The sequence below is a fragment of the Zosterops lateralis genome (genome assembly GCF_965231275.1).
Source record: "Zosterops lateralis genome assembly, chromosome: 5".
Classification (NCBI taxonomy): Eukaryota; Metazoa; Chordata; class Aves; order Passeriformes; family Zosteropidae; genus Zosterops; species Zosterops lateralis.
Genome location: NC_139766.1, coordinates 35,606,436 through 35,894,793, shown reverse-complemented (window position 1 = coordinate 35,894,793; position 288,358 = coordinate 35,606,436). Strand labels below are relative to the sequence as shown.

Sequence of the window (288,358 nt, the reverse complement as noted above, 5' to 3'; positions counted from 1 at the left end):
AAAAGTTATAAAAATTTCAATTTTATACTCTTTGGCCCTAGACAATGCTTCTAAAACAGGTACTGGAATATGTTGGGTATTTTTCTTGAAATCCTTTGAATTTTGTAGGCACTTTGGGAGGTTCTATATTTATTGTCATCACTTAAGAGAGAGTTATTGTCATAATTGATAATTTAATGAGTGTATTTTCACAATGTAATGTGCTGAACAAGAGAGTAAATAGGTATTATTCTGTAAATTCATCCTGGGGCTTCTGATATGGTGTGTTGCAGATCACTCTGCTAACTTGGAAGAAAATAAATTGAAGGGGATGTCAGAAAAAGACCAAGAGCGAGACAGGCCCATTTACCTGATTAGTAGTAAAATGAATAATATCTCTAGCAGAGATTAATAACTTTTACAGAGCAAAAAAGGATATGAAAACATGATTTCATATAGACCCATGTTAAAAAATGCTCTCAGCAAGGCTGAAGATGTTTCCTGATCTAACACAGTGCTGCCTCTCCATGGGCACCTTCTTGGCTCTTCATCACTGTGGGACTTGATCGAATGAATCCAGCACTGCTCCTGTAGCGTTACAGCACAGGGAAGAACCTCTGAGCTGGAGGCTCTTCTGCACTCGAAACTCCAAAAGAAAGGAAAAGAGGAAGGTCAGATCTTCTGAACATGAAGTTAAACCAGAAAGTAAAAACCAGAAAAAATCACCCATTTTATGGTTAAAACCCCATTTTAATTATCTTTGTATAATTGATATTGATCACACCGCTACTGAATGAACATTTTCTAAGCTAACAATGAATTGTAGTTTATCATAAAAAAAAGTTTAGTTGAAACTTTTTTTATAAATAACTGATGGTTAGTCAATATGAAGAGCTTTAATATTATACTGTAAGCTATAAAGAAAACAGTTGAAGCCTAAAGATAAATATTGATACAAGTCTTTTTATAAGAAGCACAGGCAAAATAATCTTGGAACAAGATGGATTACCTCATAAGCATAAATGACATCTCATAGCCAAGGCAATAACTTGCATGTAATTTCAAAGTATTCATTGCTCAAAACTCAATAGATTGGTTCTTAAGTGTTTGCAGAGTTATTCAAATTGCCCTTTGTCAGTGCTAAACCAAGAAACTCATATTTATTTCCTTGTTACTTGTCCAAAGATGAACTTAGATATTCTGTTATTCCTCTCTAACTATCAATGGGTAGCTTTAACTGGGGAAAAGATTAATTATAGTTTTGCAGAAACAATTTATGGTGATGAATTTGTCCTCATTTTCCAAAAAACAGTTGGGATTAATGCAAATGGATGGGCTAAAAATTATCTGTCAGACATAGCAATATGTCTTACTTATATGATTTTTTTCATACATACTGCCCTAACATTAGAGAAAGTAACTCTCTTGAGATCACTGGCAGAGTATTTTAAAAAAGAGAACATGCAAAAAAAATACTGTTTCGAACATGACATATTGTTTCTTACTACTGAATATATAAACATTATTAAACTAGACAAAAAGATTGTTCACTATTCTGAGTCATAACAGCTGGAAGAGGTTCAAAAGGATGATATCAATTTTTTAAATATTTACTTTAGTCTGTAATTTAAGACATCTGTTATTGATATAGGCATTTTATTTTTTTTATATAGTAAAGTATTTTGCAATAATTAGTATATTCTACAGAGGATTTTTTTAGAGAGCTAGAGTTTGAAGACCAATGGTGCCTACAGACTTGTGTATTGATGTGGTTTTGGTTTTTGTTTTAAAATATTACTTCAATTATGTCTCCAGTATTCTGGAAGTGTTGACTGATACATCATGTCAGACCTCTAGAGATAAGACAGGTAAGACTGTAAAAGCAGTGCTGATGTAGAGTTGGGTTTATTTTTCATATTATATTCATAGAATGTGAATTTCTTCTAATCTGTGATGTGAAAGGGAATTTCAAAATCTGATACAATTATTCAGAAATATTTCAACTGTGACACTTTCTGACAATAATTGCATTTCTTCTCCTGATACCTGAGAGGGATCACTGCTGAGTGCATGAAATGTCTGTGGCACTTGGGAATGGAGCAATTCTGTTCAAACTTGCACCTTTCCATAATGTCCAGCTACAGGCACTTCATTGGATAGTTTTGGCAGTGTGTACTTGTATTACTACACATTAATTTAACTACTACACACAGATGATTTTTCAAGGTAAAGATCTAGGAGGATATTGCAGCCATAAAACTTAATGATTATGGACATGTGAATACTTGAAAGTATTCCAAGCAAAATTGGTGATCCACTTTCTACAAGTATTTCATCTAACCAATTCATTGTCAAAAATGTTCATCAGGTTTGGGTTTGACCTAATGGTGTTGTTCACCATTCAAAGTAAATTTTGAACTTTAAAAAGTGGATTAGAAATTTTTTGATGGTGAGTACTCACCAAACCAAAGGAAAAGCAAGTACAATGTGAACAACTGAATATGTCTATTCATGGCTGATGAGATTCTGAATAATCTATACCAGTTAAAAAGACCAAAAAAACCCCTCACTGCATAAAAAAGATCCATTAACTTCAAAACAAGTTGAAATAAAGAATGTTGCCCAAGACACGAAATCAAATTGCACCCTGGTTATAGACAAGACATTGGAAATGAAGCTTGAAAAATCCATATTATATCTTCTTTATTATCCAAAGTTGAACATAAAAAAATGATGTTGTGATTTGGGCAATGAACCAAAAAATGGGCAATTCAAAGTTTAATCACTGTTTCTGCCTTGTCCTCCATGTATGATACAGACAGAATGTTTTTCCTTCTCAGGTAAAAAAATCACGATTTAAAATAAGTTCTAAGACTGTCATAATAACGAGGTGCAACCAACTGATTTGAAATATATATTTTGATTAAATAAGAGTCATAAATTAAACTTTGATTCTCAGTGAAAGCAACTGTGCATGAAACAACATTTCCCTATTATCTATCATAACCACCCCTCTGGAAAACAAAACAAAAGCTTACTCTGCTGTATTAACTGATGGGAGGATTTTTTTTAAAAAGAAAATGTTTACTGATTATTTTTTAAGTACAAAATTTTCTTTCATTGTACTTAACGGATTAGTGCGGGATTACATCTCATACAGAAAGTCAAATTTTGTTAGTCTAATTAAAAACCTTAGAAGTTAATTAAAACACAGCAAAATTTTATTGTGGTTAGTCCAAGTGCTATTATTCACTGTCCAATTTATGTAATTAACACAAAACAGAACTCATTAGCAATACAAGTGTAAATTGTTAGTGAGAAACTTTTTAATATATTCCTCTATAAGGATGGTGTCATGTTCACCCTTCTCATGACTCTTCTGATGGTCAGGTCACCAGTGACTGTCTCCTGGAGAAGGGACAGAGGAGAGCTGTAGTGAGCTGCCACCTCTCCCAGTTGCTGTGCTCTTGTAATCAGAGAATCACAGAATGGGTAATGCTGGAGGGGACCACGATGTGTGATCTGGTCCAGCCTCCCTGCTCAAGCAAAATCATCCCAGATCTTGTGGCACGGGATTGTGTCCAGACCAATCTTGAACATCTCCAGAGGAGACTCCACAACTTCTCTGGACAATCTGTTCTGGTGCTCAGTCACCCACACAGTAAAGAAGTTCTTCCTCAAGGTCAGAGGGAACTCCCTGTGCATCAGTCTGCTCATTGCCTCCTGTCCTATTGCCTGGCACCACTGAGCAGAGCCTGGCTCCATCCTCTTGAGACCCTCCCTTCAGATGCTGACAGACAGTGATGAGGTCCCCTCTCAGCTGTCTCTTTCCAAGGCTGAGCAGGCCCAGCTCCCTCAGCCTTTCCTTGTAAGAGATGCTCCAGTCCCTTAATCACATTCCTTGCCCTCAGCAGGACACAAAGATCAGTCTCTTCAAGTCTGGGAAAGGAGGACAGGCTACAGGTATGAGCAGAGACTCTGCTCCATTGCAAGTGTGAAACATGCACTGGTGGTTAAATACACATGGAAACTGCTATTGCAATACTCTGGTTAGTCTGTTTTCCCTTCTGTTAATCACAAGAACTGAGAATACTGCACTGAAAACCCTAAACACACTAACAAAGTTTTGTGAAATATTGCTCTGTGAAAAATAACTGAAAATAAAAGTGATGCAGGGATAGATTTAAAACCTGGAAATGCTTGCTGCTGGTACCTCTGTCATGAAGTAGACAAAGAAGTTAAAAGTGAAGGACAGCAGATTTATTTCACTGGCTAAAACTTCATATGGAGGAATCATGCTGAAATGCAAAAATGCTGCAATAATCACTCAAAAAGAGTTCCCAATAAAATATTTTGTGAATTATTATTTTTCTGTGAGATATTGCAGAAATTTAGTGAGGCAAATGCATTTCTCCAAGAAGTTTGGTTTGGAGGGTTTAATTTCTTGTAAGAGAAAAAAAGTGTAGCCCTAAATTCACAGATTCCATGGCAAGTGTAAAGTAGAAAAAGTTTTGAATACAGCTACAGTACAGATACTACCAATGTCAGTAGGAAGGAGTGGAGCATCCTGTCTGTGGCTGTTCTGCAGTACCCTTCTTTTATTTATTCTACAATATGCTGTAGGATATGTAGAACTTTTTTAGCAAAGTTGTTGTAATACAAATGAGAAAGTCCATACAGCAAAATTTTTTTCTAGGTATTTAAATTGTACATATATCTAAATTATCTCTCCATTATGTAATTTTTATAGATTTTTTTATTTTTCTCTGTGTGGGGAATTACTGTCAAATTTCTACAGCCTGTATTTTCAGGGTGCAGCAGGAAAAATAAAGAAATAAAAGAAAATCATCCAGTTTTCAGTGACCACCTTCATGGTTCCTTATGATGACAGTAGTTTTCACACTGTTTGAAATAACTTTATTTATGAACTATTGATAGAATTAATATAGCAAGCAATTAATTCTGAAATAATGAGGGAAGAATAAAACCACAGTAAAAATATACTAAACCACAACTTATTGCAAATTACTGCAATAAAAATATAGAAATATTTTTTGGTAATTCAGCAACTGTTACTTGGGCTACTGCTGCCCCTGGGTAAACTGACATTTTCATATGCACTAATTAGCAAAGAGGTCAAATAATATCTCAAATAAAATAGTTCATTTGTGACATTTTGCCTCTATGGAGGAATTAATCTCAAGGAATAACTGGAATAACTGACAAAGTAAAACCCTAAGTGTTCTACTCACCAGGAGTGGGTATTATCTACAGCTAATTAACTGCAAAAAAAAGGAGAAAAATAAATTCGTAGATTTAAAAATTTGGATTTATTGCTTAATGAAAGCTGAGAGATATCTTTTTCCTGAAGTAAGAGATGATGATGCCATGCACACTTGGTGTTGGTTATGATCAAATGCAGGAGTGTGTGGCAGGAATTCTGAGGCTGCCCTGGTGCAGTAACACAGCCCAACATCTCTTCACTCATGTGGGAGCCGAGCCAGCAACTCTGCTGGGCTGACGGCAGCAGGGAGCTCTTTTGCTAATTAGTGCATGGAGAAATACCTAATTACACAGAGATAGAAGTGACTGGGAAAGAGACAGCTGAAGGACCTGAAGAAATTAGTCTGTATTTCCAAGCCAGCCACAGCCTCAGTTCTTGTTTTAAACACTGAGTTCTCCAGATAAAATTTCCAGCTGCTGTGAACGTAATTTTATCTCCATGAAAAATGGAAGGAAAAATGACTGAATATTCATCAGTAGCATAATCCATTCTCTCAGAATCACCATCTAGAACACAAGTACTCAAGATCATGCATGTTTATACTTGTAAATGGTGCTAAATTAGTGCATTCTAAGACTGCTATTAAGATGAGCAAAGGTGCTACTCAGTAAGCTGCAAGTTTCTACAGAATTAGTTTTGAAAAATACTATTGTTATCTCCTCAAAATGCTTTAAAGAGGCACACATTTTGAATGTTCACTTAAACAAAGGTTTGTTTTACTTTCCAATAAATTAAGATCATACAGCTATAAAAGCATCTGGTAAATTTCTTTGAAAATTATCCTACATATAAATTTTTCCAAATTCTTATGTACTCTTCATTTGGTATTTTTCACGACCTAATTTTTTCCATTCATTTTGTATAGATTGATATGTTTGCCAGTCCATAATGATGCATTTTTATATATTCATACATTGTGGATCATTACAGTTTGCTGTTTCAAAATATAAAGGTTTCATGAGTATGAACTTGGCATAATGCTTTTCCACATAAACGTTAAAGTAAAATCTATTTTAATTCAAATAAAGGCAAAAAGAAAGGTATTTGTCAACTAAAGCTAGTAAAAGTTTTTGTGTAAAGATCTGGAGAAAGCAAAAATTTAGAGACTCACAATTTTTAAATGCCAATATTGACATTTTTAAATTTATTCTCCATGAAGAAATAATTTCAGGCAAAATCAGTAATAACTTCAAATGGTTATTTGATACTTTTGAAATACTCTGAACCAAACCAAATTATGTTTTTCCCTGAAATGAAAGCAATTCTTAGCCTCCTACTAAAGGCTCTATGAAAACTAAATCAAGTTTCTTCTTTTGTGAACTCAGGGGGTATTCTCTTCATAGAGGCTTGCAAGTGTGGGTTCTTGAGCAGTGTTAATGAAAAATGCAATTAATGTTTGGATACTTGGTGCCGTGTGTTTGTGTTGCACTTGCCTATTGCCTCTTTTTATTTCAAAGCATATGTATATCATGACCTATCTGTGCACAAGATCTGTCAGAAGGCAGAACACCATGTCAGAGCTCCCTCGTGGTCTGTATTACGCATAGGCATGACTGCATTGCCATTTTTTACTGCTTGTGAGGTGTATTTTAGACTCCTTTAAAATCAAGGAAAATATTTTCTCAGTCTTAATTGTTGAAACACAAGTCTGGTTTGAAATTCTGAGTTACTGGAGAAATTCTTCAGGCCCCATTGATTTTACTTCTGTTCAAATGTGTTACGAGCAGGAATGAATCCATGAATCTGTACTGTGCCATGTGCGCTGGAAAAAAGGGTTTTACAATCCTTCAGCTCTTGTTCAGGTTTCAACTTCTGCTGCTCTCTCTTAAGATTATTCTGGTTTTATTCAAGATGAAAAAGGCATTCATTCACAGAAATAATTAATAGGCCTACAGATCTTTTTAAATCCTCATTATAATTTAAAATTAATAAATGTACATAAGAAGACTGCTAATGAATGCAAACATATAAGCAATAACTTGAACAGAAAAGAGAAATAAAACAGAGCCCTATATGACTCAATTCTTTAATTAGACTATTGAAAAATGTTTTATAAAACAATGTTTAGACCTCACATGATGAAACACAAGCCTTGAAAATTGATAACTCTTTTTCTTAGTGGAGGAACATAATTGACATTTTGAAATATTATCCCTCACCTAAATATCTGATTTTTTAACTTAAAACTCTAGACAGCATTTCATTGCTTAGGTCATGGTTTATCACTAAATGTTTCAATCAGTAAGCCAACTTCAAATCAGAACATCACAGACCTAAAAGAAAAGCCGGTAATCTACCTTGTTTTAAAAACTTATTTTGTTATCTCTTGTATTGATATTCAAAAGCCTATGAACTTGACATAGGTAAAATACTGACACTTGATTGCCTAGACAGTGATTACTCCTCGTGAGTAACTTTAACTACAAAAGGGTTAAATGAAATCCTTTCCTCTAGAGTCGAGATGTAAAAATGTAACTAAAAATAAAAGCTGTTTCAGCTTTTGAGGACAGGAGGAGCAGAAGAAACAGTTAGTCCATCCAAATATAGCCTCCCTATATCTACAGATATACAGACATTTTTTCTGCATGAAAATAAGGTTTTCAAAGCAAAATGGAAAGTTATCTGTGAAAGAAGAACCATTTACTTCAATATATTTGACTGACAGAGGATTGCACGAACAATAAAGATCTGCATTTCAATATGTAGATAATTCTAAAATACACACAAGGGATGTTTCCTTTCGAGATGGTCTATTCTCTTATGGATTTGTATTTCAGATAACCTCCTGCTGTCCTAAGGAAATTGCATGTGAGTGGTGCTAGCCCTCAGAATTGGAAACACGTTCATAACAGCATTATCTGGGTACAGAAATTATTTTACAGTATTTTCATCTGCCAGCTATTGCTGCTGTCTGCTATGTAGGGTGGTTCTGCTGTTGCTGTGCAGTGACACATTAGGCTGGGCATGTAAAGTAATGCAGTGTGACTGATACAAGCTGATGTTACACTTCACAGCACAATGCTTCATAATGTGTTATGTCAATGAGAGCATTAAAGAAAAAAAAAAAAAAAGTAATTCTCCAGACAGAACTGATAGAAGAATCCGAGAATAATCTCCCTTCTCTCCTCCTCTCTTTTCCCTCAAAACAAAAAAACTAAAACAAAAACAAACAAACAAACAAACAAACAAAAAACCAAAAACAACAACAACAAAAAAAAGCCACTGAAAACAGAGGCCAATTTATATTCAACGCACAAAAATAACTTTTGGAGAATACATAGCAGTTGGTGGTTGTATAATACACTTAGACCTGAATCAAAAAGGGAAAATAATTTTTAAAACCTGCCTTTCTATTTGCAGAGTTAACATAATTTCAGAGATGTGATCTCTACTGGCTTTCGAAGCCATGTGTTTTTAGAGCACTAAGACTGGAGTACTTTAATGTACTTCTAGTCTACATAATGTTATGACCATTTTCAGCTTCTAAGGCAACGTGCTATTTCAATTCCAAACAGAACTGTTTCTTTTATGAACTGTCTTAGGTTTCTCTTCATTGTATATTCCTTTTATTTATTTTAATTTTTAAATTTTATGTCTATTTTTCAAAGTGTACTTTTTATTTGTTTTTTATAAAAATATTTTTCTTGAAGATCACATGAGCATACAGAAACTAGCATAGTGTTTTCCTCATGTTATTGAAAGCTTCTTGATTTTTTTTTTTTATTGGATCCTCCTAAAATTTGGAAATCTTTCCATCTTATTCTCAAATTCAGTCCTTATACCAAAAAATCCCAAACCACACCCCCCTCTCACTCCACAAAACCCCAATCCAAAACCCTCATACACACACACAAACAAATAAAAACAAAAAAAAAGAGAAAAAGTATTTCTTAGCCTGGTTAAACTTCTTTTGGCCTGAAAGTTAGCAACTGATGAACTGATAAATTGTTAAATTTGATAATTTTTTTTTATACCACATCTTACAAATTAAGCAAAAGGAAATTCATAAATCGATGGAACTTCAGCGTTTTTAAAAATGATGGGGGAGGGATTTAAAATGAGTCTTAAAATTATCTGCCTCTTTATCAGTGTATCTCAACTTCTCAAGGATTATTCACTCAAATCAGGTCATCCTCTAGGCCACATTGCTTGTAATCTCAACCTCTATAAAACATTTTTCATCCCCTTATAGTTGTAGGTTTGACCTTCATGTGATACCTCAACCAGTAGGGAGCTCCCAAAATAATGCAGAAGTTCCCTATGGGAGTGGTGCTGCACTTTTCAAGTTTCTGGAAGCCCAGGTAGTAAAGGCATTCATCTTCTGTAACACATTTTTATATTTTCAAACATGCTGATCTTACCAAATATTATAGTCAGTATATTTCGTTGTTACTTTGAACATGATCTAGTTTCACCTGTTCCACATAGTCAAGGATTAAAAGATCACATTTACGCTATATTTTATAGCTATTTTCTGATAAACTGAAAGGAGAAACTAGCAGTAAGGATAAGGAATTAATTTATTAACTGAAAAAGTCATTCTGTTTCCTCAGAATAGAACCTGAATTTGCTTTCCAATGCCAAATCTTCCATTTTAACAATCAAGGGGAAAATGTTATATTTTTCCTTAATGTAAAAGATTATTTTAGTGTATTTATGTGTGCTTGGTTTTTTGGCACTGCTTTTTTCCCAGCACAGTGCCTGTCTGTACAGCCCCACAACATTACTTGAAACACTAAATTACAAGACAAATATCAGAGACAACAAATATGTCATATCAAGAAAACAATATCTGACCAGAAAAGATCAGATGTTTAAACATATTAGTCGAGATTTAAAATTAGTTCTTTTTTTTTAATTAGATAAAGCAACTGTAGTGAGTCTATCAGATATTAAGTAGTTAAGTGGATGAAATATGAATCACATAGTGAGAAAACTTCTACAGATGAGTCCTTAATTAGTTATGCCAGCGTTGATGCAACTCCATCCTGTAGTCTCTCTTTAGTGTTGTTTACTCAAAAAGGCTTTATCTCTGCGGGGAGACATACCCAGTGGTTAACTGACTGCTCAGGAAGGGTATCATGAATAAAGTTTCATGTGTATAAAATTCAGCACAGCCTCTTTATTTTAGCACCTGTCCCCTATACTTTGTTACCCTGTTCCCAGCACTCTGCAGGAATTCCCATTCCTGTCACTTTGCAAAGGAAATAAACTTTTCTTTGGACCAATCTGTGCTGCTGAGTGAGGTGGTGGAGAGTTATGCCGCCTCCTGGAGTGCTCTGCTCCCTTTGTCCTCCACAGAGCCCTGCTGTCTGCTGGGAGTTTCCAATGGGAAAGAGCTGACCTTCACTTCCCTCTGCATGCCTCTGCTCCTTACTTGTCAGCTTCTCTGGAAAATACTCTCTTTTTGTAATTTCCATCAAGATAATGTAATCGTCCAGCACTGGACTTGTTGTTTGAAGTGTGGCATATCCTGCTAGAGTAACAAATAATTTAGGTTAATTTTGGTTATGGAAAAAGTAAAGTTTTAGATGTTTTCAGTGAAAATCCTTCTTCCTACAGCAGTAAAAGCCAATATAGAAATAATGATGGGGATTCTTTTGTTTAGACTTCTAATGCCCAGAAGCCACAGCATTTGGCCAATCTCATTTACTTGGTGTTTTTTAACAAAACGAGGATGGAAAAAAATGCGCTAAAACTTCACACTTAGGTGTACTCTTTCACTGCTATACCAACAGCAATAATTTACCATTATTGTGCTACCATTGATGTTTAGAAGGTCTACACAGGGATTATTCTGTGGGATTCAGCTTCAATTCTTTTTTCATCTAAATTGCATAAATATATTTATGTGTGTGTTAATCAATATTTTGCACTGGTGAAGGGAAAAAGGCAGTTTCAGAGAACAGTTTATAGATTTAAGTAAAAGTTTTATATTCAAAGTTTCACTCTGTATGTCTCTCCAAAATAAAGGGAATAGAGATAAGAGTCTGGTTAGGGTCCCAGTCACAGGTTTTACATGTAAGCCCAGAGAGACCCAAACTAGGGACCACTGTGAATATGCAGACACAACAAATGGGTGTCAGTGCATGGATTCCATTCCCTATGGAAGGGACCTTGGCTAAATTGCTAAATTGTTACTACAAGCAGACATCTGAATTATATTGGAAATAATCTAAAATTTCAAAAGACAAAACACGAAAAATAAGATGTAGATAAGGCACTGCCTCTTTTCTGTGGCTACGTGCATAGCAACATATGCAAATAATATATTATAAATGTATAATTATAGTGGTTTTTGATTAAGAAAAGGCACAACAGAATTAAATATAGTTTGTTTGGGTTTTTTTATGTAGGCCATCAAACCCACTGTTGCTGTGGCCAGCCAACTGCAGGGCTGTTGGGGAAGGATACACACTATGTTACAAGCGCCAAGTCTGGTACTTACATGCTGTAGTACAGAAGAGTGCTTAGACAGGCAAATGCTTTTATACAGAACACATGAAGTGTAGTTACTACAGGAATGCAATATTAAAACTAACATAAAAAATGGCTAAAGATTAAAACATTTGCTACGGCAAATCTTTAACAGTTACTATATAGTCCTCTTGGGGGGGAGAGTGATGGAGATAGGAGCAAGAGTTGTAACATGAGATCCTACAGGGAAGAGAGGCATGTTCCATGGAGCGCTCCAAGCGCAGAGCTCGGCTGAGCAGTGACAGCAGGCCCAGCCCAGTTGGGGGTGGCTGCTGCAGGTACCTTCAGTGCTCTGCGGATGCGGCCACAGGGGGGCTTCTGGCCTTGTGTCTGGTCCACGGCTGCATCTGGCAAAGAGCGAACACAGCCAGAGCTGAGGGGCTGCAGGAGAGGCCAGAGAAGCCAGCCCTCCACTCCCCAGGCAGGGACAGCCCTGGGATGCCCCAGGAGATGGAGCAGAGCTGCTGTGGGGAAAGCCTTGGCCCCTCTTCCATTCTGTCCGTGGGCAGGATGGGAATGGGGATGGGGTGGGATGAGAATGGGGTGAGGATGGGATGGGGCCAAGCTGTCCACAGCCATCAGCCCTGTAGGCCAGCTCTGCCACTCACCATCCTGCAGTGGCTGGATCTGCTCCAGCTCTTCAGTGTTGTGCTGGAGCATCTGCAGGGATTGTATTTCTTTTCCTCCTGCAAACGCATTCCCATTCCATTCCACCGTTACCGTGCTGCCCTTGCACGCCCTTAAAGGGCCCTTGCACACCCTGCCACCTGCCCTGGCGCTGCCCCCACTCCACCCAAAGTGGCCCAGGTTGGAAGGAATCCCTCGCCCCAAGCGTCTAAGACAGCCCGACAGGATCTTGAATGATTTGATGGCTCAAGCCATCAGCAAACGCTGCCCTGCTCTGCGGGCTCTGGGCAGCAGCAGGAAGGGCACAGGGCCTGCACAGAAGCTGGCATGGCCTCCTTGGGACACGTCCCGGCTGGTGGCCATCCTGAAACCGCAGGTGTGACACAGCAAGGAATGCGTGTCCCAGGGCTCTGGAGTTACATTGCTTCAGCTCCACAGAGATGCAGATAAAGTTGAACAAGCTAAACTGTTTATTAATGGAAGGCAAAGCAAAGGGATGAGCTGGGAGGGGAAAAAGGGGATGGGCATGGTCTGAGGGCTGAAGAGAGGGAGCTGTCAAAAGGGAGGAATAGTGGTGGGAAAAGGGATGGACAGGGTAGCATGGCAGGGAGGGGGCTGAAGCCACACGAGCTTCCCACAGGCTCAGCTGTGCAATTCATTAGCTGTGCCTGGAGCTCGGGCTGCTCTCCGACTCTTCCGGTCTTCAGTGGTCTCATCTGCCTGAAGGCCTCGTAAGGGCTTCTGAGCTGGCAGATGATCGTAGTTCTGCAGCTCGGCCCTCAAATGTCAGTTGGACATAGAGGCTTATCGGAGAGGGGCTGTTGTCCTGTCTCAGGGCCTGAAGAGCTGGAAGAGACAGGCACAGAGCCACGGTCAGAGCCCGGATGTGCGGGAATTGAAGGAGACTCTCCTGCCAAGGGCCATCCCACCCAGCTCTTGCTGTGGCCACCCCAAGAGAGGAGGGGCCAACTGGAGTGGCCACAAGGCGCTGCCCACAAATCACCCCGCCCACAGCCCCGAAACCTCTCTGTGTTCTGCCCACGCCGTCCCTTGTCCACACAGGGAGCGAAGCCCTCCGCAGCCGGGCCAGGGATTGCAGCCTCCTGCCCAGGCATTGCGGCTCCCCCCGGCAGCCCCCGCCAACAGCCCGCTGCCCTCACTCACCCTGGCTGAGGGCCTGCAGTTCTTCCCTCTGCCCCATCAGGAGCACCCCGGCGATCCCTGGGAACACAGAGCCTGTCAGGGCCCCAGCGGCACAGCTCCCTCCCAGCAGCGCTGCCAGCCCTGTGGCCACACGGCCCCCTGCCCGGCAGGGCTGAGCCCGGGCCCTTGGTGCTGCTGAGGCCCCGGGGCAGGGCAGGGCCGGGGCAGGGCAGGGCAGGGCCAGCACAGGGCAGGGCCGGCACAGGGCAGGGCAGGACCGGCACAGGGCAGGGCAGGCACAGGGCAGGAACCGGCACAGGGCAGGGCCGGCACAGGGCAGGGCCGGGGCACAGGGCAGGGCAGGACCGGCACAGGGCAGGGCCGGCACAGGGCAGGGCCGGCACAGGGCAGGGCCGGGGCACAGGGCAGTGCAGAACCGGCACAGGGCAGGGCCAGCACAGGGCGGCAGCGCCCCGAGGACAAGCACAACTCGTGGCTCACCAATGATCCTGGTGGCCGCCTGTCGCAGGGGCTCCCTTGGGCTCTCCAGGTAGGGCAGGGCCCAGCGCAGGTATTTGGCCGCTCGGCTCTCGTCCTGCACCAGCTGGAGAGAGCGGCAGGAGGGACGGGTTGGCGCGGGCTCAGCCCCTCGGCCTCCCCTGCCCGCACAGCCCTGAGGCCCGGCCGGCAGGAGCCTGGGGAAGAGCCCGCCCGGCCCCAGGGAAGGGAGCGGCATGTGGGGCCCTGGCCGGCGCCCCTGCCTGTGGCACTGGGCAGAGACCGCAGCTGCGGCCCCACAGACTGAGCACCGCGGTCAGGGGGCTCCTCCAGGCCGTCCTTACCAGACACTCGGCGAACTTGACCAGCTTCTGAGTGTCCAGCACCTGCTGCAGGTCGCTCCTGTTCAGGAAGCCGGCCGCAGTGTGCAGCGTTTCCCGAGAGGCCTGGAGAGCGGCAGAGACGGGAGGTGAGGGCAGCGCGGCCCAGCCCAGGGCACAGGACTGAGTCCCACTGCCAAGACCAGGAGGAGGCCGCCACCCGGGAGAGGGGCCCGGGCAGGAGGCGGCCGAGCCCCTGTCAGGGATGCACCAGCATCACACAAAACCTCACCTTCGCCACGCGCCGGTTCCCGTCGTGGCAGTGCAGGAAGAGTGGGAGCAGGCTCTGCCTCACAATTCTCTTCAGGGCCTTTTTGCCCTCATCCCCTACCAAGCCCAGCAGCTTTTGGAAAAGCTGAATGGAGAGCAGCTGCACGTGGCCGTTGTCCTGAAGGAATGGGAGCAGAAGAGACCTCAGCACCAACTTCTCCAGCCCAGCTGGGCAAAAGCCTAAAAATCCACTGGGTACAAAGTTTCTGGGCAGCAGCCGGTGCCCGTGGCACAGAGCCTTACGTTTCCAAAGAGCCACGGGAGTCGCTCGGCCAGCAACCGGGCGGTGGTCTTGCCTATCTTGTCTTTCTTCTGGAAGGCATTTGTGAACACAGAGAGGGACATGCCAACCACCTCTGCATCGGCATCACCCAGCAGCTCCAGAAGGTTTTGGTCCAGGCTGCATATCCATCTGGCCTGCATGGAACACAAGGCTGTGCTGGGAAGCCATCAACAGCTGCACTGCCAACATCCCCCAGGCACTGCAGCCCCACCCTGCTGCTGCAGGGCCCAGGGGCCAAAGGCCCATCCCAAAGCTCTCGAGCAGGGGGCAGGAGAGCTGGGAGCAGCTGCCTCAGCTCCTGGAGCCCAGCCAGCCCAGGAAGCTGCTTTCCCCAGCGCAGCTTAAGCCACTGCCCCCTTCTCACCATCGAGGGATCCTTGCTGAGCCATACAAGGCCTCTGAGCGCCAGGCGACGTCTCTGCCTGCACCCGTGCTGCAGGTGCCTTCCCATCACCTCCAGGACACTGCCTGCACATTCCTTTAAGTCCAGGCATTCGAGGACCTGAAAGGCACAGGGCAGTGACAGGGGACCCGAAGGGCAGGAGCCCAGCAGCGCACAGGGCTGGGCCCAGGCAGCAGCACAGGGCTCAGGCACCGGCCCAGGCAGCTGCAGCTACGAGAGGGCAGAGAGCTGGGAGGCTGCTCAGCGAGGCAGCACTGGCTCACCTCCACAAGGAAGGCCAGGAAGGGCAGATCCCAGCGTGGCTCCTCCCTGCTTAGCAGCTGGAGCAGGTAGAACGCGACGTGGGAACACATGTAGCCCAATTCACAGCGCATCTCCCTGTCGGGGGAAAAAGGCACCAAGACCCTGAGGTGGGGGAGGACAGTCCTCAGGGTCTGACTCACAGAGGTCTGGTCTTTCCCCAGCATCCCTGGAGAGGGATGTGGGTGCTTTGGGAGGTGGCCCCTTCTGGGCACCCTCCTGGAAAAGGCTGGGAGAGCCTTTTACAGTCTGCTTGGCCGTCCCTCGGTGACGAGGCCCTCGTGGCCATGACCCCAGGGACTGTGTGGGGCAGCCCGGGCACAGGGCACAAACGTGGCAGAGAAGGGGTTCTCACCTGGCCAGCAGACCCACGGCATAGTGCTGGGTGTCAGCAGAGAGCAGCGTGTCCCAGCCGTGCTTGCTCTCCATAGCAATCAGCTCTTTGTCATACCACTTGCGGCTGAACAGAGCCTTCATGGCCTGCACTGCAAACCTGTGTGCAGAGCAAAGCCCAGGTCACACCGGGAGCACTGGCACTGGCCAGAAGGACATTGAAAAGACAGGAGGAGTGGCACCTGTTGGGGTTGCTGGGAAGGCGCTGTTCCTGCCGGCACGCTCTCCAGAAGTTGGCAACTTCCTCTGGCATCTGCTGTGTGGTGATGACAATGTGGAAGAGCAGAGCCACAAACAGGCGGGCTGAATGAAGGAACGGTGCCATGTGGCACCCAGGCACCTGTACAGTCACCCACAGCCCCAGAGTTGCCTGCAAAAGAAGCAGCCTGTCTTGACAGAGCTCAGTGCTAAGGTGTCCGTGTGGCAGGGCCCGAGGGGAGAGGCAGGGGGAGCAGCGGGGCTGGTGCCCCCCGTGCCCAGCCCTAGGCCAGTGCCTGAGGCAGGGAGGGAGGGAATGGAGAGCTGATGGAGAGACGACCGGGGAGTGAGCAGAGGCCAGTTCCAGAAACTCACCGCCAGGGCAAAAACGGCCTCGTTGTCCCCGTCGGAGGTGAAAGTTCTGTGCAGTGGCCAGTCCTCCATCACACTCATCAGCGTTGGCAGCACCTTCTCCACTGTCAGAGCCGACGAGCTTATGGCTCTCCACATCATTGCAGCAGCTCTGTGGGATGGGAGCTCTGTGTCAGGGGTGTCTCAGTCACAGTAGCACGCCCTGTGCAGCTGTGGAGGCCCAGGGGACAGAGCCCTGGTGCCCTGAGGGGCAGGGAGGGAGCATGGGGCCACAGAGGGGCCCGGGGGTCCTGGACCCGCTTCGCCTGTCTGGCAGACCCCGTTGGACAGGCTGTGCAGGGCGAGGGGCCCTAGAGACTGGTGAGCCCTGAGCTCTCAAGGCGGGTGGTCCCCGTACCTGTCACATGTTGGGGCACAGCGCAGGAGGGTCAGAACCACGTCAGCAGGTTGATCTTGAGCCAGCCTCAGAAAGTTAATGAGCAGCCCGGCATCCACAGTGGGACAGGCCGCCAGTCTCTGGTGGATGTTCTTCACCATGGCTGGCACCTGGAGGAGACATGGGGAAGACTTGGAGCACTCTCCAAGGGAGCAGATTCCCCAGCTTCCCCCAAGAAGTGCTTCCCTTCCCGCCACACTCTTCTGGCCTCAAAGACTGAGGTGGCCCAGCGGCCTTGGCCTGAGGAGGCCTCCCGATCCTGGGAGGCCTCCAGCCCTGGCCTCAAGCTGCTTACCTGCTGCTGAGAAGACGTAGTACTCTCCTGGAAAAACTCGAGAGTGGCAGCACGAATCACAGTGGGAGCGGGCATGGCTTCGGTATTCGCGATGCCCCGAGTCTCCCCGGCGTCGGCGTTGGTGACGGCCACGTCCGCAGTCACTGTCGTGTCGGTCTTGGCCGCGCCCTCGTTCGGTGCAGCATCGGGAACTTTTGAGCGCTCGGTGGAATCCAGGCTGGCATCAGGCTCTGCCTGGAGCTCCGTCAGCCCGGAGGCGGGCTGGGCCGTGCTCTCAGTTGCCGTGGTGCGGGTCTTCCTACGTCGAACGCCCAGAAACTTGCGGAAGGCCTGCAGGAGAGCAAAGGACAGGGAAGAGAGGCATGTTCCATGGAGCGCTCCAAGCGCAGAGCTCGGCTGAGCAGTGACAGCAGGCCCAGCCCAGGTGGGGGTGGCTGCTGCAGGTACCTTCAGCGCTCTGCGGATGCGGCCACAGGGGGGCTTCTGGCCTTGTGTCTGGTCCACGGCTGCATCTGGCAAAGAGCGAACACAGCCAGAACTGAGGGGCTGCAGGAGAGGCCAGAGAAGCCAGCCCTCCAGTCCCCAGGCAGAGACAGCCCTGGGATGCCCCAGGAGATGGAGCAGAGCTGCTGTGGGGAAAGCCTTGGCCCCTCTTCCATCCTGTCCATGGGCAGGATGGGAATGGGGATGGGGTGGGATGAGAATGGGGTGAGGATGGGATGGGGCCAAGCTGTCCACAGCCATCAGCCCTGTAGGCCGGCTCTGCCACTCACCATCCTGCAGTGGCTGGATCTGCTCCAGCTCTTCAAGGTGTTGTGCTGGAGCATCTGCAGGGATTGTATTTTTTTTCCTCCCGCAAACTTTGAAGAGACCGAGAAATCGGGCTGCCATGGCAGCGTCTGGTCTCTTCAGATGGATGCTTCGGGAAGGCTCTGAGGCAACAAGTTGTGCAGTTGTGCCTTGCAGGCACCTGCAACAGAGAAGCCTCAGGAAGGCGGCAGGACAGCAAGTCCTGCACTCTGGTGTCGAGGGCTCCTGCCACAATGACAGGAGACTCCTCGTGAGTCACCAGGGCACCAAGTCCCGCGGTCTGGCAGAGAGGGCGCCGACCACAGGGACAGGAGGTGCCTCGGAAAAGCTCCGAGTCACCAAGACCCACAGTCTGGTTGTCAGGTCAGCTGCGGGAGTAATGCCTCGGAAAAGCTCCGGGTCAGAGACCAACGAGTGCGCTGTGCGGGGGCTCCTCACAGCACCGCTCTGGCACGTCCTCTCCCGTCGCGAGCACCGAGCACTCTGGCGTTGCTGCGTTGCCACCAACGGCTATGTCACCACATGTCACAACGGACACCCATTCCTGTTCCATTCCATTCCACCGTTACCGTGCTGCCCTTGCACGCCCTTAAAGGGCCCTTGCACACCCTGCCACCTGCCCTGGCGCTGCCCCCACTCCACCCAAAGTGGCCCAGGTTGGAAGGAATCCCTCGCCCCAAGCGTCTAAGACAGCCCGACAGGATCTTGAATGATTTGATGGCTCAAGCCATCAGCAAACGCTGCCCTGCTCTGCGGGCTCTGGGCAGCAGCAGGAAGGGCACAGGGCCTGCACAGAAGCTGGCATGGCCTCCTTGGGACACGTCCCGGCTGGTGGCCATCCTGAAACCACAGGTGTGACAGAGCAAGGAATGCGTGTCCCAGGGCTCTGGAGTTACATTGCTTCAGCTCCACAGAGATGCAGATAAAGTTGAACAAGCTAAACTGTTTATTAATGGAAGGCAAAGCAAAGGGATGAGCTGGGAGGGGAAAAAGGGGATGGGCATGGTCTGAGGGCTGAAGAGAGGGAGCTGTCAAAAGGGAGGAATAGTGGTGGGAAAAGGGATGGACAGGGTAGCATGGCAGGGAGGGGGCTGAAGCCACACGAGCTTCCCACAGGCTCAGCTGTGCAATTCATTAGCTGTGCCTGGAGCTCGGGCTGCTCTCCGACTCTTCCGGTCTTCAGTGGTCTCATCTGCCTGAAGGCCTCGTAAGGGCTTCTGAGCTGGCAGATGATCGTAGTTCTGCAGCTCGGCCCTCAAATGTCAGTTGGACATAGAGGCTTATCGGAGAGGGGCTGTTGTCCTGTCTCAGGGCCTGAAGAGCTGGAAGAGACAGGCACAGAGCCACGGTCAGAGCCCGGATGTGCGGGAATTGAAGGAGACTCTCCTGCCAAGGGCCATCCCACCCAGCTCTTGCTGTGGCCACCCCAAGAGAGGAGGGGCCAACTGGAGTGGCCACAAGGCGCTGCCCACAAATCACCCCGCCCACAGCCCCGAAACCTCTCTGTGTTCTGCCCGTGCCCCCCCTTGTCCACACAGGGAGCGAAGCCCTCCGCAGCCGGGCCAGGGATTGCAGCCTCCTGCCCAGGCATTGCGGCTCCCCCCGGCAGCCCCCGCCAACAGCCCGCTGCCCTCACTCACCCTGGCTGAGGGCCTGCAGTTCTTCCCTCTGCCCCATCAGGAGCACCCCGGCGATCCCTGGGAACACAGAGCCTGTCAGGGCCCCAGCGGCACAGCTCCCTCCCAGCGGCGCTGCCAGCCCTGTGGCCGCACGGCCCCCTGCCCGGCAGGGCTGAGCCCGGGCCCTTGGTGCTGCTGAGGCCCCGGGGCAGGGCAGGGCCGGGGCAGGGCAGGGCAGGGCCAGCACAGGGCAGGGCCGGCACAGGGAAGAACCGGCACAGGGCAGGGCAGGACCGGCACAGGGCAGGGCCAGCACAGGGCAGGGCAGGGCCAGCACAGGGCAGGGCAGGACCGGCACAGGGCAGGGCAGGGCCGGCACAGGGCAGGGCAGGACCGGCACAGGGCAGGGCAGGAACCGGCACAGGGCAGGGCCGGCACAGGGCAGGACCGGCACAGGGCAGGACCGGCACAGGGCAGGGCAGGACCAGCACAGGGCAGGGCACAGGGCAGGGCAGGAACCGGCACAGGGCAGGGCACAGGGCAGGGCAGGAACCGGCACAGGGCAGGGCAGGGCCGGCACAGGGCAGGACCAGCACAGGGCAGGACCGGCACAGGGCAGGGCCGGGGCACAGGGCAGGGCAGGAACCGGCACAGGGCAGGACCAGCACAGGGCAGGGCAGGACCGGCACAGGGCAGGGCAGGGCCGGCACAGGGCAGGGCCGGGGCACAGGGCAGGGCCGGCACAGGGCAGGGCCAGCACAGGGCAGGGCAGGGCCGGCACAGGGCAGGGCCGGCACAGGGCAGGGCAGGGCCGGCACAGGGCAGGGCCGGCACAGGGCGGCAGCGCCCCGAGGACAAGCACAACTCGTGGCTCACCAATGATCCTGATGGCCGCCTGTCGCAGGGGCTCCCGTGGGCTCTCCAGGTAGGGCAGGGCCCAGCGCAAGTATTTGGCCGCTCGGCTCTCGTCCTGCACCAGCTGGAGAGAGAGGCAGGAGGGATGGGTTGGCGCGGGCTCGGCCCCTCGGCCTCCCCTGCCCGCACAGCCCCGAGGCCCGGCCGGCAGGAGCCTGGGGAAGAGCCCGCCCGGCCCCAGGGAAGGGAGCGGCATGTGGGGCCCTGGCCGGCGCCCCTGCCTGCGGCACTGGGCAGGGACCGCTGCTGCGGCCCCACAGACTGAGCACCACGGTCAGGGGGCTCCTCCAGGCCGTCCTTACCAGACACTCGGCAAACTTGACCAGCTTCTGAGTGTCCAGCACCTGCTGCAGGTCGCTCCTGTTCAGGAAGCCGGCCGCAGTGTGCAGCGTTTCCCGAGAGGCCTGGAGAGCGGCGGAGACGGGAGGTGAGGGCAGCGCGGCCCAGCCCAGGGCACAGGACTGAGTCCCACTGCCAAGACCAGGAGGAGGCCGCCACCCGGGAGAGGGGCCCGGGCAGGAGGCGGCCGAGCCCCTGTCGGGGATGCACCAGCATCACACAAAACCTCACCTTCGCCACGCGCCGGTTCCCGTCATGGCAGTGCAGGAAGAGTGGGAGCAGGCTCTGCCTCACAATTCTCTTCAGGGCCTTTTTGCCCTCATCCCCTACCAAGCCCAGCAGCTTTTGGAAAAGCTGAATGGAGAGCAGCTGCACGTGGCCGTTGTCCTGAAGGAATGGGAGCAGAAGAGACCTCAGCACCAACTTCTCCAGCCCAGCTGGGCAAAAGCCTAAAAATCCACTGGATACAAAGTTTCTGGGCAGCAGCCGGTGCCCGTGGCACAGAGCCTTACGTTTCCAAAGAGCCACGGGAGTCGCTCGGCCAGCAACCGGGCAGTGGTCTTGCCTATCTTGTCTTTCTTCTGGAAGGCATTTGTGAACACAGAGAGGGACATGCCAACCACCTCTGCATCGGCATCACCCAGCAGCTCCAGAAGGTTTTGGTCCAGGCTGCATATCCATCTGGCCTGCATGGAACACAAGGTTGTGCTGGGAAGCCATCAACAGCTGCACTGCCAACATCCCCCAGGCACTGCAGCCCCACCCTGCTGCTGCAGGGCCCAGGGGCCAAAGGCCCATCCCGAAGCTCTCGAGCAGGGGGCAGGAGAGCTGGGAGCAGCTGCCTCAGCTCCTGGAGCCCAGCCAGCCCAGGGAGCTGCTTTCCCCAGCGCAGCTTAAGCCACTGCCCCCTTCTCACCATCGAGGGATCCTTGCTGAGCCACACAAGGCCTCTGAGCGCCAGGCGACGTCTCTGCCTGCACCCGCGCTGCAGGTGCCTTCCCATCACCTCCAGGACACTGCCTGCACATTCCTTTAAGTCCAGGCATTCGAGGACCTGAAAGGCACAGGGCAGTGACAGGGGACCCGAAGGGCAGGAGCCCAGCAGCGCACAGGGCTGGGCCCAGGCAGCAGCACAGGGCTCAGGCACCGGCCCAGACAGCTGCAGCTATGAGAGGGCAGAGAGATGGGAGGCTGCTCAGCGAGGCAGCACTCACCTCCACAAGGAAGGCCAGGAAGGGCAGATCCCAGCGTGGCTCCTCCCTGCTTAGCAGCTGGAGCAGGTAGAACGCGACGTGGGAACACATGTAGCCCAATTCACGGCGCATCTCCCTGTCGGGGGAAAAAGGCACCAAGACCCTGAGGTGGGGGAGGACAGTCCTCAGGGTCTGACTCACAGAGGTCTGGTCTTTCCCCAGCATCCCTGGAGAGGGATGTGGGTGCTTTGGGAGGTGGCCCCTTCTGGGCACCCTCCTGGAAAAGGCTGGGAGAGCCTTTTGCAGTCTGCTTGGCCGTCCCTCGGTGACGAGGCCCTCGTGGCCATGACCCCAGGGACTGTGTGGGGCAGCCCGGGCACAGGGCACAAACGTGGCAGAGAAGGGGTTCTCACCTGGCCAGCAGACCCACGGCATAGTGCTGGGTGTCAGCAGAGAGCAGCGTGTCCCAGCCGTGCTTGCTCTCCAGAGCGATCAGCTCTTTGTCATACCACTTGCGGCTGAACAGAGCCTTCATGGCCTGCACTGCAAACCTGTGTGCAGAGCAAAGCCCAGGTCACACCGGGAGCACTGGCACTGGCCAGAAGGACATTGAAAAGACAGGAGGAGTGGCACCTGTTGGGGTTGCTGGGAAGGCGCTGTTCCTGCCGGCACGCTCTCCAGAAGTTGGCAACTTCCTCTGGCATCTGCTGTGTGGTGATGACAATGTGGAAGAGCAGAGCCACAAACAGGCGGGCTGAATGAAGGAACGGTGCCATGTGGCACCCAGGCACCTGTACAGTCACCCACAGCCCCAGAGTTGCCTGCAAAAGAAGCAGCCTGTCTTGACAGAGCTCAGTGCTAAGGTGTCCGTGTGGCAGGGCCCGAGGGGAGAGGCAGGGGGAGCAGCGGGGCTGGTGCCCCCCGTGCCCAGCCCTAGGCCAGTGCCTGAGGCAGGGAGGGAGGGAATGGAGAGCTGATGGAGAGACGACCGGGGAGTGAGCAGAGGCCAGTTCCAGAAACTCACCGCCAGGGCAAAAACGGCCTCGTTGTCCCCGTCGGAGGTGAAAGTTCTGTGCAGTGGCCAGTCCTCCATCACACTCATCAGCGTTGGCAGCACCTTCTCCACTGTCAGAGCCGACGAGCTTATGGCTCTCCACATCATTGCAGCAGCTCTGTGGGATGGGAGCTCTGTGTCAGGGGTGTCTCAGTCACAGTAGCACGCCCTGTGCAGCTGTGGAGGACCAGGGGACAGAGGCCTGGTGCCCTGAGGGGCAGGGAGGGAGCATGGGGCCACAGAGGGGCCCGGGGGTCCTGGACCCGCTTCGCCTGTCTGGCAGAGCCCATTGGACAGGCTGTGCAGGGCGAGGGGCCCTAGAGGCTGGTGAGCCCTGAGCTCTCAAGGCGGGTGGGCCCCGTACCTGTCACATGTTGGGGCACAGCGCAGGAGGGTCAGAACCACGTCAGCAGGTTGATCTTGAGCCAGCCTCAGAAAGTTAATGAGCAGCCCGGCATCCACAGTGGGACAGGCCGCCAGTCTCTGGTGGATGTTCTTCACCATGGCTGGCACCTGGAGGAGACATGGGGAAGACTTGGAGCACTCTCCAAGGGAGCAGATTCCCCAGCTTCCCCCAAGAAGTGCTTCCCTTCCCGCCACACTCTTCTGGCCTCAAAGACTGAGGTGGCCCAGCGGCCTTGGCCTGAGGAGGCCTCCCGATCCTGGGAGGCCTCCAGCCCTGGCCTCAAGCTGCTTACCTGCTGCTGAGAAGACGTAGTACTCTCCTGGAAAAACTCGAGAGTGGCAGCACGAATCACGGTGGGAGCGGGCATGGCTTCGGTATTCGCGATGCCCCGAGTCTCCCCGGCGTCGGCGTTGGTGACGGCCACGTCCGCAGTCACTGTCGTGTCGGTCTTGGCCGCGCCCTCGTTCGGTGCAGCATCGGGAACTTTTGAGCGCTCGGTGAAATCCAGGCTGGCATCAGGCTCTGCCTGGAGCTCCGTCAGCCCGGAGGTGGGCTGGGCCGTGCTCTCAGTTGCCGTGGTGCGGGTCTTCCGACGTCGAACGCCCAGAAACTTGCGGAAGGCCTGCAGGAGAGCAAAGGACAGGGAAGAGAGGCATGTTCCATGGAGCGCTCCAAGCGCAGAGCTCGGCTGAGCAGTGACAGCAGGCCCAGCCCAGGTGGGGGTGGCTGCTGCAGGTACCTTCAGTGCTCTGTGGATGCGGCCACGGGGGGGCTTCTGGCCTTGTGTCTGGTCCACGGCTGCATCTGGCAAAGAGCGAGCACAGCCAGAACTGAGGGGCTGCAGGAGAGGCCAGAGAAGCCAGCCCTCCAGTCCCCAGGCAGAGACAGCCCTGGGATGCCCCAGGAGATGGAGCAGAGCTGCTGTGGGGAAAGCCTTGGCCCCTCTTCCATCCTGTCCGTGGGCAGGATGGGAATGGGGATGGGGTGGGATGAGAATGGGGTGAGGATGGGATGGGGCCAAGCTGTCCACAGCCATCAGCCCTGTAGGCCGGCTCTGCCACTCACCATCCTGCAGTGGCTGGATCTGCTCCAGCTCTTCAAGGTGTTGTGCTGGAGCATCTGCAGGGATTGTATTTTTTTTCCTCCCGCAAACTTTGAAGAGACCGAGAAATCGGGCCGCCATGGCAGCGTCTGGTCTCTTCAGAAGGATGCTTCGGGAAGGCTCTGAGGCAAAAAGTTGTGCAGTTGTGCCTTGCAGGCACCTGCAACAGAGAAGCCTCAGGAAGGCGGCAGGACAGCAAGTCCTGCACTCTGGTGTCGAGGGCTCCTGCCACAATGACAGGAGACTCCTCGTGAGTCACCAGGGCACCAAGTCCCGCGGTCTGGCAGAGAGGGCGCCGACCACAGGGACAGGAGGTGCCTCGGAAAAGCTCCGAGTCACCAAGACCCACAGTCTGGTTGTCAGGTCAGCTGCGGGAGTAATGCCTCGGAAAAGCTCCGGGTCAGAGACCAACGAGTGTGCTGTGCGGGGGCTCCTCACAGCACCGCTCTGGCACGTCCTCTCCCGTCGCGAGCACCGAGCACTCTGGCGTTGCTGCGTTGCCACCAACGGCTATGTCACCACATGTCACAACGGACACCCATTCCATTCCATTTCATTCCACCGTTACCGTGCTGCCCTTGCACGCCCTTAAAGGGCCCTTGCACACCCTGCCACCTGCCCTGGCGCTGCCCCCACTCCACCCAAAGTGGCCCAGGTTGGAAGGAATCCCTCGCCCCAAGCGTCTAAGACAGCCCGACAGGATCTTGAATGATTTGATGGCTCAAGCCATCAGCAAACGCTGCCCTGCTCTGCGGGCTCTGGGCAGCAGCAGGAAGGGCACAGGGCCTGCACAGAAGCTGGCATGGCCTCCTTGGGACACGTCCCGGCTGGTGGCCATCCTGAAACCACAGGTGTGACACAGCAAGGAATGCGTATCCCAGGGCTCTGGAGTTACATTGCTTCAGCTCCACAGAGATGCAGATAAAGTTGAACAAGCTAAACTGTTTATTAATGGAAGGCAAAGCAAAGGGATGAGCTGGGAGGGGAAAAAGGGGATGGGCATGGTCTGAGGGCTGAAGAGAGGGAGCTGTCAAAAGGGAGGAATAGTGGTGGGAAAAGGGATGGACAGGGTAGCATGGCAGGGAGGGGGCTGAAGCCACACGAGCTTCCCACAGGCTCAGCTGTGCAATTCATTAGCTGTGCCTGGAGCTCAGGCTGCTCTCCGACTCTTCTGGTCTTCAGTGGTCTCATCTGCCTGAAGGCCTCGTAAGGGCTTCTGAGCTGGCAGATGATCGTAGTTCTGCAGCTCGGCCCTCAAATGTCAGTTGGACATAGAGGCTTATCGGAGAGGGGCTGTTGTCCTGTCTCAGGGCCTGAAGAGCTGGAAGAGACAGGCACAGAGCCACGGTCAGAGCCCGGATGTGCGGGAATTGAAGGAGACTCTCCTGCCAAGGGCCATCCCACCCAGCTCTTGCTGTGGCCACCCCAAGAGAGGAGGGGCCAACTGGAGTGGCCACAAGGCGCTGCCCACAAATCACCCCGCCCACAGCCCCGAAACCTCTCTGTGTTCTGCCCACGCCGTCCCTTGTCCACACAGGGAGCGAAGCCCTCCGCAGCCGGGCCAGGGATTGCAGCCTCCTGCCCAGGCATTGCGGCTCCCCCCGGCAGCCCCCGCCAACAGCCCGCTGCCCTCACTCACCCTGGCTGAGGGCCTGCAGTTCTTCCCTCTGCCCCATCAGGAGCACCCCGGCGATCCCTGGGAACACAGAGCCTGTCAGGGCCCCAGCGGCACAGCTCCCTCCCAGCGGCGCTGCCAGCCCTGTGGCCGCACGGCCCCCTGCCCGGCAGGGCTGAGCCCCGGCCCTTGGTGCTGCTGAGGCCCCGGGGCAGGGCAGGGCCGGGGCAGGGCAGGAACCGGCACAGGGCAGGGCCAGCACAGGGCAGGGCAGGACCGGCACAGGGCAGGGCAGGGCCGGCACAGGGCAGGGCAGGACCGGCACAGGGCAGGGCAGGGCCAGCACAGGGCAGGGCAGGAACCGGCACAGGGCAGGGCCGGCACAGGGCAGGACCGGCACAGGGCAGGACCAACACAGGGCAGGGCAGGACCAGCACAGGGCAGGGCACAGGGCAGGGCAGGAACCGGCACAGGGCAGGGCACAGGGCAGGGCAGGAACCGGCACAGGGCAGGGCACAGGGCAGGGCAGGAACCGGCACAGGGCAGGACCAGCACAGGGCAGGGCAGGACCGGCACAGGGCAGGGCAGGACCGGCACAGGGCAGGGCAGGACCAGCACAGGGCAGGGCAGGGCCAGCACAGGGCAGGGCAGGACCAGCACAGGGCAGGGCAGGACCGGCACAGGGCAGGGCAGGGCCGGCACAGGGCAGGGCCGGGGCACAGGGCAGGGCCGGCACAGGGCAGGGCCGGCACAGGGCAGGAACCGGCACAGGGCAGGGCACAGGGCAGGGCAGGACCGGCATAGGGCAGGGCAGGCACAGGGCAGGGCCGGGGCACAGGGCAGTGCAGAACCGGCACAGGGCAGGGCCGGCACAGGGCGGCAGCGCCCCGAGGACAAGCACAACTCGTGGCTCACCAATGATCCTGATGGCCGCCTGTCGCAGGGGCTCCCGTGGGCTCTCCAGGTAGGGCAGGGCCCAGCGCAGGTATTTGGCCGCTCGGCTCTCGTCCTGCACCAGCTGGAGAGAGAGGCAGGAGGGACGGGTTGGCGCGGGCTCGGCCCCTCGGCCTCCCCTGCCCGCACAGCCCTGAGGCCCGGCCGGCAGGAGCCTGGGGAAGAGCCCGCCCGGCCCCAGGGAAGGGAGCGGCATGTGGGGCCCTGGCCGGCGCCCCTGCCTGCGGCACTGGGCAGGGACCGCTGCTGCGGCCCCACAGACTGAGCACCACGGTCAGGGGGCTCCTCCAGGCCGTCCTTACCAGACACTCGGCAAACTTGACCAGCTTCTGAGTGTCCAGCACCTGCTGCAGGTCGCTCCTGTTCAGGAAGCCGGCCGCAGCGTGCAGCGTTTCCCGAGAGGCCTGGAGAGCGGCGGAGACGGGAGGTGAGGGCAGCGCGGCCCAGCCCAGGGCACAGGACTGAGTCCCACTGCCAAGACCAGGAGGAGGCCGCCACCCGGGAGAGGGGCCCGGGCAGGAGGCGGCCGAGCCCCTGTCGGGGATGCACCAGCATCACACAAAACCTCACCTTCGCCACGCGCCGGTTCCCGTCATGGCAGTGCAGGAAGAGTGGGAGCAGGCTCTGCCTCACAATTCTCTTCAGGGCCTTTTTGCCCTCATCCCCTACCAAGCCCAGCAGCTTTTGGAAAAGCTGAATGGAGAGCAGCTGCACGTGGCCGTTGTCCTGAAGGAATGGGAGCAGAAGAGACCTCAGCACCAACTTCTCCAGCCCAGCTGGGCAAAAGCCTAAAAATCCACTGGATACAAAGTTTCTGGGCAGCAGCCGGTGCCCGTGGCACAGAGCCTTACGTTTCCAAAGAGCCACGGGAGTCGCTCGGCCAGCAACCGGGCAGTGGTCTTGCCTATCTTGTCTTTCTTCTGGAAGGCATTTGTGAACACAGAGAGGGACATGCCAACCACCTCTGCATCGGCATCACCCAGCAGCTCCAGAAGGTTTTGGTCCAGGCTGCATATCCATCTGGCCTGCATGGAACACAAGGCTGTGCTGGGAAGCCATCAACAGCTGCACTGCCAAAATCCCCCAGGCACTGCAGCCCCACCCTGCTGCTGCAGGGCCCAGGGGCCAAAGGCCCATCCCGAAGCTCTCGAGCAGGGGGCAGGAGAGCTGGGAGCAGCTGCCTCAGCTCCTGGAGCCCAGCCAGCCCAGGGAGCTGCTTTCCCCAGCGCAGCTTAAGCCACTGCCCCCTTCTCACCATCGAGGGATCCTTGCTGAGCCACACAAGGCCTCTGAGCGCCAGGCGACGTCTCTGCCTGCACCCGCGCTGCAGGTGCCTTCCCATCACCTCCAGGACACTGCCTGCACATTCCTTTAAGTCCAGGCATTCGAGGACCTGAAAGGCACAGGGCAGTGACAGGGGACCCGAAGGGCAGGAGCCCAGCAGCGCACAGGGCTGGGCCCAGGCAGCAGCACAGGGCTCAGGCACTGGCCCAGGCAGCTGCAGCTACGAGAGGGCAGAGAGCTGGGAGGCTGCTCAGCGAGGCAGCACTGGCTCACCTCCACAAGGAAGGCCAGGAAGGGCAGATCCCAGCGTGGCTCCTCCCTGCTTAGCAGCTGGAGCAGGTAGAACGCGACGTGGGAACACATGTAGCCCAATTCACGGCGCATCTCCCTGTCGGGGGAAAAAGGCACCAAGACCCTGAGGTGGGGGAGGACAGTCCTCAGGGTCTGACTCACAGAGGTCTGGTCTTTCCCCAGCATCCCTGGAGAGGGATGTGGGTGCTTTGGGAGGTGGCCCCTTCTGGGCACCCTCCTGGAAAAGGCTGGGAGAGCCTTTTGCAGTCTGCTTGGCCGTCCCTCGGTGACGAGGCCCTCGTGGCCATGACCCCAGGGACTGTGTGGGGCAGCCCGGGCACAGGGCACAAACGTGGCAGAGAAGGGGTTCTCACCTGGCCAGCAGACCCACGGCATAGTGCTGGGTGTCAGCAGAGAGCAGCGTGTCCCAGCCGCGCTTGCTCTCCATAGCAATCAGCTCTTTGTCATACCACTTGCGGCTGAACAGAGCCTTCATGGCCTGCACTGCAAACCTGTGTGCAGAGCAAAGCCCAGGTCACACCGGGAGCACTGGCACTGGCCACAAGGACATTGAAAAGACAGGAGGAGTGGCACCTGTTGGGGTTGCTGGGAAGGCGCTGTTCCTGCCGGCATGCTCTCCAGAAGTTGGCAACTTCCTCTGGCATCTGCTGTGTGGTGATGACAATGTGGAAGAGCAGAGCCACAAACAGGCGGGCTGAATGAAGGAACGGTGCCATGTGGCACCCAGGCACCTGTACAGTCACCCACAGCCCCAGAGTTGCCTGCAAAAGAAGCAGCCTGTCTTGACAGAGCTCAGTGCTAAGGTGTCCGTGTGGCAGGGCCCGAGGGGAGAGGCAGGGGGAGCAGCGGGGCTGGTGCCCCCCCGTGCCCAGCCCTAGGCCAGTGCCTGAGGCAGGGAGGGAGGGAATGGAGAGCTGATGGAGAGACGACCGGGGAGTGAGCAGAGGCCAGTTCCAGAAACTCACCGCCAGGGCAAAAACGGCCTCGTTGTCCCCGTCGGAGGTGAAAGTTCTGTGCAGTGGCCAGTCCTCCATCACACTGATCAGCGTTGGCAGCACCTTCTCCACTGTCAGAGCCGACGAGCTTATGGCTCTCCACATCATTGCAGCAGCTCTGTGGGATGGGAGCTCTGTGTCAGGGGCGTCTCAGTCACAGTAGCACGCCCTGTGCAGCTGTGGAGGCCCAGGGGACAGAGCCCTGGTGCCCTGAGGGGCAGGGAGGGAGCATGGAAGCAGGCTCGGGAAACAGAGGGGCCCGAGGGTCCTGGACCACTCTGCCCGTCTGGCAGAGCCCATTGGACAGGCTGTGCAGGGCGAGGGGCCCTAGAGGCTGGTGAGCCCTGAGCTCTCAAGGCGGGTGGGCCCCGTACCTGTCACATGTTGGGGCACAGCGCAGGAGGGTCAGAACCACGTCAGCAGGTTGATCTTCAGCCAGCCTCAGAAAGTTAATGAGCAGCCCGGCATCCACAGTGGGACAGGCCGCCAGTCTCTGGTGGATGTTCTTCACCATGGCTGGCACCTGGAGGAGACATGGGGAAGACTTGGAGCACTCTCCAAGGGTGCAGAGTCCCCAGCTTCCCCCAAGAAGTGCTTCCCTTCCCGCCACACTCTTCTGGCCTCAAAGACTGAGGTGGCCCAGCGGCCTTGGCCTGAGGAGGCCTCCCGATCCTGGGAGGCCTCGAGCCCTGCCCTCAAGCTGCTTACCTGCTGCTGAGAAGAAGTAGTACTCTCCTGGAAAAACTCGAGAGTGGCAGCACGAATCACAGTGCGAGCGGGCATGGCTTCGGTATTCGCGATGCCCCGAGTCTCCCCGGCGTCGGCGTTGGTGACGGCCATGTCCGCAGTCACTGCCATGTCGGTCTTGGCCGCGCCCTCGTTCGGTGCAGCGTCGGGATCTTCTGAGCGCCGAGCGGAATCCGGGCTGGCATCCGGCTCTGCCTGGAGCTCGGTCAGCCCGGAGTCGGGCTGGGCCGTGCTCTCAGTTGCCGTGGTGCGGGTCTTCCTACGTCGAACGCCCATAAACTTGCAGAAGGCCTGCAGGAGAGCAAAAGACAGGGAAGAGAGGCATGTTCCATGGAGCGCTCCAAGCGCAGAGCTCGGCTGAGCAGTGACAGCAGGCCCAGCCCAGGTGGGGGTGGCTGCTGCAGGTACCTTCAGTGCTCTGTGGATGCGGCCACGGGGGGGCTTCTGGCCTTGTGTCTGGTCCACGGCTGCATCTGGCAAAGAGCGAGCACAGCCAGAGCTGAGGGGCTGCAGGAGAGGCCAGAGAAGCCAGCCCTCCAGTCCCCAGGCAGAGACAGCCCTGGGATGCCCCAGGAGATGGAGCAGAGCTGCTGTGGGGAAAGCCTTGGCCCCTCTTCCATCCTGTCCGTGGGCAGGATGGGAATGGGGATGGGGTGGGATGAGAATGGGGTGAGGATGGGATGGGGCCAAGCTGTCCACAGCCATCAGCCCTGTAGGCCAGCTCTGCCACTCACCATCCTGCAGTGGCTGGATCTGCTCCAGCTCTTCAAGGTGTTGTGCTGGAGCATCTGCAGGGATTGTATTTTTTTTCCTCCCGCAAACTTTGAAGAGACCGAGAAATCGGGCCGCCATGGCAGCGTCTGGTCTCTTCAGATGGATGCTTTGGGAAGGCTCTGAGGCAAAAAATTGTGCAGTTGTGCCTTGCAGGCACCTGCAACAGAGAAGCCTCAGGAAGGCGGCAGGACAGCAAGTCCTGCACTCTGGTGTCGAGGGCTCCTGCCACAATGACAGGAGACTCCTCGTGAGTCACCAGGGCACCAAGTCCCGCGGTCTGGCAGAGAGGGCGCCGACCACAGGGACAGGAGGTGCCTCGGAAAAGCTCCGAGTCACCAAGACCCACAGTCTGGTTGTCAGGTCAGCTGCGGGAGTAATGCCTCGGAAAAGCTCCGGGTCAGAGACCAACGAGTGTGCTGTGCGGGGGCTCCTCACAGCACCACTCTGGCACGTCCTCTCCCGTCGCGAGCACCGAGCACTCTGGCGTTGCTGCGTTGCCACCAACGGCTATGTCACCACATGTCACAACAGACACCCATTCCATTCCATTCCACCGTTACCGTGCTGCCCTTGCACGCCCTTAAAGGGCCCTTGCACACCCTGCCACCTGCCCTGGCACTGCCCCCACTCCACCCAAAGTGGCCCAGGTTGGAAGGAATCTCTCGCCCCAAGCGTCTAAGACAGCCCGACAGGATCTTGAATGATTTGATGGCTCAAGCCATCAGCAAACACTGCCCTGCTCTGCGGGCTCTGGGCAGCAGCAGGAAGGGCACAGAAGCTGGCATGGCCTCCTTGGGACACGTCCCGGCTGGTGGCCATCCTGAAACCACAGGTGTGACACAGCAAGGAATGCGTGTCCCAGGGCTCTGGAGTTACATTGCTTCAGCTCCACAGAGATGCAGATAAAGTTGAACAAGCTAAACTGTTTATTAATGGAAGGCAAAGCAAAGGGATGAGCTGGGAGGGGAAAAAGGGGATGGGCATGGTCTGAGGGCTGAAGAGAGGGAGCTGTCAAAAGGGAGGAATAGTGGTGGGAAAAGGGATGGACAGGGTAGCATGGCAGGGAGGGGGCTGAAGCCACACGAGCTTCCCACAGGCTCAGCTGTGCAATTCATTAGCTGTGCCTGGAGCTCGGGCTGCTCTCCGACTCTTCTGGTCTTCAGTGGTCTCATCTGCCTGAAGGCCTCGTAAGGGCTTCTGAGCTGGCAGATGATCGTAGTTCTGCAGCTCGGCCCTCAAATGTCAGTTGGACATAGAGGCTTATCGGAGAGGGCCTGTTGTCCTGTCTCAGGGCCTGAAGAGCTGGAAGAGACAGGCACAGAGCCACGGTCAGAGCCCGGATGTGCGGGAATTGAAGGAGACTCTCCTGCCAAGGGCCATCCCACCCAGCTCTTGCTGTGGCCACCCCAAGAGAGGAGGGGCCAACTGGAGGGGCCACAAGGCGCTGCCCACAAATCACCCCGCCCACAGCCCCGAAACCTCTCTGTGTTCTGCCCACGCCGTCCCTTGTCCACACAGGGAGCGAAGCCCTCCGCAGCCGGGCCAGGGATTGCAGCCCCCTGCCCAGGCATTGCGGCTCCCCCCCCGGCAGCCCCCGCCGACAGCCCGCTGCCCTCACTCACCCTGGCTGAGGGCCTGCAGTTCTTCCCTCTGCCCCATCAGGAGCACCCCGGCGATCCCTGGGAACACAGAGCCTGTCAGGGCCCCAGCGGCACAGCTCCCTCCCAGCGGCGCTGCCAGCCCTGTGGCCGCACGGCCCCCTGCCCAGGGCAGGGCTGAGCCCGGGCCCTTGGTGCTGCTGAGGCCCCAGGGCAGGGCAGGGCCAGCACAGGGCAGGGCCGGCACAGGGCAGGGCAGGGCCGGCACAGGGCAGGGCAGGACCAGCACAGGGCAGGGCACAGAGCAGGGCAGGGCAGGGCCGGCACAGAGCAGGGCCGGCACAGGGCAGGGCAGGACTGGCACAGGGCAGGGCAGGGCCGGCACAGGGCAGGGCAGGGCCAGCACAGGGCAGGGCACAGGGCAGGGCCGGCAAGGGCAGGACCGGCACAGGGCAGGGCAGGAACCGGCACAGGGCAGGACCGGCACAGGGCAGGGCAGGAACCGGCACAGGGCAGGGCAGGACCAGCACAGGGCAGGACCGGAACAGGGCAGGGCAGGACCGGCACAGGGCAGGGCCGGCAAGGGCAGGACCGGCACAGGGCAGGGCAGGAACCGGCACAGGGCAGGGCAGGACCAGCACAGGGCAGGACCGGCACAGGGCAGGGCAGGAACCGGCACAGGGCAGGGCAGGACCAGCACAGGGCAGGACCGGCACAGGGCAGGGCAGGAACCGGCACAGGGCAGGACCGGCACAGGGCAGGGCAGGACCAGCACAGGGCAGGACCGGCACAGGGCAGGGCCACCACAGGGCAGGGCAGGGCCGGCACAGGGCAGGGCCGGCACAGGGCAGGGCAGGGCCGGCACAGGGCAGGGTAGGACCGGCACAGGGCAGGGCCGGCACAGGGCAGGGCAGGGCCGGCACAGGGCAGGACCGGCACAGGGCAGGGCAGGACCAGCACAGGGCAGGGCACAGGGCAGGGCAGGGCCAGCACAGGGCAGGTCCAGCACAGGGCAGGGCACAGGGCAGGGCAGGACCAGCACAGGGCAGGGCAGGGCACAGGGCAGGGCAGGACCGGCACAGGACAGGGCAGGAACCGGCACAGGGCAGGGCCGGCACAGGGCAGGACCAGCACAGGGCAGGGCAGGGCCGGCACAGGGCAGGGCAGGACCGGCACAGGGCAGGGCAGGAACCGGCACAGGGCAGGGCCGGCACAGGGCAGGACCAGCACAGGGCAGGGCAGGGCCAGCACAGGGCAGGGCAGGACCGGCACAGGGCAGGGCCAGCACAGGGCAGGGCAGGGCCGGCACAGGGCAGGGCAGGGCCGGCACAGGGCAGGGCCGGGGCACAGGGCAGGGCAGGACCGGCACAGGGCAGGGCCAGCACAGGGCGGCAGTGCCCCGAGGACAAGCACAACTCGTGGCTCACCAATGATCCTGATGGCCGCCTGTCGCAGGGGCTCCCGTGGGCTCTCCAGGTAGGGCAGGGCGCAGCGCAGGTATTTGGCCGCTCGGCTCTCGTCCTGCACCAGCTGGAGAGAGAGGCAGGAGGGACGGGTTGGCGCAGGCTCGGCCCCTCGGCCTCCCCTGCCCGCACAGCCCCGAGGCCCGGCCGGCAGTAGCCTGGGGAAGAGCCCGCCCGGCCCCAGGGAAGGGAGCGGCGTGTGGGGCCCTGGCCGGCGCCCCTGCCTGCGGCACTGGGCAGGGACCGCAGCTGCGGCCCCACAGACTGAGCACCGCGGTCAGGGGGCTCCTCCAGGCCGTCCTTACCAGACACTCGGCGAACTTGACGAGCTTCTGAGTGTCCAGCACCTGCTGCAGGTCGCTCCTGTTCAGGAAGCCGGCCGCAGCGTGCAGCGTTTCCCGAGAGGCCTGGAGAGCGGCGGAGACGGGAGGTGAGGGCAGCGCGGCCCAGCCCAGGGCACAGGACTGAGTCCCACTGCCAAGGCCAGGAGGAGGCCACCACCCAGGAGAGGGGCCCGGGCAGGAGGCGGCCGAGCCCCTGTCGGGGATGCACCAGCATCACACAAAACCTCACCTTCGCCACGCGCCGGTTCCCGTCATGGCAGTGCAGGAAGAGTGGGAGCAGGCTCTGCCTCACAATTCTCTTCAGGGCCTTTTTGCCCTCATCCCCTACCAAGCCCAGCAGCTTTTGGAAAAGCTGAATGGAGAGCAGCTGCACGTGGCCGTTGTCCTGAAGGAATGGGAGCAGAAGAGACCTCAGCACCAACTTCTCCAGCCCAGCTGGGCAAAAGCCTAAAAATCCACTGGGTACAAAGTTTCTGGGCAGCAGCCGGTGCCCGTGGCACAGAGCCTTACGTTTCCAAAGAGCCACGGGAGTCGCTCGGCCAGCAACCGGGCAGTGGTCTTGCCTATCTTGTCTTTCTTCTGGAAGGCATTTGTGAACACAGAGAGGGACATGCCAACCACCTCTGCATCGGCATCACCCAGCAGCTCCAGAAGGTTTTGGTCCAGGCTGCATATCCATCTGGCCTGCATGGAACACAAGGCTGTGCTGGGAAGCCATCAACAGCTGCACTGCCAACATCCCCCAGGCACTGCAGCCCCACCCTGCTGCTGCAGGGCCCAGGGGCCAAAGGCCCATCCCGAAGCTCTCGAGCAGGGGACAGGAGAGCTGGGAGCAGCTGCCTCAGCTCCTGGAGCCCAGCCAGCCCAGGAAGCTGCTTTCCCCAGCACAGCTTAAGCCACTGCCCCCTTCTCACCATCGAGGGATCCTTGCTGAGCCACACAAGGCCTCTGAGCGCCAGGCGACGTCTCTGCCTGCACCCGCGCTGCAGGTGCCTTCCCATCACCTCCAGGACACTGCCTGCACATTCCTTTAAGTCCAGGCATTCGAGGACCTGAAAGGCACAGGGCAGTGACAGGGGACCCGAAGGGCAGGAGCCCAGCAGCGCACAGGGCTGGGCCCAGGCAGCAGCACAGGGCTCAGGCACTGGCCCAGGCAGCTGCAGCTACGAGAGGGCAGAGAGCTGGGAGGCTGCTCAGCGAGGCAGCACTGGCTCACCTCCACAAGGAAGGCCAGGAAGGGCAGATCCCAGCGTGGCTCCTCCCTGCTTAGCAGCTGGAGCAGGTAGAACGCGACGTGGGAACACATGTAGCCCAATTCACGGCGCATCTCCCTGTCGGGGGAAAAAGGCACCAAGACCCTGAGGTGGGGGAGGACAGTCCTCAGGGTCTGACTCACAGAGGTCTGGTTTTTCCCCAGCATCCCTGGAGAGGGATGTGGGTGCTTTGGGAGGTGGCCCCTTCTGGGCACCCTCCTGGAAAAGGCTGGGAGAGGCTTTTGCAGTCTGCTTGGCTGTCCCTCGGTGACGAGGCCCTCGTGGCCATGACCCCAGGGACTGTGTGGGGCAGCCCGGGCACACGGAACAAACGTGGCAGAGAAGGGGTTCTCACCTGGCCAGCAGACCCACGGCATAGTGCTGGGTGTCAGCAGAGAGCAGCGTGTCCCAGCCGTGCTTGCTCTCCATAGTGATCAGCTCATTGTCATACCACTTGCGGCTGAACAGAGCCTTCATGGCCTGCACTGCAAACCTGTGTGCAGAGCAAAGCCCAGGTCACACCGGGAGCACTGGCACTGGCCACAAGGACACGAGGAGAAAAGATAGGAGGAGTGGCACCTGTTGGGGTTGCTGGGAAGGCGCTGTTCCTGCCGGCACGCTCTCCAGAAGTTGGCAACTTCCTCTGGCATCTGCTGTGTGGTGATGACAATGTGGAAGAGCAGAGCCACAAACAGGCGGGCTGAATGAAGGAACGGTGCCATGTGGCACCCAGGCACCTGTACAGTCACCCACAGCCCCAGAGTTGCCTGCAAAAGAAGCAGCCTGTCTTGACAGAGCTCAGTGCTAAGGTGTCCGTGTGGCAGGGCCCGAGGGGAGAGGCAGGGGGAGCAGCGGGGCTGGTGCCCCCCGTGCCCAGCCCTAGGCCAGTGCCTGAGGCAGGGAGGGAGGGAATGGAGAGCTGATGGAGAGACGACCGGGGAGTGAGCAGAGGCCAGTACCAGAAACTCACCGCCAGGGCAAAAACGGCCTCGTTGTCCCCGTCGGAGGTGAAAGTTCTGTGCAGTGGCCAGTCCTCCATCACACTGATCAGCGTTGGCAGCACCTTCTCCACTGTCAGAGCCGACGAGCTTATGGCTCTCCACATCATTGCAGCAGCTCTGTGGGATGGGAGCTCTGTGTCAGGGGCGTCTCAGTCACAGTAGCACGCCCTGTGCAGCTGTGGAGGCCCAGGGGACAGAGCCCTGGTGCCCTGAGGGGCAGGGAGGGAGCATGGAAGCAGGCTCGGGAAACAGAGGGGCCCGAGGGTCCTGGACCACTCCGCCCATCTGGCAGACCCCATTGGACGGGCTGTGTGCAGGGCGAGGGGCCCTAGAGGCTGGTGAGCCCTGAGCTCTCAAGGCGGGTGGGCCCCATACCTGTCACATGTTGGGGCACAGCGCAGGAGGGTCAGAACCACGTCAGCAGGTTGATCTTCAGCCAGCCTCAGAAAGTTAATGAGCAGCCCGGCATCCACAGTGGGACAGGCCGCCAGTCTCTGGTGGATGTTCTTCACCATGGCTGGCACCTGGAGGAGACATGGGGAAGACTTGGAGCACTCTCCAAGGGTGCAGATTCCCCAGCTTCCCCCAAGAAGGGCTTCCCTTCCCGCCACACTCTTCTGGCCTCAAAGACTGAGGGTGGCCAGCAGCCATGGCCTGAGGAGGCACCTGATCCTGAGAGGCCTCGAGCCCTGCCCTCAAGCTGCTTACCTGCTGCTGAGAAGAAGTAGTACTCTCCTGGAAAAACTCCAGAGTGGGAGCACGAATCACAGTGGGAGCGGGCATGGCTTCGGTATTCGCGATGCCCCGAGTCTCCCCGGCGTCGGCGTTGGTGACGGCCACGTCCGCAGTCACTGCCATGTCGGTCTTGGCCGCGCCCTCGTTCGGTGCAGCATCGGGAACTTTTGAGCGCTCGGTGGAATCCAGGCTGGCATCAGGCTCTGCCTGGAGCTCGGTCAGCCCGGAGGCGGGCTGGGCCGTGCTCTCAGTTGCCGTGGTGCGGGTCTTCCTACGTCGAACGCCCATAAACTTGCGGAAGGCCTGCAGGAGAGCAAAGGACGGGGAAGAGAGGCATGTTCCATGGAGCGCTCCAAGCGCAGAGCTTGGCTGAGCAGTGACAGCAGGCCCAGCCCAGGTGGGGGTGGCTGCTGTAGGTACCTTCAGTGCTCTGTGGATGCGGCCACGGGCGGGCTTCTGGCCTTGTGTCTGGTCCACGGCTGCATCTGGCAAAGAGCGAGCACAGCCAGAGCTGAGGGGCTGCAGGAGAGGCCAGAGAAGCCAGCCCTCCAGTCCCCAGGCAGAGACAGCCCTGGGATGCCCCAGGAGATGGAGCAGAGCTGCTGTGGGGAAAGCCTTGGCCCCTCTTCCATCCTGTCCGTGGGCAGGATGAGAATGGGGATGGGGTGGGATGAGAATGGGGTGAGGATGGGATGGGGCCAAGCTGTCCACAGCCATCAGCCCTGTAGGCCGGCTCTGCCACTCACCATCCTGCAGTGGCTGGATCTGCTCCAGCTCTTCAAGGTGTTGTGCTGGAGCATCTGCAGGGATTGCATTTTTTTTCCTCCCGCAAACTTTGAAGAGACCGAGAAATCGGGCCGCCATGGCAGCGTCTGGTCTCTTCAGATGGATGCTTTGGGAAGGCTCTGAGGCAAAAAGTTGTGCAGTTGTGCCTTGCAGGCACCTGCAACAGAGAAGCCTCAGGAAGGCGGCAGGACAGCAAGTCCTGCACTCTGGTGTCGAGGGCTCCTGCCACAATGACAGGAGACTCCTCGTGAGTCACCAGGGCACCAAGTCCCGCGGTCTGGCAGAGAGGGCGCCGACCACAGGGACAGGAGGTGCCTCGGAAAAGCTCCGAGTCACCAAGACCCACAGTCTGGTTGTCAGGTCAGCTGCGGGAGTAATGCCTCGGAAAAGCTCCGGGTCAGAGACCAACGAGTGCGCTGTGCGGGGGCTCCTCACAGCACCACTCTGGCACGTCCTCTCCCGTCGCGAGCACCGAGCACTCTGGCGTTGCTGCGTTGCCACCAACGGCTATGTCACCACATGTCACAACAGACACCCATTCCATTCCATTCCACCGTTACCGTGCTGCCCTTGCACGCCCTTAAAGGGCCCTTGCACACCCTGCCACCTGCCCTGGCACTGCCCCCACTCCACCCAAAGTGGCCCAGGTTGGAAGGAATCCCTCGCCCCAAGCGTCTAAGACAGCCCGACAGGATCTTGAATGATTTGATGGCTCAAGCCATCAGCAAACGCTGCCCTGCTCTGCAGGCTCTGGGCAGCAGCAGGAAGGGCACAGAAGCTGGCATGGCCTCCTTGGGACACGTCCCGGCTGGTGGCCATCCTGAAACCACAGGTGTGACACAGCAAGGAATGCGTGTCCCAGGGCTCTGGAGTTACATTGCTTCAGCTCCACAGAGATGCAGATAAAGTGAACAAGCTAAACTGTTTATTAATGGAAAGCAAAGCAAAGGGATGAGCTGGGAGGGGAAAAAGGGGATGGGCATGGTCTGAGGGCTGAAGAGAGGGAGCTGTCAAAAGGGAGGAATAGTGGAGGGAAAAGGGATGGACAGGGTAGCATGGCAGGGAGAGGGCTGAAGGCAAGTGAGCTCGAGGCCAGACCGCTCGAGGTCAGAGGCTTTTCCGAGGAATCTCCAGTCCCTGCTGTCGGTGCCCTCAGTCACAGCTGGTGTTAAATATTCTTAGGTATGGTCATGAAGAAGCCTTCAAGCACCATGCCTAGATCTAATAGAAGACTTTTACATATATATATATATATGTATGCCATTCATAAAATAAATTTATTTGTTTTTAACCATTGTTTACATAAATGAAATTCTATAGGTATATTTTCAGTACCCTCATGTACATAGGCTGGAATACCTAATCAGTCTAGTCCATTCTTTCCAGATAATATTATTCTGGTAGGGAAACCTAATTTATCCATATATTTCTATTGTTGACATTTATTTTTTTCCTTTGAGACCTATTCAAAAGTCAGAATAATAGTTGGTGCAGACTTTTATCTGCTCATAGTGAAGAAGTTTTTTGGGTGACAGGAGGTCTCTCTTATTGTACCTTCCATCTTGGAAAATGGAAATGCATTTAGAGTTACTTCATTGACAGTCTGTAATAAAAATCATAATAATAACAATTTTAATTAGAACAATATCTTTATTAGCTAAAAAATAAGCAGTACTTCATAAACACTTTATAGAGAGTTTAAACAGAATACATTTGTTTCCCCACTTAAGGCTAGCCTATAATTTCGTAATCACTGTCTTTTTTTTTTCCCCCCCCAAGATTCTATTTCAAAACTTCGCACTGTTTTGGTAGGGTATGACCCTGTGGTGCCACTACTACAAAATGAGAGGAAGTGAATGTTATGCAAGAGAAATTGACAGTGTTTCATAGGAAATTTTCTCCTAATTAATAAATAAATAGGACAATCTAATAATTTTCTGAAAAATTACATTAAAAGTTACAGAGTTAAAAGCAGGAGCAGAGACTAATAATTAACCTTCTGCCTTTAATTTAGCTAGAAATAATTTGCTTAGGTAGGCAGCTAATCAGGCTCTACTTTCAATTAAAAAGGTTGAGATTTTGGCTGGAGGACTTCAAGAGAGTTGTTTTTTTTTTTAAGGACAGGATACATGTCAGTGATGAAGTGAAAGGATGAAGGAAAAGGATGTTCATCTAAATGGTATTTTGTATGCTGTGGAAAAATGGTAGTGACCACAGAGAGAAACGTGACAACTCACCACTGCCAGCACCACCTCCCAGCATTTTCCCTTCTCAGGACTCCTCTCTTCTCTTTTCTGATAGCAACAATGAATAAGTTCAAAGAGGTCTTTCAGTTGGTAAGGGTATGTAACACATGCAGGAAGGCTGATGAAAGCTGCAGTTCAGTGTAACCAGGACTCATGAAGTTGCTTTAGGCTGTGTAGCAACAGCAGGAACAGGGCAGGAAGCCTCAAGTGCATTGTTAGAAGAAGGTCAAGGAGCTTGTTTGATCTTGAAAGAAAAGAAATTAAAAAGACCTGTGATGGGAGAGGTAGGTGTGGAATGGCAAGACTGTTGACAGTCTGTTTTCAACTTAGAAATACTCTGAATGGCTTTGGAATTTGTATTTTTAATCTATATGTGTTTTAATTTGAGTTTGCACCTACAGAGCCTTATGAGGAGCTAGAACTTGCTGTTTGCCTATCCAGGAGCTTCAACCTGAACTTGCAACACACAGCAGGGCTTCAGAAAAGACTCTTGTACTCAGTGAGAATAAGGAGAGAGCTCATGGTATGGGAGAAGGGAGACCAGTATCTCCTGCGCTTTTCACTCTTTCCTCCTCCTTTGCCTCTTGTAGAATAATTTCTGGTGGGGACACAAGGAAACACCTGACTTTTCCATGCAGGGTTGCTGGGAACAGTCCTATCCTATCATAGTAGCACAGCCACTCCAAGTCTCCTGTTAGTCTTTCATCATCTTTGTAAATGTTTTTGGGAAAGAAGATCAAAATGCAGCTTTGTCACCCAGCTTGCAGGATCTCTTTTTTTCAATTCTGACTGTGACAGAACTGTAATGATCAAAGACTCCTGCAGAAGGAGTATTTACGTGACTACTCTGTATTTCAGCCTCTTCATCTTGTAAGCCATGTGCTTGTGCTCAAATGTTAGGTCTTTCCTTTATTTTTTAGTTTGTCTGTCTTTAATAATCAGTTTTCAAGTCCTGCTAATTTGAAAATTCTTCCAGATTTTTAATGTAGATTGAAAGCATACTGCTGTTTTCCAGTTAATGAATTTCATGGTTAACTTGTGTCATGAAACAAAGTATATTAGATCCTTATATATTCTCCTATATCATCAAAGTCTTTAAAACCACAAAGTTCTAATTTCAAGTAGAGCCACAGATATTGTAGGTAGCCAAGTCTGAGGGCAGGATTAAAAATTCTGATTTAAGAATACGCACAAAACTCAAATTATAGAGTTTTAAAGTTCTTCCATAAACAGAGTTTTTTCTCTTTTTTTTTTTTTTTCTGAAAAAAGAAACATTCTGGGTTTGAAACCTGCACTCAAACATAAGAGCAATGATTGTAGATATTGTGGTAGATGTAAGTGAACAAAAGTCCTCCTTGATGAGATTTACACATGCTTGTTATTCATCCATAAAGCTTTTATGGAACTGCAGATTATACCTGTACAAGAAAATCAGTTCCCAGCCTCTAGACCACTCACTTGGGAATGAAGAGTATCTTAACAGGACCCCCTAATTAAGAGCAAATTGGTGGAACAGAAACTATTTTATTCTACCTTACAGTTTTGGCCAGAGTAGAGGCCAAGAACAGGCTATGCTGAAAATATAAAGGATTGTGGTGAAGGAAAGTAAGCATACTGTGCTGGTGAAATAGTGTCAGAGGAGAGCTTTAAAGCAAAAACTATCCTAGCATGGATAATGTTATCAAATGTAACACAAGACACGTGTAAGTAAATGGATATATTTCATGCCTGACAGGTCTGACATCCTGTTGCACTGTAGTTCTGTTGAATTAATGTCTCTAGTTTTAACTGTGCTATGTCTCTACTCTAGAACCATCAAAAATTGTATAACAGAGCAATCTCTGAAGCTTTTGATGGAACAGTTGAAGTACAAGACTTGTATGTAAGGAGAAGAGCTGATGGCCGCAGAATTATATTAAACCAACCCGAAGTTTTTCATTCTTTATTTTGAAAAACAAAATAAACCAAACGGAATTTGTAGAGCTCATGGCAGATGAGAGACCACTATTGTTTAAAAAATTATTTTCCCGTTATTGATATGAGTGTTCCCCTTATTGCTCTGGGGAAAACACTCTACAGTTAAAAAAGCTGATGCTTCAAATACCTACAAACTTGTAATCAGTGTGCTGCTCTAAATAGCAATGAAGCGTGCTCCATTCTGCATTGTTAGCATATGCCACACTTAAATAGCAAGCAAATAAAATGAACTAAAAATACTGGCTTCAATTGCCTGATGATAATGAACACATAGAACCTGTCAGACTTCTATTAAAAAAAAAGAAAAAGAAAAAAGTTGAGAAATATTTTTACAATGAAATTAATATTAATATCAATTACGTCAATTCTGTAACTAAGTCTTTCTTAACAGATGTTTCCATGAAATTTGCGTAGTGGTGCTGAGGATGCTTGAAGCTTTCCCTACAGCTTATGTTGGTGTAGGTTTTTTTAGGTCAGTGATTACTGTACACACAGATGAATACAGAAAAAAAGAATATTCCTATTCCTTTTTGCTTTATTTTGCTCATATTCAATCAAAGGGAAAAATCAAAAAGTTGGCCCTACCTTCTAAAAGTCAGTCTCATTGTCTCACTCTTTGTCATATTAAGTTATACAAAGCTTCTAGAATCATTCAGAAGATGCTCTTTCTTTAAGTAACTATAAACCAAACCCAAATTTACAAATGTTACAAGCCTATCTTGCCAGTCACAAGCCTGCTAGAGTTGTGATGGACTTAGCACCTCTACAGTTTGCAGAGTCTTACTTTGGTATACAAATTTTATCTGAAAGCTTTGTATTTGTAACATTTCCTGTATAAACAAATAAAATGAGATCAAACCAGGTCAGTACTCAGATGAAATATCTTATATCTCGCAGGGTGATCTAGAAGTAGCAGATAAATTCTTACTCCTCATTTAGCTCTGAATCATTGCCATGGCTCTGCACCCAGAATTGCTGTCTTTTGCAAAGACATCCAACATCTAACTTATTTGCTGCTAGAAATAAAGAATTCAGACACAGGTATATCAGTCTCTGTCCTGGCAAAATTCAAGGCTGGTTATTAAATTCTGCTTGTCTAAACCTTTGTTTGTTTGGTCATTGTTAATTTAGTGGAGGTATTTCATATTTTGTGAAGACATCTGATTTCATGGCCATTGACCCCTGGATCCTAAATTCCTTTACAGATAAAAGACTGAAGATACCTATTTTGAACATCTGAATTATCTGAAAGTGAGATAATTCTCTTTAAATTTATTATTGATATGCAGATCTTAGAGCATGTCACACCATAAAAAAATAATCATTATCCACACTTTACAAGTGGGAACAAAGCTCAAGGCATTGAGATCATCAGGAGATCACCCAAGGACAAATGCCAGACAAGAAGATACGTCTTCAATGTCTGTTTAATTCACTTTATAGACTGTAGATTGTTGAACTGGTACAACTGTTTCATTTTTTCTTCTTCTGCAAATCCAAAGAATTTAAAGAAATATTTTAACACACTGTACACACCAGAACTTATTGAATCATATAGCAGTCAATCAATCAAAGTCCTTTACATTTCTGTTTAAAATTATTCTATGTCACATTTTTCACTATGGGATGGTGTCAGGTATGTTTTAAAAGTAAGTTCCTAATTTTAAACTGTAAATCATAAGAAGCTAGAAAATAGCTACTATTATCCAAGGGAGAGGAAAAATAGAATGGGTTTTAGATGTCAATTTGTGTTTTCTTATGTTAAGTCAATTTCTGGAAAATGTGTTTTAAAAGCAGCTTTCAATGTATTTCTATTAAGCAGAAGTGAAAACATGATATATTTTGAGTGAAGTCAAAGAAAGCAGTGACATTTAATGATGGCTTTTAAAGGAGGGTAGACAAGTTTTCAGCCAGGGCTTCCAAACACATAAGTAGTTCTAGCAGTTGAAAGCAGAGCATTTAAATCTTTTTGACATCCTTAATTGGATGTTCCCTCACTCTCCCGCCTGTCTTGCTATTTGCCTTTACTTCTCTCTGAGCTTTTTCAGAATATTAAAAATGTTCAGAACCTTTTAAAAAAAATGCATTTAAGTATTTGTAATGCCCTACTGTGTGCACACCATCAAACCATTAGAGTCAGTGGAATTATACCTGATGATATTTTATTACCCCCCATTTACCAGTCAAGGCAGATAAACAGATGCGTACACTTCTTTAAAATCTTATTTTTGCCAGAGGTTTGGTATGTGAAGAATTAAACTGACAGTAGTGGTGGGTTGGTACAGAATGGGAGTAGTATGAGCTCTGCACTAGTGCCTATGTGTGTTTATATGTGTGTGCTTGTGTATGGATATGTGTGCTAGTATATATTAAAAAAAAAAATCTGGCTGAGTTTTTTTTTATCCTAGAATCTAGATTTTAAAAAAGCCATATCACATTATATGAATATTCGATATTTTCCAGTTGACATTTTCTTATCATGTTTCTTGGTATTTCATGTGGGATGTGCTCACAGTTCAGTAATAAAAGACCACTAGCAACCACAGAACTTTCAATGAAAAATAAGCTGCATGCAAGGGAAGAAGGGAAGTTTCGTCATTATTGGTTTTAAAACACAAAAAAATAAAAAGGAAAGGTAGAGAAGTAGGAATAATTATGAGAGAAAGCCAACACATACACAGAGCCGCACCCACCCTGATTGTGTTGGCATGTCTGTGATTTATTCATGTTTTTAAATTACTAAATTCTGTATGTAGACATAGTCATCTTAATTTTAAAATTATTTGATAAAATAGTTTAAAGAACAAAATGAGTGTTCAAAGCTGTGGAATAGCTTCCACGCAAAGAATGACAGGTGAGCAGGGAGGTTTTCTGAATAACCAGCAGAAGAGGTGGAAGTGGTCTGTGAAAATGTGGCTTGGATGTAGAGATCGTAGGTATCAGTAGTCATTGTCTCTTCCAAGACAAAAACTAGAGAACCAAGTTAAGGCACCAGGTGAGACATCCCACACCAGTACAAGGGCTTTGGGGCCTTCATACAGGATATTGCAGATACCAGACCTTAATACAAATTTACTTTATTACTGAACAAAAAAATACATCAAGGATAGAAATAGATAGTGAGAGCAATTGTAGCCAGTTTGCTGAAGTACTGAGAAGTAGATGTTTGCAATTTTTTAATGCAAAATTTCAGTGTATCATGTGCTTTTATGCTTTGTTTTCCAAGGAGGCAAACCATGAATTTCAGCAGAACAAAAACGAACACTGCGGGAGCATTCTTAAGGCCTGAAGCTGAGAGGTAAGCAATGCGATGTCACTGGTTTAGTACAAAGTTCAATCTACCACAACACAGATATTGTAGACACAAAGAAAAAGACAAGCAGGTGGAATTTGTTGAATTTGAATCTTTCTTTTTTAATCACCTTTACTTTCCATTTTCTTCTGAAAGATTAATTTTATAAATTAGATCTTTTTCAGCTTTTCTAATACTTTTTCAAATTTTGAAGCCAATATCACTGACATTTAAAATAATGTATGCAATTTTTCCTCCTTATTTCTTTATTGCATGATGCTTGAAACATTTTTGTTATGTTGATAGTTTAGAATGGAAGTGTCCAATCTAAGCAAACTCTACATTTTCAATTTTTTTCTTTTTGTTTACTTAATTTTAGCACCCCCCTCAGTTACATAACAGTTATGTGGGGTTTGTTTCTTTTTTCCAAACCAGTCATTCAAAACATTTTATGTGTTTAGCACAGTACATCCCAAGCTATTGAACATATCAGCCAAGACAAAATGTGGCAGTTGTAGCCTCAGGTAATTCATAAATGGGCTGTGTTCACATCTGAGAGAGAGGAGGAAAAAGTACAACTTGCTGTGCTTAGCAGTAACTGAGTTAATTATTTGCTGACATTGATATTCCACGATAATTGCAAAATTCCCAGGATTCTGCAGAGACCCATATGTTATCAAGTTTCAAATGTGTTTAACCAAACTAAAAGAAATAAAATCAGGAAGTTCATGAACTGCTGGAAACAGTATGGCAGGAAGTACAGCACTACAAGCTTGTCCTCCTCTTATACCCCTCAGGTGCCTGATGCTGATGTGGGACAGAGCTGACCCTTTGGCTCAGTGTGGCTCTGTGGCTGTACAAGGTAAGCCCCAGAAGTAGCTGTGGTACATCCACAGAGTGCTGTGAAAGCAGTGCACAGCTGACAGTGGAAAATACTGGAACCACCCACACATAACACAAATATGACTTTGCCATGGCTGTTGGTCTGCCTGAGTTGCTGACCAGCTCATCCAGTAAGTGGTAAAAGTTCCCTTTTATTCCCTGGGAAGAATTGGTGATGAGAGGGAGCCAAACTCTGGCACCACAGACAAGGCATTTTAGGAATTGAACATTTTAGGTCATTCACAGTCAAAGAACAACAGCTAGCAACAGGTGTTGAGAAACGAGGTTTTCAGATTAAAATTAGCTGGTAGTTTATATAGGTAGGTCAGCTGCTGAAGAGCAGGCAATGTAATAAATTATTGATCCTGTGGAGGGTGAGACAGCTACAGCTGGAACACATAAAGCTGAGATGCCTTTGACAGGCACAGGATAGAAACCAAATTACTTCAGAGAGTGCTGAAATAGAGCTGGAGAGCAAGGAGGGACACTGCTAGTGAAAGGGAAAGAAAGATGATGAATTTCTGCCCAGAAAAGGAGAGGGTAAGAATATTACTGCAGAGAGAATTCAAGCTGATACAGAGTTTCTGAGACAGAATTCAAAACAGGTGAAAGAGCAGGATGCTGGTGAGTTTAAAAAATCCCCTTACATTTCTATTAACACATATTTCTAATGAGTTTTGAGGTGCCATAAAGTTCTCATATAAAAATATAGGATTTTTGTGTTTACTATCCATAGTTAAGTATTTCAGAACTTCCATGAGGCAGTAACATCTGTGACACTGAAATTTGTTGCCCTCCTGAGTATTTTGTCTCACTTTATCTTGAGTTGTTCCTTTTGTTATGATAAATACACACTTCTCTCTTTTGATATCAGAGCTGTGAAACAAAGAAGTGTTACAATTATACACATAAATGCTTCTAAGATGTGAAACTTTTGTGACAGTGATTTTAGCCCTAAGAACATCAAGGTTATTCTGGGGATTCTCTAAATTTCTGTAGCATAGATGGAGGAGGAGAAATGGAAGAGCTAGTGGCTGTTGAAGACCTTTATCCATGCCACAGCCGTCTGATGTTCTCACGCAACTGATGGAAATAAGTAGAAAGAATTTTCTAAGGCATGAGTGAAGCTGGTTAAAAAGCAGAGTTATATCTGAAGTATTTCTTGTGTCTTGGGTGTCTTTTGTCTTTTATCTTTGGGTAAAAATACTTCTTTTTTCTGTTTTTTGTTTCATTTTCTTTTGGAACACAAGCAAATTAAAGGAAGTGGGTTAAGCATGATTTTGATACTTAACTAAACTAATAAATCCACACAATCCCCGATCCCTCTGCAATGAATTAAGAAAAGGTCCCACATAATGACCTTTATTTCGGCATCTATTCAGGACCAAATTAATTTGTTTTTCAGAACTCCAGAATGTAGCTAATTAACAGATTAATAAGAAACAAAGTAATTATTTACAGTGCAGGATGTGGGGAAAAATAATGGGCAAGGAGATGAGGGCAGACAGATGGGACTTCTACACTGTCAGTCATAATCTTTTTTGTTGGAAGTGAATAAAGAGTTTGAGCTAAAAAGAGGTGAAAGTCCTTTTCTGAGTTTCAGAGTAAAGATGCTGAGTCTTCATTCATGCCCATTGCCGAGAAAAAGTAGGTTTGTAATTTTGACTGTGCTGTTGTGAGAACACTTGATTTATAAGCCCACTCCTTATAATTGCTTGTGAGTTACTGGATTATTACTGCTGGCTGTGTAATATTCAGAGCCTGGGGGCAGGAAAGGGCTCACCAGCTGGACCAGTTTCTCACAGCTCTCCCTGAGGTACATCCTGTGCCCCTTGATTATCTCTTATTTTTTGCACTCTCACATTACTTTTTAAAACTGAGTTGTTAAAAATGAAGTTAGTAATCTTTTTTAGTTTTCCTCAAACAACATTTCCATGCTTTTCTGGACTGCTTTAAAAGGAGTATGGTTATGATGACGACAACTGCAACCACATTCTGGTCTGCATGTTTTTAACATTGCCCTCCAGTAATTTCTATGGATTTTTTACTTTTGCCTTTTTTTTTTTTTTTTTGAACTATTATTTCTCTTTCTCACTACATTGTTTTACAATGTTTTTCATTAAATGTATATATATATATATATATATATATATTTACCATAACACGTTGTGTTTCCTCAGCCATTAGACAGTGCCCATACTGTAGTTTAGGCAACCAGTATCTCCCAAAGGTGCTCTCTAACTATGTGTTAACCCATCTAGTGTTAAAAAGTAATTGAAATCTGACACCTTTTCCCAAGAAAATTCCTCTCTTAGCTAAAGGAAAATGTTCTCATATTGATTTTTCAGCTATTTTGGCCTTATCCAGAAAGAAACAACTGACTGAAGAGAAAAAGTTGAAGTATATGCATCAATTTGAGCATTACCCTAATGCTGAGCTAATCCTGGACACTGTGTCCAGAGATTACTAAGAGAGTATACAAAGGTAGGAATTTACAAAGGTAATGCCTATCTTTCTACACTCTCTAAGTTCTTTTTTGTTAACTCCTAATTAACAAATCAAATTTTTGATGCGTGTTCCTTTCTTAAAAGTGAGAGTAGTGAACAGACATATAATTATACAATTATATACCGAGGTATGAGGTTAACCACATGTCTGTAAAGTTTGATTTTTGTCTGCTTGTCCCCCATGCAGTCAGTACAGACACTGAGTGCCCCATTATGCTGTGCTGTACTAACAATTCTTTCCTCACTGCTCACCCTCCTTGAGTATCTGAAGGATGGCGTAGATTACATCCATTTTAGCAAAGAAAATTCTGCCAAGATAAGCTGAAACTTCCCCACTTCAATGTTTACATCTTCTAGGATCTAGGATTTGTTCAAGCCTTTAGAATTCAAAACATTTCACAAATAACATCAAGAATAATTTTTTTTTTCTTTTTTCTTTAAAAGTATATTCTTTGGAGCTGCTTTTTGGATCTTGGTTTGGGTCATATCACTGGGTATTTGATTTTTGAGCAGAAACTGAATATTGAAACACTCCTGTTAGACAACAGTGGAAGATACTTGGTGTGCTTGTGGACAGCCTGAACACACCTCCCTGATCAGCTCCCTGATTACATTCTGGTAGCATTCAAAAGTTTCATATAACTGGAAATTTTGTAAACCTCAACCTTTTTTGTTATTATTATTTCTGTGTAGGAGATGATCTGACTGGCACATGTCATACCTCCTTGCAAAGGGCACAGACTAGCTGCAGGTTCTCTGTGTGCACAGCTGCTCAGTATTAGTTTCCTACAACACTCAAACTTGGTGGTTAACCAGTACCCAAACTCTCAGGTGCTTAACTGTTGCAAGCTGTAGTAAGAGATCTGTATGAAGTGTGTAACCACCTCCAAAAATCTGGCTGGAGCAGGCCCAGCTTTATTACAGCAGAGTTCTTGCTGCCGGGGCTCCTGTGTAGATGCATGCATTAAGTTGTTCACTTTTTTCTCATTATCGTGTGAATATCATGTTAAGAATTTCACAATTATATTTAAATATCTTTCTTTCCCTGAATGTTGTTGTGACAGTATTCCTCAGTATTGTATTTAAAATCTTTCCTGCTAAAAACCAAACCCAAACACAAACCAACCAACCAAAAACTCCCAATCTGATGCTGAAATTTACTGTTGGATATCAACTATCTTGTTGCAGCTTTACCTTTCATTAGGCATTAGAAAATAAATAATCTTATAATCAAAACAATATTACACCATTTATATAAAAGATTGCAGAAAGGGTATATCTTTCCCTCAGGGCCCATAATCAAGTCTTTTTCTATGTAGTTCAGAGTGGTTAAACAGTTGAAAGTCGTAAAAGAACAGGGAAGGTTTTAAGATGTGGAGAAATTTAATTTGTGCTAGTTTTTAAAAGTAAGACCATATAATTTTCTATAAAATTTTATGTTAAGCCCAAAACTAGAGAAAGGCAGACATAGAATGACAGGGAAAATATTAGTAAAATGTGATTCTGGGTGTAAGAAAATTCAGAAATTCTGTGTGTTGCTTGTGAGAAGCCTAATTTGTTATAGATTTTTCAGCTTTGAAAATAAAAACTTAAATTTCAGAAGATAATTATGTTCTTCCTTTACATTTATCAGAGTCTGAGAAAAGCTTGCCCATGAATGCTTAGAGGATATCTCTGTCAGAAGAAAGGAAGCTGGCATGGAGGTGAATTGTAGACTATGACAGGGCTTGCTTTCTTTTCAGTGCCTGTGACACCTATGAGCAGTAACCACTAGACAACATCACCCTTAATATTTAGCAGGTTTTTATATTTGGGGTTTTTTTCCTTAATTTGGAGTCAAAATTGAATACATGAGATCATCCTTTTAAAATGGGGGCAAGTTGATCATAGTGAATTTTCTTTCACTTGTGTTTCTCTTATTTGCAATTTACTGCCGGAACATAATTTATAGGTAAGTTTTCCTCCCACTAGAATTTTGATTTTGAAAATTCTGAAATTCAAGTCACACTAGTTACCTAAAATTCAGCCTAGGAGTGGGTATCATTGTGCTTTAGTTCTGCTTACACTAGGAGAACCAGAGTGTTTTAAACACCACTGGGTATAAATTTGATGCCAACCAGTTACCAAGAAGGCAATTGGGAGATTTATATCACATGGTGTGTAAACTTTGTGCACTGGAAACACCCTGGTCATCCAATAGTCAGTTCTCCAGTTAGTTTACGGTTTGATTCTTTGCCTGTGCAATGCTGCAGTGTGCCACTAAAACTAACAGCTGCTCTCTCTAGAGATGGCTGCACTTCATTTGTGAACAAAGTGATTCCCATGAGGATCATGACAAGGTATATTCTCTGTCATAACTTGAAACTCAAACAAGTGCAACAGATGTAAAATTTAATTGAATAATTGAAACAGAATTTGACCTACAAGTTCCCAGTATTAAGTTTTAGAAAGCATTTGTGATCCATGCAAATGAAGACAACTCTTGTATATTAATGCAATGCTATTATTCTAGTTATCTTTGCATATGGCATAGTAAATATTGATTCTATTAATAAAGTTAAAGCAAGATGGAATTGAATATTCATAATTTAGCTCACAGTACATGACAGATGTTTTACACTGAAAATTAATTCTGTGTGAAGTTAAATATAACTTTGATAAGCTTTAATTTGGCTGCTTTTTTATCTACAGTATGCTTATTCAGTATGATTATCACTTTCTAGCAAAAAAAAAAAAAAAGTCATTTATGAGGTTTTCCATAAAAAAAAGGCAGCAAGAATGATAAATTAAAAGACCTGAAAAAATAATTTGAATGTTTCTCTATCATAGTTGATTTTTCCTGCCCATTGGTTTAGTATGATTCCAGTATCGCAACTTGCATTTCATTCTTGTGATCTTCCTCCTCTTTTTTTGAACCTTCCAGATTTCTAGAATTGCAACTGAAAGATCCTGTCCAGAGTCCCAAACTTCTGTCTGAACTTCTGTCCTTATGCATCTGAGGTATCACCTCTTGAATATTGTTGGTATCTGAGATTTAGTCTTTCTATGGATGTTGAACTTTTGAACTCCTTTTGAATTTCTCTTTATTGCCTGATTTCTCTTAAATTATTGTTATTCCCAGGGCTGCATTTAGACTTCTGGTCTATTTTCATCTCATCTTCACTCTGACAAAAGCTCTTGTCTTCTTCATTGAACCAAGTTGTCATTGCTCTTTGTTCTCTTTTCAATATTTCTCTTTTCAATGCTTCTCTTCTTTCAATTCTCTTCTCAATCTTTCTTGTTTTCTGGGCTAGTGAAAAAGAATTATAAGTTTTAGAAATACTTTTAGGAGGAAGATTCACTTATCTTTAATTAATTCCACTCCCTTTCCACTACTGCTTATTTTCCTTGAAACACAAGCAAGAAAGCCCAAGAAGGCTTGATAGGCTCCCATTTCTTTTGCTTTGGTGAGTGGCCCCATGCAGCTGGTGCAAAGCTTGCATTTACTTTGTTTTCCCTTGAAGAACCAGTTTTATATAGAAAACCCATGTCTTAGCATGATCTGTTCTCTAGAGATAAGTGTCCTGAGGTTTTTCTTTTTGGCATTTGTTCGTTTTCTTCTTGCTCTAGATCAGATGTGCTTGGAAACATATTAATATAGCGCAAGAGAAGTTCAGCTCTTTTTAGCTCCTGTATAACTCATTTTGCTTTCAAGATCAGCTACTAACTGGTTCATATATTGTAACTATATAAATTCATTATATGCACTCAAAATTGAATATATATAAATTAATACAAATTAAGGGAATGGAGTAACTGTTGTTTGATTGCTGGTCGTTTTCGTTCTGTAGACAGAGGTACTTTGCCAACAAAAAATAAATGGAAAGTAATTAAAATGGAAATTAAAAACCAAAAATAGTCTTCAGGGAAACCCTCAAGTATACTTTAAACTACATTGATTAAGGCATATTTCAGCTTGAGATAAATAAATTAAGAGGAAATCTAAATCAGCAGGGTATAAAGCTCACAAATACATGCTCAGAGTACATTTAACAAAAGTTTATCACTAAGTGTTCTTCAGTTTTGCACATCAAGCCCCCAGGTTCATTTTTTCTGGATGCCTGATTGCATTATCTGTGCCTAGAACAAAAGTACTGACCTGAAATTCTTGTTTAAGTGACCATCTAAGAATCCTTTTTTAAAATGAGTCACAAGCATGGACAGGATCCTTTTCTCTAGGGTAACATAAATTATGCTGCCATGAATACAAATTTTTAATTTTAAAATAATTTTCTGCTAAATTTAAAACACATATTTGAAGAAATAATATGAGAGTCCTATGAATTAATTCACAAATAACCTTGAATCATCAGCTGCTGCAAAAGTATTTTTGACTGCATGAGGCAATATGGGGAGGATACAGGTGGAAGAGGAGGGAAATGTAGCATCTTTTTTTTTATAACCACATTAATTTTAAAAGTTTATCTTTCTAGTTCATCTAGTAGAACCATAAATACTTTTATTAGTGAATTATGACCTATCACTTGTTTAAGAAAAATTTCACTAATGTACTCACAATCCACATACCACTAACTAGAACACTAGAAAAACCCCCACAACATGAAAACAAACATCCAACAACAAACTTTCAGAATTATCAGCATTTAACACCTGGGTAGCACTCAGTTTAGAAAAACTCAAAATGAAATTATTGAACACATAACACAGTAAAGTAATATTGATATTTTTGCAGTCTCAGAAATGGTATTAAAATTATAATCACTGATGGTGTTGTGAGGTAGTAAATGCATTTTTCTGGTGTTTATTCTTGATCTTCACAGAGCTGCAGCTGAACTAACAGAATGAGGCTCTTGGAGTGCCCAGGATGCTGATTATAGGTTATCCATGTATGAGATACAGTTTCTGTAAACATCCTCAAATCACTCATTGCTCAGCTATACTCAATTTTTCTAGAAAGCAGAATGTTTGCAACTTTCAAGCTGCATTTGAATTACTGTAGTTTAGGGGGTTTTACCTCTAATTAGAATCTGATTTTTTGTTCCAGTCAGTCTGGATAGTTCCCTGAATTTGTAATATTAAAATTTTGGATACTTTTTAATTTTGTATTCTGAGTTCAATCCATGGTTCTTATGTTTTTATTTTCTAAGGAAAAAAGATCCTCCTCCAGCTAAAACACAGAATTTTTCAGCAAGAAAAATGCTTTTTTTCGCAACAAGTGCTCACATTTATAACAGAGTTCTAGGTTGTGAATCCCCAGTGGAGAAATAAAACACTTTAACTCTGTGTTTCCTTTGGCTGGATTAACCAGGCCTTGATCTCTCCTCTGAGAGCTTCTGGCTACAGTCAAATCATGTAGTCTGCTTTTTTTTTCTTTTCTGTCCTTTCCAATATACGTGGAGGAGCAGGTTAGGTTACTCACACTATTCACTCCTTGCCAGCTGCTAATATAAAATGGTATTGCTCTCTAAGGACACTTGTTCTTTATGTGTTTTTCCAAAGTTCAGCATAAATTCTTCCCCTTGCTTCCAGTAGTTCTGTATGGCCACGGTTTAGTTTCATCTCTGTTATTCTGCCCTTCATGCACACATATCTTTTAAAGCAGGCAACACAGACCTCCTCAGCCCCAGCTCTCAATCCTTTGTGTCCATTCCCTATTTCTCACAAGGCTTCAGAGCAGTTGTCCCTTGGTACACTCGATTTCCATACAAAAGCTCATCAGCCCTGCAGCAGAATGTGCTGGGCTGGCTCCCTGTGAAGCCCCGTTTGCCTGCTCTGTTCCCCTGCTGAAACGTGACGTGCATTTGGGAGATTGTAAAACATCACCAAATTAGATTCAGCAATTCAAATTCTAGCACCTCTCACTTCCTACCTTCTAGGTTAGATGTGTATTTTTCTCTGGCCTGCTCCGGATCTATATGCATGTATGTGCATGCATATGTGCACTCAGGGTAAATTGCAAACAGGCAGATCTAAGTCTAACTAGGGACTAAAGTTAAAAAAAATTGAATCAAATATTTGATTCTATAGTGGATATCTGATCACTATACACAGTTTAAAAGGGACCATGGAATTTTCAAGCATTTTACTCGAAGAAACTGGCATTTTTCCCAAAATCGTTTTGCAAATCAGCTAAATGTGTGCACTGAAGCCCTTTAGGTCTGAAGCAGTCAGAAGAGAGTGGTAGTAAAAACTTGTGTTTCTATTTAACCACAAGCATATTAATTGCTATAACAATAATGGAGAGGTCAACAAATAATAGGTTGTCCTGGGTTGTAGTATAGGATGTGCACAAAGTATTCTATAACCATCTTCATGAACTGTTAAATCCAATTGTTGGAGCAGTGTTACCCAGGCCTCCTGCCTCTGGGTTATCTTCTGCTAATGGCCCATCAATGGCCTGCTGCATGACTCATAGATAACTCCCCTCAGGTGCTCTTTAATGGGCCATCAAAGACTCCCTGTATGACTCATCATCCCATTGGGAGATGCTCCGCCCAGGGGGAGGGGCCAAGCATTCTCACCTGGATATAATCTGGAATTTGGGACAGGACAAACTTCCCTTACCTACTGGATTCCCAGAGGAGCAGAGCTCCCAGACTTTTCTACAGGATCACTGCTTCAGGAAGAGCCCCTCACCTGGACTGCTTCCACCATCCTGCTCAGGTTGTATTCTGACTCTGTCAGGGGTCTTTTGTGTTATTGCATTTATTTTATTTTATTTTTGCCTTTTTTACCTTTCTTCTTATTAAATTGTATTTCTGACTTGGAGCCTCTCACTTGTTTTGCTTTCAAACCACATACATAGGTATACAAAGTAAAGTTTTTCGTCATGGTTTCTCTATAGAAAAAGATATTATCTGGTTCTTCACATTTTTCCAATGAAATGGTATTGAGTATACTGAAGTTGTAACATCAATTAAAACAAAAGTATTATCTACAGACACTGAGAAATTGGATTCACAGGCAACTTAAACTGTGTTAAAAGTAAATTCAAAATTACTTTTTAAAAACAAATCCGAAATTACTTTTAAAATTTTTAATAGACCAGTATGTAGATGTATTCAAGAAGAAGTGAATAACCCTAGTTCCTGAGCAGTCCTGCAGTTGCTTTTATTGTGTTTTAAATGCCTCCAGTTGCATTCCACAGCTAAGGGAGTAAGTCTACATGTTGATCCAGCAGTATTGGATAGGAGGAATCATAGCATGAGATTTGCAACTACTGTTTAATCTGCTTTGAAAATTAATATTGGTGGAATTTTGTGCATCCATTTTAAACTAAAAACTTCATTTGGAGCAAAAAACCTCATATTTTTCACATATTGCCTCACTTGTTAAGTGTCGTGCTCTAAATCTGGATTTATGATGTTTTGGATCAACAACTGTTTAATTACTTCGTGCAAAGAAAGTTGCTTAAAGTGGAGAAACACAGGATACTGAACGAAGTCCTTTTCCAAACTAGGAAAACAGACCCAAAATTCTGTTTTCTGGTTTTCGCTCAGACATTGGGCTGGAACTTATTCTGTGATTCTTTACTAAAGACCTTCCTGCTCTAGACTACCATTCATGCAATGGAAACTGTGTAAAAACAAGCTAAAAACAAAACCAGCAAAAAATCTTACAAAAGCAACATAAATTTAAACATTACAGAAAAAGCAAATCTAAAGAAAATTCATTATTAATAAAGGTATATATACGTATACAGCCATGAGGTCTGTTGGGATTTAATGATGACTGTTTTTATAGTCAAGACATGGCAAAAGAGAAATAATGTAGCTAGCACTTCTAAAACTTCATGCTCTTCCAGATTGATACATCTGAGAAAAAAGATGAAAATTGAAGCTGCTGCATTTGTTTAAATGAATTGGATTACCTCGTAGAAAAATGATAATCAGATTACCAAACATTTAAATCTCAGTGAATCAGATTTCCTGCTTTGGGCTGATGGGAGGGAAAGTTTGCCTTGAAAACCAGAAAACTTTACAGCTCTTTCTTGATTATAAGGCAGCAAAGAGAACTGATGTGACAGCTCAGTCAACAGAAGCAAACTAGTTTATTCTCCTCTGTAGCACCTCGTAGGAAGCAATGCAGTGTCTGCTGGTGAACTGAATCAGTTTACTAAGGCTGTCACTTTACCAAGGCTTTTATATTACATTTAAAGGACACAAAGACTTGGATATCAAATCTTCTCTGTATTGAAGTAAACACACACACACACGCAAAGATTTTCAACTTATTGTTCCACTCTTTTCTTATATCAGCCATCAAAATAATCCAGATTTTTTTCCCTGGATTTCTTAATTCATCAAATATCATGGCAATTTATTCAGCCCTTTATCATGATATGCAAAACTAACATATTTCTTTCTTAACAGAAAATGAAATATTCTGATGTTATTCCCATTTTTACTGAATGGGAGTAAATTTATTGTAAAATAAATTATTGGAACAATATTCTTGAAAATGTTCATCAGCCACAAAAATATAATTTCTGTCAGCAATAGTTCTTTAGCTTGATACAGTGTCCTTGAAGCTTTCACTTTTCCTTTTCATTTCTTCTCCCCTCCCCCTTGCCTTTTCTATTTTTTTTTTTCCTTTCCAGATAGAAATACTGTATGACAAAGCCCTGAAAGGGCCTGGGGGAGCAATTATCACCATATTTCTTACACTTGCTCTTTTTCCTCCCCTGTTTGTTTCACACTGTTCTGCCTCTTTATTTTGTTACTTAAGGGGCTTTCTGGACAAGAAGTACATTGTTTTCCAGGACTGGAAAATGCTTCAATACTGTAGGTACGCTTGCAGCATACAATTACCACTATAAATAATGGAATCTTATTTAATAACAGTAATCTGTAGAGACTGAACTCATGGAACTACATAAAGCACTTCGCAAAATGCACAAAATCAAAAAAAGAGTGAAATTTCTTTCAGCAAAAGAGACTCATTTTAATATAAATTCCTAAGGTAATTTTGTTTGGTTTTAATCTCACAAGATCTTAATGCTTGTCCGTTCTGACCCCCTAGAATTCTGATGTTGATTCTACAGAGCCTTTTCAAATATAAAAGAAAGAATTCAGTGTGTCTTTGAGGGCATTCTTCAGGTAGGAAAACCTTTTCCTTTCTTACAGGCGTTGCATAAAACATGAATGCATTCTTTCCACTTTATCCACTGAGATCAGACAGAGAGATTTGCCCCGGAGCAGCCCTAGTTCTTCAGATTATTTTGCTTGTTATGCAGGGGGTACATTTCTATGTTGTTTTTTCATGATGCTACTTCAGTTTGGCAGGTAGGTGGTATTTCTGTGGATCCAAAAATGCATCACACAATGCAACAGCATTTTACACAAAGCAATATTCAGGAGCCTAATTTAATGCTTGCCACTTCCAAGTGATTTTTTTTTTTAATAGTTCCAATCCATGTTTTTTGTGGTTCATACTGTACTTTTATGAGTCTCAAATGAGTATTTTGTACACACATTTTATAGCCAGAGAATTCTGATATCTGGTAGCCTATTCAGGTCACAAATCATGAGAACCAGACAGTTCTTTCAATTTACATATTTGTTACTAAATTGCTCAGCTTTTTGTGTGAACAGGGTTTTTCTCTCTGGCTATGACAATCTTTAATATCTTTCTGTTCAGAAATCACATCTCCTCCAGTTTATTTTTAATGCCAACAATAACAGTTTTTGATTTTCCCATCATCCAGTTTACCACAGTTGACACACCAACAATTCACAGTATAGGTCTCAATTTTCTCCTTAAAGCATCACAACTTTATTCATATATGTTCATTCACCTGGCCCTCATGGTGGGAAGAGTAGGAAGAATCATCCAGTATCTCAGAGTGCTCACCTGGAAGACCCATTTTCTTTATGAAAGGGATGTGTAAGATCTAAAAAATCAAGGAAAGACTGATCTATAGGATAACCAAGAATCAAGACCACAGAATTCTGTAGCCAAATGATTTTATTTTGATGTCAATGAATTTGTTCTGTGTTCCACAAAATAAAACAAACTGTTACTTCCATGTGGTTTCCTATGGCTGCTTGTACATTTTGTGTGAGATGTAAAGATTATTTTGAGAGGAGACATCAAAAAAGTCTGGGCCTTCCTGCCACTGACCTATTTTGCCTAAGCAGCACCATGAGATTGTTTATTTTTGAAATTTAGGAGTGATTATAACCGAAGATATAGAGAATAAATTCAAGCATGTCCATGTTAACCAGTTGAAATAAACTTTCAAGTCACTCTACCTGTAAATCATTTTTTCTTTTTCTTTTTTTTTAAATATAGTTTGGCTCTTCTTCTGACGTGTCTAATCCTTGTGGAGTTACACATTAAAAGAATCCTAGTTTTTTTGCTGAATCCTGGATTTTGCCCTGGAGTCAAATACCTTCTGAAGCTAAATTTGGCAATCCTTCACTTGTGTCCCCAAAGTCCCAAATGGGATCTAATCCAAAGTGCTTGACAAGATAAAGGCATGAAATCTCTTTCTAAAAACCACATATTACCATTTTCTCTTTTTGTATATAACTACAGCTCTCACAGCTAGGGCATTCTAGGCCAAAAAGTAATAAAATGCCTTCCTTGTGAGGATCTCTTGAACCCTACTTGGAATTATAGTGATCTGAAAAGTAAAGGTAAGTGATGTGAAATACATCAGTGTTACCTTGCCAATGAAAAAGCTTTGTAAAAAAACTGATGGCTGTATTTATGAAGAAAATGTATATTTTCCTAAAGATTTTCTACCAGTTTTCATAAATTACTTACACATTTTTTCCATGGGAAAAAAAAACCCTCAAATTGTTTTATTCATAGATGTAGATTCAGTTCATGTATTGAAGAAAAAGAATCAAAGCAAAAAACCCACAATAAAACACGAGTGGAGGAAGGAGAAACAAATTTGAGATTAACTACCTCATTTCACCAAAATTACCTGCCAAAAAGGATGAGAGTCCTTGATGTTTAAGATTCTGTGGTTATGTCTGAGCATTTTTAAGGCCTGAAAGGGATCTAGTGGAAATTCAGAATATGGAGTGTGGTCTCTGAGAAATTGAAATCCTAAGTAAATAAAAAATTTAGCTATATTGCTAAGAATAATGCATTAAAATATTTTATGGTGGTTTGATTTTAAAGTTCAAATACGCTATTTAAGAGAATTTAATTTTCAGTCTTTAGTTGACCAGTATCTTTTTCCTTTATTATAAAAACTTTATTTTCTGAAAAGTTATCCACTGTAATTAGCTAGTAGAAAAAGCTCAATACGTCTGAAAACACAAAATTATTAATATACTGTAATCCCAAGAGTCACACAGTACTTTAAGAAAATATGAGCTCTGTTGAATGATCTTTAAGAACACAGTGGATAATTTTGTTGAAAGAACTGAAAGTCAAAAACTGGGCTTTTGAAAAACATAAAGAAGTGACTCACTGTTGGGAGCCAAAGTTGCAAGTAATATCTTTGAGAAACAAATAAATGAGTCACTTGTGAAACAGGGAGCAGATGATTTTCTTAATCAAAGCACTGATTGACAAAAGAAAAGTGGAAATAATATTCTGGAAATCAAACATCTGTAGAGTTTATATGGATATGTAAAGTGGGTTGATATATCAATTAAATAACTGAAATCTTCCCATCCTTGAACCTCTATCCACTTCAGTTATAATATTAGTTCTGCCTGCAACAATGGCACTGTTTAAAACATTTTAAGTTCAAGTGTAGTCTAGTGGAAACAGGGCATTATAGTCAAGATTACAAAGGGGATCGAGAGAGATGTCACACAATTGGCCACAAACCCCCTGCATTCTAGTCCTGCTCAGGCTGCCCTCTGGAAAATGATCAAGCTTCAGGGCTCTACACCACTTGTAATAACAAATGTTTTTACCTGATTTGTCATATTATTTCTTTAGACTATTATAAAACAAATCCCCAAACAAGCTACAGTTGTCTCCAATCTGTTATAACTACCATGTTTCCTCCTCAGTACAAGAACCCAGTCTTTTTCACCAGAAAGAAGGAGAACCTAAGAAATTGGGCTGGTTCCTTTTTTTTTTTTTAAACTGAATTCTGACTTTTGTGTGGGAGTAACAAAAATTTTCTCAAGTTGAATGATAAAAGAAGTACTTAAAGTATTTAATGGTCTGCAATATCTCTAATTTTGTCTAAAATAATGAACATATAAACCAATAAAATATAATTCAGAATGTAAAGAAAAGATCTTTAAACAACTTTTTTTTTTTTTTTTTTTTTTTTTTTTTTTTTTTTTGGTGAAGTTTAATTTTCAAACAGATGTATTATTTTTGGTATTGTGAAACTGTTTGAATCCAGTTTGTTCTAGTTTTCAAGAACCTTGAAAAGCATCAAATCATAACGCCTTGCCTCTTTTCCTAAACAATTTTTATAGACATGAAGGTCAACATAGACAAAAGGAACTATTTAGGAGATAGGTAGAAATTTGAAAAAATGTCAAATTTTCAGATTCTCTAAGACAAATATAAGAATTTCTGCATCACAGTATAATTAAATCTGGGTGAGACATCTGCACATAGTCTTGTTTACCTGCCTACCAAGAGACAGTTTCTGGAAATCAAATAGTATCCCAAATACAAATAATTTTAAACCCCCAAACATTAGTCTTAATTAGATAAAAACCCTTCAGCTTTACTTCCATAGGTGATGATACAAATTGCACATAATCTCTGTTTATGTAAGGAAAAAAAAAATCTCTAAATCCACACAATCAAGTATGCTATTCAATCAAGCTGAGAAGAAGCCAGCTAGGACCACTGGCTGTTTCTTTGTAGCTGATCTGTTGGGCAGCTTTTTGCTCCTTCCTCTATCTGAAGCAGGACCTCTGAGGATTTAAATGTTCTCAAAACTCTCCTGTGAGTCTTCTTTCCTGTTAAAATTCTCTGTTGCATCCCTTTCCCTTTACTGAGTGGCCAAGATCTGAAATTGACTTTTACTATTGCAGCACCTATTCCAGCATCACTATTCATGTGATAATCCACATTATTTCCTTCTTGTATAGTTAAGAAGATTAGAGAAAGTCATTGCAATGAAGGTGTAAGTCAGCTCCACCCTGCAAGAGCTCAGGGTCTATATGCAGGCCACAAGATGATAAATTAAGTCACTAGTCTTCAACAATCCAGTCTCCAATGATGTGATATTAAAAAAATAAATATAATAAAAATATATAAATAAATATAATTTAACACAAAGAACAAGGAAAGGGTGACAAGGAAACTTTCTGAGTAAATTTTAAAAAACCAAAAAACTTTCAAAACCACAGCCACTTGAAAGAATGAACAAATTGAAATATGGACAATATAACAGACGTTAAGATAGTTTTCCTACCATTTCTCATCAGAAACAGTGAATTATCTGTCTCACTATACTCTGGCTGCATTTCCACATGATAACTCTATGTACAGATACTACTAATTCATGAGTTCATCTCCAGTTTGAAGGAGTTCAATGCAGAAGAACTTACCTTTATATGAATTCATTCTAGACAACAAAACTTATATTCATCTGTAATACTCAAACCAGAAAACAGTACCTTTGGAGCTGGTTATCTAAACTTTTCCACTCGCATTTGTATAGATCTAGTACCCAGGAAAATTTACACTGGTTTTTCGAGAGTAGAATCTTGTGAGAAGAAAAATAAGCTAATTTTATTTGTTTGCACCCTATAAAAATGGTAATTCTACTTTTGCAAACTTTGCACTTGTATTTTCCTTGTTACTAAAATATAAGCAAAACCTGACATGTGAGAATGTTTCACTATGTCTTTTAGAAGTCATACTTTATTGTAACTGAATTTCCTATATGGTTTTGTATATTTCAATTTAATAATCACCCATCTGTGCAAAAAGAGAGGCTATCTAGGGCCAAATACAAAAATAAAACCATTTTTTCTTTCTCATCGCTCGTGTTACAAATGACTTCCCTTCTAGCTTTTATTATCTATTTAAGGATTAGATATTTAAATTAGCTGCTGGAGAATGAGAACATTTCCGTATTTTATCAGTTAATGATAACTCATTTAATGAAAATAATTTAATTTATTTTTTAATGACAGTCTCACTTTTAAAATAGGCGAGATAGTAATTTATTTTCATAAACACTCTTTGGAATCGATGACATGCATCATGTCTTTGAAAACCACAGACTAATTTAAAAAATTTACAGTCATTGTGCAATGTTGGTCTTACTAATTTGATGAACTATATTATTAATAGCAGAACAACCACTGACCCATTAATTACCTCAAAAGTCCACAATTGCTGTTTCATTAACATTTGGCTCTACAAAAATGCATACAGATAGAATTAGAAGTGGGATTTCCCATCCATTTTTGGCAATAATTATGTCTCACGACAAACACTTGTGCTTCTTATTCATTTAGAGTCAGTCCATGTCAGGTTAACTCGATTTTGATTTCATTAGGCATGAACGCACATCAAACATTGTTGACTGAATTGAGACCCAGATTTTCAAAGATCCACAAAATCTAAACTACAGTGACCTGAAGTAACACTGATGCTTGTCACCTCAAATGAAGATCTCTAAAGCATTGGTATGGCAGAGTTTATGAGGAAAGCAAAAATTGTGTTATGACTAGGCAAACCCAGAGGCATCCTGCTCTGGATTGAATAAAGCCTACCTTTAGATTGATTAGATTTAGTGAGTTGACTTGTAACTTCCTCTAGGATGATGAATGGCTGAGCCTTGACTCTTGCAGATTTTGACTTCTTGCTGTTTTGTGCTACACATTCAATCCCTCTCTCAGCAGTTCCAGGGTCAATGTGATTCTGTTTGAAAATTCACAGGGCACATAGTATGTGCATTACAAAGCAAAAAGCTAAGATCTTTCATTGTGGATTGTTAAATAAAGACAATTGATTATCAGTGTTGAGAATTTTCTGGGTGCTCTGCATGTTTCTGCTCAAATCTAATTACATGGACTTCTCTAATACCCTCCAGACTCCTCCAGTTTTCCTGAACTGAGGCAGCTCTCCCCCACAACCATGCTCATCATTTATTTCTCCTCTGGACATCTTTTATCTCCACAATTCTTCTTTCTTCAGTGCATCATTCAATACTCATATCATTTAGCTCATGAAGAAAATAGTTAACTGCCTTTCCAAATTGGTTTGTTTTTTTTTTTTTGGGTGGTTTTTTTTTTGGTTTTTTTTGGGGTTTTTTTGGGTTTTTTTGTTTGTTTGTTTGTTTTTTTGTTTTTGTTTTTGTTTTTTTGTTTGTTTTTTTTTTTTTTTTTAAATCTGCACAAAACAATGATAGCAAGGCCACAGCAGCTGCCCTTTCAAGTTATTATTTAACCCTTAGTCACCTTGACAACAGGCAAGGTTCATTCAGGCCAAACTAGCATCACTTCAGTGAAACCTCCTTTCAGATAACCCCTGGTGTGTTGGGGGTAGGTGCTAGCTCAGCCTGTGGTGAAAGCTATTAAGAACTAGAATAAAGCTACAGTTCAAGCCACAGTTGTTAGAATTGAAATTCAGTTTGCAAAACTCAAATAAAGGTGTGCTTGTACCTTGCTCCTGAGGAGGACAGAGAAGCCAGCCATTACACATCTTAATAACTGCTTAGTCAGTTAATAATAGTATTCATTCACAAACCCTTTATCAAAATGCAACAAATTTCAATTCAAGCACCATAGCTGGGTAAAGAACTGCTCCCATTTGCATTTTGCAAGTTTAAATAAGGGCCTGATTTAATAAATAAAACATGAAAAGATGGACTATCTTTCAGGATGGATGAAACAGGAAGATGGCAACACAAATGAAGTCATGACTGGGATATTCGCAACATTTCAATCAGATTTCTGTTAAGGTCAAAAGTCAAGCAATAAGTAATGTCTTTCTGTTGTGAAAGGCTTTTTCCACTTTATTACAAACCTCATTATTAGGAAAGAACGAGGTTTATTAATGTAACTTTGGAACAAGACCATAGAAAATAAGGAAAATAGCAACCCATTACTGGTTTGGTTTTTTGTTTGTTTTTTTTTTGGTTGGTTTTTTTTTTTTTTTTTTTTTTTTTGGTTTTGTGTGGGGTTTTTTTTGTTTGTTTGTTTTTTGTTTTTTTGGGGTTTTTGGGGTTTTTTTGGGGGGTTTTTTGGGGTTTTTGGGGTTTTTTTTTTGTCTTTTACAGCTATGGGTGTTTCAGAAATGATTTTTCAAAAGTATTTGAGTCCTTGTAGCCTAGTAAAAATGGATTGCATCTGGCTGTAGTCTTGTTGAAATAACAACACTGGCCTCAGGCCATCTCTGACTTTGGGCTTGTGTTGGCCTGTGTGGTGGTGATTTGGCCTGGAGGAGCAAACATGCTGGTGGCTATGGCTTCAGAGACGTGTGTGGCATAACCCCTGCTGTTATATCTGGCGTTTACAGGAGAAGGTTAGTAGTTACAATTAGTTGTTATGTGTAGAATAACTGTTCCTGACTGCAGCAGGAGTGCCATGTGTGCCAGGACAGACACGATTGTAGCAGGAATCTTGAACCATCACAGGAAGCACCAGAGCTATAAACTCACCAGTGTTAATTCCCTGGTTAGCAAAGAAATGCAGCTCTGTGAAATGGGCAAAAGCAGTGTTTGGGAAGTGAAGAGAAGAAAATATGGAGCACATTTCATGGATAGCTAATGTGGATATACCGTGGAGCCTTGAACTGGGGAAGAGAGACCAAGGCGTGGAGTGTGCTGGCAACGCGTATAAACAACTTCCACTGTGTTCCCTCCCACACGTGGATGAAGAAATCATCAATATCATACTCCTGGAAAAGGCCTTGGTATGCTGCTGACTTGCCACTGGCAGCCCAAAGCCATCAATCACAGGACTTGGGACAGGAGTGAAAGGAAAGTAATTATAAAAGAAAGAGGTGCATGTTTTGCAGAAGTTTGGCTATATTAATTTTAACTGTACTTCTTAAAACTCTTAAGTTCTAGCAACACCACAACTGGACTAATAGTAATGTTTTGATTAGAACTGCTAAGATTCAGCTAGAATTTCAGCTAGATTAATAATAAATCCTTGCCTTACAAATTACCCAACTTGCACAAAAGAGAAATTTGAGTGCAGCAAATGGGTGAGAAACTATCTTCCAGATAGGGAATCCCATCAATGTGTACAAACATCTAGTGAAGGGTTCTCCATGGTGCCCAAACACAAGAGAAGAGACAACAGACTTGAATAGCAGTCATAGGAAATTCTCTTCAAATACCAGAAAAAAAAGCAGGGTCTGTGTCAAGTGGATTGCACATCCATAGGTAGTTGTAATTCTTTATTTCTTACACATTTCTGTCTGTTATGAAAAGTTAATACACTCGAACATAACAGAAAAACACCTTAGAATAACAATACTTTGTATTGTAAAGAATCAGTCTAGAGATGTATTAAATATAAAGTGGGAGAAACAGAAAATATCTAATACAAAAGTTACTAAACATTTGCATTTTACCCATCTTATTTCTCATTGCCTTTACTTGTGCTCTCTTCTTCCATTTGTCACAAGAGTAGTAAGTATAAGAAAGGCAACCCTAGAAACAATGAGGGTTCACCCATTGGAGTTGCATCCATATGAGATGCTGTTCTCTGATATTGCTGCATTACTATATTGTAGAATGTATTTCTGAGAAAGGTTTTCATTTAATATGCTTGTATGAACATTCCTGCCCCAGCATAAAGAAGAATCATTGGGAGTTTTGCCAACTCATGTCTGAACACAGTGTAAAGGCTCTTTCTCTGGATGTAACCAGTGGTAGCAGTTAAAGGAGATATGATAGCTCCTTTGCAGATGACTTAACACAAATTTTTTAACTGAAGGAAAAAAACAAGAACATATTGCTTTTTTACATTTTTTTAAACTAGGTGACATGGGCAAGTTCTAATCTCTTGAACAAGGACGTAAAGCCTGGACATATTTCAGTAAATTCAGTGAGTAGAAATGCTGTGAGATTATTTTTGTACAGTAAGTTTCTCATTGTATTCTGACAAAGACAGCAATAAGATGTACTGTGATAAGTGAATTAATGTGAGTATAGAACTTTAACAATTAGCTTGTGGACACTAAATAAATGCACCAGACATATGCCTATGTGAGCTGAGATATAGCTGATGTTCTTTGTAAATGTATTTATAGACCAGGATTTTTTTCTTTTTTTCTCATGTTGGTATCCCTGAAGGTTAGAATAAACCTTTATAGAGACTTTGACATCATTAAAAAGCAAAAGGGCATCACTGAAGTGACTCTAAGTGAACACAGTAATCCAAGGTGAAGGAGAAACTGACAAAACGTATTGACAAAGTCTGTGGGTTGCCAGCTGCAACAACCAACCCCGCAACCCTAGTAAATAGGAATAGATTTTTACCTTTATTTCAAGGTTTTCTTCTCATTCATATCCTCTCCTGCCTCTTTTTTGTTTTCAAAATTCTTTCATGCACAGAGTACATGCAGAGAATAATTCAGAAACAACCCAAAAACCAAGGAGCATATTTATTTTAAGATAGGATTTTCACTGGAATAGTCAACCTAAATGCAGAGTCGCCTTTATTTTGGATGTAACTATACCAAATATCTAGGATTCCCTGACTCTCAGATTTCACTTCAAAAAATTCTTTCTGCTTTCGCGTGCATTTCAGAACTAAAGACTTTATGGACAGTCAGTTTCAGTGGGCTGAGGGTTATAACCAATCCAGAAAAATTAAAATGCATGTACTCTCTATGTAGCTGTTATTACATCATTATTTGAATCTCCCTGTCCATTCAGTTAATCCACCACAACCAGAGGCAGATACATCTGTGAGAAGAAAATACATCATCATCATCCATTTGATGCCATGCATTCTTGCAGTTTAAAAGAGGCAAAACACAGAAAAGCCAAAAGTGAAAAATGGAAAAATTCAGTAAGGCTCATTGCTAAAGACCAGCAGATAGCTCCTTTCATTATTAGAAAGCTTTGTATCACAAGTATGTCATCTTCCTTAAAATTATAAACACTTCTCTGTGGTCTGTACTTTTATAGATCTTTAAAGTGAGATAAATACTCAGGTACCTTCACTGCAAAATTTTGTGAACTTGGCACACCACACTGTTCTTATATTCCATCTACAGTTTGCAACCCCATATCCACCCTTTCATGTGTTTCGTATTTAAATATTAAATTTCTGTTTAATTAATTAATTCTGTTAATTAAATTACATTTAATATTCATTTGTCCAGTTAAGAGGTCAAATTTTCTGCAGGACCTCTTCCATAACAAGCTCTTCATTCTCTTTTAGAATTATCATTTAAAGACTAAGCAAATTAGTAATTCTATGTAAGTGGAGACCTGATGAATTGCCAATGCCTGGAAATCCCACAGACATGGCTATAATCCTGTACTTGTCTGACAGATCCAATGGCACACAGACCAGATCCAACAATGCAAGCAATTTAAATGAGGAATGTCTGTCTGTATCACTTCTGCTTCAGCATCGCTCCATTGGATTTGGGCTGTTGTAGCAGCTGGCTGAAATTCTGTCCTCCTCAGGCTACAGAAAAATCTCTTCTAGGAATGGGCAAGAGATATGGTTATCACCCAGCTTCCCTTGAAAATATGGGATATTTATTTTTATTTGGAAAAATTATTCATTTTAATAAAATAATCTATGTTACACTGTTGTAGAAAAGTTGATTCTTAATTGTGCTGAAAGAGCGGGGTAAGGTAAATCCTGTTTATTTCCTTGCAAGAAAAAAAGAACATTTACTGCCAGAAGAAAGATTTCATATGGAAGGTTGGCAGATGCAGCATCTTCCTTGAGACATAAAGAAAACTTGGAACAAAAAGCCTGAGATCTGTTGTACTTGCTTGTCAGAGACTCCTAGATAGCTGGTGGTATTATTATAGGAGCTTCCTATGAAAAATTAAGAATAATCTTTTTTTTCTAATTTCCCAGTTCTTTGTAAACAATGTTTGTTTCTGCACTGAACCACAGAAGACCTAATTATTTTGTCTCTAGCTTTTAGAGTAAGCTAGCTATGAGGATCTGAGTGTAAAAAAGGAATCTTAGGGCAGGCTGATCCTGAAAAAAAAAAAACCAAAATAAAGATAAGAATAAGGAATGCATTTTAATGACTAGCAGTTTATACTTTTCCAAAGACAGCTTCATCTGAGAACAGCTATGAAATATATGCTCCCACAGGTAATAAAACAAACCCTTCTATATAAAGCAGCTTTGAACATACTTGGAGATTTATAAAAAAGGATGTAGGTTTTTCACAGCTTGCTTTTCAAATCCATAGATATACTACCATTTTATTAGAGGTAAGCCCCATGAATATTAATATAATTTCCACACCATTGCTGAAATATTTGTAGTATTACATACTCACATGCAGCCACAGGTTAAACCATTTGGGGTACAATCTGGCTAACTAACTCCAACAACATTGTTCCCCTTTCTGAGACTGAAACAGAGGTACTGGAACCAAGACAGAAAATTATGTGGAGAACATAAAGAAATCCCAGCTGACGTGTCATATATTTTGCTCCTTTCATTTCTGTTTCCTGGAGTAAGAAAGCAAGTGCCAATCCAGCATCTCATTTTCACCAGATGAGGATAAGCACAAAGGACACCTCACTATTGCCTTGTCATTTGCAGAACCTCTGACACCAGTTGGTATCAAACAGTAGAAAACTATCCTTACAAACAAACAGAACAGGGTGGGGGAGAACATGGGGTGGCAGCTTTGTTTTCCATTAGCAAGCTGGACCTGCTGGAGGAGAGTTCTGGCAAACAGCAGGGCCAGCTGAAGGTGGCTGGGGAGAGGATGAAAGCTGGATGCTGTGGGTTGGCTGCGGCGTGCAGTCAAGCCTCATGCAGCTGGCCACTCACTGTCCTCCACAGGATGGATGAGAACCTGAAGAATAAAATGTGAAAAGTCATGGTGTGAGTTGAAAACAGTTTAGGAGGTAAAGAAAATCTGTGCACCAACTAAGCAGAACAAGTCCATCCGTTCACTGCTTCCCATGATCTGGTCAGTGTTCACCCATTCCTAAGAAAGCCAGGCTCCATTACGCTTAATAATGACTTGGAAAGGCAGATTCCACAACTCTGAATATTCCCATTCCTTCCTGCAATATCATAGGCTGTTGGATATCCCTTTGGTCAGTGAGGGTCAGCTGGTCCAGCTGTGTCCCCTCCAAACTTCTTGTGCAGCCCCAGCCTTCACGCTGCTTAAGCACTCCTCAGCAAGAGCTAAAACAATGGTGTGTTATCAACACAATTTTGGTCACAAATCCAAAACATAGTCCCATACCATCTATTGTGAAAAGAATTAACCATGATTCTATGGCTAGACAGAAAATTTACATGTTAGTTCCAAGATACTGATTTGCAAAGAGGAGCAATAATTATTGTCTGTGTATGTATAATATGTGTATGAATGTTTGCAAATAGATTCTTATCTCATTGGTTTTGTTTAATTCTGCTAGAAAATTTTACTGGATATTTTGTAATCAAAACCACAAAGCATCAGGTGTGTAGACGTTTATAAATATATGTATACATATAAATGTATGTATAAATATGTGTATATATATATATATATATAATAATATTTCAGGTGGGCCCTGCTTCCAATATCCAGGGCTATTTAAGGTGGAAATACTGTTTGAAGTCTGCTCTGAACATAGGATAATGGATTTTCAAGTGTCAGAAAAGAATCCTTTTTCCTGCATGGTAAAAGATGCATCTGATTCTAAGCTTTAGTTATAAGTCTAAAACTGGAAGTAAGGAAATGTATTATATGAGATAACATAAATCAAAGTGTCTGTATGTGATACAGCCTATTAAGAGATACGGAAAAAACATGTCAGTCAATAGGCTGGTCACAAGTTGGTTCCATGGTTTTTTAAAAGCACCTACATAGCAGTCAGCACATTTTTTTACTGTGAAAATTCACTCAGATATTCTAACCAGATGCAAATGTTATTTGTTCCAACTAAGCACACTTTTCAAAAAAGTCTTACTGAGCAGCCATTGTAAACAAGATGCCTTTGGAGATGTTGAGGAGGGGGAAAAGAGGATTTCCTATCGGATCAGATACTGGGGAAAATACACTGTTAATAGAATGAGACTGGTATTGAAGCATGAATTTATTGTCTTAATATAGAAATACAGTGACAGTGAGAAAATGCATCAGCCTTTGAGTCACTTTGTAACAAGAAATAAGATACAATTTATTGCACAGTATCAAGAGTAATAAAACATGTAATATATCTCTCTTTCAAGCTCTTCTCTTTTTTTCTTGCTTTCTGCTTCTGCTTTTTATCTCTGTTTTTCCAGATCCCTCCCACCATTATACAGGCAGTCATTCTGTGTGTCAATTCTCCCTATCTGATGACTAGTTTATCCAGTCTTATAGCTTACCACTTTCTAATTTTAGAAATACTGTCAGTGCTATGAATGTATATACATATAATTTAATTGCTGATAGTGTAAAAAGAAAACTAGATATTCAGTTTTTATCTTCAAGTCCTCTAAGTAAGCATATTTTCCCCCTGCTTTATGGTTTATTTTACCATAGATCCATGTGTTAGACTTACCAGTATATCTTTCAATAAACTATTTCTGACAGAACACTGAAATAATAGTGTTTAGCTAAAATATGTGCACAGATTTTTTCTGTCTTATTTGAGCTTTGCTGTAATTGAATGGAATCCAAATGAACTATTTGACTGGGATCCAGCAGTTTCTATTGGCATCTTTCTGCATGGATTTTAGCTTGGACTTCTTGAAATGTGGAGAAGAATCCTTTTCATGGCAACCTTCTAAGCTTAATTGATTGTTCCTTTAGCACGAGTACCAAAATGTTCCAGTATACCCCAACAATTACTCATTCATCAGCAGTCAGTCTGCACCACCATTTCTTTAGTTCTGTGTTTTCTCAACAGAAGACACTGGAGCAGATCTGAACAACACCCATCTAAGACCTTGTACACCACATCTGTTTGTTTATGCAATATCACATTTTTCTCCTTGATGTTTTCCAAAACTCAGCTGTCTTGATTTCTGCTTTGGGGGTTAGTTGTTCCTGATTAAAAACTCTAGAACTTATTCTTCACCAGTGGAAAATGTGTAATCGTTGGCACTTTTCAGCAAGGTAAGAGTTATAACATATTTCTTTTAATTTGTGTTACTGTGGGCTGTACGGACACAATCTCAGTTCAATAGTGATCTTTTATTACATATGCTTATCAGTAATTATATTTTTCCACTAAAATAAACTAATTATAGTAATAAGAAACAAACAAACAAAAAAACCAAACAACAACAACAACAAATTGCCATGATACATCTGGTTCATTATGTAAACAAGCAAAACAACAAAACAGTATTTACTGAAACTTACAAACAACAATTACATCATGTTCCAATTCAGCAAAATCTCAAATTTTAAAGAACCCGTCTTTAAATACTTTTCCTTTCTTTGTTTTGAGGACTTTAAAGAACCCATGATTTTGATGCAAACGGCTGTGGATGAAAGATCAAGTATTTTTTTCACACTGCAGATGGTATTTTGTGACTTTCATAAGCAGGTCACCAAGTAAATTGTTTGCATTTTCAAGTGGACAGTTGTTGCCAGATGTTAAATTGATCTCTACAACTTTTAAAATATTTCTTGTAAACAAACAGAAAATGGAGAGAACTGATAACACCAACTCTGGTATCCCAAAAAACAACACTGCTTTAAATAGGCCAATAAATACAGGTACCACAAAACAAGATAATATTTTAAATCGCCATAGATAAAGGACTTAAAGTATTTATTTTCTGTTCTGTAGTAGGATAATATTTCCTCTAAGCAACTTAAGTTTGGAATTTTATTTCTGCCTAATAAAATTTGGACCACAGAACTGAAGGTCATGCCACTCCAAATATATGGAAGGAAAAGACTAGCAAACAATATTTCCTACTCCTTCTCTAAAAGCTTGAGTTGAGACATCAGTGATTTTTTTTACATTTTAATTTTTTTTTCATCTTTTTCACATTTACAACCCTAATAAGTAGACTTCCCATGAAAATGCACTGACTGACTTCATTGCAGAAAGATGCCTGTTGATCTGTCTCTCACCTGCAAATACATCTCCAGGTTCAATCTGTCAGATGGCAGAAAATGAAGAATAAGAACATAAGCAAGAGTATAACTCACTATATTTAATCTAAGTTCTTGTTACAAAGAAAAAAACCCCATGCTCAGTTCCTTTTCAGATTCATTTAGAGATTAAAAAAAAAAAAATTGATGTTCCCTACTGAAAGAAAATAGTGGAATGAGGAAATCTGTGGATTTAGTGTAATTATATTCTCAAATTTTATAAAGTAACCACTTAAACAGCATCTTCAGCTGCTTATATGTCTGACTGGACAGAATAATATATGAACTTCAGAAGTTTCAATCATGAGCTGGAAACAGAGGATTTGTAAGAAAAAAGAGATTTTTATAATGGTCAGAAAATGAAAGGTCTTGGTGGTAATGCTGACAAAATTCATTTAGTCTAATGCTATATATTAAGTGAAATTAATATATGTTTCTCCTTTATTCCTACAGCTTTAGTTAATATTATTAGCAAATCTTTCATACCTGTCTCAAACGTTTAAAACATACTGTGTTTACCACAATTGAGTACAGTTCAAGTGGATGATTAGAGACCCCAATAGGCAGCTGCATAGGACAGTGTGATAGCTGCTAATGTGAATACCTAAATGACCAGCTCTGCATGGAAATAACAAAAATATCACATTTAGAGAAGTAATTTAATTTGTGAAACCACTGTTCACTCTCAATATTCAGTTCAAATAAATTGCTTTAGTGTAGAAAGGCTATGGAATGAAACAAACAAAAATCCAAGCAAGTCACAAACACAAGAAATTCAATGCGTGAGTGAACAAACAACAGAACCAAGTACAGAGAAAACAAGCCTACGGTTTGTATATTTTCATATTTAAGTTTCATCGTTCATTAAATTATACTGATGTTAAATAGGAAACTGAATTTTTGCTTCTGTCAGTGTAGTTTCCTTCACCTAAATGAATGACAGCACCTTCGGACCCTTCTATTACGTAATTAGCTAAATTACTCATTAATAGTTAATGATTCACACTGCCCTGTTCTCTTTGCATTAAACAAATACATTTAAGATTCTCTACAGGGCAGTGCACTTTGTGAAAAATTACAAGCTAGACAATTTTCTAGTGATAACAAGGCAAAAAAGGAGTTTAATCCTTAGATAAGGGACTCTTAGATAAACAATGCTAAAAAGAAAAATTGTAAATAATGACAATTAAAGCTTATTAAATACCTTCTGGAACAGCCCAGATTCCAAATAACATGAATTTTTTTGCATACTAACATTTAATGACATAATTTAAAGACTACTGCCACAACAGAAGTGATTATATTTTTTAAAAATATATTTGTTGCTGAAGTGGTCTCCTGTACTCCTTCAACTCTTTTTATCACCACAGCAGCATCTCAGGGCCATAGTTTGCTCTTTCAATAACTTTTTAATCTTTTTTTAAATTGTGAGTCATATATGGTTACCTAAACCAAGGCTTTTAAACGTTTTAGTACTTTTCATGGTACCAAAAAATCAATAGCAGGTTGAAAGGCCCCAAATGCCTTTCGATCATACATTAAGTGGTGCAGCAGATTTTCAATGTTGAGCCTCCCCTAATATCAATTAAAGGATCTTCCCAAACACCTTTTTGTTCATTCCTTATATAAATAGTGACACTTAGCAGGTATGGTCAACTGTTCTGTAGTGAATATTTAGTAATAGAAATTGAAAATAAAACTCAGAAGAACTTTCTGAATTTAATAAACAGTAGGCTGTATGCACCAATGATATTTACTGCTGTATCTTACTGTATCACGAATATTTTCTATGAAATAAATGGTGTCATTTCAGAGCAGCAAAACCTATTTCACAATAGACAAAAAAAAGTTTGAAAAGTTTGAAAAGATAGGAGTTTGAAGCCTTCTATAGTCAGTCTAAAATTCTTTCAAATTTCCTTAACTTCTAGACCCTACCACTTACCAATTTACTTTAAAGAGGGGAAGGAAATAGCCCTAACCCTTCCTCCAACCCAGATGCTTAATGATTCTAAATTTTGTAACAAACATTTCTGTGCCTTCTTTCCTACTGCTGTAACCAGCCAGTTATTCTCCCTTTAATTTTACTTAAACCCTCTATTTTGTAACACCTACAAAAACTTATTTTGCATTGTACTGACATTTATTTACATAGCTAACCTCAACTGATTGATCCTCTAGAGTCTCTATTTTCACACGCTAACTATCACAAAATGCTTCATGACAAACTCCATGAAGTTCTGCCTACGTACTGTTAGGCATGAAAGGCTCCAGTCAATAGCAAGAACTCCTGAACACTATGACAACATAATTAATAAACAAAAATCAACTTTCAGATTTAGGATACTCACAATCTTGAGACAATCATTGTTTTCTCTTGAATATTTTTTCTCCTCTCCTAACACTATTATTCTATTATAAACTACTTATATTTTGATGAATTGATGAATTTTTGTACCTAAACCCTTTTCACACAGTATTTCTCTCTCAGCAACAACATGAATTTTTATATTTTAATACTTGTGTTCAGGCAGCCGTTCTCTATTATGAACCGCAGTGAAGAAAAGGCATTTGATGTGGAACTGTCACACTACATGAAAAATCAGATTTCATGATCGAATGCAGCTTGCACCATTTTATTTGATCTTTAAAAAGTCCACAACCTTTTAAACCCCTGATGCATTCATGACCATTTCAAAACATCCCAGACATCTTCAATGACTGAGGTTGTGAGTCACAGTTCCACAGTATGTTTTAAGCTTGAATGGCCCGATAAGATTTAACTTTAAAATTACTTTTATTTTCCCAGGAATTATTTATCTATATACATGTAAAAAATATTTAATCATAGTTTTTTTCAGAGCTAGGGAATCTTTTGACATATGCTTCTAAACAACTAGAAATATTTGTCATTTTGTCCCAAAGGGACAGACTCTAGTTTGTAAAAACTTTAGACTTGCAAGAGAAGAAGACAAACACACAGCTTTGATGTGTGTTGTTCCTAAAAGAATTTTGGTTCTTTTAGGAACCAAAACTTTGAAAATCCATGCTAAAATTAGAAACAATTTTAATTTCTCATTTTACAGTTAATAGGGTCCTGAGACTTTTAATAAATAATTTGAAATATCTTTTTGTCATAGACAATAGATTTATTATAAAAACTTCTACATGAGTAAATTATTGACATTTGCTCACTTCTGCCACAGTCCTGAACCAACTGTAAACAAATAGAATGAGCTTCTTCAAAGATAATACCAACACAAAGGATTTCCAGGATGAGTATTGGAAGTTAGAAACAAAAAGCCCTCCTTTACATTATTGGAGGATACCAGCCAACAAATTCAGCCCCTGCTTTCACAGCAAAGCTGAATTCTATTCCGTTTGGCCAGTGAAAGCCTTGGTGTGCTCTGTTGTATCCACAACACTCATTTCAGGACTCCTACTCAAGTCCGTTCTGTAACCGATGGGGAGCACTTTTTAAAACATCCTCAGCAATTTACCAACCAACCCAAGGCACTCTGCACTTCTAAATTACTTATGCACTTTCCTACTTACAGCATTTAGCAAAATTATATAAATTGGCCTTTTGCTTTAAAAAATCTATTTTCTTTCTCTTAAGCAAAGTTTCTTTATTCATACAATGTTTTCAGTCCTTTAACTAATTTTCTCTAAAGGTAAAACATTTTTCATTTTAAATTATTGGAGTGGAAAATTGCCCACACTTAAAAATTTATGAAAAAAAAAAATGTAACGGCCTAAGGTCTCATAAAATATGTATCATACAGCACCATATTTATTCTACCAACTTGTTAAATTTGCTTAAAGTGCCCACTGTGATTTGTTTGGCAGAACATACTTCTTTTTCCATAAAAGTCCGTTCTGTGTCTTGCAGTGTTATCTATTGTTTGGACTGTGCCAGGAAAAAAAGAAAGCTGATTTTTTTTCCCCTGTCCTTAATTCAAAGAGGTTAGCTGATAGTGGAAGTATAAAACAACATTATTATGAAGCCACTGAGGAAAATTTAAATCTGAGGAAAACTTATTAACAATAAATATGAATAAATATAATAATTATGTAAACATAGCTTTTAACTTTAAGTGAAATTTTCCCATCCAGTTATGGGAATCTGGAGTGAAAATACTAATTTTGTTTAACCATGATATTCTTTCAGAATGTCTTTGTTCAGTAACAGGCTTAAATATCAGAATATTTTACAAAAGCTCCTGACAAATTGTTTGCTGATAATATGTCTGTCTAGCAGTGGAAAAATTTGCAAGATCAGCAACATAACTTAAAGAGAAGATAACTTCAGCTATGTTTTTTCCAAGAATAAATAAATATTATTTCTGTAGGAGCTTGTCATCTAAGCAGAAAGTAAAACAATAAAGATAAAAATAAGGACTAAAATAAAGATAAATCTATTATTTTAAGATAAAGAAATCCATAAAGTTCTTTAGAATCGTTTTGAAGTCCTAAAACAGTTAAACTTAAAAATAGTTCTAGTTCATAGCTGTTTCTGAATTTTTTCCCCACACTTAAAACTACTGAATTTGCCAGTAGCTTTTGAAACATCACTCACTGTGTCGTATGACGTTGGAACTCGCCTTTTCACCATTTGACAAAATGAAAAAAAAAAAATTTCATCAAGTAAATCTTCAGCAGAACTTCTTATTATATGAATTTCCATTTTTAAAATGTATTTATATCAAGAGAAATACATGTACAGAGGTACTCATCAGGCTGGGCTACAAACCCTTTGATTGAGGATTCAATATTGCTATTAAGTCCATGCTTAAATTAGTAACAAAAGTAGTTACAGATTAGTTAGTTGTAGTTGGTACAGCAGGAACACTAATTGATATGAACAGGAAATGTAACTTCAAAAAATTCATTGTACACGTTGAATAAAGACCATAAGCATCTTGTGAATTGTTCAACTTTTTCTACTTTCATTTAAAAAGATATTTCTGAGTTGATGAAATCTGTTTGCAGTTACACCACTAGAAACATCAAATTCTTGTTAAGCAATTACTGAAATGCTTCCAGAACGAATTGATCTACCTGGATCTCTGACTCCATCCATGCACCAGGATTTCCTCCTCACACTATATATCGAGAGGTTTTTAAGCTGCCCCACTCCTCCACACCTTTCAATTGCTATACAAAGCCTTGCTGGTTTCTGCCCATTAACTTTATCGCTGGAGATTGAGGTTGTTTTTTGCAGTGTCTTCTCCCTGACAATCCCTCCAAGCTTTCTCAAAGTTTCCCTAAAGCTTCAAGTGCTTTTAGACCTAAAGGATAGTCTATGGGTCCCTGGGGCTGCAGGGTCCATATAGGGGTCTTTTTAAATAGGCTTTCAAATTTTTTGGTTTCTTCCCTCAGCATCAAGGACTGCAGGACAGAGTGCCTGGTTGTCCTATATTCCAAAAGAAATATCTCTGTGCATCCAGTGGGATAAGATTAGGTCCAGCATTCAGAAAAAAATGCTGAGTTCTGTGCTTTCACACCATCCAAGGCTGTAGCAAATCCAGTTTTGACAAACAGAGTAATAGCTTTTTTTTTTTTTCAAATACCAACTATATGATTTCATTATTTTTAATGATTGAATTGCTCCATCTGATGAAATAGATTATTTTCATTATGTTGCCTTCATCTGTAGAGATACTAAAATGTTAGAAAATAAAGGTACATTAGTATTTTAGAATTAACTCTTCATAGATGTTATGTTATCTAATACATTAGATATATGTATGAATGATTAGGTATTTTTCCCCCCTTTCTTACAAAAGTAACGTCTAGTTTCCCTTTTCTTCATATATTTTGTTTTGCCCAGATTCGGAGTAATTTTCACGCAGTTTGGAACATGATAAACAAAAATAAAGCACGATGCTGGGATTAGATACTGTACTGTGAAGTAAAAATTGCCTTGCATTGCTGTGAGTTATGACACTTGTGCCAGGTGTACTTAAACCATCTATTCTCTTTCAGTGCCAGTCCAAGGCACTGTGTTACACCATTATGTGCTCCCACTTAAACATGTGAATGCATTTAATTGCTTTGGGGGTCCACAGAAAATATAAACTACTCTTCAAGACATCCTTTCAAAATTATCATTTTCTTTTGCTAGGACAATCATCCTAATTGCATCTAAACTCAGATGTGCAATCTTCATTTCTTGTTCCCAAAACAGTAGATTAAGGAATTTACTGAAGCACACCACTATCCCATTCCCCTCCACTCCTGCAGGCGAGCAGAGGGGACAAGAGGATACAGTGGCCTGGATGCAGATCACATCCCAATGCACAATCAGGACATGGTTACAATGGACTCCAAGTTTCTCCACTTTAGTCCTATTCACAAAAGACAATTTTGGTGGGCATTTCCCCTTTTCACTGAAACTTTGTTTGCGGATTTATCTTATCTAACCTTTAATTTTCATATGATAATCCTTCCTTCTTGCCCTTGGGAGACTCATCTCAGTGCATTATTAGGACTTTCACTACAGTTCACAGCACAAAGTTCCACTAGAATTAATTATGAGGTGAACAATGCTTAGACCTTAACAGTAATGTTCCTATTTTAATTAAATCGGATGTCTCATTAGGATATAAGTTTAAATTAAAATATAATGCAAGAAAAGATATATCTCAAATAGGAAAGTTAAGAAAATGTTGACCATCAATATGAACACATAAAGAAGTCCATACTGTTTTCAATTACTTCTTGAACTTAGACCTTTAAAGTACAGAAAGAGGGTTTAGAAAGGAATGGCACTAAAGCGATAAATAAGATCTCTAAATTCATCAGAGCTAAGAAATAATTGAGCTTTCTGAGGCTGATGCACACAAAAGGAACATAAGTATCCTTAACTTGTCTGTCGAAACTGCAATAAATTAAATTATAGCTACTTTTAAATGTCAGTTACTCTTTAAATCTGGTCAGTAGATTTGCAGGAAGAAATAATAACTAATTAATCCTAATGAAAAGCATTCTAATTAGATAGAGTGGAACTTTATACTGAAAATCTTAAATGACCAATAATGTTAGAATATTCTGAATTATCATCAAGAATCTCTAACCAACAATTAAATTCAAAGGATAAAGTTAGTGAAACTGGGTAAGCACAGTTCCAAATAAAAGACGACAATTTTTAACATATTCCAGAAACAATCAAAATAAATAGAGAATTCTCCCTGTTTTCTTTTATTTAGAAGTATAAAGGTGGCTGCTCTGCATTCTTGATCATCTTAGAGATGAATGAGAAAAAATAATAAGGGAATACACACAAAACTGAGTCTCTCTGAAGAAGGTAGACCAACTGATTACTGCTACCAAGAAGACAGGTTCTTCTCTTCATAATAAAGCACTTCCCTGTTTTTATCTGTCAGAACCTATAGAATGCAGTAAAAATCCCCATAAGATGAGATACCACAACAAGCACAGGTGGCTGACAGGAAGGTGTTAACTTCTGTCCTACAGGAGGTGAAAGATTTGGAATTATCACACCAGACAAGATTTCACTGTGCAGACTGCGGGGAAAGTGCAGATGCAGCAACAGGAAAATGCCAGGCTGGGTGAGGCACACCTGGATAACCCATTCAGACAAAAATTCTCACCATGGCAAAATGTTGGAAAGGAAGCAACTGCACAGATATAGAATGGCACATACACCGTTGGATACCAAGGACTCCTTACAAAAGTAGTACCTTGAGAGGAACACTCGAGAAGCCCCAAAACAGAGAAGAGCAGAAGAAGAAGGGCCAGTGGGATGCCTCAGGAACCCATGTGCTGGTGACTATCTTCCTGTTTAATCTCTGTCTCTCTTTCTTTCTCTTTTTCTTCCCTCCCCTCTCTCTACCTCACATTTCCTGTTAAATAAAATCTGTACTGACATATGGTCTCATTTGAACCTTAGCTGAGGCAGAGGCATCTTTTAAATAATTGGCCCCTACCATAATTTCAGAAGTAGGATCCTAACATTTTCTGGTGGATCATAACATTAGCTCTTCTACCTATTTAAAAACAAAAAACAATTCTACAATCTTGAAAAGTTTTTCAAAGCTTCTTCTAGCATAAGTACAGAATCTGCCTGTATGTCCTAAATCATGGTGTTTGAGCTCAAAACAATGCACAGCAGTTGAATAATAGGAGAAAAAAAGAAATCATGGATGTCCACTAGGTTTGAAACGTTATTCTATATGCACATATTTCCTCTGCTCCCTCTCTATATCAATGCTTCAATCATCCCACCACAGAAACCATCAGCCTACAGCTGAATAGCCTTTAAATCACTAAGTTTTATATCTGACTCTCAAGGTACATTGGTTGTATTATTTCAACTAGAAACAATTTTCCTCTTGTGAACAGACAAGTTACGTATGTCAGAAGCAGTTAACTGCTATACCTAAAATGTAACAGTGTAAAAACACTGAGTATCAAACTTCCTAAATTCCTAAATTCTCACTGTAACAAATGAGGCATAATTAAGCTGTAAAGTTTAAAACAGTGTATCTTCAGAAAATGTTAGCATCATTATTTGTTAGCAGCAAACACACTTTTCTTGTCACTATTCTCTCTTACTCCTGTTTATAGGTGATAATTTACCTTAAAAATGCAGTACACAGCTGTAGCAGGATGCTCTGCCCTGTAATTTGGTCAAACAATTTGAACAATGCTCTGATCTGTAGTCGTCTCACCCTAGTCCCTTTTACATATTAGAGTGCCTTTTTTTTTTTTTTTTTTTTTTTACAGAAAACAGTAACAAAAAATGTCCATATTGTTATTTCTTTCAGAGAATGGCTGAAAATGACTTAGACGACTGTAAAACTTCATTAGTTAAGGTCAAGTTGGGGGAAAACTGGGGGTTTAGGGGTACTGCCTCCCAAGGGCAGTGGGGTGGGGATCTGGGAGTTGGAGGATATTTTGAGGAGAGATGGGACTCCAGGGGCTCTGGAAAGGGGTTGGTGACGGGTTGTGATGTTTTTGGGGAAGTTACCCCAGGGTATGGATTTCCAGGGACCAGGACTGTATTGGGGTGGGGTAGAGAGCAGCACATTTAAGGCTGGGGGGATTTTGAGGAGAACACTGGGTCAGGGTCCAGGTTGGGTTCCCCTCAAAGGTTTCATGGTGAAGCTGGGCCAGTTGTTGCTGCAGCTCTTGCGCCTTCCTGATGGCACCTTTTTTCCCTTGAACTTTCTCAAGGTGTAAATAATGCTGGTCGTATGTCTATCTCCAGGCCTGATGTAATTCTCTTTCTGCTATATAACTAAAGTTAATTACACTTCCTAGAGGGCTTTTTCAGTTGCTCCATTTCCTTTTCCAGCCTGCTAGCTTTTGGTTTGGCTTTGTTCTGCTGTTTTCTCACCTGTCAGAGATGTCCTCACTGACCTTTCCTTGCACTTGAAGTCATTGCTCACATACTCTGCAACACTTGCACATCAACAATTTCTGATGTCTGATGGCTCCCAGGGCTCAGGTGGGAAAAGGATGAATCAGACCTCCCCACTGGTACTCAGCCTCTTACATCTTCTGCCTATTCGAAGTTAAAGAACACAAATTGACAAAGCTTAGGAAAATAACTCAAAACAGGAGACAGTGCCAGTGGCAGTATTACCTATAATCAGAAGAGGACTATCACAAACCTGACTTCAGATTATAAAAGAGTTTTCAACGATCCTAAATTAGATATTATTCATGGGAAAGTCTTACTTTGCATTAGTGTGCAACACAATCCTAAAGGAAGGACCCTAAAATCTTTGCTTTTACATACCCCTGAAACTTTGCTAGCCTTGATGGCTTCTAGATACAGCTCATCCTGTTCCTTGTCCCGGAGCTCATTGCTTCTGTTGTTCTGCAGGACTCAGGTCCATCCTGCACCCTCCTGCACCCCTGCACCATCAGGTCTGCTTTGTGGCCCAGTGGGAATGGCCACTACCCCACCTTGCCCCACCTCACTGCTCCCCAAGGGCTTGTGACAGGCAGGACTTGCCAGGTGCTGCCAGATGCCATCTGCAAACAGAGAAGCCAAGCTCCACAGTGCAACAAAAAAAAAAAAAAAAAAAAAAAAAAAAAAAAAAAATTCCTTTTACACTGGTTAAAATTTGAAAAAAAAAATCCAACTCATGTAACTAACTATTAAAGTGCATTTTTAAAATTTGAAAGATATTTAAATGAATATTTTTAATGTGACAGAAGCTCATTAACACTCATTTTGGAGATGTCACATGGAATCAGATGGCTATTTCTGACCAGGCAATTTGAAAGAAATATATATACTTGTTGGTACTTGGTTGACTTAGTCTGAGTTGACTAATATTGTAATTTTTTAATTTTAATTTTTTATCTTCATTATGCAGACAGTAAAATTTTAACAAATTGCTTGACTTTTAATTGTGAATTTCTGTCAATTTTTAAAATGAAAATTCTCTCTTCTCAGAATAAAATATCTGTGTGATTTTCTATCTTCCATTTACCTGGAGAAGATGCTAGTTGCATAGTTTTTTAGTGGAGTGGAAACAAGAACAGAATTTCCTCAGTGGGTCTCATTTATCATAAGAACACAAAATCCCCACAAATTTTGACACGTTCTAATGATTCTTGAATACTAATAAACAAATTTCTAAAAAAGCACTCTGAAACTATAGATGGAATTGATTCAGTAACTGACATTCAGCCATTGGCTCAGCTGCGCACCCTCAAGCTTGACAACTTCTTTTCTCCCATCTGCCATAATATGACTAGATAGAAATGATCATGAGTAAAATGAACCCAAAAGGAAGAACTTGCAACACACACAAAAAAAGAAAACATGTGCATCCTTAGGGCAAGAGCTTTTTCAGTCTAAATTTGTCTGAATCTGGACTACATGTTGAAAGATCAAATAAGATTATTTAAAACTCTCTCAAAATTAAATTTGAGTAAGAATGAAGTTGCAAAAACAACACAATTACTAAATCTCAGCTGGTGGTTCAGAACTTAACTCTTTCAGCCATTAAGAATGTCTTTATCTCAGCCTGCATACTAGAGACAAGATGCTGGTCTACATGCAGAAGATGTGTGTGTCTTCAGTACATACACTGGCCTCAGTTCTCTTCCTACATTAAATCCAGATCAAACCTGTGAACTTGTCTCTACCTGTACCTTAAATTTACACTCTCACATCCTGCTATCTCCTGCACTTTTGTTTTTCCTTATCCTTATAAATGTTTGGCACATATGCATATTTGTCCTTTTGTGTGTTCATATTTGTGCTCTCAAACATCTCATGCTCTGTTTCAGAATTTGAGAGCAGTTTAGGATTGCTAGGAATAACAAATAAGGCATAAGTCACCCATGTAAACTTCTAAATATATATTTGGAAGCATTAGGAGGCCTGTATTTTCTGATTAAATGCAGAGATATGGGAAAATGCTTAAATTTTGAGATATTTTAACCAATGTAACTTGTAGCTACTGTTCAGCTCCTCTCTCAGTTTCAGTCACAGACTCATCACAGTTTTCATGTTCATGAAATCTAAACAAGGCCTGTGTACGGATCTGCAGGCAATGCCAACCAGGGCATGGTCCTCACCTCTGCAGCAGGGAGACTGAAAATCACAACTCTCAGACTTAGGTGGATCTCTTGTGGCCCATATATAACAAGGATTGATTCAGGCTGTGAACAAGAGCATTAAATTCTTCTCTCTTCAGCAGAGAGTGCTGGAAATCCTGAAAATCACAGCTTGAATCAGAGGGAACACTCAGATATCTTTGACTTCCTGTGAAAAGGGTCAGGAAAAATCTAAGATTAAAAAAATATCTCATATAGTGAAAATGCCAAATCTCCACCATCTCTGTTTGAACTTTAAAGCTTTTCTTTGGGGATGGATGGGTAGAAAAAGTAAAAAATGAAAGCTGCAATTTTAAATACTTTACTGTAAGATATGATCAAATGACAATATTGTTTTTTTATTTAAACAGTAACTAACCTGTGCTTTTCAAAAATGAAATAGCAAGAGTAACAGGAAACTTTCAGATTTTAGCACTACTTAAGATAAGAATAGAATTAAAATTTCTTTTTACTCTAAAAAGGAAGGAAAAAAAGGCTTATTTCATAAAAAGTAACAAATTCCAAAGTCTTAGAGAAGTTTTTGATATTTTTGTCTTGAAAATAACCCCAAATACTGGAACAGAATTTTTCTAATGAGAAATAATTTTGACTGAAAAGTAAATATAAATTCTGATCTTTCTAATAGTAAGGGAAATACTTCTCAGTATAAAAAATTAGTTTTGCTCTAGCACAATAAAAGATGATTATGAAAGGGGAAATGTATGCAAGCCATAAGCAAAAACATCCTGATACTTATGTACATTATTCATGGCACTGATAGGAGTATTCAGACTAGCCTGGTGGTTTGTATGATTCAGGGTAGCAACTTTCCATCAGTTATCTCATTATTGAACAAAAAACCTTTTGTTTGGCTGAAATGCATCTTTGAAATAAGATTCATCTACCCTTGTTAACAAAAGACAGAAAATTCATTTCCTCTTGCTCTTCCTCCAGTGACTAATCTCCTCACTTTATAAATTTATGGTCAATTTATACCTCAGATTTAGGACTCTGTAGTTTACAGCATTTTTCCCTAATAGAAAGTATTCAATAGCAAGTCTCATGTCAAGTTAATTCTAAAAAAACAATCAGATGTAAGTCTTTAACAGCAAAATTTTTATCACATTTTAAGGAATACTAACAAAGATATTGGAAAGCCAAAACTCACCAATCATGAGGAGATATTTTCAAAGGTCAAAACCAGTGCTTAATCTCCTTTGAAATGCAAAAGGCAGAAGTAAAGGTGATCAACAATTTTTACAAGAAGATTCCATTTTTACACAAAAGATCATTAATCCTCCACCAGTCCATAATGACTTTTACAAAATTAGATCTCTACACAGTGCTGCAGGGTAAAGTAGCTCGGACAGCCCCTGGATGGGGACACTCCTTTCCCTTTCTGCTACACATTTTCTATTCTGTCTGACAAATTGTCCCCTACCAATTTCTGTTTAAGAAAATCTGAGAGGAAACTTCAAGAGAGAGCAGCTGTATGTGTTGCAGTGACTTCTTTTCCATGTGTTATTTCAGCAACTTTCATTCTATAGGAGCTACAGATGTCAAGAGCTAAATTGGAGAGTTGTATATTTGATAGGTGAGTTTGCATCCAGGAAAGGCTGAGAGACCTGGGGCTGTTCATCCTGGAGAAGAGTCTGAGGAGACCTTATGGCAGGAATTACTATATAGTAATATGTAAATACTATATAGTAACAAAGTACCTTTATTTCAGTACTTAGAAGCAGCTTACAAGAAGAGAACATTTTAGCAGAGTCTCTTGAGATAGGATATGGGTGAATGGTTTTAAAATGAAGTTTGATTTAGATTAGATGTCAGCAAAACATTTTTTAATTAAGGATGGTGAAACACTGGAACATGTTGCACAGGGAAGTGGTGGATTCCCAGCCCCTGGAAACATTCAAGGTCAAGGTTAGACAGAGCTCTGATGGTTGATGATGTCCCTGCTCCTTGCAGCAGGAGTTGGACTAGATGACCTTGAAAAATCCCTTCCAACTCAAACTATTCCAAGATTCTATGCTTCCAAATCTTGAAAATTTACTGCTTTAAGGTACACCTGCTGTTTAACATCCTCAGGTGCACCATGTCCACTTTACAAACCCTTGATCATTCCTACTGGTCTTGACAACTTACTCATTTTTATCACCATCACATTTCCAATTGACTCACTCTTTTGTTTATGTCTTATTTTAATTTCCAAAACTCATTTCTCAAAATGTATGTATTCTTTAACAAGACACCTTAAACTGAAAATTAGGTTATCAGGGATATTTAGGTATCTACATATTACAAATAATTCCAAAGAATTTTGCAGCAATTGCCTATGAAAATCGACTAAAGAATACAATTTCATGTCACATTTTATTTTAAAAGCAAATTAATTTATTAACGTTTCATCTCAAAAATACTTGCTTCTCTGTTACAACACTATTGTAAACAGATTACAAAGATAAAAAATGGGGCTTTTATCTGAAGTAATTGTTCCAAGTTTTTTCTTAATCTTTTATCACCAACTGCTGTAGTTATTAACAGCAAATAAAAAGCCAGGGTAATAAATGGAGTCCATATAGGCTTATGCTTTTAAATAATCCTTTTTCTATTTTATGGCTACTTCTGTGTTTTGTAAACCACCTGGAACACTGATACTCAACCAAGATACTACTTCTGCGAAGAATTTATTTCTAGCCTGACAATTATTCCTCAACTCCTTCATAATCAAGAAAATATCTTAACACAGTAAAAATTAGTGTTTGAATAGGCAGTGTAGGGAATACTGTTTCATATTTTGTTGCTTTATATCCTAGAACTTTAAAAAAAATTCCAACATGAACCTAGGGAAAACATCTGTTTTCTTATTACAGATACTACCTAAGCATTCATAGGCTTCTGTAATTTTGTACATAAACAACTTGCATGACAAATCAGTGCTTAATACACATCTGTTAAAGATTATATTATACTGAGAGTTAATTTTGCCTAGTGTTACCACTATTTTTAAAATTACCTGTAAGTGACTGTGAATATAAATACAGGCTTAAGAGAAATAGGCAGAAAAGAACAATGATTTTAGATAACTCCTTCAAAATATTTCAAATACTGAGAAAAACCCCAAAAATACAACCAAAACCGACAGAAAAAAACCCTGAGAAAGATAAGGCTTTCCAAAACTGCAAATTAAAAGCTTGCATTCTAAGATAACAAGCAGTAAAGTAGACAAGAGGTTAAACAATCTCATGAAATTTCCTAGTTAGATCAGCTTGTTTTGTAATTAAATTTCACTCAAAAGCAATATGTAATCTTATTTATTTTGTGCAACGAATGTTATATTCTATTCAGATGACATGATAATTTTAGAATTAAAGTTGCTTCAATGTATATTAGTCAAAATAATTGCACACAGGCAAAAATAATCAAGGAAACAGTCATTTCCATCACTCCTGGTTTTGGTCCTTTCCTGCCTCACCATATAAAACATTCTGCCATGGATGTTCCATTATTCCTTTTCAGCTCTTGGAAGTAATCCTAGCATTCATTGTTTAAAGCCACAATTGAACCTATTTAATCTGTGGCCCAGATTAAGATCAGTTTTTTGCTAATTCATGAGCTCTATATAATGTAGCATGAAGCTAAAATACTCACTTGGAGACCATCCTTGGAGAACTTAACGCATTACCAGTTAATTCTTCGCCAGTGGAGAATTCCTTAAGGAGCTGGAGATCAGTGACTGAATTTTTCATGGTTGGATTTTTTCAACTGAATATTTTCTAAATTGTAATTTCCTGTATTGATAGATATTACATCTAAACAATTTTTTGTAGGAAGTCAAATAAATGGGAATAGTACTGAAGAAGATTTGGTCTGGTTTTTTTCTCCTCCAACATGTTGTTGTCTCTCTGCATTTTCTTTCCTGTTTTTCAGTGTTTTCTGAGAGTATCCTTAAAACTAGTACCTGGTTTTCCATCGTTGATTACCTATTCTTATTGAAATTGGACCGCTTATTTAGAATCTAAATATTACTTAAGTAATCTTGATCCCATCTTGGTCTACACTCCTTAGCCACCAACTAATGAAAAATAGAGCCAGGAAGTTCTTGGGTTTATTATTATATGAATATATATATTATCATTATATTAATATGTACCATATTATCATTATATTCTTCTTTAAATCCTTCATTCTGACTATGGTTTCTTGTGAATTGTAATCAGCGAATTGAGTTGGTTTTAGTCCCTTTAGTTGCTAACACATATTAAAGATTGTATAGAAATAGGCTCTCTCTGTCCCCAAAGGTAGCAGGGTATGTTTGATTCATTCCACTGTGCTTTAGAAAGCACGAATAGCCCATTTTCATGTGCTGTGTCAACCACAGAGCATTTCTACAGTCATTGCCTAATTAAGGAGGACACTTCCACGTTCAGTGTGAGAGTATGAAATATTTATTTTGGGGGTTTAATTACACTTGGAGTTTAATGCTGACTCAACTAAAGGATTTACAGCCTACAACTTTTAATGAAAATTTCAGGTATATGTGCTTCCTACCACCAAAAAACACAGCACTAAATTCCATGTGCTGTTGCAGTTCATATACAGAGTTAACAAGTGAATTTACAAAATTAAAGTGGCAGAACAGAGCCATTTGCTTTATAGTCTGTATTTCTGAGCTCCTTGTTGCTGAGGTCTGTTTCAGGGGATGATATAAGGAGGTGCCCAAATGCAAGATTTCCAATGTGAACAGCACATACAGGGAGCTTGCTTACTGCCCCTCGCCACTGTGATAGCCAAATAGATGCAAGTCATTAGTGGAAACTTAAGGGAAAAAAAGTCAGAGAATTACGGAATGGTTTGGTTTGGCAGGGACCTTAAAGAATGTCCAGGTCCAAACCCTATGCCCCAGGCAGGGACATCTCTCACTAGACCAGATTGCTCAAAACCCCATCTAACCTGGCCTTGAACACTGACAGGGATGGGGCATCCACAGCTTCTGTGTGTAACCTGTTCCAGTGGCTCAACACCATTACAGTAAAAAATTTCTTCCTAACATCTAAACCTAGACTTACCCTCTTTCAGTCTCAACACACCCTCGTTCTGTCACTCCAGTTTCTTAAGGTGAGTCCCTCTTTGGCTGCCTTATGGGCCAGATTCTGGACAGCTGCTACAAGGCCTCCTCACGTAACACTGGGAGGTGTGGTTTGTTTCTTTCCACATATTTATGTTTCTCTAGGAAAAAGAATTTCAGGAAATCAGAAGTCAACACTTCACATACACACACATGTACATAAGCTCACAAATACCAGTGAAATACAAAATAGTCATGTGAACAGAAAAATCTACAAAGAATATTGATTCAAGCATCACAAAAATAGGATTGTCTTGAAAAGCATGACTCAGATTTTGAAACATGAGATACACTTGTTCAGGGTGTTTTGCACCATGGAATACCAGGATAAGACACAATAAAAAACAGTTAAGTACCCACACACTGTGATGTGATGATGGGCAAAGTCACCAAACATTCTTAGGAGGTAGCACTTGTAGTTTGGACAGCACAGCCTGAACCAGAATTTAAGCTATTGGAAATGTTAAATTGGAATTCTGAAAACAAGTTTCATATGTGGCCTGCACAGTTCAGTACAGCAGATAAAATCTCTGCTAACTTATGTGAAAACTATACATTGATTGTGTTCTCAGTCCTCTGTAAATAACACTGACTTCCATTTATCCTTTGAAAATATATGGCCTCTTATATTTGGAGGACAGGGCATATTATTTTTTACAGTTTAATCTAAATAGACATGCATTCCTAGCTGCATCAAATTTAATACCCATCAAAGAAAAGCTACTTTTGAAAAGACATGAATTACTATTCTAGTAGTATGTAGTATCTAGTGATAAAGCAAGAAGACATATTACTTGTAAGGAATGCACATACAACTAAGAAATATGCATAGAAATTTGTGCTTTTCATTTATGAACCAGCCTCGATTTGCATTTTTAAAATATTAAAGCCCCTTGAGAACTCTGCCTTTTTTTAATCTATTTTACTCACACCACAGTGCTGTTTTCAAACACTATTGCACTGGAGGTAGTTCAAAGTAGAAATTTATAATCATCATTAACTCCATCCTTTGCTTGACAGAGAACTTCCATGAATCTTGTGTTGAATAACTACAAAACTTTTAAGTGGACTCCAGTGGAGTCTGGGGAATGGCAGCTTTCAGCAAAGTATCAGTAGGCTTCATTTGTTTCTGGCCCACAGAGACATTCACCCTGGGGCACTGCCTCAGGCTTTCGGATTTCTTGAGATTGTTCCGCTTTTTGCTTCTCACTAAATAAACCTACCTTAACAATATTTCAGCACCCTAGAGTGGTCTTGTGTTCTAAGTTTGGCAAATATCTTTCTAGAAAGATAATTTATAGGAAAAAATACTGTAGTATCTACACATCTATTGAAAAATAAAAATAAAGTGTGATCTGAATAGAGCAAATGGTCTGCTCAATAAAGTTCTGATCACAGGGATAGCTTACCACAGGCTTTTGCTGCTGTAATAATCATCAGTAATGTGCTCTTTACAAATCCGGTAAGGAGATTTTGTTTTACAAATTTTGTTTTAATTTATGCAATTAAAGAGGTAACGTGCTATGCAAGCAGAGAGTATTCATGCTGTGCAAGCAGAGAGTATTCCTTCTGCAAATACAAGGGTTTCACAGAGGGGTTCTGCCAGTACAGGCAGAGTAGCAGATGTCTGCAGAGTCCTACACAGCAATCTGCACACGGAGAGCAGTTTATTTTAAAGCTACAGGCTTCTAGAAACTGTTACCACCTCTGAACTAGATGGCAATTTATTTTACACTTTAGCCGTGAGTGCTGCAGCAGCACCTACTTACAGGGGTAATTGGCAAGCACAGTATCAGGCATTGTTTCTGTTTTCAAAACCTTAGCAGCTGAAATTCATGCAATATTCATACATGGCTCCAAACTCTTCTGTAAAATGACACTAATTTTTTGTCCTTATTTCAAATGCCTACTGTGTATTTGATACTTTCTAGATGAAGTATTTGAGGTGAAATCAAAGCTGACTTTTTTTTTTCCTAGAACTTAGCTACAATAAATCATATTCTCACAAGCTATATTTGGAAGGACTAAGGACCAAAAGATCAATGAATTTGCTGTCAAAATTCAAGGACTTCGTCATGCATCCCTTTTCAATTCCTTTTTTTCTTTAATTTTAAATTAATGCATTCCCTGAATGCTAGCTGTTTAGCCTGTGTTCTTTGATATCTCCCCTATTGTAGAATTTTCCACTAGCTTATAATCTTTATTTTTTTTCTCCTGATTTGTGAAGAATTTCCCATCATAAACAGTGAAATCCATTGAAAAAAAAATTGTTTAAACACATTAGCAATATATTGTAAAGCTGTTTCACCTACAATTTGAATCATTTGTTTCTTATACCACTTCAACCCTTTAGCACATCCCTAGATGTACTTCTAGTCCTTAAGCTAAATTCTCTACAATATTAAAAATTGGAGCACAAAGTTTGGCTTCAAGCAAGTGCTTCTAAATATAAAGCTTGCTATTCTAATTTCAGATTATGTTCTTGCCTAGAGAGCTTTAAAAATTCATTGACTTTTTTTCCCATTTTCCTAGTAGCTTAACACCTCAATGCTATAGTAATTAACCAGGATATTACATGCACAGAATGACAATACAGCTGGCACTTGGGAAAATAATGAGGAGTATTAACTCAGCTATTACGACAGTACAGAAGGCAAAATCTCTAGTTCACCATATGCATTTACTGTGCTACTCACAAAGCACAGAAAAACTATTGCATATACTGCATTGTAAGAATACCTCTACAGGTGCATAAACATTTGTCAACTAAATTTCTTTTGATCCCAGAGCATATTCAAGGGCTTCCTGCATGTGGCCCAGATAAACAAACTCAGGAAAACAAAATTTTAAATCTGAGTGTTTTCAAGTCTTTCACCCCTGCCTGGTGCTGCCTTCCTTCACTGACGTGCATCCATGACCAGAATAAACAAAGACAACACTAAAATACTTTGAGAGAAGTCAAAATCATCTTTAGACATTCCAGGAAAAGCACAGGGTCAGTTCTTCATTACATACCTTTTCCATCCTGTCACAGGAGGTCTAGATCATACTATCAATTGTTGAAAGTCTAGGCTGTCTGCACAGCCACAACCACATCCTATGTCACCCTTCCAATGCCAAACAGAAGACAAACTTGCAAACCTAGTTCAGCTATTTTCCCTTGTCTCAGCTCACTGTCGTCTCTGCTGGATTCATATCCAGAATTAGCCTCAAGATGGGTGTGTCTTTGTTCGTTTTTATTATCACTGCTGTATACCAGGATTCAACCATTCCAACCATTACCACCAGTTTTCTTGACACCCATTGGAATGGCATTGCAAATATTCCTGCCCAGGGTTTTTAAGAACAGTTGACAAAGTATTTACATCCTCGCCCTGACAGTACACAGTGAGGGGCATGGGGCACATAGGGACAGCCTAGAAAATACAGCCCTTCCTGGTTGAGAATAAGTGGTTAGAAAATACTCTCATCCAGCATATTCACTACACACTTGTTGAACAAACCACTCCACATATGGCAAGAGAGGTATTACTTTTTCTTAGAGAATCAATAGATCAAAATACCTTTTCAGTGGTTGCAGAGACTACACATAAAAAGAGGAGCCCCTATCCAATAACTAGATTTATTTTCCGCACTAAAACCTAGGTTCACTATTACCATTCTTGCTTCTGCTCTATTAAAAGTCAGGGTGATTTCTCTCAGGATGGCAATAATAACTTGTTTGCCAGCTCCCTTTTTACGTATACCTTGTATTTTGTCTGACTTATGCCCACATTTACTTCACATCCCCTTTTGCTATCAGGTTGCAGAGAAAGGATGACTCCTAGTCATGCTGATGTAAATCTATAAAAAGTCTGTAATTTATGAGGATTAGTAAAGTACTTTTTTGAGATGCCTTCAACATTTAGAATAATTAAAATACTCTGCAGATATGCTCTGTAATGGTATTCAGAAGTGCTGAGTCTATGCAGAAAAGTATTTAACTTAAAGGCAACTGTTCTGGCAAATGTAGGCAACATCTACGAGTCTGACAGACTGAGTTCTGCTTCATTTTCCTGTTAGGGTAGATGATAATGAAAATTAGGGCTTTTCCATCATACCATGGGGGGATGGAAGGTAGAACAGGGAAGAGGAAGACACAAGGAGGAACTGAAATCAGTGGACTAATATGTGAGAAGAGAAAGGCTATGTCCTAGGTGACATTTCACAGATGCTCTGCAATATGGGCGCATCTAAGACACAACAGTCCCATAGTGTCTCCATAAATCATGAGGTATTTGGGTGAGTCCTCATATTATCATTCAAATTTTACTTCCTTCTATAAAAATGCAGTTTTAAAGACAGTAAATGTTCTTGGAATCAAAAGCAAATATTCTGCCTCATTGTTATAGGTATATTTAATGTATTCAGCTAGACTTTTAACAAAAGCAAAACAAACACCAACTGAACAAATCCCTTTTACATTTAAAGCTGTATAAACAGTATTAGATTACTGATTCACAGGGAGAAGAATGGTGTTTGAACTGTATCTAGGTTCAACAGGCAAATACAAATTTAGGTTGTATAAATTTTATATTAATTGATGATTAATTAATCTAAGAGTTTTCTTTACATAAAGATTGTGTGTAACAGTTAAGTTGATTTTGTTCTCATAGAGAAGAGAAGGGAAGAGAAGGGAAGAGAAGGGAAGAGAAGGGAAGAGAAGGGAAGAGAAGGGAAGAGAAGGGAAGAGAAGGGAAGAGAAGGGAAGAGAAGGGAAGAGAAGGGAAGAGAAGGGAAGAGAAGGGAAGAGAAGGGAAGAGAAGGGAAGAGAAGGGAAGAGAAGGGAAGAGAAGGGAAGAGAAGGGAAGAGAAGGGAAGAGAAGGGAAGAGAAGGGAAGAGAAGGGAAGAGAAGGGAAGAGAGAAAATTATGAGCTACTACTGACATTCTAGAAGTAGAAACAATAGCTCTCTAAGCTTCTGATAAGCTCATTTTTTTACTCACATGTCAGGGTAAATGATTGTTTAAAGAACCAAATCTAGCATCAAAGTAATAAATTGTCCAACTGATGAATTAAAATCTTTCTTCTTCACCATCTCCTTCAGAATTTTCAAAATATCCTTAAGCTACAGGCCCTCCCCGAGCCTTTTGGAACTATTCAAAGGTCATTTCAGCTACATACTCTCTCATGCAGATTACTGCACTAACCAGGGGATAGGGCTCATTTTAACCCAAAAGTGAAGTACATGTAATGAGACATGGCCATGGGGCTTGCACACTGAACAAAGAGTTTACATGCTTTCAGTTAGAAACTGATCTATTTGCCTAGTCGAGAAAAAAATGAGGAAAAAAGCCACCCCTGATTTCAAATGAAAACAGACAGCAATTAATAATTTCATATTGGTGTTTTACCATACATTCTGGAATAGTCTAAATGCTTACTTTTAACCAGAATTTGGCTTTTTTGCTGAAGACCTAATCTTTATCAAGCTTGTCAGTCTGAGGAGCAAGACTAACAAAAAAAAACAAGTAAGGAAATCTGTGTTACACACACACACACAAAAAAAAAAAAAAAAAAAAAAAAAAAAAAGGCAAGGTAAAACATTTCACTCTACAGAAAGTGAACAGTTCTGAAATTTAGGCCAATAAAGGGGGATTTCATTTGTCAACTTTAAAGGAGCTAGAGACTAGGACCATGAAATAAAGCTTTTTTTTTTATTTTTTTTTTTACTTTTGATACATTAAGATAATAACAATTATTATAGTTAAAATTTAGAAAGAAAATATTTAGTCTAAGCCCTCCTTTCAACACGATATTTGACACTTTGAACAATGACAACAATAGCAGGCACAACAACCTGTTCAAACCAACCTTGTCAAATCCAGACTCATGAAAAGGTTGTGTTTTGGAAAATAAAACAGTACCTTGCAGTGATACCCAAGCAAGTTGTGCTCTCATAAGCAGAAAGCATCTTAGAACCACGTTCCTCACAGGCTGATGGAAGCTCTGTGTTGTGGCTCACCCCCAGCCAGCAGCCAAGCCCCACACAGTCATTCCCTCACCAGAGACATCAGGGGGAGAACTGGAGCAGCACAAGCCAGAGAACCCATGGGCTGAGATAAACACAGTTCACTATGGAAATCAAAATCTGCATACACAAGAAAAACAAAGAATTAATTCCCTGCTTCCATGGGCAAGCAGGTGTTCAACTATTCCCAGGAGAGCAGGGCCCCATCATATGTAACAGGGACTTGAGAAGACAAAAGCCATTGCTCTAAACCTTCCCCCTTTCCTCCTTCCCTCCACTTTACACACTGAACATGATGCCACATGGTCTGGAATGTCCCTGTGTGGTCAGTTTGGGTCACCTGTCCTGGCTGTGTCCCCTCCCAGCCTCCCCTGCACCCCCATCTCCTCCCCAGCCTGGCAGAACCAGAACCAGAAAAGGCCTTGGCTCTGTGCAACCCCTGCTCAGCAATAACAAAAACATCTCCCCAATATCAGCCCTGTCCTCAGCACAAATCCAAAACACAGCCCCTGCCAGCTATTGGGAAGATAATTAACTTTATCTCATCTGAAAGCAGCACACCCTGCTGTTGCAGTTAGCTCGCTTTCAGGCATTAACGAGTATTACATTAATGGAACTATATTGACACTATATCAGCTAGTCTGTCCAGACATTGCACTGCTCGGAACTGCAAGTTCAAAAGGAAGAAGTTTAAAACAACTTTAGGTTGATGTGAACAAAGCATTCACTGGGACCAAGGGCATTTGTCTCTTTTTGTTGCAAGATGGAGGTTTTGTTCAGCAGCAATGACAGATACTTAGATTCCCACGGATCAAGCAAGATACAACAACAGCTTTGACATTAGGGAAAGGTAAACTGCATTTAAATAATCCCAAAACAGAGAGAAGAAACAAACCAGAACTTTGCACTCTGCTATACTTTCTTCTAAATAATTAGATTTATACGGGCATCCTTTCTTCCTGGTCTCTTCAGCACATCACTCTGTGATTCAGGTCTGAGAAACAAGGTGAGATAGTCAGATCTACAGAAGGAGTGGCCCTTAAAGACACTGCCTATTCAGAAGTTCACACACAGCTCTTCAGGTGTTTTGTGGGCAATAAAATGCACTACTAAGAATTGCATGACCAGAAGGTATGCAAATATTTAGCGCTACTATTAGTCCAGTTCAATGTCCTTTCTTTTCAGGAGAATGCTCCTGGTGAAAAAAAATCCAGCTAAAAGGAGTGGATTTTGCTACTGATTCAAAGAACAATGTTCTCCCTGGGTCTCCTAAGCCTCTTTTAATTCTCAGAACAAAATAATCTTTGCACAGTATTTGATTTGGAACACCTTGGATTATTAGTTAATTCAAGACAAGGTTTTTGTATCCTTTTCTCACCGTAAAGGGCTCCCTGCAGGTAAAGCCAAGAAGGTATGATCATCAGGCATGCAATGTTTAAATGTAAAGTGCCATCTATCAGCTTGAAAAAATATTTAGCTTTTCACAAATTTTTAATTTTTCTGAAGGATGAATTTATAAATAAGGTGACAAATCTCAAAAATAGCAATGCATATCAGAAATTATTTGCATTTTCAGTATAGTTCTACATTAATTAAACATACAAGGCATTTGTTGTTGCTATAATTGAGATGACTGGCAAGATCTGCAGCTGAAATGTTAAACAGTATGAGCTATTCAAACAACCACCATGCAAATCTATTAAAAACACACTTTCCTCTCATACTTCACATATCCTTGATATTATAATCTGAAATGTGTACTGAGAGTACACAAAAAACAAGGGTTTATTTTACAAGCATTTATTTACAACCAGCAATCACTTTTCCCCCTGATATTTGCTGTAGTTCAAGTTTGCATGGAAAGCAAACACTTAAGGCCATGCCTAACTAAATGCTATTGCTCATTCCTGTCAGGATAAGCACAATTACAAGTTGCATCTTACAATTCCAAAAAAATCTTGTGTTCTTCTCTCTTCATTTAACATTCTATGTAAAGTTCTGTTTTCCGGTCAAGACACACAAAGACTATCATTAAAACTAACGTTGATACAATTTCTTTCAAAAACAGCTGGAATCCACTTTTAGTGTCTTGAGTGGGAAGGTTTGTTATGGCTTATTGGTGTGCTGTACCTGTATAACAGAATGGACTGCAGAGATCCTGCAGGGATTTATGGAGGACAGAATTGAACCCACATATAAACCATTTAGCTACAAGTTTACTGATATAAAAACATCTCATGAGTAAAATATGAAGGATCAGATCATTTTACAAAAATCTACATTTACAAAATTCTACAGGGCAGAAAGTAGAGCTCTTTCCATATCCAGCTTGTCATAAAAACAACAAAAGTGTTAAACTTCTTAATTCTGAAAATATTACTGATGCATTTTGTTGAAATAGATTACTGACACTTGTGCCTAGGCATATAACAATTTAAAATATTTTTATATAAACTATTTGTGCTACAACAGTTGAATAAATAGTGATAATTAAAAATTCATACAAGGTTGGTCTAACACACATAACTATTTCCCCAGCCATTTTTGAATGATTTGGAACTCAGAATTGCAGGCTAGCTACAGTTTCTAAAAGTTCACAATTTAAATGACAATCTGCAAAGATTAAAAATCATTTAAGATCTTTTTAAAAAGTCTTTGAAAAATTGTTCTTACCATACAAAAAGGGAAAATTATTTGTGTTAAGTTTATTTTACCCACATAAATAATATGCAAGATGTACTCAACTTCATTTCCATTATTATAGTAGAGCAAGGAGCTTGTGAAAATCCAGTTGAAACTCTAAAGAGGTACACAGAGACCTTAAGAAAGACGAGCAAGATGAATGTCCCAAACAGCAATGGGATGTTTAGATTTAACTCAAGGACAATAAATGTGATTTACACGGTTTTCATTGAGCCTGCATTCACCCTGTGATAATTTGTATCAGCTACAGTAAGATTAATCACGTTGAACGCTTGTTTACCTTCTCTATTTTATGTAAAAATGTCAGTTTATTGGTGCTTCTTAGTGAAACAGTACATTTACCCATATATTATATTTTGTTTTATCAGTAGATAAATCAATACATTGCAGTTTTAGAGGGATACTGCTTTTTAGATTGCAATCCTAGAAGGCAGTTAAAAAGCAACACCTTTGATGTGAAGGTCTTGCCTATCATGAATATCAATTGCTCAGGATCCAAATATCCTGTGAAATCTTCTCTGCTACAGAGACTAATTTTGCACTAATGAGCACCTACTTCTCTCACTGAGGTATAAATGACATGGGGAAAACAGAATAAACAGAAGAGAGAAACAACGCAATTATGTTTTAAAAAGAACCATTTAAACATAGTTATACTATACAAAAAAAAAAAAGAAATATCATTAGATAAAGAATTACATCATCACCAATGAAAGAGAAAATTTAGCAATTCAAAAAGGAATGTCATTCACAATGAAATTTAAGGAAATGAGACAAACTTTCTATTTGTCCCCAACAGTTTCATCTGCATGGCCAAAACCAGAAGGGGGTGAAGGTTACCAGTATGCTTCACCCATTTTCTCCAGTAATATAGTCACTTCCCAGGGAGACCTTTAGTTAGGCTATAACTCCATATTAATCTTGAATAACTACTTCACTTAGGCACAAGTGAAAATTCTCACAAGAACATCCAAAGTTTTTTCATGTCTAATGATGGCACAAGACTAAGGGTTAAGAGGTAGGTCACTGGTAGCAGCATTAGCTTTGAAAGAAAAATAGTAAATCTGGACTCTTCCAGCTTCTTTCTCTATCTCCTTACTCCAGGATGGATAAAAGAGAGAAAAGAGGCCATGAAAGCAATATCCTTTGAAGCATTCCATTTAGTCTAACAAATAGCAGCATTAAAGACATGAATGAGCCTGGTTCTACAAATGTACCAACAGCTTAGAGAGGTTTTCATCTCCTTCCTTACAACCATCGGGCAGAAAATGTGCAGCTTTACCCTCTCTGTACAGATTTCTATTTCAGACAAAAACAGAATCAACTGATTTGCTTAATTAGCCAGTGAAGTCAGACTCACAAACAGTAATCGCAATAAATTTACAAAATTAATCTGCAGTGCAAGAACTGTTTGCTGGAGAAATCAATGCATTTTTATTAGTTAATAAGTTTAACGTTATTGTATTTCAGAAAACTTCCAGATGGTGAAGGGGAGTACAATTATTGAACAAATCATTCATCTCTGCCTAGCTACAGAATGTGTTGACAATCTTTGGATACAATACTTAGCAGCTGAACATTAAGAAAGGCTGCTGAAATATTCTTATAGGAGGTCAATGTAATTCTTTGTTCCCTAAAAAAAACCCAAACCCCAACCATCTTGTTATTATTCAATCTGTAGGCATCTCTTTCTTGTTCTTTTTTTGCTGGAGGAGCATTAGCAACTTGATTTTCAGGCAAAAGATGATTTTTTTCTTTTCTTTAAAGCATTATTCTGAATCATATTAGATACAGCTGGAAAGAAACAAGTGTTTTTCCTTAATGCAGAATCCAGACTTTGAAAACCACTTAAACACACAAATCTATCTGACAAATAATATACAAACAAGTTCTGCATTTATGCATCATTTATATGTTGTTCAAAGACTAAACTGCTTCTCACACTTCTACCCCAGAACTAAAACATTTAATTCTTGGGTTTTTTCCATTTTTTCCCATCACTCTCTTACACCTATTTCAAATCACAGAATATTCTGAGTTGGAAGGGACCCACAAGAATTAAGTCCAGCAGTTAAGTCAGTGGCTCATATGGGGATCAAAGCCACAATGTTAACATGATGCTTTTATCTGCTGGTTTTTTCCTCAAAAAATAGTAAAAGCAATGCTTTCCAATACTGCTCTTAGGTGACTTTAAATATAAACATACATTTTTAGTTTTCTTAGCAGTCCTATGTCAACCAACAGGTAGCATTCATCAACAAGTTAATAACCAGAAAATGTGTTTTTCTTTGGCACTGGAATGGAAATGGACATTAAGATAACAGAGGATGAGGATTCTTCATCCTTCACCTATTATCTAGCAGCTAACCAGTCTCTAAACTGAACAATGATGTGGTTCATCAATTCTCTGTTGCAATAAATGCTTTAAAATACACCATTAATAAAATATTCAGTTATAGAGCAAAAATGCCTAAATGGGTTGACAATAGAGGTGTGTATGTAAATTGTTGCAGATGCCCAAAAGATATGGTATTCTGGAGGTAGAATTAACATTGCAACAGAATGATTAAAAAACACCTTCAAGTGTTTTTTTTTTTTTTTTTCTTGACATTTTAAACCAACTTGGTCATCATGCTCCTGTTATAGGATTTTAACAGGTATTGAGGTACTGATCTAACTCTGCAACTTTCAGAAGTGTTTCATCATTACACTTCTATTCCTTCAAATATCATTCAAAATTCCAGATGCTGGAAAGGCATTAAAGATGATGAAATAATATTAAGATCTTTTTTTCTTCCTTTTACATAAGTAAGGGTATCAATTAAAATCTGGTGAATTATGAAACAATTTAAGTATTCTTTCAAAACTTCAATAATTCAGAGTACCACTTTGAATTCTACTGGCAAAACACAGATTCTTGAAACGGTTGTCCAACAAATCTGTCCCTCACACTGCTTATAGTCTTATTTATTATGTAGTTCACAGTGACTTTATAACTGAATTCCAGAGTTCTTATTTCACTTTTACTACAGATCTCATAGTAATTTCCTCAAAAATTTTCAGGGCATTGCTTTCAATAGACTGCATATTTCAAAATACGAGATTTTAACTCTAATTTTTGGCTACCAACAGGATAGAAAAGCAGAGGTCTGTACTTTTTTCTTTCTGAAATTGATGAATTTAGCTTGGAACAGAAAATTAAAGACTAATTCATGTTGAAATTAAAATTATTGGCAAGAAAAAAAAGTAAAATTAAAGTAATCAGTAGAAGTCTAAGATTAATATGTTAGTGTAGACTATACAACTCAGAGTTCTTTAACTTCAATAGTAATTTTCTGAAGTTGAAAATTTTCAGGATTTCAGAGAGTATGGCTATTGAATTTTGACCCTCTTAAAATATTTTTTTAAAAATTCTAAACTGAAAAGTAATTTCAAAACATGAAGATATCAAAATATTTATTTAGGAACTACCAACAGGTTTTTACCCCTTTAAATTCGTTTATTTTTAGTTTTGGAATCTTATCCCCAAAGTTAGTACCTGACACTAATTTGCAGACTGTTGAAAAGCCACTTGATTTTGTTACTTCTGAAAATCCTTCTTCTTTAGGAATGAATCTTGATTGAAAGAATTAAAAATTTTCATCAGTCTTAGTCTGTGAGGCACCTAAAATCTTCAGAATATTTAAATATACACCAAAGTAAAAGTTTTCATACAGAACTGATTTCACAAACTAAATGTATCACAGACCATTTATTCCCTGTTTCTGGGGACACAAGCAGAGACAACTTTAATCATTAAGAAATTTCTCTGGAAAAAAAAAAATGAAGCAGCAAATGGATTCAAAATACTGCACATTCTATTAGAATTAATCTGCAACACACAAATACTCAAGGCATTCTACTGGCGAGCTGAAACATTTTATTAGATAATGCATCTGAGAATACAAGAACAGTACTAAGCATTTTAAAGCTTGCTTACTACCCATTTCTGTAACGTCACTCTGTGCCAGATTTAGTGAAATCTTAAACGCATCAACCTCCGTGAAGCCAGAGCCTGTATCCTCCTGCTGCCTCTGGCTTGACCCAATTAGTTTGAAAACCTTGGCCAAAACTTGTCCCTTGATATTTTGTAATCAAAAGCTGCTGCCACCATCACTTTATATGTACTCAGGGAGGCTGTTTTAAAAGGCTCCAAACTGCCATGATAAGCAATTATCCATTTTTTTTCACCTTCACAGAAACCCAAGACAGAGGACAGTACAGCTGCTGTATTCTCTACTTGACAGAATAAAAATAACTTGCTAGTTTATTGGACAAGGGTTTCTTTAGAGAGAATACAGCTCTATAAATCCTTAAACTTTACACCTATATCCTTTAAAAAATTTTTGCGTATCTGAAGGAAGAATTAAGCTCACCATCCAATAGCAGAAAAGTGAGACAACATATATAAGAAGTCAAACAAAGGAAACAACAGTCTAGAATAAAAAAATTGTGAAGAAGAAGCTTTCATGGAAAGTACTTATGTTCTGAAAGTATTAATGAAAAAGTGTAATTTTTATTATGTGGAATATTTGCAAGTTTTAATGCAAATGTTCCATATAAACACTATTTTCCTTTTATGGCTACTTCATAATAAAGTTCATATCCATCCATGTCCTACATTTTATTTCTGTGTTTCATCTTTCTCTGAAAACTTCCCATGATTTATGTTATAGAAACTGTATTTTGCCAGAAGGCTGCAACACAAACACTGATGCTACAGATGCTAGGATGTACTTCAGTGTTACTGAACACTGACAGAAAATATTAATAGTAGCCACATAAACAATTGGTCAACAGATGTTCTGACACACTTATTTTCATGTCCAAATTTTTCCATTTGGGAAAGAGTTTTAATGGAAATGAGAGAAATTCTGCTTAAATTCACATTTAAAGTTTGCTGGTTTACCTTAGTGGGCTCTTCATCCTGCCTCTTCCTCTCCTTTTTGAAGCTACACTGGTGTCTTATCAACAAGAAACAGCAGTTAAGTAATTGTTCAATGTGTACACCAGTAACTATTGAATTTTTCACATTTTACAGAACTTTGTCTTACCAATTCCTAAATTTTCATTGAGTGATTTCAGAATTGTGGCAGGCTATGAATAAGATAAATTGAAAATTTTGCCTGTCCAGTGCATGAAATGAACCAAAATATCCCTCACTTCTTCTACATCTCAATGCACTTTTTCAGTTTGGCACAGACAGAAGAGAACCCCCTGAGCTGATCTAAACAATGTCTGTTTAAACAGAGCTAAGAGATAACCTACTTCCATTAACTCCTATATATGAATAAGCACAAAGATCTTTAATGCTTTAGAAACCAAGAAAACCATTCCTCATAATTTGAAAGAGATCAAATTCAATCTTCCCCAAAACAGAGCAGGAAGGAATTTTCTGAGATACTAGACAAATAAATCATCTATCTCTTCCCAGTAAATACAAGGAAAAACCCACAGCAACACAGTGCAAAGCAGCCTGTTTTATAAACTAACAGCAAACTGTACAACTGCAAGTAACAGAATTAAAGTCAGATTCTGTCCTGGGGTGTCCACTTAGGGAGGCTGATATTAACAATGATTATTTAGAAAAAGATCTCACAGGCACACAGTTACTCTGGAAGTGCATTATGAAACGCATGCCATTGCTAAGAGAAAAGCTTTGTATTAATTAAGTTATCCCTGAGAATGTTTGATTTTTTTGTTGAGCCAGCAATGGCTGCCAAACTGATTGCTGGGGAAGGCTGACCTGGAACAGAGACTGGGCAGAGCTAGAGATTAAGGTAGGCATTTATTAAAAGGCCTTTAAGGATACATCTTATGCAGTACAAGAGCCTGACCAGGGCTACACCCAAGGTGGACTTAAAATGGTCCCAAAATGGATGGCTGGTCACAAGAGCTTAAACTTCTATAAGTTTTGGTCAATTTGCATATTTGGGTTAATTGTCCAATTGCAGCTGCAGATTATGAAGTTCCATCCTACTTGTTTTCTCTCTTCAGTCCACTGTTGTTTATGCTTTTGGGCCTGGAAACTTGTAACAGTTATCCTTGGTCTCCATCTGGAAAAAGATTTGTTTTGTCTCCCTACTCTGTGAAGGGAGCTAACACTTAATATGAGGCTCAGAGCCACACCCCTGGGCACCACAGAATCTGCAAAACATGAAAGCTAAAACTTAAGGCATAACTCCTTCTGTTAAGTTTGGATTTTGTCTGCTTGAAATTGTAGATATTAAAAAAGGGGTAGATAAAGGTATAAAAGGGGAGTGATTTCTACAATAAAGTGATCTCCTCCAGATGCATAAGGGAGTCCATGACTCTTTGCTCTCCATTGCTACATTTACCATGTTCAAGGTCCAACCCAGGCTGGAGCACACCAGAAGAGACACAGGAGAGAGGGAAATGTGGGAGAGGAGAAAGCCAGAAGGAAGGAGAGGAAACTCTTGACCTGAAGAAAGACTGAAACCATGAGAGTTCAGTGGGAAGAAGTGAATGAGCCAGGGCTTTCTCCCTCCTCTCACTACCCTATGGGCTAACGGGAGGAGGGAAAAATGGGGGCCATAGGAACCCATTTTTCCCTTCTTTCCCTCTGGCCTAAACGATGCCCTGGTGTAGCCCACACTCCCCTTCAGGCTGCTGGAGCTCCCCTGAAAGGCCAGCCCAGAGCTGGCCCTTGCAGTCCCAGCTCCACCACCACAGCTGGCACCTGACTGGCCCCACTGGGGGAACCTGGGCTGAGGAGACAGAGCAGGATGAAAGGAATAAGAAAGACCCAGAGAGCCACAATAAATGGGTGGAAAGGAGCCACTAGGTATAGCTGGGGTATTCCCAGGGCAAGGAGCAGGTGGCAGGAGGGGTAAAAGAGACACCGAGAGAGGAGCCACGAGGGAGCCAGGGAGGCTCACCCAGATATTCCCCCTGCTTCACACAGTGCAGCCACACACAGACACACTGTCCTGGGTCATGCAATCATATATTCCCCTGAATCCCACCACATCAGAGCAACTCATTGCTCTCCTCATATCACAAAGAAAAGGGGAGAAGAGGTAAGACTTCTGAAACCCCTTCCCTTCCTTTCCCATCTTCCCAGCTGTCTTTGAAACCAGGCCAAAATGATTTAGTCATTTTGAAGGAAAACAAATAAAAATGGTTTCCTAGCAACAGGATTTGAGTATTGGTCTCTGAGGAAACTCTCCTTGATGTTTTCAAGGCTTCATCCATTTACTAATATAGGAATAAAGGTACTCACATCATATTAATAGGATTTTTTTTTAAACAAGGACAAATCTCTATTGCTTTTTGGCAACAGAAGTGTTGCAAAGGATGGTGTTACAAGAGTTCATATGCTTGCAAAAAAAGAAAGAAATTTCAAAATTTTATAGAAAACATGTAACATACCTTCAGCACGTATAATTTCATTTAATCCTACAGTGTATTATATCCCCTCCTGCAAACCTACAAAATTCTGTTTCAAAACACAAACCTAGGAGTACTGGGACTGCAGAATAGCTAATCAAAATTCAAATAAGTTATAAATTAGACAAATCTTTTGATATTATAACAGAAGAGGCTACAAAAGATGCTTCACTTCTTCAGCATCAAAAGACTTAGGAAAAAAAATCTTAGCGATATAGGAGAAGGAAACAGAGAACAGAAAATAAAGCATGGAAAGGTTACATCCATGGAGTAATTGCATGTTGAATGTGAAGGTTTGGTTCCCCAGTACAAGAGAAGATGCTGCTGTGCTCACATAGAATCACAGGAGGACTGGAGTTTGAAGGGCCTCTGGAGATCCTCCAGTCCAACCATAAGCCAAAAGCTGCCAAGTCCACCACTAAAACATGGACCTAAGGGCCATGTCTACAGACCTTTTACCTCCAGGGCTGATGATTTTACCACTTTAATGAGTGCACTGTTCCAATGATTTACTACCCTTTCAGGGAAGGAATTTTTCCTAAGATCTATTCTAAAAATAGACAAGAAAATCAAGACTATAAAATGGTTTTCATATGAAAAGCAAGTAAGAAGACTCATCTTTCAGCACACACCACTTTGTGAAGTCTGTAATAAATGAAAGGCTGTGTATTTTCCATGTTGTGAAGGCCAGCTCATCCCTCATGTTAAATCTGGCTGTTACAGGAGCATCCTTCACAGCACTTACCATTCATGCCCGCTTGAAGATTGGAAGGCTCTCCTGGGTACTCAGGTGAAATCTACCTAGCAGGAGAATTCTCTGCTCACCTTATAGGATATGAGCATCTGAGACCCTTCTTCCCCACAGCAATCTCTGAGCCATCTGTTAATCTCGCTTGAGTTCCTCTACAATTGGCCTGCACATCAGACAGCAGAGTATTACAGACTTTTACAACCTAAGTTAGATTAGTTTGGAGTGTGTTGGGTGATCCCAAGCTGTTTTCAATTAGCTGTTGTCAGTTACTAAGTCATTTAACCCAAATCAGCGCTGCCGGAAGTAAATATTTACCACCTGGTTGTAGCAGAATGGAATTTCACATCTGAAGCTCAAAGAGGAAGAAATTGTAGAGAGTATGATGTTTAGCCATTCCCACCATGAGAGGGATTGCTCTTATGCCTATGTTTTTCTAAATTCTGTTAGTTTTGTATATAACTTGATGGAGTTTTAATTCCCCTGATTGAGAACTCAAAATACTTTGCAATTAGTTTATGGATCATTTCTGCTGTCTTGCTCACCATCTAATTAGAAAACTGTAAAATGGAAGGAGGTCCCAGGGTTTTTGCCTTTATTTTGTAAATAAGAAATGTGTTTGGCTATGTCCAATGGTCTGTGAGACTGGGCAAGATCCAACAACTAAAAGCTTATTAAATGAAATGAAGTGGCTTTGCCACTGGCAGCTATACCAGTCTGGCTGGTTTTCTAAAAATCATGGTACTGTACGATGCCTTTAATTATGTATTCACATTTCTTACCATTTATTATACAGGCAAGAACAGTTTCTTGCTGAACACATTTAAGTTGGCCATAAACTTCTTTATTTATGATTCATAGAAATAATGAATTTTTATCTGAAATGCTTCACATTAAAAATTCATGATGCAAATATGGCACATTTATGTAGTTAGCCAAGTTCCTGTTCAGAGTCACTGCTTCACTTTCCAGGGAACAGCCAATTCCAGTTCCCATCATTACAACTCACTGGCTCAGCTACCGGCAGTGAAACAGAACCAGCTTTGTTTAAGCAGCATTAGTACCATACTGGCAGATTGACAACTGGCATGGAAAGGTGCTATGTGAAAAGCTGACTGTTCATTTCACTGCTCATGTAGGAAAAGGACTTAAAATAAAGAGAATTGCTTCTATGAACTTCTAGAAACAAGCACACTAAATAAATAAATAATTAAAACCTACAGAAACTGTTTGGGGTGAACAGAAGTTGGCACTCCTCCAAACAATGCTTCCTTTTCTTTTTGATTTTTTTTAAAATGTCTTTAAATTGAATGTAGATTTCTATTTTCTTTTAAAAAAATCATAGTGGAAAACTTATATCTTGTATTTTCAGCATGGAAGGAAGGAAGGAAGGAAGGAAGGAAGGAAGGAAGGAAGGAAGGAAGGAAGGAAGGAAGGAAGGAAGGAAGGAAGGAAGGAAGGAAGGAAGGAAGGAAGGAAGGAAGGAAGGAAGGAAGGAAGGAAGGAAGGAAGGAAGGAAGGAAGGAAGGAAGGAAGGAAGGAAGGAAGGAAGGAAGGAAGGAAGGAAGGAAGGAAGGTAGGTTCAACAACTTTTACTCAAATTTGCAAATACTACTAGACATGAAGACACAGTGGTTGGCTAAGGCTTTGAGCAAAAAGCTTTCACATGGCATTGTGTATCATCACAGTAGCAAATACCTAGACCATGTTGATTATAAAGCTGGCATTTATATTCCTGTATCTGCAGCAAAGATTTGAGCATCATCATTCATAGTAATTCAATTATCCTTAATAATATGAGGTTCTTCACATTAAAGAATAAAATACAGCCATTCCTTAGGAAGCTGAAACAATTTTCCTTTCTCATTGCTGCACACATATGTACCTATGGGAAAATGGAGCCTGGTTGAGTCAGGTGCAACACACATAAACAAGAAAATATAATAGTAAATAGCAAACACAGAGAGAGAATGCTTAAATAAGGAATGCTTAAATCCTCATTTTACAGACCACAGATTGAGAGACTTGAGATTCAGTCTGTGTCTGAGCTATTACCTGAATAAAATGAATGCGAGAGAGGGACAGACAGGTAAGATACATTATGGCATTCTGGAAACAAGGTTAGTGATCTAGAACTATATTCCTGATGTTGTGCTGTTATGCATATTTGATACTTGCAATTTTTTTGTTGAAAACACCATATTGCACTGATTTTCAATATTTTTTGAAGAGCACAAACCCTTAATATTTTTACAGAATATTATATCTTAGCAATGTTGCTGTCTCCAAAGACCTGTGCTTTAGTTATTCTTGCTAAATAGAATTTTAGAGTCAAACAGACATGATGTGAATGCTGTTTGCAGCTCAACTAATCAGAACAAAACAGTTGCCTCCACTCATAAACTCCTGCAAACTTTTTTATATTGTAGATGAAAAAATCTTTGCTGGATTTCTGAAGACATGTACATACTCGTCTAATAATGGCAGTGAGAACAGAAATTTGACACTCCAGTTAGACCTGCAGAAGAAAACTGACTCCATTCAAGACCAGGGTTAAACTGTTACACATTTTCAGATTTATTGTTGTGCATTAATTATTCACTACAAATCCTGAGGTAACCATTTTGAATTATTTAGAAAGCAAGCAAATAGGTTTCATTCCAATACACAAGTTTCTGTAATATATGTTTACTAATATTCTGTTTATAGGACTAGATGTAATCTGAATAAAGAAAATATTAAAAATTTATGGTTTTGACCAAAAAAAAAAAGGCATACGGAACCTACTTCCCACTTATTCTTTAGCATGAAAAAAAAAAAAAAGACATTACAAAAGACACAGGAAGGACATTGACCTGTTAGAGCAAGTCCAGAGGAAGGCAGCAAGATGATTAGAGGGATGGAGTACCTCTCTTACAAGAAAAGGCTGACAGTTGGGGTTGTTCAGCCTGGAGAATAAAAGGCTCCAGAGTGACTGAATTGAGGCTGCCCAGTACCTGAGGGGAGCCTACAAAAAAGATGGAGAGACAATCTCTGCAAGGGCATGTAGTGGCAGGACAAGAGAGGGGTTTCAAACCATTGCAGAGTAGGTTTACGTTAGGTATTAGGAAGAAATTCTACACTGTGAGGGTGAAGAGGCACTGTAAACAGGTTGCCCAAAGAAATTGTGGTTGTCCCATCCTTGGAGGTGTTTGAGGCCCGGCTGGACAGAGCTCTGAACAACCTGGTTAGTGAAAGTTTTCCCTGCCCAGGAATGGTTGAGACTGGGGAGGCTGGAATTACATGATGTTTATGATCCTTTCCAACTCAAACCATTCTAGGATTCTATGATTAGAGAACAATATTTTTATCTGGTGAGTTGAAAATTTCTTCTTTTTTTAACATGGGAAATGTCTAATTTTTAATGCAGCATATTCAGACAGAAAAAAAGAGCAAGAGAATAACTGGAAAGTAAGAAAATAAGCCATTTTTTCCTAGGGCTGATATTCTTTTGTTTGATAATTCACTTCAAGCAGGTAAATTGCAATCCCCTTCAAAGTTTTCATTAGATAGCCTATTATTCCCTTGAAAGAAATCTCACTCTATGCATTATTCATTGGTGGCAGCAAATCTTCAGAGCAGTCACACAGGCTGCAGCATCACAGAACTACTTAAAATTCTATGTCTTCTTTCTCTCTTTCTGCTGAATTCAGTTCTGGTCTAATCTCCATGTATAATGCAATATCTCTGGTTAATTCAGATATTGGAAAGCTGAAGAAATATTTATTTTTTTATTAGTGCTGGATACAATAATCTCACTTTTATTTATCAAATACATGTAGTTAGATCTGTGTATGATATTTTGATATTTCCATCTTTTAGGGTTCTTTTGTTGGTTTGTTTGTTTTGTACTGGTGTATATTTGTACACATCCATATGCAGTGGATGTCTGAAGAGAGACTTTTACTGATGCTCTCACCTGATAACCTCCTAGAGTTTATTTTCTCCAGGAGTCTACTTTATGTGTACCTTAACAGCTTTCTGTTCTCATTAAGACACTCCTGTGTGCTTCCCTCACAGTTTCCAGCCAGCTGCTGTGTTACACTTTATGGGGAAAACCAGTCAATTCTTCTTTCACATGTGTCAGATGATGCAGCTTTACAAGGTGTGTTCAAAAGGGTGTTGGAGGTGAGCTAATAAAATAATTCAACTACATTTATTGGGTGTGTTGTTTTCTCTCTCTATGCTCTAGATATCTCTTCTAAACAATGTAATACAAGATAGGCAAACCAGGCATTTCAGCAGAAAGGACACTGCATGGAAAGGTACAGACCTTCATCCTGTTCATGGCTGTGCCATTGACCTTCCACAAGCCTCTTCTATTTTCTGTTTTTTTCCCCTCCACCCAGGACTTACACATGTCATTTCTGCTTAGCACACAACTAAGAGCACTAGAGCTGTCATTTGCTATGCACACATTCAAAACCAGCAAACCCTCATTGGGGACACCTCAGTCTATAAAAACCCCAAATTTTGAAAATCACAAGCTGCTGATTTTTACCTCCTGTTAGTTACCTCATATCAACTTCTTTGTTTATCCTCTCGCTTTTCCTGTCACTGACTTTTCTGACAAGTCTCAGTCCAGTTTCTTTTAAGTGCAAAACCTTTGGGAAGAATTAGAAGGCACACATGGTTCCTTCCAAAGCACAGTATAAAATCTGCTTATTTAACCCTTCACCATTTTTCAAAAGGTTGTGTATGTGTTACCTGAACTGCCGGCAGAGTATAGTGCATTCTTCCTGCTACTTCTGAAGCTGGATGCATTAGTTAGCATGGAGATTCCAAATCCCAAAGTACCTCTTTAATCAAGACTAGTTTTTGCTTAAATTATGAGATGCAGATTTTAACAGCACATCTTTGCTTAATACGATTTTTTTAAAATTTCTGATAATATTACTTGGTTCTTCATGATCTCTGAATAAATAAAAACTTTGAAAAACAAGACGGTACCTATGATGCCATGTGAGCTGCTTAAAGACAAAGCAAATTATATCCTCCAAAAGATATTGAAGCAAACTGTAGAGTTCTATAACCCTATAAATAAAAAAAAAAAAAAAAATTAAAAAAAAATCAGATGGGAAAAAACAGTGCAAGAATACACTTATGCAATAATTACTAGAAGAAAATATTATATTATCCCTCCCCTCAAAAGAAATGGTGATGGCTGTTTTGGGGAGTTTTTTCCCCAGTTTTGAACACAAGCATGAGGTGATGCCAAAATATGTAAAGAGATTAAAACTAGCAAAGAATAAATTACTCTTTCCAGCCTGAAAGCAAATCTGAAAAAGCAGAAGAACTTGTGGCTAAAATTACCTCCATACATAATTTCCAAAATGAAAGCAAATAAATTCCAAATCTTATATATCGAGCAGTTGTTCTGCAGAATCAAGTCACTTGCCTCAAAAATAATTTTGTAATTTATTCTCTAAGTAGTCCATAGCAAAGATATTTATAATATTTACATTTTAAAAAATCCCATCACTATCAAAACATAGCTACACACATTTATTAAATCACAAATATAAATTCATATTACAGAATTAGGAGGTTTAAAAATTATTTTTCTTCAATTGTATATTAAAATGCCAACATTATAATTTTCATCAACCACTTTAATTTTGGTGCAATACTGACCAAAGATATTTCATCATTTGACATGATAAAAAATGTTTTGATTATATAAAAGTAAGATCTTGTAGAAAAAAATTCAAAATATCAGTACAGTTGGTTTTGTTTTGTTTTTCAATTTATAGAATTCAGATTCTAAGCAACATGAGGAGGTAAAACAAGAATATAAGAGCTTTGTTTTACCCATATTTTCTCAGAGAGAAATGGAGGATTATCTACAGCTCTGAGTATGGGACTGGAAGGTGAGGTCTTGAACTGAGGCAAATGATTACTATTCATATTCTGCAGAAGACAAATTTTCCCATTAAATATACAGACACTCCTGTATACTGAATGCACTAGGGATTAGCATAATATTTCTATTAGTAACGCCAGCTTATCTGAGCAACGCTCTGGAGTCAAGACTAAAGTACTGGAGGGGTGAAAATGAGCTCAAGAGTTTCCGCCATGGGTTAAGGAAGGAGAATGACCATTTCCACAGGCAATTCTTTAGCTTTAACTGGACCTCCCATAAAAATTCTCTGTCTTTACACAACTGATTGACCTCCCTTCTTTCTGTGTATTTCAGTAATTTCTCCTTTTCTCCATCAGGCTGCTCACTTCAGACTCCACCAAATGAAATATGAAAAACTATAATTCTACCAGGAAATAAAGGAAAACTGAAACTTTCATCTCAACACTTGATTGTAAAAACAGCCCTTGTGTATGTCAGATATACCTCTTTTAATGCAATGTAAATTATAAATAATAAGTCCATCACTTTACGTTATTACTATTTGCTATTACTACTACAACTAAACAATTCCCAGAAAAAATCCTTGCTTAAATGCTACATTAATAATTTAATTTTCATCCTTCCCACTGTTGTAATAAATATGATACTCCCACACAGAGAGATTTCACACAGGGTATCCCTGCTCTTTGCCCAAACATACAAATGATATATATGAACAATGTAGATTAATATGCACAACGGATCACGAAAGGATCACCCTGGTGTTCTCTACCTGAAGAGAACAGGGAAAAATTTTCCTTTCTAAGCAATGGGCTTTGTGTTGGAAAGGTCTTTTCACAGAGAAGACCTGGTTGTGTGCTTTTAACCAGAGCTACCAGGCTGAAAACTTTGATTTGAGTCAATCATCATGTTTTAAAAGCACATTAACCCGAGTGAGAAAGGTCAAGACTAATCAGTTCAATACAGGAGAGAAACAAAAAGCAACAAAGCAAGACAAGGAGCCAGGACAGAAATAGGCCAACTTTAAAAAGTGCCTCTGAAGTGAAAAATCCTGTTTGATCTCTGATCAAAATTTTTGAGTCAAATTTTATCTGACTGGATTTTATTTTTTCTAAATCATAAACAGAAAACATAGTGTCTATATACTGCTTGTACTCTTGTTGAAGCAGAATGGAGAACAGTGGTTAAAAATACTGACGACTATAATTTTATCCTTGGATACATAATACATACAAATATAGATAGAACTATCTCACTAGAGATATATATTTCAAATAAAGTTATTAGCTCACACTTTGAGAACAAGAAGTAAAAAGAGCACTTTCTCGCAAGAGGAAAAAAGAGAAAATGTACTGTGTTGAAATCTGCTTCAGATAAATGTAATATTAATTATCATAGTTTATTAGATAGAGAAGTTTTAAACATGATAAGTTAGATATCAGGAGTACCCATAACAGAACACTTAGTGACAAAATGAAATCCATTGATTCACCATGTAGGTCCCATCCTGCTCACTGACCTGCACATGCTTCTGTATCAAATCAAATCAAATCCGAAAGAGGGTGAACTGAAACAATTTAAAATCATTCCCTCAAATTCCATGAACAATTCAGGGACGCAGATTTAAATTGTTTTGCAAGGCTACAGCAGGATAATACAGCCAAACTGGTCTTCCTTGCTCAAGTAGAAATTTGTGATTAGAGCTGAAAAGATATCACAATTTCCATTCTACGGGAAATTGATAGGAAGGGCAGGGCAGGAATATTCAATTTTGTAGCAGAAAAAATCCACTGGAAATTTTCTAACAACCAAGAATTTCATTTTATATAACTTTGCTTCATTTACAAAGTTTTCAAATAAAATTGAGCTTAGGTGTACCTGAGCTCCTTGTTCTTTACATTCTCTTAGCAGATTGATGAGGACCCAGAGGACCAGCAGACAGACCTTCCAACCCTCAGCTCTGCAACAGGTAGTGTGAGGAATATGACTGATCCAGGTCATTGCATCCATGCAAGGTACATCATGGAAATCCCTGCTGAGGAATAGAAGCCTTTTATTTTCATCAGACAATAAACTTTTGCACTGGATCAATGTTTTATGCATTCTCATGAGCTCAGTAATGTGATGTCAGTCTAATGTTTCATACCCTCCAACTCTATTCTCTATTTTTATTTATTATTTCACGAAGACTTGTCCAAATAATGTATTTCATTTCTCAGCATAATCTAGGTATCTCAGCTAAAAGATTTTTTTTTTCCACAACAGGAATAACCCAATACATCGTTTATTACATGGCCTACCAAGAAATTACCTTATTCAGCATTCAAAAGAATATTCTCATTTTGGAAGAAGTAGCTCATTATCAAACCTTCTCAACAATTAAGGTTCCTATGTGATGGATGACCAGTCATAATAGTTCGACATAATTTCCCCAAAAAGTTTTGTTCTATTTCTTCCTGTATTAATCTTCATGTTACCTGATGAACAGATTTTCACTTGACCTCATCAAAAAACACAAGTAAACCCTATTTCCATTACTTACTTTCATTAGTTTATCAGGGATTCAGATTCTCAGAAAACCTTATTTTTGGTAATTCCCTTCCCCACTTCCTTCATAGAAATTATTAACAAGCAATCACTGGCCTTATACATATTTTCTTCCTGTTAAAATAGTTCAAAGGCACTTCCTGTCTTTTTCATTCCTTGTGTGTTTTTCTAGCAGAGACAATTGTGTTGAGAGAGTCTGCCAGGCAACAATTCCCCCAATGCCACTACTTTAAACATCTCAGCAGGCAAAACATGGGTGTCTGCCACATCCCACGCTCAGGGCTCATCATCCCACCAACAAGAATTCCTACCACAAGAGTCCCTCTGAGTCCCTTTATTTGAACATTCTTCCTCCTTTTCTCAGATATTTTTACTGAATAACTTTCCATAAAATCATTACTGTCTGCTGATCACTTAATTTTGATTCTGTTACATTCTGAATATGCATAGGTTTACAGGTCATCTAGAACAAAATATAAACAGAATTTGGCTGTAAGACACCTGCTGTGCTCCCACTGAGGTAAAAAGTTTCTGTTGATGAATTTAGATATGGGTGCAGGAGAAAAAAAAAAATTCTCTAGACTCTATATTATATATAGTATAGACTCTAGACTCTAAGCAAAATATTAGGCAAAATATACTATATATATATTAAAATATATAGGCAAAATTCACTAAAAATGTCCAATAGCTTATTTCTGTTTCACATTTCATAGTAAAAATGTTCAGGTACTTTTAATACTAACTGTAAGTTTTTATTAAGTGCCTTACATCTACAGCTTTGATCAGCATTCTTTCTATTTTTATCATCTTATTACCAGATTATAATGGTATTATACAAAAAAAGTGAGATCTCAAGGATCGTTAGATGTTGCAAAATATTTATCCAAAAAGCATAAAGGAATTCCATATAGTACAAGCAGAGATACTCCTTGTTAGAATGCTAAAACCATTTGTCACTCTCTGGGTAGCCTTTCTGTTTTCAAGAAGGGATAAGTAACCATATCTTAATCCTATCAGTGCAAGGAAATTCTGTTACTGCAAGTAACTTTATTTGTTTTACCTTTTCCTTCTCCTTATATAGCCAAACTAATTATGTTTGAGGTTCATAAAGTGTGTGAGAGGTGTTGAACAAATGTGTAATTATTTAATCAGAAAAAAAGGGGTTATATTTAGAAATATGGGTTCTTTTGAAATTTCTTCTAATTATTGTATGGGGAGTCAGACAACAGACTCTGAGGATCATTCAGCTACTGCAAATTTCTCTAAGATGTAATTGAAACCTGGTTCCTTAATTAATAGAAAATGGGTTAACTTAAGGGAAAACACTGAAGATTCAGTGAAGATACAGTGACCCAGGTCATGTACAGTAATTAGATCAGAAATACCTGTGATACCAGAACAAAAAGATAACTTTACACTGTATACATTTTCGAATAAGAAAACTCATACTTTCTATTTTTGAGTAGAAAGTTTGAAATTTCACTGATTTTTATGGAATCAAAATTCTCAGAAGAGCAACATTGCAACATCATCAAAGATTTGTCTGTTCCATTATGCATCCCAGTTGGGGCCTTTGAGCACAACTCATCATACATCAGTGTGTTTGTCCTGGGTCCTTTTCCAAATAAATACATGAAATGTACATCTGATAAGTTGATTTTGGTTTGATTTTGTTGGTTTGTTTTTCTTCTTCCAGCATTAATTACACTGCATTTCTCAATAATTAACTTCTTTATCGTACTTCGGAGAATACTGACCCACAGTAATACTGAGTTTCAGGAGTGAAGCTGCGTCTCTGAGTCACAGAACTGGGCACTTCTCTCTCTGCATGATGCAGGAACAAGTCAAACTTTTACTGGCATTTTATGTGTGTTTCAGTGATTCATCATTCAGTGTGAATCCCTGAATTCCTACATACCCCCCATTTCCAACCTCTGTGCCAGTTTGAAATTCTATAACTTGTGAGACATCTAAATGTTAAATATCATAACACCTAAATTATATTGTGGCACATTCAAAATCAATTAAAGAGCCCAAGTTTCTCTCCAGATTTTTGTCTCATAATTAAATTGATCTTGGGAGTTCAATTAAAAGTAATCAGGTCGTAAATTTTTATCCAATTGTCCCAAAAGTAATCTTCATTACATTTTTTAATGTTCATATTTTGGGAGAATATCATAGTCCACATTAAAAATTTGTCTTTATTTCATTCTCATATTCATGAAGAGCTCACAAATAATGAAAATCTCTGCTTTCAAGAACTTTGTACTGTATAAAATCTTAATTTTCTATGTGTACATGCTCCCAAAGGAATAATGCAAATTCAAGACTGCATGAAAAGAAAATTTAAAAACTCCTAAGCATTCATAGTATTTCTGTAATTTTTAACTTTTATTTTCTAGTATTTTATTTCTGTGTTGGTTTAACCTGATGTTAGCATATGTTTCATCTCATCTGAAATAGTTTTTGCCCCAGCACCAAATGCCTCCCAGAAGGCTGACAGTGTTAAAGTGCTGATGTGAAAAACCCACATAACTCAAGTTTTCTGTAATCCAAAGTAATGACATAAAAACTATGGAAAATGCTTCAAAATATTTTTAAATGTATGATTAAATAATTCTTGGTGGGTTTCAGTGTGGTTCTAATTCATACTATTTGTATCTTTTCAACCCAAACAGTGCAAATCTTAGTAGGCCCACAATGACATCTTGTGGCTACTCTGAGTTGATGACTCAATTAATAAAATAAACAAGTCTAATGACATTCAAGAATCTTTTACACATGAACAGACAAGTTATCCCCAGTGAAGATCCTGCATAAGACATCTGCATGTGAGAGCTGTGCCTGGTCATTCTAATCCTTATCAATCATTCCAGTTGCTCCATTTTCTGTCAGTAGAAAATTAGCTAATTAACTTTTCCTATTAAAAATATGTGGAAGTGGCTACATTACACTGCATAAGTGACAACTGAAAATCTTGAGCTGATCAGTAGCATATGCAACAATGTTATCAGATAGACAAAAATCTTAGAAACAGAATCCAGTGTCTTGGAATAGAGCTCTGAAGGTCTTCCAGTTTCAAGTTCTGGTTCAAACAAAGTCAAGTTGAAGGAGGTTTCTTCATTCTCAGTCTGAGGATGGAGATTTTACAGCCTTTCTAGGCTATCTTTGACAGTATTTCTTCAGAGTAAAAAAAATAAATCTCACTGCACCTCCAGTTAACCTAAATTTCTCCATTATTTCTATTTCTGCAAAAATTTATTAGCTCCCAAGCTAATAAATGAAAATTCACATCTGCTTTTCACCAAATTACAGCTGCAGTATTTTTTGTTCATTTACTTAAACTGACATCCCAACTAGAATGAAAATAGTGCAAAATTTCTCTAACTTTGCATTTGGAGGTATCTTAGACATCTGCTGGCAATCTTCACTAAGCCATATGCCAGAAGGCGTCACTCTTCTGCAGAGGTGCCAATCCAGTTGTCTCAGGCACTTTGAAATTCAGGAAACAGAGTTGCACCTTCATTCCCTAAGGACACTGATCCAATATGCACCACTATACAAAAAGGAATTTATTTGGAATTGCCTGATTAGGCAGGAAAAGGCCACCTTTTGCTGAACAGCCTTATGTGGGGATTTCAAACTACACCACACAGCCACCCTCTTGTCAGCCACGGACAGGCACGAGTACAGGGAGGTCTGGTGTTACAGTAATCGTGCATATGTTGTTTTGTTTTGCTGAAAAATAGATTGCCACTGTCAGTTGACTGTCACTTAACATCAATCAACTCATTAAAAGTGCTTGACTTCCTCATCCAAGCTACTCACAAGGTCTGGTAGAAGAGTGCAGGCAGTCCTGGCCTTGCATTGCCCCTCAGGAAACCAGGATAGGATCCAGGGAGTGCTGTGCTGGTGAGCTGGCAAAGGCTAGAAGCAAGATTTAGATGAAGGTGTGATTTGAGTCACCTCTGCAATCATGAAAAACTGTACTTTTTTTTTTTTTATTCTGAGGAGGAAGGCAATAGTATGAAATTGGGTTATTGTTACTGTGAAAGAGGAGGACTAGCACCATGTATACGAACGCCAAAGGTAAACTGCATTTGGGTACAACTCATCCAAAAAGTGGAAAAAGAGGAAAAGGGGGGGTAAAAGAAACATGGGATTTTCCTGGTCAGCAGGCCATTTGTACATCTTAGTACAATGCAATGCATTTTGCTTGTGCTACATTTTGAATGTAGTCAAGAGTGTAGCTAAAAATATGAGTATGATATGCCTAGGCATGATGCTATGCACTGCTACAGCACATACCTGAGGAGGTACAGCTCATTTCTGACATGCGTCTGTTGCAGATAAATTTTTAATTTTTTTTAAATTTTTAATTAAATAAAAAAGTATAATCTTGCGATTACAGAGCACAGCTTTAAGCCATCTCAATTTCTTCTGCAATCCCTGAAAAGGTTTCTTACAAATCAAACAGATTTCTAAGAGATTTCTAAAACTACTGCAACCTCCACAGAAGGCTTCCCTGTATTCTAGAATTCAAAGGCTCTCTCCAACCTTAAAATTGACAAGTCCTTTGAAAAGTAGTCATATTTCTATTTATTGTAATTCAGGTCCTAATCGGGTTCCACCTTTCCTTATTACTCTAACCATTTTCTTGAATCTGATCCAGGACACAAACTTCCAAAAGAACTGTTGTGTGACACCATGGTTGGTGCAAACTTGATGGGAAAGGTAGGATTCCATAGCTTTCCCTTTCTTGTGATAAGGGAACCTGATGTTTCAAGTCAAATGGCAATGGATAATGCATACACAGGGAAAAAAAGGGAAACATGGAGAAAAGCTGTCAGCCCATCTTGGATAGATCCAACAATTACTTTTTGGACTCCCTCAGCAGTGGGATCTTATGCTGTAAAAAGAGTCAAAGTAAAATCTAGCTGAGGTTAATCTTGGTGACTCGCAATCATGTCCAAGAATAGGTTCCACTTGAGACACAACATGTTGTTCTCATGGAAATACCCATGGGGATCCACTTATTTTCTATTGCTTCATTTTAATTTCTCAAATGCAAACTATAAATTTCATATTAGAACAGAATGATCCCTCTCCTACCTGTTTCATTCCCCAGATATTTGATATCAGAACCTAAACTCAACCTGTAATAGGAGAGAGTGAATAATAGAATTCATTAGGCTTTATTGCTATTATAAACTGTCCTGTGGTGCACAAACTATCCTTTTATTGTCTTCTTGATTACAACAAAATTGCACTTGCCTGCTGCATCAAAGTTAATGACCCAAGAGTATGAATGGAGTTGCTAGCAGCTAATAAAAGTATTACTAAGGAAAGTATGCAATTAAATAGCTTCAATTAATGGGTTTGTCTTTCTGATAAAAAGAGTATTCTGCCATCTACAATGAACTTCCATCATGAGAATAATTGCAGAAGTTGTATAGCGATGCATCTTTTTAGTAATAGAATTGGCTGGTACAAACCATGATTCAGAAGACAAAGAGCAACACTTTTAAAATCAAATGTATAAGACAGAGCAATGATACACAGGCCTGGAAAATATGAATACTAGTTGCTAAAACCACATTATGGATCCATGCTTGAATATGTAATTTATAAGTAACTTCAGAATAGAATATTGAAAAATATGTTTATGGGCTTAAAAAACCATGAAAAGTATGCAGTGTTGTAGGGAAAGGAATAGAAAAACAAATGCAACATATCAAACTATGTGGCCCGACCTAAACATATGGTGCTGGTTTATGGCTGGACTATGCCTCTAGCAACCAGAGAAAATAATAAAGTCAATTGAAATGTAATGATAAAGATACAATATGTAATTAATAGATGCAGGAAGAATAGATCAAGAGCCACTGGTTTAGGACTCACAGCCTGTAAATTTTTGTCACATAATGGGTCACCAGGACATGTACTAGACATGACATTCCCTGCGTGGTCTATCATCCTAATGCAGGATAGTAGCTCTGGGGTCATAAGGACATAAGAGCACAGTTGCCTGTCCCAGACACTGTTTAAGCCACAGAAAGACTTTGCCATAAGCACAGAAGGGAGAGACAGGATGGCAGTAACTCCAGCCTGGGAGGGGTGAGATCTGGCTAGAACATCCTCAGTAGTGCATCCAGACAAAAATTCCCACTGTGGCAAACTAGTAATGGAGTAACTGCTCGTCTGCATATCACCAGTTAAACAAAGACACTTCAAGTTCTGGGACAGATGGCATCCGTGACACCAATAACAACAAAAGCCCCCCAGAATATGTTCTGTGGATACTTAGAATTTGGACTGTAAATTAAGCCATCACAGCAGGAACTTGAGATAAGATAAAGGTGGTTCTGGGTGTTAGCTCATACCTAAGGAGAGGGTAACGAAGTTGGGGGAGTAGAATGTATCACCATTACACACAAAGAATGTACCACACACAAAAAAAAATACGCTATTTCTGGGCCACTAAGAATATGGAATTTATGGGCACCAGGAAATCCAACTTGGCAACTGTTGAAATCAGCTCTGACTGGGTGAAAGGTAATTCTTGCAGGGGGAGATCACAATCCACCAACCCGAGACAAGAAACCCACTGACTCAAAAGAGAAAGACTGAGCATGTGACTAATTAGCATTAGAAGCAAGGGAGTCATTTAACCAATAGAATAAAAGAACTGCATAGCCAATGGGCATTCCTTTTTTTTTCTTTTTTTTTTTTTTTTCTAAAATATATAAATAGTGACCATTACTGAGAAATCTGAGGTGAAGAAGACTCTAGATCCACAGGTAGTGACTACCTTCTCCTAAATCTCTGTCTCCCCCTGTGTCAGCTTCCCCATCTCTTGTCTTTTCTATTTCTTTCTGTCCACAATTTACTGTTAAATTAAATTTGTACTATGGTCTTCAGCATATGGTGTTTTTTGCACCTTAATTCAGGCTAAGGCATCTATCAATAATCAGGTTTTAACAGATGCCAAGTGGAGTTTTGCTGATGAGCCAGTTTGGCCACCACAAACGAGGTGTGAATTTTCTTCCTGACCTATCAAGACCTTCAGGGGGAAGTGTTAATAGCTCAGCTCAACACGGAGCACGTAGCTCAACATCTGACCACCTACAAAATGACCTTTTGAAGGAAGTAGAGGACTTGAGGAAACTTCAGCTCATGTATTCCTCCCAGGAACCATGGGGATAATATTGTGAGAGTGAGCACATTGACATTAGTCATGGGGATCCCATTTGCATTGTGATCCAACTGTGCCTCTTGTGTCTCTTGTGCTCGAGTTGTGATTTCAATAACTTATCCAAGCACAGTGCTAAATCCTGTGTAGAGTCAAGGATCTTCAAAAATGTAAGTTTGGTATTAAAAGATTAAACTCTTCCTCGGTGGGATATCTAAGAGATCTGTTCAGATAGTATTGAACCGTGAAATAACCTGTCACAGTTATGTATAATTAATCCAAACTGGAAACTTGTATGTTCAATTAGAAAACAAGTTAATGCAAGTCTCTTCTTGATTTAATTTTGGCCCATTCCTCTTGACTTAAGCCATTATATGCAGTATTTCTTCAATTTCTCATTGTATGTAATGCCACACACAGTTAAATTACCATGGGTGATTAGTACTCTCATTCTAAACCCATGAAATTTCTTTTTCCTGTAGCTCTTAATCAAGCCATTGCTAATTTCCTCCTAAACAGCAAAAGCATTTAAAGTCTTCAGACAAACAAGTGGGTGAGTTCTGAAAGAATTTTTTTCTCTGCTGAACTGAGGACTAGTCAAACTAGGCAAAACTTTCCAGTAGAAAACTCATTAATACCCTGAAGATGTAAAGTCTCTTATTCTAATTATACTTAGTTCGTAATTTCTCCAGATCTGATTTACATGCATTATAATTTTTTGCATGTAATTTTTTTTATACTGTGCTGCAACAACCATTCTTATTTGGATTCAGCATTACAAGATGAGGTTATTATAATCCTCCATATTTTTCCATAATTATAAAACTAGACTGTTGACACTTAAATGCAGGATAGCAAAACATTAGGTAAATGCAGCATAAGTTTGATAATTTTAAATCAAACAAAGTGAAAAACATTGAATTGAACCCTCTCAGGACCACTGCTAAATAATCCTTGTGATTACACTGTTCAAGGAATTGAAACAAGCTTACATTTTATCCTACAATACACAGTGGAAAGCTACTGTGCTTTCATGAATATTTTATTTCAATCCCTGATTTGTAAGATGAAATTTCCACAGACTTCATACAGAAGTGCAAACTATAAACTGAGTCTTGTAAAAGTAAATACCTTGATATGAAACATCTCTTTATCCCCATCTTGTGGAAATTTTCTGCATATGTTATTCCTTAGTTAAAAAATAAATCTGTGGGTGTGATCTGAATGATCCCAGTAATACAGCTGAAGTATGTAGTGTATCTATAGAGATCATCTTGCATGCACCTTGTCATGGAGTTTTATAGCTCCAAATTTGGTTTTCAATTAGATAAACCTGAGCTGAATCTGCTTATCAGAAACACCAGGAGAGAGGATGTGAGGGAAGGAGATTACAGGAGGTAAAAATTCACATTCAGGTTTTGTTCCAAAGATTGGTGATTCCAAACTTTAATCTGAAAGTTAGATAAGAGGTGAACTAAGATGGATTGATGTTGCAGGACACAGCTATATTTCTAAGCATTAATCCCATACATTCTACAAACAGTTACTGAAGCATTGAATAATTCATTTATACAAAAAGAACTGGGAACATGGACAAAAAATATAAATTAAAAAAATTAAAATTAAAATCTTAATCTTAACCTTCATCTGGAGTTGAGACTCACAAGGTAAGACTCACTTTTTTAGGTGACAGCTTCACTGTAAAGTCTTATTCTCCTTGTTCTCTTCTGGAAGAGAAAATATATTATCTTCTTGCATTTAATAGTCTGGAAAAATACAGAAATGAAGAAGTAAAATGAGCCCTAGCATCACTGCATTTAGTTATTTGTTAAAATTTAAAATAACATAGAATAATTTCAAAATCACTGCTAAGTTCTGTTTAAATTTTTTTTTTCTATTTCTATTTTGCCATTAGAAGGCTGTTACAGAGATTAAAAAAAATATCAGGGTGACAGGTAAGAACCATTTTTTTTAAAATTTCCAGCCTAAATTCAAGCTGCTTAGTTTTCTGGTTATTTATTCTTTTACTAGTTTTAGCTAGTTGACTGAGTAATTATTTGTGCCTTGCTAGAGTTGTTCACTGTCATTTACGGTTCGGCTAAAAGCAAGAACCAAAACCCCTCAGCCTTGGTTTTCTTGTCTGAATATGTCAGTGCTTTCATGGCCTCTTTTCCATTTACCTGGTCATCTTTGGAATATTTCCATGCATTTTTTTTTTTCTAGAATCAACTCCTCTGAACTGCACAGTCCCCTCCCAAATTATCTCAGCAAAGATTTTACATGAGGCAGTCCTGTTATCATATTGGAGCCCTTATTCTCAGTTAGTATAACAACAGAATCACAGCTCTGAAGGAGCTCTCTTTGCTCTGCCTGTGTTCAATATGTTCATAAAAACTAATAATTTTTCTTGAATTCTTTTTCTTGAAGTTTTTTTTCCCTCATTCTGTTGGTAAAACTTATTTTTTGACGTGGGACAGAAGAGAAACATTCAGCATTAAAATGAGAAAAGGAGGTTTGACATTAATTTATAGCTTAAAAATGCTGTATTTAAAATGGTATTTTTCTCCATCTTCCTTCAGTGAGGTTTCAAATCCAATACATATAGTAAATATGGTATTGCTTATTTATAAGTCCACAAAATCAGGCCAATTTTATTTGTCATGTAAAACAAAACCCAAGAAAAATTTGTCTTACAGACAAATAAAAATAATTGAAAATGTTGGGGGTTTTTCTAACTTTAATGAGAAACAATGTTTTACTTCTTGAATAAAGCCTTCCAGTAGATTTTAAATATGCTCCAAGCTGTATCTTAATGGAAGATTGTCAAACCTTTCAAAAGCACAGAACACAAGCTACTGACACCATAAATGCTAACAAAAGGAAGATTATGTAAACACATAAACAAATAGAACAAGGCAAGGGACCATTATCTCAATATGAGTTCAAGTAGTGCAGACTGGCCACATCTGTGCTGCAAAGCTGGGCTGGGCCTCTTCTCCAGCCTGGATAGAGCATTTTTTAAAATATAACATAGTTGTTATTTGTTTAGTTATTTAAACTTCAGAGTGAAAGGCATAAATTGAAGATGGTATTGTAATTCATCAGAATATTTTTCTATGGGAAATTGAGGATGAGTGTTATAGATTTTATATGAAATTATGGAGAAATAACAGCAGCAAACTTCCTGAGGGACTGGCCAGGGACTTCCTTAGATTTTTTTTTTTTACAGACAAAACCTGGCGTAGTCTCATCCATTTGCCTAGTGCACAACATCTCACAGAAACAAGCCTTGGCATTTTCTGAAAATATATCATTTGACCAACTGAAGCGGCAGTTAAGCAAAATGAACAACCAGACATTCAGTACTTAAGTTCACCTTTCACCTTATCAAATGCAATCTTAAGGGCAAAACATATAAACTGTATGGGGCATTGGAGTTATATTTTCAGGTATGGAAAGCAAATACTTCATTGGTGCACTGCTATGAGCTCGACAAAACATCAATGTTCAGTGTAGGGCTGGTGCAGAGGACAGAAGAACCTTGGGGCTTAGGCTTATGATGCTTCTCTGATGCATCACAATATCTGTAGGGGAATCCGTGGATGGCAGGGAGAGGGAACTCTGCAGACCTGAGACACTCTAGGAACATGTGGGTTTATTGCAAGGGTTGTGGGTAAAAGGGCTTTGCCTTCAGCCACCAGCCTGGGCTGGAGGGAACCACAAAAAGAGAGAGAGAGAGAGCAAGAGGGTAAGAGAGGTAAGAGGGTAAGAGCAAGAGGTGAGAGAGTAAGAAGTACAAGGGCAATGCAAGAGGACAAGGGGTAGGAGCAGGAGTGAGAGGCCCTTGTTACAATACATTATATCTCCTTTTATATTGAATTTTCTAATTTACAGTGACCAACCCGTGTGAGATACGAAACTTACAGACTTTGCATACATCCTATGTGAACTGCTATATTACCATATCACCCTGTATTCTAAATTCTAAAGGCTGCTCTCTTATCTACCTTTTCCCAGATACCTTGGTTGGGCTACACCCTTGGGTCCCTTGGTGTCCATTTTTTTTGTTATCATTCAACCCGTCTTTCAGTTAATCACTGTCTTCCTGCCTGCCATGATCACATCTCAAAGCTCAGCTTTCATTTCTATTCCACTCACAGGTTTTATATTTTCAGTATCTCTTGCCAGGCAATCATATTTGTAAGATTTTCCTGTCTCATCTTTCCCAACAAATATCAATGATTTATTTTTTTTTTTTTTTTAATCATTATGTAACAGTGAACACATCTTCTCTTTTTCTGCAATAAACTTCTGAAAGCATTTTTTATATGCCTAAATCTGCAGAAAATCTGAAACTCTGACTTCATATAATCATCAGGGCCAGTCATCTGGAGGTATTCCTTTTCTACTCTTTTCTGTTTTACAGATTTAAACAGTAACTTCTTGTTTTTCATTCCTCAGTTACAATTTTTTCATTCACTCTATAAGACATTTGCAGCCTTTTGATATCCTGATAAAGAGACGGAGAAATCCCTGCTTTCATCTCTTTGCTGAGGATGTATGCCATCCTCACTGTGGCTAAAGCAAGATTCTGACAGCTGCCTTTTTCTTTTTTTTTTTTTTTTTTTTTTAGTAGCACAGCTACGTAGAGGTTTTTTATGTGGGTATGTAAGCAAGAGATTTTGGGAGTGGCAGCTATGTAAGTGTAAGCATATGTAGAGCAGATAGAGCAGAGACCCAAATAGATCTCCAGCTGACATTCCAGCATAGCATCTAATCCCACGCTTGGTTTTACTCATTTGAGTATTTGCACAAGTAAAAGGACAATACAAATTGTGTATTATGGTCATTTTTATGTGGCTGTTAAATTAATCTGAAGGTTTGGTCATTTGAGTTCACTATTCTTTTTCAATCTCACAAAAATCTCACCCCTACTTGCTTAAAAATTGCATCAGATACTGAATATTTTCTCATTGTTTACAAAGTGCGATATTGCAAAATTTAAAAAAAAACCTATGAGCAACTACTCCAGCCACTCTGTGTGACAACAGCAGGTGGCAGCAAGGGGCCTGGATATAGATTTAGGAAAAAAACCAAACAACTAGGGTTTGCAAAGCATGAACACAGTATGGTCAAGTTATTTTCTACAGGAAGGACTCCTCTCAGGAAAATAGTTTCCTCAAATCCAAACTGTTATTCAGGAAAGTGTACCCAAAATATTTTAGATTGAAACTGAAATAAAATAGTTTGGTTTGGTTTAGTTTTACTCATCCCAAAGCTACCTGGCCTGTTTCATTTCAAATTATTTAAAAATTCTAAGGCATTAAACTGTTTCTTTAGGTAAGGACGTTGGGAAAGATGCAACGTGAGCCTTCCTAATCTCCTTAACTAAGCCCCTGAAAGCTCTGAGAGCTGTGTGAACATCCACATTACAGAACAACCAGCCCTAACAGCCAAATCTGCACTGCATGTGCTAGTCCTGAAAGGAGATACTGGTGACTTCAAGTTTTGTTCACGTGAGGAAAGGCAAAATAATTTGATGACTGAATAAAATACTTCAATTTCAAAAATTCTGAAGCAGAATACAATAAAATATGAAAGAACATGTTTAAACAATGCATCAGTTATTTTTTAATGACTTTCTCCCTTTTTAAAATTTTTTGAATTTAAAATATTCAATTTACACACACTGAAGCAGCAATATTTCTGAATTTTGAAAATTTCTGGTTATCACTTCCCTCTGCCTATATTAGCATTCTCCAGGTAATGTGAACAGAACAGACCAGAAACTCTCGCAAGACACCTGGCAATGTTTCACAACTTTCACTTGCTGTGCATGCAGTATTTGTGTCACTTGGCATTCATTTTTCTGCTTGTTGCCAGACAAACATAGAATGAAAAATGCATTTCTGAGAGCTGGAAAATTGCATAGAAATGAAGATGGAACGGGCAGAAGGAAACTAAGAGCTAACTCCAGCCAACATGAAAGGCTGTGTGCATGTCCTCATCTATCAGGAGCAGAGCACAACCACCACCACCCCTGCCTTTTAATGAAGTGCTCCACAGACAGGGAACACAGCAGACAACTCCAGTCACCCAAACAAAAGGATGGACCAGGGGCTGATAAGGGCTGATTTCAGATGATTACATTAAAAATGAGCAGGTATGAGAAGAAAAGTATTCATCTTACCATGTCCTTCACCTCCTATCAGAGAGACTCTTAAGATGATTGTAGGAGGCTTCATCTGCATTGGTTCTGGCTGAAAATTGGAGAAATTTCTGCTTCCTGGGAAACCATTAGTTTGGTTCTGGTTGAACAGCAATGTAGAAAAATTAATTTTCCATAAAGGATATGTCATACTAGAAATATGAAAGTGTAATACTTTCTGAACCTAAAAGCAAACATTCACACTATACCTAATATCATTGATTTTGTTAGGTTTATCCTTTTTAATTACTACTGTTATCCTGCTAATTTAAAAAGAAATCCAAAAAAAGTTACAAGCAAGTGATGCCAGCCAAATGACATGAGCTAGAAACCCCTTTGTGGTGTTCAGAGATACATTAAGAGGTTTTTGGAAATGTGAAGATTCAGTCATAATACAGTAATATATTTTCCATTTCCAAGATTGTGGAGTAGAAAAGCAAACTGTGGAAGAGAAGGCAAACAGCAGTATAAAGTACATCAGTAAATGAACATTTTTATGGAAAGAAATTATATTTGGGAATGTTCATTTCATGCTATATGTGTATATACATTTTTAATACTCTACACAATTTTCAAAAACATGGCAGAGAAGTCCTGTCAGATATTTGAAATCCTTTTGCTACTTGCTAAATTCTGATGTCAAAAATAAATTCAGAAGGAAATACTTTTATTTCATTCTCTTCTCTGGTGTCATGGGATCTTCTTGCTCAGTCTCAATGACTGAGTCACTGCAAAGTTATGCACTTACAGAGGAAGATCTTTCATCTTTCTTTTCATTCTGTATTTCAGCCTTATTATAGATGTTCTTAGATGTCTGACTGTCAAGAGGTATTCTATATATATGTCTCTTAACAGCTGCATTTTTTTATCTTATTCTTTTTATCATTATTTCAAAGTCCTTCCGAGTTTTTAAGTTGTGCAGAACCATTTTCTCTCTGGACTCATGTCCATGATCTCAAAGTACTGCTAAATAGACTTATTTCTCTTAATACCAATATGTATTTCTGAGTTTGCTTTTTTTTCAAATTCTTTCTTGCTCATTCAGATCTGTGCTGTAGTCTCATATCAGATTGGAAATTACCTCCTTGCCTCAGTGGTTCTCCCAACCTGTCCAGTGTCTGATGTTGACCCATCCACGCTCTGTTTCCACTCTCAGGGCTCCCTGCTACACGGCATCATGTTCTGATTCACTCCCTTTTCTGTTGTTATCCTGTCACCAGTTTGTCTCGTCATTTCTTTCCCTTATCATGTCCTCGTTGCCTCACTAGCAATACCCATTTGTCCATTTTGCCATCAACTTTGGTTTGCATGTCCATCCATTCCAGTTCATTGGAACAGTTTGCTCTCCTCTCTCAGCAGGCTCTGAGACAGGCACACACAGACCACCAGAATGATTACCACTCTTGTGTGTAGTACACGTGGCTGTGTGGCAGGCAAGGAGAGACACTGTCACCACAAGCACAAGTACAGATGTGTGGAAAATGTAGTGCACCAAATGAAATAACTGCACCGAAATCAGATAAGTAGATTACAAGACTACGTGCTGACAGTTCCTTTTCCTGTGTTTAGTGTCAGGAGCCAAGTTCTAGGACTCTTTCCAGACTGCAGATACTGCAGAAATAATGATGAGATGCAGGCAGGAAGATATTTCACTCGTTTGGCAGATGAGAGAGGGGAACAGTGAAGTCAGTCTTTGACAGGTAACACGCTTTTAAACACTGCCAGTATTTCCGCTTGAGTCAGAAATTTTACTAAGATATTCTGTCTTTGAATTTGCCTAGTCACTTATTCTGGTGCCTTTTTCTAGACTTACCCATTAACTGACTGTGTAGTCAGTTATGAATTACTTTTAAGAGAAAAAGAAGTGATAAATACATATTTATGAAGAGTGGGCTTCTTGTTTTGGGGGGAGAAAAGCTTTTCTGAGGAAGCTCTCCAAGGAATCTCAATTATTGGTTCAATCAAACAAGAAAACTGTGTATTTATGCCAGCTATTGTCATCCAGATGAGGTGCATACGCAAGTAAACTTAAGTACTTATTTCCTAAAATTAAACAGTGGCCAAGGCACATTTCCCATAGTTAAATATATCAGGAACAAATTCAGCAAGAACACGATTTAGCTTGGAATTTTCTTCCGTGGAAGGGACTATATGTTGTTAATTAAGAAAGAACTGAGAGAGATGTATTTGGTAAGGCATTTAGTTGGTTTTTTTAAAGGTTTTGCTCCTCTTACTAAAATCTTGTTTTGATAATGACTTAATTACTGAAAAGATTCCTAAATTTGGAAAAAGAAAAAACAACCCAGCACAAAACAAAACCACACCACAGCTGAATTGAACTAGTGTTTTTAAAAAAATATTTTCCATTTTGTCACCTTTAGAAAGGCACCAGAAAATGAAGTGGCAAGGTTCTCCTCTACCCTAATCCTACCTATTTTCCTTATTAAATCAGATATATATTTTTATTATATATTAAGAGCAAATGCTGTATCAAGAGATGAGCTACACATGTGATATAATGTACCTGTTCCTCCAGCTGGGACCTGGAAGACCCACAGGTGGATTTGACCACGCTGCCTTATTCCCAAGGAGCAGATTGGAGGGTCGAGCCAGAGACAGCAGCACGAGGCTGGCGCTGATGTCTACCCTGATGTGTTGAGAAGCCCCAGCCAAAACACTGGAGATTAAGACATGTAAGACTCACCTAAGTCCAGTAACTTGGTGGTGTTTTGCATTTTTCAGGGTGTTTGACACCCTTGACAGGTGCGAGACATCACGTTTGACACTCCTGGAGCAGTCTGTGGAGACCAGGAGAGATATCCTGACCCCTAAAATGGTCATAAATATTACCTGGTCTATCCCCCTCTATGTTGTAAGCTCTAGCAATAACACAGTTTATTTTTGTGCAGCTGCTTGGCTGGCTAGACATAAGGCAGCTTAACATGCAACTTCCACAACTGCAGAGGTAACACCCCTGACCACAGTCATCTCTCAGGATCCCATGGCTTTGAATCAAGCACAGCTCTGCTCCACAGGAATTTAGAACTGTTTAATGCCAAACAAGGCTTAGATATAGCTGGAAGCTCTCACTACTTATTTTTACCACTCAGTAGTTTAATTTAAAATTAAAGATTAATTAAAAATTAATTACAAATAATAGTTATATTTAAAATATTTAATCTAGAAGGTGACAAGTATTTCTAAAAACTAGTATCTGTTTTCCCGCCAGGTAAGGTAAGTCAGCATCATAAATACCATTTTTACAAATTTTCCCTGTAATATGCTAAAAAAGTCACTGTCCTACAAAAGTATCATTTGAAGTGGGGGGTGGTGGTGTGGTGATCCACATTCCTGTCTATCTTGCAACAATAATTATGTACAAATGCCATTTCTAAAGTACGGATTAAAAATTTTGATCTCCTATAGATTAAAAAATCCCTTTAGAATGACTAGCAAGAAGTCAGGTTCCCCACTGAAATTCTTTAGTTATTTACTCCTTGTTAATTCACTCCCACTTGTGACTGATATTTAAGGACTGAATCTATTTAAATATACATATCTATATATAAATTACAGAGTGTTTGAATGTTTTTAAGCTATGCTACAGGATAATTTCTAAACATACAGAAGTAGAAAAGAAACAGATTGGTCCTATGAAAGCTATTATTTAAAATCAGACCCTCTCAAATAGACCTGTTAGCCACATTCTTCTGTTTTACAGAGCTTTACCACCAGATGTCAGTACTCTGCACATCAGTGTGAGCTCCACCATTTCGTCATCCCCTTTAAGCGTTTTCCTCACTGTCATTAAAAGCTACAAAATAATACCTGACCTTATAACCCCTTTGTGTTGTGTTTTGGGGGGTGATGGTGGTGTTTATATGTAAGATACTTGTATTTAATGAGGAATAAGCAAGAAAATCAGCATACTTTCCATGCATCCACAATTGTGTCTATTAATAGAACACTCAGCTCTGTCATACGGGCACCAAAAAAAAAAAAAAAAAAAAAAAAAAAAAAAAAAAAAAAAAAAAAAAAAAAAAAAAAAAATATCTTCCTTCAGGATTTTCACTGATCTTTACTTACATTGTATTAGAGAGGTGTGATCATGCCCTCAGAGGGCTTGGTCATCAAAAAATAAACTTGAATTCCAGAATTTCATAGGAAGATACATATAATATCCAATTTCAGTGTCACCACAGCACTTCTACTTGATTTTTTTTTTTTTTTTGTGAATCTAATTATTTTAGTAGAAGGATTTGCTTTGAGCTTAAGGCATTTTGAAGCTTATAATACTTCAAAAAGAAAGGGTAAGTACATTGAGTTAGTTTAGTTAGAGTTCCCAGTCTGAACAAATTCCTAGAAAGAAATAGAGCTGAAATGATTGTATTTTCAAAAATTCATATGGAAATAGTATTTAAAATAATAATAAAATCAAATTAAATGGCTAAAAAGGTTCAACACCAAACAAATTGAATGGTATTGAAAACTTCTATCAATATACTACACAGAAGAGATTGTCACCTGTAAGCATAGGAAAACAATACTGCAAGTGCCAAAATAAGAACTTTAAACAAATAATCTCTAAAATATTTATCAAATCAAAATGTAACACTAAGTTATGTTGCCCCTGCCTAGTATCAACCCCAAACCTCACAAGTAATAGCCAAACTTGTTTCCATTCAGCTTTCTATAAAATTTTCTATTCTTTTTTCATTTAGATTAAAGAAAACAAAGCAATAGAACTGTTAGAAGGACTATGACCCTAAAAAGAGGTGCAGTCTTTTCATTTAGCATCCTGGGAAAACCTGTGACACAGAGTTCAACTCTAATCTTCTGGAACACAGTCAAACTGTCTGCATGTCTGTTCATAAATACCTGTTGGACAGATCTGGCCCATGTACTAGTCCAGGAACTGAGTGGATTTTGTTCTCAAGAATTTAATCCAGTTAAAGAGATTAATGCAGATAACAAACTCTTACTGCTCCCCACGGCACACAGGGAAGCCTTTGGGAAGAGGACTTTCACAGTTCAATGGCTCCTTCAATGCACGTGGTCTTCTACTAGATTTTAATAAAGTTAAGTATAAATGGATATATGAATCTGTGTATTTGTTGTCAAAATAAAAAAAAAAATTCACATCATTCACAGATTACTAAAACATTTCTGAGTACTGTTAGTTGGTCTTGTACTTTGAAAAGGACATTCTTTTAATCTCTTGTTTTAATCAACTTTTTTCCTTAGGATTATCACCTCCTATGGTGCACTTAATTATATCCCATAAATCATGGTATGAACTCACTTATTAATTAAATTGTTAAATTCCTGTAAGCATAGGAAATCAAGACTGCAAGTGCAAAAATAAGAACTTAGAACAAATAATCTCTAAAATATTTATCAAATCAAAATGTAACACTAAATTATGTTGCCCAGGGACAGTGATTGTGAGTGAAGGGAACACCAGGAAAAGGGTTAGGGGAAAGCCAGCTCCAAGGCACAGCCCCTGTGGATACACTCTGGAGGCTGTGCAGGGAGAGACAGAACAGCGTTGAGCTTGCTGAAGAAAGTCAGGGGAAAATATCTGCCCATGCATGTATTTCCATGTGTTAAATGCTGAGAATTAGACTTAACATTTCTTCACGATGTTTGGAAGATCTATAGGGGAAAAAAATAACACTGAAGGCCAGAGGCCTGGTGTTACCAGAAAACAAAAAGCTGAACAGGTTCATGAAGAAAAGTCAAAGCTGCTATTTTCTCCATAGATGATCCTATCATTTGCTAAGTATATGATAACTGTGGTAAAATTAATGCCATTTCTTGTGTGAAAATTTTCACCTAATCATTGAATTCACTATTTTTCTTCAAGGCTGTCTGTAGCACAGAGGTTAATTTTTAAAATATCTATTTTATTGTATGTATGTTTGTATTTAAAAGATATGAAAAATGCAAACACTTAACATTAACTATTACATTGCAAAAACACTTGACATGTCTCACGTAACAAAAATCAGATTTTCCAGACTGATCACCCTCAAATCCTTACTTTTCTTCCTTGTGTTAGTGAAAAACAACTTTGCTGCAGTGGAGCCAGGACTTTGGCTGCAGCAGAGGTGCTCTTCTGCATCATCCCCTGAGCTGCTTTAAGTGATACAAACTCTACCCCACAGCTCCCTGCAGTTGCATTTGTGACACATCATCTCTGCCCCATGTCACTCATGCTGGGAAGAGAAGCTGAGAACACATGGCCAGATGACCGGTGACTATGTCCTGCTGTGACAATTAAAGGTTTACAAGTTTCTCTTGACCATCTGCTCCTTTCAGGAGAAACATGGCTTTAGACTGTCCAAAATCACTGTTCCAAGTAGCATTTGCCCTTTGTACCTTGTCAGAAACTCTCACTATTCCTAAAGCCCCAGTCCTACAAGGCATATCTGTATATAATACTTCAACTAAGGCACAGGTCTCAAGCCCAGCTTATTACCTTGCAGCTGGGGCTTGCTAGGAAAGGAAAATCTCATCTTTCTTTTCTCTGTCTTCCTTTTTTCACTGCTCTCATCCCTCTTTCCAAGCACACGGTACATCTCTGGTCATCAGCATTGGTGCATGCCCTCCTCAGTAGCACCAAGTTTTATGTTGCTTCTGTTCCAATCCAAATTATGGCACAAGCAACAGCATGTCATGAAGAAGAAGATTATGAAAGGAAAGCAGAAATATTAAACACCTTAATGAGGTATCTGTGCTTAACACGTTTCATACTTCAGAAGAATGGTTCAATATGAGGCATTGAACACTGCCTTCTTGGGAAAGGTTTCCATCTGCTTAGTCAGTTCAAACCAGGCAGTTGATGAACCCAACACTTTTCCTCTGTGTTTAACAATGCAATTTAGTTTATTATTTCAAAAGGACAAAGTGGTGAGGATGTGATATGCAACTAAACTAGCAGAATCGTAAAATTTCAATAATTGATTTGCATGCTTTAAGAGGAACATTAATTTGTTGAGGATAAATTTGTTTCCCCATGAGATTTATTCTAAAATTAATATTTATCCTTACAAAGAAATACATGTGAGTAAAGCTATTTAATAAAATGCAGGAGTTACAGTCTCAGAGACCAAAATATTCTCTATTAACCACAGGAAAGTGATCCATGCTAAGTACCATTTACTTACCTGGGCAACTAAGAAAAAATATTTAGACCCTTTGAAAAACCTAGCTCTAATAATCCCTTTTCTGGCCTCCACAGTATTTCTGTCTTGAGTAGCTCAACATGTAGAACCATAGAATATTCATGCAAGTCTCCTGTGGTTTTCTGTTTTGTTTTTAACAATTCCTAAAGTAGATACACCTGCCCCCAAATCATCCCTTTCAAACATGGGAAGCTCAGCAGTGCCAAATCAAAGACCAACTGAAATGATTTTCCCTGGGGCTCACATTTATGTGACCAAACTCCACTTTACACAGGGAAGGAAAGAGTCCACAGCAGCTGGTGGGCAGAACCTTTCTCTCAGGATAAATTTCTGCCTGCAGAATAGCTGCAAATCTGGCTGATGCTTAGACTACTGCAAGCCAAAGATGATCCACTTCTCTACTAGTCACCATCCCTATTGGTGTGGCAGCAGAAACACTTACTTGTCTCCATCACTGCTAATAACTGTTAATAATTCTGTTAAACACAGAAGTAACTCTGCGATATGTTGGGATCCTCTGCAGACACCTGAAAGAACAAGAAACTATAGGTGAAAATATCAAAATTCAGAAACTGCCAGACTTCCTCCCTTGTAGAAAATACAAATTAGAACTCATATGGGACAGAAGGAGCTGTTTAAGACACTGTGCACTCTGGACTTGCTCTTTCCAATTGAGATCTATCCAAAATGCAGACAGTGCTGACATGTGTAACATAAATCAGCTTCCCACTTAACAATATGTGTGGGGTTTCTGTGCAACCCAATGAAAATAAAATGTTGGGATTTTTTAAGAGAGAGCTTGTATAAATGTCCTCTTTCCTCCTGAGATGAAATGTACTGTAGTCTGACATTTATGGTTTATAAACTGAGCTATGTTCTTGAGAAAACCAACTACATAAATACTTGTGGTAACCCAGAAGTGAAATATTAAAAAATGCATTGGATCTTGATGATGAAAGAAACTCAATAAACTGTTGCCATTGGCTGTTATAAAAAGTACAGTGCAAAAATATTCTGTCCTAAAATATACTACATCAACTGAAGGTGAGTTGCAATCATGATAATGTTCAATAAATACTTACAATCAATGCATACATATTACAATTTAAATGATTTCATTAATGTGAGATTAAATATTGTATATCTAATTTAAAATTAATTTATAGATGTATTTCCAGTTGTAGTTGAAACTCTCTTACTTAAGGTCCTGTGGGGAAAAAATATCATTAGCTATTTAGAAGTATTAAATAGGCATATAATTTCAGTGCTTCCTGTTTTTAACTACATCACCTAACCACAAGGTACATTGGCTTAAAAACTGCCATTCTCTCTCCCAAGATGTAAACACTCAGCGCCTGTCTGCTGTACACTGCTGTGCATTGTCTAAATCATGCTGATTCAATGTTTTATGTGCTCGTGCTCAAAGCAGAAATGCTGCTGCTGAAAGAAACAGTCCTGCTGAGGAAGAAAATAATCTTGTGCAAAAGAAAAGGGGGTGATACCACTGGGAGAGAGGGACTGGGGACAATGTCTATCTCAAGTCATTTTTTGAATCTGTTTTGTAACACACTATTAGTAGTATCTATGGGGCACAGAAAACTGTAATGAACATGCAAAACTGAGTATCTAGGGCTGGAATCCCCTTAAACTGAAAAATTTCATCTAACTGTAGCCTTTCGTCTGCACCAAACAGATTAACCTACAATGGTTTTCTTGTTTCTTAGAAGCACAATAGACACAGGTTTAGATATAAGCACAGAAGAGTTTATAGAAATCACAATCCATGCAGCCTACCTCCGGAAAAATCAGCTTAGGCTGTCAACAAACAGAGAACACTCTGGAATAAACCAAATATGCACAGACTTTGAAGTGAATCACTTATGACTGATGTGCTGTGCTGTGAGAAGCTCCTCTACTCCCTTGGCTTGTGCTGCTTCTGAAAAATTGTTTGCCATTATGGCACTTGTTCTCATGGAGAGCACACAAATTGCTACATAACAGCTAGTTAACTGACAGACAAACACATTGTGGAGCTGTAGTTTAAATAATTTTCCTTAGTGCTATCAGGTTATTTGGCACAGCTATAGATCTCTCTTAACCCTTTAAATTACTTTACAAGCATGTAAGTAATGTAGTATTGTTATTGAGGTTTCAAAGTATTAGCTACTGTAATCCAGAAATCAGTATCCTCAGCGATATGCAAACTGCTGTCAGATCACTTTCTGCTGAGCTATTCCAAATGACACTGTAGGAATAGGAATCTTTCACAATTGTTTTTTTGACTGATATGTTACAAATATAGCAAACATGGCTCCTGCTACCTAGCACTTCCTAGATTATGAAACTCTGCTCTTAAAAATATTTTACTCTCTTAGTCTTAAGATATATGATTTCTGACACTAAATGTTGGTTAGGAGACATATTCAAAGCAATCTGTGCAATAGCAAGGTCTACAGGATAAACAAGCTTCTTTCATGTCTGGTTACAGTGGCCTGTCCAGTATAGGCAAAGAAAAACTACACAAAGAATTAACAAGAACACAAAGTACACAAGTGTGTTTATTACATTTTGCAAGCACTTTGTTCTACATTTCAAAAACGCCACCATCAAGCTGTTGGCACATTTATGTACAAAACAGATTAATTGTAATGCCTGCTACAAAGCATTCTTTGTGAAAATACAAACTCTAATACCAGAGAAGAGCCAAAAGCATTAACATCATTACATGAGTTTAAAAGACATAGTTTTAAAAATCAGCACAAACATTTTAAGACACAAAACTGAAACACTACAATATAGAATCCAAAAAGAGGTTCCTAATACTTTTTGCAGAACTGTAATACCGGTACTGCACATTATCAGAAAACTGTTGACCCCGTAGGACAGCTTAAGTGTAAAAAAAATCCAAACCAAAACCAAAACCCCAAATCAAAAACACAACCAAAAAAACCCCAAAACAAGCAAAAGAAAAGAAAAAGAAAAAAAGAAACTCAACCAACTAATACTACTTAATGCATTATCATGCCACAAGTAACTATAGTATTACCTTCTACTTACTACAAGAATTGTTAAAAATTACCGATGATGCATGACTAGTAATAGTACAAAGAAGAGTTTCACTCAAGAAGTTTTATTAGAAATGCACTTACACTGAGAGAGAATTCACAATGGTCCAATAAGTGCACAAAACTACCTAAGATTTTTAACACTGACAAAAATGTCTTGTCAGGCTACATCACTTTAAAAGACACTTTACAGCATTCTTGTAGCATTAGAAATAGGCAAAATAAAAAAAAGAATCCACCAAATTTGGTCCAATAATACTGACTTTTCTTAAATAGGGTTTTTTGTTCTGTTTTTGATACAGGCAATTCTTTCAAATTAAGATGACCTATCTTTCTGATAACATTTTCCTATCAAAATAAAGGTTCAAATATATTACTACACTTTGAAATAATAAGCTCTGTAGTGGTCTTTCACCTTACTTCAACGTAATACAGGTAAACCATTATGTGTAGGAAAGCTAGAAGCCAAGCTATAACATTTATGGAAGTCTCCTTTGATATATCTTTTACAGTTCAGACAGGTGCAATCCATTTAAATTTTTAAAGCAGGTAAAAAGACATCTGACTCCTATGGTCACTGCATTTTTGATATATTACTTTCATAAATGTAGCTAAGCAGTAATTTCTTACATCATCACATGGACAGCTCCAATTTAGCATAACCATCATTGAATTAAAGAGAGATTATTCTGTAGAAAACTATGAATAACTATATCACTTAATTAACAGTTGTCTATATACCATAACTCGTTAACAGGTAGCCGTGGTATTGAATTCCTTCAAAAGGCAAGTGGCCATGCATTGTTAGCACCACGGACTGCATGCTCACAATACAAACAGGAATTATCACCCATGGAACTTGAAACAAGAGAATATTCTTTAAAAACATCAATAATACAATGTTAACAAAGATAAGAAGCACTTTTTTCTTTTTTTTTTTCTTTTTTTTTCTTTTTTCGCTTTTTTTTTTTATTTTTTTTACCCACTATTACAAATTTAGAAATTGCACCTTTGATTGTTTAAAACGTTCTTAGGACCTTCATTCAAGTTGATCAGGGTCCCTCTGGCAGGTTTTCCATATATAAAGGAAAGTCATCAGAATGTTTTCTTTATATATTGTACATCATGTACAATGGTCCCTTTGAAGTATACCTGTAGTTAAAGTAGTTACTGAACTCAAAACTAAAAAGTATAAAAAGCTACTTTTTTTTCCAAAAACATATAAGAAACAATGCAAAAGGTGTTATGCATAACACATACAAAGTGATTAAAAAAATCAAACACAGAGTTGTATTTGACAATCGTTTAGTATCCTTGACCTATCAGAACTAATTAGCTTAAAGGGGTTCAGGAAAGGCTATATAGGAGCTTTGTGGTATAGAATGGTCACACCAAGTAAGAACTAATTAAGAAACCAAGTGCTAGACAACCAAGAATTGTATGTAGGTGATATGTACGTCACCCAAACTATCTTTTGTGAGAAGCACTTTCAATTGTTTTTAAAATGGTAGGATGGCCTTTAGTTAAACAACAAAGCATTCACATGTTAGGAAGTAAGACAAGGTTTCTTTTATGTATAAGCATTGAGCCGCTCTTTAGAGCGAGTAGAATGAATATCATGCAGCTCTTGTTCCTCCTTTGATTTAATATCCTCATATTTTTGCATTCTGCAAGCATCTTTCACATAGGCCCAGTTGGCAGACAAGACCATGAGATAATGAACCTGTAAGAGAGGTAACACAGCATTAAGAAACAATAGAGTAGCCAGAGCAGAGCGTGTGCAAACCTGAAGGCTGTAGGACAGACTCCTTATCAGCAGGAACTAGGCATTCCTGTGTCAACAAGCAGCATAGGACCATGGTGGCAAATTCAGGCTTCATTAATCTTCAGATTACTCATCTCACAGCTGTTACTGTTACTATAACTAGTAGTTGGTAGCAATAAGTATAAGAAAAAAACCCCTAAAACCTGAAAAATCCACAAATCATCTCTGCATAATTTTTCAGCTAGTCTGCAAAGGTACATTCTGGTTATCTATTTACTGTACTTTTCCCCACTGAAGAACTATTTCTTATAGTTCTTAAGATAGAAATATGCCATAGACACATCTTATGATTTCATATCTAATACAATTACAGAAAGTTTTGCTTTTTAATTTCTTGTTCAAGTCTGCACTGTCTGTCCATTTAGCTATGACTTCTTTCAACTACAATTCGAGCTTTGTATTCAACTTGCCAATCTGGGGAAAAATTGTCAATAACTAAAAATTAAGTTCAGTTAGGCAAAATTTGAGAAAATATAGTTGAAAAAAAAAAAAATTGGATGCTCTGTTTACTCTGTATTCAGTCAGAAAATACAAATGTTCCACAAAGATATTCAACTGGTTTATGCTGGGACTCTCTGGACATTTATTCCTTTCCTAGCAGGCTTTCAGACACTTTCTGATTAGATCATCTCTTTAATTTATGTTAATCTACTTCCTCAGAAGCAATGGGCAATTTTGTGAGATCCAAAATATTTCACCCCTCTTCTAATATGTTTTGTTTTGGTTGTTTTTTTTTTTTTTTAAATATCCAAGGTTATTTGGACTTTTTTTTTTTTCACAAATGTTTATTGGCAGTTGGTTGCTGATTAGTACAGGCAAAATGACATTTCTTAATCTGGATAATGACAATCAACGAAAGCATTCTGAAGCCCTTAAAAAGACCAGGTATTTTTCTTCCTTTTTTATCCCCATGTTCTATGTCAAGTTTCCAATTAATCCTTATTTGAGGAATACTCTCTGGCTTGAGGAGGCATAAAAAAGAAAGAAGTTCTTCAGAGATTCTGTCCTTTAGGAAAAACCCTAGAGAATAATATTTCTACATATCTGTAGGATTTTCTTTATACTTATAGAACACTAGCAACACAATCCATGAGTATAGATGTTGGAGATGGCAACATGTTGTGTGTCATTCTGGAACACTCTCTAGTCGTAATTTAGTACAGAGGAAAAGTAAACATCTTCTATCCTAACTCAGCTCTTCCAAAAGCTTTCACCTTGGGTAGTGTCTGCATCAGGCATTTCTAGATCAAATGAGAGACCCTAATCCTGGATCCCCATTGTACTGAATGAAACACCTTAAATTCTCCACAGTAAAAGTATTGAGAAAAATTAAAATAAACAGGCCGGGAATGCTAAAAATTTTGTCATATCAATTGCAATTTGCACCCCATAAAAACATGAATACTGGTCCTTTGAGTCTGAAATTTCAGTTAAAAACACAATCTGAACCTCAAACAGACTTTGACAAGAGAATCCTGAAAGTGGGGGGTATCTGAGCAGTGCACTCACATCTTCATGACCTTTTAAAACATATTTGCCAGAAATCCCCGCAACTCAAGAATCTGTCATGAAAATGGGATGATGTAGGCACTATCCTAATCCTCTCAAAATAGTTGGTAATGACCCAGTGAGAAAACATCAATTTAAACTTGATGTTTTGCAGTTTCACTCAGCATTTTTGTTAAAAAATAGACTATTTTGAAGGTATATTGGTAACAGTCTGATCTTCATTAAACACCTATTCTTTTCCCATCCCTTCTTTATGAAGTTACTGGATCAAGCTACTATAATAATGGTTGAAAACACCTGAAGTTCATATTCACTGTAAATAGGAAGACTTGCCAGGAAACATGTACATTCATTTATATAATCTGAAATATATATCCATGTTTTATAATGAGCTATACATTGAACAGTACCATCACCTTTGTTTTTTATTTTAACACCAAGTTCCTAGATAACATTGCCACACTAAGGAGGTCATTTCTAAGTGGCTGTCTAATTGCATTTCACAATTCCATGACCTGAATAGCCTGAAGCCAGTGGGGCCCTCATCAAGGCTTATTTAAATTGAAGCCAGGCAGCTTCCACAGTCTGCCTCAGGAGGTTTCAATTACAGACATATGCAATACAGTGCAGGGTCTTTCCATACCTATTCCTGCTTAGATTTCTTCATAAGGTGAAAATATGCTTCAGTGTTTAGAAACTGTGGAATTGCAGCTAGCCTAGGAGGGTATTGGGGGAGGCAGGAGGGGAATTTGTTGTGTTTTTCCATTCAGGACATGTCACTCCTTCCCCAGGACCCAAGTCTAAATAACTTTTCCTCCTCCCTTTACACGCGTCTCATACCCTGCAGAAGAGCACAATCATACTGGGGAAAAGAACAGATCACTCTATATTTCTCTTGTCCCTATTTTAGGGGAATTGATTGTATCTCCACCTTGCAGGACATAATTTCTGTGGAAGTTAAGGCAAAAGAGTTACCAGCTCACATGTCAACTTTTGAGAAAGGAAATTTTGCATGTCATAATTAAATTTTTCTACAGTGTTTTTGGGGAAACATCACAGGTGGAATGGATACTGGCTTTGCAATAAACTTCTGAATGCTAGAGCTTATATTTAAACAACTTCATTTCTTCTGTTTCTATTTAAAACAACACTGAAAACAGTAAAATTAATATGCATTATTGTAATGATTCTTTCCATATGCATTTGTTATTCATTCAGACATAAGAAAGAACAGTACTGCTCAGAATCATACATGGTAGAAATTAAATATGATTCAAAAGCCTGGTTATTTTTTCCATTATGAAGACTCTCAAAAAGCATTTACAACATAAATAATTCTATCAAGTTTTTGTTCTTTTTTTCCCATCTTGCGTTGACATAAGAATGATACATTTTCAAAATAAATTCTTTGACAGTGTTCTTTGCTGCAAAATGAAACTTTCCCTAACAGATATTGTAAAATAGATGAGGTTTTGTATATATCAGTCCTAATATATAGGACAATTCTCCTTTTGAACCCCAAATCAACATTCTCCTTTGCAGATTAGAGAGGCATCTAGTGAATTGTGAAAAAATTCTAACATTCATAAACAAATCTGAGACCAAGAGACATGGGGAATTTTTGATCTGTGACCAAGTGGTTTTGCCAGTATTAACAAGTTTTGTGGTGGTTTTGCAATAAATTACCATTTTTAAAAATATATATTTTAAAAATACAATTTCATGAAAAGTATCCTGCAGACAGACGGACTTAACATTTATGAATAAGCTTATTATTTTGTGAATTTTGTAGAATTATATTGACATTAGAGAGTTTAAGAAATCTTCAGATATTTTAATATAGTCTGGCACTTGCAAATGTTCATAAATTCAGAAGTGAGGATACAGTGGAGTACATTGATGACATAACTCTAAATGTCAATTCAGAGGCCATATTTTGCCAGTTCAGTTATTCAGCAGTGTCCCTAATGCTGCACTACTGTTACTGGCTGGCCATAAATACAATGTATTTACCACTTTAGTCAGATGGACTATTCTAGTTTAAAGTAATTGTTTGCAAGAAATGTTTTAAGAGTGCATTATATTATTAAGCTTTTTATTTTGTAAAAGACTGGTATTTTAATCTAATTTTCCTGCTGGATTTCACAATCATGTTCTGGATATACACAAAGACAAAAGTCATCATTTCATATTTGTGATTATTCTTGAAACAGCCCATGTAGTGAAGGGCATTGGTTCTCAATGATTGAAATGACTTCTGCACAATGTTTCTCACTGCTGATGCATTTCCTCTGTCTACTAATTTGAGTGTAAGATCTGGAGAAAAAATATATCTTCCACTTCCTAGATGAGATAGCTAGGACGCCAAAATAATTTTTCATCCCTTAAATTACTTTTACATTGGGAAAGTAAACTTCCCTTAAAGGAGAACCTGCTAATATCTGCATGTCCAACTACAAAATTCTGAATTTTCCCTCATGTCCTATTGTTGTGTTTGGCTACTGTGTCGAGTGTGAAGGACATGTCCCAACCTACAGGTGTGGTCTGGTATCCTGCATTTAGGAATTACCACCATCAACGAGTGGAATCTGCTACTCTTTAGCAGGTACCTAACAGATTGCAATGGTAGGTTAAAAACAGTGTAGTTACAAACATGAAATATATATATAAAACTGCCAAAAACATTTAATGAAATATATGTCTAACAGCATTGGGGCACTGCAATTTACTAGCACTTAGAATAATTTATATTTTTGTTGAAGCAGGGTTATCATGTCTCCTCTGTGCAGTCACAGAACTCAAGAGAAAGCACATTTGGATATGAGTAATCCTACAAAAATATGTGACTGAAGTGCACCATCAAAGTGAATTCAAAGAGTATTTGTGTCTGGTGTAACACCGCTCTGGTATCTTTGATATGCTGAGCTTTGAAGCTCAGGAGGGACTTTTGAAAAGGGACTTTTAAAAACTTCATTGAAAGTATTATGTATTTAAACTATGTGGCACAATGTACTTAATTTGCTTTCATTGAAGATGTGTTTTTTTTCATTGAATATTTTTGGTGGCTATTTGGATTCAAAACTCTCGTTTGAAATGCAGAATTTTCATCTGAACAAAACAGCATTTTATGATACCTACTGAATATACTTCAAAATAATCATACAGTGGAAAACTAACGATGCCTTGGATTTAATTTCCTTACACTAATGATATATTATTATATTTGACACATGGTCACCATTTTTGGAACTATAAACAGAAAAATTTTGGTTTGAAAAAACAATTGAATTATTAATATGAATTGTATTCTACTATTACACATATTATTTGTGGCCTTGAAAGAAAAACTACATTGAAAAGATATATTTTTCATTTAGCTATTTTTGGTGTTTGCAAGGTGTCATGTAATAATGAAGAAATGGGAGATAAAAACAAAAAAAAACATTAATGTAAGAGGAGTACTAGCTTCATTGAATATTTTCTGAATGTACTTTTTTATAAATGTAATTATAAGGATAACAAAATAATCATGGCCCTAAAATCCATTAAAATTACTAGTATAAGCAGTATATAGTAATCACCACCACTAGCACTTATGAATGCATCAGCACCAAGTAGCAGTCACTTTCCATTTTCCATTCCAGTGTGCATAATGCAAACCTACACCACTACAGAACTGTGAGCCTAAAAATATCTTTATGCTTAAGCAAATACAGAAGACAAAAGACAGAAGAGCAGGGCACTAGCTCATACACTCTTCTCTCAGTGGAACCTTCTCATTGACAAAATGTCACTAAATTTAAAGTAATCTTCATTATAAAGGAGCAGAAAAAATAGTCCTGACAGAAAAATCAACACATTCATATATATTCACAGAACTGACAAAAAGATTCTGCTCAATTCTGCTCCTAAAATAGCAGCGTGGCAAGCCTGTGAATACCCAGAAAGGCAGAGATCATAAAAGTATAATACTATGGTTACAACACAGACATGTGAATTCAGACACTTGTCTGAATACAGCAAGAGAATAGTAAAAACTCTTAGCATGTACTTAAAGGTGTTTTTCTTAATTCAAAAAAGTAATCATGATATTCTACTTCAAAGGGAATCCATCAATATATTAAAAAAAAAAAAAAAGAAAAAAAGAGAGAGTATTGAATTACAGAACTATATTTTAATAATAGCTTTGAGTGATAGTATGGAAATGGAACAGCTGTCAGAACCAGAACGTATCAGCAATTCAGATGAGGCGGAGTGTTGGGTAGCTCACCATAGCAATGACTGCTGCTCCAGCTCCAGCAAGGGCCACAATGAACAAGTGGAATGTCATGTTTAGCTGCAAAGGGAGGCAAAGAAAAGGGCTTTCATGGTTGTACAGCAAACAGCAAATGAACAAAAATTCAGAATAACATAGAGGAAATAATTACCCTCCTGGTGCCACCTTTCCACAAAAGAAATGAATAGCAATATTTTTCTAAGACATTGATATCATTACATGTCATTGTGCTAGTGCTTGTTTTGTTACAATGTTCGTATCAGGGAAAAAAACATAACTCTATTTTAAAATACAACATTTACAGAATAAAATATTAAGAAAATTAATTATTTAAAAATAAACACTCCAGTAAATTGAGGGTTTTGTTTGGAGTTTTTTTATGCTACAGTATTACAATACTACCTTACAAGAACTATTTTGTGGTGGCTTTTCCAGTGGCAGAGACAGCCTAAGAAACCCCATTTTCCCTTCATTAACTAGCTTTGTATCCTCATATATTGATCCACTTTCCACTTAAATATGTTCACAGTGATTTCATATAAACCAGGTTCCTTACATAGTTCAAATTAACCACCTCCCTCACCTCACCCCAAACCAAATGATCACATTTGCTTTTAACTTCAGTGACCTGGTTTATGCAGCAGCCACAGAGAGTCAACTGCACCATAAGCACTGCATTTGCTAAGGTATAAGGATGGATTGTGTACCTTCCCTCTAAGGTACTTCAACCATAGTAAGACCCAGTAAAACACTTAGCAAATGTTTATCCTTCTGGCTTCAGAGGGATCAATGTTTTAGCCTCTCTTTGTTTTAGGCAGATGTAATTTTGTTTGTCTTGTCTTCATCTTTTATCATTTAAAAACAAAACCAGAACCCTCAGCTGCACTGAAACAGGTGGCATTTGTCCAAGGGAAAAACTGCAAAGAAAAATGCACTAAGAGCTACTGTCATAATGCTTAACAAGGTTTGGCCAACTCCATTTGAAATCTTTACTTTCCTGTCATAAGAGTAATCATAGGCCCTTCAATCTGTGATTCATTATATGGACCTATTAATTGTGCAGCAGGGTCATTAGGAAAACATCTCAGTAACAAATAAAAAGATTTTGGAATTATTGAAAAACCCCAAACAAACAAACCACAAGTGTATTTAGAAAACAAATGGATGGAGAAATTGCACTGACTAAATTTGGTACTTGGTAAAAGACAAGGAAAACTTGCATGGCTGTATTTCCACTGTGATTTAATTCATCACCATAGGTAGAATTAGACCATTACAGTAAGAAAACATCTATCAGCTACTTCCTAATAGAACATATATTATGGATTTGCCAGAAATACTATGATATTTATTTACCTCATTAGAGTCACACATCTTGATGAAACTTTCTGATGAGGTGCAAACCTTCTTTTCCTCTCCAATAGTTACAATACCTGGGGAAGAATAAATATTCACATTACTTATAATTCCTGGTACAGATCAACTTCCTTTATATGAAAAAAGCTAAGAACTTATTTTAACAATGATATCTGGGTTTTGTTGGCAATCAAGAGCCTGGAGCAACTCTTCTGTGAAGACAAGCTGAGGCAGTTGGGATTGCACAGCCTGGAGAAGAAAAGGCTCTGGGGGAACCTTATAGGAGCCTTCCAGTAACTAAAAGAGTCAGTCAGGAGACCTGGAGAGGGACTTCATACAAGGGCATGCTGCAGTGGAACAAGGAATAATGCCTTAAACTGAAAGAGGGTAAGTTTAGGTGAGACATAAGTAAGAAATTCCTTATTGTGAGGGTGTTGAAGGACTGGAACTTGTTTCCTTGAGAAATGGTGGACATTCCATCCCTGGAAGTGTTGAAGGACAGGTTGGATGGGGTCCTGAGCAATCTGAGAGAAACGTGCCCCTCCCCTATGTCTAGGATTCTATTCTATTTTAGGCAGCACAAAACTAACACATCATCTATTTAGTAAAACCTTGGTAAGAAACATGAAGAGAACAATTTTTCTGCCATTTTTGACCATATGTTTATTCCCTATTTTGATCAGCACAATGATTAAAAAACCAGAAATTATTTGCAAGCAGTTTATACACTAAAAATGTTTGCAAACCTTCTCTACCCTCATGTGGAGAAATGTGCTGTATATTGATGTCAAGCATATTGATCTGGTATTAAGCTTCTTTCATGAGTTATAGAAAAGCATTACACAAACTTACACTTAACTGTTTCTCTTTTCAGCAATAGTAAGTAGAATCTACCTTGCTTCCTTTAGCTAATGTCCAAATAATAAATCAAAGACTAGCTTGAAGAAAAAACTGCAATTAACTCATTTATAATAAAAATTCGTTCTTTCCTAATATTAATCAGTGTTTTTTGCACTGAATTTACAGGAAACAGGTACATTCACAGAATACACACTGTATATGTTAGTGTTCTATGAAAATTATAAATTGAATTAATAAAAAGGTCATGAATATTAACAAAATAAAAGGTCATAGAAAGAAAAATTAATATACTTGATGGGATCTATACAGATAATTGCCTTTTGAACTCACCTGTCAAGCTGTGTAGCAAAAAGACACAATAAATAGTAAAAAAATGACAACTTTTCTTCCCTCTCATGAAAGAAAAATGTAGAATATTTTATTTTAGGTCAATTGAAATGTTTACTGTTTACTATTACTCTTTCTTTGCCAAAAAATGCAGCACCCTTTATATCTCCACACAACAAGTAAAAATATACTGTGATTTTATTTTAGGCCAAGAAAACAAAAAAAAGATAAGAAACTGACCATTGAGCTTATGATTACCCAAAGCTCTGTGGGTTGAGAAATCACTAAGACCTTAACATCTAGAATCAAACCAAGTCTTGTAGAAGGAAGGAATTGAATTACCATCACCAATACAAGAATCCTCAGACATTTTAAGATTACAAATCCCTTTCTATCCAAATATCACACCCTCTCAAAACACACATATATCCCCACGTTATTCAAACCTCCACTATTCAGGCTTTATTCTCACGGCCTCTTATCTCTTTCCACCACTTTCAAAGAATGTTACTATCAGTATTGTTGGTCCTCATCAAGGATTTTGAAAGGAATGAATCTTGCCATGTCCCAATTCACCTGTGCAGAGATGGCTGATATTCTAGGATCTCACATCTCCAGGTCAGTGTCCTACCACAAGAATAAAAGTAATTCTCCAGGTAAAGTATTAATTGGGCATTTTAGACAAGTTCCAGCAATTTCTAAAGAGACTAAGCCAGAGTCCCATGCCAGATTTTCATTACTCTGGGAAGATGGACAAGGTTGACTCAATTTTTTGTCAGGTCTGGAAATGCAGCTCATATTTATACACTGCCCAGACTATTGGGTAAAAGAGCAGAGAGAGACACTGAACAATTGTTTCAGAAACACTGAACAGTTCATTTCAGATACATGGAAGCAAAGCAGTGGAATGCTGTCTTTTGTGAAACCTGACTTTTCATTTAGTGCTTTTCATTTACGCACCATACTGGCGAAGATCCAGGCAGAGGTTAGCTCCATCCACCACGGTGGCGTTTCGGCAAATGGTCCACAGATTGAAGTACATGTAAACAGGCAGAGAAGTGAAAGCTGTAACTCCAAGCCAGGCCAACATAAAGATGTATGTCAGCATAATAAACTGCAGTAAAAGAAGGAAAAACAAAATCAGTGGTAAGTCAGAATATAAGTGATAAACTTTTGGAAAAAAGGGAACCACAGGGTTCCACAAAAAAAAAAAAAAAAAAAAAAAAAAAAAAAAAAAAAAAAAGGAACCACAGGGTTCTGCATTTGCAGAACAAATGTATCCATGACTGGCTTTGTCTGTTTCTGTCCTTATTTAATTTATGGTTATGGTCTGATACTCCATTGATGATTAAGTCAAAATGATGCCAGAGCTCAAATGTGATGTTTCTGAAGAACAAGAATGATGCTCCCAGAAGTGCAAGCTCACTCCATGTTCCTCTCACTCTTGTGCCAATGATGGATGCAAAGCAGTGCACTTGAAGCAGAGACAGCTGCCTGCTCTGTGAAACAAATCTGTCCCTCTCTCTCATCACCACTACTCCAGAGTTAGGACAAGAGGCCCTATGGTTGTATCTTCTACTGTCAATCATGATGCGAAAAATGAAAATTAAATACTGTAGGCTCTACTTCTTTTGCTTTTAAAATTCGTGTCTCAATAAAAAATGAACCTTTGTCTATGACTGCCACAAAATCTCACTTCAAAAATCCATTTTGCATTGAACCAATGAGACTGTGTTTTTGACATTCTGTTATTGCATTCAGACATATTTGGGGTCTACATACAAGCAAATTCATCATTCAGAAAAAAAGGTAAGTAAATGTCCTATAAATATGTAAACACGCTACCTTGCTGTTCCTTTGCTGGGCTGAAACCACTGAGAAACACTTATTAATAACAAACCATCTTTTCATCTTATGCTGTGGAAAGGACATGAAGAGGCTACATGGTAAAACGTGGAAATCACTCTCTAAATATGGAATCCAAATAGCCCCAGCATTTGGTGGCTTCAGAAACGCTGATGAATCTAAACACATTACTAGAAACAAAAAAAAAATTTCATCATACTAACGTTTTTCCAGCTTCTCACCTCAGAAAAATATTGGCTCTGAGAATAAGAAATATTTTTGAAAGCTGAATAAGCTGAAAAAAATATGCCTAAAATTAAACAATTAAACCTTCAAGAATAAATAAGGGATACACGGAAGACATTTTCTTGTTTGTTTTGGGGTTTTTTTGTGGTTTTTTAATATAAGATCTCTCAATTCAGGTAACACAGGAAAAAGCCTAATATAAGAACAGATTTTAGTTATGGAAATCAAATAAGGTCAGAATCTAAAAGGTTGTAAATTACACTAAAAAATGTAGCAGGGTGGCTTATCCACACTGATCTGATCAGGAAAAGCAATCCAAAACAACAAAAGGTCTGAATTTTAAATTAGTTACTTTTATTACTATGAAATTATAGGATAGATGTTCTCAAGCAACATTAAAGAGATGTCAATTGATTTAAACTCACTTCCAAATATTACTAAAGAAAAGTAATTTTAATTCTGAGGAAGTATATTTACATAGGGATTTAATGTAGTTTAATTAATCCAGTTTAAAATTTATTTGAGATTAATTTTCCTGATTGTCTCTTGGTAAATGAGACTTGTAGTACTTTGAAAAGCTATTTAATACTTTTGATATCAGCTTTCTATCCTTTTCTTGAGTTAGTACTCCATGCTTCAATACTCATACTTTACATCCATGCTTACCAGTCTGAGAGTTACAAACTGATTTAACTTTTCCCTCAATGTCCAACTAGTTTAGAAGAAAAACTGATGTGTTTAATTTATACATAAGGATTTCTAAAAATGCATTCATGCAATAATGCCTGTCTTCTTTACCAAATTTTCCCAATAACCCACTTACTAGAAACCCATCTTGTAAAATAGAAAAAATTATAGTGAAGTCCAAAGTAAATATACACCCTTGAGTACTGCTGTAGACATTTCCATGCATCATTTGTTCATCTATTGGAAATTCTATTCCACGTATTGAAGAGCAAATAGTTAACATAAGTAAATACTGTTCTGTACATGCTCCTTTTTGTTGTTGTTTTTGTTGTTGTTATTTTACTGTTTTCTTTTTTCCTTTCCATATTACAGTGTTAAAGTTAATGAAACAACATCTGGCTCAGCCCCAGGCACACATTTACAAATAATTACTTGGAAAATGACTTAGAAATGTAGATCCAGGGATATGAATTCTCAACTAAAGTGCTATGTCCGATCTTAATTCATTATAAAGAGTTGCACTCATTTTTTTTTTCTAAGGCAGGAATAATAAATAAGAAAGAAGACTGTCTTGGTACAGACTTCAAATTCTCATTTATTCTAGAAGTGTTTTAAAAGTAAACCAGCCTCCTGGAATATATTCTTAGCTTGTCAAAAACAGGTAAGTCTGAATTCTTACTTGTGATCCCCCTAAAATTGGTGAAATAAACAATACTTAATAAATTTAGTACATGTCTCAGTGTAGGACATCCATAATTATTTAATGGAGTACTGAACCTTTTATATTAGTTATATTACAGAAATGTGATAACTGTTTTTATGACTGGGCTCTATATAGGTTTAAGAATTTTCCTATTTTGTGATTAGCACCAAATGGACAAAAAAAGATAGGCTTTACCATGAGCATGAGAAATTATTTTAATATCTATTTATTTTCTGATCTGTAGTAATAATGAAGAAGCCTACTCAAAAATCCCCACTGAGATAATGCAAAGCACTAGTATAGCAAAGAGGGGGAAAACAGAGCTTATTAGCTCTAAAAAATCTGCCTTAGGCATAAAATGATAGTAGAGATCTGTCAGATGACAGTTGCTGTGAGTCACAAGGGCTGCTTTCTCAGAGAGAATTGTCTGCTTGTTATGGAACAGATTCGCTTTAAAAACATGAATCTGATTGGTTGAGTATCTCAGAAAAAGTTGCTCAAATGATGAATAATTTAATTTTAAAAACATATTTTAGAAAAGGAAAAATTTCAGTTTTCCTCTGTTGGTTTCTTTCAGCTGAAGAGCCAGTGGCCAATGACATACCTAATTTTATGTCATAACACCAAGAAGACAGGAAAAGATATGGGAGCTTCATCTGGTTTTGTAAGAATAACTGAAATACAAAAATTCATCTTAAACCATGTGGTAGTTATGGGTTATCACTGATATCAATGAAGCAAACCACAGAAATGTGATCTGGGCAATAATATATTTCCTGCATTAAGGGCAGTAAAAGAAGTTTAACCTTGCACAAAAAATTATTAATTTCTAGCAATAGCAGGTAGTAGCTTACAAATTCTTTTTATAATTGAATGAAATTATGAATTATTTTATTTAAAAAAAAAAAACATGTGAAAGAACAATATAGTTTTTTTAGGCCATTTTCTCTGCAATTACAATCTTTTGTCTTTGCTCAAGAGAACTTACAAGGAATGCTTAAGGAGCTTGTTCACTCCAGGAATTAAATTCAGAACCCAGTCTCCTGAGATTCAAAGGGATCTTTCTCCTTTGAAGTAGCATTCTGCTACGTGACAAACTGAAGATTTCTGAAATAGTATAGCCTCTTAAAGAGGTATAACAGTTTGTTCTTTAGCATCCTGTCTATTGTGTTTATAGTGAGAATTACTTTCTCTCATCCGTTTGATTTTCACTCTAAGTCAAACACACAAACCCAAAACAAACCAGAAGTGATAGTGAAATTCGTCTATCAAACCACAAAGATAAAAGATCACTAATTTAAACTCAGCTCACATTTGCAAAGAATAGCTGAAATGAATAATTATTTGAACAAACAAATCTTTAACCTTTTTTTAGTGCTTAATTTTTTTGTATCATCACTGCAGCTGGCAAAATGCTCCTGCCAGATTTTGTAAGCTTTTCAGTGCCTGTAATGGCTTTTCTGAGTTATAAATTATCAAAGCAGGCAAAAAGCATCAACCTTCTGGAGTGATGTTTTTAATCAAAACAGACCAACGTCAGGGAGAAGGTATTTCAGAGCATATTTGATATTGTTTGTGTGCAGCACAATTTCCCTGGTGATCATAACGGGTTGAAATCCTTTTCCCACTGAAAACAAACAAATCCTATCTACTTTAATAAGATCAAGATTTCTGTTACTGGTTGTTTTGGGGTTTTTTCCCCTCCTTCTTTCTAATCCATGGGTACTTGTCCCATGAAAAGCATATTCATTAAAATTCAAACACTGTTCTTATTTTAGTTTTGTTATAAATAATTTAGTACCCCTGAAGAAACATTATATGATGGCTTCAGTGACCCTAGGGACAGAGACAGTGAAATCTTATCTAAAAGGTACAACTTCTACAAACAGAAATGGAATGAAAAGAAAACAAATTAAACCTCATTCACTTCATTTTATGAGGACACTACTGCTTACAACAAGAAAAATAATACAGAAACACAGCAACAAATTAAGTGCCCAAATAAAACTACTCCAGTAAACTCATGTGGCCATGTAATTTTATCTTTGTTCCAAACCACTCAGTACTTACTTATACACTTTCTCTCAATCTCATCATTAATATATTTTATATGAACTCCCAGATGTGAGCTCTCAATGCAAAGAGTTGCAAAAAGATGTACAGCTTGCCATGTTTGCATCACATTTAGATTTGTTATTCTGTGACACACACCCAAAAAATGTATACTTTCAGCTGCATGAACTAAGAGGTTCCTTCCAAACCTCTTCACAGCTTCAGAAATTCTTTTAGATGGTTTTTGCCAGAGACCAAAACTGCATCTACAGAGATCATGTACATCCATCCTGCTCAAAGCCCATCATGCTTCATTGTGAAACTCTGGCAGTGCTGGACACCACCCAGAATAAGCCCAGGGATGGCCTGGCTGTCTCTTATGGGAATAGTGGGAAGCAGCTGGACTTGTAGTGCAGTGTAGTCCTGGATTTGGGTGCATTTTCCAAAGAGGAAATACCAGAACAAGGTGCTGTGTTGGAATTTTTGGGCACACAGAAGCATGAACAGAAGGACCTTTTCAATTTCTTCTCAAATTGTCCCATCTTTAAAACATCTCATTCACTTTCAATTGTCTATATATTGGATTCAATACTAATAAAAACTGATTCAGTTTTAGCATTCATTTGCCCAGCCTCAAATTCATAACTGACCTTTGGTTTCAGGCCTTCTGCTTCATGTTGTTCATTTTACCCAGAAAAAATTCCTCTGAATTATTGCTACTGTCTCTTTACCCTGTGCACATTCTGCATTAAAGCATTTGCATACTCTTTTTAAATTATTCATTGCAGCTGACACATATTTTCTCAAATGCTGAAATTTGTCTTGATGCAGTTGTACTGGGAGAGTACTGAGAGAGTGCACAGTTCTCTCTTCAGGTTTAGATTTAGACACTAACACAGATTTAAAGCACTACAAGTGTTCCCACTTCAGGCCTGTTGTTTATTTGCATTCAATTTTCTATTATGCAGGGTTCTGACTATACCTTACATCAACAGTCCAGACTCAATAAGGACTGTTTATCAATAAACTTTTATGAAGAGTAGTTTAAAGATTAGATATTTGTTCCTGTTCATCACCTGTATTATTACCTTACAGAAGTTTAGCTCTTTTCAGAGGTTCAGATTTCATCCAGCAGAGTTTTTCTTTTTTTTTTTTTTTCATTTTTTAAAGAAGAGTCTCTACATAGATACTTCCACCTCTTCCCAATAGATTTTTTCTGTTACAGCATCTTACACGTATAATTCCCCCACATGCAAATATGAAAGAGAGCAAGTAGAAAACTTGCTGACTTCCTCTGGAAAACATTTTAACAATGCAGAAGCTCAAACAGCCTCAGCTGCTTATTTGTCTAGAACCAAAATTGCTATTATTTATTTAAATATAAATAAATGAGAAAATGAAAAAAAATAATGTTTACAGATATCTCTAGACATTAACATGTTTAAGAAGGACTGCTGAGTCCCTCACAAGGAAATGGCCTCTAACATTTCCATTTCTGTACTAACTAGCATCTCCAAATTCATGCCTCATTTATGGAGAGAAATAAAAGATGAGGCAAAAATGTTTCAACTTGTCTCATTTTATATACAATGCTTCTGGAAGAGACTTGTTCTGATACCATCACTAAATGCATTGCAAACCACAGAAAATACACATATGCAAACTCTTTTCAATAACATCACTTTCATTGCTAACAATCACTTGTTGGACATTTATTATTGCCTCTCCAAACGTGTTCATCTCCTCTTTCTCTCTAACATATTTTACTCCCAGGCACAGCTCCAAAAGTCTGTTGAAACATGGATAGATTTCATGGTGTGCTATTACTGTCATGTGGTTGATATTCCTTGGCTTGCATTCAAGTCAACTGCTTCAAGAGGGGAAAAAAAAGCCAATACTGGTCCAAATTTCTCTCCATAGAAGGACAGATTTCTCAGGTTTGCCTAATTGAAATTCATTCATATACTGAATATTACCTAATGAGAACTTCCTTTGATTATTAAAATAAGTTAACAGAACATTATAAAATCCCAGAAAATTGAATTTATACTTTGGAACAATTTTGTTTGACTTTTTAAAACATTTTTCTTCTACAGATAGTCTAGATGGAGGAAAAACTGATTTTGTCAAAATTAGGATCAATTCTCATTGTTGCTTTCTGCTTTTCATCTGCACATGGTTTTTCTAAATGTATGTTTCAAGGTTAAAATATTCCATGTTTTATTTCTATTGCTTTGGAAACCATTTAGATACATGTAAAAAACTGGCTTACTTTCTAATTTATGCTGTTGATTTGTTGGTAGCAGTGTAGGAGATTTCCACAGTCACATCAGAAATGATTCTCTAACAAATTGATTCACTTTTTGAAATATTGCTTAATAAACAAATAGATGAAATATCAGTTTGACTAAGGCTTTGCATTGATGCAAGACTGTTTTACCTTAAGATGATAGAATTTTTCTCTTTGGTACTTCCTTAGAAACCAAATATTCTAATTTATTTTTTTATTCCTGAATTTTCTTTAGAACATTGATGGGTCTGTAGTATTGTGCTGCCTAAAATTATCATTAGTTGCTTTATATATCCTTCAGGCAAGACTATAATTTTTGTAGCCTGATAGGCCTCTGAAGCCCCATAGAAAGCATTGGATCTTTGCTGCTGCTTGACAAAAGCAGAATTTCCTATGTATTTTTTTTTGATCTTTCATAGAGGAATTATTTCTTTCTCAAAATGCACATGCTCATATTTTCACATTCACAAAGTTCTCCTCCTCCTTTTGTTTTTCTTTCTGGTGGTATTTTTCTAATGCTAGGAGGTACAGCCTGGGAATATAGCTAAGCTATTTGTATTTAAAGGTGATTGAAGATAAATAATTTGGAATTAAAACTGGCTTTAAAAAATATGGATTAGATATCTTCATTAAATATTCCTTTTTCATGTGCTCTCCTTTATATGTTCATGCCATGTAACTGTCCAATTCAAAGACATAAAGTACGAAAAACAATCAGTTCCATCTTTACCTTTCCCTGACAATGTAGGCCAGTCCAAGTAGTAAATTTTCTAGGTTATGCTACCAAATTGATGATAAATTTTAATGAAATCCTGAACCATAGTCTAATGGTTTTCAATGATGATGAGTTTTCTATACACAGATGAAGATAGAGCACTCAGCCGGGAAAGGACAGAGCAATACAGATTGTTTACGTTTTTCACATTTCCAAAATTTGCATTGCAACATTTTCAGGAAGATTCCATGGTTTGTAGCTGAACACAAGGCAGTGAAGCTTAAAGTAGAAAGTAGAAATAATAGTTATAAGTCTAAACAAATGTGTCACTCAAGGTACTTAGCTGTCAAAAAAAAGTGTTTCCTTTCCTGATATATTCTTAATGGGCCTTGAGAAGCCCATGCGAAAATAAAGGGGTAGGGACCTTTCTTGCTTGTTTCCTGTCTTGACAAGCATTCTAAGTCAACAACACAGCCTTTAAAGCTTTTATTGTGACCTTAAATAAATTTAAAAGTTTCTCTCCTTCCTGCACAAGCAATGCCAAAAAGTATTTACAAATCTAATTATGAATTCATAAGACATCAACAGAAGCTGCAGTTCACATGAAGAACAAAGGTATACAGTTTCTGTGGGTTTTCTTTCACTATAAAAGTAATGAATTCATGATAATTCCACTGATATTCAAAGGCTTAAATAACTATAAAAAGAGTAAGATGTCTAGATGTAGTTAATAAGTTATCCAGGTGAGAACAAGGATCAGGGAAAACTGTCATCATCTGATGAAACATTCAAGTTAAAGCTGAGGTGGATTATCTGAACATAGGGGAAATAAAACTATCATCTTGAGCAATTCATGCATACTTTGGAAATGTATGACAGCAGTTTAATTAACAAAAATACTTACTGACTGAGCTCATATGCCAAGAAAAAAATCTGTCATCAACGTGCAAGACACAAAGCCCAATCTGAAGCAAAAACATCCAGTTCACACGGTTTATCACCACCACCAACATTGCTGTCAGCGAGCAGCAAGACCAAGAGAAGATGAGCAGGTACTGGCAAGGCACATTACAATGACTGGCACACTCCTCTATTAAAGGAAGTGATGAATGCCACAGTCAACAAAAGGTCTGCATATACAACAAATGGGAAGTTATGGGAGAAAAGGAATATCAAATGAAGTATATTTTATACATGCAATATCCCTAAGTGAGAAAATCTGGAACTATACAATAAAGGAAAACAAAAAGGCCTAGACAGATTACAGAAATAAGACAGAAAAAAAGTAGAGTCAGCACCTAGATATGCACAACAAAGTAATTTCTGAGCTCATTGCAACATACTTCTAGAAATATAAGAAATAGTAAAAAAAATCCTTGCTTTCTTCTTTCTTTTCAAGATGCCATGTGCATACTAACAATGCAGTTGGGAGAGAATGACGTTAAGATTACTCTAGTAACCATTCAACTGAGTTTTGAGCTATTGCTAGAGCTTGTTCTTCCTATTTCAAGATCAAGAGCAGAAAACTGCAAGGAATACAGTTCTCCAAAGAAATCCCAACACTGATTTAGTATCCAGGGATAAGATTAATTCCTACAACCTTTTACCCATATTTTTTTCATCCACTAACTCCAGCGGTGTTTAGATAGCAAATGTTATTCACCTAAATTCCATCTAAAGGGGCCAGTCAGGAGACATCCAACTAAATGCATATAGCTGATTGAAGAGCTTAATATAAAAGACATAACTTAAAAGACTTGAGGGTTATTTTCTTTGGAAGAAAATAGGACAAGTCACAAAAAACTCAATTAATCTGACAAAGTTTGCCTAAGCCTCACTGCTTTAACTACGGAAGGAGCATAGGCCTTTGTCTTGACAACCTTACTGACATTCTTAATTAGGTGGGATTTATCTGTGTCATAATGTATTCCCTCTGAAATTAACTACTCCATTAGCTTCTGGGTAATTTATAGAAAAAAATCATGTTTCTGGTTTTCAGTTGAGCAATCTGAAAGGTCAGAGCACTTTGACTCTCACCTTCCCCATTTCCCACACCACGGTCTAAAACTACTTACAGCATATACAACTAAACATGTGTGATGACAAGAGATTTTTGGATACCTTCCCTAGTCAAGATTGGCTTAAAGGATTTTGGACCCATAAGTATATCTGCTGTCTTGGAGAGAAGGTCCTTTATTTCTTACAAATATGGTAGAAGCATAGTACATTCCTCAGACGGAGCAGAATCTAACCAGAAGCAAGGCCTCCCTGTCTGTCAGATCAGCATCTTTTCCCCAGAATATCCAGCCATGGTATCTAATTTTCAGAAATGAGATCCTCATTTCTAACGTTCAGAAATAATGCATCTGTTCTGGGTGGGAAAGCCAGATGAGCCTGCACTGAACTCTCTTCCTCCTGTTACACAAAGAATCAAGTATCAATATGATGTCATTTCACTGCCTCTGGAATAACTGGTCTGGCAAGCAAAAGATGGAGTGATGAGTTCACAGATGGTTTTTCAAAACATTTGTGACACTTCCATGGATTTTTTGCAAAATAAAATCCAGAAATATTTAGAGAAGTTCAAGTTTTGGTTTAGGCACTCAAGAAGCACGTGTGAAATAGCATGTGCTATTGATAGGTGATCAGGTACCCAGAGGTATTTTCAAAGGCAGAAAGATCCTTGTCAGTAATTAAAATAAAATATTCCTAAAACTAAAGATACAGCAGGTATATGTAAGTGCAGTTTAGAATACGAAACATCTTTCTGTAAAGCCTCAACAAGGTTCTTTTGAAAAGCAAGGTACAAAGAAATAGAAATACAACTGCCACAATGAGGTCTTTATATAATGTTTTCTGATTAAATGAAACAAAAACCAAACCTCCTTTTCCATTTTATAGCATAACATGAGGGGGAAAGTGTCATTGTATTTCTTTGTTCATTTTTTCCATTGAGTCTGTAAGCAGATATTCTAAAACAAAGTGTAAATGAGGCTTTCCATGGCCAAGGGAGCTGAATATAAATAGGAAGGATATTAAATTGCAAACATGAAAACAGTGTTAGAGTTGGCTTCGGGCCTGTCTCCCATTCTTTACTAATCATGCTGCAGCACAGTTATATACGGCTGTTTATTTAATACCCTAAAAGTATGTTCATGCATGGAAAAATGAAGCCCAGAAACAAAGCCATCCCTCTTCAAATGTGACTGGCATTGTCTTACTGCTTTTGTTTTACTTTTCACAGTAAATTAAAAGTCTGCAAACATTGCCAGTGAGAGTCTTCACTGTCACTTTCACAAGGCCTGTCTCAGATGGGAGAGGGGCTACTCCATGGCAGCACTGACATGACTTGGTGCCAACCCTCTGGATGCTCACATCAGCTGATAAGACACCTATACAGTCACTGGGAAGGTTAGGCTGAGCTATTTCTTTTTCCATTACTTCAGGCAAAAAAAAATTCCTTTTGTCCATTCCGAGCTAGAAAGTGAGCTATTTGCAGCTGAGGGGGGAGGTCAGGAAGGGCACATGAAAAGTTCTTTTGGTGTTCTTAAAAGCCTGCTTTTCAAAAAGGTTCCTTAAGTAAGATAAAAAGATGTTACTTGTCATATTTCCATATATAAAAATACAGCTTATCCATACAAAGTTAAAGTTAATTTTCCTACTTGAAATTTTTTATTGCTATTGATGCTTAAACTTCTATTTAGAAAGACATCAATAAATTTGACGTGAAATCTTGGTCATAACTGGAGTTTTTACAAAGGTGTTTTTAATGCAGAACCATTTTTATAATTTTAATTTTTCAAAACAACAAATATCCTGTGAGTACATTTCTGTTAGTATTAAGACACTGCTAAAAGAAACCAAATGTTTAATCTTTAACTAAACTTTGTTTAGTTTTTAATATTGACAAAATTACTAGCTCAAAACTTTATACAAGGAAGCTTTCTTACAACATGTAGTATCTGCCAACCCCTTTCAATAGCATTATCTCGTTTTAGCAACTGTACACAGCAAAATTTATTACAGCACATTTTTAACAACTGAACAATCTGATCTTGACACACAATACTCATTTGGTTTCATTTACCTCTCCACTATCCTTTTTCTTGTTCTTAGGTCTTATTTCTTTATATCCTTGCATGTTTTTAAGGAACTGAATAAATTCTAAACATGTCTCTCTTGGATTGAAATATTTTCTAATTCCAAATATATATATTTAAATTTAAGATTTTTTTCCCTTAAGAATTTTAAGTATGAGACAATGAAAATCAACCTAGTCAAAAGGATATCAAGTTTTAATTGACATATACCCTCTAGAGCACAGATGCTAAAGCCAGAATAATAATACAGAACAACTCCAGACACTTGTATAGCAATCTTACCGACCCATCATCAAAATGAGACAAGCAATCAAACAGCAGGTTTGTGGGTTTTTTTCACCAGGAAAAAGAAAAAAAACTTCAAGAATAATGACAACAAGGTATTTAACTCAAACTAGTTTATGTATTATTGTAATTGTGATCATACACAATATACAGCCTTAACCTCAGCTGCACAATATGTATCAACCCAGGGCTTTCCAAAGTAAAATACAAACATTGCAAATTGATGATGTGGGAAGTAAAGTGTTGAAGGAACTAATGCAATGAAGCATTAATAATAACAGCAATGACATTAACCATAGGATAGCTGTTTCTTCTAGACACATGCTATAGAACTCCAGTTACCAAAACTGTGAGGGGATGTAGCACTGCTGTGCTGCAATACTGAGGACAGGCATTCATGAGAGCTGTGAAGAAAAATAGTGTTCTGAAAACCTTGCTGCTCAACACAGAATTGGAATTTAGTAGGTCCTCAGTGAATGCAGATTAGAGGCTTCTTTCCAGAAGATGAAGGCAGTGTTGGCATAAGTAATGACTGCTCTTTATTTAAAATGCTCTAAGTCTTTTTTTATATATTTATTTAAAGATTTTAAAGCAATCTTAGTCAAAGTCCCAAAATCATATAATAATGACAAGAACAAAAGAAAAAGAGACAAAAAAATGGGATTATTGTGGTGCAGGTTATATCTATGTAGAGATGACCTAGAGACTGCATTCCTCAATTTACAAGATGCAGATCATCTGTGTCCAGTTTAACCTTAAATATCAGGATAGTCAAAATACTAGTTTTGATAGTCTTTGTGTGACTGGAAGTATCTATTCCTTATATTTGTTTAGACTGTATTCCACTTAATGAAGTGTTGACAGTTGCAGTAGAGTACTGTGGGAAACCCAACTCTACCTACTAATTTATATATATTGTTTATCATTAATACATAATGATAAAAATAATTGTACTTTAACCCAGATCTATTTGGCTGTATTTATTCATTTAGTATTCATCAAAAAATATGAGGTTTTGACGCAGACTGTGTTTTCAGAAATATCCAACAGCGACCAAGTGCACAGGCCTCTTAGCTTAGATGCAGAACAGTCAAATACCAAAAAATTAGTTACTTACCTGACACTGAACAGAAATGTTGAAATAATCCCAGTTGAAACAGTCAGCAATTTTAGTATGATAAAATTCCATTCAAGTCCTAGTACAATCAGAATTTTTTGAATCCAAGTTTGCCAGAGTCATAAATGACTCCAAACCAGAGACTAACACGGGAGTAAATAATGGGCTGTTTGCCATTTAGAAACAAAATAGAACCTGATTACTGGTCTCAGCTTGTTCCAAAAAGAAACAGGCAAGATTCCTAAAATAACTGAAAATATTAGAAAGGGAAATATTTATCTATCCCAGTAGAGCTGGAGGCCTTACAGTTTTAGTCTTGTTCAATACAGCTTATGTTGCTGAGGTAATGAGCTTTCTCACTCAGCTGGTGGAATTCATTGCTCCTGAGTAGCAAGAATTATTTAGCATTTAAACAATACAGAGACTATTTATAACACTCTGATCTCCTTTGCTGTAATTTTTAAGCACTGAACTGAGGCGTCACAAAATATTAAAGAAAAATAAAACCAAAAAATAAATATCACAAGACACTGAAAAAAATACAAAGCATACTGAATTTGTGGTAAGCACAAAAGCTTTCTTAGCCACTTACCCAGGCACTCACACATCTGCCACAAGTGGTGATTTTGAAATCTCCATAGAGATCCTTGATGGCACCGGTTGTAAAGAATCCCTCCACCATCAGCAGAATGCCATATACAAAGAATGCAGCTGCTACACCATATATCACGTATTTGAAGATGTCAATCCTGCATAGGAACAGCAAAAAATTAATTATCTGCATAAATATTTAAAGCTGACTCTGAAATTTCAGGGTGAGATAATCAGACCCCCTGAGTCTCAAACTTCATGACTGACTGGAGTCAGTGTAAGTGCTGATGTGCCATAATGACAGGCGAAGCTGGGGACAGGAATGAACTTTGAAATAAAATAGTATTGATATAAGAAACACTGGGTCATTTATATACTTAAATGTAAAAATGGATCTGTTTAGGTAAGACAGAAAAAATTGTCACATCAATTGAAACGTTAGTTACTTTTTAGTTTTTTTCTTCTAAATGAACTGGAAAAGAAAAAAAAGAAAATTAAGCAAAAAATCTGACACATTCTATCTAGCACTTGGATTATAGAAGATATTTAGTTACAATCTTCAATAAAACTTTCTGCACATACAAGTAGTTCTCAAGATGCAATATCAGTCTGCACTATCTTCTCATTGTTACCCTCCCACTTACTCTCCAGTGGACAAAGTGTTTGACACAGAATAATAAAGTTGTCAAGAGAGACTCCTTACTTCAAACCAGAAACATATTATTCCAGAAGTAATGAAGACAGATTGTCTGGAATTCTTCTATAATAAGGCTTTAAAGTATTTCACAGACAGACAGCAGAAGCAATGGAGGGATGGCTTGCAGGGCCACATGCAGAATCCTCGAAGGCTCGATTCACTCCAGAGAAGATTACCTGGGTTGCCTGGTTCTTCTGCCCAGCACTGCCTGTAAGTTCAACATCAGCTCAAGGAGACTGTGCCACCTAAATGTTCTCTCATGACCAGCATTTGGGAAGAGATTTTCAGTAGCACCTCTTTGCTCTGTTCTCTAAATTTGGAAGCATTCCTACTGACCATAGCCTTAGATCAGCAGATTTCAAAGTTTTCTACTTGAATTTCTCTAAAAAACTACCCACAGTAAATTTTCAGTTTGTCAGTGTGACAGGACAGGAGCTGTGCCACTCCTTATAAAATGGTAACATGCAGATTTAAGATGGTACTAAATTCCAATCTTATTCTCCAGGTCAAGATAGTGACACCTCCTAACAAGGAAAGACAAAAAGTAAGGCTGAGAACCATTAGGACCTGCCAGATGAATTTTGATATGTCATTACCCACACCGGATGTTTTCTCAAGGCAATGATTAATATTTTTATTGTTATGAAAGGAAATTTAATGATAAAAATTCCTTAGGAGCACACTTTCCATCATCACTCAAAAGACAACTTCCAATACACATTTTACATGTATAATACAACAAGAAAATCTCAAAAGCCTGTTAGATTATCTTCGACCTTGAATGGTTTTCAAAAGATCCAAAGTCAGGTTCATGTCTACATGAAAAAATGCAGTTACACTTTTGACATAATTGGAAATGGGAAAAGTACCATAAATTAATGCATCAGGAAATGAGACAGATTATGTTTTTTTCCCTAACATTCTAACACCAAAGCACTTCCAGCCTTTTTTTTTTTACATTGCTTTTTGATTCATAATCAAGTGAAAACTAGAGTAAGTCAATTTCTGTATGGAACACATACTTGAACAACTAAAAAGGGTGAAATGAATTTAACACTGGAGATTGTATGAGATGATGCTGATGAAATTTATTTTAATATATATAATTCTGCTTACATTGCAAAAATCCCATTTCCCTGATTTGACAGAAATTCAGGCATTGTAACATTTTTTTAAAATCAAACTGTATTTTAAGCCTATCTTTTCATTAGTGATTAAAAAAAAGGTTACAAAAACAAATACACAGCAACTTTGTGACTATTCAAAAAAATCCCTCCGAATTCCTATATTATATATTTTAAACAATTGTGACCTTCACCAGTGATTGAAGCCTGGGAGTTCTGCCAGCAGCAGCTCCTCTCAGACCTCTATGTGCTCAGTTACAAGCTCTCATTGCCCTAAAGAGATTAGGACTTTTGAGAAGTCCAGAGACTGTTTCAGTCCTTACAACAGCCCTTTAAACCATCTGTGCTGAGTCTCCCACTGAGCTGCTTGTGTCAAAAAGTGTACTAAGAGATCTCTGATTTTCTCTTAGCCTTATGTGCATCTACAGAAATAACTTTCACTTAAGCCTTCCTTTCATAAAAGGAAAAAATATATATAGCCCAACACTAGCCAAATATAGACATCTATTTCTTCCCCATCCACTCGTTGCAGAGAGGTCATACAACATCTATTCATCAGACTACTTGGGATGAAACAAACAGCAGACTAATTCCAAGGGAATAAAGCAAAGAGTAAAAAAGATAAATGAAAACTGAGAATCATTCAACTACCTCTTTAAAAGCCAGATAGAATTGTATTGCAGTATAGCTACATCTAATGTCTGCTGTATTTAAAGAAAATGTATTACAACAAAAACTTTATATAAAAATAGTTTTGAAGATAACATTGCTATTAAGTTATTCTGCAGCATCTAATACAGTTCACATAAACTTTCATTTCCTCATTAAGTTATAATGGATAAAAGACCTGATAAAATTAAAATTGTCTTTCTTTAAAACAAAATGTCACTCTTTGTGGATGAACTCAAGGAGATTAATTACCATCTGTGCTTCAGCAATGCTGAAATGCTGCAGACAGAGCACGAGAACAACCATGGAGGTAGAAGGGAGCGGCAGAAGGGGTGATGAACATGAGCCAATGGGCAAGACGAGTAAGGACAAATAAAAAGAACAAGGGCTTACACTTGTCTTAAGCTGGAATGGAAGGAAAGAGGTGGATAATGAGCAAAGAAAGGAGACAAAACGATAAAGATAAAATTTTGTTTTTCTGACAGGATTGGAAAAATATACATTATGTGAAAACTAAAGCTACTCTGACCTACACTGCTGAGTAGAATGAGTTGAATGATTATAGAACCATAAAATAATTGTGAAAAGCATCTTGAAGTTAGTAAAAGCCTTTTTTTAAAATACAGAATATTCTAAACCATATTTTGCATACTGTCTTAATCTAGTAGATTCTCCATGGATTCTGGATCTGCCTTTCTTCACCACACTATGTTCAGAAATGTTAAAACCAAAAACATTACTGTTTTTAAACTGTGACTTAAGTCAAGCTGATCCTTCAATTTTTAGTTCTTTCTCTGCTGTTAGGTAATTAATTATTTCATATTAACTAGACTACTTAATTCATAAGTCTCAATCTGGATTCTATCCAACAAGAAGCATATTTAAAATACCTCTAGAGAAAACACTTTCTTCTTCTGGCAGCAGGTATTCAGGGAAGCCATCAATGCTAACTTCTCAATGAACAGGTTGAAACTGAGTACCAAGTAGACTGTCCCAGCAGAGACAAGAGAGATGAGTGAAAACACTCTTAGTGAGTCCAACCAATGTTGCAGATTTCCTACTGTGTGTTTTCACGGTGTTTTGGCAAAATTAGGTATTAACAATTAAAATAAATCAGCAAGAAATAAAATTATTTGTTGAATGATCATGCCTATGTTCAGCAGGGTTTTGTGAAAAGTGTGTTAATATTGTTTTGGAACAATCCACATACTTGCTAGGAATATTTTTTTTTAAAAAAAAATTGATTAAAATAGGACTGCAATACTGATATTTGGTTGCAACTAACACCTAAAGTTCACACCAGTTTACCCTGTGACATGATTCTCATGCTGCTCAGAAAACCCTTGCATTCAAATAAATTATGTGCGCACTCCAACCTGAACAAATGATAAAAGTCTAATAATTCCAAAGGTTTTCATTGACCTACCCATCAGAATACTAGATATTACTGTGGGACGAGTTTTTCTGAATTTATAATTCTGTCTCACATTTCTATTTCTGATTTTATAACATAATTTCTCCAATACATACAAAGATATTACAGATGTTAAATAGAATATGAGTGCTAGTAAACTGTACCTATACTCTCTGAATGCAAGTAGTTTCAGGAAACTACATCTATTTCCAAGCAAAAAAAAAAACCCCAAACATAATAAGAAAATAAAATACCAAAGCAATCAAAGTACTGAAATGCTAATAAGATTACCATAATACAGTATCTAATGAAAAACTGCCTTTTTCTTTTTTCAGCCTGCATAAAAAATTTAGAAGGATGAGAAATACATGCAACTGTTACCATTGGGGTAGAAGAGCTTCTCCTGTTTTGGGGGGTTGTTTGTTTTTTTAATTTTTTTTTTTCTTTTTCAATTCCAGAGAATTTTGAATACTTGAAGTTTTCATCTAGAACATGTAGAACACACAGTAATCTCAGTTACTCAGTAAACCAGAGATGCTGGCCTCCATGCTGATCCTCTTGCCCCCTAAGGGACTGATGCTAAGAGGGTGTTAAGACACTGAGATATCAGCCTCCCTCTTCAAGCTGTCTCAAGCTTTTAGAAATAGTTTTGCAAGTGTGTTTTTAGAAGACAGACAAGATACAAGGGGATATTTGCAACAAAAAAGATCTGTTTAGGCTATCCAGAAACCAAGCCCCACGGAACTTTTGAAAAGATGTGCTCAGGCTCTCCTGGAAACCAGCTGGGAACAATTCCTTGGTGTCAGTTCATTATACTATTCACTTAAAAACAGGTTGAGCAAAGAAGATAGCTGGTACCATGAAACAGAGAGAAATTGTTAGGAAAAGGAGGAGACAAGCAAAGACAAACTGCAGAAGGAAAACAAATAGGGAAAAAGAAGAATTAATAATAGTCATATACTGCCTGCAGTGTAAGACAAAAACCCCCAGTGACAACCCAAATGAGGTAAAAGAAACTGAAATACTCTCACTGTGAGGGGAAAAAAATGAAAGTACTAAAAAATGTCAGCATAAATCCGTGAGGAAGTTTTTCTAGATTAGGTTACTAAGGAGTCTAACTTCTAAATTTCAGGTGTGAAGAAAATAAAACTGGTGTATACAATGCTCAATTTAGGTTTATCATGAAATTATAAGAGAAAGGATTAACACTAGATTAAGGATAAGATCAAAAAACACCAAAAGTATTTTTATTAAAATAGAAAGAAAATACAATAGAAAGAAAACAGAGACTTTGATTATGTATTTCTGAAAGAAATTTTGTGCCTAATCATACAAAACATTTGCTCAAAACTAAAGCCAGATTGTTAGTATTATATAAAGAAGAGATGGTGGTACTACAATATGCAAGTTACAGTCACATTCTGCAAGGGCCAGATTTTCTTGTTCTACTCTGAAACAAAGCTGATGTGACATAGCTAACCATTTGTTTTAATTTGTGATGTGCAACTCTCTACAGGCGTGCAGAATAGAACTCTAGATCATCACCCTCTAAAAGTGTGTTGCTTCCTTCCTAGGAATGGAATAGTTGAGTAGAAATTTTTTGCAGAACATCTAAAAAGCCATACAGAATCCTCAAACTAATGGAAGAAGAGCAAAAGCAGCACAAACCACACCTCTGCTCTATGAATCTTGTAACTTTCTTTGTACAGGTGTCAGTGTGTCTCTGCCTCGGCCAGCCCTGACACCACGACAGTAAAGGGAATGGTTTGGTAGCAGGACGAACCTCACCCATCCCTTGGGTTCTGGTTTGCCCAAAGGAGTGAAGTGACAGCAGCAGGAAAGAAAGAGGGACTCTGCTCAGGGTTAACTGCTGGCTTTATTCATCCCCCAGTGGGGATAACCTCAGCTCAGGGTATCTGCTTCAGCAGAAGTGACCCCTTGGCAGAAACAGCGGGAAAAGGCGGAAAACCCCCCAAAGCAACACCTTTTACTGGGGGGAGGAACTCAGGGATGGGTTTAACTGGGGACAAATCAGGGATCGTGTGGGTCTGGCTGTGCAGGTAAATGACACATATTACAACAAATCAATAACTCGGGTGGGGAGACAGCCAAAGTCTTGTCCAATCACTTGGGGCCCTCACTGGAACTTTCCAGACTTTTGGGAGAGACCCCAAAGTGACAGACAAGACCAGGGGCTGGATAACTTATGACTGCTACATAACTGGGGTTGGGGTAAAACCAAGAATGATTGGATATGGGTGACATGGGGCAAACCATTATAACTTATAAAAAACAATATAAAACAAGGAACAAATATATACATAAAACTGATAAAACCAAAACCACACCACTACATTTCTTGAAATAGGAAAAGATTCAGCATAAGAATTTTAGTAATCATAAAATCTTTGAGTACAAAACACTGAATTTTTACTATGACTGACAGGCAAGGCTTCTCCTCAATATTGTTTGGGGATTCCCCACTGGAACTAGTGCAGAGTACTGAGCTGACTTCTGGTGGAATTACATGATGGTTGTGGTACACCATGGATACTGAAATCCCAGGCAACCTTCTACAGCAATAAAGTGTAAAAGGAGGTGGCAAAAGCATATTGCAGGATTTGTGAGTGTTTCCTTAGTACAACCATAAAAATTGGAGACATACAAAGTACATACTGACCATACTGACAGCGTAAGACTGACTACTTGTTACTGCATGTCCAGATTGGGATCAAAATAGTGAATTTACCCTTTTCAGATATCCTGTGGAACAGAGAGTTAGTTTTACATGACACATAAAGCATATTTAGCAATATGGATATTACATATAAATATATGCTTTCCATTTTATCTGTTTATAAAGTGAAGTAAGACCAAAGGGAAATAACAGTGGTTAAAAAAGAAAAAGATATTTCTATGGAGATGAACTACCCATAGAGAAAAGGAAAATCACAAGACATGAAGTGATTATAGCTAATCTAAGATTCCAGCCAACCAGGAAGGAGAGCTACTTAACACAGTACTAAATAATACAAATGTCTGCTGAAAAGTAGGAGATTCTATTTGCACAGAAGAGCAATAAATTCTTTATGTAAGATCACTCTGCTGATGTTCAAATGCACTGCTATGAATTTTCCAGATTATTCCACTGGTATTCTCATGTGATGATCTGAATTTCCTTATTCAGTTTCATAAAATTTCTTTGCAGGTAATTTCCAAATCCTAAATTTTACTTACACAAGTTCTCACTTGTGTTGCCTTTAACAGAATCTAGAAGACTGGACTATAAAATATAGCTGAGTAGGTGGTAAATTTCAGCACTGTATAATCTTGTAAAGGTCATGTTCTCAGGTGCTGATATTTTCTGTCAGATTTGATGCATCTGCCAATGATCCAGATCTAAAATTCTGTGTTCTGTATCTAATATTTAATATGCTGCATTTGTCCAGTGTTGCTATTTAAATGCGACTCAATTATTCCAATGAAATAAAAACTGTTCTCCATAAATAAACTGCATCTTCAATGGCACTGTGCTCTCTCTGGTGATTCCTGCCAAATGTGGGTCAAGGTTGGATATTCAATGCAGAGATAACTTCATTCTTCTATACAATGTCAGTTGCTGTTTCTAAACATGCTGTGGCAGAGGCCTGCATAAGTTAGCAAATATTTGATACAAAGCCATATATGTTCTGCTTTCCATAACACAAATAGTATTTAAAACACAGTGTATGTTCAGATTTAAAGAATGCCAAGCTTTTGTTAGAGATCAAAATGTATAGAGAAAGCCAGATTACTACTATTGTGTATTAAGTACATGCCTTAAACAAGATCACACAGTCTAATGCAAATCTTTATAAATATCACATTTCATATTAGCTGTCCTTTATTATGGGTCACATTGTAATAACTTTCACAGTATTCCATTAATATAAGGGTAGAAATATTGATGATAACAGTAATAATTTAGTGCTACCAGCATTTAACTGTTGATAGCTACAAAGTCAATTAAAAAAAAGACAGCAAATCATAACATCTATTTATCTACCTCTCAAAACATTGGTTTTTTATCACTAAGAGGGGAGATACAAAAGATTCTGCACTAATTTTTTTTGGTTTACTCAAAAGAAAACAGTTGTACATACATATGTATGTTTCAAAACAATACCATCTTAATAAACCCTGACTTTACATTAACAGAAAGGTCATCAGCAGGCATAAAACTTGGCCACAGCAGTACCTCAAACACAGGTTTCACATTGTGAAAGGAAAGAAAATTTTAGACCTAGGTAGGTGGCAACACTACAGTGACTGAGACTTTCTGTAGAGAACACAATGACAACAGATTTACAGATTGCAACTTCATTTAGTTTACTATTTGGTTCTCTCACCTTTAAAGAAAGTGAATTTACAACGACCTGAATTAGCTTTGACTGTAGTAGGAAAATGGGTTCAATGTTACTATCAGGGAGATTTCTTCCTTTTCCACTCTAAGGGCATGATTCCCTCGTCCCATGGCCTAAATATCTCAAACATGGGACAGATGGCACTAACTGGCCTTGCGTACTGAAGAGAAAGAACTGGAAAAGGATACTCTTGGGAAATACACAAAATATACCTTGTGCTGCTGATTTTCTAAAATCTTCTTTTGGAACTTGTTCCAAATACCAGAAAAAATAAAAATCCCGCTCATGAGATACATGCTTGATAATCATGTCTGTTTCTGCTGACTTTATCTTCCCAAAGTCAGTGATTAAGTAAGAAAATCTAGTTATACCTGGTATTTGCAGATAGTGTTTGCTGCATTTTTATTAAGTTATTAGGAGAATGGCTGAATACCAGCTCCACCTCAAGCAGATTGCTCAGTTTAAGTGAAACCTATAGAAATGTTAAACCAACAAAATCAGCAAAATAAACCATTCACCTCTTCCTGTTAAATATTATAAAAGCAGTTTTCAGGATAATTTAAAGCATCATATGTATTTTCTTAGGCTTCCTTTGAATCACAAAGAAGTAAAATAACTATTCTACAGCCACTGAAAGAGGTCACATCCCCAAAAAAAGCTTATGACTTCTGCAAATTCCCAAACAAGCATTCCTTCACTTGGTGGGGGAGCAGGTGGAGGGTAACAGCTACCATTAGAACAGTGATAATGTTTATAGTGAAAAATTCTGGAACTACAGGGAATGAAGCTTCCCAAAAGTCATTCGGAAAGCAATATAATTAGAGGTTAGTCGCAATGAAAACACCACATATTGATAATTCCAAATGTTTTTATAGCCGCCCATTTAATTAAAAGTTCATGGATTTAAAAATGACTCTCTAAAAAGTTTACCATTCAGCTATTTGATTTTTGAAGGTATGTTCTCTCCATAAGGAATACCTCTCTATACAGCATTGTTTCCATGAATTTGATCACATTTGATTTATAATAGCTTTCAAGTATTTAGAGTAGTTATTTTACCTTTCTCCCCTGAAGAAACTAAAGTCAGGCCAAAATCCAGTGCTTTGGGACAAAATCCTTTTAAAAAAAAATTTTTTTTAGAAGTTTTTGGGTTTTGCATCTTATTATAGGCTGAATTTTGGATTGTATTTTTCCCCTAAAAACAATCAAGCAAAAAAACTCTCTCTACCCTAACCAGCATCTCTCTAGGCTGCCTCCATAACTTTGGAATTACTGACCATGGTCATTCTGTATTTTAGTAATTAGTAATCTGGCTTAACTTGGAAAGAAAATCATAAATTTGAGAAAATGTATATAACTAACTCACTGGCACTTATAGAATTTAAATGACAGCTGCAAAACTTGCTTATAATTTTTAAATTACAAATATTTATGACTTGTCAGTATTTCCACAGCAGAAATGATCTGCAGCTGAGATATACTCTTTAGATTCAGACAGCAGTCCAGGGAGAGGGAACAAGGGAATCAGTCTGCAGGACCAACACTCAGATCACCTCTTTTATTCCACAGGGCTGTTGCTCTTGGCTGAATCCCAAGGGCTGAATGCTTCCAGGGAACTTTGCTGCCTATTGCAGGTTCTTAATTAATGAATTAATCTCTCCCCAAGTGTCAAGGCCTCATGTGAGGTGTGGGCAGCCCAGAGGAGTCCAAGCCCACGGCCAGGAGAGTCTGTGGAAGGGTCTGAGCCCCTGTGGCCTCACTGCAATGTGGTCCTGGACCATGGGAAGCTGAGGGGAGGCCCCAGGAGAGGCCAGGCAGGGACAGTCAGGGCTGGGGATGCCCCCAGGACATTGATATGGACGTTTCTGACTGGCCTTTTAGGATCTAGGTACTTTGGATTTATTTTAGTCATTTAGAGAGTGTTTCAGGTTTTGGTTTTGCCCTCATTATGTCCTGCTTTCTCTACAGGGGTCTACTGCTTCTTCTAAATTACAGTCAGTGCTGCATTGACAGAGATAAAAGGTACAGGGTGGCTCCTGAGTTGTGTTATTTACACTAAGAACAAACACTTGTGGGCACAGATAAAACAGCCTTTCTCTCTTACCACCCACACAAGTAGCTCTCAGATAGGGATTGATTTTTATGCTGAATGACATTTGAAATCCAGCATGCTAATAAAAAAATAGACAAAAACCATAAGCATGAGTAAACAGAATCCAACTCACTTCACTCCACTGCAGCATCTGCCTGGCACATTTATCATAGAAGGACAGAGTCCAGGCCAGCCTGAGACACTTTACAGCACTAGAAGCATTAAGAGCCCAAATGAGTTAAACAACCTCTAAAAAGTACAGTTGAGTAGGGCACACTGCTACATTTTTTTGAAGTTCTTATCATTTCTAATCAGAAAAATAAAAAAAATCCCAACATTTTATTTCCATTTTAATATGTATTGTTTTAAGAATGTAGGCACTACAGCATTTATTTCTACTTACATATTCTTCTTTCTGGTTTTTGGTCTTTCAAAAGTATAATCACTATAGAGCTTTTGTACTGCTAACAGTTAATCAATACTTGTGAGAAAATATAAAGGATTTATTCTCCCTACAAAATCATTTTATAAGCAGTGTAATATCTACTTAAACAGGTAGAAAATTAAGGTGCAAATTTCTTTGTGAGTCACACAGTTCACTGAGGTCAAAGCAATGGCTTTTCTACTTTTAGTCAAAATATTTTTTCTCCTCTTGCCTTTAAGACATAAGTTTAGATATACCTTTCACAACTAAATAAAATCAAATTTCATTACAGTAGGTCTGACAAAGAAAGAACCGGTTTTAATATCTCTTTAAGTAAAGAAAGAAAAACAGATCCAAGAGCTACTAGCTAACAAAAACAAATGCCAGGGCAGAAAAAATTACCTTTACAATTCCTTAATCTTTTATGGTGAATTATATGCATTTGGACTATATTCCCTGACTGATACTTTCACTTCAGTATGTGACAGAGAGAAGCTGGAAAACGTGCTATGAAGAGAAAGCATTGATTTGTGGCTGTTGTGCACTAATAGCTTCCTAGGGACTAATAAAATAAGTTAGAGCCTAATAAAATGACTGATCTTTCATTCAGGATAACAGTGAACCTTAGCCACCAAGTCCAGCCAGACTCATTATTCTAAATGACAATCCAAAAAGGCAAAGCAGAACATACCTCTTCCCCTCAACCCCATATATACAAGGACATAAAAATTCCTTGATCCAAAGAAGAAATTTTAATTTGGCGTAGCAGTAACATACTTATTTGGTTCATGCTCCCGTCTGGCTACTAATCCCACAGTGAGTACACCTAAAATTTGCAGAGAAGCTTTGGATAGGATGTTGATAGCATAACCCAAGAGAAGTTAAGAAATTTCAGATCCATTTCTAGGTCTCATGCAAACAGTGATACAACAGTCAGATCAAATCTACATATCCTGTTCATTTTTCTGTGTCAAACAATGAATATAAGGAATGAGTAAGAGCAGACAAGTCAAAAGGATAACCTCCAACACTAGCCTAGACCTTGTGCCTTCCTGAGCTGGATAAATCTGTGCATCATTAGAAACCATCAATGGATTTGTTTTCCAAGATTATCCAGTCTTCCCTTGAAGTCATAAAAACTTCGGCATTTGTAATATGCAAATAGGCTTATAGTTCTGATATGAAAAAATTTGAAGAACTTGCTCCTGCTGAATCTGGTGCCTATTATTTCCCTTGATACCACAAACTTTTTGTACTGGAATGGAAAGGCAAGCTATGCATGTCTTATTCATAACACTGTGAATTTACAGACCACACATGTTACAGTTCTTAATGACCCCCTTTCTAGACTGAAGAATCTGCCTATACTTAATTTTTAACCATGTTAAAATCCTGTTCTACAATCCTTCCTTCTTTGCATTCTTTGAGGCACCAACATTGTACGCAGTATTAATGATATGAATGAAAGAGGGAATTATACAATGGCATAATGATGTTCTCTGTTTCACTTTGATTTTTCGACTTGTTGTTACTTGGTTTGTTTTTGATCGCTGGTGAGCACTAAGATGTTTATTATGAAGCTATCCATTATAAAATGTCAATTTTTTTGATGATCAAATTTCTTCCCTTTACAAAATATATTCTTGAAGGAAAATAATTACAAATTTAAATTTAGGCTTCTTCAGCTTTACAGACATAAGCAGCATTTGAATTCTTTTTCAAATAAGAATGTGAAATTCAAATGTCTAAGAAAATCATGTTTTAAAGAGACAATTTTAAAGATACAAGAAAGCATTTCATTTAATTTCAGCATACGGTATTTTTTTTTTAATGTAATAAATTTAACAAAGAGAAGTTGATGCTCAGTGAAACAAAGGTCTTCCAGAAATAGAGTTTCAGGAATAGCAAAGCATGAAACCTTCAAAACAGCTTAATTCTAAAAAAAACAGAGGCAGTAGAATTTTGACATTTCAAGACTAAGGGTTCTACACAACTCCTTGGTTGGTTCTTTACAGTGATTTTTTCCAGAATGGTTACTTGTTGCACAAGTCTGCTTTATCTATTGAGAGTTTTGTGGACACTGGGGCCTCTTTGCTTGGTGGCTAGATTTTTTAAATTTAAGGATGCACGGAACAGATTCTTCAATATTATATGAAGCAAATTTTAGTAGTAAATTAATTAAAACTAGGATATTTAATAGCATTAAAAATTGCTTGTAAATATTAAGATATCAGCTTGGTCAAAACTTCATCTGCTAAGTTTATCCAAACCATTTTTTCTATGATTTTCACTAAAAAAATGTTTTCCTGAGTCAAATGTATATCCCTTGTAGAATTTTTCAGCAGTTTTAAAAAGAAGCAATCAAAAAGAACAGAGAACTTACAGGGTAAAGGCATCAATAACATCTCCTGCAGATCTTGTCATCTCAAAGTAGGTTTGCAGAATGTTGACGGTTCCTGAAAGTGCTTCATGTCCACAGCCACAGAACAGTGCCACTCCAGCATAGAGCAGGATGGTAGCAATCAAAGATGCGTAGGGAATGCCTCCCAAGCATTTGATGCAACACTCAAAGCATCCTACAAAAAAGAAAAAAAAAAAAACCACTAAATTATATCCAAAAAGCAAAAATAATGTTTTATTAATGAGAAACACTTCTGTAAATTAAAGACTGTAGGCCATAGAAAGTTTAGGTCAAGTATAACAACCCTGACTGTCAGAAAACCTGGGAAAGGTTAACCCAGCTACTGAGTTTTCTCAGTTGCTACTTGACCTATTAAATATAGACATGCCATCTGATTAATATGAAAGGTTAAACAGTTAATTCCTTGCAGAACTTCATGTTTTTATTCAGAGCAGGTTACAATGTCAGTCCTAGGTTATACCTATAATCACAATTCCTGCTGGTCACCTACCGAATTACTGAGAAGGACTCTCAATAACAGGAAAATCACGAAAAAAAAAATAAATATATATATATACATATCTAAAATCAGTCTAATTCCTTCCACCATGATAGGTTTCTTCCAATTTTTTGGACATACACTTCTGACAACAGAATTGCTCCCGCCTGCAACACCAGTTCCTTCTGTATCACTCAAAAACCTCACAAGAATAAATGAAGACATCCACCAAAGATCACAGAATTAGAAAAAAATATGGTTAAATTTTCTCTCTCTATATATATATATCTGTGTGTTGTTTCTGAAGTGAAGGTAATTGCTCATGAGTAATAAAATGCCAACCTCTTGTCCCACCATCACCGTGTCTAAAACATTGCCCAGTTCCACAAAAAAACATTTCTTCAGTGAGTGTGCTCAAGTTTCCGGCACTACCCTGCCTACTTTCATGAATGCAGCATCTCTGACTCTTCCAAATCTCATCAACCTCATAAAACCTCGTACATCCCATGGAACCCTTCCTATTGCCATCTGAAAGGACAGAGAAGGTGGGAACCACTGGCTGAGACAAGACAAACAGGCATTGACTCAGTAATCAGAAACTGTATTTTCTCCTAAGCATGACCAGTTTATAGCAAAAAGGACCTGGACAGAAAACAAAGTGAGGCATTAGAGATCTCAATTATTTGTACAGGCAAAGACCAATTAAAAATCACATATAAGATGTTCAACAGGTATGAATCAATATATTTTAACTTGTTCCAAAGGCTTTATGCTATGCTAAATCACAGTACCAGAGATATATCAAAAGAAAAAAAGCCATTCTTTAAAGACAGCATGTCTAATTTCATTATGTCTAATTCTCAAATGTCACTTCTCTATGTAATTTCCTATTTTGTCCCTTAATTTGGTATGTTTCTATTTCCTTTAGCCTAGATAAGCCAAGTAATAATTTCCTCTGTTAAAACCTTTATTTACTGCTTTTAATGAACAAATATTAAAGAGTCATACATATTTGTTTAGCATTTATATGTAGATAAAATTATATACAAAATTCCCTCAAAAGAACAACTTAATCCATTTTCAAATATGTACATTTTATCCAAATAGATATCTCCTACTACTTTGTAAATATAAGTAATATAAGTAATATTATAGAAGGCAGTATTCAAATGGCTGGATAGCTCCTAGTAAAAAAATATAGTTTACTAATCATTGAATATACTAAATATATAAATAAATATATATAAAAGACAAAATAATGTATGCATGCTAGTTGTATAAAAAGAGAAAGGAAGTTATAACTTGAGACTACTTTTGTTGAAGGACAATTTACTGTATCAGAGCCAACTGTGAAATGCCTGAGGTAAAATGTGCAAATCCATACATTTAAACTGCTGCCAAAGTCTTGCTGAGTAACCCATTGTACAAGTCACCCACCTCGAGTGTCCACCACACATGGAATCATGGCTGTAACACCTTCCAGGTTTTAGGTAAGAGCATTCCATCTCTCCCCACCCCATCTCTGAGCCCATACATTACGGGGTGAAGAGCAAATAGTCCCTGCAATTCCTGCCAGTACAGTGGAACAGCAGCAGGCAGCTCTCATCTTAAGCACCACAAAGCTTTGATGTCCAGAGATCACTTCGAGTCTGTCTTCAGTGACAAACTATGGGGGTTTTATATCCAAAGGACTCTGCGCTTTTTATCAGTGCAAGATCTTAGAAAAACATATAAATGTGTAGCCCTGGTTCCAAGCCTGAGGTGTTTTGGTTTTCTGAAATTCTTTTCCCAGGGAATTGTCTGTAAACAGGAGAGATCTTTTTGTAATTGTACTATGTTATTCATTCGTTTTCCTAGGAGATGCGACTTCTTGATAGCCCTCTGGTCTGACCAATGTGATTGAAGAGGTTTGCCTTTGTTTCACCAATCAGATTGGTCTGTGTAAAATCGTATAAAAAGGAGACACATCCCAAAAATAAAGGAGTCCCTTTCAGCCTTCTGAATCTCAGACTCTGTGTCATTGTGGTGTAAAACAGTGTCATAAATGCTTCTGGACTACTTAATTCTGCATGCAGCTAACTGCAGGAATCTCTTAAACTCCTTTGGTCCTGTTTTCTAAGATTACTCTTAATAATAACAACTGTGATTAATTCTTCAGTGTTTAAAAGACTACTCAAATATTATTAAAAAAATCTACAGGAAAATCTACTGTCTTAAAGGCAGAAAACTTAAAAAAATAAATATTTAAAATAAGTACATTGAACAAGAACTACAGGACAATACATAGTTACCCAGTCACAAAACACCCATTGCCATTTTCAGTACAGAATAGCAGCAGAAAAAGCCTCAGAAAACTAGTACCACTGTACATCTGTAGATATTATATGAGAAAATAAAAAAAGAAGGGGAGAGATGACAGTAGGGTAAAAACAGGAATGAGTCTGAGGGCTTGTAAAGTCAAAGATAAAAACATAAGATAGACCTAAATATTTTCAGGAACACATGAACTTTAGGGAGTGTTTTTTATTATTGCAATAGCTTGGGGCACGGAAGAGGAAGAGAGATTTTGTATAGATTTCTTCTTCCCCTCCTGAGAAAGATGAAGTGGAAGAGAGAAAGTTGTGTGCACTGTTGTCTGGGAACAGCTGGCTGTGCTTTACCTCCTGAAGCTCCTGCACCTCACTCTAGGTCCAGTGAGGGCTGAGCACACACTCAGATGCCACAAATTCAGATGTCATCAAAACCCACAGCCGGTGATATTACTTGAGCTTTATTATAGTAAAACAGTGTAAAAAATTAGTAAAGTAGCATAACAAAGTAAAAACAATGTAAATGATTGATGCAATTATGCGCAATCCAAGGGAAAAATTAATCAAAAATAAATCTTTTTTTCTCCCATCATTTCAAAATTTGTAAAATAAATAAATTTATAGTTTGCTATTAAGTTCTTCTACTCACCTCTTATTAAAACTTTCATGTTTATAAGCCTTTGATGGAAGTTTTTAGTGGTATATTTTACCAACTCAAGATCTTTTCATTCATGAAAAAATACTGAGAAAAAAATTAATTCAGCCACATGAAATTTTCAAATAATCATATCTTGTCAAAGCCTTGATCATTTATTTAGGTCTTCCAAAGCCCTACTACTATCTTTCTCACTGCTTACTTCATGAGTAACTCTAGAGTTTTCAGTGTTGTCAAATCAACTCAAAACTAAAGAAAAACAATGAATCAGCACTATGATTTTAAAATGGATGTTACACATCACTCATACACCACACAAGGTAATGTGCTATAGGTAATATCTGCTCCAATTCTTTTTTTTCAGCTGTTCAGAATGTGCAAATGGCTGTTTAACACCAGAACAATAGAAATGCTATTTTAACCTGCACAGTGACATTGAATCACCAGCAGAGAGTGACTCAGCTGTGAGATATGTGTGCATGTCTGTGTGAGACAGGCAGTCATTCACCTCTCCCAACACTCTCTTCACAAAGCTGTTAACATATACAGTCACAGAAATAATCACTAGGAAAGATGAAAAAGATTGCATGCCCCTTTGATGTTTGTTCTCATCTTCAAATAGAGTTTTCAGTACTTTCCAAACTGTTCGCTCCACACAATAAGCTTGTGCTATATAATTCAGCCCCTAGCCTTCTTACTTTGCTTATGTGTACCAATGTTTTCCCTTCAGGTAAAAACCCAAATCTTCTGGGATCAAAACCAGTCTTTACCAAAACTGCAGGAAGTAATCAAAAACACTATCTTTTTTTGTAGTTTTCAACATGAAGGTCTGTACTGTTCTTCTTTCTGTATTTTATTAAAAACATTCCATAGAGAAAATTTAGTCAGGAAATACACAGAAGATGATAAGACATTTTATTTTACACGGATAAAATAAAACAAAACTCCAAATACTGGCTATATTCAATGTTCAAAAGGCAACAGATTAATGTTGCACTACATACATCCATTCCCAGCCAACAAACATCTCATAGACAACTACCTTTTTGTTCCCCTTAGTACAATTATTACTGTCTACATCAGAAATATTCTTGACATAGATATCTAAGCTTCCTTATACAGGTAAATCTGTGCAAATCTCTTCCAGTTTCTGCAGTTTGAGTGTAAATATTCTATTAAATCTTTGAGTGCATCAGCCAAAAATAAGTTGACTTTCTGTTTACACAATCTCTACCTTAAGAGGGCAAAAAATTTGGATATTGAGCAGAAGAAGAAATTTTCCCCGTGATTTACACCTAATTATGCACACAAATAGCATCACCACAATAATTTGTTCGTGTGTTAGTGATATGTGACCTCTTTCTCCTCAGTGTAGATCAGGACATATAACTAACAAATAAAATACTCAATCCATTTCTGGTCAGTATGTTTAAAAGAAAAAAAAATATTCAGGACATATCTCTTTCCATTTCTGTCTGTGAAAGTTAAGTTAAACTAATGATATCAGAACCAGTTTCAGAACACCATTATGCTATTCTCTTCTACATAAAAGATTAAGAAAACTAATTTACCCCAGATATTAACATGAAGAAAATCAATATTAAAATACATATATAAAAAGTAAACATAGAAAATACAGAACAATATTCTGGTTTTGATTGTTTCATGCTTTCCAACTAATTTGCAGCTGGAACACCTAAATGACTAATCAGAAACTATATGTCCAAAGAATTACTGAATAATCACAGATAATTACATCTCCAATGGGAACAAGTACCTCTGAAGAACATACAACAAATCAGTAATATTTTTTCTTGAATTATTTTTCTAAAAGAGTTTTCTATCTAGTATTAGAAGACAGGACAGGAGAGTCCAAGTAAAATACCAGAGAACTACATAAACTTGAAACGGAAAACAAAATAACAAAACCTTCTGTGTCTTCCATGCCTGGCTAGGCATGCATTTTCTTCATATCTAAATTTGTACCACTTGTCACACAGCTTTCAGGGCCAATCAACTCAAATACAGTTTCACAATCCCATCATGAAACATGAAGATTTACTTCTGAATTCTATTAAGCTAGACTTAACCTCAAGTCAGGCTACTGTTACATAAAATTTTAATTGATAAACACAGCCATCAAAGCACAATGTATTGAAGAAAATCATCAAAACCTTTTACTTATATCTCATACTCTCAAACTACTCAACATGTGGCATGACTTCCTGACCTGAAACTGGTCTCCAGGACATCACAGTATAGCAGAGGTAGAGGCAATGCGGTTCCCTCAACACTATTCCCAAGGACAGAAGAAAGGTAAGACATTCACAACAAATGAATGGTTTTACCAATCAGCAAATGAGGTGAGGCAACATTTGAGAATGAATCAAAGGTCAGGCCTGTACTTTGATTTGGAAAGCCTCCTCAAGGAGTGCTGCGTACACAATCCAATGTGATTGGTCCCAGGCTCATTAGTGGAACACATCCCCACTCTGCTCCACCCTCTCCCACTATACAAGATCTACTGGAAACTAGACTAGTAATGCTAACAACTGAAGTTGTTTCTCAGTCTTGTTCAGGAGATAATGTCTCACTTAGATTAAGCTTCAATAAGAATACTTACAATTACGGAATTGCCTATCAAGCAACAAAAAATAGTTTTACCACAAAATTAATTCTGATATCCTGACTGCTATGACTACAGTGGAAAAGAAGACATTGAACCCTTGTAAAGAAATATGATCTCTAGAAAAGCAAGACTAATCCCCAACAAACACGAAAGGATTTTAGGAAATAAGCAACTAATATAATGAAAATAATAAAACAAATATGAAGGTATCCTTCTACACATTAAATTGTGTATCATTACTGGATCTATTTTGACTTATTTCCACAGTATGACTGGATATTAGCTAATCAAGTATCAGCTAATACTGAAAATGAAAATGTTAGTCCTTAGGCTTTTACAGTCATTCTGCAGTTAATAGTTGCTTCAATTACTTCACTCAGCATGGGACCAAGGCTAAGAGGAATCATAAAGACTTTTTCTTATTTGGATGCAAAATGTCTCAAACTAAATTGACATGCCTAACACTGTGAATTGTCAAAATCACTATAATGTGTGTTTGTTTGTGAGAATTCCACAGGCCCAGATGACAACATTAAGCAGTGGAGATACAGTCTGGTTATGCCAGGCCTTGGAAGCAGCTCCCACAGATCCAGCCCTTCACCAGATCACTGTACTTATATTACCTTGTATTAAAAAAGAAAAATAAAATTTGCAGAAACCACCTTTGTGGACTGATTCAGATAACATTGCTGCCCAGGGAAATATATGAAGGATAAACATCTGCAACTTGCAGCCAGAAACTGCTCTATAACATCCCACACAATTCCTCCTTTACCAAAAAAGCAACAAAATATTTACCTTTGCAACATCCATCCCACCCATGCTCTGATTCTCTAACTTAGAGAAATGTTCAGCCATAAAAAAGAATATGACTTCAGATATTTGAATGATACTGGGATTATCTCACCATGGACATATCAGGTCCCAGTGGCCCCAGGCCAACAACAAAATTGATCATTTTGCAGCATAAAACCCCACAATTTTCCATCCTATTTACTACAACATGTTGTCTATAGGTTGATACAAAAAACTTTTACTAACATAAGAAAAACCAATAAAATCCTTCAGAAGGTTCAAAGCAAAAATGAAAAGATAAATTTCATGCTTGTAATAAAGGGGTCTGAAAATGCAGCCTTAAGAGCTGAATGTCTATGTCAGGAATTCTTTAGTGACAAAAAATTCAGCTTTAATGGGTGATTTTTTTTAATATGGCTAAATGCTGAAATACTTGAAATTGAAGCAATAAAAAATATATGATCCTTCAACATGTTTTGAAATGCAGAAAATATTAAGAATCTTCTGTCATCATTAGAGCAAAAGGAATAGAGTGGTCACAGTCTAAGGAACATAACTGAGTTCAGCTCAGTTTTATCTTATCTTTGAAAAAAAAATTGAAATAATCTACTGCTCATCTACTCTATCCTATAACAATACAAGATTGCTCAGTACTTGTACTAGGAAAATATATTGTTGTAAAAACTTTGCTAAACTGAACTTAATTCTTTGAGAAGTTTTATTTAGAGATTTTAGAATTCCAATACCAGCCTAGGTAAGTAGTCCAATGTAAACTCAAGAGTTTCTTGGAATGCAAGTGGGGTTTTTTTATTTTTAAGTTTGTAAAACCTTCTGGTAGCAGCACCAACATTTTTAGAAGAAAAAAAATTGCGCAGCAAAGTATTTTTTCAGAAAGAAAGTTACTAAGACCTTCAAAGACCTAATTTACAAATTCATGTATGAATAACTTTTTTATCCTTAGTGCATATGCAAATCTTAAAGTTCTTTCTTTTACGGTTATTTTCATTTGAAATATGGGGATCTAGGGATTATGTGGTATTTTAATAAAATACAGTACATTACACAAAATCCCTCCCTCCCTTTCTCACATGGATGCTGTCTTGATCTGAGTAACAGATAACAGTTAAACCTGAACTGAGTAATAGAATTAGTACATTTTTTTACACTGTTTAATATTAGTATGATTTCATCCAGAACTCTCCCTTGTTCTTGTTCCTTGTTAAGCATTCAATACACCAGTTCCATTTGTAGTGTTTAACAAACTGCACTCAGTACAGAAAAAAAAGTAATTCAGCAAGTTCACTAATAATCATGGTACCTCCTACATCAGAAATACAACTTAGATTTGCATTTTCATCATACACACTGAACACATTTTTCCACTTTTATTCAAGGCAATTAAATCTCAAATGGATTCCTTATATAGATACCTAATAATCCACTGTCCTAATTTAGAGTTGGAGTAAAATGAAAAAAGCTACTTTGCCAATGAGAACAAATATTGTTCCAAGAAGCCTTCATCTATAACACTTAGCCATTCAAACAACTGTTTTGCCGAGTGACCTATAATAGCTGTGTTACCATCAACTGATACAACAAACTTTCAAAGCAAAATTAAAGATTTATTTTATATCTGAGCGAAATTATATTAAAAAAGAAGTTTTCGGCTATGTTTAAAGACACAGCTAACATAAAGAAACATGATTCTAATTCTTTTTGAAGCCCAAAGCATGAAAACAAACAGCAAGGAAGAAGAGATCCTCTCTTTCCCCTAGTTTAGGAGTCACATGTGTGTACTAATCACAAGATAACAAACAAGATCCTCTTGTTCCACCCATCTTAACTGCTCTGAAATCTGGGGGGGAAAAAACCCCAAAGAGGCTTCCTACAGCCTCTTTCCCTGAATAACTGAAACACAGCTTAGGATAGCTGAATATGAATAAATATATATATACACACACATACAAAAATCCATTTTCCATCATAGTGGACTATACTCTTATCAATAAGCAACTGTTTTGATGATTTCTTCTGTTGAATGTTGAAGTATTGTTTTATTCTGTTGAAGCTCAGATAACTCTGTAATGAATGATGAGAATCACTGGATTTCACACATTAATAAAAGTGCACTGTGAAGCAATACACCTGATTAGTACCTTTTGGCAAAATGCAGATCTAAGCTGTAGTGACACCAGAGAAACAGTGGCTTGGCAGTAAAGTCTCATCATGAGTCATGATCAAAGGTTTAGATTTCATGTACTGAAGGTACATTCCAAGCTTTAGCAGAGACTGCACAACACCCTGAAGAGCTGCTCTGTTTTTCTTTCCTACTCCAGAACTCTCAACAACAAAGGGAAGCTGCCTTGGATTGACTGGAAATACTTTTTTAAAGCAAAATGCCTCATTTGCTTTGCCATTTAGACAGGAGACTAACCTTTTCATCACTCAAAGGTTGTTTCTTTTTTTCCTTTGATGGACAGGTAAATGAGGATCCTGCACACTGTATTCTCCCTTTAAGGCACCAGCGCTACCTCTCCCAGCCCTGTCAATTGTAATTCCAACAAAGAACTAATTTAAGCAAAAGCTCCTGGCTGCACACCTCACAGCTTGTCAAAGAAATTGGCTCAGCTACTATTTAGGTCCCTACACAAGGCTCCATTTAGTAAGGTACTGAGAATGTGCCTGGCTGAAAACCTGTGGCTTGTCCAATTGACTTTAAATCAAATTAACACTGTGGCTTCAATAAAATATACAGAATATGATGTAGGTATCCAGAACTAGATGACATTACACCAGATGATATGACACCTTCGTTGTTCCACACTCATACAAAAAAATATTCATAAGAGATATCTATAAATGTCTATGGTTTAGTTTATCTGTGCCCAAGGGACTAATGCTTCTGGTGAAAAAGAAACACATTACTAAGAAAAAAATATCAGAAAAGGGGCCTGTACATGCTTGAGAAGATTGATTTTATCATTATTGGCATTGCTTGCAATCTACAGCAATGCAAATTTTTCAGAAAAAGTATCAGTTAATTATATGAATGCAAAAATTTATGCATTCACACCTTGGACAGAAACAAATACTCCTGTTTTGGACATTGATGATTACAACAAAGTACAGAAAACTGTGTTGTGATTAACTGTTATAGAGTCTTCAGTACATTAGTTTCATTGCTGTTTAACGAGAGATCTCAATCTAGCAGTTAATAAGTATTAAAGTTACTGACACAGAGCAGTCACTGCCTAAAATACAAATCTTTCAGGCATAACATAGTCAATCTTTATAATCTTAAAAAACCCTTTCTGGCTGATTTAACACAGACAACACTTGTCAGCCTCAAAATACTCTAAAACTAAAGGGACAGGAATAAAACAAACTAGCTTCACAAACATGATACAAAAAAATGCAGATGTGGGTCAGTTAATTCACAGAGATTGCCCATTACATGCACTCCACAGATAATGTATCTAAGATTTGTACATTAAATAAATTAAAAATTTATTCTTGTTAATAAATGAGTTATAAGGATATTATATATATATCAATAATGCATAGATGATGATTGAAACAACTCTAGGTTTTTATGGTTTGATTAAATTGAAAACAATAATTTGTAACACTAATTCTGTGCAACACCTACTACTCTAATTATAAACTGTATGACAATGCCATGGATCATAAAACCAGAGAATAAGTATCCGTTCATCTCTCTCATTTAGAGTTCATAGAATCAATCCCTCAATTTTTCCCCTCAGCCTTAAATAGAACTATTTCTCCCAAAGGGAAAACTACTATAAAGTATGTACTGAAATCTAATTCTGCACTATTTTTTCTCATTCACAAATAGGTTGAGTTCTACTAGGATTTAAGCTACATATTTTTTTCCTCTTTTTTTAGTGCATTATTCAAATCTTGAAAATACAGAAAACATTGCTTCATTAATTTTCCGTGCACTCATTGGTTTAGCTGGAATGTTCTACAAACCTCTTACATATTTAAAAGGTATTTGTGGGTTTTGAACACCTACATTTTAGAGAAGGTAGCAGCCTCCTTTTCTTCAGGTATTGGAATAGAGGAACAAACAGGTTATTAGACAAGTGATTATATTTTCATATAATCAAAGCACACACTGCTGCTGTCATTTTCAATTCTTGGTGTTTAAAACTCAGAAATAAAAAAAAAAAAAAATAAACTGCAAGTATAGGTAAGATGCAAATACTTTGATCTCAGGAAATTTTCCAGCAGCTGTGCAAGGCATAATGGTCAAAAGCCTATTAATAAAATACCAAATATTCAGCTTCCTTAAATGACCTTTTTTACCTCACAAATCTTTTCAGTGCTGAAGAGGATACGGTGTGTATTTTGTGTATATATACATAAACATACACAGCTGTTAGCTGAAGGCAGTGCATTTCTAGAACTCAAAAAGCCCAGATTTTGGAAATAATACCAATTAAAGTTTTGATTTAATTGCAATTATATAGCCCTTTCTCTTTATTCTACATCATATGCAACTTCTGATTCTAATGTCCTCATGTTTTACATCACTTTTATCTCAAAAGCCTCTTCTTGCTTCATCTGCTCCCTTTACCCTCAGGCTCTCTTCATCTTGGCTACTCCTATTCCCTTGAACACCTATTTTCCTGAGAAACAATCAGAGCTGATAATCTTGCTAGTTCTCTTCAAAGCTGGGGGACAGAAAGCTCATCTGCTCCAGAGAATGAGCAGCAGAACACAGCACTGCTTCCCTCCCATCTCCCCATCCTTGTTCACCACCCCTCTCCAAGGCACTGGGACAGTCCCAAAAACATGAAACAGGCATGCACAGGTTGCCATGTTTACTACACAAAAGAATAGGACATCTTCAACTAAAGTAGTAGAAAAAAGTATTTATAAAAAGCTTCAGTATGAAAGTTTGAATATTTCTGTCTGGAAAGAAACCCATAATCTTTTAATGGAAGTGTTATATGACGGTCACTTACACAATTCAGAAAGAAAAAAAAAATAGATCATGATGAGGCAGATAACTGTTATCCTTCAAGATATGACTACTTATGAAGACTGCTCCATGAAACTAATTAATGCCATTGTAGAGATTTAAAAAAACATATGTGAATATGTATAACACTTTAAAATGTGCTACTCTTCTATATAGTAATTAACACCTCAATCTGAGTTCAAAACACAAACCAATGAATCTATCAATAAGCAGGTTTGTAGACCTAAATTAAACATAAATGTAAGTATTTGTTAACAAACTTAGAATAAAAAATCTACAGGTATCATTTAGTTAGTGCAAATTTACAAATCCTTTTTTTTATAGAAAATAACTAATAACTTGAAAGATACAGGCCATAAACAAAATCTCTGTGAACCAGTATGTTACATGATTTGTCAAGTCTATAACTAAAAATCTTAGTGATATAAAACTGAAGGTTTTTATTTAAACAGTCATTAAGTTTCCTTTTACCAAGACCTCAGATTAAGTTATGCATTTCTTCTGAACAGAAACATCTGCAATCGACTTCTACTGGCTGCAAAAAGCCCATATAAGTAAAACCTAAGCTATCTCCCACTGGAGTTAAACAGCCTTTTTTACTGACTCCAGCAGGAACAGAAAACTCAACAAGTATTAAATGTAAAAACAAGTTTTAAAGTAAAGGAATGAATAACTGTATTGAGGAAAATGGCTCTCAACCAAACAATAGAATCTGGTGCAAGATCAATCTGCATTTCACTTTCACTCTATGTAGAGTGGAAGAAACATTTATACTTATACATTAAAACACTAGAGACGTTTACGAGTGATACATGGGACACAGACAAAAACCCCTCTATTTTAAGAACAGACTCTGAAATCATATTTCATACTACTCTAACTCACCTGCTGCTTTGCCATGAAAGACTACCTTCTTGTTTCACGGAAGTTCATTTGTAAGATACTTAGATACAATTATTTTTTTCCTCAGAGAAATCTAAGGCTAGAGAACTATTTTTGAGATGGGCACACAAAAGCAAGGAAAGATCCGTGAAAGACGAGAGGCAGTGCAAGGTGGGAAACATGCTAAAAAATAAAAGTAGAATTGCCATGTAGCATTTCCATCCTAATAGACACCTACTAATGACATCAGACATCTACTAATCATTTTTAACCACTGACTGTGAAACCAGATCAAGCTGATCAACCTAATCCTTACACATAATTTAAACAAAATTAAAACTGCATTAGTTTTCTTTTTAAAATTTCTTTAGAAAGAAATCAATTTCAAATAATGCAGAATGAAACCTATCTACATGTGAATTGCAGAAAATATAAACTACAAGACTGCACGAAATCCAGCAATACCCTAAGCGCTCAAATAGATACAGCTTCACCTATACCTCCAGATATAAATATCATCTGATATCTATATACTAGTTCACCCTTCCTATGCCTTAACATAAAAATAGGAAATGCCTGCAGTGGTTAAGTACAGTTTATGTTGGCTTTAGACAGTTTTATTATTATAAATTTTGTTCTTCTTAAACTCCAAATACTAAGGAAAGGAAAGGTTTCACATGAAACAGAAAATCAGGCCAATCCTGAAATAAAGCAGCACTGTCCAGCAGCCAGGATCCACAATGACTGGCTCTGGTTTCTCCTGCATCTCCTTTTCTGCTCTACAGCTGGAGATCTCTGTAGTCCTTCACAGCTACGCCACTGTGATGGGGTGCCTGCTAATCTCACATTTCACAGCCAGAAATATCTACCTTCCAGTAAATTATTTCACTGAAGTAGTTCCAGAGAGAAGAAATCAAACAAAGCAAAATCAAGATGATATACCACATTTGCATAGAAACAATAATAAAATAAGTTCAAAACAATATTTCACAGAAGTATTAGTACTTTGGCAGTGAAAACAAAGTCTTTAAAGTAATATTTGTTGTATGTAAGATTTATATTGGATTTTCTTTATTAAAAATGTGTGGTTATTTTATTATGGTTAAACAGAAAATTTTCAAGTGGTGTGTTTGCCTTTGAGATGCAAATTATTTTTCTCATACTCTTAACAGGTTTGAACTTGAAAGCTTTCTACTATAAAATATTTAATATATTGTAATATAACATAATGTAATATAATATATATATGTATTGTAATATATAAAGTATCTTAGGAAATTTCCTGGTGATTTAAAGCAAGATCACTTTAGAAAGGGAATAACAGATATTTTATGAGCACATAGTTATTACTATACAAATAAAAGACATCTGTCTCTTTCACAGAAGTGATTTTTTACCAAAGATTATTGCTATAAGTCGTGTGTTGACTGTGGTCACATTTGGTGAATAAACTTGTTTTCATTTTATTATCTTCAATTTGAAAGTCTTCCTACTTATGTAATATGAACAAAATAGCATTAGGGCCTGTTTGAAAAAGCAGTTTAACATTATATCTAACTTTTTTCAAAAAACTTTTCTTTTTAGAGGAAATGAAAATATGTAAATTTTTTACTCCAAAATTTAAAACATGATGGTTGTAAACCACTATTTTTTAAAACTTGAAACTGTCAAAATTAATCCATTGCAGCTTCTCTACACTAATTAAATTAGGTTAGCACATCTATCTCCAGAGGTAAGCCATTTAGCATTAAAAAAGGTCACAGTCTCAGGACGTCTTATTAAGCTCCTATAAAGTCTCCTCATTGTAACACTATGCTAGGAGCAATATATTTTACTCTTGGGAAATAAAAAAGTACAGAAGTGAAAAGGTCAACAGACAGAGAGGTTTGAGAAAAAAAAAAGAGACAAAACAAAGACAAATGCATTTGAGGAAAAATAGTTTGTTAATGTAAAAGATATGGACATATGTGTATCCATACCACACTTAGACATAATTATTTCTACAACTTAATTTAGATTAACCTCTAGGTTTTTTGAAAAAAAAAATTGGAAAATATGTCTTTTCTACTGTATCAATTTTTATGTCCATGGCAATTTTTTCTAGGCCATTCTGTCTGGGATTTCTAGTAAGCTTTCAAATGCCATTATGCCAGGCACACACCTTCACCTACACTTTCATGGGAAACGCATCTCTCACATGTGAGAACAAAGCTGTGTTGTACTCAACAGCTGCTGCAGTGTGATAACAGGCCACAGTCACAGTACTCACTGGGGGAACATAGACTAAATTTTTAAAACAGAAGAATCAGATTCTTTGTGATATAATACAATCCATATGGAATGCAAGTAGATAATTAATTTTGATTGCCACTACTTTTTTTTTTTTTGAGGTAGTGAAGGAGTTGCACAGAGCTATACACCCGGCAAATGAGCTTTGCCTACTTTAACAAGTATTTTGAGCAATGCTTTCAACCCACTTGCCCCAAATATTTCAGAAAAATTGTCACAAGCAGGACACGAAAGAAAGACACTCACCCATCAAACTGAAAGCGAGGAAAAGAAGGACTTTATTTTGGGAATCCTAACTTGTATAGTTTTTGGGATTTGGTGAAGGGTTGGGGGACCAGAGGAACACCCCTCTGACCCCAATGGTCAAACCAGCAGTCCAGCACGGAGAGGAATGCGAAAACAATCTACTTTGTTTATGTTCCAATGTGTGAGAACTCCAATACAAGAATTTAAAACAATCAGAAGGCTGAAAATCAGAGTGACAAAAAATGTTCGTTTAAGCCAATCTGTTGGAAGGGACATTGCAATTTTCACAGATTTTTTTAAAGATTTGGGGGCTCTATTTGTTTTTAATATGTTTTAGCATTTTCAAATGGATTTGTAAATTTAAGCTATCTTTATTTATTTATCTCTTTTTATATGAAAGATGATAATAAAGCAAAAATTAAAATACAATTCTTTTATAAAGTCAAGGGATTCCTCTGAATTAAGAGCCAATAAAATAAACTGAGATTTCACGACTTTAGCTGTTTCAGGATAAAGTAGTATACAGAGTGGACAAGTGATGCTCCTTGTATTTTCAGACTTTGAAGAAATAAGACAGGGGCAGGCTTTAGTTCATTGTATAATTTCCCATTTCTGTTTTCTTCCAGTGAATTCTAACCAAAGATTAGGCAGCCTCCCTACTTTGCCTCTTGCATAACATGTTCTGCCTGGAGGTATTTGAAGAGGTCTAAACTTTTCAATTGTAATTACATATGTTATCTGAATTTTAGACAAGCTTATTCTGATTCACTTACCAAGTACCTGGACTATGTCTTCTCTGAACATGCAACACATGAAATGAAACTGAGAGCAGTAAACACCATATAGGGAGACACCCAAGGATTTGGAACACAGCTGTTTTGCAGGCCAAATCCTCAATGCATGTAAAATGAAGTAGACTAAAATACTGAATTTGAAGTGAATGCCACATATTCTGATTAGATGTCAACAACATGAAGAGCCCACCAACCAGCTGAAGATTAACCAATTAACTATGCATAAGATAACTATGCATAAGATAAATATGCAAGTTATTGGCATTTACATTTTGATGAGAGTTTACAACCAGATGTCATACATGACAGGAGAAACCAGGACACTGGTTTACTATTCTCATTGAAACAACATTGATTTGAAAATTTCTATTTTATGAACAGGATATTATCTAACATGGAAAGTTGCAATATTCTCTGTTTGCTAAGACACAAAAAACATGAGCAAACTGCAAACAACTCATTTATGTAATGTTATAAAAATATTGTCATTATAAATACTTTGCTGCTAACATTGCAGCACTATTGGTATGGATTTACAACACTGTTCTCTTAGTTTACTGAAAACAAATCCTTTAGTATTTTTCATTACACAGAGCCAAACCTAACAGTGCCTGAGAGCAGATGAATGCATGAAAGTTCTCTCCTAAACAATGATCTTCTCCCCATGTGAAGGTTTCAGAGCTCTGTATGCTGCAGGCAAATATCATTAGGGAACACTATGAAAAGCATTCTAACTGCTATTGTAACAACTATAATTGACTCTAATTCCACTGGTTGCAGATAAATATCATGGGAAATTTGCAAAGTTATGCTCAGATCACTGTTAGTCAACCCATTGCATTCTTAAAAAAAATAGAACCTGACATTCTTTTCTGTTTTAATGCAAGGAGCATATCAGTGTGTTACATGGGTTTTGCCAATCAGCTTTCAACCATGGAATAATAGTAACCAGGCTAGGTTACAGACACCAGTGCAGGGAAAAAGAATTCAGCTGCCTCCAGGGATTTCATCTGCTTCCTAGCCAAGTAGAAATATTCCAAAGAGATGATGAAAAAAAAAATCAATTTACAGTAAATTATTCTCTTGCATAGCTAACAAAACTCACTGAGCATTGTGAGCACAGTAGTTTTTTTGAATACCTGGAGAGTTCCTGGTGGGCAAATCTCAGTGTGGATACAGGATGCATAGTCAGGGAAGCAAATGTGTACTCACTGTGTATGTTAAAGGGTAAGTATTTAGAATTCCAGCAATGGTACAAAATTGTCTTATATATAACACCTCAGACTCCAAACATCCAAACAGACACTACTGACTAAGTTCTGTACAATGGCACACGCAGGCACTATATAGAGCACAGGCAACATCTTCCTTTTCCAGTTACAGAATGTGTCTTTCCCTATTCTTATTCAACATTACACACTAATTCGGGTTTACGTAGCCAAATATAGATATTGGGGAAAGGAAATTACTTCCTTTTCTCTATTGTAAACATTACAAAACTTTATTTATCAAACTTGGTAGACTGAAAATTCAGGCCACTCCTAGTGGACTCAGCTTCACAGATTATTGAACAGTCTGAGTGAAATAAAATTCTCACACTATTTACATGGACTTTTAAATAGAATTTCAATAACCAAATCAGAAACTGAAGGAGTACTTGAGTAATCCAAGAGACCAGGTAATAAAAGATACAAGGTAATGCAGATGAAACAAACACTACTTTTTTCTTTTTCATTATTTGCTAATAATATTTGAGTACGAATGCTTCTCCTACAACACGAAAAATTCACTTTATAAACCAATGGCCTTCTGGATAAACTCTAGTATTACCTGCAATCACATACAGTGGCCTCTGAATACTCATCTTTAGAATCAGTAAATTCAAAACTGGATTTTTTTTACATTTGTTTGGGCTGTGAGCCATGAAAGAATGGCATGTATACAGTACAAAGCAACTTGCATGATATGACTAACTCCACAGTTTTATGCAAATAAATTTCCATTAAAGGGCAGTTCTTGAAGAGAAAAGCAAAGAAAAAAGATAAAATTTCCTTAAATTGTCAAATATAACAACTAGAAACTTGTATTTGCTGCCAGTATAGAAGACACATGCTTTTTTTCTAAACATTTGGTTACAAAATGACAGTTTAACCCTGCATTCACAAATAAATCTAACTTTCATACATTTAAAATTCTGACAAGAGAGGATCAGCAAAACCGGGCCAAACCAGCATGATTTTTTTTCATCAGACCCTCACACAAACTCAACTTTTCTGTAGGTTAGGATAGCACAAATACATGAAGGCTGGCACTGCATTTCGCCAATGAATTCCAGTAAGCTCAGTAAAAAAATCCTAATGAATTTTCAAGTATATGTCCTCTAATGAGAGAAAGCTGCTCATTTCCACAAAGCACAAATGGCAATATGTTTATGTGAGCTCATCTAAATGACCTTAAACGACTTTATTCTGTTTTCTCTAATAGTACCTTCTGAGAAAAATCTCATGGCTCTAAAGAGCCATGAAAAGGTCAACATAATGCTTTAGATGATGATGATAAAGAACCTAAGAATCTCTTTAAACTTGGCCACAACTTGAGACAGAAAGTGTTCATTTCAGATCCACTCAACTAATATTTAATACAGAAGTCAAAGACTTCAGAAAGTATATAATACGGTGGGGCAAATACAACAAAGGAAAACTGCAAAACATGCAGCAGGGTGCATCTTCATCCAAACATACTGCATTCTAGTAAAAATCCCTTCTTTTGGAGAGCAGATGGTATTTCAGCATGGAACAATTTGCAGCTCTGCTGATGAAAGGTTTTTTGGAGGTATTTTTTTTGCTTGGCCTTTTTTATTTTAAACCTTACTACAGCTTGAAAGACTCCTACCAACAAGCTTTTGAAGAGCTATGCTGGCTGAATGGGCTCCAAAATTGCACTAAAAAAAGAAGACAGTTCATTTTCTAGATGGTGCCCACTCCCACACACCTAAAGTTAGGATGGTTAAGCATCACCAAAGTGTTTGTTCACGTTCTGTTCCATGTGCAGTTTTATATCAGAGTAAACACCCAGTACAATGCCTGGGAGCCTGGTGCAACATTTATTCTCGTGCAGTGTTAAGGTACAATGTCACACAAAGTTTCCCAGCCTGAAAAGCTATTCCTGGCCATTCTACTGGTGTCCAATGCCAGATGGGCCTCAGGAATCACTGAATATATTCCAGTTAATTTTTTCCGATTAAAAAAAAAAAAAATCTACTCACATACTTTCTTGAAAAGAAGAGGCTTATAATTACTCATTAGAAATGTACATTTTTGCAAAGACAAAAAGGATTATAACTCCTCATTAGAAATATATACAAAAGTTTTATTTATCTGGTCACATACGCACATAAAATTAATCAGTAGAAATTTCTGGTTTCTGTTCTCAAGACCCCTAAGAATCTCTCTTTTCTGAGGGATAAAGAATATCCTCACTTGACTACTATCTAAAAAAGCTTGGATCTTTTAAAGGTCAGCAGCAGCATGTTACAGGTCCTCCTGAGATTAGTATTTCTGCAGTATCAGTGCACTAGTATTACAAAGACAAAACAAATAAAAATGCAGAAATTTGTAAAAAGAGGATCTGTAAAAAATGACAATTGAACAAAAACTTGCATTAAGAAACAAGTTAGACTAGAATGTTGTTGAAATTGCAGAACCATTATTAATACTGTTATTTAAAATAAAATTTCAAAATAAATACTTTCAAATGAATATCTTTCAAAGATTCCAAATATTCAGAGCAACCAGGGAAAGTTAATGTGCTGTGAGTTCTTTACATGGGAAACTTATAAGAATTTTAAGAATCTTCTAGCAATAAAAAACATACAGTACTTTGTCTCAGTAAGTGAGAAAAAAACTTAGTGACATTGGCAACAAAAGATGAACTTATTGCTTGTCAAAATCAGTTAAAATGTTAGAACCTGCTTCTATGGTGCAGTTTGCATTTCCAAATCTATAGTCTTGTCTTTCACTACGCTGTGTTTTAGCTGCAGGCATTTGTGTGATAACTGTAGGCAAGATGGAGATGTACAGTATCAAAAGTCTCTACAAACTATAGAATCTAGAAGACTAGTTTTTAAATCACCAGAAATAGTTTTATTCTATTTTATACACCCGTAGGAACACAATTTCAGATAAGATTACCTTAAAGATCCTAAAAGAAAAACACAGGCTCAATACATCCCCACAATTTTCTCCATTAAAATTCAAATATACACATGCTGTAATGATTTATGCTATGAAAAAATATTTATCACCAAACCCACAACTAAATGTCAATATTTCCCCTGCCTGCAGAGCAAGAGAGAGAGCAATACTGGGGGTTTTTTACTGATCATAGGCAGCTGTCAGAGTATAGGTACTCTGCACTTCACCTTCTCAGCCCAGTTGTTTTTCACCTGGGATCCCTTTTCTCTCTCTAGTCCTCATAAGTAGACTTACAGTATCCAGTTTCTCCAGTAGTCATGGTTATCCTCCCTAGCTACAAGAAGCATTTTCCATGGATTATGCATATCCTGAACAAATGTACTACAGAATGAAAGTAAAAAGGGCTGTGAAGGCACCTAGAGGTGCAGCAAAAACCCCCCCTGCACTTACAAGAGAGGGTTATTCTGTGGACAGAACCAAGACAATGTAAGTTAAATTTTATGAAACTTCTTTGGCCAGTTTTTTTTCATTAAAACCTTTGCTTAAGACCTCATGATGTTGTTTGTGTTGCTTTAGACTTCCTTTTAAGAAGGAAAAAGGTCTTAACAAGAAGACAGAACACAGGCAAAAAACATGGAAGGAAAGACTCAGAACCAATATTCCCAACACTGAGGAATGCATATAGGTGTTATTAGCACTGTACAAGTATTTTTTAAAAACATTTCAAGTTCAAGGCAAGTTCAATGGGAGTAAGATATTTCACAGGAACATATTGTTTGGATTAACTTTTGCCATTTCTAGATTGAAATGTCTGTTAAAAAATGAAGCAAAACACAAAGATTTGACTAGCTACATTTAAAGGAGAGAGGTAAATCTATTTTAGAAAGTCAATATTTATTTCTCACAGAACTATAGCTAATTTTTCATGTTTTGGTGAACTTTTCTTTTGAGACAGTAATTTCTGTAATTCTAAATCATACAGACATGCACAGCAGTAAGCTCAGGTATCTCCATCAGAGCAGTTGTGCTATCACACAGCAACACAAGCTCTAAAATCCACCTGAGAAACCCACTTGGTTGTTGGCCTACATCCTCTCCAGAGCACACTGATAAGAATGCCTAAGCTGTTTTCTTATGCATGAAGGAAGATCAGAAGTGTCCCCAAGAGCTGCAGTCATATTTTAGTTTCTTTGTTCTTCCTCCCTTTAAATGCACTATCATTTTACAATAGGTGCTCTGAAAACACATAGCTCTTTCTTGTGTCATTGTGATAAGATTCTGAATCATCACAGAAAGTCTTCAGTCCACAGAGTAGGTCAGCTAGGTGCCTCTTTCTGGATTTTCTGCTTCAGGCTCCAAGTGTTAAGATTTATTTCTATGGAGCTGGATCAATGAGCTCTTTTGCACTAGTTCTGAATTTTATCTCATCTGCCAAGGTTGCAGAATGATGTGGAATAAATGAACACCTGCTCTTGAAAAGGAAGCAGCATCTGAAACACCAGGCTTTGGCAAGATCAGTATAGAATATGCATGCTACCCAGAAAATCTGTTACAATGGCCAGCTGCCAAGGCATTTGCTCCCAGGGAAACACAGGTTAAAACTGCTGTCAATAACTTCTCTTAAGACGACAAAGAACCCAGTCAAAGCGTGAAAAAATGCCAATGTAGATAAAAAAATACATTTGAATAAACTTTGAAAATAAAAATATTTGAGCTCCTTCTTTTCCACTACTTCTAAAGATCTAGAAATATATTGTTGATACATTGAGCATGATTCAGTCAGAATTAAGTCTTAAGTTCATTGTTCTCCTCAAGGACAAAAAATTGCCCAGCATACTTTGTAACAAACTGAATTTGATGGCATAAATCTGGTACAAAACCTCCCCTCCAGCCCATTTTTTTCATCAAGCTAAAAATATTGAAGTATATATGCAAAGAAGTTTGGACTATTTAACTTTTTCTTTTGTGGGGATGTCTTCTGATAATAGGATATAAAGGAAAAGAAAAAAGTGAAAAAACAAAAGTGAAATATCAGAAGGAAATAGATATGAAATTCAGAGACAATAGGCTACAATTATATTTCCTGTCTCAAAATGTTTAAATACAGAAAAAGCTTGATACTTGTTGAAATAACGAGTGTTCTCCATCAGCATCTTTCAGAAATGCAATTGTCTTGGACTTTTGAAAATAATATAAACTTCTGGCACCTACATGACATCCATAAATAGAGTCTTAAATTTCGTGATAAATGCGATATCTTAAATTTTGTTTTGAACACATCAAAAAGATATGCATTGTTCTTTTCTGTTTATAAAAGGAGGTATTAAATGTAACATTAGCTTTCTCCTAAAGATAGTATCAAACTTTGTTCTTCCTTAATTAAATATGGAAGACTCTTAAGGATTATCTTTTTTCTTCATGACTGCATTTGGCATGTTCGAGACTAAAGAATCCGCTTGCTTAGCTGACCAATAATTTGTCTTCAACCAATGGTCAAATACTAGAGTTTCAGCAAAATTCCATCACATACTCTTTGTCTTTATCTCTGTGTATTTGTTTGAGTATGACACAGCTTCTTATAAGATTTCCTTTGATTTCTTCAACAAGATATTTGTGTTGTTAATAACTGTTCAAATCGTTTTTATTGATCATAACAAGGCCTACACAGCTACAGCTCCTACATCTTCATGAACTGTGACAAGCAGATTTTATGCTAACATTTTCCTTCTTTTCATGAAATTAAAAAAAAAACCAGCGGGGTAACCCACCAAGCTGGTACAGTGTGCGGGTTATTTCCAGTCCTAGCTCTTTGATAACACTGAGTTTAGTGTTCTGCTAGATGACATGACACAAGTTTAGGAGTAATACGTGCTGAGTTCTCCATTCTCCCCCTTTATTATTTTGTTTGCTTGATTTAACCAAAACGGAACAGTAGATTTGCCCAGAACTTCGATATAAATAGCAGTATAGGATATTTAAAATGTGTAGATTTTAATTTATATCATGTAATATACAATGAGAAAGAAGAGGTCTCCAAGAGCTATCTAGGCCATTTGCTACTATCAGAGAGAAACTAGTCATGCCCAATGTCCTTATGTCTGGATGCCTTTCTGGCTTCCAGATCAGGAAATCCCTTGAAAACAGATATTCTATACCTTTGCTTTAAACAGATTTATTTGGGCTAGCTTTTCCATACATCTAACAGCCATAATTTGCATCTACTCATGTAAGACTTAACAAAGGTATGTCCTCTCTTATTTCCAATTAAAGAGGATAAAAGAACAGAGAAAAGAATCTTCAAAGGTTCTAAGAATTAACAAGGAATAGTTGTGACAAAGGGATTTTCAAGGTAAAAAAAAGTCAAGAGAACCAAAGATCCAAGCACTACATTTATCCCCATGTATACTATGAGTAAATCATCATACTATAAATAATGCATTATTTATTATAATTCCTAATTTCTTTTTAAACATGAAAATGACTGAAATATATTGATATTTATACAATTTCATGAGTTATACAAAATTGAGGACATATCTGACATGCTATGTAGTAAGAAATTGAAATATGAAATAGTTTGAAAACACAAAGGAAGAAAAGCAAAGCAAGGGAGAAAACACAACTTGTTCACACATTTCATGTGACATTATTTCATCACTAACCATTTATGAAGCACAAATGAGCCACTAAACAAGTTTTCAGGTTCAAGATATTTCTTTAGGCAGGCAAATATTTTCAGTTCCCAGTATTTCTACACCCACTAACTGAGGGGTTTACCAGGGTGAAAAAAATGGATACCCAAGATCCTACAAAATCAACAATAAAACACAATATTTAGGGTAATTACACGAATCAAAAACATACTCCTTGAAATCTGAAAAAACATTTATAATATTAATAATTTTATATATACATGGATGCTAATAGTCACACAGCCTGAGCTGTTAAACAACTAATTCTACAACAAAGTTGAACATAGCAGCAGTACATCCTGCTTGATTTTAAAATGATGAAGAATGTTCCACAAAAACAAAATTTCTTCTTGGTTAAGCAAGAAATAAGGTGCTGTTTGAGAGATCATTGCTCTTCTGTTATTATTTATTCATAAGTCATTTCTACAGTAAAACAAAACAAAACATAGTTTTCTCAAAATTTTCCCTACACTTACTGCAGAATGGTGTTTGAGGTGCCATAATGTTCCTTCACATGGCTGGTGCAAAATATATTCAAGCCTTGAAATTATTTTGAAAAGAACCAGAGAGTGGAAAGCTCTTCTCTTTTCCATAGCTGAAGTTTAATAAATAAACCGCTTCCTGACACCTGTTTCTTGATGTGTCAAATCTCCCTTTCTACATCAGCCTAAAAGGAGATCAGAAGTATAGACTGAAAGAGACAAGAAATTATCCATCTTTGCTGCCAAATGGTGCACTGCTAGTTAACACCAGCATTCATCTATTGTATTAGGTGAGGTAACCCAAATTAAAAACAGGTTGGTTTTTGATTTTATTGGTAAATTTAGTTTATTCTAATCTCCAAATTTTATTAATATCTTGGCCTATCAGAATAATATCATCTTGGCCTGAGAGATGTCCTCATAATAACCTTCGAAGGGGGTAGATCTAGTGTAAAATATATATTTTTTTAAATGTCATTATTTTAGAGTCCCAAGACAGGCATACTCTAATAGAGGATATCAAAGGTGATATAGCCTCTACTGCCTCCTGAAAGATCCAGGGAGTGACAACTGACACTTTAGCAGTTGCTTTGTTTATTAAAAGTATCACATTAAATGCAAGGTGAGATCTGGAACCAACAATCAGTTCCAGAGGAATTTCCAGAAGGTCATAGAGTGCAGACAGCTTCACTTGTACGGGAAGAGTTGCTTTATCAAACTATCTATAGCTGCAACCTAGAAAAAGGCTTCACTACAAAGGGCAGTTCTTCAGCTGTACTCCTATTGTTACTGGGAAATCTACTGGCAACATAATGCCAGATTGTGTTGAAAAGTGCTGAATGATGAGAAAGCCTTGGCATCTATTGTTTAAATAGAAGACAAAGACGTAGAATCCTTCAAGAGAAAGGAGAAGCATGGGCTGGGTATTTGGAGCTGGCAATACATGGAAGTGAGGAATCTACTGAATTCTCTAGGATGCTCAGAATTGTCAAAAACCACAACAGAACACAAACAGTATGGGTTTGTACAGGCTGATTTGCACTTCAGGGTATTAAAAAAAAAAAAAGACCTTTAGCAGGAAGAATACATGATAGAAGTTATCATATGCAAATTTCTTGAGGCTGAAGACTTCAGGCTTCACTCCTTAAAATTTAATAAGCCACAATGCTACCTGCTCTACAACAAATACACAGCAGGACTTAATAAAACAGCTCCTGAACAACTAGAAAAACTTCTATGTAATTCCTCAGCTGTAGCAACACAAATATTTTGGACTGTTTTGGTCTGAAAGTTTAAAAACTTTTTTCTCCAAAACTCATCCATTAGTTTCAAACTCCACTTATTGCCACACTCATTTCTTCAGGAATTCACATCATACAGATAGGAGTTGCAACAGCCAGTTTTGCTTCAATCTTTCTATACCCATAAAATATGTAATGAAGGCCAAAATATCCCTTCCATTAATTGAAAACCATAACTACAGGAAAGGACAGCCTATTTAACATTTATGATGCAAGGCTATTTTCTTCTAGGAATTTTACAGCTCAAAAGAAACCTCAGTGTAACATTAGCATTAAACTGTCTCCAAATATTGAGAAAGAAAGAACAGAGTCCAAAGAAAACAATATGCAACTTGATGCCAGTTGCTTCAGTTTCAGTCACATCATCAAGCCTTCATTTGTAATCATTGTACTTCTGCAACAGGTTTTTTTTTTAAATGGAAATGCAGCTTTAAAAATAGCTTCAGAGAATATCAGGCAACAATCCCAGACACTAGCAACACTATAAGTTTCCCTGATTATTCCTCTTGCCTTCTTGAGCCTTTCTGACATGTGGTATTACCATGCAAAAAAAATCTATAATTCAAAACAAAACCATGCACACCAAAATTGTTACAGCAGTCCTCTTGTTAGAGAGTAGAATGAGCCCAGACACAGATTTCGTGTTTATCACAGCATGAAAAGGGTCTTGGTTTATTCCTATTTACAGCTCAGCCATCCTGACTCCAACCATTCACTGGCTCTGGCTGCAGCTCCTGCTGTGGGTTTCCCTTGCAGCCTCTGACCACTGGGTATTTCCTGCTAAGCTATGACTGCATCTATCAGTTTACAGACTCTGACTGCAGGCTTTTACCTGGATAGACTGACTGCAGGTTCCAAAAACAGACTATAACTGCAGACCCAGACTGACCTCACAGCAGGGATTCTCTCTGCCCAGGATCCTTCTTCATGATCCACTCATTCCCTTGTCCAGAAGACTCCTCCTCCTTCATGACCCTCCCCTCACCAGGTAACCCACTCCCTTTATATCACACTTATCTTTATTGGCTACAGCTGTGATCCACTGGGGCCAGGCTGTATTGGGTAATCGACACAGCTGATACTTCTCAGGGGCAGGTCACCTGTATTCCCTTTTACACAAAATAAACCTACCAGAGTTTACAGGTATTTGTCTTCACTAGGGACGAATACAAATTGAGTTTGGGGGTATGGTTTAGGGGAGATTATAGTGGTGCTAGATTGATGGACTATGGAGGCCTTTTTCAATCTTGATGATTCTGTCAACCTGAAATTTTGTTTAATGGTAGCAATGAAGAGGAACAAAATTGCAATCAGCAAACTTGGGGATTATTTTTGGGTTTATTTTGCATTCAGGAATTTGTCTAGTAATGGTAGTTGCTTTATTGTCCCACATAAACAGATGTGAACCATTATAAGGTTCACAGAAATTACTCATGGTAATATTCATTTAATTTCAATAATCAAATGGAAAATTATGATGTAAACCATAAAAATATAGAATCTGTTTCTTATCTAGTATTAATGAAGGGAAAGAAACATCAGATTCATATTTCTGTACTATACTGATTTAGCAATTAATTTATTAAATAGAAATTCCATGTAAAAGGTATTTAAGATTATTAGTCATATCAATAAAGCTGGAACATAATATAAATTAAACATCAGTCTGTCAGTCAGTGAGTACCAGCACAGGCATAACAGACAAATTCTGGATCATTTTTAACATAAGTAAACTTTAACTCATTTTTAAATGCTTATTTATTCAAATAGATCCTCCTCCAATGCTTGATATATAAAAATTCAGAATTAGCAGTTACTAACATTTATCCACAATTTCTTAATGACTAAATCTGTAGATGAGTTGCAACTAGCACAGCTTTATGCCTGAAATCATTTGGGTTCATTTCAGCTGTCACTGAGGTATGGCCAGAATACAAAGTCTCTTTAACACAAACTACTTGTATGAGACTTTCCTATAAGGCATTCCTTTATTTCCTTTATTGAAATGAAGAATTCAGGATGTGTTGTAGTACAGTGGTTAAAAAAAAAAATAAAAAAAGCACTTACGAATTAAACAGGAGATTTCCAATGAAATACTGACTGCCAAAAATACTGGCAAAGAAATGATACACTCATTGATGTCAGTGGGCTCTTCTGTATATTTCTTTGGACATCAGAGATCTTTTGAATCCACTAAAGTATCTATAAAGGCTCTTTATAAATGCACATTGTAAAACATAAAAGCATGTGCAGTCATAAAAGTTACAAAAGATGGCTGTACCATATAAAGTCTGTGTCTGAGATAAATTAAGATTTCTAAATCTAAATCAATGAAAACCATTAAAATACAAACAGTGTTTGCAAATTAAATTTTCTATTTATCACATAATATGAAAAGAGAAATCCCAACCTTTTAATTACAAGCACTTTTTATATTTATAAAATACAAAAAAATAGTTTCAGGCATTTTTGTTATCCTTGCAAAATATGAAAATTTTTCCTTGTTTCATCAGCTCTGGCTAACACAGTAAAAGAGAAAAAAAATTGAAATTATAGTTTGATAAAAATGTGAATTATCTTCACTGTACTTTCCAGATCAGAGGTATGTGAATGTTTGTATTTCTTGCCTAATATACTTCAAGAATTTCAAGGTAAGGTAGTAAAACAACACATTATCACTGAGCGTATTGATAGGAAGTTCATTTCTGCATAGTCCAATAATGAGGGCAATTCTTAATCTTTCATATACACCTGTTGAAAGTCTGATATCATCACCTACATTTAAAACACTACTACACCTTTAGGGTGAAGCTCAAAGGTACTTTGGAAAGTCTTGTCCTTTCTACTGATCCCACTCAAAACCACATTCTAGGGGAGGACAGAGATGGAGCAAACGGTGTGAGACGGGATCAGTCTGCAGGACATCCAACTGCAGATATTTTAGAATCATCAGTACCTGTTATAAAAAAAAATCTTCCATCTTAAACTGAGAACACCAACAGGTGGCAGATAGTTGTGTGCATGTGTGTGGGAGGACTGTATGTCAAAAACCCAGGGTTTGAACTTAGAAGTAGAAGTCTGCTATTTGTCAGCTGCATGTACACTCTGAATGTAAATCTCTCTAACATCTGGTATTAAAAGTGGCATCTCTCAAATTTTCCAATTTTTAAACACATAAATCAAAACCACAAATCAGAATGCTGATCACACACTGTACTTAAATTGGGAAGCCTGAAGCCTTGGGGTTGTGGAAAGAAAAGAAGGACAGCAAAAAGGGACCTGGACAGAAGGTGGTAAAGATCTTGGTTGGAGGAAAGATCCTGGAAGTGAGAGAACACCCAGGAGACCAGATAGGTGGATGGAGACAATTGTTATTGTCATCTAGGGTCTTTGGCTAACAATGTCCAAGATGAGTCAGTACGAAAAGCAGAGGAATGGTACAGCTTTCTGGCCAACTCTCCTGGAAGAGCAGTAACTTCTGTGCAAGGGAAGTGTGATCCACTGAAAATATCCCTGTTGGGGATCTCCATTGAGGAGACAGAGATGAATGGGGCAATGTGAATGAGATAAACAAGTTGAGGAATATCTGGTCTAGTTAGTTCTTAAACAAATCAACTATAGGTTATTTACAGAATCTCACATGTGCAAGCATTTAAAAACTTAGGCATCATATATATTTTATAATTATGGTATCAGTACCATATCAGCTTGTCACTTTCAAGTAAAATTCATGTGTCTTTTTTAAATGCAAGTAATTTCAACCACACAAAGCATATACTCTGATGTGAAATACAAATGGATGTAATCAGATTTTTAAATGACGGAGAAAAAAAAAAGCTATGATTTTTCTGCCTTACAAACCAGAGAACTCTACTAAAGTATATGTTGAATAATATTTTAGTCACATAGTGCAGTAACTATTTTCTACTTACCAGTTTTTCCTCTATGTACACATTTCAACATGAAACAAAGCAGCAACAACAGAACTTGTGGAAAAATTCAGTTCTGAGTCTTATCAGGATTCTGCTAAGGTACAACGATTGTTGGTATGTCCTCCTGCTCCTCATTTGCAGATTTTCACAGCTGTAGAATCTTAGAAGTGCACAGGAACCTGCAGTGTATTGCCAGAGTATATTGAGACCCTTCTGGAAAGAACTGACACAGGCTTCCTGAGATCATGGTTAAAAAAATATTTTTATTTCTAGTGTTTCTGGCTACTTGGAGAGTATGACTGTCCACTTTCTGCTACAACAATCAAGTCATTGCTTCCAAGCCTGTCAATTATGGGAATTCAAAAAATCTCCGCCTAAATGACTCATGCTTTGCCTAAATGACTGCACAATCTTCTGGCAGTGACATTGGCATCTCAGATCACTTTCTCTCGCTGCTGCGTCCCCGTAGACACTCCAAAAACTCTTCAAATAGAAGGAACAAAGAAACTCATACTATTTTATTTCCTTTGGGGAATATTTTAACTGGATGAGCCTGGGGACAAATGGTGCACCAGCTAAGAGCCCTGGTAGATACCAGTCTGTTCATTTCACCTTTTATTCTTATCTGTTACCTTGCCCTCACAAACATTAGCAAATTTAATAGGGAGGTATGACCACAGGCCCATCAGGTGTTGTTAAGGGTGTTGCTCAGTGCCATATGCAAAAGACTGTCTGACTACCTGTAGATGGTTGCATAACGAGGCCTTGTTTTTCTTCAACATAGAGTTCCTTGAAAAACAACAAATATTACATCCAAAACCATCAAGAGAAACAAGTGTTACTCAAACACATAACTTAAAGGACAATGACAAAAGATTTAAATACAATTCCAAAGTTGCAACATGAATGATTTATATAAGTTTTCGGTCAGAAGAACTTCATTTAAGTCCTAAAAGAGGCTTTTGCCTTCATTTCACATCAAGATTTGTTAAATCCATGTTATATTGAATTTGTAATATAATTTGACTGACCCATTCTCTGCAATTAAAGGAATTTTCTCATAGCTTTTAGGGATAAGATTAATTACCTTTTCAAGGTCAGATATTCCAGAAAGGCAACTGTTTTGTCCTTAAGGCTTCCCTGATGGTGTCTCTGCATGAGAGGTGTATGCCAGCTAAGGGAGAGTGTTGATGCATCCAGAGGAAATCACACTGTGCTGCAACTCTACAAGCTTGACAGATGATCACCACATAATTTAGAGAGCCAACAGTGATGCATCACGTGGTTAGAACAAACTGGAAAGTCATTCTGCCATCCATAAACTTACATAAACGTAAATTACCTTTCTGCTGGTTTTTGGGGTTGTTGTTTGGGTCTTTTTTTTTCTTCTGAACAATCACCTGAATCCATTAGCAGTCTGCAGTAGCATTTCAGCATAACAAAATTTTAAGCTATTAAATGGTGTATACCTATACACCACCTAAGTCAAATCCACCTCAGGTTTCCTGCAGCATCCATATACAGCTAACTTGAACCTCTGTTTGTACCTATCAAGTTACTTCATGGCAAATCATTGGAATCAGATGGAAATTCAGCTCATCTCTAAGGCCTGCAGTATGTCACATACAGAACGTTAGTGGAGTGTCAGGAACACACAGGCATCTTTTACTCCCACATTCAGTAATCAGCCTCTCTCAAACACAAATTGTTTTCTTTCAAGAAAATTTACAACAGAAGGAAAAAATAAAAATAATAAATATCCACAAAGTATCTCATAAGCTTTGTAGAGTTACAAGATAAGGAAGAAAGTAAGGCAGACCCATTGTTGAGTATCAATTATAAATATTTGTTTAGTCTTCATTTTCCTGATTACTATGTAACCCAGAAAAAAACAACAGAGATTTGTGGCACTTTTATTTCTACTACCTAAGCTTCTTCTGCTGACACTTTTAATCAGTACAATTAGCAATCTATCATGCACACAAAATGAATACATCTTTACATATCTGGGGGCCAATAATTAGCCTTGTGAAAGGGATGCAATTACCATTGTTTTTTTTTTTCAAACTGAGCCCCACTACAAAGACTCATGCCGAAAATCTTCAAGAATCTAAAATACATACCAGAAAGGAAGTTACCCAAACTACATGTCTATTCTATATTCCTAGCTGACCAGGAGGATAAGGATCTCTGACACTGGAAAATTTGGTCCATTAAGGGGAGGAAAGAGATAACATATACATGAGGAAGTGGTGTAAAGACCATCAGCAGGATGTCTCACTGAGTACTAATGATCTTTCCAAATGAATATTAATATGTTTAATCCACCACATGTCATCTTGTATTACGTGTTCCACATTTTACAATTATTATTTTATTAATATTAGCATAAAAAATGTATGTGTTCATATCATCCATCTGTGCCCAAAGCCAAAATCCCACCCACCACACAATGTAATGTACAGCCGTGTGCCCAGGCACCAGGATTTTCTCCTATTCAGCAAGTCCACAGACCAATGATTTTGGGCTCCCAGCCAGCTGTGCACAGCATTCACACATGATTTGTGTACCCACAGCCATCTAAAGACTGCTGGTGCTTTGTGGGGAAATACCAAACCAGGGAGGGTAAACAACACAGAAAAATACATATAAGGGACTTTAAAAATTACCTACTATGATAATGCTACTGGCAGTAAGATTTTCACCAAATGTGGGTAGTTACCACCAAAGGAAGAATTTGGGGAAAGTCAAAGTTCAAGTTTGTTGTCATGCCAAACAACAATTTTCTCCCACTGTATGAAACAAATGAAGGAGTTTCAGGAAAAAAAGATAAAACCTGAAAAGACCTCAAAGAACAGACAAACAATCAAATCTAAACACAAATGAAAAGGCATGAAAAATGCTGAAATTATCATTATCACTTGGTCAAGAAGGAAACAAAGTCAGATGAATAAAAAAGAGGAAGAGCTTTATCATGATACAGCTACATTAATATCTAAGAGCATTTTTTGTTACCATTCTTTACCTAATCACCTTATAATAATTTGCAACCCTACTGCCTGATTTAACCGCCATAAATAATTGTGCATACATGCATTTCAGCAATTTACTTCAATTAAAATATTTTTTCAGAGAATGGATAATAGCAAGGAATTCATCACAAAAGAACATAGAAAGTTAATAGTTCTTTAAGGCTTTGTGGGCCTTTAACTATATCCTCAACATTCTATCAAGCAGGCAACAAAGTGGGACCTGACTGGAGCTGCACAGGCCAGATAAAAGCTGATACAGCAGGGGTCAGAGGAAGCAAAATTGATTTGAGTGAGGTGTGGGACTCCATAAATATTGGAGATCTTTATCACAAGTGTTATGGGAACAGAATGCAGGAAGTAAAACAGTCCACAAACTACCAGCCAGAGTTAAACCACACAGGGTGACTACAACTATTAGAGAACATGTGCTTAATTCTTCTGAAGTCATATTCAGATTGAGAGACTAAATATTATTAATTAATTGTAAAACCATCAACAAGGAGAAGACAATATTTGTACAAATTGTGTTTCTACAGCACATTCCCCTTTTCAGTTTCTACTGGTTTCCAGTGCTTTAGAACAGAAAAGTGAATGCCTGCATATAAAGAGAAATCATGACAATTTCTGACATTCATGACAAACAAAAAACAAATTTAAAAAATCCACCATATGAAGCTAAAGTAAAGTATCACACATGACCTAGGAAAAGCTGATCCTGAACTCTTGCATGGCATCACATTTGTATAACCACTTGCACAAACAACATCTCAGGAAACAAGTAGTAGAAAATGAAATATGTTCTCTGTCACAATAAAACCAACAAAGAAAATTTTTTGCCTCACATGTGAAAGTGTTTTTGTTCTTTCTTTCTTTTAAACTCTTATGAACTAGAATTCCTCTGGGAGTTAGTGGAGAAAAGAGAGTAAGAGTAAAATCAAGGCTTAATTTTGCTAAAATTTCTAAAAGAAAAATATAATTAAAAATTTAAGTGATGTAAACCTTATGATTTGGAACTCAGTTCTTCTTCTCAAAAAAGAAACAAACAAACAAAAAAAAATAAAACCAACTCCCTATTCCTTTTACCTACCTTTCCCAATATTCGTTCTATTTTCTCTTTATCATGTTATACTGTTCTCCAAGCTTTTCATAAATCCTCTAACCCTTTTATGAAAACGAATTAATTTTCCATTTGTGCTTTTCTTATTTTCTTCTTTTCCAGTTTAACTAATGCTGACACATTGCTTCACTGATTGCTTTCCTTTTTTTTTTTTTTTTTTTGGGGGGGGGGGAGGGCGCTGTGTTTTTTTCTCAGCCTTACATCTTTAACTGTATCATGAAGGCACATGGCTTTTTTCCTGTTTTTTTCTTTCTGTTCACTTGGAGATGTGATCAGTCATGCCTTAACCAGTGTGTTTTTTAAGACTGTTCAGCAGTGTTCCATTTTGGCAGAATTTTCTTACTCATTTTTCACATACTAACTATATTTCTCAGTGCATTTCAAATTTGCTTTCCCAAATTTATGTGGTTATATGCAGTTTGAGCTATTCCTTCTAGGCTGAATACAAGAAGGCTGCTAACCCTTACATTAAATGCCCTAATTTCATACAATTTCAGTTAACTCAGAATATTTTCTGATAATTTTCAAAAACCTTTCTGTCATTTGCATTATTTGTAAAAAATTTTCCAATTTTTGTATGGCATTTAAACCTCCTAAAGTACTGTACCTTATGAAAACAAATGCTCAGTCATACTACAGAAATTCGATCACAGTACATAAGTTGAAAACATGATATAAAAAAATCAATTTGTGCAAATGTATTTTGACAAAAATAGCCATTAGGTAAGTGAGCAAATAAAGCAGAGCATTTTTTATATATATATATATAAGAAGAAATAGGAATTTACCTTCTATTTCTTTTTCTAATTATTTTTGCAGAGCTTTTGTGTTATTATTCAGATGGTACTATTATTATGCTTGGCACTTTACAGATGTCTCCAAAAATGAGGTCACTGCCTTGAAGAGCTTATAATTAACCCCCCTGTGAATTATATACTAAGTAATTGAGGATAGTATATATATCTGCCTGTGAGTATATAGACAACATCATTCAGGTTACATATTACATATTTGTATTACTTTGAATTCCAGTTTGTATGTTATCTAATACAAAAATAAAAACAAGCGAGTGGTGGAAGATTTAAGAAACAATTCAAGCCAGATAACTGTTTTCTCATTTGTTTTTTTGTAGATGGAAACGAAGTGAATGAGTTACCAAGACAACCATTTCATAAAAATCAGATTGTCAAAATCTGTTAGGAAATAAGTAGTCTATAATATGAGCCTTTGGCTAAATGAAATCATCTGATATAATGGAACTATAAAACTACCTTATAATTTCAATAAAACAAGTTGCACCTATTCAGTCTTGAACGCTGACCACTATCAGAGTCTGAAATTGTCATTCTTCAAATAAATAGTCAAAGTCTAGGGAGCAAATCTAGTAATCTTTTTCCCATCCCTGTTCTTTAATTATCATTTTCTTTGTGCTGACCACCATAACTGAAAGAATACTTTTGCAAAGCTAGCAGAAAAAGGTTTATATTTTCCCAGCCAAAAAGCTGTACTGAAGAGATTGCTTAGCATTCACAATATCACTTCTATCCTTCTTTGACCTGTCTAGGCAACTAGGGAGTCAGATCCTGTGTATATAAAACAAAGAGAAAAGTGTGACAAGAATAAAAGCTTGGCAATTTCCATTTATTTTTGTCACTCCATTTTTGCTTCTCTTTTTCAAGTTCTCTGATCTAAAAGCAGCATGGCTTTTTCATTCGCCAATACTACAAACTTGCAATTGGTATTAGTATCAGATTTATGACATAGTGAGAAGATCACAACCTCCCAGGGAATGTATACAATTTTTGTGACACTAGTCCTGTGTATTAACCTCTCTGCAAATGGAAGGTAAAATAATTACTATTAATAATAATTATAATACATTACTTTTTTTTTGTTTATACATGGAATATATGCATTTTACATGCATGTAAAGAGCATTTTTTATACTAAAACACAGAAATATACACACAGGTCTTTAAAATTCTGTTCTGCTTGTGCTATGCTTGTGCCATGCTTTTCCTATAAAAGATATTTAAGCTTCTGAAATGTTCTGATTTTTGGTAGGTTTCTAGAATCGCTGGAAAACACTAAGAGCTCCAGATGGAAGAATTTTTTGAAAAGCTTGATTCAAGAGACTTCTGAATTTTGGCAGATAAATGCTGCATATGTTGTGTGGAGGTGATCTCCTGTGGGGGACAGGAAGATGATCTCTTAATGCACATTCACCAACTGTCATAAGGCTGAAAAGAATATGCACGTATCGTGCAAAGATCCTTATCAAAATTTCAAACCCCTATTTTTCAGTGCAAAAGCTAAAATAAATCTTAAAAGTGAACTTTCATGTTTCTTCAGCGGATGAATTAAACATGCTGTTAAGTGTATACACTGTTGAGAAAAAAAAAAGCTCCTTTTTAACTCATATTTATATAGCTCTCTTTAAAAAAACAGACTTCCAACAGCATGTTTTATTGAAGGAAAAAACCCCCACAACTCTGAACATGCCAGCATCACATACAACAATCCAGCTGATATTTTCAGACTATGTGAAGATACAATTCTAAACTAAAATAACCTGACTAAAGTAAATAATTAACTAGGACAAAGAGTTAATTCTGTTTAAATAGTGGTAGTACACTAACCTCTCCACTTAAAAGGTTTACTGATTTAGGTGCTTTAAGAAGATTTTCAGATCTGTGGCCTAAATATGTGGGGGGGAAAAAAACCCCAGAAAGAAAATTAATTCATCATTTCGCATGGGGACTTTTCTACTGAAAAAAACCCACAGAGCTTCCACTGGGACAAAAATAGGTTTAGAACTAATTCATTTGTGCCACTTGTTGTTGACCATATACAGAAAGGTTCCTCTTTATCCAATAGGTGAAATCTTTATACCAGTCAGCAATGGCATAGCCCATAGGACTGTTTTGGAGAATATTAATAAATGTGGTTTTCCTTAGAAACCAATGAACTCTCTCAGAGGATGTGGGACAAGTAGGATCTTATTGCAAATGGGGATCTCAGCACTCACAAGGAGATCTAACTCTCACTACCATTTTTTAAACTCTTTTATTGCATATTAGATATAATCTAATCTGCTAAATTCTGGCAAAAGTTTATTTTTCGATAATGATCACATTTTATTTCAGAAAGAAACTGTTCCACATGAGTTGAAAATGCAGCCTTCATTAGGCAATTCTCACAGCCTTAGGCTCCTGGTGTGTTATCCAGCAATGATCTTCCCTTTTACTTTTTTTTAACTTAGAAGATGATGGTTTAGTGATATAAGACTTTATAGAATGGCCGGGATTGGAAGATCACCTTAAATATATTTGAGTTCCAAACCCTCTGCCATTGGCAGTGATATCTTCCACTAAACCTGGTCGCTCAAAGTCCCATCCAGCTTGGCGAGAGATGGGAGACCCACAACTACTCCAGGCAACTTGTTCCAGTATCACAGTAAAGAATTTCTTATGAATATCTAATATAAGCCTACTCTCATTTTGAATGCATTCCCTCTTCTCCTGTCACTACATGCACTTGTAAAATGTCCCTCTCTGGCTTTCCCGTAGGCTCCTTTTAGGAGCTGAAAGGCCACCACTAGGTCACCACAAAGTCTTCTCTCCCCCAGCCTGAACAATCTCAGTTCTCTCAGCCTTTCCTCTCAGGAGAGGTGCTCCATCTTTCTGATCACCTTGGTGGCCTCCTCTGGACTTGCTCCAACAGGTCCATGTCCTTCCTGTGCTGGGCCCCAGAGCTGGATGCAGCTCCGCAGGTGGGCTCTGAACAGAGCAGAGCAGAGGGGCAGAGTCCCCTCCCTCCCTTCCGGGCCACGCTGCTTTTGGTGCAGCCCAGGACAGGACAAAACACTGTCAGCTCATGTCCAGCCTCTCCTCCATCAGCACCCCAAACTCCTTCTCATTAGGGCTGCTCTCCATCTGTTCATCCCCCAGTCTGTGTTGACACCAGGGCTTGCCCCAGCCCAGGTACAGCACATTTTCTGTATTCCATGTACCTTAGCACAGCTTCTAGGAGGATCTGTTCCATCATCTTCCCAGGCACAGAGGTGGGGCTGGACAGGTCAATAACTCCCAGGGTCTTCCTTTTCACCCTTTTTAGAGTTGAGTACATTTCCCTTTTTCCAGTCGCCTGACCGTCAAGATTTTTCAAATAACCTGAAGAGTGGCTTGGCAACGGTATCAGCCAATTCCCTCAGGACTCTGAGATGCATCTTATGAAATCCTATAGACAAATACATTCAGGTTCCTCAGATGGTCATAAACGTGATCTTACAGTTGGAAACTCTTCACTCCCACAGTCCTCAGAGAGACACACCTCAGAGAGACAGTGATGCCTTCTGATACCCCAACAAGCTGTAAAATTCTGAACCACTTATGTGCATTTTAGGAACAATTTACATACCTATAAAAACAAAGTTTCTCATTCAAGGGGGGGAAGGGGGGATATTTATGTTTCAATAAAGCACTGAACAGTTTCCCTTGCAAAATTTAAACTTAAAATAATTAAAAAGCTAACCTTAAAAGTGGCAAGAAGTGCTCTTAACTCTTTGTTTCAAAATATTAAAAAAATTAAGGTTATATGATTGTCTTAGAACAGAATTGTAAATCTGAGCATCACTGTGTATAACTTGGTACATTTCTGTGTATTGACCTAAAGTGCGAATATACTTTTTATTCTATAAAGGGTTTTTTTGCTTTCCATGGCCAAATATTTAGTTCTCTTAAATAATACTACACAATATATACATATATTTTTTTTTTTACTTAGCCACACCATATTGTGCAAGCTGATATATGAAAGAAGTGAGAAAATTGTGTCACGTCTTTTTCATGTAGCTCATACAAACTAAGTATTTATCATGACATTTGGCGTGCAGAACAGTGACTTGGCTGGTTAGGAATACCAAGGAGGTAAATCCAGATGGGGAAAAAAAATTGAATAATTTGGACTAATTAGCACAGTTCAGAAAACTTCACCAATCTGGATGGGTTCCAAAAAAAGACAGATGTGAAAAATGTCTCTGCAATGCCTTAATTTAGTTTGTTTATTGCTTACTCAGGTACAGATGCTGGAAATATTACAAGAGTAAGGTTTAAAAAAATAATAAAGAACTGCCTTTGAATAAATTATCTTCTCTGCTATACTATAGACATTCCTTCAAGGCTGAAGAATTAAGTTCCCTTTTCTTCCTCATGCATTTCACTTTGAAAGGCTTTAAAATGGACATCTCAGTTGTACCTCTAGAAGAGGACAATTAGATGAGGAGTACTACCATTCAGCTGCAATTTGGTGTTTTCACATTTAGATAAGAATGACACACCACTGTAACATAGTGTCCTACGATGGTATAGAAACCACAGCTGAATTACATACTGCAACGTACAGCTCTCATTTGGAAAGTCAAATGTAGACTTTTATCCTCCTTTCAATATATTTATACCTGTGTTTTCTACATACAGATAATTAATGCCAGGGACAGAGACTTTACCATATGCTTCTTTCTAGTCACTCAGTTATCACTGCCACACCGTTCAATCAGGATACAACTCCTCTTGGTTAATAAAATATTTATAAAATCATATATAAAAGCTCATTCTAACTAAAAACTGCCAGTGAGTAGTTTTAAGAAGTAGCACTTATAGTAGTGAAAAATGCTGTTTAAAAATGTTTTCTAATGTGTCTAAAAGAGCTGTCCAAGCATACAACAGAAAAATAGCCAAGGTGGAGTTGTATGGCACCAATAGTACCTGTTACAGCAGTATTTGCAGGGACAAGTGATCTTTCTGGGTCTCAGAAGAATCACCATAAGGATTATTGATATGAAGAGAATGTGAAGAGGTAACTCTTAAAGTATAAGCCATAAATGCAAATTGATTTTGTCTTGAATGTGCTGCTGCCCATATGAAGCTGAAATATATGCAAAACAGTATCTTTATCACATGCTAATGCAGACAGAATACCAGATATCCTAATGCACAAGACCTGCCTGGTACTTGACTTTACTGTTCAAACTAAATAGACAGGATTTAAGTGGATTATATCACAAGGACTTTGTGCATACAGAATGCCTTTAAAACCTTCCTAGTGTGAAACCACTTTTGGGTAAAAAAATACTCTATTTTACTAGTAGGCCCTGAAAAGTCAATCCAGATAAATATATTCAATGATTTATCATGCCAGACATTTCAAATACCAACAAATTTAGCATGCACACACAGAGAAACTTTGAGTTAGTTATGAATGGTTTAATACGGGCAAAGTCACATACCTAGAAATGCAATATAAGGCATTTGAAAGTGTTAAGTACATCACTCTGTATTATAAATGACTACTACATGTACTTAACCACAACTAGTATAAAAATAAAGCACCAGTGCTTGATCAATAGATTGAATAACCAGCTGTGTCCCAGTCAGAAGATGAAATACATATCTAACAACAGTATGCACACATTCACTGATTGCCTGATAATTGTGATTAAAAAAGTATGCTGATAGGTTCATTGCCAAATGTCTCACAATGTTTTACCTAGAATATTTCTAGGGGAAAGATAGTGAATAATCAGAAGTTAAAGGGGAAAGAAAAGGATTAGGTATCTGCAACAGTAACATTTTCATAAACATTATTTTGCACCTTTGAATCTCCTCTGCCTCACATCCACCATATGTGTATTCTTCATGATCAAATTATTTCCTCCAACTTATTTGTTGGATGAACACTTCTGTTTTTCTGTGACTGTAATCTTTGATACATCTGCTGAGCAGAGGAGGGATGCCTGGCTACACGCAGCACACCATGGTACAGACAAGGCTCTCACAGTCTGACATATGACTCTGTGTCTGCTTAGACAGCTTCCTGACACCTCAAGGCTCAGAGATCTATATTCTTCTTCAGTATATGTAAATTGCTAAATCAAAATAAGATTTTTCAAATCTTTCTTGTCTAGACTGTTCACTTTAGCTTTCACATTTAAAATCATGGCAACATGTGACCCTCCAGGTAGGAGGAATGCATAGTAGGTTGTACAAGAGTCTCAGACAACTGCAGTCACTACCTGAGTATACTGGAGACTTCAGAAGTTCTCCCTAATCACCCTAATCCTGGGGAGTCATTAGCCACATCATGCCATTCCAGCAGATATGCATCCCTAGAAAAAAAGTACCTCCTTTTGCTGGTCAGTTTGATTCAGCACAACTTTGTTTCCAAGATAAACAAATTCAACAATCATATTAATAGAATTAAAAACACAAGTGATACTTTTAAAATGCACCAAAATTTCAAGTGTTAAAATGTAATATGTTTCGTATTCCATACCATGATTATTCAGGATTTCCATGTTATCAATATCTTTAGATGTCCCAAGTAAGGTGAGTATAGCAAGCTGAGAGGTATTTCAATACAAGACAGACCTCAGGTAAAAAATAATGTGATGAAAGTGAGAGTAAATCCTCCACAAATATGTTTCTGCCACAGAACAAAAGGAGCATGTTCATGCTAAATGTGGCTTAAAAAAATGAAGTAAAATGTAAAGTCAGGGGTTTTTACTGAAAATTAATTGATAGCCATGACTCCAAAACTACAGCAGTTTGGGGCCTAGAAGGAACCACTAGCAGTTTAAATTATTGTACAGCTGTTATGCAAAAGTATAGTATAGAATACTCTTAATGGAGAAGACTGTATGAAAAGAAAAAGCAGCTTAAACAACTATATTTGATTTTTGCTCTGTGTAAGTACAAATCACCAGTGTCCCCATCTCTCGAAGCGGTTTTGTATAGGTAGGGACAAGAAAGGTTATCAGTTTAAAAAACAAAGAAACCAAACTTCTTAGGAAAAAATTCAAACATGGAAGATAGTATGACATCCCTCTATCAATCGGTAGGAATTTTGGAGTCAGGTTTGAACTACCCAGCCTGGCCCCCACACCAAGGCCAACTGTGAAGTTTGTGGCCCAATTAGAAATTAGATGTTAAGGTGTTAATGAGAGAGAGTGGGTTTTCCAGAGGTTAATAAGTATAGTTATTAGTGTGAACACTTTAGCCACCTTAAGGAACAAGTAAAACAATGTTTGTTTGCATTTTTCCTGTGCTGTATGCCAATGAGAAATAACTACAATTGTAAACTATATCAAAGTGTATATAACCTGCCAACTTAGACAAAATAAGGGGAGAACATAGCATTAATCATAGTGATTAGATCTGCATTTGCTCCCGTCCAGCTCCCCAATTATTTTTAAGGGTCCTCTCACTTTATCAATCACCATGCAACAGCCTCCATTTAGGTGTCAATACATCTATCAAAATTCTTTTCTGCATGTGCACTTACAGAAATTTAAATTTGATCATATAAAATGAGAAGAACAGAAAACCAAATATTAAAAGAAAAAAAAATCATTACAGATAAAGAATAAATCAGGGGACAATCAGTTCGAGCAAAGTATTTTTGAGTAGAATACCAGTTTTTACTATATCCAGCTGTACAGGCCAAATAAAAACTTAATGGAATTGTCTTTGACCTTGCACAGCTTTTGCATAGCCAAAAGTAAATGGAAAAAAGTGCTCTTTTGCTCATTTTTGTTGCACAATTTAGGAAAAACAAAAAGCAAAACACTTCATTGAGCCACAGATTTTTATCTAAACTCTTTCAAAAAATCAGTTACCCATATCTCTATAAGCCTGCCCTGAGTGATTTAAGTCTATGTCCACAGCTTTGTAATGTAGCAAAGATTAAGGTTTTTTGGCTGCTGGCTTTTTCAAGTCAATAAAGACAGACAAATCAAGGCCCCCTCATGGCACGATTCTCATCAGACTAATAGACTGGGTTAAGGAAGAGGTTTGAGGCTTCGATGCTCTGATGGAGCAGAAATTAAATCAATTAGGAAAGTGGAAGGATGGACACGGCAGGAAGTATGTTTTTCTGCATTAGCTTCTCCTACCAGTTAACACAGGCAAACAAGCACCCTGAACTCAGTACAAAGGCAGTGCTATGCTGCAATAACCAAGGGTAAGAAAATAAAACTGAAATTAATTTCAAATTAACAAAAGAAACCCTCACCAAAAAAACTGTTTTCCTCACTGTTCTAAGTTCCCAGGAAACCTCCTTCTCTCAGTTCTGCTTAATAAAAAAAAATAGGAAAGTAAGCAAAACACCACTGCAATGCTAAAGCTATAATACTGAAGGTGCAGTACAACTCTATCATAAAGAAGTTAAAATTGAAAATTGTTTATCAGTTTCTGAAAAGCAGAATTTCTACCATAACTTCTTTGATTATCATTAGTAGCTTTTTGTTTGCTTGAAAGAATGACTTTTCAGCAGACTTTATTGAACCCTTTTCTATGTACATAGAACTCCTATCACCAACATCATACACACAAAAGAAAAACAAGGAGATACATATATAATATGTTCACATCATTCTTTTTGAACGGGTAAAAACAATTTAGTCTTCTTTTTACCAAAAAATTTCTTTTATTTTTCTATATTAAAACTATACTATAAACACTATAAAGATGATTTAATAATGGAAACCCAAAACAGTTTGAAAATGTGTGAAGATTACAAAGTTAAGAAATAAAGAGAAGACAACTAGTCTTTATTTCCAACTTTCAGATAAAGTCCACAGCAGGCAAATGGTTCTTGTACCACACTCACATCAAAAAACAAGTGTGTGTGCTAAGCTGAAATACTCTTTGAAGACTCAAAAGGACCATCAAACCCAGGATGTCAGCAACTGGGAGTATCAGCTGAATTTTTAGAATTAATTTTACATTCTTATATTACATTTCCAGCTCTGGGGCTCCCAGCATAAGAAGGACAAGGTCTTCTTGGAAAAAGTCCAGAAAGGAGCCATGCAGATGAAGTAGTCCTCTCCTGTGGAGTCAGGCTGAGACAGTTTTTCAGCCTGAAGAAGGCTCTGGGGAGGCTTTTAGCAGCTGTCCAGTACCCAAAAAGGGCTGATAAGACACCTGGAGAGGGCTTTTTACAAGGACAGGTAGTGATGAACAAGGGAGAATGGCTTTAAACTGACAGAGGGTAGGTTTTACTAGATGTAAGAAAGAAATTCTTTACTTTGAGAGTGCTGAGTCACATACAATCTGCTCCAAAGAGGTTTCCCAGAAAAATCACGGATGCCGCATCCCTGGAAGTGTTGAAGGCCAGGCTGGATGAAGTTTTAAGCAATCTGATCTAAAGGGAAGAATCCTTGCCCATGCTGGGCGTGGCAGGGTTGATGACTACATCATCTTTAAAGGTCACTTCCAAATCAAACTATTATATGATTTTTAAAAAAATAAGAATAAGGACACCCTTATTATGACACAAAGTGGGTACTGCCCCTATATTAAGGCTGGAGAGTTTTTTTCATTCAGGTGTCTAGAATTACACATATTAAACGACAAGTCCAAATAACTTTGGCTTCATATCTCTTTAGCAGAACATGACATTTTCTTGTAAGATGCACAATTTTCCTAGCTGGGCAAGGGCAAAAATTACAAGTGGAAGGACAAGAATTACAAGAACAGCAACTGTGATAATCTCAAACAATAAGCAAACCTTCAAATTCTTATTTCACTAATTTATTTAGTGACAGCCTATTTAAAATATGCATGCAAGTGCTAGACTTCCTCATCATGTTTTTTTACTGCTCCTTCGTTTCCCCTTCCTCTCTCTTTTCTACTCAATCTATAATTATTTTCAGTTATATTCAGCAGTTTCAACAGAAATAGAATGGCCCCATTTTAACCCAACATACAGATCAATTGTTAGACTGTACTCAAGGATATAGCAAATGTAGGTGAGAAGGGACTTGATCCCAAGCATATGCTGTAACCATTAACTTAGCACTCCTCATCTCTGATGCATTTTCAGATCACACCAAGATGAAACCTGGAAGTCAGCACAGGCAAAGCAACACTCTGCACATAGATGAACTGCACAAAGATGTGAAACTCACTAAGCCAGCTACTGGCAGCTCCACTTCCAGGATATCTCTAACGCATCTGAAGGTATTTTGGTATAGACACATTTTAGAATCCACCAGGATTAGGAAAAATGTCATGAGGTTTAGTGAGGATCAGATTAAAATGCACATACCTAAACTCTAACCCCCTTTTGGATGAGTCTTAAGTCTTCAACTCCTTTTATACAGACAACTGTAAATGATTTAGGCTGAGAACCTGAAAATATAGCACTACTGTCCATCACAGCCTACATGAAACTGCTGCCACAGGAAGCCTCCCTGCCAATCCAATCCAATCCAATCCAATCCAGAGTTGTGGGAGGTTCTCTGGGGATACGCACCTAAGAAACTTTGGAGGAGGAGGAAGGGGGAAAAATAAAAGCCCACAAAACCTAACACCATGATGAGAAGATTTTAGATCTTCCTGTTGGTATTAAGTAGTTTTTATTCCCACAATTTCTTTTGTGTGGAGTAGAGCATTTTTCTTCATTTTGAAGCATCGAGAACTTCACAATGTGGACACTTGATGCAAACTCTTGACAAGGAATGCTGAATATTTTGTGACATAAAGTATCAAAATATACAGCTAAAGTATCTGCAGATTCAGGTTGCACACATGTTGAAATAAAAGCATTCATATTTTTTCTGCATATGAAATCTGACAAAGCTGTGGTCCCAGCACTTCTGCTGCAGAAACATATCACAGTAAGAATTGTGCTTTCTTCCATTAATGATTGACTTCAGCTTTTCTTCCATCCCAGTACTGAAGAGAAATGAAGGTGAAGGAAGAGACCTTAGAGTGCCCAAAAAAACTTTAAAATAAAAGAAAGCAGCAGGATATGTTACAATAACAGTCTACTACATCAATAAGAAACACGGAGAAGGATGCTATAGCAGTATTCCATTAACTCTGCAAGACCTTAAAATGCAGAAAATTGTAAATATTCTCTGTGACGTTTCAATCCATTAGGCTATATTCTACACCACTAAGAATGAAGTACAAGTCATATCTATCACTCTCAAAGCCACCAATCAAATATAATTGGAAAAGAGACTAGAAGCCCCACCTAGCTGGAGTAAAAGGATCTTCACATCTCTGTACGCTTATTTACATATATGTTTTACCTTTCACTTCTAGTAGGCTACTCAAAAGACACAACAGCCACACCAAGAAAGAGGTACACCTTCATCTTGAGTTACAAGTAAAATATGTAATTAAAATAATTTCAAAAGGAAAATGCACTTCTTTTCTTTCTGGAAAATTATATGTCATTTTAGTTATGCAGTAAATCAGTCTTCCATAATCAAAGTGATAGGATTTTTAGGCTTATTTCATTTGGGAGCTCTGGGATTTTTTGTTGCAGGGGGAAGTTATTTTTCCTTAACATCTTAAAGATATCCTCATCTCTGACACACTTTTCTGTCTGGAAGTTGGCACCATATTCTCACTGCAGTCCATCTGTTAAAAAAGATCCAATGAGTATTTAAGATATACTTTGCTACAGGTACTAGGTGTCTCCATATACATGGTCTAAAGGAGAAAAGGTCATCACTGAAGGTAAACAAAATTTAATTCTAATGTCTTTTGACTATCCAAAGTTCATTTTGGAAAATATGGAACACATGGAAAATAACAGTGCTACAAATGGGAAATAAAAGTAGAGAAAGCTGTGAGATTTAAGACTGCGACATATGTCCTCCACTGTCTTGTGCACCCACTTGAAAATGAACTCCTTAAGCACAGCCTCTAGAAATCTGAGTCCCTGTGCCAGTGAGAGGAGTTGTGGCCATTTTATTTACTGTCTCTGGCTTTTTTTGCAGCTCTGTCTCTCACATCCTTTAACAGGTTCCAATGAAATATGAAGCATTTATTCATGAACTTGAAGAGATTTAAAGCCCTACAGAGGCAAATAATTTGAGATCTGACTATATATCAGTGGGTTCTGTGCAGTTTTATCAATTTCTGTAAAAGCAGCATAGAGAGTTAGAATCACAGGACTACTTGGGTTAAACTGAACACCAATATGTCTAGACATTTTTCTCAGAAGAGAAACAAACAGCAGGAAAGTAATAAAGAAGTAGATGACAAGAACCTAGAAACTTCCTAAAGAAAAGAAAAAATGAAAATAATTTATAAAAATATTTCTAAAATGCGGAAAAATTTTTGCACAACATTATTTCTCATTTATCAAGGAACAAGCAATGTTTTCAAAAGCCATGGAACTTCTCCAAACTTGAACTGAAAATGAATGAAAAGAAAAATTTTCTCTGCTCTTTTCACCAAGAACAAAATCTAGAATTGCAACTAGACGTATGCCAGCTTTTAAAAATGCCTCTGTATTGTTGTTTTTACCTAACTTTCAATTGCCTACATCATAACTAGGCAATAAAGGGGAAAGGTTAAAACAGTCAACTACTTCAGAAACTGTAATAACATTTTTTAAAAATTCAAAATGTACTGTTCTCCTTTTTATTTCTTTTAGTAGTAGTAGGATAATAATCAATTAATTTTTTTTAGTTCTTCTATTCAAAGTTTGGTTTAGTTAAGCTATGTAGGGAAATAATTAAGTCAGACACGGATGGTTTGAGAGAAAAGGAGAAAAGAGAAAGATAAGCTACAAGGACCATTGGGAGAACTAAGACTTGTTAGCTACACATTTTTTTCCTTTTTGCTTAAAATCTTTAGAGAGCAGTAGAAGGCATTGTACCAGAGCATGACTCAGTATTCATCTAGCCTCAGTTTTAAACTTGAATAACTTTCATAACTAATTTTCCCACCTTCTATTTTCAGCTATTTTGAGTTGGAGCCTGCCTACTTCCTATTTGTCAAAGGTACCATTTTTTATTAGAGCATTTGCTTAGAAATACTTTCAAAATCCTTTCTGAGATTCCCAAGTAGATTCAATCTTTGTTTGTGTATAAGACAATTTCCTGACTGTATTTTTTCTGGTACTTATGAAACACCTGCAGGCCCAAAACATGACATATGAAATATTTACCATGCAATGTGAGTTTACTCTCCAGAAGAAGTAATTTCTATTGATCAGCCAAGGATGGGAAAAATAACAAATTGTGAAGGTGACAAAAGCTATGTGTTATTTTGAGTCCAGGTGTGCAGCATTATAACACTGTCATTCTTAGAGATTTTTTTATTTTCTGAAATCTCTGTGAAAGATACAGTGAAACCTGGCTCTTTGTGTTAGCTTAGCATGAATGGCAAAACAGAGCTGGCTGTTGCTGCTGTTCTCACTTCCGTAGCTGCTCTCAGGAGAAAGCTACTCATAGGAATTCCCACCAGAATAGTCAGGAAAACTATAGTTTTCTAGAAAAAAAGCTTTGTAACTTGAGAACATTATATGCCCTCAGCTCTGTACAAATCTTTTTTTTTTTACAGAAATAGATGGTTTTGCCAAAGTCCATACCTCTTCCAGTCGTCAGCTGCTCAACTGAAGCTAATGAACACAGAATCCATGGCATTGTCAGTAAAGACACTGTTTCCTCCAACATGCAGGACTTCCATTTCTGTTGCGTCATGGTCAGTGGGAAAGATTTGAATCTCTCTGCAATAACAAAATTCCTTCCTTTTCCCTTTCACATCCCTTTTCTTCAAATTTTAGTGGTAACATATTACTGGTCAGGGTCAACTGTAGAAAACTGCTAATTAGATCAACAATTACTATAAACTTCTAAATGTTCAGGTTCAAGTTTTCTCTGTGTTTGGATTACTTTTCAAAAAACTGATATAAATTTAATCTTCACAGATGTTTTTTGAATGTTAGCATACACAAAGATTACAACACATGGAATTCTGCTTCTTTATAGATTCATGGAAAAAAAAGCACTTTGTCAGTTGCTTTTCTATAAGGAACTGTGGAAGAAGGAAGAAGAGAATAGCAAACCATCTAAAGCATTTATGAAATATTTATCTTTCTTGTGTTATTGGAACAACTAGGTCTGACTGATGTATATTGTATTCTATACCACCAAACCAAAATCAAAGACTTTAGAACAAGCAAAACATAGAGTCAATTTTTTGCACTGCTTCATGTTATTTGTAAGTTTGCATTTCTGTCCCTCTCACCACCACTCTAAGACAATAGACACACTAAAAAAGGGGAGAAGAATCCTTTGCCTGTTACAGCATCCAAGGGATTTTTCCTCCCTGCCCTGCAGCGAGACCCCGTGAGAGCAGGAGGCTGGGAGTCGGCTCTGCGCATGATTCCTGGACCACTGCCGTTGCCTTGCCAACGCAAAGGGAGAACTCAGGGCTTACATTGGGCATTTCAATGCAGTGACCCACTTACTGTCTGTCAACAAATTCACTGGGACAATAGTGAGTGTAACACATTACGGAGATTAAATCCCAGGGACTGAACTACAAAGATGTCTGGAAAAAAATCTTTGTCAATTTGAAAAGCCAGAACACTATAAACAGAGTTAACGGTAATATGTTTTAATCCTCCCATATATTCGTTGCTTTAAAGGAGAAATTTTCACCATGATAATCTGTATTCATTATTTGTGTATTTATTTTTTTAACTAGGTTCACAAAACTAAGTCAATATTGCCATAAGAGTAATGGCAATGAAATAGCTTTTGTATATTGCACTCTTGGCTAGAGCTGAGCAGAATTAAGACCTGAAAACCTTCTTTCAAGCTATAAGAATGCAATGGTTAATTTAGACTATATTTGTACAGATGACTATCATAGGATCAAAACATTACCAAACCCCCCACCCCCCAGTGATTTCTACAAGACACTTAGATCATGGATTTATATTTAAAAATTAACTATGTGTAGCCTAGTTACAGGTTCCCCATTCAATTCCACCCCTTTACAAACATCATTTCAGGCATGTTCAATATCTTCCCCCTTTCTTCATTTCCCAGTTTCCTTCTGCTCTTTTCATTCTTTGCAAATAGATTATTCAAACATAAATAATTTGCTTACAGAAACTGAAAGGAGAACTAAATATACATAATGGTATATCACAAAATGCAAAAAATGTATGTTTAATATATGTTTACCTACATTCTTTGGTTTCTTAGCAATATTACCCTGTCACTTTAAATGAAAGTCAGCATGTTTTTTTAAATGCATGTGTCACCAGTTACCAAATGGAATTATCTGAGGAACCATGCAGTGAGCAAAAAATAGCTGCAGCCTTCTGCAGTATCTGTAGAAAAGGCTATTTTTTAACCCAATGAAGGTTTATTTATATTTTTACTCTTAATATTTTGTATATTACTATTAGTTGCCTGGCTGTATGAATGCATATTGCAGGGTCCTATTGTAATTAGATATTACCAAAATTCTTGGTTTGGATTGTTTCTCCATCACCTACCTCCTGCAGGAGCACCTTTCTAATTAACACCTAAGAGTGGGTATTGCTTCACACCCTGAAACTGGTATTTCCAAATCTTTGTAGCTTGCAGACTCCCATAGTTTCTGCATGCCTTTTTTTTTTTCATTATTTTCAGGATGTGTAGGGGAATGCAAATGTTCCTTATGCCTGCATGAGATTACTGATACTAGACAAACCTAAAGGTGAAAACTTTATTCTAGAAAATTCAGCATCAGTGAGTGGCAAAAACTGCAATTCTATATTATATACAATATCCCTGTAGTGCTGTCTAATAATTAAGCTAGTTTAGAAATATGGTGAGCTACACATCATCCTTTTACTTCCAGCCACCTTTCCCAGGCACATTCTAATATTCCACACTACTGACCACTCAGTCCTTCCTCTGGGCTCTTCCAGCTTTGTTTTGTTACACAAAGTTAAATCCCAAATCTCTCATATCCTCAAAAGGCTCCCTAGGCCCACGTTACTACGCAAAAGGAACACAAAGGCTCTCCTTCCTATCTCCCAGGCGGGTTGTCTTTGTTTATTTTCTTGTCTTATCCCATACACACTTGAATTCATGTCTGCATTTCTGTTTAAAATATCAGAATATTATAAAACCACATAAGTTAAATTCTTTAAACAATACATTTTATGAGATCCACAACCACCCATTCTTTACAGATACTACATACCAGTAATAGATGCACAGCTGTGTTGATTTTCTCATTCCACTCCTTTCCCCTATTCCTTACACTTGACTTCTCTCACATGTAAAAACTTGCATTATTATACCAATATTTTCCAATGTAAAACACTAGTTTTATTTACTAATTTTCCAAAATCAATTATTAAGGATGCATTTGGCTATGCATGGTGTCCCTCCAGGCTGCAATCTCTAAAGTTACAGCCAAAATACCTCCCACTATTCCAAAGTGTGAAGTTAAAGGAAAATATATTAATTTTCCCTTGGGGTTGGGAAATCTAGCAAGCTTTTCTTTGAACAAGAATCTTTTAAGATTTCTTTTAGGATTTACAGGAGGGACTTGAAAACAGCAATGGGACAGGATACTCTCAGAGGTGTGCTCTTTGAAGCATTCCTAAAAATTCCTTCAGACTTGTTCCATGAAATTTGTGATACACATACATACACTCAGAGATTTGCTGTGTCTGTAGAACAAATGCTGTCAGGAATACAGTCCTGGTCTGCTGGGCCATAGCACAGCTTCTCCTGTATCTCTGCAAAACCAGACATGAAAAGAGTCATCCTGAACTGACTGCATCTTACGGAAACCTTATGGTGCCCTTGTGAAGAGGGAATATCTGCTAGTTTACCAAATGCTCTCCATGATTTCCAGTTCCTGGAAACTCTATAAGAATTCTTACAACCAAGTCTGCTGTTCTTGATTACAGGACACATGAACCTTCCAGTTCCCCTCTGCTCCTCACACCAAGTAATCTGCTTTGCATCTGCCAGTGACTAAAAGGTACCCAGGCTTCTCCTCAACACATCCTTCAATGAGAGTCATTGCGAGAGAATGATCTCAAAATTCTTGCCTCTCTGGAAATGAAGCTTTCCAAATGCTCTCAATGCCAAATTGGGAGAAAGTACTACTTCAGCTTTCTCTCCACTTTTCAAACCACATGCTGTTAGGTAGCCCTCCCTTCCACAAGTCTGGCCTTTCCTCCTAATTAGAAGCTTAGGGAAAACTCCCAGCAGATTTCAGTCCAATGTCCCCCATCTCCGTAAGAAACCACTGCAAAATGCATTTCCCAAAGTCAAAGACTGAGGGCAGCAAAAATGAGAGAATTCAATATTTTTTACTAGAGGAACATTCTATGATTCATTGCACATGTTGCACTGAGCTTTTGGCAAGTAGCACCAAAGTGCAGCCTTCCCCCATTGGTCACTGAACGCTGCCCTCCCCAGTTGTTCATCCCTCAGACCCCTCTAGAGGTTGCCTTGGCCTCTGTACTGCCCCTGTGCCCTCAGTTCATTGGCCACTGACCCCATACTCAACCCTTGAGCAGAACATGGCCTGGGTCTTCTGCCCACGATCCCTTTGGCATGCTGAAATAAACCTTGCTGGAACATATCAAACAGGAGGCCCCTCCTGTCTCTCCTGCACTGAGGAATGTCAGTGTGCATGGACTTGAAATGGCTGTCCTTGTGACCTGCTCTGGGCGGCTTCAGAAGGAGATGCTTCAAGAAGGTAGCAGCATTTCATAATCTACAGTGCTACGGTCACCTGTCTCTAATCAGGACTCAGAGAAGTACTGTTTCATGACTAAACCAAACCACTACAGATGTACTGCTTTTTCCACCATTATATCTCTCCCCCACAAACAGCAGGGTTTACTCATAGGCAGTAAGTTTTATATATTTTTTTTCTGGTTTTGGCTGGGGCAGAGCTAATTTTCTTCACCTGGCATGGGCTGTGTTTTGGATTTGTGCTGAGGACAGGGCTGATATTGGGGAGATGTTTTTGTTATTGCTGAGCGGGGGTTGCACAGAGCCAAGGCCTTTTCTGGTTCTCATTCTGCCAGGCTGGGGAGGAGATGGGGGTGCAGGGGAGGCTGGGAGGGGACACAGCCAGGACAGGTGACCCAAACTGACCAAAGGGATATTCCAGACCATGTGGCATCCTGCTCAGTGTGTAAAATTGGGGGGTGGGGGGAGAGGAAGAGAGGGATGTTTGGAATTACATTGTTTGTCTTTCCAAGTCACTGCTATGCATGATGGGGCCCTGTTCTCCTGGAGGTGGCTGAACACCTGCCTGCCCATGAAGTACTGAATTAATTCCTTATTTTGTTTTCCTTGTGTGCATGGCTTTTGTTTTCCCTATTAAACTGTCTTTGTCTCGACCCACGAGTTCTCTGGCTTTTACCACATTTTCTAAACCCACATACTAGACAGTCTATACTTCAGAAAACTTTATATTCTATGCTTCATCTGTTTAAATTGCAGTAAGTCCTTCCTGCCTACTTTCATATATAGGAAAGCCTATAATAGTTTGACATTACTTTCAGTCGTTCTAAATGCAACATTTGTTTTCTGAGGGTAGAACTGCTCTTCAGTGTTATTCAACATATTAGTAGCAAACCCAAGGTCCATCATGCGCTTTGACATTAAAGCTAAAATACCAAAGGCTGAGGAATACTCTTATTTATCACAGGAAAAAAATAAAAAGAAAGAAAATAAACCAACCTTTAAAATTCTTTGGAATCATGTAAATGAAAACATGAAGGATAGGACCCATGCATGCCAAAAGTGTCACCAGCACTGTCAGAGCCTCCATATAATCCATATCCTATTGATGAAATATATAATAAATGTAATTTTAAGGATAATATTTTCATTTAAGCCAGTAAGGCCAGAAACTTGCTTTTATAATGAAACAGCTGAGATTTTGTACATTTCGCATGATTTTTGGAGCTGCTGTTTAAGAGGACTTCAAATTTGCAACAAAGTGAGGGATGCACAAGACTGGTTATTTCTACAGCTAATCTAATTGCACACCTTGTTAACAGACTGCAGTCTTTAAGAAGGGGTTATAAACAACACTTAAACATGATAGACTAAATAGCAGATATAAATCTTGCCATAACAGTGTAGAGCTCACCACAATGCATTCTTCCCACTAAGACAAATTAGATGGTGATGGTTACAGTTTTGGGGAGAGACTGGATGTGACATAATGGGACCACAGCGCATGCACCATGCAGGAAGATGCTCAGAGACTCTCTTTGCATGGGCTGTATACCTAATATATTCAAAGAAAGCAGACATATTTAAGAAATGGTATTTTGAGTATATTTCTGTTAAGAGTTAGGCCTCTTAATTTTCTTCATATTTGGGTTTGTACTCCATCCTGTGCTGATAAAACAGTTTTTTGGTTTTTTTTGCAGCCAAAGACAAAAAAAAATTTGTCATCATTTCAGTAGCAATCATGATGTTGCAATCATCTTCCTAAAGAAAAATAGTCACTCATCAGAAGAAAATGCATATTTTTTTAAACAAACGATCAAACACAGGCTAATTTGTCTCTGTTGGGTACCACTTCTATAAATTAAGTTTAAAATGGCATTAATGACTAGCAGAGACATATCCATTCTGAAATTTCCATATCACATAATATAATCACTAAGAAATTCAGGTTTTTTGAAGGGAATGAAGTTAACTTTCATGAACTGTTCCTTCCTTTGGCATGCTGTACAGACATCCACCATATGTCTATCACAGCACTGTGTCTTAGATTATGTCACCACTAAAAATCAAAGGTCTGTCATTCTTCAGTTTAACAACACAAATGCCATATGCATAATAAATGCAACTCCTTTAGTTTTCCTCCTTTAAATAAAATGTTTAATTAGGAGTTAAGGTGGGACAGGAAAGAATCTTCAGTTACACTTCATTTCAATATCCTTAATAGCAAAGGATATTGAATGCCTGCAATTTATTTAGTTATTTATTTACAAATTACTAAGTATTCCCTAGCATACTTCATCTTGCTTTAGTACCTAGAGAACGCAACTGAGATTTCATTGCAGAATTGTAAAGACTACCACCTATTAAAGGGATAATCAGGTCATACAATGAGTGGAAGAAATTAAAGTTTATGCATGTCTTATATTGCTTTTCACAAATGGGAAATCAAGACACTGTATTACAGTGAGATTTTTCAGGGTCACGAATAATTTTGTAGTAATTTCTGCAAGTCAAACTGAAAAATGTAAATTATACAAAATAACCTGTTTCAGATATTTTATAACTCAGTCGGGAATCTTAAATGATGTCCCAGTAATTTCAGAAATAATCATCTCTAAAGGAGTAACTTAGAAATTACTGGCTGAAAGAAGAGCTTACTTTTTAACCCAATAACATAACTTTTAATACCTTCACTATTTCATAACAATTTCACTCCTCAAAACTACAAGCCACGATGGAAATCATTACTATGAATCTATGAATTACTATGACCTTTTTTTTTTTTTTTTTTTTTTTTTTTTTTTTGTAATTGTGTACACTTACTGAGAATTCCACCCTCTGGGTGAAGAACCTTTTCCTAGTATCCCCATACAAAAAGAATTCATGTTTGTACCTACTGAAATACCTGGAGGTCTTTGATTTTGTAAAGTTAGTACACTAAAGAAATTGTTTTGACAACCAGTTTATCAAAGTGTTCTGCCTCGTGGAGCCAGGGAAATGGAGTATATTCAGTAAGAAATTTTCACTGGAGGTTTGCTTTCACTCACATTAACATTTTCATGCTTCTGTTGCAGGACTTTCATAACCCAGTTCCACAAACCAAAAACTATTTTCTCAGTGCTGCTCTCTTTAAATGTTAAAATAGATTAAGATGAGTTGGGAGAGTTCACTGACATAAATATAATCTTATTAATTTTGGCTGCATACTCCACCTCTCATTTACAAAAAGTGAGACAGTCTCACAAGAATGTATTGAATACAAATCAGCCAACTTTTTGCCTTCAATGGCCATCACCATTACAGCTCCAAGCATTCTGGCTAACTACCCATCTTATTTGCTCAAATATAACAAAAAAACGAACAAAAGTTCTTGTTTTCTGTGAGGAATACTGTTGAGTGATCTAATTTTTTCCTCCTATAATCTTTCCAAAAAATCTTAAAATATTTTTAATTGTGTGATTTTTGAGATTTGTTTTCTCTCAAATCTAATTAGAAATTTCAAAAATAGCATGGTATCGTTGCTTACTTTACCACCATTAGGTGGCAATTAAAGTTGTAAGATAGCAACTGGAAGATTTTTCTAAAGGTTTTTTGTAGTAATAGATACTGAAAGATTGTGTACTAAATACAAAGCCATTAAAATATACAGCATTCCCAGCATTCTCTGTCTTAAAAAAATATTAGATCTTTGTGAATTGAACTTGGAATTTAGTGTTTTGATGGCCACAAACTATACAGATAAACCAAATCAGTTGTGGCCTTCAGCACAATAACTGTACAAAAAGGTGGCCACTGTCAGGAAAAAAATGTATGATAAACTAAAGAGAAGGAAAATAAAGATCAAATAAGCATGCAGAATGATATTCTGGGCTAAAGTTGAACTGATAAACCTTGAACCAATGTCAGAAGCACAGAGAATACTTGGATACACCACTGACAGTCTGGCCCACAGAATCCTTTATTCTTCTACAGAGGAGGGTGGATTCCATTCATTTTTAAGCTGTGCAGCTCCCCAACATGGAAACATGAGTGAAAAGGAGATAACAAGCTAAAAGACAGTATTTCAGTAGATGATAGCTCAGAATAAATTAAAGCATAGCTGGTAGCAACAAAATGAAAGAGGCCTGCACTTCTGCACTACCCTGATACTGAGGAACCTAAAAAGCTTCATTTAAAGTTCTTTTTCCTACATATTTGTTCTTAAATAGGAGTAGTATTGAAATAACAGAAAACAATATTTTAAAGTTTAAAAAAAACTGTCCTCAGGGATTATGTTTTTCAGTATGAAAAACCTTCAGGATGACCAACTGCTGAGAGGTTTTCTTTGATAATATGGCTATTATTACTTTGAATATTCATACCTATTTTTGGACTTCCATGTACTGATAATAAGCAGTATCTGCTGAATACATCTGCAGGCTGAGTAACTGAGATACGGAGCATTTATTAATTATACCACTACCATAGAGGATGTAAAAAGACTTAACTGATACCAGCTCTACAGATGTAGTACAGAACCATCTCCATAAGATGCCTTAAAAAATTTCCAAAATGTCAGACCTTAGGGCAGATGTTTGCCCTCTACAGATATATAAAAGCCCAATTCTCCCTCTTTTGAATGCTTTATATTTACAACAGCTTTGTTGGACTGTGCAAGAAATACAAGACTGGATAACAGAAATTTGAATACTTTGTTCACTAAAGTAATAAAATTGTAAACTGATACGAGTATTTGTCAAACATTATGTCATAGAGAAACCTAGTTTCAGTTTTCATGCAAAAAATTGCCTGTTATGAAATGAGAGTACACTGAATTAGTCATTTCCATTAAATCTATGAAGTAGAATTGCCTAGCAACCAAGAAAATTAATTCAGAGATTAAAATAAACACTGTGACACTGACAGAGCAACTGCTATTCTACCTCAATAACTATAAAGACACTTAGAAAAGAGGTGTTTTCTTAATTCTTCTTAACAAAGGTAAAACAAACAATTTCATAAAATGAGTCATAATGGACAAAGAACAAAAACAAAGAGTCAAATCAACTGCACAAACCAAATGCAAATAATTACCCTCTTTTTACATAACATCATTGAAATGAAAAACATCGAAAGTTTTTCATATTCTGACAACGGTGAATGAATTGTTGTGGAAGTGTCTAACATGTTTTCCTACTCACAAAGGAGAAATTTGTTTCATTATATTCATTCCACGTAAGTATTCTATATTTTAGTACTTACTAGTTTAATTATTTTTAGAATTTATGACCATGCTTACCTGAAAATTCTGCATCATTACTACCCACTTCTACCCTTAGCCAAATTACTTCTAATCACACTTCGGTAGGAAAGCTTTTAAATTATACAGTTTATCACATTGAGATGGTTATGAAAAAAAAAAAAAAAAAAAAAAAAAAAGAAAGACCAAAAAACGTTTACAGATTAAGGACAGTGAGGATGAGTGCAATAATTTAGTTTAATGACTGCTACATATTGCTTGTTACATCTGGGCCATTGTGTAATTCATTGGCCCTGAAGGACCACAAAACCCCAGCAAAATTATCCCTTTAAAAATAAAACAGCCACATTCTGTAACATTGAAGTCTATCACCTTGTCAGGGTATTAGATTAGAGGAATGATTACAGATCAGGGATTCTGGAGTGGCAGTACTTTCATATCTAGTAGGAGACAGTCCATCTTTCCAGCTTGAGGTACAGAGTTAGTACGGAGCCAAAAAAACCAAAAAAAAACCAGGAGTGATTAAGGCAAGAATAACACAAAGGAGAAAATATGTATCCCAGAGGATATGACAAGATGGCAACTGCAGCAGCTGTATAAAATCTAGTTGAGTCTACATTAAAAGATAATAATAAAAATAAAACAGTATTAGGAATAAATCAAGACAGACAAGCAGGAATAACTGTGTATTAGAAGGTAACTCCCTAGGCATGGACATAGCTATTCTTCTTTCAGGAAAGTGTATTTCAGCTTTTTAGTTGTGTATAATATTCACAAAATACAGCCACAGCCAGCTACAGATTCTTTAAAGTCTCGAAATCCACATATTACAATCACTAGATCCAGTTCAGAGGTGTCCCAACTGGATTTTAAAAGTTCATACTGTCAATAATTATGCAATAAAGTAAATGTGTTCATCTTCTAGAAGGGGATATGACAGGTAATAAAGGAAGGATATCTGCTGGAAGTACAGACAACACAGATGGTATAGACATGTAATAGATCAAAATGAAAAAATATTAACAGCAAAGAGTCCCCATTAGATAAACGCAGCCATAAAGCAGATAAAAGAGCCCAAATGTCCTTAACAGGTTCCCTTGTGTCTTAAATATTTGATGAATGTACCAGATGGGGAGGGGGGAGAAAAAAATCTTGTCTGAACCACAAGCAAAAACACAGCTGACCTAAAAGACCTACCCACCACTAGGTTATAATTACAGCAGTGTACTCACCAGTGAATAATGTTCATGAATCTAGAATAATTTGGAGATATTGAAAGATGACATCTTTGAGAACAGGTAGCCTCCATATGCTGTCAAATATCTGAAATTAATTTTCATTTTCTGGCCTATGTGCCACATGTCATGGGTGTCATTGAAGCATACATATTTTACTGAATTCTTAGGATAGTCACAGTGATGAACATCCTCTTTATAAATTTTATCTATGTTAATGAAGAGCTATCATAAAAATAGAAGATACATCAACTCTACATGTAGCAGAAAAAAGTATATTTTTTTCCCTTTAAAAATTTTAACAGCACAGGTCTTTATAAAAAAATCTTAGGAAAAATCTTAGGAAAAAATGCACAGTGCTCAGACTAGACATTGTCAGAGTCCAGAACCTTCTAATAAAAGAAAACTTTGTAATTGATGTTCAGCTCAGAAGGATTTATTAAATCTACACCAGTCTAGCCCAAAAAATACAGGCAAATAACCAACATGCTTGTCCAGACCTACATTCAAAGATCATCTATAGTTTGTTACAAGAGGACAGCAAGAAGGAAAATGCCAGTGTTAGTCTTGCACTAGAAGCAAGAATTTAATGAAAACAAACTCCCAGATAATCTTAGAAAGCAGACCATGACCATGTTGCAGGGAAAAAAAAGGTAAAAAGAAGGTCACTAGTAGCCTGCCTTGGGAAAAATTCCATCTGCACAGCAAATTTGATGATCATCTTGGCTTAAGTATGCAAACAAGGCACACTAGCAAAATTGTTCAATGCCACTAGAAGGTCCAGTATGCCCTGCCTGGGAGTAAATCCAAATTCCACTAATTCAAAACAAAACTACAAACAAAAACCTTTTTAAAAAAAAAAAAAGCATCTAAGAAGAATAATATTTTTTTAGAAACTGCAGACAGCCACAGGAGACCCAAAGCATATTAATCACTGTAATACCATGTGATACAAACAAAAAAAAATCCTCAGCTGATAAAAAACTCCATTCAATCTTCCTTACAGTCTCCTCTCAAGCCCTTTTAAATTGCATCATCATGTATTCTCACAGATATCCTGCCAAAAACCTGACAGCAACATGCAAATTACTCCATGGCATTGTTATGTCCTAATCTTAGACGTTCATGTGCTTCCTTTTTGCTTATATTGGTATAAAACCAATGGGATTACTCACCGTGCGTGACATCAAAGATGCATCTTTAAGTCTTTGCAAGATCAGAGCTTTGGTCATTTATTTTCCAGATTTTCAAATTACTGATGTCTATAATTTTTGGAAGTAATCAGGGGCCATATATGCACTTACAAGTAAATTTTATTCTTTTCTACAACATTGTTGATAAAAGGGGTCCTTAATGCTCTATCAGAACTATGAATTTTCCAGCAAAAGGAAAGCATTAGGTAGCAAATGTAAGTCAAGACTAAATAGTAGACATGTTTTTTGATTCAGAGGAGTAGATATCAAACTGATTATGAACACCTGAACAACAAGACACTTTCATTTTAATCTAGTTCAGCCATCTAGTTAAGTAACATGGCAACAAGGTGCCTGACTATCAGAGAACTGCTAAGAGAACCTGCAGGTGTTTTCAAGGAACTGCAAACTGCTACTAAGAGGAAAAGTGAGGGAAATCGTGGTTATGTTGACCAGAAGCAGTGGACAGCATGTCAGTAAAAAATAAGAAGGCTGAGAAATTCTCTGAATAAAATTGTGCTGCTATATTAAAACACCACAATGAATACGAGAAGCATTTTGTACATCTAATATACTCAGACTAATTCACAATAAAGTAAACCACTGTATTTGTGTCAATGAGCTAGAAATGTAAATTCCTTTTCTATACAGGACTGGTTTATCAACAAGTCATGAATAAAGGCAAACTATTTTAAGCAGGAAGCATTTCACACCAAAGCTACTCAGTTTAAAAATCAATAGTACAACATTCAATAATATAATTGAATACTCTCATGATCAACACAGTGGCTAGTGGTCAATGGTCCCTTTCTCAAGGCAATTTCAGACATTTACTTTCATCCTCAGTTATGCATACTGAGTTACTATTTACAATGACTTATCAACCCACTACCCCCATAACTTCAAGTACATGTTCTTTATTGGTTATAGTGTTGTTGAAAAACGTTATCTTTTTAGAGTTTGTAAGTTCTTTTATACCATATGCAGACCTCAAAATATTATTTTACTATCATCATTATTATCAGTAAAAATAATAATTTCACTGACATCTGCTCAGTTACGGTTTTTCACAATGGACTAATCCACAAGCCAGAGGCTGTATTTGGGCTCACTGCACCCAGTAGCAGCTACTGCATCCTCTCCTACTGCAGCTGTCTGGCCTGTTTAACACAGGTAGGGCATAGAAACATTTGTCTGGTCCAAGTGACAGCAGCATGTTCTTCTCAGTCATTCCCCACCTCCTCCACTGGAAAGGGAGCAAATCAAACATAAGCATCAGAGAGACTAGATCCCAGCTCCAAGCTGTGTCACGGACATGGTAAATAAATTATGCAGAAAAATGTAGCTGGAAATAAATTTTCATCACAGAGATTACAGAACAAGCAGACCAGTAAAGAGCAAGGAGCTGCTGAATATATATCACTTAGTACATATGAACACATTATGGTATTTGAGTGGCAAAAGGCAAGGATTAATTTACAGGAGAGGTTTAGGTAACTTTACCTTGTCTATCGCCATTCATAACAAGGAAAGCAATTCTCAACTGAATGACCTCACTGTTATTTAGATAATTCACAAACACTCCCAAAGCATTCATGTTACTGACAGTAACTTTCCCTGTCTCAGAGCCGAAAATCTTTTGAAGGTTGCTTGGTGTGAGATGAGTCATAAAATGGTAAAAGAGACTGGGAGCAAACAATGTGGCAGATGGAAGTAGAACAAAACAGGGTGTATGTATTAGCTTTCTTGTGGAGAGATGAAAGTCAGAGCTTTGTGCCATCCAAGCACAGGGGTAAGTACTTAGTTTGGATAGGTTTCCTCATCTCATCCTGCAGTACCAATCAAAACCATGACATCAGAACCTCAGGATCTACTCCTCCATAAAAAAACACAAACCTAAATTCTTAGCTATGGTCAAATTTCCTCACTTGAGAACTGCAAGTATATACCCCAAGCTCTTCCCATGGTTGTTTTCTAAACGCTTTTAAATTGATTCAAAGTTATGCCAGGTACTTACTATTGCATGTACCTTAATAGAGTAAGAGATGATTTGATGGGAAAGCAGAGGGTGGGAGGCTTAGATGAACTACATAAAGAAAGCTGATTCACCAGTACCAGAGGGTGCCACTACACTGTGGAGCCTCCCACACTGGCTACATCACCTTGCTAAGCAAGCGGGGGTACAATACCAGCTTCCTTCACCAGAGAAACTAGGCCAGCAAGTCAATTGTGATAACTTTTCCATGACTGTGAAGTGATACACTTTCCTTTTCCAACTAACAGAACCTTTACTATTTCTCATCACTTTAAGATAAAACCAAACTTACTCTCCCTCTTCCCTCACCTACAGCCTCCAATAGCTTAAATAGCCAGAAACTGCCCACAATTACAATATTACCATAGTAATTTTATGGTATTATTAGTAGCTATGAACATAGCTGCTGTTTTACTTGGGGGGAAAAATGTGCTTAAATTAATTGCTCACTATTTTAAAAAGATAATTCAAATTTATGCTTCTATTAAGTTCTTATGTAAAACTCAAATATTTTTCCAACTCTAATATTGTCTTCCACCACAGTTTAGTGGTGGGTTGGCAATGTTAGGTTTATGGTTGGTCCTGATGACCTCAGAGGTCTGTTTCAATATAAATGATCATAAGATTCTTCTATTTTCATATCAGTTTCAGACTTCCGAAGCCCTCTGAAAGCATTTCATATTCTACTGCTTATTCTTTCTTCTTTTCTTCATTTTGCCTCTCTTGAATCTCTATCAGCGCAATCATCAATCATCTCGACTTTTTTCTTTGTGCCTTGGTGCAGAGCAATCCCTGCCTAATCACTTAGCTATGCTACGACACTCTCTTCCTTCAAATTCCTCCTTAATGTCCAATTTTGCCTGTATAAAATCATTCTTCTGCAACCTGAGAAGTAAGATGTGACCAGCTATGACTTAATTAATAAGCATACAGCACTTGTCATCTTCTATTACATGTTCCTAGAAGAAATTTCAAAATGTTGCAGAATTTAGGTTCCATGTCTTCCAGGCGTTAAAAAGAAAGTAAAGAAAGTGCTTCCAGAGAAAAATGAAAGCCAGGATAACAGTCAAAAAGAGCTTCTTTTTATTTTTTTTATAAGAGGAATTTTTTAAAAGCGCAGTCTTGGGGTACGAATAAGAAGGTACTGACAAGTGAGGGGAAAAAATATTTTTGCTTTAAGTTTTTTTGAATTCTGGCAGTAGTACCTCTCTGAAAATCTCATATACCAAAAGTGCAGCATTTTTGTTGGTGTAGTTTTGTACCAAAATCTCAGCAAATGCACTATTCGCCTCATGCCACTATTAAAAACTGAACATATAAAAAATTGATACTAAATTTATTGTGATAGTCCTTTGCCATATAATTGTATTGTTATCACTACTGGGGAAAGAAAATGAAACTTTCACTGTGTGAACCAAATAAAGTCCTCAGAAACTGTCCAAGTACAACTGTAAGGTGCATTATAAGTGTAAAAAGAAGAGTAATTGCTTGCATTTAGTAGTTGTATTTCAGTAACTGTTATTTGGAAAAATGTTGTTCCAGATGGCTGAAGTATAAATTTTGGAAGGATTACTGAACTCCTACATGATAACTAGTAAGAAGCAGATGAAAAATTTTGAGGCAAAAAAATAAATGGTAAAAATTAGCCTTCTTGAGACTAATGCTTTGAAGCATAAGAGTTACCATGGACAAGCTAAGAGAATATGTAAGCCATTTTTCTGTCAGTGCTGTTCCTCCATAAGGCCCTAGAGCACATGTACACAACAGTTCCTAGTTTTGTTAATTCCTACTTGGTGTATACCTTTGACCTTCTCAGCTTTAATGCTCTGAGTTTGATCCTTCTGCAGCTGAGAAAATGACAAGGCTTACTCCTCACTCTCTGCACAGTGGAACTGAAGCCTCTCTAACTACCCACTCCCACATGAAAAAATTTGTGACAACACACCAAAGTGGGACTTGCTGCCTGTCTCAGAAATCGGCCACGTGATAAGACATTGCCTGGAATTCTGCATCTAAGTCACTTGAATTGCCTGAAAATTCTTCTGAAATAGAATTGCCAAACAGAATATTAACTGACAAAGTATTTCATATAAGATCAATATTCACCCTTGCCTTTTCACATTCTGTTTTGTGATGGCCATCAGCTGCCTATAATCTTCATGGGTTTTATAAAATCATTCTTCCTGTCTACAATCTGAGGCAGAAGAGCCCAAAAAGGTGACTGGGGTTTTTTTTTCTTTTTTTAATAATTTTCTACTCAGTTCTCCATACAAAATTACCAGGAGGAAATCACGTACTCTCACCTATGTATATGGGGAGAATTAATAGGTAAAATCTATTTTATCAAGAAAGCAATTTCCTCCATTCTTCCATGTTGAATTTTTAGTGCAGTGGGAGGCTACTTAAAATAGGCCACAAAGTCACATTCCCAAATTGTTTAAGGTACTTATCAGAAATGAATGCACAGTCACAATCTAAAATGAAAATAATTTGAATATTAGGTATAACAATCTCTCAATCCTTCTCCATAAGGAATCTAAGCACTCAGCTGAATCAAATATAATTTTGCTGTATCTATAGTATTGCATTGTCTTTCCTAACTTCTTAGGAAGTTCTTTTTTTAGAGTAATTGGAAACTCAGAGTAGCCCTTTTTCGCCAAAGGAGAGCCTTTACTTTCACAAAGTGTCAAAAAAGCTTTTTATAAATTTGCATTGCTATTTCGATACAGTATTTTTTTCACTAACTAGTGTAAATCTATGATTTAAATAAATTCAACACTTTTTTCCTAAGCATTTACATCTCCTATGAAAAATCTTTTTAATATAGCTTATTTATGAAATTGACATCCAAGTGTCAAAATAACCATGAAGACTTAAATTTTCACACATTGAATTGAGGATTCCATCTGCCTTGGGGCAGTTGGAATGTTTTTTTGCCCTGAAAGAGTGTATATAAAATTATAATTAAGTCCTATTAATGCTGGATTTTCATGCCTAGGACTAGTATAATGTTAAGCCTGTTAGAAATACAAAGTTTTCTACTATTAACGCAGACATTTCAATGTTAAAGATTAAATAAGCAAGCAAGACTAAATTTATTTACATCATTATCTATTAATAAAAGTCTAATGTATTGAATAATAACATATTCAAATTACAGCTCTACAAGTCAGTGCTCCTTATGCAAGAATATTAAGTAAGGTAGCCTGTAGATACTACATAAAGGAAAACAACTCTTACAGTATTAGAACAATTCACTTCAAATTCATATTGACTGTTATTGCATTTTTCTTTAATAAACCATATTGATTTACTACTAAGGAGTATTAAGCAGGAAATACAGTGAGATAGTTTGCCAGATGCTAAAATTTATTTCCATATTTAGCATTGATTACAAAGAAAATTTATTTACTCTGTTAGTGACTTTGTAGTGGTTAAGTGACTATTTTATCTGATGCTCTTATTATAACACTCACATTTTTAAGAACAGGAAACAATAAACATGATGAAAGTCAAGACCATTCTACTCTGAAGCAACTTGCAAAAATCCAGTTTGAACAGAAGTTTGGGAAAGCCTGAACACAAGCCTACTAAGTTGAAAAGGTATTCCCAAAGTAAATAGAGACTGACCTCTGCCCACCATGTTTTCTTTAAGAATGAAGCGCTACAAATCCAGATTTGGTATGAAGAATATCAGCCAGCAAATGTCTGCTACTTCCTACTCAAGAGCCCAAATTTAAAAACTATTTCTAAGTTACTTTTGAGTACTAACAACATAAAAAGGATCTAACTAAAGATACAAGCATGGCTCTCAATGTGGCATTTACAAAATAACTCCTCCATTTTATTTACAAGTATTGTCACAAAAAAATGTCAAAGTGCAAAATACTGGGATTTCCTCACTCATTTTAGCCAACTTTGCAATGACAGTCAAAAGAAAAGAAATATTCCTCTCTCTAAGAGGCAAATAGGAAGACATAGAAGACTAAGATGGAAAGCTTGCCAGCAGTGTTTGAACTGTTTGGCCATTAGTATTTCTTAATATGAAATAAAACACAATTTTCATCTACTCTATACTGTCCTACGAAGTCAGTCTGCCATTTTCCAAAAAGTACTGAAGCAAGAGGAAAAAATTTACCCTCTCATGACTATAGAAGCAGAGGCCGTGTCTACATTTTACTGATGACATTCTAGGCTCCTTACGATTTTGTTCCAAAACTCTGATTAAAGCTCTTCTTTACTGGTATGCTGTGACAACAAATGAAAAAGCTCTGATAACAGGCTGCAGATCCACTTTTATTGCTAATGCAGGCCAAACATCATTTTCTGGCATTCAATCATTTCTAGTCACAATAATACTACATAATTTTTTGCTATCCTACTGGTGAAACCTTAACTGTGTTAGGTATACACAGTTAGAGGTTAGGTTAGAGCTTAAGTAAAATTAGTATCCTTCCTCATTTTTGCTGCTGTACAAACACATGATGCTCCATTCACTCCCAAGACTTTATTTTACATAGGAATTCAAACTTCAAAATGAAGTTATGGATGAATCATTAAAAAAGGCAAATTCATCTTGCATTTAGTGCAAATGGTATGATTTACTGTGCTCCAGAACATTTCTCTTCTTTTCTGAAACAGATTTTGGTGAGAGTAATCTGTCACTTGCCTTACAAATGCAAAAATTTACAGTGCCTGCCCTCTGAAAAGTTCTTTATTGTGATGAATAACTGGGGCTGGGGACACCACTGTAATCTTAGTTCTGTCACAGAGGGAAGATCCGAAATGCAGGAACTGGACATGTACCTTTTTCCACATCACAAAGTTATCAGTTTGACATCATTGTCTTTTAAACACTGGCAGCTGAGACCTACCACTGCCACATGCAATTTATGCATGAGGTTTTCAAAATTAGCATCCTTAAAGACATCAGTGAAATTTCTGCTTCTTAGTGGACCTGGGGTTTTTTTTGAAAAATAAATCCAGTTTAGTTATTGTGAGATTTCCAGACAGCAAATTTGCAATCAAATGTCTTAGTATGTTCGAGGTCTAGCACGTAACATAATGTCAGTGTTCGAGAAATTGTGAACAAGTTGATATTTCTGAGATGTTGTGGCTTTTTACCTTTTTAGAATATATTTTAGTGTCAATTTACTTTTGAGGCATTTGAGACAGACATCCTACACACGTTCAGTTCTTGGACAGCTAGAGATAGCTGCAGAGCAAATACCTTTGAAACCTCCTCCCCAACCTGTACTGACTTCCTAGCAAGGGAAATGTGACATCAAGAGGAAATAAAGGGAGGGAAGGAGGCACTACAAGTCTTCCAGTACTTTAAAGAGGATATTTATGAAAAGAAATTATTTTTGGTTTCAATGTTTACAGCTTTACACAAAAACACTACTGGGCAACAGCCTTATCTCATTTTACCATATTAAGAGTAGTGATGCCAGTACGAAAACACACTTTCTGCGGCCAATAGAAAGAAAATGTGGAGGGAAGATGTCCCTTTGAAGTGAGTTTCTAGTAAGTCATTACTTTCAGAGGAAAAAAAATGGAATGTATTTTCCAAATGGAATAATTTTCCAAGATACAGACATAAAGAAATCGTAAGTGTTAAACGTTAGACTGTTGAGAGACTGTGGCAGAAGGTCCTTATTTGGAAACATTGTGCTAAGAATTATGTTTGCTTATTTCATAAAATTCTCAGAAATAAAAAGGCTTCTAAATCTCCTAGAGCTATCTTGATCGTATTTATGAAATGCATCAATATGAAGTTATTCACTTCCATCATGGCTGCTAGCAAGACGTAATGCTGTTCAGTGGGAGGTTCAAAGCATCTGCTCTGAAAAGCACAGGAGCTGATAAGCAGTGACAATTTATACTCCCATTGATTTTGTAGAAATCAGAAAAAGAAAAGAAAAGGAACATTTAATTCGAGATGGCAGGAGGATGAAAAATAGAATATATGAATTACAATTACTGTTTCTGAAGTGCTACAATTAGCAAAATTGATCTGGATGACCTGGAACTATCCTGTGGATATCAATTAAGCCCACAGTAGATAGATCACACTAAATGAAAGCAAAAAACCCCTAGAAACTATGAAAGAGAACCATCATACTAGTACAGTCAATATTTTTCAAGTGCAAAATGCAAAACTTAAGGAGATCCACGATTTCATAATCATCCCTACACTTCTCTAGCATGCAATCAAGCACCTCTGAAAACTAAAAATTGAAAATATTTTTTTAATTTGCCTCCTGAATTGCAAATTTTCTTGAAATTCTAAATACATTTTAAAAGCTAAAATAACCCAACGAGGGAACATGACATCTTGAAATGACAAGTTCCCAGGCATGGTCACAGAAACTAAGCAGCATTCCCTTTCACTCCAATAAGGAAAAATACACATGATTTATGAGCTTTTAACATTCTTGTGCCACTCTCTGTAACGACAGCTGGGTACCACTAAAGAGAAAAAAGGCTGAACACATGGCATTTTAAATGGGGGTGGGGGGTAAGTAGTGTTAGCTGTTGTAATCACACTATTAATCACACCATTTTGAGTGGCTATTGGTCATTCAACTGCTTATCATATGAACAATGAGGACACAGTTTATCTATAACAAACACTTTCAATATGCAAAAATTATTCACATTTTTTTTTACCTCTCTCTAATAAGAATTTAGAGATTTCGAATTTCACACTGTTTCTTCAAGCAACCTCATTTGATAGCAATGACGTATTTTGATTCCTTGGTCAAATAATTCAATTTACTTGTTTTAAGAAGCTAAAGTACACATTTCAGAATTTTTTAAAAAGCATGTCTTCAATTTCTAAGTGTAAACCACCCAAACAATTTGAATCATGCAGTAAAAGTATTGATTTTACCTTTGGGAAAAAAAACCACACCAAACCAAAACAAAACAGAAAAACTGACCTGTCCTGTACTTTCCTATTCTATCTTTCATTAACAAATAATAAAATTCAACTGAAGAAACTGCTGTAATCAGATACTAATCTATTTACCTATAATTGTAAGTGTGCATACACACGGAGCACATAAATCATCTTTTAATGTTCTCATGACTATATACTGTGCATCTAGATCAAGTCAGGACCATAAACAATTCAAAGCTGCATTCTGTCTAAATGGGTCACTTATAATGAGAAAGCACGACATTTACATGTAGGAAGTAGACTGATCAGGGAGCAGAAAAACAGAATATGGCTTCAGTGCAGAAAAATATGCCTTTACAGGCAATTTGTGCTAAATTATTTGACAACTTCCTATATCCTCCTCAAAAATGGAAGTGAATTCAAAAAATGTAAAATGAAAAGAATAAAAACTTAACAGCAAATATTCACTAGGGTTACCCTTTGTGCTTGCAGTAAAGAAAAATGAAAAAAGCCTCAGTTCTTTTCACTACTGTCATGTCGCTTGTACAGAATAACACTTAAGTGAAAAGACTGAAAACACTGTCCCCCAAAGATCCACACATTAATTAATTGTCCACAATCGCTTTAAATTGGACCTTTAAGTGCTAACATTTCCCACAACATTCAGTTGTTTTCAACCACAAGCCATGGAACAGAAATGCTCTGAACATGATATGTACATCTTGCTAAAGCAATTTCAGCTGCAGCCTGCAAAATTAATTTCTGCAAAATGCAAATCTGTGCCATGCAAATATTAGAACGATAGCAAGTCTGCTGCAACACATTACAAAACCAGAGTGGCAAAAAAGGAGAGGGAAATTTCAGTACTGCCTAATATATACAAAATGTACCCCATGTCTTTGTTCAGTCTGGGTTCTCATTCAAGGTGTAAATACTGGTTACATTGTTAGATATCCAACTGCAACCAGCTCCAAATATTGTGTGAGTAGCTCTCTCATAGTCACACTAGACTCCCTTGACCCAGCTAGACAAGCGTGAAAACGTAAAATAAATGAACATTAACAATGACTAGTCTGAAAAGCAGGCTGCATTAAATGCTCGCAGAATTATTCATATAGATGCAAAATTTGCTACCTACATTCTTTTTATACTAGATATCAGCTGGCAGTCACTATATTAATGCTATGTGCTACTGCAGAGAGAAAAAATGAAGTAAATCATATGAAAATAATACGTCTTTCCCCATCTGCCACATATGGATATCCCCCAACCTTACAGCATGCTGCTAAGGCAAATAAGGAACAGCAAAATAATTATCTCCATGCAAAGAAAAAGCAATTTTAAAAAAAATACCTTTCTGTGTTTGTCCCTCTTCCATATTCTCTTCCATGGCTACCTTTCTTCACTAGAAACAGCTACAGAGAATTAATCAAAAGCTTCAGTCAGATGTAGGAAAAAGTGTGGATTTTTTTTTCCCTGGGAAGCTCCAACAGCAGAGGCTTAGGCAAGTCCTCAGAGCTTAGCTAAGGCTTCCTCACTCTCCTTGTTTGCTTGGAGACGGGCTGTCAAGTGTAATTTCATTCAAATTACTCTTCCGTGAAGATTATCAATTTTTCTTCTCAAAGCTGCCCATTGTGTACCACTGTAAGCAGGTATTCAAATGAACAGCCTGTGAATTTTGGGGGGAAATTTGGTCTGAGCCCTTATGGCAATGACATCGATTCATAAGCCTCACTTTGCATATAAAATGGAGTAAAGAAATCGAGGTTTGTATTGAAATCTGTGTTTAAATTGAAGACAGGCTGTACTGAAAACAGATGGAGGGGTGTTCTCCTAAGGGGAAGCAGACCACCAACCCATAATTCCCCCTATTTGCTACTGAAGTGGGAAAGCCCAAATGCCTGTGGGTTCTTTATGCTGTATTACTTGTCTTTCTCTCTCTCTCTCCCCCCGCCTCTCCCCCTCCTCCTGTATCAGCACATTTAAGAATATGACTCTTCATTTCCCTTCTTCTCATATATCTGTATCATTGCGAACTAACAACAAATATACACTACTGCCCTTACAGTATTCTAAAAAAATCTTTATAGCAATACAATTTTGTGTGTATGTATATGTGTTTACACACACAAGCACAATTTAACACACGACATTAATCACTGCAAATTTTATGCACTACACACATGCTCATTGTCACAGTAAACAGGAATTTAGAGGCAGTTCAGAGGTTTAAAACAGTTCTTGCATCAATTCTTTTTCTGATTCCTCATATCTCAAATTTTTCAAAGCTCTTTTAAAATAACTGGATCTTAAAACGGTGAATCACCACATGTGGAGATGTACATGAGGAAGTACATACAAACACATACACTGCTAGGAGTTTGCTCCGGAAAAACATAGGTTAAATATACTGTGAGGGTACCTACTAATTTGGGGAGCTCTGCAGTCTGATTTGGAATGCAAATTGGACGCTGCAGTCTAGCAATAAATTAGCATTTTTGTACCTTAGTCTACAGAGTAATACATCATCATTTCAAGACTTCATTATTTCACCAAAAGTGAAAACTGAACACAATTCCAATTTTTCTTTGCAGGTTTAACTTCTCATCCTTCTTGGGGAGGTGACTAAAACTTAAACAATAAAAACTACTATGGCTGAAAATTCCTATTAACATATGATAAATAGCTCATCCATTTACTTTATGCTATCTGAATACATTGACTTAGTTCTGCCTTCTGAGACAAAAAAATCCAGTTGTTTACTTTGGCTGGTTGGGTTTTGTTTGGGATTTTGTTTAGGGAGGGGCTTTTGGGAGGGGTTGTTGGGGTTTTTGTTGGTTTTTTTTTTAACCTGCTTGCATTTATATCTGTTCACATCTGGTTCACATCAGAGTAATTATCATGTATGAAATTAAATGTATATATATAATTAAATAACAAAATCATTATTTATAACTCAGCATATTTCCTACCAATTTTTTCCCTTTTAATTCATGTTTCTAGGGCTCAATTTTATGGAATGACTGGAAAAAATCAGGTTTTTTCATTCTCAGATCTAATTTATCTGAGGAATTGAACTGATTTAAAAATCAACACATTGAGAAGGTCTTTATATATAGAAGTGCTGCAAACACCATAGGAACTAAGTGTCTTCCATTTTTCTAGAAATTTTTCTCTCAGATAATTTTTAAGAGGGGCATATTTCCTTTAAAACGGATCTCCTGGGTCTCCTCTGCTATTCTTTCTCTTCAAAATCTTTCCTTACATAAGCATTAACAAAGTTTCATATTTTAAAAAGGGTCCGGCAAATATTTTACCCAGGCTGGCCAATCACTTCTAAGTTCTGTTTCTCAATAGCAACAAATATTTGAAGTGACCAACATCCTCAACAGTGATGTTTGCAACAATGGAATATATTGTTCCTTGAAACATACATACAAACTTTTTTCAAGTATAACAGGAAACAAAAAGAAAAAAGTTTGGAAAGAAATAACTAGGAGAAGATACAATAAAGATGGCACAATCTTGAGTGGCATAAAAAGGTCGAGAAGAAACAACCTGTTCAATAAAGGGACAGGGACTGCAAAGAAAGTAGGCCCAGAAGTAAACAAAGGCATATTAAACAATGTGTATTTAAGCTGTGAAAACTTGTAGCAGACTGTTGTAGAGGGGGAAAAGAACTCAACAAAATAACAAGGAGAATCTGAATCACAAGGATTCATAGAAATGAGATCTCTGAGCTGCAAATTACTGGGGAGTAGAGGAATATTTTGTGAAAAAGTTTTAGCCATTTCTTATTCTACTTCCAAGACAGACTACTTTAGACACAAATATATGAGATACTGAGCTGAATGAATCCTTGATGTACCTCCCACTACGGCCATTTTCACATCAGGTTCACACACCTTAATTTTAATGACAGGATTTTTAGCTTCCTAAAAAGCCTACTACACTCACATGCCAAAGCTTAAGATGAAATCACTGCAATTGATGAAGCAAAGCACAACATTGACAAAAAATGGCTTTAATTTTAACGGCCACCCCTACAATAATCTATTTTTCTTCGTAAATATTATTTTTATGAAGATACTGACAACTCCTTCTATTAAGCAACAACTCCTCCAAACTATGTAAGTGCCAAAGCTCCTTCTTCAGAGAACTCTGCTTAGTTTCAGGTGCTATTAACTGGTCATCTACACTGCTTGTGTGAGAGTGAGCAACAAAGAGAATGTGAAAGATTTCATGTAGGCTTCTTTCATATTTAACTGCACTTTATTAACAAGGTTGAAACATGAATCTGTCTACCCGATGTTTCTTTAGAACTGCTCCAAGGACCTTTCAAAATTAAATTATGAATAGATGTTAATCCTAAAGTCAAAGAACAGAAAAGCTCTGCAAGTCTTACACAGAATAACATACCAATGCAGAAAATGCCAACTGTATGTGACTAAGGAACAACCACAGAGGCTTTCTTTCTTCAGCATACTGAGAAACATATTCACCATCGGTGATATATAAATTACTTTAAAACTGTATAGAGAAACGACACAAGCTTCTGTTTCTGGAAACACTTCTCATACAGAAAGGAGCTATGCTAGTGGGAACTACATTCAGCTGCCTAAAATTCCCTTTTAATGTGAAATGAGATTATTGGTGCAAGTGATCATTGGACAACCATGGCAATTGTAAAAGGCAAGGCAACACAGAACATCCAACTATATAATGAGACTAAATAAACAGTTAATCAAGAGAATAATTGGAAGCTGATGACATTAAGGGATCCCCTGGTGTCCATTATGATATTATGAAATGTAGCTGAGCACTTACAGCTTTAAACAGCGTGACAAACACCTGACTTTTACTCCCAGTTCTGTATGGCCTTCAAATCAGTTTACCATTCCATCCTTCAGTCCTATCGATTTTCAACTACACAATAAAGATAATGTTGTGGTGCAGCGATGTCTCAATCATGACAACATAATAAACTTGATTATGAATACATAATTTAAAAGCACAAAATTATTTATGTTGCTAATACAACTATCTCAATAACCAAGCAAGAAAAATCAAAAGCCAGCTCAGATTACTTCAGCTATTTTGTCTGTGACTACAGGAGGAAGTTGTGATGGATATGGAGAGTGAAGCAATATGTGTTCTCCATGCTTGGAAGGAATTGACTTTGGACTGATGCTAGTCAGGTCCCACTGATGGACTGCCCTTCAGGAGTTCGAGTGGTGTACAGTTCACTCCTGGAAAGCATGTTCTGGTTTCATTAGATGAAAAAATAAAATGCATATATAAAACATTTATGAAAACATAAAAACAATTTATGTTCTTAGAGAATATTCTATGATGCAAACCAAAATACAGCAGGTGAGGAAAAGTAGGACATATTTTAAAAGTTCACTCCTAAACTCACCTAAACACTAACGTAGATGCACAGATAGTTATTATTTTATGTAAATTAGGCAGCAGATTATAGAAATCTGGAAAACATAGAAAAATTAAAACTGGCACTCCAATTTTCTATTTAGAGTGCTCCACTATTTATATTTTATGTTCAAAATTGAAATGTAACTATAAAATATTAGCACAGCATTTTTCATCTTTGGAATATCCCAACAGAGGGGTGTTGAAGGAAGCATTGGGAAGCTTTAAGACTTCCAAAATGTCTCTAAATGTCTGCTCTGGGATGTGTATTTCATATTTACAACTTCATGAGATACTCACAGAATAATAAACCAAGAGCACATGGCCCTGAGTTTAACTCATAGCAGACAGTCACACAAGTGTCCAGGGAAAGAAAAAATGCTTAATGACATGAAAATTATCAGAATTAATGGGGAAATGGAATGTTAAGAGAGGAAGGAAGAAAGTAGAAAGCAAAATGTAACGTTAGCAGAATATTGTTGCTTGCCCCATTGATGGGATTTGTATAGTTCTACTAATTCCCAATAATTATTTTTTCTGAGGAAATTATATTCTTCTAGAGGAACGAACTACCAGTTTAAAACACACAGCTATCAAGAGATAGTAGGATGGTCATATAACCTAGAGAAATTTCAGTACAGGGCTTCACCTAGTGGAAAAAAACCTCTTTCTTTTTTTGTGCTCAAGTCTGAGTGTTACATTTGACAGAAGAATAATGGACATCCTTTCCTTGATGACCATAATTTATTCTCATTTCTTTCTGCATTCTTCTATATTCTAACACATCTAGAAGCAGAAATTTTATTGAAGAGGAGGGTGAGAACACAACCTCCTTGCATATAACCTCATTATGTTTCATACTACTAAACACTAACATCATTATTGTATTCAGAAATTGACCTCTTTGTGAAAGTCTCGTCTGGTTAAAAAAATTCCTTCACTGAGAAAATCTTTCATCACTGCATGTGATATTCAGACTTAAAACACAAGAGATAAGAAGTAACCTGTTCATATCAGTATTCAAATATATATTTCATATACGCTATATCGATCAAGAGGAGAAAGATAATAAAAATGATTAACAGTATCTCTGATTCAGAATACCAGTCTTAATATACTTTCAGACTATTATCTGGAGCTGTCGTAAGTACCATCTGTAATTTAAAAACCTTCAGTCTGACTGGCTATGTTTCATGATTCTTACTGGTTTTACTTTCGAAAATAAATAAAATTTTCCAGAGTAAAATTAGTTAACACTGCCAATATAATTCCTCTAAAATTCTGAAGAACTTCAATCATTTTGATACCTAAGACTAAGAAAATTATGCCTTTTGTATCTTGGAATCAAAATTAGCTGCCCATGTTCCTAAAGGATACTGCAACTCAGTCGATAAGGTTTAACTCTGAAAAGATGCTCCTGGGTGATGGATTCATGAAGAGGAATCAACTAAACATGAATGCCAGTATAATTGAGGGAGATGTCCAATAATACATTTTTAGATATGGGTTTCTATGTGTAATGGCTCGATTCTCCACATGGATACTCTAAACATCAACAGTAAGCCTGTAAGTATATTTAAAGCCCAACAATGGATAGCTGTTCACACCCCCTTTCAAAACTGGATGTCACAACATAAGCACAGCATTGTGATCATCCAACAGTGCCTTTTCACCCCAGATTCTACAGGAAGTGGAAATACTTATAAATACCCATACAGACATGCATTAGATCAAGTGATTACAAAAAGAACATTTCACAGGGCAGCATACTCAACACATACAGTTCTAGCAGACTCTGCTTTTATCAGGGGACTTGGATTGCACTATTTTCAAAGGTCTTCTCCAAACCAAATCAGTATGATCATACTCCAAGATTCCCTACTGGCATAACTATCACTGAAATATTCCATATCATTTTTGGTGTCATCAATGCAAAGTTGCTGCTGAAAACTGGAAGTACTTCAAAACTGGCCACAGGTACAGCTTCAATTTAAAAAAGTAAGTTGTTAGGATGGCAAATTTAAGAATAAAGAAAAGAGGCACCTACATTATGCCAGAATATCTACAAGAAAACAGATCTAACAGGAAGTTGTTAAAGTTAAGTTGACATTAGTGGAATTTGAAACTAGACATTGGAGAAGAGAAATTATATTCAAATTAGTTCTTCCAAACACTTGAGAAATTAGTCAAGATTGGATTCTTGGACCCAAACACACACACTTAAAACTAAATAATAATCTGTATTTTCCTAGTTAAACTTAAATTTAATTAGGTCATAGCAATTTTCTGATTAATACTTGCATTATGCAGGAGTTTGGTCTAAATGACCACATTAGGCCCTTCTAGGTTTTAATCAATTAATTATTTAAAGCTGTAATCACGTTTGCTGAGAGATTTCATACCTTAATATGCTCTGAGACTCCCTTGACTTTTGTGGTCTTTGTACACCATAGCGTTCATTCAAGTATCTTCGAAATTTTGGCGTCGGATGAATGGAAGAATTATTTACAGCCAACCCCCTTTTTCTCTTTCCTTCCCACCAGTCTTATGGAGCCAAATAAACTTTGATTAAAAATATTAACCATCCTACATGCAATAACAGTATGCGTATTTCCCTGCGTGGCTCTGCTCCACTGGAGGTTATTGGTTTATTAAAGCATTCAAGTTTCTCTTTGGCTCTGTAGAGTTTCTGTCTTGTCTTCAAAATTTGAGGAATGTCTGAAAGCACCTTCTGACAATTTCAAAAGGTATAGTCCTTTGTTTTGACAAGGACTCCCAAGTTAGTAGCTAAGAAAGCAGCTGTGCACAGAAGAATACAAAACATACACATAACATCATAACATGCACTAATTATAACAAGAATAAATTAATATAACAGTATGGAAATAAAGTAGGAGAGAGGCCAAAAATAAAAATGCACAGACAAGAATGCTTCAAAACAGTTGTCACTATCAGTTATATCTTGCTCCTACTTAATAAAAAGCTCAGTCATTCCTGTTGGGAAACACAAGCATCACATAGGACGACTGAATTCATGATCCCTCACTTCTACCACAGTTCACCATGTGCAAGTGTAACGGACTAAATTCAAGGCATCATTAAAACACTATTATGCTTAAATCTTACCTTAAGTTTCACTATTTGCTATCCATGCCCTGGCTACAAGCTACAGATGAAGGAGTTGAGTTGCACTTCACGAGGGGCATGTCTATAGTTCATGTATTTCTTCTGCTTTTCACTTCAGATACTAAAGTTTCTCCACACAAATCACAACACAGAACAAATAGCCATGTTCCTGCACATGTACAGCATACAAACCACAGAATAATATTCTGTCTATCTGCAACATCCAAGCTGGTTAATTTAAAGTTATCTCCCCATTATTCTAGTTTAGGCATTGGCTTTGTTCATTATTTGACACAAAACAATCTTTGCAGTTAAGACTTTTCGACAACTTGAGACACAGGATCAGAATATCTTTTGTTGGAAAGGATCCACAAGGATCATCAAGTCACTCTCCTGCCCCTGCACACGACAGCTCCAAGACACACACCATGTGCCTGAGAGAATTATTCAAATGCTCCTTGAAGTTGGTCAAGTTTGTGCTGTGACCATTTCCCTGGGGAGCTTGTTATAGTGCCCAAACACCTTCTGGGTAAAGAACTTTTTCCTAATTCCAACCTAAAATTCCTGTGACACAATTTCAGACCATTTCCTCAGGTTCCATCACTGGTCAAAAGGAAGGGGCAAACTACAGTGAGGTCTCCCCTCAGTCTTCCCTTATCTAAGCTGAACAAATGAAGTGACCTCAGCTGCTCCTCATAAGGCTTCCCCTCAAGATCCTTCACCATCTTTGTTACCTCTAATAACTTTCTACCCCTCTTGCATAGTGATATCCAGAACTGCACATGGGACTCAGGGTGAGGGCGTCCCAGTGCAGAGCAGAGCGGGACAATCCCCTCCCTTGCCCAGCTGGTGATGCTGCATGTGATGTGGCCCAGGACAGGGTTGGCCCTCCTGGCTGTCAGGGCACTGCTGAATCATGTTCAACTTGTTATTAGTGATGACCCTCAGATCTCTCTCCACAGAGCTGTTCTCCAGCCTCTTATTTCCCACTTTGTATGTACATCTACAGTTCGCACTTCCAAGGTGCAGGACCTGGCTTTGCCTTCCTTAAAATCCCAATTTACTATATTCTACACACTTTGTACTCTTTTGAGTCTTGAATCCAAGGCATTAATTAAGATGTCCCCAGTCTGATGCAACCTTTGTATCTGACCCATGAGCCAGTTGCTTACCTGCTGCATTGATGCCCTTATCTAGCTGTGTGCAGGACATTTTGTCCAGAAGGATCCTGTGAGAGACAGCATCAAAAGCCTGAAATACAAAAAGATTACATCCACTGCCTTACCTTCTTCAACTGATGGGCCACCTTGTCATAAAAGGATGCCATCAGGTTTGATAAACAGGACTTTCACTTCACGAACCTGTACTGTCTGTGACTGATGACTGCAATGTTTTTCAGTAATGGCCAGAATGATCTCCTCCATGATTTTTACCAGGCACAGAAGTGAGAAACAGGGATCACCTTACAGTAGATTCTTTGTGTAGATGCCAACTACATTTTTGCTAACACTTGACTTTTTTCCAACTGCATCCATTTTAACCAAGCTCTGAAAGGAATAAGAAGCCAAAAAAGGGAGATTAGCAGTCGAGTGAAAAAAAAAAAAGGATAAATAAACTGGCTGCTGGGTCAGTCCTCCCATTGGCATAGAAAGCTTATGATTTATGGAAAATTGTCAAGCTGAAAAAATCATAGATGTTTAATGATTATTATAATGACAATTTTAGTTGCCGTATTTTTTAAAACTTGAGAAATCACAAATATACAATTTGTAAAATAATAGAAGTTAGACTCCGCGTGTAACAGTTTACCAGCAAACTTTTTATTCCTTGGCATACCCCCAATGAGCAATGCATACCTGTCTCTTATAACTTAAATGTAACAAATGTAAGAAAAACTCAAAAATGAATTTTTTAAAAACAAAAATTGCAGCTTTCTAACACTGTTCAAAGCTAGAGATGAAGTGCACCTAGATATAAAAATATGCATGTATGTGTATATGTGTATGTATATATATATAACATGTAGATTTATGCACATAAACATGCCCATACAGATATATACTCCTATGTAGTTCTATTCAGATGCAGTGTCCAACAAATGAGACCTTTATGCAATATGCATGCCCCTCAACAAAAGGCATGTAAAAATCATGTCCTGACAGAACATACATTGAGTGTTCCACTGTATCCCTCACCCTACCCCTTATCATTCCCAGGAAATCAGAGAAAGAGATTTAAAAACTCTAACCGAAACTGAGTGTTCAATGACAGGCTACAAAAGAACAGTTTATAAATATCTTCCATGAGCACTAGTTTAAAGATGTTGGTTCAATGAACTCGCTGGATCCTGTAATCCCTTTTTTAATCTCTGTTATTTACTTTACTCTGTTATTGCCTTTAAAAAACTCAAAGTAGCATTCAATATTCTTATTACAGAGCAACATTACAACAGGACAAGTTGGGGGAAAGAAAGATTAGTAAAACATTATTTCTTTTTTTGAAGCGGCACATTTTGGGTGGTATTCAAGCTAAGATTCCATTACAAATTCTAATTGCAATCTCTTAATACAACATAATTAGAGGATCTTCCTAATCTGGAAAACTAAATCACATAAATGGATTACAGATCAGTTTTCAGATGACCAAAAGAAAAAAAAAAAAGGTTCCCACAAAGAGTAAAGGCTGTCAGATGATTAAAACACAGCAAACCAAACCACATTTCTGTAATTATCACCTTTACTCTAACAGAAGTAAACTGATTACTGGTTTAGATATGTCTCAAATATCAGATTCCTCTAAGCCTTCTTTGCACTTATTAAAATGTACACCCTTTGCTGTAGGAATTTTAGTGGATAAAAGTATCAAAAACTATTTTTTCCACTAATCCTTGTATAAATTTAATAACTGTAAAGCCAGCACTTACTCTGGTAACGGATTCTCAGGAAGTTTACTAGTCTGTCTAAGACTGTGGTCCAAATAACAGAAAAATCTGGGCTAAATAAAATCAGGATTTTTTATATGTTGTTATGCTCATGACAGTTATTCTACCATTATTTTACCATTAAGAATTCAAGTGTGCAACATAGTAAAATGAACACTCTTTTCTCAATTGTGTAATGCCTTATAACCACAAAGATTGTCTTTCTAAATCTATCTGCTAATAATGTAGATCATAAGAATGCATATCTAGTGCAAAAACTATGTTCCTATAACTTCTAAAGTATTTTGTATACTTAGCACATAAAACCTAAAAGGAATCTCAGATGTCAATTAACCACTCACATAATTTTTGAATGATGTTTAATAAAGTACTAACTTGCTATGTGCCTTTTTAAATTATCCTGCACTAACAAGGTGGGGTTTTTTAATGTTGATACCTGTGAAAATAATAAGCACCAAAGTATAATATCTTTGTTTTGCTTATTTTTAAAGAGAAAGAGCAATTTACACATATAAAAATGTAAATATAATTTTGCCCCAAGTGAAGGCACTGATCAACTGAGTACATCAGTACAGAAGGAAAACAATCAGTGAGACACTGAGGCATTAGATTTCAAAACATACAGCAACACACAGAAAAGCTATGACAAAACAGAGAAAAAGAACAGAGCATATCAATCATTGTTTTATTGAAGTTCATATGGGGAACCTTAAAAATCAGGAAACTTGTTAAAAAAGAAATTACGAGGAGAGCTAAAAAATTAAGTACTCAGAGAAGGCATAAAACCCTTGAAAGTGATGATACTGGAGGCACAGCATGCAATTAAAGATTTGAGAAAGAGTGGAAGCTAGCTTAGCTACACATGGGTTTTGCACATTTTTCCCCACATTTTTCATGCTCTTAGCAGATTATAGTAACTTGGAATAGTTTGCAAGATCTACCTCTTAGGAACCCAGATGCAGCTGTTACTCACTTCATACCTATTTCATTATAATGTGAACTTCGGAAGGAAGGCTGAAATGTCAGAGTGAAAACAATGGTAGATGTAAAAGGAAGATTCTCCCATGAAAGAAGACACTATGCAAAAGAGATCATACTTGCTTCTCAAGTATGATCTCTTTTAACCTTTCCCACCTTTTCTTAGAAGCAAGAAACTTGTGTCTTCAAAGCAGAGGCTCAAATTATTCACAGCCTGAATCATGCTTTCTCTCTTTCTCTAAATCAGCACAAAAATGTTTATGTGCTTATTTTTACGGGTATCACTTGCTTACAGTGCTTCAGCTCATTTGACTATATACTTACAGAAAAACTGCTATGGGGGAATCATTCTGAAGATATAATGAGGAATTAGTGATCCTGAGGTATATGCTGACCCAGCTAAGCCTCCCCCAGCTAGCACCCATATGTCATCCCACGTGGCCTCTGAATGACCCCATGCTCTGTCCTGGCATGGTAGCTTGCAGGTGTTACAGGGGGATGTACAGATGCTACAGGAGGATGTGCAGATGGTCCTAACATGTATTACATGTCCTTCATGGACATTTCACACTTATTAGATCACAAATTATTGGTTTTATTAAGATGAAACAGACCATTTTTAACTGATAAATTTAATGGGGAGGAAGAAAATTATAAAAGCATGGCAGGTGGTGAGGTATGCTGAACCTCACCATGGATGGAAATTCTGCGCAGTGTGTCAGGGACATCTTGAAGTAGTCTGTCTGACACAGCTCAGGGGTTCCTGGCATCAGAACTGACATAGGATTAACTCAGTAATGTCACTTTCTAATTATTCTGTAAATAGCATTAACCACTTTTATGTTTGAATCATTTCAAGACCCAGAAAAAAAAATATGAAAGAACTGTAAACAACATGACGCTGTATTTAAGTGCAAAGGAAAAAATCTCCTGTTCAGTCAATGACAGAAAACAGACACAGTAAAAACTGGATTGCTTTCATGCCCTCCATCTGTAACTTTGCAACTCATATCTTTATGAGATGGAAAGTGTTAACAATAACTATTATTTAGTCCAATCTAATTTTTAACTTTATTATTGCATGTTTCATTGCAATGAAGACTTCTCTTTCCTACCAGATTGAGACCCTATTCCTATAAGGTGAAGTACATGCCCAATATCTTTGTATCTCCCAATATTTGTTTCTTCTAGCCTTTTAGCCATCAAACTCTAGTGGGCATAAAAGGGAAGTAAAAGGATGATAAAGGAAGTAAAACTTTTCTTTTAACTTTTCTTTTATGAAGAACAACACTTCCAGTACAAAGCTAAACTTTTAAAAGGAAGGCGATTAAAAAGCAAATGCAGAACAAATAAACCTACAAAAAAAAAAATCCTCATTTCCATGACAACAGAGACACATCAGTAAGGGCCACTAAACTTCAGAATGTTTTTCTCTAACAGACAGCACATTAACTGCATTTTTTATTTTTAGGCAGAGAAGTTCTTCCTCTGGAGTTTTCCCATAAACAAACTGATAAGGGAACACAAGACAAATGGTTACTCTTGATATGTAAGAAAGAAAACCTCACTAAGTGGTATCTACAGGGAAGAAACAGAGCTATTTTGTGCAATGCTGAATATTGCATTCAGCATTGCAATTTGGACTCAGAAGTCCAAAAAATAGTTATAAAACTATCAAAAAGCTACATAATTCTCACACAAATGCTTTATTTGATTTTATGAAGTTCATTTACAAAACAAGCATATATGATTTTGCTTTTCAGAGACTGCTCTACATTGCTATTTTTATATATGTGTGTGTGTGTATATATATATGTATATATATAATTCCTTCCTCTTTGTTGATTATGTGTGTGTAACCACAACCCTTTTATGGCAGCCCCCCAGTATTTTACACATTTAAATACACACCTATGATATAAAGATGGAAACAGAATCATTCTCTCACAACAAGCAAAATATACCAGTCATGTCACTATAACTGTATCTAAACTGTCCCTTTACAGAAACCCCTGTTCTGAGTAAAATTATCATTTTAGCTTTACCTGTTGAAACATATGATCTCTTACTTAACTCTGTTTAGAAAAATAAAATAAATAAATAAAATCAACTCCTTCCTAATGTTATTTCCATCTTGTTTTTCTCCTCAGCTTAACAAAACTCCAGAATTTCAGCTACGTGCCAGGTTCATTAGCTGGACAATATTACCTGGATCCAACCTGTCTGCTGCATCATTCTGATACCACAATTTCAGGACTCAATACAATTTCATCATTGACACCACCTCTTTACACCTTATCAATGTCAACCACAAAAATAAAATCTTGTCTCATTTCACAGCTTTCTAATTTCTTGCTCTTCCATTTTCTATCATATCGAGTATTTCCAGAATTCATGCCTATCTCTGCCTTGCAATGTGACCACTTTAAATCATTACCCCCTTTCTTGATTTTTGTCCTAATATCAAAAATAAAACTACTTCTTCAGCCACTCTAAAATACTAATAAGTGATCATAAAATGAAAAAACTTTTTTTTAAAAATGCTGGCAATGTACACTGTTAAACCTGAAAAATTACGTACTCCAGGTCAGAGTTGTTATCATGCTCCACCTGAATAGATGATCAACAATGACTTGATACATGACAATTTTCAGAAACAAAGCATCTTATTGCTACATTGTTATAATATATTGCTTTGTTATATTAAAAAATCTCTTCCCAAGACCTAACAGAGCATCACAGTCATTAGCTGAATATTTTTTAGCTGAATACTTTTTTTATCTAATTAGAAAAAAGTCAAACCTCATCTTTCCAAATGGCTTCTAAACAGGGAGGATAAGCAACGCTACAGCAGAATAAAGACTGAAATAGCTTCCTAACTAAATTATAATTAAGAGACTCAGAGTTAAAGAAAAGAATGTTTGAAGCTGATTACTAAGCCAAAATTATTTTAGAACTTAATAAAAAGCCATGTTCAAATCCACATATCATTCCATAAAGACAAACAAAAGATACAGGGTTGCTGAGGAACTGGATCCTCAACCTGAAAACTTGAGCATCTAATAGCACATCAGCCAGAATTTACTGTATGAAAATAATCTCTGTGGCTGAACCAACACAGAGATATACATAAGTCTATTATATCTGTTTCAATGTCTGCATAAACATTGCAAATCCCTATTTAGACATTTTTTAAATCGATTATTTCATTATTTTTACTTTTCAAAACATTCTTTTATTTTACAAATACGTATTCTTTACACATATGCAACCAACCTAGTTGTAAACCAAGACTAGAGAAGCTACAGACCTCCTTTGTTATCTCTTATTTAAAGTATTTCTGTGAGTGAGTTAGGGGAGTTTCTTCAGGGAATTTTTTCTGCTTCACATTTGTATAGACAGTCCAATACCTGCTTCCTTTTTTTTCTCTCTAAAAAACAGTCCCAATTTTGTTGACTGACTAGCACAGCGCCTGCAGCTATCTTTACTGAAAAATTGTCAAAACAAGCTATCTGGTGACTCTGAAAAACCTCTTTGTAATGCAGTATTTTGTGAAATGCTCATAGCGATACAATTTTAGTAGCAAACTTCTTTGCTAGCTGTCCAGATTGCCCTGGTTTTTGGGCAAAACAGGGCTCTCCCTACATGCTTAATGTCCAGAGTTGTATTGTTTCTAAGCAACCATTCATTTTCAATAATGTCCTGTTGGGCTCAATGACATCCCATTCTAGAAGCTTCTGTCCTGTTTAGGACACCATCATGAACTGTGATGGATGTGTGCCATTTCATTTTTGTGGTCACCACTTAGTACCTGTAAGCTGTATTTTTCTAAGTATAGCTGAGCAGCTGAAAAAGGTCTATTTGCCTGGCATGGGCTGCTGTTAATGAGGACAAATGCAAGTTTTTGGGGAGCAAAAAAAATGTTTTGAAGAGCAACTCCTCACGTTCATCTGGAAAAAGCTTACAGAAGGCAGCAAGGAAAATTAAAAAAAAAAAAAAAAAAAACAGACCTGGGGGAGGAACACACCATAAACCACACAAACTTTTCCCAGGGAACTCTCCAAGGACTCCATTGATTGCTACAATCAAGAATGCTGGTGAAAGATGTTGGATAAAAAGTGAAGATGAAAAAAAGAATTAATCACCTTAACATTTAACAGACAAGAGATCTGAATTTTTATTTCAAAAGCAACAGTATTTCAGTTTTGTCCCAGTAAATTATATATTTAACTTTGTAAAATGTCTATACTATAAGAACTGCACTCTGGTAGAATCCTGTCAAATGAACAAAACAGGAATACACAATGCAATAGTGTCCCAATCTCTCACATTCAAGTAAAACCTGAATTCACACACGTTTTCCTCTGCAAGAAGTGGAAGAGGGAATGGGGCTATTGGGAAAAAATACCAAAAACAAACCAAAAACAAACACAAACAAAAGCCCAACAACCATAAAACCAAACACAAGCAAACAAGCCCACAAAAACTGTACAATAAATATTTTAAAGACAAATATTTCTGTTTGATTTTCTTATTAAGTATCAAATTAAAAAAATCAAACATCTTCTATAAAACTTAATTCTTAAATTATAATGCTTTACCATATTTAGGATCAATTTTCTACTGATAGCATAATACTACATCTTTTTTCTACCTGTAACAAAAGAAAAGCAATAGCAAATCCTGCAGTTTTATGAATTCCAAAAGGATCAAGACGTTTGCTTACCTAAGACAGGACAGTAACTTGATGTCCTCCCATAAATTTTTCTTAAAGATTACATGAAAAGAAATAGAAAACTATATTAGAAAACATATAGGTTTAACCTGAGACAAAATATATGTATATATATTACAAATGAAGTTTTGGTTCCATCAGCACATTATTCCCCCATTTGGTCATTCTCTGAAGGGACTGCCAGGGCAGTTGACTATCTCCCACAGGCCTGTCATTGCCCTGCTATCTACTTCTTTCCAGTGATATATCCCACTATATTTGTCATATTTTCTGTTATCCTTCCACCTTGAAGGAAAAGATGTCACTAAAAGTGGTGCAACACCTTGCAAATCCACTGGGAGAGAACTGCTGAAGCTTTGTCGATTGTTACTTTAAGAAACACAACCCTGAAGATTTGTGTTGGGGAGAATTACTGTGAGAAATGAATAAAAATCCTTTCACTCCTCCCTGACATCAAACAGAAACGAGAAAGGGAAGTCAACAGAGGTCACACACAAATGTGGAGAGCTCTGTAGAAACATCTTTGGATTCTAATCTGGACTGACAGCTATCCTATTCTTTACTAGTGTTATGTATAATGAACACATAACTCATGCTTCAAAATCAGAATAAACTGAATGTTGAAAGACAAAATTAGTAGGTCTCATTCCAGCCTCCTGTACCAAAATACACGACTCAATCTACTTGGGCAAGTAATGGTTCAAAACAACATGCCAAAATAATACAGCAAAAATTCTCCAAAGTAAATTGAATTATTTATGCAATTCTAAGAGAATTAGCCCATCTATTACATGTATGACCTTATGGAAATTATTAATATTAATATATACATTTATACCATTGAGACATTGTAATATGTGGATCACAAAGAAGATGAAGGCAACCTTCCACTAAATGGAAAAATTATTTTCCATAGATGTTTCATTGGCTTGGACATTTAACTGTAATTGATATAATTATACATTTATTTTCACAATATCAATTAGATGTGTATTTATCTATTTCTAAAGATTATTTTTTCACACCTTTTCACTTGTAAAATTGCACAGATATTAATTCTTTCATCCATATCCTTCCCCAGTTAAGCATACATGTGAGACATCAAGGTGAATTTCTGCAACAGGAATTTAAACATATTTATTATCTGGTATATTTTTTCTCTATTAGCTCTTGGAGAAGAACACTGCCACTAATTCAGTAAGAGATAAGATTTCTAAAACAGCATCTAGGTAATACTGCAGAGCCCTTGAAATGGATAGAAAAGCATTGTGCCCTCTTGGGTCTCAGAACAATATTGGTCTCCAACTGGAGTTGGAGAAAAATGGCAAAAATTATCCTCCTGGAGAAAGAAGAAAGGCATCATTGCAAGAATAACATTTCTAAGGACTTCTAAACTCTTTTTTGGTGGTGTCCTATGGTGGTATAAACCTTGTGCAAAGGAAAGAGAAATAATGGGTAGCAGATGAAACAAGGGACAATTGACATTAATGTAGTCAAAACATTTAGAATTCCCATGCAGTCTCTTCAACAGCTACTGAATATTTGCAGAACAATAAGACAGTCATGTTCCTGCAAACACTCTGCTGCTACTGCAGACCAAGCTATTAAAAGCCAAAACACTGATGGCTGGGCTTGAATGGCAGAGACCCCAGTGTTGCAGAGGCTCACACACTGTACAGCTTATGCCTTCAAGTCTCACAGGTTTTGCCTCTTCCGATTTCAAATTTTCAACCATACATGCAGAGCAGTCTGAAACCAGGTAGTAACCAAAGGTGAAGTCTTTGCTCTGACAAAATCCTGAGATAGGATTTCAATATACTAGTCATGTCAACTATTTTCAACTCATACAGCATGTAGGCACAGCAGACTAATAAAATGTTGACAAACCTCAACTTTCTAAGACTTGAAAAGCATCATGTTTTCCTGATGTGTAGTCAATCCCACTTATGCATACCTCTCCATGGAGGCTGCATAATTGCACAGTCAGAGAACCAGTACAACAGCCACTAGGAAGTTGTCCCAACACAAGACTACCTGCACCATTAAAGCTCTGCCTGGGAAACATTGGCCTGACAATAATCTTCAGCTTTCAGCTGTATATTATATTGATGAGACTAAACAGCTTTCTAGTGTCAAGTTTTTGTTTATCATATCATACTTCAGAATGTGAGCATCTCAGAACTTTTCTTTTATGCTAAAAGATGCACTGCATTCTCTGTATGTTTCATTATAACCAGTGATTTCATATTTTGTTCAAGATCTCTGAAAAAAAAGCCTTAAACATTTTATATCAGTGTCCTCAGAGTAATCTTAAAATACACCCTATAGGTGTATTTTAAAATGAATTTGGGAGCCATCAACCAACTTCTGCTCTGTGCTGTATTATTTTAAATCTGTATCACATTTTTAAGGCCATTGATTTCCAGCATCTCTTGTCCACTTTTAAATAAATCATGGCATTAGTTTTGTCAAGCAAGATCTCCTTTCCTTTAACCCCATTCTACTGCATTGATTATTTTTGGTTCTTGCAGTTTCTGATTAATGAAGTCTCATAAGAAATATTTAGTCTCTTGACTGAGTTCAGAATCATACTGATAAGAATAAAAATATGTATTTCTTTCACCCAATTCTTTTCCAATCGTAGAAATTCTTATGCCAATTTTCAGGAACTACTACTTCTGTTTTACAAGGGTTTTTTTAAAAACCTAAGAAAGCTGGTTCTTAAAACTTTAAGGCTTTTGCAGACTGTTCTTAAATCTCTTCAGGATAAGACAGAAGTGACAAAAGAAACATAAATAGAATGCATGTTTTGACAGTTAGGAGGGTATCTAAGTATTGCTTCTTCCAAACATGGAGAATGAGACAAGAATCACAGAATGAAACCATAAAACCTAAAAATCATTAATATAGTTTGAATAATGCACATCATTTGCTGAGCCTACTCAAATATCAACTAAAAGGTACAGTTTTGATAGCATATGAAATAGACTGAAGGAAAAGTATTGGATTTTCAGAGATACCTGACTACTTAAAATATACCATAATCTGTGACACTAACCATGTTGCCAACCAATATTTACAAACTTCTAGGATCTCCTCCAGCATTTGGAAGCTGCATGTATTTCATGACCTGTTCACTCAGAGAAATTCACAGAATCACAGAATGGGGAAGGTTGGAAGGGACCACAGTGGGTCATCTGGACAAACCTCCCTTCCAACAGGATCATCCTAGAGCACATTATTCAGGATTGTTTCCAGACAGTTCTAGAATATCTCCAATGAGGGAGGCTCCACAACTTCTCTGGGCAGTCTGTGCTGGTGTTCAGTCACCCACTCAGTAATGAAGTTCTTCCTCATGTTCAGCTGGAGCTTCCCATACATCAGTTTCTGCTCATTGCCTCTTGTCCTATTGTTTGGCTCCACCAAACAGAGCCTGGAAACATCGTCTTGGCACCCTCCCTGCAGATGCTGACAGACATTGATGAGGTCCCCTCTCAGTTGTCCCTTCTCAAGGCTGAACAGGCCCAGCTCCCTCAGCCTGTCCTCACAGGGGAGATGCTCCAATTCCTTAAATGTCTCTGCCACTCTTCACTGGACTCGCTCAAGGAGCTCCATGTCTCTTGTACTGAGAAGTCCAGAGCTGGACACAGCACTCTAGATTCAGCCTCACTTGGGCTGCAGTTACTCAACCTGATAACTTAAGTCCAACATGTAGAAATCAGCCTTGAAGTATCAAGTTATATAAAGCATGTCTGTATTTTCAAGTGTATGGCCAACCCAATTGTTCCTGGTGGAACCATTCAATTCATACAATTCACATTCTTTTACTGACTAAGACACAATGGAGAGAAAAATATCTTTTTCTGTGATCATTCTATTCAATTAATAATGCAATAAAAGCTGTTCTTGATTAAAAAAATAAAATTACATACACAGCTAGGTATTATCTGCAATAGTAAAAAACTAATCAAACAATATAGTCATTAGAAATATATTAATTTTGAGAATTGATCTCAAACGTGAGAGGTTTTGGGGGTTTGGATTTAAATTTCAAAAAACATGTATACATTATTTCATATTTCCCCAAATAAAATTACATACTAAACTAGAGTAACAGAAAACCCTTTTCCTGAAGGAGGTCCAACTTCATATTATGCAACTGATACGGTATCAAAGAATAGAGCTTGGAAGTAATAGTAATATGAAGAAAGTTGAAAATCCATCTCTGAATACTGATGTCACATATTTAACTCGGTAGTAATGCTGGGTGATGAGATCTGCTGATAATTCTGAGAATTTAGATATTATGAATAGAAACATGGCAGAAGTTCCATGTCTTGAAGTGTTACAGTGTTATTTAATCCTAATAAATTAGCATGTTACTGAAAGAGGCCATGTGGTTAATATGCAATATTCTGCTAAGTGAGCTCCTAATTAGGCTAACAATTTAGAAGAAACAGGAAATAAAGGAATTAATTTAGCACTTTGTACATGATAAAAATTAAAAGCTCATGTTATTCATGCACTGAATAAAAGTGAAGCCAGATGTCATAATCTATGAAAAAAGGAGACACAAAATTTTCATTTTCATAAAACTGTAATGTGAGCATTACATCTTGTCTACTAATTAGCAGAACCTGATGATCCCAACTTTCAGTATATGTAACATATGTAACATATGCACTTCAGCATATGTACAACTTCCTATAATAAATATTGATAAAGATATCATACTATTTATTTGATCTTTTTTCCCCTGCAAGTTCTTATACAGCATTTGAAGAAATATATAATTTTTTAAAGGTCCTATTCAGCCAGGAATGTTACTTTTATGGAAAGTGGAAGCACACCACAACATTTTTCCAGTTATAATGTGGCACAGCCTAGAAATTCAGTGAAGTAGCACAGACCCGCAGTGTCATGCACTGCATGCATGTTAAAACAAAAAATCAGACACATGGACCATGCCCCAAAGTACTTTCATTTCAAACATTAAAACAAATCACCTATCACAAAAAGGAGCAAAACAGCAATGCATTAACATAGCCCCCGAAACAGGCACAAAAATGAAAGTCTAAGCAGGGGTGTGGGGCATCAGTGCAACAGAATGGTAAGAAAGGAAGAAAGGTTAAACATGCTTGAAGATTAGTAACAGAGGTTTGATATTCATAATTTAACCATGATACTTAGCCACTTTGTGATCTCAGACTCAGAACAAGTTGGCTCTATAACATAAAACTCAGTGCAAGACCAAACCTCAGTCATTTTTGTTACTTTATTTGCATCTTTGCTTTCAAAGTAAATTACTGTATTTAATCAGTTAACTTTTACTACCTGTCCAAATCCTCAGTCCTCACCTTCTACAAACATGAAATAGATTATCTGGACTTAAACACTTAAACAATGTAGGAGGCAGATTAGTCCACATCATCTTTATAATAAGGATTTCTGACACTCTTTCTACAGGGTGTTAGAAATTCTGACCTAAAGAAAATATAAAACAATGAATCAAGATAAGTTATGACTGCAATATGAACTGTAGCTTTTTGAAGCTTTTATTTTCTTTTTCACTTCATGCCTTGGGTAAGATTAAGTGAAGGAAAAAGAGAAAGTCCTTTTGCAAAGGAGAAATAAAGCTGGAACACAAAAAAGTAAAAACGTCATTATGGTTCCAACAACCAATCTGAACCCTAAAGAGTCACATCTTTGTTTAGTTATTATCACAGCAATTATGCCTTCTAATTCAGTGTGCTGTATTGTGTTATCTCCACCAGAGATGATTACATAATCACTGAATGAGTAGTTGGTGTAGCAAAAGATATTATGAACTGTTTTCAACTAGTTTACAATGTTAGTTGTGCTTATGTTAATTGCTATTTAAATTCATATATTATTGAACAGTTTATTAGATTTTATTAGATTAAGATGCAGTAAACCTTGCTTTGGTGAATATATGAAAATAGTATCTTACAATTAAATTCCAGTGTAAGTTAGATGCTTTAAGTATCTATCTGCTGATCCACTTCCATCGCTGTTTATCAGTGCTGGGAAAATCAATCAGTCCACATTCCAATTTCAGTAATACCTATTATATCCCCTTACATCCCCACATTTTGGAAGCCAATCTAAGGAGCTGACTTTCATCCACAGTAATGGTCTCATGGTGTTTTAAGATTATCATCATTAACAAATGCTATTTGCTAAACTAGAAATTGAGAGGTCCAAATAAAATTACATTACTTAAGATTAAAATCTTGAAAAATAGATTATTATTTTATTATTTGTTATTATTGTATTCAAATGCATATAACAGTTATACATATATGTACATACAAACATACATATGTACATACACACATACAAACACCTGTGCATGTATCAGCCAAAGAGATGAACACACAAGTAATGTTCATTCTTTGAATAGAAATATTTATTATGATTTAAAATGTTTATTATTGTATTTATTAAGCCCAGTGAGATAATAAAGAGTGAAGAGTACAGCACTTTTTGAAACCACAAACACAGCTTTCAAAAAGCACTAAATGAACTGAGTAAGAACAGAAGCAAACCCTTTATGATCTTAATTTTCATTAAGACATTCACTGCCAAAGAAAATAGCTGAATGATTCCAGAAGACAGAAATATTTTCAAGGTCTATTAATAACTAGATGAATGCTATTCATTTAGCTAATGTCACTCAACTAATTTTCATTCAAGCTGTCACCAGACTAATTATAAAAAGGAACAGTATAAGCCAAAACTTCATAAGATAATTACTCAGATACATGACTCTATGGCTGAGTAGCCTATCTTCCACAATAGGATGGGCCTTAAGTATTGAAAATGCATCTATTATCTATAAATTTTCTGAAAACAAAATTAATTATAGCGCATTTCAAGATGCTCCACAGAATAGCACAAAGAAACTTTATTTACATGGGAAATCTGTGGGGATTTTTGTGTTACTGTTGAATTATGGTAACATAAAACTACCAGACCACATACCCAGTGACAGGTTCTGGGCATTGAGGATCATTTTGGCTAGAGACTGTTAGAAAAATGGGGTCTTATTTCCTTAGATGTACAATATTTGCCTTTATATCTGTCATATACTGTGCAATTCACTTCTTTTGTACAGGCTATTCACTTAAGAGTTGAACTTGACGATCCTTGTGTGTCCCTTCCAACTCAGAATATTCTGTGAAATCTTTGGAATCAGTGGATTTAACTCCTGTGACATCCCCACAGACCATGTCTGAGTTTTAGGTCAGAGTGCAAGATCACATTGTCAGTTTGCCAGATTCAAACTTGTAAAAACAACAAAGATGTTTTCAGGACTTTAGAGATCACTTAGTTTGCCCTTGTGCACCATGAGGGGCACAGACCTGGGTATGTATCATAGCACCTTATGTCCTTAGTAACACAAATCTACCAGGGAGCAGCTGTTCATTTTTGTTCCAGTTACAGTACTTACCTATGGCAATCCAGACTGGAACTATTCTCCTCCCCCACAAGTCTTCAGTCCAAACTGAATATGTAACAAAAGAAAGCATCTTTTGCAGGAATATTTCCCATTTGCAGAAGTTAGATTTAGAGAAGATCAATGGAAAAAGCACTAGAACACAGAAAAGGACTGCTTGCTGTTCTGTATTACTACTACTATGAAAAAAGGACATGAAAACCACTGCCTTTTGGGGATCATCCCACATGACTAGACGGTATTACTTACACTTGCACTAAGAAAACTGAATGAAGTCCATGGAAGAAGGAAGAATAAAAGGCATTAAATTTTAACCAGGTCAGTGTAGACTGCTTTTGAAACTCAGACTTTAATTAAATCTTTAGAATAAAAATCTCATCTCTAATCAGAAAAAGACTGGACTGCCTTTAGGACTGATCAACATGCAACGACTAGGGTCTAATGCTTACTCCACAGTTTGGCTAAGTAACAGCTGCTAGAACTTCCTCTGTAGACAAAGTGGACTGAATCGACTGCAGACCAAGTGCGCAGCTATGTGATAAGAAGTCAGCAGGAAAGACTGTTATTCACTTGTTGAAAAAGTGAATAAAATGAGGAGTGAGAAACATTTCAAAATATGTCAAATCTCCTCCATAACAGCTTCAAGCAATTCCTTCTGTAAAGCCCTCTTCTTTAAAAGAAGGGTTCAAAGAAAAGGGTGAAAAGAATAATGAATCAGAAGCAAATTAGACAAGAAATAGCAGAACAGACTTGAAATGAAATACAGGAAAGACAGCTCTTATAAACTAAAATCCCCACTCATATACTCATTCCAGTACCAGAGGAAAATATCACAGGTCTGATGCTGCTATTACATAACCAGATGTAGCTAGAACATCCATTCAGATTATTTCAGTTTGAGATCATCTTACTTCATAAAAGTTTAAACACTTTCTTGAGTTTCGTTACAGCTAAAAGGTTTTTCATGTTACTTTCATGTTATTATGCTACAGTGAATTCCCTAAGGAACTGAAGCCATAGGCTGTAATTCTGTTTACTGATATGATTGATATAATGGTCTTAAAAATACTGAAATTAAAATAATATGCATAGGTAGCAGATAGTGTTTTATTGGTTTGTTCTTCATTTGTGCTACATGACTATAGTGGACTATCTAAGGTATGACTCCTTGGAAAAAAGTAAAAAAAAAAAAAAGAATGGAAATAATAAATGGCAGGGGAATGCTGCTCTTTTCCCAAGGAGAAGTTGAGCATGCTTATGGTGGAGATACTTTGAAGGAGGCAGAACACAAAGGAAGTAAGAGCGGCACTGAAGAGCTTCAAGCTGCATTTCAAGCAGGGAGAATAAGATTAGTGCTGAGCAGTGTGTGAAGCAGGCAACCAAGTCTCAGAGAACAAACACCTCACATACCAGGCTGGAGACTACAGACTTTCCTGTAGAGCAGAAAGCCATTGAACTAACTTGAGTAAGACCCCACACACTAGAGCACTGTGGGCAGAATTTTAAAACTGTCCTCTTCTATTCTGCTCTCCCTGACTTCATAATTTTGAGTTTTCTATGTTTAAGTGGGTAATAATTCCAATTTTATTCTTATAAATCCTGGATTTTGTAGATCATTCAAAAAAACCCAAACAAACAAACGACCAAAACCCCACAACTATACTTCTCTGGGACCCACTACAGAATAATATTTTCTATTACATTAGTATATTCAAGATAAGTTATCATAGAACCAAATCAATATAATGTTAAATCTTATAGGCAAAATCTGAAATTCTTAAACAGATTGACTTTTTGAAAATTTATGAGTGCTCCCTCAGTAGCAGATATTCAATCATACCTGAAGAGACACTGTCACACAGAAATCTGACTGCTCATAATTCATATTGAAAATAAGTCAGGTAATAAAAATCTTAGTTCTTACATGTGCACTTGTTATGCAAGTTTTCTTCCCACAAAAGATAAAAGAAAGTTATTCAAATTGTAAACAGGATTGTATAAAAGAAGTTGCATTCTTTCTGTTTACAATAGTGTCCAAAAATATTTTCAAATCATTAATAAGGATCTTAATAATGGATCTTTATTATAATGTGGGGGTACTATATCTAGTAAATACTATTCTATTAATAAATATTATAGAACATATACAGAATAAATTTCTATATTTCACTCGTTTCTCTTTTGTTATTAGAAATTTAATGTGATGATGTGTACTGTACTGGAAAAGAAATATTCTTCATAAGAAAAAACATTCTTACATTAACCTGAACTATACTTTGTGCAGAATTTCAATAAGAAATTATATATATATATAAATACATACATTCATATATATAAAATTCTTAGTAAGATATTTATTCTATATTTTGAAATCATGCATCTTTCCACCTAATTTCATTTAAATATGCACTGAGAATCTTCACATAATATAAAAATATAGTTTCAAGTAAAATACGTTTTTAATGGAAGCAGTGTTTAAATAATCATATTAAATGATAAATTTTCAGAGGACAAGCAGTTACATAAATATGAGCAAAAAGGTATTAAGCCATTCTGATATAAGCTAAAAGTACAATTAAGGTAAAAAACATACAATTTTGCTTTGAACAAACTTGACTCTTTAATGTAGATGATTTTCAAATTCTATAATTTGTAAAATATTCTGCATATTGGTTTTGTCTCCTGGGATTTAATATCTTATCCCGTTGGGGAGGAGGAAGAGGTGGATTTGGAAAAAAAAAAATTACAATCATTATTCTAATAAACTATAGTTTATTTTTCCATTATTCTCCATTTTCTTTCTAATGAGAGAACTGGAGGAGTCTTTCTATCCAACTCCTCTATTACTACTTTTGCCCTCCTTTTATGCCTTGACATTCTGTATCAATCACTCCATTGCAATAATGGCCAAAACTTAACAGATGCCCTCTAATAAAACATTGGAATATTAAAGAGAAACAAGCACATTCAGCATCTTCATACAAGGATTTCTTCAGCATGTCCCAGCATTAAATTTGTATTTTCTGTGATAGCTCCATCTATTTCATTATTCTCATCTGCTTTTGACTGAAGTGCAGTGCCTCATATGTATGTATTTCATTGAAACTTAGAATGGTCGGAAGTGGAAGGAACGTTACAGATCATACAGTTCCAACTCCTATTCCACTTTACCAGGTTATTCATAGCCCATCCAACCTGGCCTTGAACACTTCCAGGGATGGGGCATCCACAACTTCTCTGGGAAACCTCTTTCTCTGCCTCATCACCCTTACAGTAAAAAAAAATTCTTTCTTAACATCTAATCTAAACCTGTCCTCTTGTCAGGTAAAAGCCTTGTCCTGTCCCCACCTGCCCTCCCCAGCTCTCTGCAGGCCCTGTTTAAGTACTGGAGGGCAGCTCTAAGGCCTCCCCAAAAGCTTCTCTCTCCAGGTTGAACATCCCAAACCACTTCAGGTTTGCTGATTTTAACTTGCTGCTTTCAGGTATCTTCTTCAATTTAGCAGATCATTTATTATAAAAATTCTACCTATTTTGAATAAAACATTTCAAATATCTTTGCAGTGATCTTATGGTTATGAAACAACTTTCTTTTTCCTCTCTACTTTGCTGGTATGAGACAATATCAAAGTGCTAATATTTTAGACACACTGTTTCCTTTATGTGCACTAGCCAAGTTACTCAGACAAATAGAATAAAATCGGTTCCACACAGAAAAAATTAGACTGGCAGATCTGACACTTCAAAAATGCATACACTATCTTTCCTCTTCTGGGACTTTTACCCACCTTTCTCAAATTGTCCATTTGTTCAGAGGGTGCCTCTGTTTGCACAGTAATTATTCTACTGCCCTACAAACTTGAATGTCTTTAATCTCCTGAGCAGCACTACGGAGTGGGCATACACATTCCGAAAATCAAGAACACAGTCTAATAAGGACCAACACCCTCCTTCAGCAAGTACTTCCACAGCTGCGCTGGTTTAGCACAGACAGCAAAAACTAATTAGTGACTGGCTTTGAAATTGACAACCGGATTAACCAATTAAATGTAGGGATACGCCTTTGGGCTACACAGGGTTAAAAATCGGAGGCATCTCCTTCTCCTCCCTGCCTTGGAACGGGTAAGGGCCGGTGCTGCCCAGTTCTGGGCCCCCTGTCCCGGCACAGCCCGGCCGGAGGTGCAGCCCTGACAGGGCCCGGGGCCAGCGGGGAGGGGAAGCCACAGCCATTGATGTCCCGCCACCGGCTGGGCCCCGGGGGGAGCTCTGAGGGCTCTGAGCCTGGGCTGGGCCAGGCCCACCCCATGAGACCGAGGGGTGTGAGGGGAAGATCCCAGGCACCATTCCTGAGCTCCCCCATCCCCACGGCTTTGAAATCCTCGTGGCCGCCACCGGGCAGAGAACCGTCATATCCATCAGACCCGGGAGATGTTAACGCTCTCCTTAACAGATGAGACCTGCAATAGGGCCCTTCTCTGAGTGAGAACAGACAGAGCGATTGAACCATGAGCAGAAGTTTGAAGGTTTAATTTTGATTCTCATTTTCTTCTTTTAGTGTGTGTTAATAAACTTATCTTTATACCCTTTAAGTTTGAGCCTGCTTTGCTTTTCTTCTAATCATATCTCACAGTAGAAAAAGAGTAAATTATTATGATAGACACTTAGACCACCACACAAAAATTTGGCAAACAGGAAATTGGTGACCATGAAACCACTACACAATTTGTTATTTCCGCCCGGTTACAAACTAAAGCCATTACACAGAGATTTATGGAGAATACTTTGTCCAGCTGTCATGTCTATAACACATACACTCTGAAGTACACCAAAAATCCTTTGTCCTAGTTAATAAAAACTAATTCAGTTCAATTTCCTGGTTACACTTCACCATGTCATTATTTACAATAAGAAGGGGATCTGAGGCTAAAAGAGACATTTCAAAAATCAAAGAAACAAAACTAAAAATCATATACTATGATAAAATGCAAAATTACAGACAGTTTACATAAGCTTCCTTTAACAGAAAAGACTTCTCTGTTACATCTCAAAATAGTGAGATTCAGGTTGGAAGTTTGAGTTGTATGGAAGAAGAGGAAAGATTGAGTCTCTGGAGATTTTATGCAGAATGAATATGCAATACATACACATAGTAAAAATCTAAAGGTCTAAATATCAGTCAAGAGATAAGACAGATTACAGACTGATACATAACATTGCTTGTCTATGATTTAAAAAAAGGGAAAAAGATAAAAATGAAGAGACACTGCATTGAGGTAATGGAGATCCAGCAGAGAGCACAGGCTCTTTCTTGAAGTCATTGAGTTTTAGGTCACAGCTGGACATCCATAAGACTGAGAACAGGGAACATGGTGTTTTGAAGAATCTAAAGATTTTGTAACACTCTATATTACCAAAGGATGCTTCTTTGTAAGAAAAAAAATATTTTGGTGCATTTCTATTCTCAGTTTTCACTGTGCTTTTCTAAAGCCTGTCAAATTCTCAGTTCATTAAATCTATCATTATCCTCACCATACAGCTTTTACTGAGGCAGAGTTCTATTTTGACCTTTTTTTCCTCTATTTTAAACATCTAAATATGTCATCTGAAACCCTCCCCTTCATGACTAGTCCTGCATTCTCAGTATCAGCCCTTATATTTGAACACAAAGAACTAGAGCCATTGATGCCATTTATTACTCAGCCAATATAACCAAAGGAAAGGTTCATTAACTTTGAAAATAGACAGTGATCAGGAACCAGTTTCCACCAGAAGACTAAAAAGAATTTGGTATGGTTATTTCCAGAATTGTTATTTGAAGTTTTATGCAAGTTTCATGTATGCATAGGGATTTTACCGGCATGTATGCAACATATGTAAAAGGAAATTGACATCTGTTATTAAGCCTCCTACCTATGGTTGTGAATTACCCACCCCCTGCAGAGTAACAGTTCCTTCACTCAAATAGCTTGTTGTACTCAGCATTTATTGCTGAAGAATGATCAAAAGTATATTTAGAAGATAGTTAGATGGCAGAGTAAAAGAATATTGAACTATAGCTCAGATGGCATCAAGATGTAAGGATTAAAGGACATCTCTTTCATCAGAAAGAGCTGTACATTAAGTTCTCAGTTTATTCTCTACTTAACTCTATCTAAAGTCCTGTTCCTATAGCAACTGAATATACAGATATGCCTGGAAGGATTATATACCAACAAGCACTCCTATCTCCAAAGTATATATTGCAATTTAACACATCTTTGGGAAGGAGCTTCAATTTAGTATCCACAATAAAATCCTCTTGCCTTTCAATTTGGGGGGCTTACAGCCCCTGCTTTCTAACATCCTGGGAGTTTTACTGATATTCACAAGCATCTCTAGCTCTGCCTCACCAGAAGCTACTTCATTATTTAAAACATAGTCATCAAATTCATTTGGAAATAAAAAGAGCTACTTGGCCATAATATTAAAAATGAAAGACTGGATTACATTTCCCAAGGTCTTTAAAATCATTATCTTTTTATGGAATATCTAAAATATATTTACATCATGAAAATATTGTGACAGAAAATGTGATGTTTGACAATTCAGAAATTTTTTTTCTTCTTGTCTTTAGGAATATCCTTCTCATCAAACTGAAGTAATTAATCCCTCTTCCTTTATTATACTTCCTCAATGCTTTAAGATATTGGTATTAAGAAGCATTTAGATAGAATACATGGAGAAATGAACAATTTATGGAAGCGAAAAGCAAAGGCACACATACTAAGCTTAGAGGTTACAAGAGATGCTGTTCCTTGAGTTAATTTTGAATTCTTTCTGAATAGTACACATGTACAACAATATCAGGTATTAACATAAACTGAGTCAGGATGCCTTGACCTTTATTGTTCTCTCTGAAGGCCATAGAACTTTTGACAAGTTTCCAAAACTCAAATCCCAAGTAATAATTAGTTCTTTTAACATTTAAAATCTTCAAACTACCTTCTCCAGAACATCTAGCAGATCTTCAGGTAGAATATTTCACAACTAAGAAATTTGCCATAGGCTCTGAAAAGTGCTAAACAGGACAGTTATATTCTAGAGAAGTGTTAGATCAATGAAGCTATAAACTCAGTCTCACAAGTGCAAAAGGCATTCTTTCATCTGTTCCTTGAGACTCCTTTAAAGGTTGGCATTTAATATACTAATCCAGGCCCTCAATGAGCTTTCTGCAAACTGCTTTATTTATTTTCTTGTGATCTTAGAAATTACAAAGTGTTAAAACTTGATCTTGAACTTGTCTCAGTTTTAGTCCACTTTGAGATGGTCTTTCTGAAAACATAGTGGTTGATTACATTTTTTCTTATTTTGAAGCAAAACCATTTATTTTGAAGCAGCACCACCACTTACCTGCTGTTTGAGAGAAATCTTAACCATCATGGAAGTCTGAAACAGTTAAAATATTAGCTATCAAAAATTGTTTTTAAAAAAGCCTTGTCTTCACTGTTCACGTATCATACAAGAAATATTGCCAGTTAAGAAAAAGAAAGGGAAAGTCAGCAAAGATGCCAGCAGGCAGACAGAGACCAGTGGGTTATTTATAGCTTTGGTTTTAGTAGGTGGAATAGGGCTTACAAACAAAGTCTTCTGTCAACTCCTTCTCAAAATGATTTAGTTAGACTTCAGCCAGGCACAGAGATTCTATGGAAGTCTTTGTGGAAGCTGCAGTGATGTTTCATCTGATAGGAAAAGAGAAAATACTAGGCTATAGAAATCACATTGATTGTGCTCACTTCTAAATACCGTTAACTTAATTTGATACACACTCAACACTGATTTTATACTACTCTAACCACATTGATTTCAGTAAGGGTAGTCATGATTGATTTGGAGCAAGTCAGATAAGCCCCAACCATTTTACTTTATTTTCTGAACTAAGCAAAATATCAGTATTTACTGTCTTCAATTTAGAATTCAAATTTGAGACCCAGCTAATCCCCAAAACCAAGTGAAATCAGCCACAGTGAAAGTTCCTTATTTTGCCGTATTTCCCATTTCCCGTGGAAGACTAGAAGCCTGTCTAACAAAAACTGCTGATGAAAGTACTATAGTCTTCAAAACAAAATACCAAGAACGTGGAACACCACAGACTGCAAATTATTCTCAGGTGAATATATCAGGAGATGCACAGTTCTTAGAAGATGGGATGCCAAGTACACTACCTGATAAACAGGAATAAGTATTACTATGTAGTAAACATCTTTTACTCTATCCAGTGCAGTAGTGGATTCATCAGTCTTCCACCGACCCCTCTTTTCAACTGATGATCTAGCATGCAAATAATTCATCTAAACAATATTTTAAAAAACAAAAACAGATCAGGATACCCAGGGTTAAAACAGAGGATGATAATCAGAGGAAAAGTAAAAAAAGGAAAACACTATCGGACTACAAAATTCTGCATCCTCCATGGTTAAACTGGAAAACACTGTGGACCACAGGCAGAAATATTTTTTCAAGCTAAGAAATTCATGCACTGTTACTTTAAAAATCTAACTAATCAATTAGGCATAAAGATCTTCAAGCTCATTAAAAGTAAGAACTCTATCCCTTAAGGATCAAAAAAGCTGGGTCATCCCAAACTAGTAAACAGCCTCCCAGGATGATAAACCTCTATTCTCAATGTCAACTTGCATGAGATACATGCTACATCTACTGTGTAGAAGAGATTTTATTCAAAATCCACTGATTTTAACTCATCCGCTAAATCAAGACAGAATTAAAATAACATGTTGTTTAATCAGAAGCTGTTGATCTTTCTTTTTTAGGCTTTCCTGGTTTCCTTCCGCCTCTGTGGACTTGATGCTAACGTTCTAACTTGCATGAGGATTATTCAATCTTTCATCAAGCCATTAAGGGTGGGGAATTAAGAGTTTTACAATCCACAGCATATTTTAGTCTTCAGGAAGGATTTGGATAGGAAAAAAAAAAATCACAAAATGACCTTGTGTTAAAAAAGACGAGAAGCAGTGGAGCATTTAGAATATTTCCACGCAGTTTTATATTCTCTTTTGCAACCAGCCATCTGTTTCATCTTAATCCAGCTAAATAAAAGCAGGTATAGGCTGAAGACCATTCCTGGAAAGGATAAGGCCTTTGGGCCAGAGGTACAGATGCTGGAACTCTAGTTAAGCAATGAAGACAAAATGTTAGCCTGCCATATGTTAAAAGGAGCTTCTCTTAGGAGATGGTCTGGGGTTTGCTTGTGATTTCAAATCATTATTTTTATATAGAAGATATCTAAAGTAGAATACAATTTCACTCTTTTGCTGTGGTAGCTCTCTGTACTTGGAATTATGAGAAAATTAATGAGATTTATATGCAAACATTGTCAAAACTCATCAGAATGCCTGTACTGAGAATTCCCAGAGGATTGTGATACTTTGCCTGCTCCCCTTTACCTGCTTACCAGTACTGACTGCCTGACAGCATGCAGTACCTTCTCCATAAGACTCTTGCATCAAGGTATCATAGAATTAAATTAAAATAGTGCCTATTTTAAGCTGTTTTTATCATGTAGAGCCAGTAATGAGAAGTGAACATGGCACAGCCTGAAAGTTGCATCTACTGACAGCAGACTCTCAGGCCAGTATATGTCACCAAATTTTGACATGTGAGCATTTGACACTCAAGCGTCCAGTTGGACTCCTGACAAAGTCTTCCAACTCTCAGATGATCCATGAGAAAATTCAAAGTATAAATATAGTACTAAGATTAGTAAGTAAGAGTTGAGTTTCTTAGTAAGTGCTAAGTAGTTGCTATACCTGAAAAAATCATCATGGGCACAAACAACTTACCAGAACATACAAATAACAAACTTAGACTATCTTATAAAGATACAAGATCCTCAAGTGTTATCACTCTATGGAAGGCCAAAGGAAATTCCAGATGTCCACGCACCTGACAAATAAACTCTGTTCTTATTGACCAACATTCCAGGTCCTTTTCTGCCAGACAGCTTTCCAGACACTCATTCCCAAGCCTGTAGTGCTGCAGAGGGTTCTTGCAACCCAAGTGCAGGACCCAGCACCTGGCCTTGTTGGACCTTGTACAACTGCCCTCAGCCCATTGATCCAACCTGAAAACTTATTGAGGGTGTACTTTACCCACTTGTCCAGATCACTGATAAAAGTATTAAACAGGAGAGATATTCAATATATGACTGCAGTGGGAATACTTTTTCATCTCAGACATCCATTGGAAAGTGAAATAAAAAAACATCTGAACATGCAGCATTCTGCTGCTAACAGTTCTATAGGCCATGCAGAGATGGAAAGAAATACTGTAACAAATCTAACATTTAAATAAAATAATTTGCTAATGTGGATCAGATATAAATATCAACCATATCAATCTTGCAATTCTCACATACACAAAAAAGAAAAATAAACATTTGCTAAAATCTGTGTCAGCCTACCTACTCCAAAGAATTTTTCCAGCTATATATTTAAAAAGAAAATAAGCTGTTGCATATTTCCAATCAAATACAATTCAATTCAGACAAAGCCATAGTACATGTACATACAGACACCACATACAATCACCACAGGCTAAAGCCATTTCATCATCCTTCCTTAAAATAGCAAAAATATATATCAGTATTTTCAGATAGTGGATGAATGAATCTTAGAGTCAATCTTTGTAGATTTTCTAGATTAAGAATACAAGGGTAGTGGTAATTTTTTTTTTTTTTTAAAGGTAATATATACATTCTGGGGCATACAAAGTAAAATCTACAAGTAAACACACAACTTATGTTAAAGCTGTATATTTTGACATACTATTATACTACTTATATAGTGTGCAAAAGTACGTAACATTTTTAGATGTTTCACAGTATAAACCACATCAAAAGAACTCTATTGAGTTCCAAAAGCAACTGTTGCATTCACTGTCACTTGGCAGTATGACTGCTTTCTGTTTACAGTACTGTTCTAGTGACAGGAATATTAATTTTCAAAAACCTCTATTTAAAGAAAAATGCATTTAAGATTCTAAACATTTAAATAAAACGAAAAAAAAACCAGAAAGCATCTATACAAAGATTTCTAAAGTCACCTGCTGAGAGCTGTTGCAACAGACTTTGTTTTAATGTTAGATTTTCATAGTAGTAGCTACAGAATATTCTCCCATATGAACACCTAAACTGCTTTCCTAAGGCACATCAGAATTAGACCCCCGGGACAGCATCCCAGGTTAAACCAGGGAACAATCCAGAACTTGCCTATAGAAACAGTGAATATGAGGACCTGCTTTTCTCCAGAGGTCTGGGAAACAAAAAATGCCTCAGTAACTCAAGGCAGGCTTTGTACCATAAGACTGTAATGATTTTTCATCTTTTATGGTTCAGACTCACAGATTACCTAATACATAAGCAATATGTGTATTATGCAGTCAAAATCACAGACATTCAGAAAAGAAAATGCGTGTGAAACAAGCAAGGAGGGTAAATTGTCCCTGTGTATAAACCAAAAAAAAAAAAAAAATAAAAGAGAGCTGGGAATGCAGTCTAATCTCTTGGCACAAGCTAGGATAAGCTTTAACTTTTCTACTCTTTTAAAGAGCTTACTGCAATGGCTGTTTAGAAAACCAGTGAGGTTTGCTATGCTCCTGGCTGTTGTAAATATATCTTGTTTGTTCCAGAAAAATACAGGGTATGATTCAAGATAAATCATGCATCAGGCTTCTCAGTCACATGACTGGGGATGTGTTCAGCCTGATGGTCCCTGTATGCTCTGTGCAGAAACGACTCAGAAGCAAGATACACGTTTGTCAATCCAAGCAAGGGACACAACAGTAATTAAAATCACTAACAGTTGGTGAGGCTCAATACATTCATCTAGATCTGATGCACATAATAGAGTAATAAATGATGATTGATCAATATCATATTATAATATCCTATCATAATATCTAAAAAGATCTGATGAAAGCAATGTATTAATAAATAACAAGAAAAGGAAGAATTGGCCTAGTTAGTCACATGGAAGTGTGTGCGCTCACTGGCAATAGCAAGGATTCTTATTAAATGGTTCTTTCTTTGAGGCTTGAATACTTTCCCAGAGAACAGCACTAGAATAAGAAAAAACTATTTACACAAGTAACTCCTATGTCTTCTGCTTCTTGCTGATTTGAGATCAGTGTGCAGATAAATTTTCATATGCACTTTCAGTTCTTTTTAATACTTTGATAAGAATTAGATATAAGAAAATATTTAGGCATCTACAAGTTACCGAAATTTTATCTGCTTGGTCACAAGTCTGAAAGTCAGGATCCTATGAGAGGACCCCAGGAACAAAACTTGATATTTTAAAGGATATAAATAATATCATATTCATCAATTGGAAGGATGTCTAGGATTAACCAAGTGGAAGTCTAAGAAATGCAGAATATATAAAAATCTATCCCTTTTCTGGCATACCTTCAGTAAAGTAGGTATCAGGAGGGTAAATGCCAACTGCTTCTCTTTCAATAATTAGGAGACAAATAGTCTATTGTAAAATGCAGATGGAGAAAAAATAAAACACATTTTACACCACAGTACGATCCAAGAACACTCATCTGTGAAATGGAAGATGCAAAGTCATTTTCCTTTTCTGCCTGAGGCAATTCAAATACTGTTTTAATGATGCATCCTCATCACCAAACTGTAGCATTCTCTGGGTTGGACATTCCTTCTCCCAGCTGATGCTCAGAAAAAAACAGATACCTCACCCACATCCCAAACCCTATTCACTAATCAAATTATATTTCGATCTCTGTCTTCTGACTTTTCCCCAAGAAGATCAGTGTCACAGCTGCTATGCTTTTAGATACCCTGTACTCAATGATCCTCTCTTACACTTTCCACGGCCAAGTTAACCCAGAGTGGGGGACAGTTCACATTTCTCTTACAATCCAGTGGATAATAAAATGACAGTTTGGAACCTCAATCTCCTTTTGCTACTTCAAATATTTAAGAACCAAAACTAGCAATTATTTTTCTTCCTTATAGATTTTAAAGTTCTTTCACAACTGCTACTAAGCCCACTATCCAGGCTATAAAGAACTCCTGAAGGACTATAAAGACACACATGCTGGGAACTATGCAAAATATGAATTCACTAGAAGTTAGTGGACACATTTTATGGAAAATTAAACATATCCTTTGCTAGCCTAAATTTTATAGACTTTTTCAATCTTTAAAATACCTTTCCAGCCTTGAACAGAAAAGATTAGTCAAAGTTCAATCAACATAATAAAACATAAACCCGCTTGAAATAGTCCTATGGATCAAACCAAAACATCTTAATAGCCCAATACTCACATTTCAAAAAAGGTATCATTAATAGACACCTCTAGAAACAAGATGAGGAATATACCTCACTATAGCCTGAATTTTCAAACAAATTTAATCTGTAGCACTCTAAAAAATTTCTAGGAGCCTTCTTATCCCCTTTTAAAGAAAATAAAAAACAAACAAAAAATCAAATAACAAAACAGTCCTTTGCTATCTGCCACTTACCTAGCACCACCAAGCCTGGCTTCAGTTGTAGATTGAACAACACAGTTACCAGTTAAACAATATCAGGTTTCAGCAATCTCAGACTAATTCTAAGATTGTCGTAGTCAATTACTATCTTCATTATTACCTATAAGGTATTATTTGAGGCAATGCTTTAGGTTTTTTCCTCACTGAGTAGAATCTTGCTCCTGTAGATTACATAACAATGGAGTTAGCAATGACCACAATGATTGAGCTTTGTGTGTTATTGCTGTGTGTTATTATATGATAAAATATCCTGAGCTAGAAAGGACCCACAAGGATTACCAAAGCCCAGGGCTTGACTCTGCAGAGTACAGTCCTAAGAATACCACGATGTGCCTGATAATGTCTAAACACTTCTTAAACTCTGTCAAGTTTGGTCCTATGACTACTTTCCTGGGGAGCTTTTTCCAGTGCCTGACCATCCTCTAGGTAAAAGAGCTTTTCTTAATATCCAATCTAAACCTTCCCCAACACAACTTCATACCATTCCTTAGGAGGCTGTCAGGTATCACCAGGGAGAAGAGATGAGAAACTGCCTTGCTGCTTCCTATTGTGAGGAAGCTATAGATGACAATGAGGTCTCCCCTCAGTCTCCTCCTCTCCAGGCTGAACAGACCAAGTGATCTCTTTCTGTTTCCCCTCAAGACCTTTTACCATTTTTGTTGCCCTCCTTCAGACACTCTCTAGTAGCCTAACATCTTATTTTGTGGTACCCAAAACTCCACACAGAATTCAAGACAAGGCCATGGCAGCGCAGAGCAGAGTGGGACCATCCCCTCCCTTGCCTGGCTGGTGATGGTGTGCCTGATGCGCCCCAGAGCACACGTGGCCCACCTGGCTGCCAAGGCACAAACTCAACTTGCCGTTGATCAAGACCCTCAGATGTCTTTCTGCAGTGCTGCTCTCCAGCCTCTTGTTAGCTAGACTGTCTGTACATCCAGGGTATCCCCTTCCCAGGTGCAGAATCCAGCACTTGTCCTTGCTAAACTCTACCCCATTGGTGATTTTTCCAGCCCTCGATTTAATGCAGGTCCCTCCTCAGGGCCTCCCTGCCTTCAAGGGAGTCAACAACTCCTCCAAATTTACTATCATTGGCAAACTTACTTACTATTCCTTCAAGCCCTGCATCCAAATTGTTTATGAAGATGTTGAAGAGCACTGGACCTATAGCGGAGCCATGCAGCAGCTGGTCACTGACCTGATGTTATCACATCACAGTAACGCCCTCTGTGCCCAATCCATGAGACAATTGCTCACCCATCATGTGATGTGTTTACTCAGCTGAATAATTTTGTTCAGCGGGATACTATGAGAGACAGTACAGAAAGCTTTAGTGAAATGCCAAAAGGTCACATGAGCTGGCTTCCTTTGGTCAGCTGCATGGGTCGCATTTTCATAAAAAAAAATCAGTTCTGACAAATAGGACTTTAGTGAAGGTGTGTTGGCTGTGACCAATGACTGTGTTATCTTTTAGGTGATTTCCAATACCTCCCAGAATAATCTTCTCCATAATTTTACCAGTCACTGAAATGAGACTGACAGGCCTGAAATTTCCAGGTCATTTTTCTTGCCCTTCTTTAAAACCAGAACAACTGTTTGCAGTGAACTGGGGCCTCTCTAGAGTCCCAAGACCATTCAAAAATCATCCAGAGAGGCCTTTCAATTACATCAACCAGCTCTTTGAGTATTCTCAGATTAATCTCATCAGGCCCCATAGATTTACAGGGATCCAGCTGGTGCAACAAATTCCACACAAGTTCAGAGTCAACAGGGAGTCCTATCAGTCTCAGCCATGATCCTCCTGCTCAGGATGCTGGGATCCCCCTAGCCCAGGAATGATGTTGAAGACAGAGGCAAAGAAAGCATTAAACACCTCTGCCTTGTCCATATCCCTGAATGTGAGGTGACCATTCTCATCCTGTGATGGGTTGATGTAATTGCTGCACTGCCTTTAGAGATTAATGTATTTTAAAAACTTTTTTATTGTCTCCCATAGTTCTCACCAGCTTCAACTCCACTTGTCCTTCAGCCACACAAGTTTTCTCCCTAGACTGTCAAGCAGCATCTTTGTGTGCCTTACATGTCACTTCCACTGGTCATATTCTTTCCTTTTTTTGCCTTATCTCCAAAAGAAGATTCCTGGTCAGCCAAGCTGGCCTTCTGCACCTCACCTGCTTGACTTCAGGCAGTTTGGAATTGCAAGGTCCCATGCCTTTAGAAGGTGGTGCTTAAAAACTGACCAGCACTGATGGATTCCAGCATCTTCAGAAGCACTTTCCCAGGGAACCTCACTCCCTAGTTCCCCGAGAAGCCTCAAGTCTACTCTCATATCCAGCATTGAAGTTTTGTTGGCACTGGCACTTTTCCTTCTGTCAACAGAGCTTTTAAACTCAATTGCTTTGTGGTCACTGTGGACAAGACAGCCACCAATCTCCATTTCACTCATCAGACCCACTCTGTTAACATCAACAAATCCATGAGGGCATTTTTTCCTAACTTGCTCCAGTGATGTTGAGGCATGCCTCTTGTTAGAGGGTAGAAATGAGCCCAGACACAGATCTCTTGTTTATCACAGCATGAAAAGGGTCTTGGTTTATTCCTATTTACAGCTCAGCCACCCTGACTCCAACCATTCACTGACTCTGGCTGCAGCTCCTGCTGTAGGTTTCCCTTGCAGCCTCTGACCACTGGGTATTTCCTGCTAAGCTATGACTGCATCTATCAGTTTACAGACTCTGACTGCAGGTTCCAAAAACAGGCTCTAACTGCAGACCCAGACTGACCTCACAGCCGCAATTCTCTCTGCTCAGAATGATGATGCTGCTTCTTCTTCCTGATCGTCTCATTCTCTCTTCCTCGAGGCTCCTCGTCCTTCATGAGCTTCCTCTCACCAGCTAACCCACTCCCTTTTATCACACTTATCTTTATTGGCTACAGCTGTGACTCATCCGGCGAGGCTGTATTGAGTAATTAACACAGATGTTACTTATCAGGGATGAGGACACCTGCATTCCCTTCTCCTACACCTTGGTACCTAGGCTATGAAATTATCATCCAAATTCGTTGGGAATCTTCCAGACCTGTTTATTCCTGTGCAATGCTCCCAGTTAATTTCTGGCAAGCTGAAGTTTTCCATAAGGACAAGGGCACTTGATTTGGAAGTGTCTCAGTCCCTCAAAGAATAGCTCCTTGGTGTCATCATCCTGCCTAAGTGGTCTATAATCAACTCCCACAATGACATCCACATTACTTGCTTGCCTCTTAATCCTTACCTAGAAACTTTCAAGTGTGCCATTGCCAAGCTCCATTTTTGCTGAGTTCAAATTTTATACTCCAGTGGTATGAGTTGTCTCCTGGTGTCATCCCTATGACTTAAATAACTTGAGGGAGAGGGGGGGACAGCATGCACGTAGTAAACCGCAAACTCTTTTCATTTGAATTAAGCATAGTACTGCAATATTATGTCTGAGCTTTTCCTCTTTCATGTGTTTAGACTTTTCACTTTCAAAAATTATTCCTTTTACTTTCAACAGGAACCTGCTTAGGAATGCTCAACTTATTTCTCCTCATATTTTAGAAAGTTCCCTGGTATCTAAAAGCATTTTAGCTATTTATTGGACCCTTCTAATTCCACTTTAAAATTTTAATCCCTACATAACCACTACTAAACTGAATGGATG

At 38.3% G+C, this 288,358-nt stretch overlaps 1 protein-coding gene across 1 annotated transcript; it reads right to left on the bottom strand.

The window, feature by feature from the left end:
• Positions 1-138,903: 138,903 nt before the first annotated feature.
• On the bottom strand, positions 138,904-248,316 carry GPM6A (glycoprotein M6A). The gene is made up of 7 exons (XM_083862501.1): positions 247,778-248,316; positions 177,420-177,612; positions 164,215-164,371; positions 150,543-150,696; positions 148,395-148,471; positions 147,033-147,098; positions 138,904-141,151 (listed from the first exon to the last, which is right to left on the bottom strand). Exons 1-7 carry the CDS (start codon positions 247,812-247,814, stop codon positions 140,999-141,001), a joined length of 837 nt encoding a protein of 278 aa, XP_083718627.1. The 5' UTR covers positions 247,815-248,316; the 3' UTR covers positions 138,904-140,998.
• Between the last annotated feature and the right edge of the window lie 40,042 nt (positions 248,317-288,358).

What these genes read in the sequence shown, in the direction of transcription:
- GPM6A (XM_083862501.1), bottom strand. Translation starts at nt 247,814, where the DNA reads ATGGAAGAGAATATGGAAGAGGGACAAACACAGAAAG. An exon ending in AGAGGGACAAACACAGAAAG is followed by an intron (nt 177,613 to 247,777) that starts GTATTTTTTTTA and finishes TCTTTTTTGTAG; the next exon opens with GATGCTTTGAGTGTTGCATC. An exon ending in GCAGATGTGTGAGTGCCTGG is followed by an intron (nt 150,697 to 164,214) that starts GTAAGTGGCTAA and finishes CTTTTACTGCAG; the next exon opens with TTTATTATGCTGACATACAT.